The sequence below is a fragment of the Phyllobates terribilis genome, unplaced genomic scaffold (genome assembly GCF_046119375.1).
Source record: "Phyllobates terribilis strain yellow unplaced genomic scaffold, ASM4611937v1 Scaffold_5__5_contigs__length_657084704, whole genome shotgun sequence".
Taxonomy (NCBI): Eukaryota; Metazoa; Chordata; class Amphibia; order Anura; family Dendrobatidae; genus Phyllobates; species Phyllobates terribilis.
Genome location: NW_027362765.1, coordinates 621,256,579 through 621,500,371, shown reverse-complemented (window position 1 = coordinate 621,500,371; position 243,793 = coordinate 621,256,579). Strand labels below are relative to the sequence as shown.

Sequence of the window (243,793 nt, the reverse complement as noted above, 5' to 3'; positions counted from 1 at the left end):
TTTTTTTACAAAGGCCTTGCCATTTTCTTCTTTAATTAGAGATCTCAACCCTGAAGAAAAACTGGGAGATTATTCCGCCAGTGTCTGTCCAATACAATTGTGGCAGAGTCTCTTCACATAGGTATCAGGCAAAGGGATATTACATATAGCACATTCCTTGTGCTTAGACTTGGACATTCATTTCTTGCTCTGAAAAACATTAGCAAGACGGAGGAAACCATTACCAAGTGAACATTCACAAAGATCCACTTACCCCTGCCAAATACACAGTACCGGAATTGCAGGAGAATCTCCCGCTGATGGTGGGTCCCCCCTCTGGACTGCAGGATTTTTCTTACTGGCTGAGCCTTTTTGGCTGGTTCTTGAGGATGCATGCTTGTCCGTGGAACGGCTCCCACTTAAACGTGAGCGATGCTCCACAGGCTCTTGGTGCTCCCCAGGTAGCAAAAGATCTTCATGTTGCTGTTGCTCAGGATCTGCCATCTCACCTGGATGGACTGGGAAGCACCTGATAGTGATGCCTGTTATAATTTATACCGGCCTCCATCCCCGGCCCCTGGTCAATTGACCTCTCGCGTGGCCTAGGAAAACGCCCCCCTCCCGTCAGGAACATCCCCCCCCTACCTTCCGTCGCATGTCTCAGATGTGTCTCTGGCCGTGACCATCATCCCGGAAGCATCGTTGAAGAGGGACGCCCACCGGCTTCCTAGCCATGCCTCCGATGATGTCACCAGCCATGCCTGCGTGGCCCGAGCTTCCTGCACACATGGGGGAATCAGCCTCCAGACATGCCGAAGCACCCGCAGTCTGGGCCACATGCGAACTGGCGACCCCAGCAAGGAGACGCCACTGCTACCCAGGGCAGACAGAGCAGCCCCCCTCAAGCTCTACCGTGGCGCCGCCAGGGAGTCCAGACCTGATGAGGCAGAGAACATATCCCCGCCTGGATCGGCCAGCCTGGCCTGGGACAGGAAGCTTTTCTTTCTTCAGGTAAAACCTGCAGGAGTTCCCACCAAGGACAGGAAACCAAACTGAGGCGAGAGAGAGGTGCCGCCCTGTTAACCTGTAGGTTTCCTGTCCTTGGTGGGCGGATCCTCCTCTCGTGGTGCTGTCATGGGTGATTGAATAAAAATGGGCTGCATGGTCGAGTCGCCAGAAGAAAGCCATTACTGCGCAAATGCCACAAAGTATCTAGCCTACAATACGCCAAACAGCACAGACAAGCCTCAAAACTTCTGGAACAAGGTAATTTGGAGTTATGAGACCAAAATTGAAATTTTTGTCCACAACCATTAACGTTACATTTGGAGAGAGGTTAACGAGGCCCAAGATGAAAGGAACACCATTCCTACAGTAAAGCACGGAGGTGTGAGCTACAAAGGCACAAGAAACTTCGTAAAAGCTGAAGCAAAGATGAATGCAGCACGTTATCAGCAAATACTAGAGGCAAATCTGCACTCATCAGCCCGGAAGCTGCGCATGGGACGTACCTGGACGTTCCAACATGACAAGGATCCAAAACAAGGCCAAGTCAACCTGTCATAGGCTACAGCAGAACAAAGTGAAGGTTCTAGAGTGGCCATCTCAGTCTCTTGATCTCAATATCATTGAGTCACTCTGGGGAGAAATCAAGCGCGCAGTTCATGCTAGACCACCCAGAAATTTACAGGAATTGGAGGCTTTTAGCCAGGAAGAATGGGCAGCTTTACCATCTGAGAAAATAAAGAACCTCATTCACAACTACCACAAAAGACTTCAAGCTGTCATTGATGTTTAGAGGGGGCAATACACGGTATTAAGAACTGGGGTATGTGAAACTTTTGATCAAGGTCAAAACATAGTAGTTTAACAATAAATGGCTTCACCCAACCAATAACCATGAGAGGAGAAAAAGTTTTTTGTTATGATTCATATTCTCTGAAACAAGGCCAAGAAAGGAAAAATTCTGCCGGGGTATGTAAAATTTTGAGCACAACTGTACCTGCCAGACAGAAGCCAACAGAACACAATTTTCCTCTTCATCTGGTGAATGGTGGCCTAGGGAGATGTTACAGTAATCATATATTGCAACTATAGTGGATTTAAAACTTAACTTTTACTATCAAGAATAAAAGATTTGGCAATCCTCAATACAAAATTAACAATACACATCAAATATGTTAAAAACTAGAAAATATGCCCATGTCCCTGTATAGGATCATACTCTGACAAGTCAAAAAAGTGGCAAAAGGCATCAGTGAATACCTATATAAATATATAACATGTTACAACAAAACCAGACAATAAAGTCCAGAAACAATTGTATATAGTAGGGCCAATGGATACAAGGAAAGATCTCACCAAATTCGCTGGTCTCCAAATTCCTCCAACTGGTCCTCATCCATAAAGGCCCAAATCATAGAGTCCAAGGGGTTGATTATCCCCGTCAGTCCCTATAATCTTGACCGACCCTCAAACCCCAAGACTCCCGCGCCCTTACAAGGGCAGTCCACAGCCGATCCTGAAAAGCTGGACAGCCCTGAACTGACCCTATGCGCCTCCCGACACGTTTCTTCAAAAATCTTGAGTCATCAGGGGCACAAAAAAAACCTGTAGAATATAGGGCTGGGAACCCTCTATCTAGGTTGTAATTTTAGGCAATGGCCAATGTTACAGTAAACATCAGGAAAACTTACTTAAAGCGCACCTGTCAGCAGGATTGTGCTCCGTAAACTACATACACTGTCAGATGGGGGACATTACACTGATTAAAATGATACCTTGGTTGATGAAATTCATCCTGTGGTTCTTGTGTAATCTTTACTTCAGTTTGGAGATAATGATATGCTCGTCCTCCGGGGGAGGGGGGGGGGCGCTTTATCTGGTGCTCTGCATGCTCTTATAACAGCTCACTGTGCCTTCACTGATTTTCTCCTATTTTACCAAGCCCCCGCACTACTAGAAGGCCGGTCAGTGAAGGCAGTGAGCTGTCATAAGAGCATAAAGATGAATATGTAAGCAGAGCACCAGATACAGCGCCCCCCACAGGCCGCCCTGAAGCATGAGCATATCATTATTTCCAAACTGAAAGTAAAGAATTACACAAAAACAGAACGGATTTCATCGACCAAGGTATCATTAATTAGTGTAATGTCACTCATCTGCCAGTGTATGTAGTTTACTGAGCACAATCCTGCTAACAGGTTCGCTTTAATAGTTTAATAGTCTGATACGCTTATAAAAATGAGCAAGCATGAAAATTATAGAAATCTGATTACATACTAAAGAATCTCCATCCATTGGATATGCACATCTTAAATATTAGCAGGCAATGAATGCAACAACAGATCTGCAAATAAAACAGCGGACAATGTATTTAATAAGATTGTCTTAAAAATTTTTATTTATTAAAAAACATAATCCTTGGCATCAGATTGTTATGAAATGGAAAGGAAGCAAGATGGGTTGGGGTCGGGGGTTGTCCATTATTCAGCCTATGCCTACATTCCCCACTGAAAGGCCACTGGTGATTCCAAGAGGAGGACAAAAAAAGTGTCATAAGGAAAATTAATTGCAGCAAAGATGTAACCAGATCACCCAGAAAAATATAAACAAAATACAAACCAAAATTATATAGTGCTAGAACAATTGCACCACAATGATCTGTCCTGAAAGATTGTTAGTGTTACAGGGTCAGTTTTATGTGTTAGTATATCTGTATTTACAGCCTGTTAATATTGCGATATTCCAGTGTTATCGCGTCTCCTGTGCTTCTTGTCCTAGTAACCATAAAAGTCCACAAATTATCTTCAGAACGCAGCAGAGAGACTAGGAAAGAAGATTTAAAAATAATGAAGACAGGCAGTGAAGGACAATCGATGAAGCATTCTTGGTCCAGTTGCTCCACAAAGATCCCCTAACCATGAGTGCCACCCTGCAAACAAACAAACAAACAAAAAAAAAAAAGATGTTAGACAAATATCATTAAAGGCAGGCTTTTAAAATTTAAAGGGATTGTCCGCTACTTGGACAATTCCTTTAAAAACGGCACCAGGTCTGCCAACATTCTCGTGACATTATTATGCCATGTGAGCTGAGCTGCCAATCAGCGGCAGCTAATGGACGGGACAGCTCACGCTTCCCTAGGACAATACTTGGACACCCGGGGATATTGCTAGCAATGCAGCCCATTAGCAGAAACTGACTGGTTGCAGTTCTTATGTGGCATAACTGTCACAAGAACTTTGAGGAGAATATCTATTTTCTCCCTAGTTTTTAAGAGGGTTAAAAGCATTTAAAACACTAAAGAGGCAAAAAAATAACCTTTTTCTCATATTCCATGGAAGGGAAAACATGCCATTTGACCATGTGCACCCAAGAGAGACTATTACTGCACTACTGTGCTTTCGGGAAAAGTCCTGGTCACATGAAATTCTTGGAAGGCGTTTTAGTGCAGATACCACCTTTTACATAGAAACAGGAAAATTCACTATATATCTAGACATAAACCATATGTATCATAAATGTGAAAATATGCTCGTAAACTTAGATTTTTCTACTTTGAATTGTGAATATACTAATTTTCCACTTTTCTCGCATGCATTGACTCTCCTTAGCCGCCCGAGACATGGAGGGGAACCAATGGTAGTCGGGGCCAACTGAATTGATTGCTCAGTACTCCTGTGATTCTCAGCTATAGGAAGAGCTTTATAACACACAGCTTTTCATGATATAATGCAATACAGTGTTTTGATTGCAGGTTCAAGTACCATAATGGGACTAATTAATATACAGATTATAAAAAAAAAAATAATTGTGTCTCCATTTTTTGAGCCATGACTAATTTTTCTGCGTACATAGTTGTGTTGGGCTTGTGATTTGTGTGACAAGTTGATTGGTATAATTTTGGATCACCTTTGATTCCATTCTGAAAGAAATGGTAAAATGTTGCCATTGTGTATTTGTTTCATAGTATTGTATAACCTAATAATATTAAATCGAAAGACTAGCTTATAGCTCAGATCATTACAGACACTGTATTACCAATTATTTGACCGTTTACGTAACAAAAATGTTTACCGTATTTTTTGGACTACAAAATGCAGCGGACCATAAGAATCACCTAGATTTTAACCACTTCGCGCCAGAGCCTGTTTTTGCCTTCGTGACCGGGCCAATTTTTTCAATTCTGACCACTGCCAGTTTATGAAGTAATTACCCTGGAACGCTTCAATGTATTCCCCTGATTCTGAGATTGTTTTTTTGTGACATATTGTACTTCATGATTGTGGTAAAATTTCTTCGATATAACTTGCGTTTATTTGTGAAAAAATCGGAAATTTGGCGAAAATTTTGAAAATTTTGCAATTTTCAAACTTTGAATTTTCATGCCCTTAAATCAGAGAGATATGTCACACAAAATAGTTAATAAATAACATTTCCCACATGTCTACTTTACATCAGCACAATTTTGGAACCCAAATTTTTTTTTGTTAGGGAGCTATAAGGGTTAAAAGTTGACCAGCGATTTCTCATTTTTCCAACAAAATTTACAAAACCATTTTTTTAGGGACCACATCACATTTGAAGTCACTTTGAGGGGTCTTTATGACAGAAAATACCCAAAAGTGACACCATTCTAAAAACTGCACCCCTCAAGGTGCTCAAAACCACATTCAAGAACTTTATTAACCCTTCAGGTGATTCACAGGAATTTTTGGAATGTGGAAGAAAAAAATTAACATTTAACTTTTTTCACAAAAATGTTACTTTAGACCCAATTTTTTTATTTTCACAGGGGTAACATGAAAAAATGGACCCCAAATTTTTTTGTGCAATTTCTCTTGAGCGTGCTGATACCCCATATGTGGAGGCAAATTACTGTTTGGGCACATGGCAGGGTTTGAAAGGGAAGGAGCGCCATTTGACTTTTTGAATGTAAAATTTGTTTGAATAATTAGCGGACGCCATGTCACATTTGGGGAGCCCCTAATGTGCCTAAACAGTGGAAACCCCCCACAAGTGCCACCATTTTGGAAACTAGACCCCTTAGGGAACTTATCTAGATGTGTGGTGAGCACCTTGCACCCCCAGCTGCTTCACAGAAGTTTATAATATTGAGCCGTAAAAATAAAATTTTCACATTTTTCCCTCAAAAAATGTTTTTCATTCCCTAATTTTGTATTATCATAAGGGTAACAGGATAAATTGCACCATGAAATTTGTTGTACAATTTCTCCTGAGTACGCCGATACCCCATATGTGGGGGAAAACCACTGCTTTGGTGTACGGCAGGGTTCGGAAGAGAAAGAAGCGCTATGTTGGCTGGGATAGGTAGCAGACACCATGTCACATTTGAAGAGTCGCTGACATGCCAAAACAGCAGAAACCCCCACAAGTGACCCCATTTTGTAAACTACACCTCTCAAGGAATTCATCTAGGGAAGTAGTGAGCATTTTTTAATTTTTAAATTTATACCATTGGGCAGTGAAAAAAGCATAATTATATTTTTACCACAAAAAAATGTTTTACCCTCAGATTTTACATTTTCACACAGGGCAATGGGTAAAAATGGTGCCGAAATGTGTCACACAATTTCTTCTAAAAGTGTCAATACCCCATATGTGGCTGTATCGTACCACTTAGCCATACGGTGAGATTTGAGGGGGAAGGAGCGCTATTTGACAATTGGAGAACAAATTATTGTAGAATAGGCATTTGCATTTGGGAGCACAAAATTTTCTGAATTTCTTTTGGGGGGCAAGGACCATTTTGCTTTTCCAGAGCCTTTCTGCTACCAGTAACTTGGAAGTCCCTTATATTTTTAACAGATGATGGACCTGAGTGGGGACTAGCTTTTTTTGAGGACTGAGTTGAAGCTTTTATTGGGAACATTTTACGTAACATTTATCCGGCGCTCTAGGCTGAGCACTTACATCGGGGTTTCCATCTAATTTTCCAAGTGATGTAATTCAGATGAAACCCCTGCAGGATCCATTCACTGTAATGAGGCAGCAGAGTTACTCTGGACTCCGTCTGGCCTCTGTTTAGTGGTGTCCTTTTTTTCAGAAGTGCACAAAACTGTGGCCAACCGCACTTTTATGCACGCCTAAAACAAATGACACCGTGGGATCCCAGGCTAGACGGCATCCACAGTGGCCTATATCTGCCTCATTACAGGGAATCTTCCATCATGGGTTCTGGCTGAATCACGTATTTCAGAGATTTACACGGAAACTCTGGTGTAAGTGCTCAGCGCAGAGCACAGGATAAATGTGAGCAGAGCCTTACTGGGATCTTTGGGAGACATAATAAACAAATCAGTAGCAGGTGAATAATATTTGTTTTATTTATTTTTTACGCCGTTCCTAGTGTGATATAACTGATTAGATTACTTTATTCTTCGGGTCGGTGCGATTACAGAGATACCAGATTTATATCGGGTTTTTATGACTGACAGCTGTCACACACTAAAATACGCTTTTTTTTGCAAAATCTAGTTTTTGCATCACCATATTTTGAGAGCTATAATTTTTCCATATTTCGGCCGACAGTCATGTGACGGCTTGTTTTTTGCGGGACGAGTTGAAATTTTTATTGGAACCATTTTTGGGCACGTGACATTTTTTGATCGCTTTCTATTCCGTTTTTTGGGAGGTAAAGTTAACAAAAACAAACACTTCAGGAATTGTTTTTTGAGTTTTTTTTAATGCCGTTCTGCGTGTGGTAAAAGTGATCAGGCAGCGTTATTCTTCGGGTCAGTACGTTTACAGCGATACTACACTTACTGTATTTTTTTCATGTTTTGGCGCTTTTACACAATAAAACAATTTTATAGAAAAAAAAATATTTTTTTTGCATTGCTTTATTCTGAGCGCTATAACTTTTTTATTTTTTGGCTGATGGAGCTGTATGGCGGCTTTTTTTTGCGGAACAAGATGACGTTTTCAGTGGTACCATTTTTATTTCTATTCTGCTTTTTGATCGCATTTTTTTCCACTTTTTGTTTGGCGATATGATCAAAAAGCATATTTTTTTGCTTCGTTTTTTATTTATTTTTATTACGGTGTGCACAGAAGGAGTTAATTAGTGTGACAGTTTTATAGCTCGGGTTGTTTCGTACGCGGCGATACCAAATATGTGTACTTTTTTTGGTTTTGTAATAATTTACGGATTTATTGGTTTAATATTTTATTTATTTATTTTTATTTATTTTGTGATTTTTTTTTTTAATAGTTTAAAAACTTTTTTTTTACATTTTTACTTAGACCCTGTATGGGACATTAATTTTTATTTTTCTGATCACTGATCTCATGTAATGTAATACACATATATTACATTATATGAGATCTTCACTGACTGTTTCAGTCAGAGTCTCCTGTCTGACTTCAGCTACATACAGGCTGAAGTCAGACAGGAAGGACACCATATATGGCAGAGCTGGAGGCGGTCATGTGACCTCCAGCTGCCATAGCAACCCCAGGTCCTCAAACGAAACGCAGGTCTTCGGAGGTAAGTAAGACGACCCCCTCTCTTCCTGCTGTCTCCTATATGCCGTGATCACTATAGATCACAGCATATAGAAGACAGCAAAGGGTTAACATCACTGGGACCTGATCTAATCAGGTCCCGATGATGTACCCTGTCAGAGCTAACGCTCTGCACCGGAATCGCAGTGCTTGCAGGACCCTGGGGGTCCTGAGCACTGCGAGACCACCCACCGTTTTTAAACGTCGGCACTGCACAGAGCCCGGCAAGCGCCGACGTTTATCTACAGTGGGCGGTCGGGAACCGGTTAAAGGAGGAAAATAGAAAAAAAAATTGAAGCAAAAAAAGAGGTCATGATACTGTTATGGGGGAGGAGGTCTGCTACTCACACAGTTATAGGGGTTATGTCCCCCAATTCTGTACTAATATCCCCCATCTTGTTATACAGTGGGTATGGAAAGTATTCAGACCCCTTTAACTTTTACACTCTGTTTCATTGCAGCCATTTGGTAAATTCTAAAAAGTTCATTTTTTTTCTCATTAAAGTACACTCTGCACCCCATCTTGACTGAAAAAAAACAAATGTAGAAATTTTTGCAAATTTATTAAAAAAGAAAAACTGAAATATCACATGGTCATAAGGATCTGCAAGGAAGAATGGCAGAGGATCCCCAAATCCAGGTGTGAAGAACTTGTTGCATAATTCCCAAGACGACTCATGGCTGTACTAGCTCAAAAGGGTGCTTCTACTCAATACTGAGCAAAGGGTCTGAATACTTATGACCATATTTCAGTTTTTCTTTTTTAATAAATTTGCAAAAATTTCTACATTTCTGTTTTTTTCAGTCAAGATGGGGTGCACAGTGTACTTTAATGAGAAAAAAAAAATTAACTTTTTAGAATGTACTGCAATGACACAAAGTGAAAAATTTAAAAGGGGTCTGAATACTTTCCGTACCCACTGTATATGGGCCCCCCCCCCCCCCTTCCTGTTATATGTGGCCCTATCCCCACCCTGGTATGCATGGCACCCTCCATCTCCATCACTCTGCACACAAAAGAAAAAAAAAGGGATTCTACTTAGCTCCCCCCTCTGCTCCAGCGCTGTTCTTCTGCCAGCAGCTGATCTCACTGTGTGAGCGGAGCATGACGTGACTGCCATGCGCCATCACACGCTGAGATGAGCTGCTGGAATAATCACTGCTCTCCAAGTCTGTGCTATTGGCGAATAATCGCTCCCCTTAATAGCGCGCATAGTATCAGCCGGCTTCCTCCAGCGGCTGGGCGATCACGTGTGCATGCTATTAAAGAGCATGAATATTCACTACTCCTCATGCCCATAGGAGTGGGGAGTAGTGAATATGCATGCTCTGTAATAGCGGGCGCACATGATAGCTGCAGCTGGTAGCTCCCTGCACATTAACCCTCGAAATGCTGCGATTTAAGTCGATCGCAGCATTCCGGAGGTAAGCGCCAGTACTAACCTCTTCCCCGGCGTCCTGCGCTGTCTGAGGCTGGGTCCCATGGTTATCATGGTGACCCGGATGTCGTCATGACAACACCCGGGTCACCAGACAGCAGGAAGATAGTATCACGATCAAAGTATCTTCTGCTTGCAGCGATGACAGGCTGCATATAGCATATGGATGCTGCTGCATTCCTATGCTATACAGCTGATCAGACTGTAAAAAGTGAAAGTCCCATAGTTGGACAAAGTGTAAAAGTAGGAAAACTGTCAAAAAGGAAAAAAAAAAAAAATTGTGAAAATATCTAAAAAAAAAAAAAAAAAAATCCCCAAAAAATAAAAATATAATGTATCCATCAATAAATATTATGAAAAAAAAAAAAAAAAAAAAAAGTACACGTCTGGAACGACCTGACCTATAAAAGTATCCCACTAGTTAACCCCTTTAGCAAACAGTGTATAAAAAAAAAAAAAAAAAAAAAAATAATTGATGCTTTATCATAATGCCAAACAAAAATGAAATAAAACGCGATCAAAAAGACTAATGTAAATAAAAATGGTACCACTTAAAATGTCATCTTGTCCCGCAAAAAAGCCACCATACAGCTCTATCAGTCGAAAAATAAAAAAAAAAGTTATAGCTCTCAGAATAAAGTGATGCAAAAAAAAAATATTTTTTCTATAAAATTGTTTTATTGTGTAAAAGCGCCAAAACATAAAAAAAACACGATATAAATGCGGTACCGCTGTAAACGTACTGACCTGAAGAATAAAGCTACCTCATCAATTTTACCACACACGGAATGGCATAAAAAAACAAACAAAAACAATTCCTGAATTGTTGGTTTTTGTTTATTCTGCCTCCCAAAAATCGGAATAGAAAGCGATAGAAAATGTCACGTGCCTGAATATGCTACCAATAAAAACGTCAACTCATCCCGCAAAAAACGAGCCGTCACATGACTGTCGGCCAAAACCTGGAAAAATTATAGCTCTCAAAATATGGCGATGCAAAAACTAGTCTTTTTAAAAAAAAAAGCGTCTTAGTGTGTGACAGCTGTCAATCATAAAAACCTGATATGAATCTGGTATCTCTGTAATCGCACCGACCCGAAGAAGTCAGTCTAAAGTCATCTAATCACTTATACAGCACGAGGAAAGGCGTAAAAAATGCCTGTGCTAGGTTTGAAGCTGTGCTACGGTTGTGATTTTTTCAAAAGTAAAGAAAAAAAAATGACGACGATATGGGGACTAGTGTTGAGCGCAAGTGCTCACTACTTGAGTTTGCATTGGGTGCACAGGTATGCACCGAGTATCGTGGGTGCTGCAGTGACATGTTCGAGTCTCCACCCCATATGCTTCGCGGCCAAAGAAACCTTGCGGGGATTGCCTGCCATGCACGAGTAATCCCCGCATGTTTTGTTTTGGGCGTCTAACAACCGCGAAACATGCGGGCGGGGACTCGAGCATGTCACTTGAGCACCCGCGATACATGGTGAATACCTGGAGTACCCGGTGCAAACTCAAGTAGTGAGCACTTGCGCTCAAGACTAATGACAACTTATTCAATATGATGACCTAATGTTATCAAATTCTGTGTCGTACCTCTGGGTTCAAAATGTTCACTATACTCCTTGATAAAATCCTTGAAGGGTCTAGTTTCCAAAATGGGGTCACTTGTGGGGGTTTCCACTATTTAGGCACATCAGGGGCTCTCCAAACGTGACATGACGTCCGCAATCAATTCCAGGAAATATTGCGTTCAAAAAGTCACAGTGGGCTCCTTCCCTTCTGAACCCTGCCGTGCACCCAAACAGTGTGTTTCCCTACATATGGGTTATTGGCGTAATCAGAAGAAATTGCACAACAGTTTTTGGGGTCCATTTTCTCATCTTACCGTTGTGAAAATAAAAAATTTGGGGCTAAAAAATCATTTTTATTGAAAAAGTTTGTTTTTTTTATTTTCACAGCTCCATGTTATAAACTTCTGTGAAGCACCTGGGGGTTGAAGGTGCTCACCACACATCTAGATAAGTTCCCTGAGGGGTCTAGTTTCCAAAATGGTGTCACTTGTAGGGAGTTTCCACTGTTTAGGCACATCAGGGGCTCTCCAAATGCAACATGGCGTCCACTAATTATTCAAACAAATTTTACAAAAAGTCAAATGGCGCTCCTTCCCTTCCGAACCCTGCTGCGCGCCCAAACAGTGGTTTTCCCCCACATATGGGGCATCTGTGTGCTCAGGAGGAATTGCACAACACATTTTGGGGTCCATTTTTTCCTGATACCCTTGTGAAAATAAAAAATTGTGGTCTAAAGTAAAATTTTTGTGAAAAAATTTAAATGTTCATTTTTTCCTTCCCCATTCCAAAAATTCCTGGGAAGCACGTGAAGGGTTAATAAACTTCTTGAATGTGGTTTTGAGCACCTTGAGGGGGGCAGTTTTTAGAATGTTGTCACTTTTGGGTATTTTCTGTCATAAATGCTCCTCAAAGTCGATGTGGTCCCTAAAAAAAAATGGTTTTGTAAATTTTGTTGGAAAAATGAGAAATCGCTGGTCAACTTTTAACCCTTATAACTTCCTAAGAAAAAAAAAATTTGGTTCCAAAATTGTGCTGATGTAAAGTAGACATGTGGGAAATGTTGACTATTTTGTGACATATCTCTCTGATTTAAGAGCATGGAAATTCAAAGTTTGAAAAAGGAAAAATTTTCACGAAATTTTTCGTTTTTTTTTACAAATAAACAAAGTGATATTAAATAAATTTTACTACCATCATGAAGTATAATATGTCACGAAAAAACAATCTCAGAATCAGGGGGATCCGTTGAAGCGTTCCAGAGTAATTACCTCATAAAGGGACAGTGGTCAGAATTGACCTGGTCATTAACGTGCAAACCACCCTCGGGGATAAAGGGGTTAAAAAGCCCACATTGGCTAATAATAATCATTTAGAAGGTCCAAGTAAGGACCTATAATCCTCCAATATGTCACGCTCTAATATTCCAGGAAAGTGAATTGAGCATACAGCTCCAAATATATAGTATAGAAACCCCCTATCACTCTGCATGCGAGTCTTTCACTAACAGCGGGGTAAAGAAACCCCTATAGTGGACCTATTTGTGCTTACAGATTTAAACAAGCAGTAATAGGTCAGACTGAAACCATGAAAATACACAGACCCAAAGCATGTAGTATGAGTGGTATATGATCAGCTGTCCTATCTGGATTGATATCCAGATGAAAGCATGGTGTTGAGTACTCATCTTTTCCCCTGAGGAAGCCACACGACAATAGGGTCCTCCCCTCTAACACCATGCTATGGACAGGTTTAATTTGATAGATCTCTCCATTTACAAGGAATCGCTCTGTTATTTTTACTTTCATGTGGGGGCAGCTCTTCTGAATTTTACATCGAAGAACTGATTGTGTCACTCACAACTGCACCCAGTGATATACCGTTGGAATCAAGGTCTCTTTTCCTACATTATGCTGCTAGTTGACAGAGTAAAAACCTAGTGACAGATTCCCTTTAATTTAGTTCCCTTCAGGGACTTGAACCTTCAGTCAGTCCAGTGCTTTTGCCGTATTACTACAATAGCACAATATTGCAGTATTTAGAGAAATCATGGTTTTCTGATGGCAATCAGCCTCCAGTTGAGCTTCACTGGGAGGACCCAGATAGCCCTCCCCCCAGCTGCCATGGTAACTCATCGGTTTACACATAACAAATTACGCTGTCCGCGATTAAGGGCAGCATTTAAGTGTTTATAGTAATCAGAGTATTCTCCGACCGCTGTAGTTTACAAGTGGATGCCTGCTATTTAACATATGCAGCATGTTCCTTTGCATCAAGCAGTTTCAGCCACTCTTTATCGACCTATCACCAAATTGGTTTATGCATAAGCCTTCAGTTGAAGACCTGTGTCCATCTAAATAGGTCACCTTCGTGTTGGCATAAGTACACGTTTATCTTAAAGTGTGTGAGCAAAGAACTGGGTTTCTGTTTTTTTGGAGGGGAGTGAGGAGTGTTTACTAGAATGAATAAAAACAGCAACTTGGTCATGGTTTTGTTTTGCCGTTTACCATTTTGGATAATAACCGTATTCGTTGTATATCTATGCCCAAATAAGCTTAGATTTTTTAAAATTTATTCTCTAACAAAGTATGTTTTGATATAAAAATAAAGTGAATCTTGGGTTTTTGTATTATACTTTTTTTTAAATCTCTGAACCTCTGAATGCAATATAGTGATAAACATGCAGATGAAATACCAGACAAATGGAAAACAAAACGTGCGTTACATACACATGCAACAGATGTGGAATTAGACTGGTCGGTCTTCAACATCCCCAAGATCCAATGAACCCCCAGCACTGAGAGACCTTTCCTGTGACAGAGACCATTAAGCAATGAGATGACAAAGCCAAGTGGTAAAGCATTATGAAATGCAATATGCCTACCAAGAAGCATGCTTTATACAGACGAGGAATTTTTAGAATTTCACCTAAATTTATAATAACAAAATCATGAAACTGGTAAAGGAAATCACTTTTCAACATCAACACAATAAAACAATCTTACTTTGTCATTAAAATCAAAACTGACATCTCGTCAAATTTATTGGGGGACACAAGATGATGGGTAAAGGCTGCTGCCTTTGGGAAATTACAACATTCAGGACTGTCTAACCTCATCATTTAAGAATGTATACAGTGAAATTGGCTATTTTACTACTGCTAGTTACCTAGTAATCTGAATTATCAATTAAGAATAACACAATATTAATATACGATTAATAACGGCTTAATTTTAATAGCCCGTCAGTTAAAGTCAGTTTTGCTAGTGGGGCGTATGCCCCTTTTAGTTATTATTTTCATAAAATTAAAGTATTCATCTTGAAATACATTTATCAATCCAAAAGATATCACATACATGGGATAACCATAAAATGATAAAGGGAAAGCCATGCAAACTAGCCATGTCGGCAATCGTGGTCCTGGGGCTCCCGTGCGGATGTTGTGGCACGAGAGCCAGGCGCCCAATCAGCGCTGGAATCTCTATCCCCGCCTTCTGTCAAATTGAACATGAAGAGAAAGTCAGGGCTACAGCTAATCTGACTTCATTTCAGGTTCAATCTGTCCGAAAGTGGAGACCGTGGCGCCAGTGCCGATTGGGCGCCTGGCTCACGCATCACAAAAACTGCAAGGGGGCCGTGGGTCCTTGAGTCCGACATTGCTGGAACGACATCGGCATGGGAGGAGAGTAGCATGGGAGGAGAGTATAAGCTTTTAAATTTTATCGGGCCCAGGTGTGAGGTATGAAAGAGTTGTCCTAGTAGTGGACAACTCCTTTAAGCAGAGAACAAAAAAAATAAAAAATGCCAAGAATATTGCTATGCTTTGCAATCGACGCATGATGCAAAACTTACTTTGAGAGGTTCCAGTTCTGAGAGATCCCCTGAACGGTTTAGGTGGCGACTGCCATGTTCCCCATTGTGTGAATATATGTCTGAAAGATTTAACGGGTAGGAGAAAGCAAAATGTACTACTATATTTTGAGTATTATGCACACGATGTAAAAATATAACAGAAAACAGATTTACTAATTAAAGAGAAACTGTCACAGGTTTTGCTATGTAATCTGAGAGCAGCATAATGTAAGAAAAGAGACCCCGATTCCAGCAATGTATCACTTACTTTACTGGGAGCAGAATTGTGATACAATCGAAGTGTTTAGAAGTAGCTAAACTCAGAAAGCTGTGCCCACCTACACCACTGATTGGCAGCTTTCCGTGTACATTGTATATTGACAGTAAGCTATTAATCACTACTGGGCGCGGGGTTGGTCTAGCAGGTACAAGAGACTTTCCAGTGACAATCTCCTGCTGATAAAAACTCATTATATTGAAATAACAGCACACAGCCTAATAAGTGACATCTCTGAATTCAGTGTCTCAGCTGCTACCTCTTGCCGCCCACCCACTGGTTACATAGAAAAACCTGCTGACTGATTCTCTTTACTCAGATGTGCACTGGATCTGGACTTCATAAACGAGAAAAACCTAGACCGAAAACAAAAAAAGAAGTGTTCCAATTGTTATGCTATTTCTGAACCCGTGTCTTCAAGTAACCTTCAATTTACTTAGATTTCCTTATTCGACTATATTATCATTGTCAGGCATTTGAGTGATATTGTCAGAACATTGAATATATTCAAAGCCAGAGTTCCCCTCAACATCTAAATAACAAAATTCGTTATTGAAATGTCATAACACTGAGCCAGAGAGAAACGTGAATATCAGGATATTGCTGAAGATCTGGCAGATCAACTTTTTTCTTTATGCAGAGTAAATAATAAGAAGTCTGGATCTGAGCATTGGACTCACGTCAGGGCCATGTTTTCCAGACAGATACAATTCCCATTGGTGGAACCCACATCTATTGTGCATTTAAGGCATATTCACGAGATCTGCCATAAATGAATGAGATGGGAATAACCCCTTTAATAAGCAAAATATATATTACAATAATACCTGGTCTGATGTCATTCATAGGAATGTTAACATTCTCAGTCTTCTTATCTACAAAAAAAAAAAAGTCTACATTTAAGGAAAACTGACAAATGACCATCAGGCAATAAAATGTAAAATATATAGTAATTAGAGGAGGAAAAGCAATATGAAAACTGCAGTACAAGACAGAAAAAAAAAAAGAATATAGCTAAAATGCAATAGCTTTAATAACTGTTCATGTTCAAGAAAAAGATTTGCAGGGTATGACCAAAATGGCGAGTGTCACATTGTCAAGCTGCAACTAGTCCTGTATACCAGGTATATAGGTTGTTGTGGGCAATGTATAAAATGGGGGTTCAAAGAGGATAATAGATGACCACATTGTAGTGAAGGAGGATTGCTTATTGTAATACCTCATTGTAAATACTTCAAAATAATTAAGGTATTCCATGAAAAATAAAAGTTTTTAAGTGTATACTTATTGAATCACCCCAAGTGCATTGCAGTAATTAACACCTTCTCTATAATTTTTTTTAGAGGGGAGTATTTGGGTAAGAAGGGTGGAAGTGTGGGGGGGGGCTATATGTGACAATATAGCCATTAGGTGGGGTACCCCCTTGTACACATTTATCAACATCCCCCCATATATTATGCCCATCTTATGTAAAGGGAGACTCTGTTCACAGTCTTCCAGAAGTCTGATATTCTCTTACAAAGACCATCAGTAACTACTGCAATCCCTAGTATCACTGCCGAGTCAAGGTATCAGTCAAGATTCACAGTTCATAATATTTTCAGATTCTGAAATACTGAATAATATTAATATTGAATTTAGCTGCAAGCATGTAACAACCGAATCAGACAAAATAATTCCTCCCCTAACTCTTACTCTGGTGCTCACTTGGTGAATAATAAAGTGCAGTGTAGATATTCATACACCATTACTCATCACTCCTACATGTTGCACGTTTCCCTGCGGTTCATCGGGGAGAATATTAGTTCTGAAAGAGACCAGCAGCTTGTCTCACTGCATCTTATGGGGCAATTGCCCAGACAGATTTACGCTTCTGGTCTGGGAGAGGACAACTGGTCTCTGAAAAAGAGATCTGGCATCTCCAAAGATCACATGCGTCAGAGTAAGCAAATAAACGTGAAGTAAGCCCTCTTGGGCCAAAAGGTAGCTATCCAAATAATTCTGGCCATTCAATCCCTCACTTTTCTCAACTTTTTTGATAGAAGAAAAAAAGAGGGGGAACACATAATTCGGAGTGATTCCAATTGTGGCAGAAAGTATCCATCCCTCATGGATGATCCTGAGGGATGAAAGAGAAAAAAAAGACGAAAACACAGCCTTTCACAGCCTCTGCATTGCGTCCAATGCCGAACAGGTTCTCGATCTGCCGTAGAGGGCAACTGAGTTTTTGAATATTTTCTGATTTAGAGACCACTCAGGAATTCACTGATTGAGGACCTTCAAAACTCCAATATAAAGTCCACTATTACAAACATTTACTGACTTGTTTTATAGGTTAAAGGTTTGGCGTCCGTGCGGCTGAACGTGGCTAGCAATAATGCAAGGAATAAACTCCCATGCTTGCAGTCATTGTAAAAGCATAGCATGACACACACTAAGAGTGATAAATAAGATTAACCTCCTGATGTGCCCATACAAATGCCAGGTGAAACGCGCCCTCCGAGGTAGACACTAGAGGACAGTGGTGTGAATAAAAACAAGTTAATACTTCACACCTCTGTCAGCTGCTGAACAATGACTAAGGATAGTGAGCCTGTAACTATAAAGGACACCATCTGTGTTGAGGCAGTTTAAAGCCCCCGTCTCACATAGCGAGATCGCTGCTGTGTCACGGTTTTTTGGTCGTTGCCCTCCCGCTGGTCAGCACACATCGCTGTGTGTGACCAGCTGGAGCAGCGATCAGGCTGGAGGGAGGTTACCGCTCACTTTAGCAGGCTCGTAACCATGATAAACAACGGGTTACTAGGGGCACGTGTGCCCCTAGTAACCCGATGTTTACCATGGTTACCAGCCTGCTCCTGCTTCAGCAGGCTGGTAACTCGGAGCAGGACATCGTGGAAAGATTCTTTCCACGATGTCGCTGCTCCCCTGATCGTTGGTGAGCCTGCCTGTTTGACAGCTCACCAGCGACCACATAGCGACGCAGCAACGATCCGTGACCGGTCGTATCGTTGTCGGGATCGTTGCAGCATCGCTTAGTGTGACGGGGCCTTAACTCCAGTGTGCATTTATTGGTCTGGACAAAGAGTGCAGACTGTGCAGAGAACAGCATTATGTGAATGGAGCAGCTGAGAGAAGAGGCTGTAGAGGGCACAGTGTGAATAAGTAGCACTGTGCACATAATATAGAGTATACTGCAGCCAAACCTATCTATATAATCAACTGGGTAGTGTGGTGATCTATAGGAATATTAGGCTAGTAAAGGCTGAGTGCAATAAATAATAGCCTTACCCAGTTAGTGTAAAGGCAGCAATCTCAAAAAAGATATATTTGCTTGCAGCTGTACAATCAGATGAGAATGCTAACCTATATTATATTTAGTATTGTGGTCTGACAGGTGTTGTGACCTGATAAAGACTGGTTATGAGTACGGTGGATTTCTAGGTTTTTTTTAAAAAAAGGAAATCAAATAAAGTTTATATTTTGATAAAGTAAGTCCACCTCTGTCAGTAAATTTTTATAGAGAACACTCACCCTTGACCAATTTCTGGACACTTAGATGACTTGCAGACAATGTACAGGCAGATTTTCTACCTCTTCTGCTGTACTCCGGTGGACAAAGAGAAGCTACTTATCTGTACTTCAGGGGAGACCAGATTCCTTCAGGATGAATGTAGTAGTTGCTCCTCTGCCATACGTCCTACATTCACAGCTAGGCCATGTCACTTGTGTGTGTTTTTAATTGTAGATTATAAAAAGGTGTTTGGTTTTTCTGAGAGACACTTGCTCTATAGTCAGAGCAGGATGTATTCAACTGAAACAGATGGTAGTCAATTGACTGAAATGTCAGATTTTTACAGTCTGACAAGTAATGGCAAACGGCCCCAACCCAATAAATAAGAGGACAAGTCGAGCCTAATCCGTGCAGAAAGTGCTGTGCTACTTTACCTAGGTGTTCAGCAGTACAATATAGCTGGCATTACCCACAATCTGATGTGTCGATATAGAGAGGAAATCTGATCAATGAGCTACGAAGACCAGGAAAGATCAACTTACTGTGACTGCTCTAATATGTAAAATGCAAAAAAAAAAATAATCTTAAGTATGGAATCCTTTTAATCTCACAAATAAAATCCTTTTAATATTATATATATATATATATATATATATATATATATATATATATATATATATATATATATATATATATATATATATATATATATATATATATATATATATAAATTACACTTTATTTGTAACTGCATTTACATTTCTGGATAACATGTCTTGAGCCTTACCGTTCCTCTGGCTTCTCTCAATGAGCGGGAGCGTGCTATCATCAAATCCTGGAGCTCGCTTTGGACCACCAACAGACACCTAATAAAAGGAAGGTAGCAATGGATTTGGGCACAACACAACTCAGCAATTCAAAATGAAAAAACAGCAGGGCATTTTGCAGTTGTAAATGTTTCTATTTAAAAGGTGCAACATGTCCTAAAAATGGTGTTCCTTAATGTTACCGGGGCCTCCTTGCTTTCTCTTCTGGCAGGGGCTGCAGTGACCATTGCAGACTGCCAACAATCAGAAGCAGGAGCAAGGAGACCAAGAAAGGACCCAGGTAACCCTACAGAAGGATGGCCGTGCATGAAGAGAGTATAAAGGTTATGGGCTGCTTGCTGTCCTGCCCCGAGTACCACTGTAATGTACAATTCTTCTGCTATACTGTAGCCCATCATTAGATGTACACAGTATTCCTCTGACACAGAAAAGGGACGATAACAGAGATGCCAATCTAGAGTTTGTTTTATGGAGCAATTACATCCATAGATTAATTGACAAACAAGTGCTCCACTGGTATAAGCATGCTGAAAAATAGTTAGGCTTATGTGCACACAGTATTTGATTGCAGAAATTTTTTCTACATTTCAGCATCTCTTGGCAGGAAAATGCAGCCTCAAAAACGAACAGGACTGACATGCTGCAGATTATTTTCTGCACCAAATCTGCAAGTCAAAAATACTCAACATGTGCATTACATGTCAGGTTACTCATTCACTTTGCTGGCATCAGGTTGTCACAAATCCGTGCAGAAGAAACGCGACAAAAACGCATGCACCAAATATGCAACGTGTGCACACAGCCTTAGTCTTGTGATTTGTTCATGACAGCAGTCTGGCAGTATATCACCCCATGTACACAGGGAATTTACAGCATCATGTTATTGGGCAGCATGGTGACAGAGCGTTTGAGTGACCATTCTGTTCTCATCCCTGTTGATAAGCTTGTGTAGACCAGCTGGTAAACAAGAGAACAATTTGTGTATAGTCAATCTATGCTCGATGGTGTGATAATAAAAAGTAAAAATAACAAATATGCCAATTTCACAGTCTTAACACATTGACATGACATATTTCCGTCATATGTCACTTAGGGCAATTATACTTTTTCTCTGATTGTCCCACATCTGCTTTAGGCTTACAAATACTGATGTAATATATTGACCAAATACTGAAGGTGTGAACATGGCTTAACTGCCACAACCAGAGCTTTCTCCAATTACTGCAGTTTATCTGTCTAAATGTCATTTAAATGCTGTTGTCAGAGGCTATCGCAGGAAGCTGATGGATTGCAATGACAGGTGGCGTCCTGCTGAAGCCCACATGACTGCCATCTTAGTCCTTCTGTTAAAAAGGTTGTCCACTTTTTGGGACAATTTTTGTTTTATCTTATGCATGCAATTGGTGCAAAAAAAAAATAAAATCACTTTTGTAGTTTGGTTTCATTACAAATTTGGCACGTGCCACTGTGTACGGCTGGATGGCTGGTTGAGATAACGGAGTTGAGCACATGATCTTTATTTTACCAGATGTGTTAGGGACATAATTTTGTTGCACTTACCTTTATATACAGTGGGTGAAATAAGTATTTAACACGTTAAAAATTTTCGAAGTAAATATATTTCTAAAGGTGCTGCTGACATGAAATACTTATCAGATGTCAGTAATAACCCATCAAATCCACACAGCACACAGACAAAGCAATCAAACCATAGACGTCCTTATATTAAGTTGTGTGTAATAATGAGAAATAACACCGGGAAAAAGTATTGAACACACTTACTAAAATTCAATACTTTGTACAAAAGCCTTTGTTGGTGTGGACAGCTTCAAACGCCTCCTGTATGGAGAAACTAGTCGCATGCATTGCTCAGATATGATTTTGGCCAATTCTTCCACACAAACAAACAAATTAAATCCTGCGGGCTTCTTCTATGAACTGAACTTTATTTCCTTTCATAAATTTTCTATTGGGTTCAGGTCAATTGATTGGCTGGGCCATTCTAGCAGCTTTATTGTCATTCTCTGAAACCGATTGAGAGTTCCATTGTCTTTGTGATCATGGCCTTGCTGATATGTCCACCCTTTTTTCATCCTTCTCATCCTGTTAGATTACAGTTTTTTTTTTATTAATTGTCCATTTATCCTTCCTTCAATGACGTTTTCTAGTGCCAAACGCTGAAAAACAGCCCCACACCATAATATTCCCACCTCCAAACTTCACTGTTGGTATGGTGTTTTTGGGGTGAGAGGACGTGCCTTTTGGCTTCCAAACATGGTTTATAATATGGCATCCAAAGAGTTCAATTTTGGCATCTGACAAGACTATATTCTTCCAGTATTTCACAGGCTTGTCTAAATGTTGTTGAGCAGACTTTAAACATGCTTGAATATGCTTTTTGTTCAGCAATGAAGTATTGCGTGGTGAACGTGCATACAGGCCATGGAGGTTGAGTGCATTACTTATTGTTTTTCTTTGAAACAATTAGACCTGGAATCAGTAGGTACTTCTGTAGCTCTCCACAGGTGGTCCTTAGCTCTTGGACAACTCTTCTGAGAATTCTTTTTAACTCAGTCTGATATCTTGCGGGGAGCACCTGGTCATGGAAGATGTGTGTTGAAATGATGTTCTTTCTACTTTTGGATTATGGTCCCAACAGTGCTCACTGGAACTTTCAACTAGTTTAGAAATTTTTCTGTAACCAATGTCATTGTCATTAGTATGTTTTGCAATAAGGCTGCAAAGGTATTGAGGCAGCTTACTGGTTTTACCCATCATGATATGCTTCTTGTGTGGCACCTTGGTAATAAGACACCTTTATATACGCCATCAGTTGAACCAGCTGACATTCCCTAAGTGGGTTGATAGATTTTAGCTGGTGTCATGACTTTCCATGGCTTTTTGCACACCTCTCCATGTGTGCAATACCTTTTTCCTGTATCATTTCTCATTATTACATTTATGAACACCTATAGTTTGATTTCTTTGCCTGTGTGGATTCGAGGGTTGTTACTGACGACTGGTGAGAATTTCATGTCAATAGCACCTTTAGAAATATATTTACTTAGAAAATTGGTGACGTATTCTATACTTATTTCACCCGCTGTATTTATGACAGGTTCTCCTCCTGCTCTGGTTAGCGCATCTTTCCACACCGACTGCACAGCTCTCCAGTCTATACCAATGGCAGAACATATAACCAGACCTGTACATCAGTCTTGTCCAATAGAAAACAAGTTTTCCCATGAGGTTTTCAATTGGACAAGACTGATTGACTGGTCTGGACACATGCCCCTCCACCAGCACTTATTATATGGACTGGACAGCTGAGCAGTCTGTGAGGAGAGCTGCAAAATCAGCAGGAGGAGAACTTGTCATACCAGTATAATAGTAAGTGCCACAAAATCATGTCAACAACACATGTTAGAATAATGTGGTATTTCATTACATACTGCAAAACGGTTATTGCAGCATATCGTATACGTGTTCTGAAGACTGCAGGTTCAAGTTAACTATGGGGACTAAAAATTAAACAATTTTTTTCATAAAATTTGAATCACCTTTATTTCTCCCTTCAAAAAAAAAAAAGGAAAAAAAACAAACGTAAAATATTTGCTATTGCCATGTTTGAAAAAGCCTGACCTAGCAAAATACAAAAGGTATTGAAACCATAGATTTTTTTTTTTTTTTTTACTGTTGGTCCCCTTAGGGCTGTCTAACCTCCAGCTCATGGGGAGTTTGTGCTCCGAGATGTCACGTACTCTGACCCCCAGCTCTAGCTGGTGCTCTGCTTACATACTCATCGGTATGCTATTATGACAGCTCACTGATCGTTCACTAACCTGCCTTCTAATTTACCAAGCCCCGCACTGCTAGATGCATTATATAAAATAGGAGGCAGGTCAGTGAAGGCAGTGTGAGCTGTCATAATAGCATACAGATGAATATGTAAGCAGAGCATCGGATAGAGCGCCCCCCACAGGCCGCCCCAAAGCACGAGCATATCATTATCTCCAAACTGAAAGTAAAGATTACACAAGAACCACAGCACAGATTTCATCAACCAAGGTATCATATTAATCAGTGTAATGTCGCTCACCTGCCAGTGTATATAGATTACTGAGCACAATCCTGCTGACAGGTGCGCTTTAAAGTTGCTAATTTTGTACAGCCTGCGAATTACTGTAGAATAACCAAATGGCCCATGGCAGAAAAAAGGTTCCCTACCCCTGACTTAGGGAATTTGAATCTGCAATAATCATTATATGAAAACACCAGTTTTGCAGTATATGGGAAAAAAATGACAGTCTCTCATGAATGCCAGTCAAAGGCTTGACTTCGTAGGAATATAGAAACTGAAAAAAGCTCTGTGTGGCACTTCTAAAACAAGAAATAGGTATGAACTGGTGCTTACTAGGCGCAGCTACCTCCATATACAACTAAAACAAAGCAGCACACCGTAACGCTAAGTATGCGAACATGAAATATATGAAATTTGGATAGCATTACTGCTGTAGAAAACAGAAATGAGAAATCTTAGCGCATAAATTAGCCAACTCATGTGTACCTGGTAGCCACGATATGGAGTTTCTCAAAATACCAGGATCCTACCAATGTGAATACCTCTCTAAGTGACTATGTCTGCTTGTGTGTGGGATAATAAGATTCTGCTGCAATTAAAGCTGCCTGTGGCATAGAAGCGGATTGCTGAGACAAAGCTTATACATAGAAACAGAAAAAACTGTTGGTGTAAACAGGTGTTTTTATGTTCACAGGCAGTTTTAATTGGAGCAGGATCTTATTATCCCACACACAAGCAGACAGTCTCTTAGAGAGGAGTTCACATTGATAGGGTCCTGGTATTTTGAGAAACGCCTTACACATGATATGGCCAATTTACGCACTAAGATTTCTCTTTTATTTCTATTTTCTACAGCAGTAATGCTAATGAAATTTCATATATTTCATGTTGGCATACTTAGCGTTACAGTGTGCCGCTTTGTTATTCGTAGGAATATAGTCATGGCAGGCACATGTGTTTAATCCCATGGACACCCCATGACTGTTTGAAACAGACTGCCTACGACACCCCTCCCCCCAGGGTCACAGATTGACAGTGGGATGTAGACAGTTGACAGCAGCAGGTCAGCTTCAATTTCTGCTGTTGGAGGCAGATGATGGCTGAATAACACCGCTATAATCTGCTGGCAATAGTGGAGTCTCCGCTTCTGAGCCTACTTCAAAGACAGTGGATCGATATAGGAACCCATAATGGAGAGACAGATGTCAAGAGGGGGATAAAGGAACATGTTCTGAGGGGGATAAAAAAAACAGACCCACAGCCATAGTGCTAATCTGCTGGTTTTCACGGCAGGTTCACTTTATGAAATAGTACGTGTGTCACAGTGAACAATATCAGGTTGGCCTTCTAATGATGCTAAATAATGCTCCAGTGATCAAATAACGTCATTTTTTTCCCCATGCGTTAAATATCACATTCGATTTGCACACATGTGGAACGGCACTAACCTGCAGATCAGCAATACGGCTACAGGTAAATACAGCTCTTTGCTTTTTTCTTAATGACCGGTTTCCTTTAAAGTAAAGTAAATAGCCAAGTTGTACTGTTCATCATTACCTGAAAATCACTCTTCTTCCACCCTTCCTTTTCTAGAGGCCTCCGGAGCTCCTTAAACCCCCAAACAGTCTGGAGGCAGAGACCAGCAGCACGAATCTCTCGTTCAGAGTGTCCACTGCAAACAGTTCAAAGGTCAAAGTTAGAGGCGTGTTGTCAGAATCTAAAATTATCCCCTATAAATAGGAACAGGGTCCTGAATTAATGGTCTATGGGATAGCCAGAAATAGCAGACAGCAGTAATAGGCTTTCTATGGCAGTTCCATGGGAAATTAATTTTCAGTTTAGTAAAGGTTTGGTTATAGAAAAGCTAAAACTATTATGGTCACATTTTTTTTTCAGTCTGCAGTGAAAAAGCAACATGATTTTCTTTGCAAAATTGGCTATAAAATGTAGTTTAGTACCCTGCAACAAGGAGAAATAAAAAAGCAACTCGGGATTCTGAAATGTGGACCAGATAGGCCAAGGAGGAAATGAAAAGAAATCCATGTATCTGCCCATAGAGGAGCAGAGCCAGTAAGGGCACAGAGATAGAGAAGTCTGAAGAACCGTGAATCTAGATGGTATGGAAAACCTTGTCTGGATTGGGTGAAGGAACCCAGAGTGGAATGGCTAAGAGATATAGGTTAATTTAAGGGGGAGACAGATGAACAGACCATTAGAAAAAACAATCCACATGGTAGGGAGAAAACCAGGGTAAAGCCGCATATCTGGTAACAGTTGAGGAATTAAAAGGGGTGCCCCATCTCCTTTAGTAGAATATCAAGATTCCCAAGCCTCCTGGCTTCCTGCTGTCTGGAGGAGGTGGGGTGGAGGTTAGTATGCTAATGTTTGGCAGTTCAGACCAATGTCATTGCTGTACCACTAGCCCAAAATCTGCTCTCTCCAATGCTACAAGCAGACGCTGGTTGGGGCAGGGGCATTTAAGCTCGCTGGAATGGACACTTCCACTCCACAAATACAGTAGCCCCAAACCATAGGAGACTGGTGACTGACTGCTTCTCCTATACTGGGTTCTGCAGCAGTGAATTATGCACGCCGTTTCATTGCAGCTCATTGTGTGCTAACCTACAATTCCACCATCACTGCTACTTGCAGCGGTGACAGAAAGTACAGGCACTAGAGCAGTGGCGATGAGAACGTTTCAGCAGCCTGGTATTGTACTACTAATGCAAGCCTACTAACCTGTTCTCACCACTGGAAGAAGTTACAGGTGCTTCTCACAAAATTAGAATATCCTCAAAAATGTAATTTATTTCAGTTCAATACAAAAAGTGAAAGTCATTATATAGAGTCATTACAAACAGAGTGATCTATTTCAAGTGTTTATTTCTGTTAGGCTGAGTTCACACGATGCGTTTTTCATGCGTTTCCGCGGCGTTTTTGCAGTTGCGGAAACGCATGAAAAACGCATGGTAGAAGGGCAGCAATGTTCCCCAATGGAAATCCGCATGTGCTGTGCCCATGATGCGGATTTTTCCGCAGCGTAAACGCTGCGGTCAAAAATCCGCAGCATGTCAATTAATTTTGCGGAAACGCTGCTCTTTTGCCGCCATTGACTTGCATTAGACCGCATGGAATCCGCATCACTGTATATGTTGATGCGCTTTTCATGCGGTCTAATGTGCGGATGGTACCCGGGTGTGGATGAGAGGACTCTCATCCAGACCCAGGTACCATTAAAAAAAAAAGAATAAAATAAAAAATACATATATTCTCACCTTCTGACGGCCCGCGCTGCGTCCTGCCGGCTTCCCGGGCACTTCGCGGTTGAATGAAGAAGGACCTTCGCTGACGTCAGAGTCATGTGACGGGTCACGTGACGCTGACGTCGGAAGGTCCTACAGTCTTCACTGCCGGCAGCCGGGACCGATGAAGCAGGACACCGGGGGCCATCAGAGGGTAAAGTATAGATTTATTTTTTATTTTTTGACATTCACACACTATATAAATCCATGCCGGTTGCATGGATTTATATAGTGTGAAGTTGACAAGCACTTTCCAAGTGATGCTAAAATCGCTTGGGAAGCGCTTGTCAACCCGCATGCGGAAATGAAAGTGAAGACCGCTTCATTTCCGCATGTCCCTGGCAGGAAACCGCATGTACAATCCGCATGCGTTTTTTCCTGCCAGAGAGATGCAGAAACGCTCAGGAAAAAATCCTGAGCATTTCTGCATCGTGTGCACATACCCTTAATGTTGATTATTATGGCTTATACCAATGAAAACACAAAAGTCATTATCTCAGTAAATTAGAATACTTTATAACAACAACTTGAAAAATGTTTTTAAAATCAGAAATGTTGGCCTACTGAAATGTATGTTCAGTAAATGCTCTCAATACTTGGTCGGGATCCTTTTGCATCAATTACTGCATCAATGCGGCAATGTGGCATGGAGGCGATCAGCCTGTGGCACCGCTGAGGTGTTATGGAAGCCCAGGTTGCTTTGATAGCAGCCTTCAGCTCGTCTGCATTGTTGGGTCTGGGGTCTCATCTTCCTCTTGACAATACCCCATAGATTCTCTGTAGGGTTAAGGTCAGGCGAGTTTGCTGGCCAATCAAGCACAGTGATACTGTCGCTTATAAACCAGGTATTGGTACTTTTGGCAGTGTGGACAGGTGCCAAGTCCTGCTGGAGAATAAAATTTCCATCTCCAAAAAGCTTGTAGGCAGAGGGAAGCATGAAGTGCTCTAAAATGTCCTGGTAGACGGCTGCACTGACTTTAGTCTTGATAAAACACAGTGGACCTAGACCAGCAGATGTCATGGCTCCCCAAACCATCACTGATTGTGGAAACTTCACACTAGACAGCTTGGATTGTGGCCTCTCCACTCTTCCTCCAGAATCTGGGACCTTGATTTCTAAAAGAAATGCAAAATTTACTTTCATCTCAAAACAACACCTTGGACCACTGAGCAACAGTCTAGGTATTTTTCTCCTTGCCCAGGTAAGACGCTTCTGGCGTTGTCTATTGGTCATGAGTGGCTTGACACAAGGAATGCGACACTTGTAGCCCACGTCTTGGATACATCTGTGTGTGGTGGCTCTTGAAGCAATGACTCCAGCAGCAGTCCACTCCTGCTTCCCAAAATTTTTGAATGGCCTGTTCTTAATCTTTTCAAGGCTGTGGTTATCTCGGTTGCTTGTGCACCTTTTTCTACCACACTTTTTCCACCACTCAACTTTCCATTGATATGCTTGGATACAGCACTCTGAACAGCCAGCTTCTTTAGCAGTGACCTTTTGTGGCTTACCCTCCTTGTGGAGTGTGTCAATGACTGCCTTCTGGACATCGGTCAAGTCAGCAGTCTTCCCCATGATTTTTCTACTGAAACAGACTAAGGGGTCTTTTTAAACATGTAGGAAGCCTTTGCAGGTGTTGTTAATTATTCTAATTTACTGAGATAATGATTTTTATGTTTTCATTGGTTGTAATCCATCTTCTTCAACATTAACAGAAATAAACACTAGAAATAGATGATTCTGTTTGTAATGACTCTATATAATATAGGAGTTTCACTTTTTGTATTGAAGAACTGGAGTAAAATTTTTGAGGACATTCTAATTTTGTGAGAAGCACTTGTAACTCTGCAGCTCTGTTCTGAGCGGTGGCCGCATGGCTGTGGCCGCTTCCAGCTCTGAGAACAGGTCAGTAGCCGGACATTAAGGGTATGTGCAGACGGTTGGTATTGGCAGCGCTTTGAATGCAGTATACTCTATGCTGCGTCCAAAGTGCTGCACGCAGGTGAAGCCGCATGTGTTCATTTAACATATGCAGATTCACCGCATCCTATACATTGCACTGACAGAATTTCTCTCCGCAAGACAAATTGACATGCGGTGGTCTGTAAAGGCGCGCCGCATGTCAGTCTCCACGGGTGAGCCGCAGGAGCACACAGACACAGTGGGCATGGGATTTCTTGAAATCCCATCCACTATGCTGTAAAATCTGGCCGCTGCGGATTGCACGCAGCACAAGTGCGCTGCGTCCAATCCGCAGCGAACACTGACAGTGTGCATACACCCTAATAGTACAATGTTATGCTTCCTGACGTGTTCTTACCGCCAGTGTGTAGAGCTCAATAGGGTTATCACACTACCGTGTTCTGCTAGGTCAGTGTAAAGCTTTAGGTGTCCATGATGCCAAGACATCTAAATGAGGCTTTATTGCTGCCAAGCGCATCAGAAGAGATGACTTATTCGATGGTTACAGAGCCCTGCACATTTAACTTCAATGTGCAGAGCACAATAACCAGTGAAAGTCATGTGATCTGATGCGCTTTGTAGACGCAGCTGTAAAGCCTCATTCAAGACATTCATGTATCTAATCCTACTGAAAAAGCCTTAAGCCCCCGTCTCACATAGCGAGATCGCTAGCGAGATCGCTGCTGTGTCACGGTTTTGGTGACGCAACAGCGACCTCACCAGCGATGTCGCTATGTGTGACACTTTGCAGCGATCAGGCCCCTGCTGTGAGGTCGCTGATCACTGCAAAGTGTCCTGGACCATTTTTTGGTGGTTGCCCTCCCGCTGGTCAGCACACATTGCTGTGTGTGACCAGCGATCAGGCTGGTAACCATGGTAAACAGCGGGTTACTAGGGGCGCACGCGCACTTAGTAACCCGCTGTTTACCATGGTTACGAGTCTGCTAAAGTGAGCGGTAACCTCCCGCTCACTGTAGCAGAGTGGTAACCATGATAAACAACGGGTTACTAGGTGCGCGTGTGCCCCTAGTAACCCGATGTTTACCATGGTTACAAGCCTGCTCCTGCTTCAGCAGGCTGGCAACCAGGAGCAGGACATCGTGGAAAGATTCTTTCCACGATGTCGCTGCTCCCCTGATCGTTGGTGAGCCTGCCTGTTTGACAGCTCACCAGCGACCACATAGCGACGCAGCAACGATCCCTGACAGGTAGTATCGTTGTCGGGATCGTTGCAGCGTCGCTAAGTGTGACGGGGCCTTTAAAGCTGAGGTCCACTCATTGTTCACAGCACCACAGCGTGATGACACTAATGAAATATTAACACTGTGGCAGAGATCTGACCTATCCTGTGGCTGGGTGATCGGGGTTGTCCAGTAAAAATAAGTTCAGAATTGACTTAACATTTAGAGTGGTAGTAGGGGCTGCTATGTCGTCTGCATTACAGTTGTGGCCAAACGTTTTGAGACTGACACAAATTTTGGTTCTCACAGTTTGCTGCTTCAGTGTTTATAGATCTTTTAGATGTTTCTATGGTTACTGAAGTACAATTATCAGCATTTCTTAAGTTTTTATACTTTTGCCAAACATCAAGTTGATGTGAAGACTTCTTTAATGCTGACCCTCATTTTTCAAGAAATCTGCACTCCAATATGGTGTCCCTTCCGTTCTTAGCTTTAGGCCAGGACCCCACTATCAGTATTTGGTCAGTATTTTTTCTCAGGAGTGGGAGCCAAAACCAGGAGTGGGTGATAAATGCAGAATTGGTGACTTGTTTCTATTATACCTTTTCTCTGATTGTTCCTCACCTGGTTTTGGCTCCCACTCCTGAGAAAAAATACTGACCGAATACTGACCAGATACTGATAGTGGGGCCGTGGCCTAAGGGTAAATCCTGACTGAGGACAACCCATTTTTGCCTAATCAGTGCTTGGGAGTCCAAGCTCCACTTACTATTTGAGGATTGATCACAGGTGCTCAATGGGATTGAGATGTGGGAGCTTCCTGGCCATGAACCCAAAATGTCAGTGTTTTGTTTAAACAGTCTGAAGGGGGCTTCATCAGACAAAATAGCTTTACCCCAGTCCTCTGCAGTCCAATCCTTGCACTTCCTGTAAAAGGTATTTTTTTTTCTGATTAAGCCCCCTTTAGACTGATTGGGACATCTGGAAGAATGACTGTCTGGAGAAGAAAAAATGGGCGCTACCATATACCTTGTGTCATACCAACAGTAAAGAATCCTGAAACCATTCATGTGTGGGCACTTTTCATCCGAGGGGGGGGCTCACTCACTATTCTGCCTAACATTGCCATGAACACAGAATTGCATCTAAACATTGTCCAAGAGCAACGTCTCCAAACCATCCAACAGCAATTCAGTGATGATCAATGCTTTTTCCAGCATAGCACCATGTCACAAAGCAAAAAGTGATAACCAAGAGGGTCGCTGAACAAAAACATTGACATTTTGAATCCATGGACAGAACACTCACCTGATCTAAAACCAGTTGAGTAGTTGTATTCAATCCTCAAAAAAGCAGGTGGATAAACAAGAACACAGAAATTGTGATAAACTCAAAGCACTGGCTAGATTTAGACAAGAATGGGTTGTCATCGGTCAGGATTTGGCCCAGAAGCTGCTATCGAGCTGCCTGGGCAGGGGCAGAAGTCTTGTAAAATAAGGGACAACACTGGAAATATTGAGTCTTTACATAAACTTGATGCATCAAGAAAAGTATAAAAATAAACATCTGACTAAAAAATCCAACACTGAATCAGTAAACTTTGTTCACCAAAATTTGTGTCAGCCTCAAAACTTTTGCCCACTGCAGTCTTGCAGTCAGATATTTTTCTCTTCACATGTCGATTATGGTATCTAAACATCCTCGTTCAGCAGCTTTGTGACCTTAGCTTGGTGTACAAAATGATGAAATGTTGGATCCATGGCCCAACTGCAAAACCATTAGAAGCATAAAAAGGATTACGTGCGCTACCAAACTGAAATCTATCGAACAACCAGTTGTAGTTTTGACTTGACGCCATTCATTTAATCATATAATGAACTGAAAAGTGCTAAAAAAAAGTTCTATGTGGGAGACAAATAGTGAAAAAAATCCTTAGAATTACGCCACTACTTTTTAGGTATTGTTTTCATGTAGTTTGGAAAAAAATATGGCAATATAATCCTTTAGGTCAGTAGTATTACAGAGACCAAAACGTATTCTTTGTTTTAGTGGTTTATGAAGCTCTCTGTGGGCATGCTGAGTTTCCACTCTCAATGGCGCAAACTGTCTCTTCAGAGACTTTACTGTTGGTATGACACTCTTCTAGTGCCACCAACAGGAAGTAGCAATCACAAAAGTCAATAGTGACCCTTTAACGAGCCTTATCACATGACTTGGGATATAAGCCAGAACCATGCTTAAAGGGAACCTGTCACGTCCTAGCTACTATGCACACTGCCCCCATAGCGTTGTTAGCGATGCAAAGTTTATAAAATGTTATAAAATCATTATACTACCACAGATTTTCAGACCCGCAGCATGTCAATTTCTCTTGTGGGTCCGCCAGTGGACTTTCCACATAGATTAACATCTATGAGGAAAGTCCGCATGTTAAAAAAATAAAATAAAAAAAAAAAATAGTGTCGCTCATTTGCATAAAATGAGGGCGGAAGCTGCACAGCTGCTGTGCTATTATTTCTGGCCATTAAAGGACTTGAATTCTTCATTTTTCACCAATTTTCTTATCTGGGTCTATATGCAAAACTTTGCCTCACTCTGTTCCTCTCCCTCCCTTTCAATAGGAAGCTGCAACCTAGTAAAGCGAGCCAACCATCCTTGTCTTGAGCAAGGTGTGAACGAAGAGGAAAAAAAAAAAAGTGACTAGCGAAGAAATGAGCATATTTCTCTGATAAGATATTACAAAGTCTTAATATTTGCTTGGACTGCTGATTTATGCGAATGCAATGTTTCTTGAAACAGTAATTTGTTTTTTTTTAGCTGCCACATTTTAAGCCTCATATTTGTTTGTAACATTTTTAACATTACACTGTACTTAATTCTTTACAATCAGTTGAACTGGAGTGATTCCAAATTTGTTTTTATGCATGAATGTATTGAATTTTTTTTTTGCAAAATAAGTAAAAGGCGAAAAATCAGCAATTCTGGCATATTTTTATTCCTTTAACAGGGAGTTCACGGTTTGGAAGATATAACGTGTGATTTTTTAAGAAAATGTCTTTATTTTTCATACTTCTGCAATATTTATTAGTCCAGCAAGGCGACTTTAATCACTTACATAATACACTGCGCTACCAACGTAGTCTATTAGGTCTGCCTTGTCAGTATTCTATTGAGTAACAGCATATTGGGCAACATCACAGGCCATGGCAATCTGTCACCACACCTTGATCAGATGTGCTAAAAAGATTATAGGATAGTGACACTGCAGCTATATAATGCAGGACAGAATGGGGTTAAGCTGGGAGAACATGATACATTTTGGAGCAGAGAATTACACATATCTACTACTTCGAATGTAGGATTCCTTATATCTATACTAAGGAAATGTAGACACCAGGACTCGAGATAATAATGCTACTATGCACTCACCCTCCCTTATTAATAAGCACAAGTCTCTCAATTCCTTGGCTCTCTCGCAGTTTCTTAGCAGCTTCTAGGTTATTGGTGATAACTTCTTGAATAGTGCCCAGTATTGCCACAGTTGTATCATCTGCAACCGCAGGAGACTGAGGACTGGGTAGACGAGCCACCAGGCTACTTAAGGCGTGTTTACCTGTATGCAACAGCAGAGGAGAAGAGAACCAAAAAAAGTGAAACAAAAAATACATTTCACATTAACTTCCAAACCACCTTTGCATTCTGATGCATCCTAAATATCTGGTATGCATCACATCCTAAAGTCCCACGGCCTCACCTATTAGCTCTCTGTTCCGGCTGTCTCCACAAAGGTTGCGTAGTGCTCCACAAATGGCACGTACAACACGCTCACTCTCATGGGTCAAATGATCAGCAAGTGACGACAGACCTTTCTCCTGACGGACAGCAGCACGAATAGAGCGGCCATACTGTGAAAGCGCACACCACAAAACATCAAATGTAGTGCAAGCACAATGACAGTGCATAACAAAAGCCATACAAAGAATGCACCAGTACAAGAACAATATAAAAGGTTGTCTCTTGAAGAAAAACAGTACTATACAAGATAGTTAGTGTATGAAATTAGGTTATACGCAAGTCACATTTTTTTCAGGCAAATATCTACTATGGATATTTTACAGAAATAGGTTTCTCAAGTCCTCAAATAACCCAAAAGGGTCATGCATTTGGGATTCCTTTAGTACTTTACAAGTAATATAAATTGTCAGTGCATTTGGAATTGCTACATGAATTCTTGAAATTCCCTTAACTCATGGCATCTTGGCGATACTCAAGGACTAGAGCTAAGAAACAAAAGTATAGACAAAAAACCTTTGCAACAATTAAATGATGCATTTAGTTTGAAGTGGTTTTACAGTTTAAAAGGAAAGCCATCAGATACATACTGATTGAGCTACGGACAGCATTACTACAGCTGTGTATGCTTCACTCTGAAAGATTTCAGAGAGATTTTCAGAGAAAACATACTTTGAAACCTGTTCTGGAGTTAGACGTCTCAGGATACTAGTCCTAGTTCGGTCCTTGACTGACCCACACATCCCCATCCTTTTGACAGGTCTCTCGCTGGTTTATATAAATAGAGACCTGTCAGTTAACTGGAGTGGGGAAGGGAGACCCACCAGGGGCCAGTCTCAGACTAGCCCGCCAAGATTCATAGTCCCTGACTGGCTTTTCAAAGCAGGTTTACTCTGAAACACCACAACTGCAAGTCATGGTTCCAGCAGTATGGCCATGCAATCAGTTTGGCTGCCATACCATGGCTGCAATCATGGTTTTGGCAGCACGCATCTGTTAATCTGTGCTGATATAGAAGCAGTGAAGGCAGCAGTGCATGTAAAACACAAAGACATCACATCCAGCCTCTATTTCTGGGAGAGTCCCACAGGAGACAAATTTGAAACTTGGACCAGGCTACAAACTGTCAGTTTGTAACTTGAATGAAGTAATTGAGAAAGTTAGTTCTCACTAGTGTTGAGCGAGTATGTTCTGTTAACCCTTTGTCCGAGTATTTACAGCTGCTCGGTGATCAGGTTAAATCGCTCCCGTGTGCATGATTTGCAACTGTTTGACAGCTTTATTACATGTGAGGAATGTCTATTTCTTACACAATCCTCACATGTAATAAAGCTGTCAAACAGTTGCAAATCATGCACACGGGAGCGATTCAACCATATCACCGAGCAGCTGTAAATACTCGCTCAACCCTAGTGGTTACTTTTAGTTAATAAAAAAATACAACATATATAAAAAAACAAAAACAAAACATTCTACATCAAAAGTTGTCCACAGTTTTATTATCCACGCTGCTTTTTAAGAAAGACTGAGTATATTAATCAGTTCAAGATTAGGTCATTTACCCTAGTTACTAACTAGGCACATTTTCAGTTTTTTGGTTATTTTCTTTTAAACATGCAGTTTAAAAAGCCATGGTTTCTAGTTTGGATTTTCAAGCAATCTTTGCATTTTTTTTTTGTGATACATGGGGATTTATTTTTAGGTTAGCACGTGACCCCCCACTGATGTCACGTCAAGTGAGGAGTGACTCAGCGCTGGGGTCCCCGCGGTGGACGCTGGGTTTTGGGCGGGGTTACCCCACTACGTCACACCCTGCACTTACCGCGCGCTTTCCAAATGAACAGTGAGAGGGACAGCACACGGTGGATGCTGGGTATGACGCGCAGGGTGACCCCGCCCACAACCCAGCATCCACCGTGAAATGCAGAAAAGAGACCCCCGGCTGCATTCGGAACCATGACGTGACATCAGCGGATGTCAGAGCCGGCTGAAGCCGGGGGTCACATGATGACATTGGGCTATTTTCAAAAGCAGTGGACAACCTCTAACATATTAGCAATAAATAGTATGTTTCACGTGATCTCAAAAACCTTACGCGATACAGAAATTCAGATTTTACCTATGAAATTGGGACCGTGAATTCTATATAGAACACCCAAATGAATTCAAGAGACAAAAAAAACCTTGTTATTATAATCAGTGGAGAAATAAGGGTGTTTTTCACATTTTTTTTACCACCACATAAGACCATTAAAATACTTTTAATTTTTTTTTTCCCCATTCTGTAAAAAATATTTGTATATATTTATGTAATAAATATCATGCTCATTTTATAGTTTGGGTCATTAAGAATTCTCACTTTTATGGCGTTAACTGGGAGAGTTAAGTGAAGAGATAGTTTTAAAGTGTGGGTAGGTCGTAAAAAGTTGTGGCGATACTAAATGTGTATTTTTTTTCTAATTCTAATGATCTTAAAAAAAATAAATAAATAACTTTTTTCTTTAATTTATATCTCCAACTTTTTTTTTTTTTTTTTCTTTTTACACTTTGCTGGCGAGATACAGTCTTACACAGGTACAGGACAAAATCCCCCCCCATCATCTTCCCTTTGTCCCTGCTGCCTGTCAGCTCTCTCACAGCCCTCCTCCTCTCCTGTCTCACACTGGCTGAAGGCAGGAGGAGGGTGTAGGCATGGTCATAGGCTGTATCTCCGTTACAGAGATTTCCAGCTTCAAAATGAGATCAGAAATCCTGCTGTAGGCCCAAGATATCCCAGGAAAGGGCTTGCTCACACGAGCGATGATGCTCTCTTCCAAGAGAATCAGATCGATGACATTTAAGTGCAGTCCAATGTTTTACAAGCACCAATAGACTTGAACGAGTACGCGTGATTTAATCTGCGGAGCCACTTGCATCATGCTGCGATTTTTTTCACAAACTGATTCAGTCTGTAGAAGAAAAAAAAAGGTATACTATGGAGCAGTGCAGATCTCCAATAGTCTGAGTGCTATCAGATAAAACATTGGATAGCTCTCGTCCGAGCTATACTTTCGTAGGAGCTCTTAATCAGAGTTGGGAGTGATCTTGGCATGAGCTTGCAGCTCTCAATTTAACCAGTGACCTCTCAGGCCCCGACCTGAACTTTATTGCAAAGTTTTGTTCAAGTACCAGACCTTAAACCAGAACCCAATTGAAAACAATGGAGACCCGAACTTTTGAGTTGGAAAATTGTCTCTCATAGGTCCTTGGTGCGGTGTTGCCACTCTGCAAGGGTGTACGAGATACATCCTTGGGAGAGAAAGCATAAAGGTTTTGAATTTGGCAAAAAATTTTCTGTAAGTTATGTTTTTCAAAGCAGCAATCGGCAGTTTACTTCGCAGGTAAAGGTCAACGAACAATAGGCAAAACGGGGAAAAACCATGCATGTGCACAGATTAGCAATGGACACTCACAATCCAACATCCAGCACACAGGTTTTGAATGGCACCGGCTGCTGCTTCCAAGACTGCAGGTGTCCGAGACAACTTCACAAGAGAAACGTAGAGACGCACAATCTCAGGCTGGAAGAGGAGTTCATAACCTGTGAGAAAAATGAAAGCATGAGTAATGACTCTGGGCAGAGGTGAACCACACAGTAACATTAGCACACTTCCTGGCTATACATTAATGTCTCAACCTAAAATTGCCTTAGCTATTTAACTGCCTCACCATTGCTCTGTTCTTTGAGTGATAAAGGGTTTAACCCCTTCCTGACACGAGAAGCAGCTCGAGTATGGGCAATACCATGGGGCTGATGTGTGTGGGTGTGGTGGGGTGGTTCACAGGGGACTAAAAAAAAATATATATAGAAATGAAAGACGTAATTACCAGTAATGAGATTTCTCAGAGGCCATGACAGCACCATGGAGAGAGGGGATCCGCCCTTCAAGGACAGGAAACCTACAGATAAAAAGGGCAGTACCTCTCTCCCGCAGTTGTTTACAGAACACAAGAGGACCTCCAGGTTATTAATACAACATCATTTTAATGCTTATCAGGAACACTGTGTCTACGCATAAATAACAAAATAAGTGTGCACACCCACGCGTGAAGGGAGGGAATATACCGGTGCCGTCATGGGCTCTGAGAAATCCCGTTAATGGTAAGTAACTACTTCTTTCTCCTTCCCCCATGACAGCACCACAGAGAGAATTGCAGAGGAATATATCATTAGGGAGGGACCACCGTTTCCAGAACCTTTCTCCCAAACGTAAGGTCTGAAGAAGAGGCTAAGTCCAGCCTATAGTGTTTGAAGAAGGTAGAGGGGGATGACCATGTTGCAGCTCCACATATCTGTACTATTGAGACGCCAGGCTTTTTCCGCCCAGGAGGTTGCCACTGCTGTTGAGTGAGCTTTTAATCTCTCCGGAGCGACTTCCCCACTTGAATATACAAGAGAGATGGCGTCTCTTATCCACCTCGCCAACGTGCCTTTGGAAGCTTTTAGTCCCTTTCTAGGTCCCTGGAGGCACACAAAGAGCCCTATCCTTCCCACATAATGGCAGATAGGTACTTGATTAAACATCTCCTGACATCTGGCATACGTAGATCTTTCCCCCGTTTTTGGGATTGGGGCAAAAGGAAATTAGGGTGACCTCCTGAGATCTGTGGAATAGTGATGCTACTTTTGGTAAGTAGGCAGAGTCAAGTTTAAGGATGACTATCCTCCAAGATCTGTGTAAAGGGGGCCCTGCAGACAAGGCCTGGATGTCGCCGACCCTGCGCGCTGATGTGAGTGCTACCAAAAGTGATGTCTTGAGGGATAGAACTTTTAGAGATGCATCGCCTAAGGGTTCGAAAGGAGGTTTAGTTAATGCCGTAAGAACTAAGTTTAAATCACAAGGAGGAGAGCTTTTGCTAGGGATGGGCCTAGATCTAGCCAATGCTTTGATGAATCTAGTTATCCACCGATTCCCAGCCAAGTCACAATTGTATAGTGCCCCTAAATGCTGCGACTTGGACCTTCAGGGTGCTTGTAGCTAGACCCTGCTCCAACCTCCTCTGCAGGAATTCTAGTATGGCTGTTAATGGAACCCCATCCTCTACCATGGACCCAGAAGAGGAAAGGAACCTTTTCCAAGTTTTCCCATACAGTCTGGTGGTGACGGGTTTCCTACTTTGTAGCAATGTGGAGATTAAATTCAGGGAAAACTATCCCTCAGAAGAGCCCTCTCAAATTCCAGGCAGTCATGTGGCCCCTGGGAAAGAAGGTCTGGAATTTCCGGGAGTACTCAGGGGTCGGAGATGGACATCACCCTCAGCCAAGAAAACCACGTCCTCTTTGGCCAAAAGAGGGCAATTAGGATTACTGTTGCCCCGTCCTCCAGGATCTTTCTCAGAACTGCCGGACTCCAAGCAATTGCAGGAAAAGAATAGACTAGGGTGTGATTCCATAGGATCATGAAGGCATCTAGTGCTACAGGGTTCTCTTTGGGATCTATTGAGCAGAATGTGTCTACTTTTCGGTTTTGATTGTTGGCAAACAGATCCATGGTAGGAGATGCCCACATTTCTGCAATCTGCTTGAAAATGATCAGGAAGTTTGCTCTGTGATTTTTGGTCCCTTTTATGTGTAGTGCTGTTAGAGACCCCAAATTGTTCTCGGCTATCAGGAGAATGAGGTCTATCACCTCCATTAAAGGATGGGACCGGGTTCTCCCTTGGTGGTTCAAATATGCAACTACCACTTGTTGTCCGAGAATACTCTTACGTGATGACTCTGAAGCATGTCTAAGAATTCTGTAAGGGCAATATTCACCGCTAGCAATGCCTTCATATTTGAGGATACCGACCTTAGGTCCTCTGTCCAGATCCCTTGCGCTATTTTCCCAGGCTGGGAGAAAAAGGGACGACCTTCGCCCCCAGCTGGGAAAAACCCTCATTGGGAAGGCTTTCTGTTATCGTTTGCGGGCCCGCTGAAAATAAACACTTGTTTTTTTATCTCGTCTTCCAACTTATCGTGATCTCTAGTATGAAAGGAGGTAGTGGGAAGGACAAGGAAACACTTCCTGTTATCACCTGCTTTGTCCAGGATCTCATCTAGCGTTGAGCCGAATAAGAATTCGCCCTCACAGGGGATGGAACATATCTCCAGACAAAATCTAGGCTCCCCTGGATTTAAAGCAGAGAGCTCGCCAAGCTGCGTTAGAAAAGACTGCCGATCTGGCAGCCAACCTGAGTTGGCAGATGCATCAACCAAAAAGGCAGCAGCCATTTTCATTAAAGGAATGGTATCCAATATTTTTTCTCTGGATATTTTCTCTTTAAGCTGAATTTCCTTCTGGTCTAGCCAAACCATTCATGACCTAGGGGTAATGTAGCCGCTACCGCAGGTTTTAGCCCCCCTCGAGGGGTTTCCAGGATCCTTTCAAGAAAGTGTCAGCCTTCTTCTCCATGGGGTACTTTAACACCCCCATGTCCTCAAATTGGAGAGAAACTTTCTTGGAAGCTTTGGCTATGGCCATGTCTACTTTTTGGTGCTTTCTCCCAAAAGGAACATACCGGGTCATCGAAGGGATATTTTCTCTTTGGATACAGTAGGCCCTTCCCTTCCGGTCTTTTCCATTCCCTCTTAATCAGGGCTTGGATTTTTTCGTTAAGAGGGAATGACCTCCGTTTTTTTTTGTACCAGTCCGCCAAACATTATGTCCTGAACGGATCTTTTTGGACGAGGGCCTATCAGTCCCATAGTGGACCTAACTGTCTTAATGAAGCCGTTTCTTCCAATGGAAAACAGCTTCTTCCACCTTTATCCCTGGATGCTGATTGATGGATGATGCCGATTGATGGATGATCCTGAATCCCCCCCTCCTTTGGACTACTAGACCCGGATTCAGGGGATTTTTTTTTCTGGCCTTTTTCAGTTTTCCCTCTCTACCCTCTACCCTGTTTTTCTTATGGACCTAAGCTCTGATGCAAGCTTGTTTGCTCTATGCAAGAGCTGCAGAGCCTTTTTTCCCCATGTAGTGGGAAGCTCTTCCGTGCAAAGTGCACAGGTCCTATGCTTGGTCTTGGCACGCTTTTCTTCCCCTGCATGAGATTAGAAAAAAAAAAGGGGGGGACCCCAATTACAAAGTAAACTTTCACGGCGATCGCTTACCAATCTGACGGAAAAAGGGGTACCGGGTTAGAAGGAGGAACCATGTCCGTAGATAGATTTCCTCTGGAGGTTGATGCCACGCTGGAATCCCTGCTGCGCTGGGAAGACTTGGCAGAACGTCCACTTCCGCGGCTACAACGGCTGTGATGATGGGAATGGTTCACCTGCTGCTGCTGCTCCAGATGTGGCTGCTGTGGTGTCTGTGCTACCCAATGCTCCTGGTCGCTCATTGCTGCAGGGGGCCACCCGAGCGCTGATTGACGCACTCTCCGCGTTTTTGGTGCTTCTTTAAATCACTAGCGCCCCCTCCCCTTTTCTTCCTCCTTGTGTGAAGGAGTGCAGGAGCCCACGACGCATGCGCCGCAACATGTCATTGGTGATGTGGTGTACATCATCAGGCCGCACCCGGCGCATCCCTGCGCCTGAGCAGTGGAATCATAGGACAGCGGTGTGTCGGCAGCATGAGAGAGCGGTGGCTCACCGAGACACCACCGCGCCAGCTAACGCAGGGACCCCTGCTGCTGGTATGGCTCCTTGGTGCTGCTGCACCTCCCCGCTCACCCTAAGGGCACACTGACCCCAGCGGTGGCGCTTCAGGGCACCGCAACAGCCGAGGCAGGGAACCCCCGCTGCCTGAATCAGACTGACCGGGCTAGGATCTTGACGTATCCTCTTGCGAACTTCTTTATTCAGGTACGCTTCTTTTCTTCAGGAACTGTAAACTCCCCGTCAAGGGCAGGAAACAAACTGAAGCAGGAGAGAGGTACCGCACTTTTTATCTGTATGTTTTTTGTCCTTGAAGGGCGGATCCCCTCTCTCTGTGGTGCGGTCAAGGGGGAAGGAGAAAAATTCTAATCATTCCCATCCCAAAAACATTTGATGATGTCCGTAATGGTTTCAAAATATAAAGTTATTTATCCTGTTCAGTGAATACTGCCAGAATTGACATTTTTTCAGTCACTTAGCTTTCCCAAAAACACGATTTAATATACAAAAGTAATTAATGTATTGCATGTACCCCAAAGTGATACAAATAGGGCAGAATGAATTCATTGTCTGGCCCCCTAGGAATTGTTGGGAGTAAATACAATATATAAAAATTAGTGTGACTTACCCATGTCTGTATTATAAGAATAAAGCAGAGGCCAGATGTGAGATGCTTGTGGATTTCTACCTTTGCAAAATAAGCAGAGGATTTGAAGAGCCCTGGCCCACCACTGCCCAAGAAACATCTGACATTTTGTGCGAATATTAAGACTGATTAAGAAATGCTATGTCAGTCTTTGTTATACTGTTTAGTTGTAAAAACCCAGGCTCACAAGTACATACACGAGTGTAGACTACCTAATTGTGTTGTTTTTTGTTGTCACAGATTGCATTTTGCCTGGAAGAATAGTGCTGCATGCAACACTAGTTTTTGATTTAAATAGTCACTGCAGTGAAACCCATCCTTTACCTTCATGGTGCAACAGATCAGACACAGCACAACAACATGAGGTACCTGTGCAAAATAATGGGCCAAGTCTCCCAGACATATGGCCTACAGGTACGTCATTGAGGAAAGAGACCAAAGAGACTAGGCACCCACACCCCAGCTGAAACCAACGCACTAATAACTGGGATAAGTCACCAATAACGTTTGGGCTTTATTTTCATTCCAGAACTTTTTTTTTCCGCAGTCTATTTTCTTAACTTAGCCCAAGCTCCGTGAGTGCACCCTATGACTGCTGATTGGCATCTGTGCTCAATTACATTTTTGAAGCAGGATTTTTTTAAACACATCTCTTGGCACTTTACCTGCGTTTGCTGTGCTCTGATCAGTATTAAGTGGAGCAAAAAATGCAGACTGGGAGAGAGCTGCCAAGGAGATGATTACTCGAGGAGAGTATAGTACTTTACTGCGCAACGCGTTTCAGAGCCGATCAAGCTCCTTCATCAGGTATATAGTTAGCAGGATATTGCTTACCTTTATAAAGGCCATTGCTAGCGTAGTAAATTAATTGTACAAAATTATAAATAAATATTAGATAAAAAATACAACATCAAAATACAGCGTCGCCATACCCTTTGTTTGAAGTGATATACAAGTAATCCAGGATAATACATATTCCATATTAAAAGGATGAAAAATTTGACATTTGTTCTCTATTGGGAATTTTAGCCTAGGCTTGCCATTGGAAGGAGTCCTATTAACCCTTCTTTAGTTCGCGTTTTCAATGAATTCATTGAAGCCATCAGGAAGAGTAGATATGAATATGTATTTTTAAACTAAGTCTCTGGTAGCGGTTAGGGATATCACCTGGTATCTGATCTATTGTTCATTTTAAACTACTCGGATCCTTCTGATGTTCCATTAGATAGCGTCTCGATAAATTATGGTTGGTGACCCTATTACGGATGTTATATTCATGTTTGTTCATCCTGTTGTGAACTGATTGAATAGTTCTTCCCAAATATTGAAGATTACAGTTACGTTGTAATACATAGATTACATAACTGGAATTACAGTTCAAAAATTGATTTACATATAAAATATCATCAGTAATCAGAGATCCAAACTCCCTACACCCCTGCGTCATCATATCACAACAAAAGGATTAGGTACTGCCACAGCACTAAGATCCCACAGATGAAATGAACAATGGTGATCTAACAGGCATTATATTGGACAATTTAATCGTTGTAGGTGAAATGTCTTAAGAATAACATTTAGACAAATGTAGGAAAGGTTTAGGGAGCATTATCGCTCAATTCACACAGGTTCAGGAAACACTAAACTTATTAAACATTCAAGAAGCTCATGGTGGAGACCCACAACACAACTCGTCCAGAAGCACAAGGACCTTTAGGTTTTAATGACAAAAATTATCTTGAAGTATTTCTATAATGAATTGATTGTGGATTCATGCGCTCATCATTGTTCCCAATATTTTTATAACTTTATGTCTAGTTAATGGCTAAATGGTTGGAGTCAAATTTAGAAAAAGTCATTGCCAAATATGCTTAAATAGCAGGACAATAATGCAAATACATATCGAGGCCTGCAGAAGTACCAGAAGGTGTGAAATGGCCATTGCCTAAACATGTGTTGTTGATATTCCCTGTTCAGATTACCCTGTTTTATAAGGACTTGAATGAAGAAGAATGTTATTGCATTTGGTGAGTGCGGGAGAAACCTTCTCAATAATCAACCAACCATCCCAAAGGATGTACTCTAGTTGAGAAGGCATATGCCTTCCTTGCCTCTGATCCATTTAGTGAGGAAGAGGATGCCACATTCCTCGATTTTCCTCTTCCTTATGTGAGAATGACCCCTCACAGAAACTTGAAGACTGTAGATGAGGCAACGCCAACTGTCAAGGATGCCATACACAGACTAATGTCGGCTGAGCACACAAATCGATGAGTTCGAAAGACTGATGGTGGAGAGAGAGATGTCGATTTTGGACTGCTGATTGAATTGTTTTCAGTGTCAGTTGGTGGCTTTCTCCTAGAAAACACATGAGAGCGCAGCTGAACAAGTGCTCATGTGTGATATACAGTTGGCAGAGATGGCTGTGAGCCAAACGATCGGCAGAAGTCATTTAACTTATTGTATAGCCAACCTTAGTGATCCCCAGTAGAGCTCACCTCCTGAAGATTAGGAGTCTCATATTACAGATTTTATGGCCTAATCAGGAATTCAACGTGAAGTAGACCATTTCCGGGAGGCCTACACTTTTCAGACTTTTTGTCTGAGGATTTCATAAACTGTATGGTTGCCCAGACTAATTTATATGCCCAACACTGCACTTCATCATTTCCCAAATAAACACCATAGATGCAATAGAAACAATGAAGTTTAGCGGACTTGTGCTTCAAATAGGGTTTTGTGAAGAAGCCAGAATTCCACAATAATGGAGTGTGGATTTTATATAAATATTCTAGTCTTTTGTATGGCTATGACCCGACACATTTTGAAGCCATTCTAACATTTTTTAAAATACGTCCACCCCAAGATAACCCCAACTTTGACCGCTCATTCAAAATTAGGCCGTTAAGTAATCACTTCAGGAACATCTGCTTATAAAAGTCCCTAATCCATTTCAAGGGGAGACTTAAATTCTGACAATATCCGTCAGACAACCAAGAGGACCCAGAATAGAATCAAAATGTATAAACGGTGAAAGAGTATTTCCAGGTACACCCACAGATTTTGGGTTTACGAGGGACACACTGAACTCTGGAAATGCCCCCTGTCCTGGAGTGACTCAAATTTGTGTGGAAATTGGTGCACACACTCCTGGGTCAGGGTTACTACGTGGATAACTTTTACACCTGTATCCCACTCTTAGGACATGGTAACACATTCAGTATTTGGTGAGTTTTTTTACCTCAGTATTTGTAAGCCAAAACCGGGAGTGGGAGAAAAAATGCTGACGTGAAGCATGTGTTTAAATGATACTTTTCCTCTCATTGTCCCACTCCCAATTTTGACTTACAAATGCTATTGTAAAATACTGAACGTGTGAACGTGGTCTTTAAAGTCCCCCTCTGGCAGACATACCAAAGCATGTTGTGCTCTTCACAAATTTCGTTGCTTAGTTACTGACCTCCGTAGGTCACTAATTGGGCAACTGTTCAAAAAAGGCGAGAGCGAGGTCCAATGGACTGACAACATTTTGGTGGTCAACTATAAGGACATAAAGATGTGATCCTGTGAAATTACATGTGGTGCCCAATCAGAGCTGGCGTCACTGTCCCCGCCCCTGTCAAAATGAATATGAAGTCCGGGATCAGCTGCAGCCCTGGCTCCCGCTTTATGTTCGATTTGCCCGAAGGCAGGGCCAGCGACGCCAGCGCTGACTTGGTGCCGGGCATCACCTGGCATTCCATCGCATCACAGCCCAGGGGCCGCAAGTGTCGACACCACTGGAACAGAGCAGGCATGGGAGGGGAGTATAGTTTTTATTTTCTCGAGGCCGAACATTTAGTTCAAGAAGTTGCAATACTAAGACAGGTTATCAACCCTGGGGTTATTCAGTTTGGAAAAATGAAGGCTTAGGGGGCGATCTTATTACAATGTACAAACAAACGTGGGGACAGTACAGAAATCTTTCTAATGAGATTTTTACAACTAAACCTGTAACTAAAAGAAAGGTTTATAGATGCAGACACTTGCCTGTAAGAGCAGTGATAGAGTACAGAACGCTCTGCCACATGATGTTGTAATGGGAGATGCCCTGAAAAAAAACTTTGTGGTCTGGATGCATTTCTTTAAAAATAAAATATTGCAGGTTATTAGTACTACACTTTAGAGATGGGACGGGAGGTGTGGTCCAGGGGAAGTTAGCCATTTCAAACATCCATGAGCCTCGCAACATAATCGCAGGGAACCGATGGTTGCCATGGCAGATTGATTTTTACTATATACTGCAATACTATGGTATAGAACAGAAGTGATCAGAAGATAAACTACCCAAGACGATCTCATTGGAAAAAATTACCACTGTCCATGTTGATTCACATTGCTTTAAGACCGGGATGCACAACTCCAGTCCTCAAGGTCCACCAACATGTCATGTTTTCAGGATTTGCTTAGCATTGCACAAGGTGTTGGAACCACCACCTGTGCAATGCTAAGGAAATCCTGAAAACATTGTTGGTAGCCCATGAGGACTTGAGTTGTGCACCCCTGCTCTAAGAGGAAATTGCTCCTGTTGATTTTGTACACTTCAAAATATCTCCTTGGAATCCAATCCGGTGATTTAAAGATATTTGATGGCCTGTTTAGAGAAATGACCTGGAGAGGCAGGTAGCAGACACTTAAAATGTATCCATTTCTGGTGGCTTTTCTTTCACTCCTGTTTGGCATAGAATTATTTCTCTTAAATTAATATTAATAGATCCATCTGTTTGGGAAAGGAAGTGACTGTTTCAGCTGGGACAGATACTTGGTGAAGGGGCAGCGCTTGGGTTTAAATGCATTACAGTGTAAGTATAATTTGAATAACAAAGACTATTTTCAAACTGCGCTGGCCTTTAAACAGAGAATTCAGTATACCCTGTTATCCAAGACGTCCCTTTACTAACAGAAAATTATCAGTGTTCTTTTTTTTTTATCTAAGGGTCTTTTTATGAAATTGTTTAAATCTCTTGAAGAATAAGCTGAACAGCATTCCTTTTAATTTATTTTCTAATTGGGCCACTGAGGTTGGCCCTTTCGGAAACTTAAGTGGAAAGGCCATTTAAAAAAAAAAAAAATAATAATAATAATCTCATTTAATGCTACTCATAGAATTTCTTAAATTGACACTCTCCAATAGATTGTATTTTAGTAACTGGAAATCAAATTCCATCCAAATAAGTTCAAATTGTTTGAAATGTGATCATAATGGAGCTGATTATTTGCATTTATTCTGGGGCTGTAAGGAAATTACACTATTTTGGTCACAAGGTGTCTAAGATTATTCTACATGGATCTTCCTTTTAATTATATTACTTGCATATTAGGAGATACTTCTAGGCTGTCTAAAGACATGTATTAGATTGGATGTGTCAACGTTATTATTTTACTTTAGGAAATGTATTTTATGCCTCTGTATTAGTAATAGTATTAGAAGCCATCAGATCTTACTTGAGAAGTTGGTATATCTGAAAATCTAGGATAGAACTATAAATACAAATCTAGGATCAATCATTTTAAGAATGTATGGGAGCTGAAGACCTCATAATGGAAAATCTGTGATTTGGAATATTTTTTTCTCTTCCAGTAAAGGAATTGAGTGTTTGGGCTGTTTATTCTACATGTATTGTGTTTTTGTACAATTAGGCCAACGTCACACCAACGTATGGTATCCGACGTGACAGCATTGGATGCAATATACTAACAACCCTCGGCTCCTGCTCTGCTGCGAGTGGGAGCAGAGTGTCCTACTACTGTGCTGCGATCCTCTAGCATGAGAGAATCGCAGCACAGCTGCGGAGGAGACGGAGGAAGTAATTTCTTCATCTCCTTCGTGGCCTGACTCGCCGTATATTGGAATGCAATGGGATGACATCCGAGTGCAGTCCGATGTTTCACTCGCACCCATAGACTTGTATGGGTGCGAGTGAATCAAGTCTCGCTGCAAATCGAAGCATACTGCAATTGTTCTCTCATGCCAAATCTGCATGAGAAAATAAATCGCTGATCTGAGCGGTCCCATAGAATAACACTGGGCCGAGTGCTATGCGATGTTTTGTGGCATAGCACCCGGCCGTGTTATACGGTAGTGTGACCCTGCCCTTAATGTACTAGTGATCCGAATATGGGAAAAAAAATAAAATAAAAAATTAATCATATATTAAATATATATATATATATATTAAATATATATATATATATATATATATATATATATATATATATATATATATATATATATATATATATATATATATATATATACACACACACATACACTTATTTCTCACTGCAAAATGCAAATAAATTTATACAATGTGATTTTCTTGATTGTTTTGGATATTCTCTCTCTCAATGTTAAAATTAACCTACTCTTAAAATTATAGAGACTGTTCATGTTTTTGTCAGTGGCCAAACTTACAAAAACAGCAAGGGATCAAATACTTATTTCCTTCACTGTATGATCCCACCCCCATAATATTAATTTATTATTATTATTAATAATAAAAAGTGCTTGTTGCCATGATCTGAACCTTGTTATATTTCAAGATTGGTATTGTTGCAATTGTACGGATCTGGAGAATTGAACTGCCAGATCATTTCTACCACACAATGAACATTGTAAAAACAAGACCCATAAAAAAAACAATTCTGCAATTGTTTTATGTGCAGTTTCACTAATTCATACTTCCCTCCCACATCCACTCCCTTCCCCCTTCCGTTTTAAAGTTCGCTGAATGGTAAAATTAATTGTCTTATTTAAAACTGCAATGTGTTCTACAAAGAAAAAAGAAAAGTCCTCATAGCTAGGTGGACGGAAAAATAAAATAAGTTATGTCTCTTTGAAGAAAGGGTGGAAACAGCGAAAGCACAAAAGCAAAAAAAAAAAAAATATATATAGTTTGGTCAGGAAAGGGTTAACGCAGCTCACCTACTGCTGGTGTTGTTCTCTTTGGAAACTCCACTGTGTCTGCTTGATCTTCAGGAGTCTTCTTGACTGATAAGAAAACACAGGAAATAATATATTCATTATGTAATGCAAGTTTTAGATAGCAGGTCCTAAAATTTCACCATTTCTTCAGATCCCCATTTATAGGTGGAGGTTTTCTCACAAAATTAGAATATCAAAAAGTTAATTTATTTCAGTTCTTTAATACAAAAAGTGAAAGTCATTATATAGAGTCATTACAAACAGAGTGATCTATTTCAAGTGTTTATTTCTGTTAATGTTGATGATTATGGCTTACAGCCAATGAAAAACAAAAGTCATTATCTCAGTAAATTAGAATAATTAACAAAAAACACCTGCAAAGGCTTCCTAAGCATTTAAAAAGGTCCATTAGTCTGTTTCAGTAGGCTTCACAATCATGGGGAAGACAGCTGGCTTGACAGATGTCCAGAAGGCAGTCATTGACACACTCCACAAGGAGAGTAAGCTACAAAAGGTCATTGCTAAAGAAGCTGGCTCTTCACGGAGTGCTGTAGCCAAGCATATTAATGGAAAGTTGAGTGGAAGGAAAAAAAAGTGTGGTAGAAAAAGGTGCCCAAGCAACCGGGATAACCGCAGCCTTGAAAGGATTGCTAAGAAAAGGCCATTCAAAAATTTGTGGGAGATTCACAAGGAGTGGACTGCTGCTGGAGTCATTGCTTCAAGAGCCACCACACACAGACGTATCCAGGACATGGGCAACAAGTGTCACATTCCTTGTGTCAAGCCACTCATGACCAATAGACAACGCCAGAAGAGTCTTACCTGGGCCAAGGAGAAAAAGACCTGGACTGTTGCTCAGTGGTCCAAGGTGTTTTCAGATTAAAGTAAATTTTGCCTTTTATTTGGAAATCAAGATCCCAGAGTCTGGAGGAAGAGTGGAGAGGCCACAATCCAAGCTGCTGGAGGTCTAGTGTGAGGTTTCCACAATCAGTGATGGTTTGGGGAGCCATGTCATCTGCTGGTGTAGGTCCACTGTGTTTTATCAAGACCAAAGTCAGCGCAGCCGTCTACCAGGACATTGTAGAGCACTTCATGCTTCCCTCTGCCGATAAGCTTTTGGAGATGGAAATGTCATTCTCCAGCAGGACTTGGTACCTGTCCACACCTCCAGAAGTACCAATACCTGGTTTAAAAGCCATAGTATCACTGTGCTTGATTGGCCAGCAAACTCGCCCGACCTTAACCCCATAGAGAATCTATGGGGTACTGTCAAGAGGAAGATGAGAGACACCAGACCCAACAATGCAGACGAGCTGAAGGCTGCTATCAAAGCAGCTTCCATAACACCTCAGCATGCCACAGGGTGATCGCCTCCATGCCACGCCGCAATGATGTAGTAATTGATGCAAAAGGAGCCCGACCAAGTATCGAGGGCATTTACTGAACATACTTTTCAATAGGCCAACATTTCGGATTTAAAAAAAAAAATTTCAAGCTGTTATAAAGTATTCTAATTTACTGAGATAATGACTTTGTGTTTTCATTGGCTGTAAGCCATAATCATCAACATTAACAGAAATAAACACTTGAAATAGATCACTCTGTTTGTAATGACTCTATATAATAGATCACTCTGTCTGTAATGACTCTATATAATAGATCCCTCTGTCTGTAATGACTCTATATAATAGATCACTGTGTGTAATGACTCTATATAATAGATCCCTGTGTGTAATGACTATATAATAGATCCCTCTGTGTGTAATGACTCTATATAATAGATCCCTCTGTGTGTAATGACTCTATATAATAGATCCCTCTGTGTGTAATGACTCTATATAATAGATCACTCTGTCTGTAATGACTCTATATAATATAGGAGTTTCACTTTTTGTATTGAAGAACTGAAATAAATTAACTTTTTGATGATATTCCAATTTAGTGAGAAGCACCAGTATGTTAATCTCCCTAATGAAATAACATTCTGTGTTTGGGGTGTAGTTGGGGTAGATGTCTACTGATAAATAGTAATTATACTATTTTTTTTTCTTTATCAATCAACAGTACAAATTATGATACTCTTATTAAGGAAAAACACCTAACCGTCACTTTTTGACTCCTAAATTGATCATTTACTTTGGAAAAACTTCCAAATTCAGTCTCCAAATATGTTTTGATTGAGGGAACAAATTATTTCTGGTGTTATAAAAGCATAGAGAGGGGTGTGGGGCAACTGGAGGGAAACAAAATGTAGAAATGCACAAGGTGAAACTAGAAGAGCTGATAGTGCAGGGCTAAAAGGAGCTTCACAGGAGGACCAAGAGGACAGGCACGGTAATCCACCGGCTCTACGAGATTGCACAGGTGGGCCAATGGGTGACAGTGTGCGAGAGCTCCAGCAATTGCTCCATTTAAATACTTGTGTCAGTGATTAACAGCTGTGTCTAAATAGTAAAAGCAGCAATCAGAGCTGACTCCGGCCGCTGCTGTTACACGCAGATACAAGTTATATAAAAGTCGGCATCTGCTACCTATGAAGCGGGCTCAGCTTTTGAGTCCATTGCTTCATATACATCACAGCAACCGACGCCAAAATTATATGTCATAAATGGTTAAGGGTTCAGGTGAAAGTCAGGAAATACAAAGAAAATATATGTACAATCTTAATGTTAGATAGAATTAGTGTTCTCCATATGTCATTACAGATACAAATTCTAGCTTTAGTCCAGTTGGTAAAACCAGAAAGCAACAACAAATATGCAGGGTCTAACAGCAGGAATTAGCAGATGAGTCAAAGAATTCAGTGGGGTGTTGGGGGGTAGAGAAGGCATATTAGGGCTACTTATGTTTTTTCATAAGGGAAGGCTGGAAAGGGATAATGCAAGAAGTGACATCAGAAGGATTAGTGCCTCCTAGGCTGTGCCTTCTTTGTAAGGAGCAGATAAATATTTAGGAAATACAAGGCTCGCATTAACATGTGTCAAGAGCATTGTGGGTTCTTTGTTAATGAAAAATGATGACTTGTGCTATCGCTTGTCTTTTCTCCTGTAATGCTTTTCATTTTCAAATCCGATTTTTAGATTTAAACTTTTTTCTTTTTCTACTTTCCCTCTAAAAAGGAACAAAATGTACACAGATCAGTGAGGAAACGGGACAGTGGGGTGTCAGTTAAAGCAGTATACTCTTATTTTTTGAAGACACCTTCACTCCTGGGCTACTTTTCGTTTTTGTGCTTTGTTTATTTTTCTCCTCTTTTCACAACAGCTATAACTTTTTTTTATTTTTCTGCTAACATAGCAATACAGGGGTTGGCTTTTTGTGGAATGAGTTTCAGTTTTGAATAACACCATTCATTTAACCATAAAAAATGTTTTCCCCATTTTCTAGTACATTATAAGTGTAATTAAATTGTGAGAAAAAATGGTGGTTCCACCATTATTTTTACAGTGGTCTTTGTGCTGTAAAAATCACCAGGGAACAAGAATCTGTCAGAACTATTATGGCAATACCAAACTTGTAAAAAAAAAATAAAAAAGTCATTCAAGTGGTTGAAAATGTTTGGAATTTTGTATAAAAAAAAAGAAAAAAAAGCTGGTGCTAATATTTAAGACTCGTAACTTATTTTCCTCTTGATGGAGCTGTGTGGCAGCTTATATTATGTGCGGCAAGCAGATGTTTTTATGGATACTTTGCCGCAGTTTTTTTGAGGAGCTGTGGCAACAAAAAAAACACCACAATTTTGGCATTTTTATTTTTTTATTCATACTAAAAACATTTACAGATGGGGGTGATTAATTTTTATACTTTCATTGATTGGACTTGACAATACAAAAAAAATATATTTTTTTAATAGCGAAAAGAGGGATTCACTCAAATTATTATTATTATTATTTTTTTTAAATGTATTAATTTACTTTTGAGTCCCCTTACAGGGACTTTTATTGCAATATTTAGAACAAATGATCGCAGGTTCAAGAGTATTTCAGTATATAGACAAAATTACTTTCTCCTATGAAACCAGGTCACAGAAGGCCAAAGATGGAAGCCATGCGGGCCTCTCGCAGCTCCCGCCTCGTTATAACATCACATTGGCCCCCTATGATCGTGTCACAGGGGGGAGGGGGAACAATGGGAAGTGGTGCTAATTGTTTAAATGCTGCTGTTTGTGATTGACAGAAGCATTTTTTTATGGTTAGACAGCAGCGATCAGAGTGCCGTTCGCTGCTGTAGGTATGGAGAGGGCTCAGCTTCTTAGTCTGCTCCATACACAGGCAAGTACTATTAAGTCGCATGGCAGTAAAGGAATTAAACTCTTTTTGACCAGACAACTTTTTTCTATGCTTCTTTGTTTTTGTTTTTTTTTTTACACCTTTTTCTAAGAGCCATACTTTTTTTGTGATAACTTTTATTTTAGCGGCACCAATTTTCGCTTTGAATGACACCATTTCAAATTTACTTTAAATAAATAAAACTAAATATATAAAATATAATATGCGGATTACAAATGTAAACAATTGTACGGCTTTTAAAAAAAATATAAAACTTTGTAAATGAAAAATAAAAAATGGTTAGTATCACATTTTATTGAGACACCCAATTCTCCATTGATTGAGCCGTATGAAGACTTGCTTTTGTTTTGTGAGGCAAGCTGTAATTTTTAGTGGTAACATTTCTGAGTACATACGAATGATAGCTGTATGGTTGTTTTGGGGGGAGGCGAATACCTAAAAAACATTAATGCTGGCATTTTGATTATTCTTCACAACACCTACTGTATGGGCAAATAATTTCATAGTTTGAAAGATTGATCTTTTAAAGTGGTTGTCTGGTACGTTAATACTGATTGAGAAAACGTTAGAATAGAACATTATTAGATTGGTGGGGGTGCGACACCTAGGACCTCTGCTGATCAACTGCTCCTGGTGTTGGCAGTGGCTGGATGTGATCATTTGCCGAGCTGAACTCCGTCAGATTTGCAGTACCCTGCTACCTTCAGCCACTATGCAGCTGACAGCCATGCAGTACTGCTCCACAACAAAGCACATTAAAATGCCACGGGCACTGGGATCAGTGGTGGATTCATGTTCTCTTATGAAGCCCAGCCACAGTAACAAGACAGCAATGAAGGGGTCCTTTAATAGGCCCTCAGCTGTAATGGTAACCCATTCCATTGGCACTATGACTGCTATAGTAAAAACAATACACAGCTGCAAACCTCTGTGCAGGATTGAATCATTCAGATACCAGTGCCAGAGATTGACAATCTCGAACAGTAGCTTTTAAGTGGTAAACAGCAGCGATCAGAGGTAGCTCACTGCTCTTAGCTGCAGGTAGGTGACAACTGTATGACACCTAATTATGTGTGAAATCAGAATGCAATTATTACCTTTACCGCGACGTACACCAAAGCAACTAGGATTCTGTGGTTCAGTGTTCACAGTCTGAGGGTTTTCTTGATACTTATCAGCCTGTGGTATCTCACGATGGATGTGATAAGAAAGATTCCTAAGGAGGCACACAACATTCTCCACAAGCTAGAGAAGCAAATAAAAAAATTAAGAAAATAAAAATAAACAGCACAATAAATAATAAAATGGGACAAAACAATTGAAGAACAGAAGTTGTTCAACGACAATCGGTATGGCATAAATGCCTGAGAAAACATCCAGTAATGGCCATTTACAACGGCTCTGCTCACTCCACACTTATCGAAAACCCAAGAACAATGAAGGACCAAATGTTAGCACCTCTCAGACTTGGCCCATGGACGTACTACAAATGAACAACACAGACAACTTCCAATTAACTGTCTCACATTTAAGACAGCTTCTTAACCTAAATTTTCAGAAAGCTATAAACTACTACTGCTGTGACAATGGTTTGCCAACTGTCAACTTGCTTTTTCCTCTGTTTCCCTGATTAAGACCAGTAATGCAACAGGTAAGTTTACAGGTATGTGAAATCAATGAATACCTTGCTGTCAGCTTGCCCATGGCCAACCTCTGAACGCAATATGTGGACAACAGAGTCCACAAGCCCCTCACACTCCCTCATTTTCCTGCGTGCTTCAGAGCGCTCAGAAGAGATATTCCTGAGGGGGGAAAATGTCATTTGTTTATACAATGCAAGACAAATTTTTTGACAAATTACACACTTTTTTTTTTTTTTTTTTACCAGTTAATGACTAGGCCGTTTCCCCCCATTCATGACACATTTTCAGGTTTTAATGTGCATGCGCTTTTAACTGCTATAAAAAAAAACAAAAAAAAAACACCTTGTTTGGATATTAAAATTTTTGTTTCTTTTTTTCCCCACGATACACGAGGTTAAATTTTTGAAGTCATTTTTATATTCTTTTTTGTTGTTGCAGATATCAGCGGAAAGTATAAAACAAAATGAGGGTCTATATTTCATTTTTTCTAATGACCTCAAAAACAATTTTATTGGGAATCTGTCAGAAGATATTTGCTTCCTCACCTGAGAGCAGCCTGATGTAGGTAAAGAGACCCTGAATCCAACGATGTATCACTAAGATTACTGGGTGCAGCAGTTGTGACAGAGTCCCTTGACAGTTAGCTGCATATCACAAGAGGAGGCAGAGTCAGACTAGCAGGCCTGTGCACATTAGACCAGGGAATGATAAACTCCTAGTGATAAAACCTTCAGTTTAAGTATTCAAAAGCACACATCCTAATAAATGACATTGTTGAATTCAGTGTTGAGCCTCATGGGGTTCTCAGATTGCAGAGCAAAAAACAGCTGACAGATTACCTTTAAAATGTGTTCCCCTTTCCCAGCATTATTTTTTAGATAGCGATTTACCTTTTTTTTTTTTTTTTTTTTTTTTTTTTTTTTACACATTTGATTTATTTTAATTTTTTTTTATATATATTTTACTTATTTTTCATGTATTTTAAACCCTGTGCCATCCACCCATAAGATGTTACAAGACCCTTGGTACTGCAGCTTTCCTCACAGACAGAAGAGCACTTCTGTCCATACAATGGCTGCTGATGGAAGACCAAGTGACCAGATTTGACAATCAATCTCCTCCGACAGGAAAAAACCCTCTTGGAGGCTCCCCAACCACTGCAGTCCTACCCAAGTTCCCCCTCCTATGCCCCCAATGCTCCTTACAAATTCCACATCAGCCATTATTGGTCCTGCGTTGCCATACCACTAATAAGCTTTTAGGGTGGCTCAAGAGCACCACCTTCAGAGTTTTCACCTTTCCATCCAATGGAGTCATGGTGTCTCAGGCCATCTATCCTACCACGGATGGTGTGCCTTAGGTTAGGTAACTTGAAGGGGGTGTTTGGTCTTAAGCTACACTTTATGTGACTGCACACTACACACTGAGGATCCTTTAATGCTTCAACGCAACTACACGAATTAATATTTAGAAAAAGTCCATTGCCAGAGAACATCACCAAAGAAAAAAAACTGGAATAATTACCGCAAACATCCTGTTGTATTAACCAATGCGGGCTCCCACTCAATGTGTCGAGACTTCCCCTCTTCAACATTCACTTCACCATCCCTGTGCCAACCAGAATAAGGAACGAGGATTTCCTGAGTCAGAGTGTAAAGGGCTTGATCAACAAGCTCCATCTTTATTGAGTCCAAGGAGGATAAATTCCAGAGAGTACCTAATTAATAAAAACCATAAAAAGTCAGCAATCTTCATCAAAAATGGAGACTCTGTTAATAGTGAATTTAGGTTGATTTTTTTTTTTTTTTTTTTTTAATAAATGAAAAGTGGGAAAACAAACCTGAAATATGACAAATATAGACAAAATTAAGCAATTCTCAAACTTTGAATGTTTATACCCTTAAACTAGATAGTCAGCCCACACAAAATAGTAATGAAACAGTTACCATATGTTCTACTCTAATGTCAGCATCATTAAAGTCTTATTTTGTTAGGATATTAGAAAGGTTAAAGTTTAGCAGCAGTGTTATTTTTTTCAAGGAAATGTATCTTTGCTTTTTCTTTTACAGCCCCATTTAGTTTTCAAGAAACGTTGAGAGACCAATAGGAGAAAATGGAACAATTTATTAAGCAATTTCTTCAGAAAGGGGTTATACCCTGTCAGGGATTCCACACGATCCAGATTACTCACAGAGACCACCCACTGTGATCAACCAAGCGAACAGCGCTCTGCTGCCCCCTATCGTTCGGACAATTGCACGATTGGCCGACGATCAACCGAAGGGACCACAGACTGTTCGCACTTATTAGTTATTGGAAAGATAACAATGGAGTGCATGGCATACACACCTCCTTCCAACACATGTAATATATGTATACACCCTCGTACGATAACTGCTAGCTTTAAGCTAATCAAAGAAAGATTATTTGCTGCCATCACCAATCAGTTTTAAATACAGGCCTGAGTGGACACCTTATAGGTAGCGTGTGGCTTTGGGGGAGGAAGGATTACAGAGCAAAAGAAACAGAACTATTAAATTTTATATTTAATCCAAAGAAAGGCAGTGTTTATGAAAAAAATATACAAAAGATTTTACAAACGGGGACAAAACAATACAGTATATACAGTTACACAAAATAAAAGGGATTAACAGAAGAGTCGATGCAGTTTAGCTGAAGGGGAGCACTGCAATGGACAGTTTATGGAACGTGACCCCTGCTTACACAAATATGTATCTCCTTGTCATGAGTATAGATCAATATTCGGCTTGATCTTTTATGCCAAAGGGGGGCCCTGCCCACACACTCCCCTGTGGTGACCTCACGTGGGCAGGTCTCCGCCCTTCATGATTTTATTAAATCTCTAATTTTGGTGATATCTCCTCGCTCGATAATCGCAGAAGTTAGCAAGTGATGCCATATGAGAGACCAAACATGAGATGACTGCTGTCCGTTACGTTTGCCCTCTTGCGTTACAGCTCACCGGTAGGCTCACAGATACGGAAAAATATGCGTACTATTCCATTGTTAGCCCCACCGCTGAAAATGTGTGTCCCATCACAATCGGAATTCTAGAACTTCCGATATTCCACATTTCATTTTGGTGCCTAAGCATCCGCCTAATGAGCAGCTGGGAATGTCTTGGCTACTGTAAGGAGTGAGATAGATAGTAAAACATCTCGTTAAGGGTTCAAAGGCTCTCTCAAGTGGCATACTCGTTACCACTTAATCAAATACACAACTCCTTCAGTCTCCGACCCTTATGTTCAATGGTGTCTATTCACAGGTCTCCTTTAGCAGGAGCTCCATTTCATATGGTAATTAGCCTGGATAATTGAGTTTGTCACTTCTTGTGTGCACTGTGCATAGAAGCAGCTTTTTTATATTGCTAGCTCTTCTCCTTTGCAAATAGTATAGGGGAGGGGGGGGGGGAAGAGGGGTTTGGAGGGAGAGAGATTTTTAATATTTTCTATGACATACCCTATATGTTTGGGCACGTTGCAGGACTTTCAGGAGAAAGCGCTATGTGACTTTTTGAGCACATATTTGTCTGGAATAGATTGAGGATACGAGGCTGCTTGGCTGCTTAAGTGCCTGAGGTGACAAAATACTACCCCACCACCACAACAATTGACCATCCTTTTGGAAACTAAACCCATCGATTAATTCATCTACGGGTGTAATGACTGACTATTTTGACCCCAAAAGGTGTTTTCCACAAATAAGCACAAATTGGTGTTTTAAAGGGAAAATTACTAATCTGCCAGCTTAGTGCCCAATAAATTGTAGTGCTCAACTTGGTGTTTCATGAGAATCGCACCCTGTGAATTGTTAACTAGGTTCTCCTTGCTACAGTGATATCAAAAGTGGATGGTAAATGTGGTTTAGGCACACTGTGTGATTCAGCAGGTAGTGGGTCACTTGTATTTGGGAGCGCAGATTTCCCTGGATTTTATTTGAGGGGGTGGGTGTGGTAGTGGTGTCATTTTGCCAGAGCCTTTGGACTATCAGTTATGTGGAAATGCCCTATTTATCAGACGTTAGTGTGGGTTTATTATTTGCTGGATGAGTTGAAGCTTTTAAAGGATAGCATTTTGAGGTATATAATATTTTTTTCATTAAGGCTGGTTACTAGTAGTGTTGAGCGAGTATGTTCTATTAACCCTTTCGCCGAGTACGCTCGGGCCGAGCACACAGAGTATTTACAGCTGCTCGGTGATATGCTTGAATCGCTCCCATGTGCATGATTTGCGACTGTTTGACAGTTTTATTACATGGGAGGAATGTCCATTTCTTACCCATTCCTCACATGTAATAAAGCTGCCAAACAGTTGCAAATCATGCACACGGGAGCGATTCAAACATAACACCGAACAGCTGTAAATACTCGGAGCTCGGCCCGAGCATACTCTGAACAGAACATACTCGCTCAACCCTAGTTACTACTAGAACAATTTTTTTTTTGTGTGGGTTATTTAAGGCCTCATCAATATCTGGTCGGTGGCACTGTGACACCCCCAACGATCAGCAGTTCTCAGCGCCAGCCGGAGGTTCGCAGATGCTGCGTGAACACATTAGCTCTGTCAAAATTATAGTGGCTACGGCCGGGTACTGCAGATCTGCCCACTCAGGCATGGCCAAAATAGAAATTAAGAAGCTAGAAGCAGCCTAAAAAAACCCCAAAATATAAGAAACTGAGAAAGAGACCAGAGTCCAAAGTAACGTCATCTGTTTCATTATAGTGAATGTTTTTGTCGGGGGATCGTCTAAATCACGATTTTTGGGGGATGACCCAAGTGAACAGAATAAGGTGAACTTAAAATGATATTTTAATTTTTTATTCCACCTCTCAAAAGTCAATACAAGAATTAACTATAAACTTTTTAAATTTTTGGTTAACAGATATATAAGGGCTTTTTTTTTTTTTTAACATACCGTTCACCGTGTGGTAAAAGCTCTTTGATCTTTAGGTCTTTACAATTAATGATATCAGACTACAGTTTTTTTTTTATTTTTATTTTTTTTATATGATTTGCTACTTTTGCGCACTAAAACTATATTTTATTTTTGCATCACATTCTGAGAGCTGTCATGTTTTCATTATTTTTTCTGCTAACAGCCGAATGTGGGCTTGTTTTCTGCAGAATCTTTTGACGTTTTCAGATATAGCATTTTTCTTTTAATACACGACTTTTTGATGGCTTTATATTTTTACAATGTCAGTATACTAAAAAAAGAAAAGCTACATTTTTGGCATGTTTATTTAGGTTTCTTATGGTACAGGATAAATAATGTGAGATCGCCACATCCTGATTGACAAACTATACCAATTATTACTACTAGTTTTTTTTTTTAGCAATTTTACTTCGTCCAAACCAGGGGACTTGAATTATTGCAGTGCATGGGATCAGTCATCAAGATTAAAACTATTTCTGAACTGCAGTGCTTGAGACCTATTCGATTCACACACACACACACAGGGTCTGCCATAAGCAGGGTCTAACGCAAAGAGGTGGCAGTCCATGTGGGGAGAGGGTCAGAGCTGACAGCACTGTGAGGAGATCTGGAAATGTTTGAAAGGCCATGGAACCACTATCAGTATTCGGACGCACTATCAGTATTTTTTCTCAGGAGTGGGAGCCAAAACCAGGAGTGGGTGATAAATGCAGAATTGGTGACTTGTTTCTATTATACCTTTTCTCTGATTGAGCCAAAACTAGGTGAAGAACACTCAGCTCTGCTGTATCTCTACACAGGAGCTGCAGAGATCAGTGAGGAGGGCGTGTTCTCTCCCCTACATGGTGCTGCCTGCATATGATTGGTCAACCTCATGCAGGTGAAAAATGTACACACACTCCGGACGCAAATCTCTGGTAACACCCAGATGGCTTATAACAAATGATCACTTAAAGTTTACGACCCAACGTCTCTACAACACAGAGGAGAAATTAAAAAAATAAAAAACTACACTTCACTCAACTTTGCAGCCAGTATTCCACGATGTGGCCAGTTTTACATGCAAAAACTGATGATATGTCCTCTTTAAAGGGAATGTATTTTGCTCTTTGATCATCAAACACACTGGTCACCAACTGTCAGAACTTTTATTTTTTTATCCACCAACAGTTGATTAGTGCCCCATTCAGGTTTTATCCATTTTTCATAGAGTGAAAACAACGTCTTCGGTTTCTCTTCCATGTCGAATATATATTTATATGCTATAATAGCAGAGTCGGTTTGGCAAAACGGATGAAACTGAACATGCTTCAAGTGTTACGGATTAAAACACATTGATCAGTTTTAACCCCTTAATGACTGCAAACAGGCCTTTTTAAAATCAGTTATTACTGTGCCGTATTCCTCAGCGCAATAAATAAAGCAATTGAATAGCATTCCACCAACAGGTGAAAATCCAGGTGTCAACTGTATAGTACAGCTGACACTGTGCTGCATAGGTCATGATCGGTTTTTGCACAGATTGGAATCATTTAACCCTTAGATGCTGCTAAATTGTGACAGTTGCATCTAGATGGTTAAAGGGAGAGGGCTCCCACTTTAAGCCCATCACAACTCTGCAATCATGGTCCCGATCCTTGCCTAAGGCTAGGCCCTGCAGACTGTCAGTGTGAAACTGAGCTCTCAACCACTGCAGTACAGAAATATTCCAGTGCATGAAATTATCAAAATTAAAACTATTTAAGTCCCATAGTGGGGGCAAGTAAAATTGTAAAACTAAATAAAAAATGTCAATAATAGATGTAGTTTCTAGGCACAAACTAAAACGGGAAAAAATTATTTATCCTGCTCGAACACTGTTGCCATAGAAAATTTAAGACCCCCCCCTCCCAAATCCAAAGCCAAGACATTCCCAGCAGCAAATGCCAGGTTTGTCGGCACCGACACAAAATATGGAATATCGAGAGTTCTATACTTCCGATAATAATGGGACATGTATTTTTAGCGGCAGGGTCAGCTAAGGAACAATATGCATAATTTTCCGTAGCTGTACGCCCCTCCGGTGAGCAGTAATGCAAAAGTACAAAATAACAGACTGCAGCTATGCCATGTGTGGTCTCTAAAGAAATGTAAATTCATAATGGAAAATATGGTGTCACTTTCGGCGTTCTGCGATCAACCGGTTATAAGTTATCACAGAAGTTAAGAGATTTTAATAAAAATATAAAGGCTGGAGCCCAGCTCACGTGATGTCATCACAGGGGGTGTGTGGGCAGGTCTCCCCCATCGGCATAAAAGATCCAGCCGAAGATGGGTCAGTACTCATTGCAGGGAGGTATACATTCCATAAGCAAGGGGTCTCGTTTGATAATGGTCAAATTTGAGCACCTCCCCTTCAGCTATGCTGAATCGTCTCTGCGGTCTTTATAGTAAGTCTTCTATTAATCCTTTTTACTTTGTGCAACTGCACATGTATTGTTTTGTCTCCTTTTGTAAAACCTTTTGTATATTTTTCAAACACACTGCCTCCCTTCTGGACTAAAAAATGTAACAATCCTGCTTCTTTTGTTCTTTAATTGTTCCTCCTCCGAAGCCATATACGCTAGCAGAAAGCAGGCGTCCGATCAGGTCTGTATAATATTTGAAATCTGGTCGGGGGTGGCAACGAATAATTGTAATTGGGCTATTGTGAAGCTGGCAGTGACCATACTGGGGCGTATACACATATTCCATGCATTGGAATCCGGAGGTCTGCAGACCATACGCTTTCTGCTCGCTTGCCGATAGCTACGTAGTGAGAAATCGGGGTCGTGTCCGCGTGAATCTCTGACAATCCTGACAGAGTGACAGCAGCGGTGGGATATTGTGTGATTTCCCCTGTGTCGATCCTGACAACGGTAAAAATAAAAAATATTTTTTTTCACTTTATCATAGACACGCACAAAAAAAAAAAAAAGTAAATCAAAGTCGTATGTTGAAAAACAAAAAAACAACAACACTTAAGCATTGAAAATGTCAACTAGTGTCCCAAAAAATAAGCCCTTCCATGGCTTTCAGGTGAAAAGTAGAGTTACAGCTCTCAGAATAAGGCAATGCAAAATATAAATTATATTTTGCAAAATATTGATTTTAGTATATAAAAGTGGCAAAGTAGAATAAAAAACCCTACATAAATCTAATAATCTGTTATCGTACGGACCCAAAATACAAATATCACTTAGTTGTTTTTTTTAAAATTTACTTTTTTTCCCATCAGTTTTACTGCTCAGTGAATGGTATATAAAAATAAAAAACATTTGTTCAGGGTCTGAAAAATCTGAATAAAAAGTAATCAATAGATGTTATGTACCCCAAGATGGGGAACTAAAAAAACATCAGTTTGCAAAAAAAACAAGCCCTTTTACATGAATTTCTAATGAAAAATGAAGAAAACAATTTTTTAAATTCTGTATCCCAAAAATCAGAGAAGACTCTGTTCACATTTAGGCAAGTGCTCAGCATAGAGAACACGATAAAATCGGAAATAAGCCCGAAAAAAACGATTAACAAAAATGTTTATATATCCCAAAATGATAACAATAAAATTCAACTCATCCTGCGAAAAGAAATTCTATACTTTGGTCCATTATCTGTCAAAAGAAAAATAGGGGGGTTTCCACATCACAGGTAACTAAAGGCTCTGGAGAAGCGACATGGTTCAAATGAAATCAAGGAAACCTGTGCTTCAAAAACCACATTGCTCAATCCCTTTTGAGCCCACAGTGTGCCTAAAGTGTAGCTCGCTTGTACGGCAATGGTGTAGCGGAAAGGACCCAATTAATATAGGAGGCACGTATCTCCAGAAGCACAAGCTGTGCATAATGTACTTGGGTGCTAAGCTGCCATATTTGCAATTTTCCAGAATAAAGGCACAGAGTGCATGTTGGAGAGTGAAACCTACTGTTAGCAAAATAATCAGTGCAGATGTGTAATTTCCAAAAACAGTTCACTTTTGTTTGGCTAAGTGAGAGCTGCACGTGCACAGCCATCCTCATGTCATGCTCCATTCATAGCATTTGTCTCAATAGAGGTGATGCAGGCCAAGGAGCCTGGTTCTAAAAATGTGTGGGGTCCCAGAGAAGGGACTCATTTATTACACTTCTCTCTAAGAAGGGAACAAGTGTTTAATGATTCGGTTATTATTATTTCATTATCATAATTCCTAAAATATTAAAAAGTAAAAAAAAAAAAAAAAAAAACAGAATCCATTAGTCAACTCACCAGTGACGCACTCGGCCAACTCTCTTCCTTCTCGCCCCTCTCCCCTCCTGCGTAATAGTCTTGCTAGGGCTGGCACTCCATCACAGTTTTTCACTGCCATTTTGTTCTCCTTTGCAGGACCATAAGAAAGATTTTTGAGTGCACCACAGGCAGCAAGTCTTACAGGAGCCCGTGGATCTTCCAAGAGACTTATAAGTGGTGGAATTCCTCGTAAACGGCATACCTGGGGAGAAAATAAGTAGTAGATATTTAACCTTTTAGTGACAGAGCCAATATTCACCTTCCTGACCAGGCCAAATTTTAGAAATCTGAGCAGTGTCCCTTTATGTGGTAGTAACTCTGGAATGCTTCTATATATCCCAGTGATTCTGAAAATGTTCTTTCCAGGGCTGTGGAGTTGGAGTCTGTCCATTTTGGTGGAGTTGGTATAAAATGGACCGATTCCTAAAATATATAATAAATTGGGTACAGTAGTACAATGCAGGATGTGCTGTAAATGTTTTCATAAGAATTTGGGAAAGTTATGAAATGTCCTATAAATGTCTTTTCTATTCCTGATCTAAGGATCTGGGCTTTTAGTTGAGATGAATCTGTGCTGCACTTTATGTACACGCTCAGTAGTGAGGCCGTGCTGTGGAGTCAGGGAAATCGAGGAGTCAGAATTGGCTTACAGACTCCACAGCCCTGTTTTTTTTGTTATATATTGTACTTCATGATTGTTGTAAAAAAAATTTCAATATGACTTTCGTTAATTTGTGAAAGTAACGCAAATTTGTCGAAAACATTGAATAAAATAGCAATTTTCAATCCCTATATCCTTAAACCAGTTTGTCATGCTGTACAAAATAATTAATGAATGAAATTTCCCATATGTCTACTTTACATCTGCATCATTTTTCAAACATTTTCAATTTTGTTAAGATGTTAGACTGGTTTAAAAGTTTAGCAGCAATTTCCATTTTTTAACAAATACATAAAATTTGATTCTTTAGGGACCTATTCAGATTTCAATGGATATTGAGGGGCCTATATGTTGGAAACTCTCCAACAGTGATTCCATTTTTCACCCCTCAAATACTTTAAAACTGATGTAAGTATTTTTTCTTAACCTTTGTGGTGCTTCAGAGATTAATGAAAAAAAAAAAAATTTACATTTTACCGCTAAAATGTTGCTTTAGCCCCAACTTTTTCACTTTTGTAAGAGCTAACATCAAAAAGTGGACCCTACAGTTTGCTAGCCACTTTCTTAAGCTCAGAGATATCCCACATGTAGTCAAAAAGTTTTACTTTGACAAGCGGCAACGCTCAGAACGGAAGGAGCAACATGTGAATTTGAGCATAAATTTGGCGGGCACCATGTGGCATTTGCAGGTCCCCTAAGGTGCCTAAACCGCAGAAACCCCCCACAAGTGACCCCACAGTGAGCATTTTGAACAGTCAATTACTGCACAGAATTTCATAACATTAGCTCATCATATTCAATATATCTTAACTTTTGAAAAAAAGCTGACCCCGAGCCCTACCTCCACCCCATGGGCAAAGAATAAAATAAAAATTATGAAATTAAAAAATACAACAAAAAAAACACACTTAATCTGACTAGGGGGATGGCACAAGTGCTGTCCTGCTTATTAATTATTGTGCTTTTGATCACTGTGATGGGGTTTATCACAGTGATCAAATGTCAGCAACCAATGGGAAAAATTCTAGCGGTTTCCTGGTGCAGAAAGGCAGATCTTGGTAGGTGCACAGCGCATGCGCAAGCCATTTTGCTTCATAAGGAGGAGGGTGGCTGTGGGAATGGAGTCACAGATACTGTGGGGGGCTCTGGGACAGTTTCTCTCTCCTCTGACAGGTTAGTGGAGAAAGAAATGATTTTTATACCGACTCTCACTATTTCATACATGATCGGGTGTCGGGAAAATCGGCCCCGATTGTGTTTCTTCCGAGTCTCAGCTACCCACTGAGACGCCAGATATATTTTTGGACCCCGAGGGAGGGACTATTAACCTTATTCCCGATCGCTGTTTTAAAACCTCAATGAGAGAATAAGGCCCACAGCAGCCACATGTGTTATGCGTATCGGCGGTCGTTAAGGGGTTAACATGCTTATAGATTTCTTTTTAGTTAGAACATGGTAAAAATCGACCTTTTAATGACATGCAAGAATCAAAACCAAATCTTGGTCATTATAATTTCCCATAGTAGTAAAAACTGTATTAACCACTTCGCGCCAGAGCCTGTTTTTGCCTTCGTGACCGGGCCAATTTTTTCAATTCTGACCACTGCCAGTTTATGAAGTAATTACTCTGGAACGCTTCAATGGATTCCCCTGATTCTGAGATTGTTTTTTCGTGACATATTGTACTTCATGATAGTGGTAAAATTTCTTCGATATCACTTGCGTTTGTGAAAAAATCGGAAATTTGGCGAAAATTTTGAAAATTTAGTAATTTTCAAACTTTGAATTTTCATGCCCCTAAATCAGAGAGATATGTCACACAAAATAGTTAATAAATAACATTTCCCACATGTCTACTTTACATCAGCACAATTTTGGAACCAAATTTTTTTTTTGTTAGGGAGCTATAAGGGTTAAAAGTTGACCAGCGATTTCTCATTTTTCCAACAAAATTTACAAAAACATTTTTTTAGGGACCACATCATATTTGAAGTCACTTTAAGGGGTCTTTATGACAGAAAATACCCAAAAGTGACACCATTCTAAAAACTGCACCCCTCAAGGTGCTCAAAACCACATTCAAGAAGTTTATTAACCCTTCAGGTGCTTCACAGGAATTTTTGGAATGTGGAAGAAAAAAATTAACATTTAACTTTTTTCACAAAAATGTTACTTTAGACCCAATTTTTTTTATTTTCACAGGGGTAACATGAAAAAATGGACCCCAAATTTTTTTGTGCAATTTCTCTTGAGCGTGCTGATACCCCATATGTGAGGGAAAACCACTGTTTGGGCGCACGGCAGGGTTCGGAAGGGAAGGAGCGCCATTAGACTTTTTGAATGTAAAATTTGTCTGAATAATTAGCAGACGCTATGTTGCGTTTGGAGAGCTCCTGATGTGCCTAAACAGTGGAAACCCCCCACAAGTGACACCATTTTGGAAACTAGACCCCTTAGGGAACTTATCTAGATGTGTGGTGAGCACCTTGAACCCCAAGGTGCTTCACAGAAGCTTATAATATTGAGCTGTAAAAATAAAATTTTCACATTTTTCCCACAAAACCGTTTTTCATCCCTTAATTTTGCATTATCATAAGGGTAATAGGATAAATTGCACCATGAAATTTGTTATGCAATTTCTCCTGAACACGCTGATACCCCATATGTGGAGGCAAATTACTGTTTGGGCACATGGCAGGGTTTGAAAGGGAAGGAGCGCCATTTGACTTTTTGAATGTAAAATTAGTTTGAATAATTAGCGGACGCCATGTCACATTTGGGGAGCCCCTAATGTGCCTAAACAGTGGTAACCCCCCACAAGTGCCACCATTTTGGAAACTATACCCCTTAGGGAACTTATCTAGATGTGTGGTGAGCACCTTGCACCCCCAGCTGCTTCACAGAAGTTTATAATATTGAGCCGTAAAAATAAAATGTTCACATTTTTCCCATAAAAAATGTTTTTCATCCCTAATTTTGCATTATCATAAGGGTAACAGGATAAATTGCACCATAAAATTTGTTGTACAATTTCTCCTGAGTACGCCGATACCCCATATGTGGGGGAAAACCACTGCTTTGGTGTACGGCAGGGTTCGGAAGGGAAAGGAGCGCTATGTTGGCTGGGATAGGTAGCAGACACCATGTCACATTTGAAGAGTCGCTGACATGCCAAAACAGCAGAAACCCTCACAACTGACCCCATTTTGTAAACTACACCTCTCAAGGAATTCATCTAGGGAAGTAGTGAGTATTTTTTAATTTTTAAATTTATACCATTGGGCAGTGAAAAAAGCATAATTATATTTTTACCACAAAAAAATGTTTTACCCTCAGATTTTACATTTTCACACAGGGCAATGGGTAAAAATGGTGCCGAAATGTGTCACACAATTTCTTCTAAAAGTGTCAATACCCCATATGTGGCTGTATCGTACCGCTTAGCCATACGGTGAGATTTGAGGGGGAAGGAGTGCTATTTGACAATTGGAGAACAAATTATTGTAGAATAGGCATTTGGATTTGGAACCACAAAATTTTCTGAATTTCTTTTGGGGGGCAAGGACCATTTTGCTTTTCCAGAGCCTTTCTGCTACCAGTAACTTGGAAGTCCATTATATTTTTAATAGATGACGGACCTGAGTGGGGACTAGCTTTTTTTGAGGACTGAGTTGAAGCTTTTATTGGGAACATTTTACGTAACATTTATCCGGCGCTCTAGGCTGAGCACTTACATCGGGGATTCCATCTAATTTTCCAAGTGATGTAATTCAGATGAAACCCCTGCAGGATCCATTCACTGTAATGAGGCAGCAGAGTTACTCTGGACTCCGTCTGGCCTCTGTTTAGTGGTGTCCTTTTTTTCAGAAGTGCACAAAACTGTGGCCAACCGCACTTTTATGCACGCCTAAAACAAATGACACCGTGGGATCCCAGGCTAGACGGCGTCCACAGTGGCCTATATCTGCCTCATTACAGGGAATCTTCCATCATGGGTTCTGGCTGAATCACGTATTTCAGAGATTTACACGGAAACTCTGGTGTAAGTGCTCAGCGCAGAGCACAGGATAAATGTGAGCAGAGCCTTACTGGGATCTTTGGGAGACATAATAAACAAATCAGTAGCAGGTGAATAATATTTGTTTTATTTATTTTTTATGCCGTTCCTAGTGTGATATAACTGATTAGATTACTTTATTCTTCGGGTCGGTGCGATTACAGAGATACCAGATTTATATCGGGTTTTTATGACTGACAGCTGTCACACACTAAAAGACGCTTTTTTTTGCAAAATCTAGTTTTTGCATCACCATATTTTGAGAGCTATAATTTTTCCATATTTCGGCCGATAGAGTCATGTGACGGCTTGTTTTTTGCGGGACGAGTTGACATTTTTATTGGAACCATTTTTTGGGTACGTGACATTTTTTGATCGCTTTCTATTCCGTTTTTTGGGAGGTAAAGTTAAAAACAAACACTTCAGGAATTGTTTTTTGAGTTTTTTTTTATGCCGTTCTGCGTGTGGTAAAAGTGATCAGGCAGCGTTATTCTTCGGGTCAGTACGTTTACAGCGATACTACACTTATTGTATTTTTTTTATGTTTTGGCGCTTTTACACAATAAAACAATTTTATAGAAAAAAAAATATTTTTTTTGCATTGCTTTATTCTGAGCGCTATAACTTTTTTATTTTTCGGCTGATGGAGCTGTATGGCGGCTTTTTTTTGCGGAACAAGATGACATTTTCAGTGGTACCATTTTTATTTCTATTCTGCTTTTTGATCGCATTTTTTTCCACTTTTTGTTTGGCGATATGATGAAAAAGCATATTTTTTTGCTCCGTTTTTTATTTATTTTTATTACGGTGTGCACAGAAGGAGTTAATTAGTGTGACAGTTTTATAGCTCGGGTTGTTTCGGACGCGGTGATACCAAATATGTGTACTTTTTTTGGTTTTGTAATAATATACGGATTTATTGGTTTAATATTTTTATTTATTTTGTGATTTTTTTTTTTTTTAATAGTTTAAAAACTTTTTTTTTACATTTTTACTTAGTCCCTGTATGGGACATTAATTTTTATTTTTCTGATCACTGATCTCATGTAATGTAATAGACATATATTACATTACATGAGATCTTCACTGACTGTTTCAGTCAGTCTCCTGTCTGGCATCAGCTACATACAGGCTGAAGCCAGACAGGAAGGACACCATATATGGCAGAGCTGGAGGCGGTCATGTGACCTCCAGCTGCCATAGCAACCCCAGGTCCTCAAACGAAACGGAGGTCTTCGGAGGTAAGTAAGACGACCCCCTCTCTTCCTGCTGTCTCCTATATGCCGCGATCACTATAGATCGCAGCATATAGAAGACAGCAAAGGGTTAACATCACTGGGACCTGATCTAATCAGGTCCCGATGATGTACCCTGTCAGAGCTAACGCTCTGCACCGGAATCGCAGTGCTTGCAGGACCCTGGGGGTCCTGAGCACTTAGAGACCACCCACCGTTTTTAAACGTCGGCGCTGCACAGAGCCCAGGCAGCGCGGACGTTTATCTACAGTGGGCGGTCGGGAACCGGTTAAAAGGGAATCTGTCAGCAATATCAACTTCTCACCCCTCAAAAGAACACATTTATGGGCACGCAGAGGGTTCTAAGCAACAAAAATTAACCTTTTACGTAATCTGTTACTGTATTCCTGCGAAATCAGAGTTTGGTTCATGAGGTCGTAATTTGCCGGTCCTCTTTAGGCCACGTTCACACGTTCAATATTTTGTCATTATTTTACATCAGTATTTTTAAGCCAAAATCAGGAGTGAGTGAAAAAATGCAGAAGTGATTACGTGTTTCTTTTAAACTTTTCCTCCGACTGTTTCACTCCTGATTTTGACTCTCAAATACTAATGAAAAATACTGACCAAATACTGAACGAGTGCACGTGGCCTCAGGCTGATAGTTCTCTCTCTGGGTGATGTCACACCGTGAACCATCAAGCTGTCTCCTGTCTCCTCCATATATCTCTGACCTAGTCTCCCGTTACATACCCGAACGCAACCTCCGATCCTCACAAGATCTCCTCCTCTACTCCCCTCTTATCTCCTCCTCCCACAACCGTATACAAGATTTCTCCCGTGCTTCCCCCCTACTCTGGAACTCTCTACCCCAACATATCAGACTCTCGTCGACCGTGGAAACCTTCAAAAGGAGCCTGAAGACCCACCTCTTCCGACAAGCCTACAACCTGCAGTAACCACCGCTCCACCATACCGCTGCACGACCAGCTCTACCCTCACCTACTGTATACTCACCCATCCCTTGTAGATTGTGAGCCCTCGCGGGCAGGGTCCTCGCTCCACCATACTGCTGCACGATCAGCTCTACCCTCACCTACTGTATCCTCACCCATCCCTTGTAGATTGTGAGCCCTTGCGGGCAGGGTCCTCGCTCCACCATACTGCTGCACGATCAGCTCTACCCTCACCTACTGTATCCTCACCCATCCCTTGTAGATTGTGAGCCCTTGCGGGCAGGGTCCTCGCTCCACCATACTGCTGCACGATCAGCTCTACCCTCACCTACTGTATCCTCACCCATCCCTTGTAGATTGTGAGCCCTCGAGGGCAGGGTCCTCGCTCCTCCTGTACCAGTCGCTGTCACATTGTGTTCAAGATTATTGCAATTGTTTTTGCTATGTATACCCCTTCTTCACATGTAAAGAACCATGTAATAAATGGCGCTATAATAATAATCAAGCTAAAGAGGCTGGTGATAGGCGAGGAAAAAACACTCAGGAGACAGACTCTGGAAATGCTCCGTCACACCCATGGCCATGTGCATATGAATTAAAACACTGATTTTTCTGAAATGCTGCAACTGATAGAAGATATTAATGGAGTGCATGGATGTACAAAGACCTGCATGTCAGCACAATGACCATTCCAACTAAGTAAATGTGCATTGACATGGCTAAACAGTTTAGTAAATCATTCTATCTACTTCTTACCTGACAGCCCTGGCTGTAGAGGAGATAGAAAAGTGGTGATAGGTTAGTGCATCTTCCCACCTACATTTTTCCTGTTAAGCCATGTGAAGAGGGCACCGAGTGCCTGTATTTGATTTGAACACTCATTTTGATTTCACAAACGCCTTTTTATCTTAATTTTCTTGGAAATAATCACAAGCAACACTGAAAAAAGCATGTTGTTCGCTGATCACATCTTTCATGTGAGCCTAAAAATAATTTTTGGCCCATGTTGGGATGCGGATGCTGACAGCGAGCAAAATCGTATGTAGACTGAACAATCATATAAACAAGCGTTTGCCCTCACGCAGCTAGCACTGCCCTTATAAAAAGGCTTTAAAACTGGCGCCCATCAACTTGCTAAACTGCAGTTTGGTATTAAAGCAGTGACAGCGCTTGCACTGTGGAAGTAGGCAAATCCTGCCAACCATTTGAGACACATTTTATTCGATTTTATATCCCCACAAGGTATGGTTTTAGAATCTATATATGGGCATGTAGTTTTTGTGTAGAGCAAAAATTTATGAAAAGTAAAAGCTGTCCTTAGACTCTTGGCAGTAAGTCGTAGAAGATTATGTACAAACCTCTTTCTTGACTTCTTCATTACGATACGACAAGTGTTGTAAGTATGCAGCTGCGTTTAGTCTCACAGCATCAAGAGTGTAACTCAGCATGGCTAGAACCTCAGGAAGTTCTGGTTGTCTCCAAGGGCCACTTGGGGCAAGTGTCAAAGGTGCAGGTCCAAGGCTGGAAAGACTCCCAGACTGAGGCAGAGATGATCCATAATGATCAGACAATGGATCCTCATAACTCCTTCACAAAAAAAAAAAAACAGTAAAAAAGGTCAACACACTGACACTTAAAAGCACTATTTCACTTAATACTCCAGCATAAGCGGTTACAGCCTCAACTAGCTGCAGTGTAAAACTGAAATTTAAGAAACACGTGAAGATGGCAAAAGCTACTTCATTCAGACGACTAGGAATCTACATTTTAAAGGGGTTGTCCACTACTTGGACAGCCCATTTTTCAATTAAGTAGTCCCCCTTATAAATAAAAACAATAGCGCACCAGAGCTGGGGTCTTCCGAGGCTCACATGACATCGTTACACCACATGAACCCTGCAGCCAATCAGTGACTGCTGATTGTTATACTACATGAGCTATGTAGCCAATGTTAGGCTAGGCCACTCATCGCTGAACAGTGAGCATTTTTATTTTACAAGGGGAACTACTTTGTTTAAAAAAGTAGTGGGTAGTGGACAATCCCTTGAATGAAGTGAGAAAAATGAGCTACTAACAAACCTCCTTGGTTGTGTCTTATTTCCCAAAAGAACAAAAGATCATACAAAAATCAACATGTCTAATCCTTCTGACACCCCCCCCCACCATCAAAAAGTTAAAGGGGTAGTCCAGTACTATTGATAACTGGCCAATGTATTATTATGTTTTAAAGATATTTCTTTGTAAATATCTTACTTTGCAGTTACTGCCTGTGAGCGGCGCTATCACTGGCCGTACACAGGCATCACGTAACCCGCCGCTGATGGGTTACGTGATGGTCCAGTGAGGCGTGACACGGTCCCCGCAGTGGATGCTGGGATGTGGGCGGGGTTACCCCCCGCATCACACCCAGCATCCACAGCGCGCTTTCCCAATGAATGGGGAGAGGGAGAGCACGCAGTGGATGCTGGGTGTGATGCGAGGGGTAACCCCGCCCACAACCCATCACTCATTGAGACAGTAATTTACCATACCAAAGTGAATGATGATAAAGAGCAAATCTGAAAGGAAGGTATAAAACCAAAAAGATTCATGAAAAATTCTACAAAACAGTATTTAACTCACCTTAGACGCCTACGTTGATCTCCTCCATTGGCAGCCCTTCTACCAGCTGTTGAATAGTCTGGTCCATCTACATAACCACCAAGACTTCTACGATCCTCTTCAAGTCCATATGCATCTTCAGAGCCATACCTGGCAGTCAGCAAATCAGATTGACTACCTCCAAAGCCAGCCCCCCTGACTTGAGGTTGAGCCCCATAACCAGGACCCCTATAAGGTTCCACAGTGCGGTAGCGATTATTAGGTCTAGACAAACTGCTATAACCAGGATGCTGAGGAGGTGGAATCATTTGCACCTGATCTGCTCCAGGTCCACGGAAATGATAATTACGGGGCACGGTAGTGTAGGCTCCACTGCCACCTACAACATCACGATAGGGGCGATCTAAAGTTTGAGAATATCCAACAGGAAGTTTTACCTTAAAAGGGGGAAAAAAAAAAGTTTTATGCAGGAAAAAAAATTAACACATCTGTAAAAACATTAAAATAGTTTTTTTTAAAGACAGAAATCAGAGTAGTGTCCAATGTGATAACATTTTCCACATTACTAGCAAGCATTAATCAGGGCACAAGAATCTTCTCTAACCATTTCACCTGACCGAAGGATATATTTAACAATACTGTTGTTGAGGGGATTGGTATGAAAGAAAACATGTTAGGTAAAGCAATGTTTACACTCAATTTTAAGACGTTTTACTTGTTCTAAATCAGCTGTGGTCCATGGACAATGTGCACCATTTTGCTTAACACATGTCCCTCTACACCCCTAGAGAGCCTATCCTGAACAAAAATTCATCAGTACCTTACAGGTAATAATTGGCAGTCTTAACTTTCCCAGGATCAACACAAAAACTGAGGTCTTGTGATTAGATTTTATTCAGGGAGAGAGGGGTATATAACGTGATAAGTTTTGATTCTGAGAATAGAGTTTTAAAGGGGAGGTCTGAAGGTCAAAGAAATTTTAATCTAAAATTCCTATCTATTTAGTGCCGTGATCTAAACTAACTTAATATGCTTGAATTAAAAATTCTCTACTGTTCTTTACCTACACTAACTGCTATTATATTCTTTTTCCCTACCTCTTGATGACGTTTTGTTTGGGAATCCCAGGGCATCAAGGGATACTCAAACAAAGTCAATCGCTGGTGGGACGGCTTGTATACTTTTTCTGATCAAAAATAGTTCACCAAGTACCCTATATTTATTATGCAACTTTGCTTTACATTTATATATAATGATGGTAGGGTATGAGATGTATTTTTTGTCTTTTGTAGGTTTTGCTTCTTTTTGCTAGTGTGAACATGCTCCTATTTCTTGCATGTCTACCATCTTAGACCTCAGTTCACATTGCTTGGTTTAAAGTCAATCGGTAGGTAGAGGCTGCAGTCACGGTCACAGTCTCTACCCCCTCCCTGAAACAAAGAAATCAGTGATGCTCGTTTCAGGGACTAGCCCATAGTCTCTGCGTGCTGTCATTGTGCAATGTGTGTTGCCGGCTCATATCAGCTGTGACGAGCCATCAAAACAGAGGAAAGGGCACTGCCGGAGCGCGGTGTCAGAAAACCTGCAGTCCAGAGACAAGCGCCGCCCTCGCAAGTAACATCACTTTCAGGGGCGACGTTGATCTCTGCATGCCGCTGGGTATTCTGACACCACTCTCTCCTCTGTGTTGTTGGCTCATCACTACTGATCTGAGCCAGCAACACAGATAGTTTTGTGACGATGCACATCGCATATTAACAGCACAGAGGGACTAGCCCAGTCCCTGAAACAAGAGTCACTGATGAGGCTTCTTTTCAAGTAGGGGGCAGAGTCTGACCTCAGGCTTTCCTCAGATGACGCTTTGAGTATCCCAGCAAGCACTGGGTTTCTCAAACAAAGCTTAATCACACAGGAAGTAGGGGAAAAAGAATACACTAGCAGTTAGTGTAGCTAGGGAATAGTAGGGAATTTTTAATTCAAGTATATTAGAAAATATTTTACATTACTAAACACAGATTTAGATTAAGACATTTTTGACCTTCGGACCACCCCTTTAACACCTTAAAAACCAGGCGGCATTTTGATTTTGCGCTTTCACTTAGTCTACCTTTTCTTCAAAGAGCTATAACTTCATTTTTCTCTTGATTCTCTTTTACAGGAAGATGTCGTTTTGAATGACTCAATTTTATCATATAATGTGCTGAAAAATGGGGAAAAAAAATCCCCTCCCAAAAAAAATGTAAAAAAAAAATAATAAAAAATGCAATTTAAAAATGCAGGATCTCTTAAATATTTTTAATTGCATTTTGGGGAGTAATCATGGCAAAAAAAAATATTCTGGAGCTCAGATTTTTTTTTTTTCTCCATTCCAACATTTACTATATAGGATAAGTATTTTTATATTTCATTAGTTCATGGCAATGCCATTTTCATTTAGATCAAAAGGGGTGATTTATAACTTTATATTTTTTTTTACCAAGCCATTTAAGTGTATTGTTAGATTAATGGTCTCCTATGACATCGAGCCACAGGTTGGGCTTCATAAATTTCTCATAGCAGGCATGGAGGTTTTCAAAAAGCTCCCCCTCCCCACTGTCATGGCAATTGATAGGCAAGGCATGGGTGGCCGTCAGAAGTATGGCCGTTATGTTTGAGCCGCTGTCACAGCTGACAGCACCATTTAAAGGGTTAAACTGATATGACCAAGTATAGCTACAAACAACATCAGGTACTGTTGAGCTGGCACCCAGGCTGCATGGCGATGGGGGAAGCATAAAGTGGCTGACAGTAATCTTGAAATTTTACACTTACTGGGATATCAGTGTGACGTGGATCTTCAGACATACTGTAGGACATGTAGGAGGGCTCATCATCCAATACATAATTTTCATCAGCAGGAAGACCATGGCCCTCCATCCTGACTGGCGAGTACACAAAAGGTGAATGTTCCTATAGTAGGGGCATGTAAACAGTTTTACACAACAACTAGTTATGCAAACTTTTATTGTGATATGCAGCTTGCTCAGTGGGTCCACCTCACCTGTGTGGAGTTTATAGCTGGATAGATCTTCCTCTGACCCTCCGTGGAATGAATGACTTGCCCGTTCTGCAGGAGAGAAGTTTTAGTTGCAAGAGTTAAAACACATTAAAAAGCATGTACTTTACCTATAAAATAAAAAAAAGGCTGCATCTTCAACTAATTTGTCTTTAATAGCAGCACAGCACTGTAGCAAAAATAGTGAATAAAGTACAGAGTTGTGTGCTTTGTATATTCCGGCTTCACTTGCTGTGCCATTTCTGAGTAGTCTCCTCTCTGATATGGTTCCCCCTAATGCAGACAACTACATGATGCCTAAGGCTTTGCAGAGAGGACGGCGTCTCATCACATTGCTCTCGCTCCCATGTAGTCGGCCAGTAACAGGAGAGGACTGCTGCCCCCAGAAGAATACAGCAGAATCTTAGCCATCTCTAGGTGGTGCAGCTTCAGGAAGTCACGCCTCTTCTCTTTCTGATCATTTTGTCTGTCAGCTCCTACAAGAATGGAACTGCACAGAAATGTGGGCAAACCATGTCTAACCAATCTAATAATTAGCAAATCAATATTTATGTCCGTTTCTGGAAGTTTGTATTTGGTTTAAAAGGGAGACAGTTTGCCCCGAAAACGCAAATTAAACTAATTAAAAACATTTAGATGGGGGACTTAACCCCTAAAAATAAATCAATATATATCTTATTGCTGTAATTCCTTTTAAACCACTTTCTATACTATAATGCAAATGAAGGGGCTTCGGTGCACCCTTGGCATGATCAAGAGCTTGGTTCACCTTTACGCCCCCTCAATTTGCATACTGAGCAGTTCCTCTGATTCTGACAGCGCATTATCCCCAACTGTGGCGCTGCACATGCACACTGACTATGAAGGAGTCAGTGGTGAGCACACAGCATGGGAGAAGGTCCCCCTTTTCATCATTGCATCACCCCAAAATGTAGCGAGTGGCTTAAGAGAGGAGGAGATGATCAATTACAGGCTCCTCCTGTCTTCATTGCATCACAGAATAGACCAATATCACCGCTAACATTGACCTATTCTGTGATGCACTCAAGACAGAACGAGCAAGTGGCCGATCCTCTCTGAAGCTCCTCACGACATTTCTGGGGATGTGAGGGGCAATATCTAACATGAGGCAATGATGAAAAGGGGGCCCTGCCCACATACTGACTCCTTCATAGTCAGCGTGCACGCAGTGCAGAGGTTAGGGTTTAGGCGAGATCAGAATCAGGGGCACTGACAGGTGTAAATGTGCCCAATGCTCTTAGCCACACCAAGGGTGCACCAAAATACATATAGAATACAAGTTTTATAAGTAATTAGAGCAATTAAATATATTACATGAATTTTTTTTATATGGCCCCAACCTCCTATGTAACCGCTTAATTAGTTTAATTTTCATTTGATGGGTGACATTCCTTTTAAATATATCCTGTAATGTATATTTTCCAATTTACTAGACGTCATAACTAACATTTAATCATTAGATCTATGAATAATAAGTTCCGTAATTGGATGTGTTAAATAAAATGTTCTTGTGCTGAGATAATTTTATAAATGTACCCCTGCTGTGTACTGTGTAATGGCTGTGTCTCACCGTGCAGGAACATGGTCTGATCATACCACATCTCCTGGACCCTGGAGGAAGCAAAAGAGTATACAGACATTACAGCAGGTGATCACAGCTGATGCAAGGTAAAATAGGTCCCTGCCTGTTTTACCTCACAGAAAGAATCAGCTGTGATCCCCTGCTATAATGTCTGTATATTCTCTTGATTCCTCCAGGGTCCAGGAGATGAAATGACCCCCCAGCCATTACACAGTACACAGTGGGGGCACATTTAGAAGATTATCTCAGCAGGGAGTTTTTTTTTTTTTTTTTAAACATCCAACTGTGGAACGTATTCCAAGATTTTTTGATTAAAATGAAAGAGGTTGTCCACTACAATAAATAAAGCCCATCGATTTAAACAGTGGAAAGTAGTATTTTTGTTAATACCTCTTGCTGCCATTCTTGCCTGTGAGCGGCGCCATCCCTGAACGTTCACTAAGAACTGCGTGACGCTGGCTGCAGCTTGCTGACATCCGCTGATGTCAAGTACTGGAGCCTCAGAGGCGTGACCCACTGGCACGCAACCCCCTGATTGACTGGGCTGTGGGCAGGGTTTCACTACACGTCACAGCCCAGAATCCAGCGCAAGGGGCAGCGGTTTGTTTTTATTTCCAATTGTATGTTTTTCAGGTTTCCATTTGTGGACTATGTCCAATTCGGTCGACTATGGCAGACCTACATGGGAACTGTTTTTTTTTAATAAATTGGTGAACAAGGGACAGTGTGGGATTGTTTATTTCAATAAAGTATTTGCACGTGTGCTTTTCTTTTTCTTACTGAGCTAGTAATGGGGATGTCTGATAAGACTCCTCTCCATTACTAGCAGCAGGGCTTAATGTCCACTGTGGTTTTGGACGATAGACAGCTGTCATCAACACCAAGCCCCATTACCCCGATTGCCAATGCTACAGGGCAATCGGGAAGAGCGAAGGCAAAGCACTAGAGTTGGCGCATCCAACGTGAGGTGCCACTTCTGGGGCGGCTGCAAGATGGTATTTTTAGGCTGGGAAGGGCCCAATAACCATGGACCTTCTCAGCCTGATCTCAGCTCGCACCGGTTTGCTTTTCCATTGTCGTTTACCTAAAATGAGGGTCCCCCAGATCATTTCCTTCATTTAAATCCTAAAAAATCTGTCCAAGAAGCTCCACAGGGTGCAATTTTATTATATGTGGGTTGTGCAATAATAGATCTGTCTATCATCTATCTCTATAGCAATCACTGCTGTCTAAAAACACCAGCGAAAACACAATAAATAAGCAGCAAATCCGCAATCAGTTTTATACCTGCGACATTTAGCGTTTTTTTAATGACTTCATTGAAGTTAATAGGTGAAAAAATGCAGCGAAAACGCTGAAAGAATTGACATGCTGCAGATTTGAATATGCACCAAATCTGTAAGTCACAAATAAGAAATGGTGCATGACACTTCAGGGGTCTCATTCACTGTGGGCATCAGGTTGCAGCAAAAATGCAACGTGTGCACACAGCCCTGTGGTATTTCCTCAGTACTTTTACCTCATAAGGTCTGCAAATGCTTTCTGGTAACAAAAACATGGCAGTCATTTTTGAATATTTTCACAGACCCATGGTAATGAAATCCAGTAAAACCCCCGCCTGGTTAAAATGAATATTATTCATTATAAATAAAATTCATTATATCTCTTCTCTTGAGAGGTGCAGTTTTCAAAATAAGTTCACTTCTGGGGGCAGGGTTCCTTTATACCAATACCTCAGGGGCAGCGCAAATGTTAAAATAATCCAGCAAAATTTGCTCTCTAAAAGCCAAATGTTGCTGTTATAAAGATATATAAAATATACAGTACAGACCAAAAGTTTGGACACACCTTCTCATTTAAAGATTTTTCTGTATTTTCATGACTATGAAAATTGTACATTCACACTGAAGGCATCAAAACTATGAATTAACACATGTGGAATTATATACTTAACAAAAAAGTGTGAAACAACTGAAAATATGTCTTATATTCTAGGTTCTTCAAAGTAGCCACCTTTTGCTTTGATGACTGCTTTGCAGACTCTTGGCATTCTCTTGATGAGCTTCAAGAGGTAGTCACCGGAAATGGTTTTCACTTCACAGGTGTGCCCTGTCAGGTTTAATAAGTGGGATTTCTTGCCTTATAAATGGGGTTGGGATCATCAGTTGTGTTGTGCAGAAGTCAGTTGGATACACAGCTGATAGTCCTACTGAATAGACTGTTAGAATTTGTATTATGGCAAGAAAAAAGCAGCTAAGTAAAGAAAAACAAGTGGCCATCATTACTTTAAGAAATGAAGGTCAGTCAGTGCGAAAAATTGGGAAAACTTTGAAAGTGCAGTTGCAAAAACCATCAAGCGCTACAAAGAAACTGGCTCACATGAGGACTGCCCCAGGAAAGGAAGACCAAGAGTCACCTCTGCTTCTGAGGATAAGTTTATCAGAGTCACCAGCCTCAGAAAAAGCAGGTTAACAGCAGCTCAGATTAGAGACCAGGTCAATGCCACACAGAGTTCTAGCAGCAGACACATCTCTACAACAACTGTTAAGAGGAGACTTTGTGCAGCAGGCCTTCATGGTGAAATAGCTGCTAGGAAACCACTGCTAAGGACAGGCAACAAGCAGAAGAGACTTGTTTGGGCTAAAGAACACAAGGAATGGACATTAGACCAGTGGAAATCTGTGCTTTGGTCTGAGGAGTCCAAATTTGAGATGTTTGGTTCCAACCACCGTGTCTTTGTGCGACGCAGAAAAGGTGAATGGATGGACTCTACATGCCTGGTTCCCACCGTGAAGCATGGAGGAGGAGGTGTGATGGTGTGGGGGTGCTTTGCTGGTGACACTGTTGGGGATTTATTCAAAATTGAAGGCATACTGAACCAGCATGGCTACCACAGCATCTTGCAGCGGCATGCTATTCCATCCGGTTTACGTTTAGTTGGACCATCATTTATTTTTCAACAGGACAATGACCCCAAACACACCTACAGGCTGTGTAAGGGCTATTTGACCAAGAAGGAGAGTGATGGGGTGCTACACCAGATGACCTGGCCTCCACAGTCACCAGACCTGAACCCAATCGAGATGGTTTGGGGTGAGCTGGACCGCAGAGTGAAGGCAAAAGGGCCAACAAGTGCTAAGCATCTCTGGGCACTCCTTCAAGATTGTTGGAAGACCATTTCCGGTGACTACCTCTTGAAGCTCATCAAGAGAATGCCAAGAGTGTGCAAAGCAGTCAAAGCAAAAGGTGGCTACTTTGAAGAACCTAGAATATAAGACATATTTTCAGTTGTTTCACACTTTTTTGTTAAGTATATAATTCCACATGTGTTAATTCATAGTTTTGATGCCTTCAGTGTGAATGTACAATTTTCATAGTCATGAAAATACAGAAAAATCTTTAAATGAGAAGGTGTGTCCAAACTTCTGGTCTGTACTGTACATTGGTATGTATGGACTCTGCACGTTTTAAACTTATTTTTAGGAGGTGATATGCATCTAATTTTCTGTTTGGGTTAAACCTTAGGCCATAAACATACATTTTTATGTATTTTGTATAAAAAAAAAAAAATTCACTTGAAATAGCATGAAGGCACCTGTTTGTATACAGTGCTAAAGTGCAGAGTCACATTTTGACAATGTGCTAGATGTCTACTTTCAGGAAATATAAAGGAATGGATTTTTAATATAAACTTGTTATTTTGTAATTAAAACTTTATTTGTAAACTTCTAAAGTGTAAAAATTGTCCTGGCTTCAAGAGATGCAAAGTGTTGAAAAATCCCTTGTAGTGAAACTGCTAAGAAAGCCAGAAACGCTGCAGTCAAACATACATGGTTGAAATCATACACGCTCCCAGTAAATCGGGCAGCATGTATCCATTGACAGGTTCCCTTTAAACGGGTTTTCTGGTTTCAACGTAAAATGGCCTACAGGCTAAATCTGTTTTAACTTCCTACTTGCTCTAACGAGGACCGATTATGTAACTTGAATATGAGTGTTTTTCTCCATGGATTAAGATGTTAGAACAGCACCAGCATCTACTTATGTGGTATATTGTTAAACCAAAATAAGCACTTCTCCACTGAAGCCTCTGTGGTGCGATGCTCTGCAGCTCCTCACTACTCTTTATATACAGTGCTGCACAGGAACGGCATATCTACAGCCCTTATGAAATGTGTGCTTGAATTACTTACCATACAATGAACAGATTAGTGTAATGTAATTAAACGAAACATAATAAAATAATCACGCCAGACGTGCTGATATCAGAAGATTACCTGCTGGCGACGGGTGAGGGTGCCATTTGAAAGCGGGGTAGTAGCCTCCTGAGGGGTCACCCACACCCGGTCCAGCTGTGCCGTGACGTGTCTCCTTTCTTCTTCCAAGGCACGAGACAAGAGCTCAAACTGTGCCTCCTGCGCTCTCACTGAGGCCAAGATGCTGGCCGGGCTCTCGGACTCGGGCTCATCCATAAAGATTACAATGAAACCCTAAACTAAAGAGGGGAACACATAGAAACAGAAAGTGGGATTGAGGGTGAAGGAGAGAGAAGAGACACCAAATTAAAAACCAGCAAGAGACAGACCCACAAACCAAAAGAAAATTCCACTCCTGGCTGCTTGTGTTCATAGGTAAAAGAAGATTCTACATGAAAGAATCTGCCATCAGGTTTACTTTGCTCCATCTGAGAACAGCATAAAGTACGTGAAGAAATCCAGATTCTAAACACTGGGTCGCATACGGAGCTTCTTTATTTTTCACCGCTGCAGCTCTGCTAGTCCTTTCAAGGATGGATTCTGCTGTGCAGTTTAATGACTTGTGGTTATGCCTGTCCCCCACCAATGGTTGGAAGCTTCCTGCCTATGCACAGTCCACACAAAGCCATCAATAAATGGTATGTTGGCAGGGTAAGACTAGGTCATCACAGAGGACCGGTACAGCCACAAAAGTGTTTTATCAAAAGTACAGTAAGAAGCCCAGTAAGTGACATGCCCTTCGATAAAGGCCTCTGTTCACGTTTTGCGCTGTCCTTGGATTGGGAACCTGGTGACAGATTCCCTTAAAATGGTTTGCAAAGATAATCAACATTTAAAAGACTTTATTTTATACAGATTGAGCTACAAGAAGTTTTCCTTCTCCAGTCACATGCAAATTCTGCCAATTCCCAGAGAGCAATTAGTTTAAAATTAGCAATTACATCCATGTCAGTGAAGATCGATTTCAAGAGAAACCTGCAGAAATGAAGAAATTGAACTACGTTTCTACAAATTTATTGTATTATATTTTTAAAAATTAAAAATGATTCCTTAAGGAGGACTTGTTCCCTCTCAACATGGAAAATAAAATGTACTAAACCTAATAATTTTAGAGCATTTAACAACTCTGTTCTGTTCTATTACTGACAATTGGACATTCTAGTGCCATCAGTGTCCCAGAGGGCATCCGTCACATAAATTTACAGGTTTAAAGTCTCATCCAACAAATAGAACATGTATCCATTAGTCCAGTGGTCCCCAACCTTTTTTGCACCAGGGACCGGCTTGAAGCAAGATCATTTTTCCATGGCCCAGCAAGGAGGGGGTGGGGTGGGCGGGGCTTTGGTCATATGGGGGCGGTGTAATGGAGGGATTTGGAGTTTAGTGCATACTTATATAGTGTAGACCAGGTCCCCGCCAGGAGCTATGCCAGGAGCCCCACATAATGTGCTGTGCCAGGAGCCGCATCACTGAGGCCCCATCACGCCCTGCAGCAGGACAGGGCAGCTGTCCTGACAGCTGCTGTTCAGCTGCATTTACTTCATCCCAGGGGCGGACACAGACTGTAGTGGGCCCCTGTGCAAGAAATTTTTGGGGGCCCCCCCCGCCCTTCATAAGGCAACAAAGTTATGTAAACATAACCCCCCCATGTGCATCTCTCACCCCCCCATGTGCAGCTCACCCCCGTGCATCTCTCATCCACCCCCCGTGCATCTCTCATCCACCCCCCGTGCATCTCTCATCCACCCCCCGTGCATCTCTCATCCACCCCCCGTGCATCTCTCATCCACCCCCCGTGCATCTCTCATCTCTCCCCTTCCCCCATGTGCATCTCTCATCTCTCCCCTCCCTCCCATGTGCATCTCTCATCTCTCCCCCCCATGTGGATCTCTCATCTCTCCCCTCCCCCATGTGCATCTCTCATCTCTCCCCTCCCCCCCATGTGGATCTCTCATCTCTCCCCTCCCCCATGTGCATCTCTCCCCTCCCCCCCATGTGGATCTCTCATCTCTCCCCTCCCCCATGTGCATCTCTCCCCTCCCCCCCATGTGCATCTCTCATCTCTCCCCTCCCCCCCATGTGCATCTCTCATCTCTCCCCTCCCCCCATGTGCATCTCCCATTCCCCCCACTCCTAGTTAATTGTATTTAAAAAAAAAAATAAAACTTGTTATACTTACCCCCATGCGATCCCTGCAGAATCCTGGCGCTCGTCCAAATCGCTGACACCAGGTTCTCCTGACTTCCGGCCATGTGACGGCGCCGTCACATGACCGGAAGTCAGGGGAATCATGAAGGTGCTGCCGCAGCAGCGCAGCGCTAAGATGTCCCGGACCCGGCGCTTAGCATGCTGGAGTCAGGGCAGTCATGCCCTGATGGCGGCCCTGCTGGAGGCTGGAGGGGCCCCCTCTCCCCGCGGACCGGCTGAAACACCCCAACGGCCCGGTCCTGGTCCGCGGACCGGCGGTTGGGGACCTGATTAGTCTATGGGGCTGTTCTTCACATGTCCAGGTTTTTATGAAACTAGAAAACATTTTATTTAAAGCATGCACGATCATGCTGCCAGTGCAAGTCAATGGGTCTGTTAAAATAAATGCAAAAATAATGAGACCACACTGGTGTCATCCATGTACTGCCTATCTGCACATTTTTTACACTAAGTTTTTGTGGTGTACTTGACACATCTGTTACTTCTTTAAAAGGCATTTAAACCGACAGTGTTTACATATAATACAATGGGAAAAACATGTCAAATAAGTGACAAATACACTTGTGCACATATCCCTTTAGTATTTTACTACTGCCCTTTCTGCTGTGCTTATTCTTTATAACAAAAAAATTTAAAAAAAATGAAAAGGTGAAAAGCGGATTCGTTTTTTCAACAACATTGCAGTCTATGGAAGACGGATTGCCATATACACTGCTCAAAAAAATAAAGGGAACACTTAACAGAATATAATTCCAAGTAAATCAAACTTCTGTGAAATCAAACTGTCCACTTAGAAAGTAACACTGATTGACAATCAATTTCACATGCTGTTGTGCAAATGGAATAGACAATAGATGAAAATTATTGGCAATTATCAAGACACACTCAATAAAGGAGTGGTTCTGCAGGTGGGGACCACAGACCACATCTCAGTACCAATGCTTTCTGGCTGATGTTTTGGTCACTTTTGAATGTTGGTTGGGCTTTCACACTCATTGTAGCATGAGACGGACTCTACAACACACAGAAGTTGCTCAGGAAGTGCAGCTCATCCAGGATGGCACATCAATGCGAGCTGTGGCAAGAAGGTTTGCTGTGTCTGTCAGCGTAGTGTCCAGAGGCTGGAGGCGCTACCAGGAGACAGGCCAGTACACCAGGAGACGTGGAGGGGGCCGTAGGAGGGCAACAACCCAGCAGCAGGACCGCTACCTCCGCCTTTGTGCAAGGAGGAACAGGAGGAGCACTGCCAGAGCCCTGCAAAATGACCTCCAGCAGGCCACAAATGTGTCTGCACAAACGGTCAGAAACCAACTCCATGAGGGTGGTATGAGGGCCCGACGTCCACAGATGGGGGTTGTGCTCACTGCCCAACACTGTGCAGGACGCTTTGCATTTGCCACAGAACACCAGGATTGGCAAAGTCGCCACTGGCGCCCTGTGCTCTTCACAGATGAAAGCAGGTTCACACTGAGCACATGTGACAGACGTGACAGAGTCTGGAGACGCCGTGGAGAGCGATCTGCTGCCTGCAACATCCTTTAGCATGACCGGTTTGGCAGTGGGCCAGTAATGGTGTGGAGTGGCATTTCTTTGGAGGGCTGTACAACCCTCCATGTGCTTGCCAGAGGTAGCCTGACTGCCATTAGGTACTGAGATGAGATCCTCAGACCCCTTGTGAGACCATATGCTGGTGCGGTTGGCCCTGGGTTCCTTCTAATGCAGGATAATGCCAGACCTCATGTGGCTGGAGTGTGTCAGCAGTTCCTGCAAGATGAAGGCATTGAAGCTATGGACTGGCCTGCCCCCTAGACATGAATCCGATTGAGCACATGTGGGACATCATGTCTCGCTCCATCCACCATCCTTGCATCACAGACTGTCCAGGAGTTGGCGGATGCTTCTGTCCAGGTCTGGGAGGAGATCCCACAGAAACCATCCGCAACCTCATCAGGAGCATGCCCAGGCGTTGTAGGGAGGTCATACAGGCACATGGAGGCCACACACAATACTGAGCCTCATTTTGACTTGTTTTAAGGACATTACATCAAAGTTGGATCAGCCTGTAGTGTGTTTTTCCATTTTACTTTTGGGGGTGACTCCAAATCCAGGCCTCCATTGGTTAATAAATGTGATTTCCATTGATTTTTGTGTGATTTTGTTGTCAGCACATTCAACTTTGTACAGAACAAAGTATTCAATGAGAATATTTCATTCATTCAGATCTAGGATGTGTTATTTGAGTGTTCCCTTTATTTTTTTGAGCAGTGTATATGCATTGCCTAAGATACATAAAAGATCTCGAGAATCCCCCTGGACAATCCATTGTGTCGGGCGGGGGTAGAGGGCGCGCTGGTCTTTGTTTAACAAAACAACCATTTTTTAGACCTGGTCTTACGTTAGGTTGCTACAGGTGCCCATTCTTTTATTAAAGATAAGGGTGATTTTTTAGAATAAAAAAGCAAAGATATTGAGGTTACAGAATCTACTATGCTAGCATCGTCTGATGTGGTGTCACTCTATACTTCTATTGAACATGAGAAGGACATTCATCCTGTGGCCGATGCGCTATAGAGCTCGGACATGGACCCAGAGTGTGCACAGCTTGTCTTGGCGCTGCTGGAGTTCATCCTCAGGAGGAATTATTGCCTCTTTGGTGATGATTTCTTCTTGCAGAGCCGTGGCACAGCCATAGGTTACAATGGGGCGCCCACTTATGCAAACATCTACATTGCGGTGTTTGAAGACAAGTATGTGTACAAATCCATCCTCTGGCGACATGTCAGAGTCTGGTGGCGTTATATTGAGGACATCTTTTTGATATGGGAAGGTAATACTATTGAACTCTTATCTTTTCAAGATGAGTTAAATCATGTCTTCCCGGAATTGCAATTTACGTTGACCCATTCCTCATCTCAGATACAGTTTCTCGATACCTTGGTATACAAGGAAAATGGTAGCATAAGGACTGATCTTTTTGTGAAAAGCACAGATAGGAACTTACTGTATTTTAATAGTAACCACCCTAGAAAGTAGGTGAGTTCTTTATCATGGAGTCAGTTAATCAGGGTAAGACGTGTGGTCTCTTGGGAGGAACGAGTGGATACAAGACTAGAGGAGATGTGTAAAAAATTTACGTCAAAGGGTTACCCTGTTAGGGAAATTTCTGCATATAAAGATAAGGCTTTGGGTCTAAGGATACGTTAACACACGTGTTTTTCTGATGCAAATCTACTGCTACCTTTTCTCTGGCAGGAAAACAGCTGCGTAAAAACACACATTTGCAGCGTATTTGTTGCGTTTTTTGCAAGTGCTTTTTCTGCTGCAGAAACGCTGAAAGAAGTAACACGCTCTATTTTCCAAATACGTAAGCAAGGCAGAAAATACCCAGCAAACAAAAAGCAACATGTGTGAATAGAGAATTCTGGTTTCTCATAGACTTTGCTGGTACTGCTAGATGCAGCTGAAAATTTGCAGAAAAATCTGCTGCGAAATACGCAGCAAAACAACGTGTGAGAACATAGCTCAAGACGTGATCAGATGTTGAGTAGAACTGACAATGGACAGAATAAAAAGAATTCCGTTTGTGTTAACCTTTTGTCCGGCTAGTGGAGAGGCGTCTAGGATTTTAAATAGACATTGGGCATTGCTACAGAGGGGGCTCTCATCAATGCCAGACCTTGTATCCCGACCACTCCTATCTTACAGGGGTAGGGGGGGAGAAGAGTCCGAATTTGAAGGATCGGTTGGCAAGATCTGATTTTGGATCGTCTAAAACATCTGGACAGATGACACCGAGTACTCCAAGGATGGGGAATTTCCCATGCCTTGGATGTGCTTTTTGTGTCAATTTGATACTTTCTTTCATCCGTAAACTGGATAAAAACACACTGAAGGAGAGGTTCACATGCACATCCAGTTTTGTGGTCTACGTGATTGTTTGTCCGTGTGGATTAGTTTATATGGGTGAAACCATCAGGGCCCGTATCAGCCAACACAAGAGAACGATCCGTATTGGACTCATTGGTTTGCCTATTCCAAGACATTTGAGTTGGGTTTAGAGTGATTGATAATTGTCCCGATATAGAGAAGAGGTGGGGTTAAGCAGAGGATGTTAGAAAGGGAATTATGGTGGATATTTGAGTTCGGCACTTTACAGCCTAAGGGACTCAATATAGAATATAATTCACACAATAGTCAGCCTTAGTCACACATCCTCCGTCCTGATAAAAACCAATAAAGTAACTTTTTTCATTTTTTAAAAAGTATATGTGATACTTATCTTTGGTGGATGATATGACCTGGTTATAATGTTGAAAAATGTGAACATGACAGTGAACAATGGGATGGACCTTTTGGACATAATGGCATGGTGGTGACCCCTTGATGTTGCTGAAAGATTAGACTATGTCCATTTTAGTCATTGATAGAGATTATACATCTATCTATATCACACACTGTTATGGTGTGTTGCCCATGCCCTTGTTTTTCCATTGTATGTCCTTCTCTTTTGTTTACTGTTCCCCCTGTTTTGTTTTTGTTATGGGGTGAGTAGAACATTAGATTGGTTGAGACACGTGGATGAGTGCAATTTTTATCCTACACCTGCTTGTAGCCTCTAAGGTACCTATTATGGGGTCATATGACTTCATAGTTAGTGACATTGATGCACCCTTGTGATCTCCCCTATGTCCATTGATAGCTTAGATTGATTTGAAGGATGGGGGCGGTTGCCTGGCTACAGGCACAGCTTATCTGCTCGTCGCCGCTCTTGAGATACATTAGTGATTGTGACAGGGATGTCATGTGACCTCCGCTCGATTTGTGAAGCGTTGGTGAGGCAGTGGTGGGAGCCTGGCAACAGGCGCCACCCATCCGCTCACCTCGGTGTCCTGGTTGCGCTGGTGGTTGTCATGTGGGTGTCTTGTGACTTTCCACGTGGTCTCTGACACGGCGGTTGAGTGGCATCTGTTGCCTGGATGCGTGTATCGCGTGACTTACTTCCCACTTCCAGGTCCCTCAAGATGAGACACACCAGACCCAACAATGTAGACGAGCTGAAGGCTGCTATCAAAGCAACCTGGACTTCCATAACACCTCAGCAGTGCCACAGGCTGATCGCCTCCATGCCACATTGATGCAAGAGGAGCCCCGACCAAGTATTGAGTGCATTTACTGAACATACATTTCAGTAGGACAACATTTTTCAAGCTGTTGTTCTAAAGTATTCTTTTTTACTGAGATAATGACTTTTGTGTTTTCATTGGCTGAAATCCATAATCAACATTAACAGAAATAAACACTTGAAATAGATCACTGTTTGTAATGTCTATATAATAAAGGAGCTTCACTTTTTGAATTGAAAATCTGAAATAAAATATTATATTTTATTTTAATTTAATTTTGTGCAAAGCACCTGTATTTGATGGCAGAAAAAAGACAAGAATTTGATTCAATACCCTGGATTGGATGCTGTTCCTTTGCTTCTTTATTGCCTGCACCTGTATAGCTGGACACAGTGGGGGCAGAATACTACTCTTATTGTCCCCTGCTGGCACTGATTGCACCGCAAGCAGGGGACAATGATGAGGGCAGCATTCAGCACCCAGCGCTTGGGAACAGCACTAGCTATACAGCTAATGATTCCAAGGCAATAATGATGTGGCCCACGGTTGCCACACGCATCATACACACGGACATCTCCGGTACTGGTTTTTCCAGTACCGTAAAAACGCAGACGTGAGAAAGAGGCCTTAATCTGTATTAGGCTACACGATCTGCTACTTCCCAGCCTGCCCATCACCCTATATGTCTGCTCCATCATAAGCTGCTCCTACTTTCACAATTTTCTCTCTGCTGGCTCCCATCACCTCTGTATTATAGCACTGCTCTTATACCCAGGTATGGTAGTACTATTGCACATCACCTGTCCAATCAGCACTGTCTCAGTTGATTTATTCCAGCAGTTTGGATTCAATATGGTGGCGCAGTGACTCAATGACGAAGTGAGCGGTTGTCCCGCCTCTTTGCGCAATCAGATTGAATCTGCTGCCTTGTTAGCACGCAAGAATCCTCATTGGTGATCTCTTAGCCCCTGGAAGAAGCGATCAGCGAAACGGAATACTTTGGGTGTGGGGAAGACACAGCTGTCTCCAGCGTCCCAGGAATCCATTACACTTGCAGGTATTCTATGCTTTCCCTCTTCAGTGTTACCCTGATGTTACTGTGCAGGCAAAAAACCCTGGAGCGGTCATATGCCGCAACAGATCATTTGTTTTGTAGTGTTTCGAAGTGCCTGACTGCATGATTTTGCATAAAAGCTCTTTATTGAGCTTGTAAGTACTGCTTTAAGGAGATCTGGGATCGCTTAAGTGAAGTGTTTACAAGCTAGACAGCGGAAGTCAGCCTCCTAGACAACAAGCAATATACAAAAGTGTTAAAGGAGTGGTCCAGGTATTGCACAAAAGTCTACAGTCACTTTAAGTCAGTGTTCCCCAACTCCACCCCTCAAGGCTCATTAACAAGCCATGTTTTCAGGATTTCCATAGTATTGCCCAGGTGAGAAGTCCATCACCTGCATAGGCAATAATACCACCACCTGTGTAATAGTAAGGAAATCCTGAAAACGTGACCTGTTGGTGGGCCTTGAGGACTGGAGTTGGGGCAACACTGCTCTAAGTGACTACAGACTTGTGAAGCCTCACATCGCATGCACTGCATGCTGTCAGGAGTCGAGACAGGGCGATGTGCATAACTCCATCCAAATTCTGGCTCGACTACCACAGCCTCATTCAATACAAATGAAATGAGCTAGGTCGCCCAGTCTAGTCAGAATGTCGCCATTTTAAAATCTCACGTACAGCTTCACATTTGAATAAACAGTATGTTGAAAGTGTCTATCCAACAACACATTTATGATGAGAATATCACTTGAAGGCCTAATTAGGCTTGGATCTCAAGGAGTTAATATATTAGTGTAGTTAAATCTGCTATACTGTTTATTGGCAGTTGTTATGGGCAATTTATTTTCTCATGTAATCTTTTCCTTAAAGGGAACCTGTCAGCTGCTACATGTTGACCAAACCGTGGGCAACATGCATCAGCCACTGGCTGTCAGATCACAGCCATGCCTTTTGGTCTCTGAAACGCTATGGCGTTTAATAGAAAAAAAACAAACACTTAAATAGCCGCCGGGGACTAAGCCGCACGAGTCATTAGTTGTACAGGCGGGTCCTAGCGGCTTCTCCTCACCTGCTGACATGGCTGCAGTGCATGTTTAACCAGAGGCTTGTCAATCGGTGTCAGCAGCCAAGGAGAAGCTGCTGGGACCCACCTGTATGACTAGTCACCCGTGCGCCTCGGTCCCCGGCGGCTACTAAAAGTATGTTATTCTCTGAAACACCGTAGCATTTCAGAGACCAACCTACCTGGCTGTGATCTGACAGCCAGTGCCTTATGCATGCTGCCCACGGATTGGGCATAAATCTGTTCTGTCTCCGATGTCACTCAAAGGAAGAGACTGGTATCTAATCCCAGTGCATGATACACTCTGCATATATAATCCCAGCACGTGATACACGCTAGGATTGGATACACCAAGTAAATTGCACATTACTCTACAGCTCCCACAGAAGTACATGTAGCAGTGTGTCATATTATAGCACTGCTCCCATAAAAGTGTATGGAGCAGTGTCACACATTACACTACTACTCTCAGAAATGGATGGAGTAAGGCCACACATATCCAATCCCATCCTGTGTGATACACTCCGCTGAGCCCTGCATCTAACCCAGAGCGTGATACACTCCACGTATCTAACCCCACCATATGATAAAGTGAGCTGCACCAACTGACAGAATCTGCACTGCCAGCGGTCCTCGGTGACACTTTACACATCTCAGCCTCACTTTACAATCACCATCAAAATGGCCCCACACTGTGATCCTAAACTGAAACCTCCATTATCCTTTCGCAAACACCTAGAAGGTGGAGGGGAGGCGCGACCTCACTCACGCAAGAAAACACCGCCCAATTTTACTGTAGTCGTAATGCGAGCCAGCAGAACATTAGTTTTTTATGGAAAAAAAAAAAACTGCTGCCACCAAGGGTTTAAAATGTAAAAGTGTCAAAACTTATTTTTCATATGTTAGGCCATTAAAAAAAAAAAAAAAAAAGGAAAAAAGGAAAAACATTAATACTTTATTTTTTAAATTTTTTTTGATGGCACATTCCTTTTAACCCCTTCACGATCTTGGACGTATAGGTACATCCAAGGTAGTGTCCCTGCACAGCATTGGAGCTTGCATCTTTCCCCGCACATGACAGCTGATTTGATAAGCTGCTAAACAGTGAAATGCCGCTGTCACTTACAGCAGTATTTAACACGTGCCGGCCAAAAGCGCATCAAAGGCCCGCCCATCGGCGCCAAGTCACGTGATCGCAGGCCGCTGATGGGTCGTCATGACAGCCGGGGGTCTGCAGAAAGCCCCAGTACTTGTCAGTGTGAATCTCTTATGAACATCACGGCAACATTGCCTCTTATTGCAATCAAAACATCGTCTCTACCCCAAAATGGTGTCAATAAAAAAATAAATAAATAAAAGTCAGCTCACATTGCAAAAATATAAGCCCTTACCCAGCCCCGGATCCTGAAAAATAGAAAATCTATGGATCTCGGGGGGGAAAAAAAAAAAAAAAAAAATTCTTACTTTAGCTCTATCAGGTGCTCTGCTTACATATTCATCCGTATGCTCTTATGACAGCTCACTGTGCCTTCACTGACCTGCCTCCTAAAAGCATACAGATGAATATGTAAGCATAGCACCAGATAGAGTGCCCCCAACAGGCCGCCCTGGAGCACAACCATCTCTATCTCCAAACTGAAAGTAAAGATTAAATCCATCCTGTGGTTCTTATGTAATCAATCAAGGTATAATTTTAATCAGTGTAACGGCACCCACCTGACAGTGTATGTGGTTTACTGAGCACAATCCTGCTGACAGGTGAGCTTTAAATTTAAAAAAACAAAACAAAAGAAACTATTCATGTTTGATATCTGCGTACTCATACTGACCTGGGTAATCATATTGCCAGGTCAGTTTTAGCACTTAGTGAACATGGAAATCTAATAAAAAAAAATAAATTGTGGAATTACACTTTTTTTGCAATTTCACTGCACCTGGAATTTTTTCCCACTTTTCCAGTACACTATATGGTAAAATTGATGGTGTCATCAAAAAAGTACAACTGTTACGCAAAAAACAAACCCTCACACGGCCATATTGAGGGGAAAAAAAAATATATAAAAAGTTATGGCTCTGGGAAGAATGGGAGGAAAACATGAAAAGCGCAAAAATGGAAAATTGCAATGTGGTGAAGGTGTTAAAGTAGCAGACAAAAACCCATATCTTCAGCACCATTAAGGGCATGTGCCCAAAACGAGTACCAGCCTGCGGCCCAGACATTGCGGAATAGCCGGCGGAGAATTCCGCTCATAATGCAAATGAACAGCGCCATTTTTTTTCCCATCTGCGGACCTGCAAATCCATGCTGTGGATCTGAAAGATGCACCACGTCAGTTTCCGCAGGTGCACGGAGACGCATAGTGGACATGGGATTTCTAGAAATCCCACCCACTATACTGTAACTTCGGAACGCTGTGGGTTTGACGCTGCATAACTCACAGCGTCAGACCCGCAGAGGCTCTGGATCGTGTGCACATACCATAATGGTTTTAATTTTAAAAGCATCACGATGCAACATTTTTCCCCTCACCTAAAACTTAACTGCAAATATTATATATCACAAACATTGGAGACAGGGTGATTTTATCAAACATATGTCAAGAAAAGAAAGCGAGTGGATTTTTAAATTAAACACCTTGAGACCATGGGGTCTTAACAGCGAAATTGAGCTATTTGCTTTCAACGACTGATAGTTACCATGACAACGCCACCAACAGCGGACCGTTGCCATGACGTCATTATAGACAGGTATATAAAGGACTCCACCTACTGGGCCAGACTATCCCTGATGAAGACAGCCGTCAGCTGTCGAAACGCGTTGGAATTGACTGACCCAGCAGAGAAGGCGCCCACAGGCATCCGTCCTCAATACAAGCTGCACACCACGTGTCAGCTCGTCTCTCTGCCTCTCGCGCGCTTCCAATAGAACGCGCCCCCTCACCTTCTCCGCACCTCCTCTCCTGCTCCACTTACCCGGAAGCCCGCGAGTAGCGGCGGTCACCGGCCGGGACCCCGCTCTCGCCCCGGGCCCCACAACTCCTTGACATCTCCGCAGGACTACGGACCGTAAGTACTCTGGGCCACGGCCCCCACCGCTTATGACACACGCCACCACAAGGACCAAAACCACACATACTCACCTCTTTATTACCGAGAGGATTCCAGGAACGCGGCCTGCCTGACTCCACACGAGTAGGGACCGTGCCTGAAAACCGGACTCCACAACCATAGACCTTGCCCGGATATCTACTACACAGCCTGCCACCAAAGCCTTCCACCTACTTGAATATACTTATCCAGACCAGGCCTCCTGCCACATTTGCAGCCGGTCCCCTGCTGCACCTCAGCGTCCAGGGACAAGACCCACTGCTACTTAGCCAGTAAATTACTCAGCCAGAGCCTCCTGCTGCACCTACCACTAGGCTGAACCCTCTTGCAGAACCTCCTGAACACCTTCCCTTGATTTAGGCCTTCAGCCACAGATAAAGAAGGTGACTGACCATTTCACACCTGGACCCTAAACAAGGTAATCAACCGGGCTTACATATATTGTGGCTTATTGTTTGTATACCTCAGCTCCTAACTCTCCCTCCCCATCTATATACAGGACATCAATTATCCTTGAGTGCCACAACGCCCCCTATCACCCGGCAACCAGTAGCCTCCTACTACATCTCTGCTCAGAGACAGATACAATCCAGAGCCTCCTGTTGCACCCCTGGATTACTGATAATCACGCACAGGTAAACATCTAGGTTTACCACACTGTGGACTATTCCTGTATTCCTCAGTTCCTAACCCTTCCTCCATATCTATATACAGGACATTGAGTATCCTCAAGCGTTACTACGCCTACTGGCAATCAAAAAGCCCCCCTGTCACATCTCTGCAACAAAGTGAGATACAATCCAGAGCCTCCTGCTGCACCCCCCACTGAGGGAGTGCTAACAAGCAATCTCCAAAAGCAGAACAGCTCCTCCGTGGGTAAGTCGCTAACCCCACTATCTACCTACCCAGAGCTAACAGCACTAACCCCATATCATTAAATCTCCAGGAGCATAACAAAGCGTTCAGGACCACGCCCCACTCTAAGAATCCTGACGGACCACAGCCCTAGTGCACACCTGCACTTTACCCACTCTGATACCTGGTGAGTAACAGATCCACAGCCAGCTAAGCATATTCATTACTAGAGAACAATAGCCCTAACCAAACTCCTCTTCTTTCCAGGTACCAAGCCACCACAGGCATTTTACCACACCAGATTAACCGCTGGATTTTACTATTTATTACACCTTGTATACCATTAGTTCTTTTACCCCAATCGAAATATTGTTGTCTACACTCGTCTTTTAAATCCTGTATTAAATCCTGTATTTTATTAAGTTTTTATTGCTAGCATCCAAACAAATAAATCTTATTTTTATAAAATAATAGTACTCTTCTCCTGATCTCTTTTTCACTACCGATAGCGCGATTTTTACTATAGAACAGTTATTTTATTGTAGTGTATCTACTACGGACATTAGTGGTTCCCTGTCCACAATTATCGCTGCCATTGGTAGTAGTTAGCCTGATAAGCACCTTTTACACATATAATACCATATATATATATATATATATATATATATATATATATATATATATATATATATATATATATATATATATATATATATATATATATATATACACACACACATACAGTACAGACCAAAAGTTTGGACACACCTTCTCATTTAAAGATTTTTCTGTATTTTCATGACTATGAAAATTGTACATTCACACTGAAGGCATCAAAACTATGAATTAACACATGTGGAATTATATACTTAACAAAAAAGTGTGAAACAACTGAAAATATGTCTTATATTCTAGGTTCTTCAAAGTAGCCACCTTTTGCTTTGATGACTGCTTTGCACACTCTTGGCATTCTCTTGAATTATTATTTATATTATACACATATACACACACACACATATACACACACACACACACACACACACACACACACACACACACACACACTGCTCAAAATAAGAAAAGGAACACTCAAATAACACATCCTAGATCTGAATGAATGAATATTCTCATTGTACAGAACAAAGTATTCAAAGTTGAATGCGCTGACAACAAAATCACACAAAAATCATCAATGGAAATCACATTTATTAACCAATGGAGGCCTGGATTTGGAGTCACCCCCAAAATTAAAATGGAAAAACACACTACAGGCTGATCCAACTTTGATGTAATGTCCTTAAAACAAGTGAAAATGAGGCTCAGTATTGTGTGTGGCCTCCACGTGCCTGTATGACCTCCCTACAAAGCCTGGGCATGCTCCTGATGAGGTTGCGGATGGTCTCCTGTGGGATCTCCTCCCAGACCTGGACTAAAGCATCCGCCAACTCCTGGACAGTCTGTGGTGCAAGACATGATGTCCCAGATGTGCTCAATCGGATTCAGGTCTGGGGAACGGGCGGGCCAGTCCATAGCTTCAATGCCTTCATCTTGCAGGAACAGCTGACACACTCCAGCCACATGAGGTCTGGCATTGTCCTGCATTAGGAGGAACCCGGGGCCAACCGCACAAGCATAAAGTCCCACAAGGGGTCTGAGGATCTCATCTCGGTACCTAATGGCAGTCAGGCTACCTCTGGCGAGCACACGGAGGGCTGTGCGGCCCTCCAAAGAAAAGCCACCCCACACCATTACTGACTCACTGCCAAACCGGTCATGCTGAAGGATGTTGCAGGCAGCAGATCGCTCTCCACGGCGTCTCCAGACTGTCACATGTGCTCAGTGTGAACCTGCTTTCATCTGTGAAGAGCACAGGGTGCCAATGGCGACTTTGCTAATCATGTTGTTCTGTGGCAAATGCAAAGCATCCTGCATAGTGTTGGGCTATGAGCACAACCCCCATCTGTGGACATTGGGCCCTCATACCACCCTCATAGAATCTGTTTCTAACCGTTTGTGCAGACACATGCACATTTCTGGCTTGCTGGAGGTTATTTTGCAGAGCTCTGGCAGTGTTCCTCCTTGCACAAAGGCAGAGGTAGCGGTCCTGCTGCTGGTTTGTTGCCCTCCTACGGCCCCCTCCACGTCTCCTGGTGTACTGGCCTGCCTCCTGGTAGCGCCTCCAGCCTCTGGACACTACGCTGACAGACACAGCAAACCTTCTTGCCACAGCTCGCATTGATGTGCCATCCTGGATGAGCTGCACTACCTGAGCAACTTCTGTGTGTTGTAGAGTCAGTCTCATGCTACCACGAGTGTGAAAGCACAACCAACATTCAAAAGTGACCAAAACATCAGCCAGAAAGCATTGGTACTGAGATGTGGTCTGTGGTCCCCACCTGCAGAACCACTCCTTTATTGTGTCTTAATAATTGGCAATAATTTCCATCTATTGTCTATTCCATTTGCACAACAGCATGTGAAATTGATTGTCAATCAGTGTTACTTTCTAAGTGGACAGTTTGATTTCACAGAAGTTTGATTTACTTGGAGCTATATTCTGTTTAACTGTTCCCTTTATTTTTTTGAGCAGTGTATATATATATATATATACACACACACACACACACACACACACATACACACATACACACACATACACACACACACTTTACATACACACACTTTACATCAACTACACTTTAAGTATGTTAAATATAAATGCATGCTCAAGCATGACTGGGAAATGTCAGGAATGTAGGCCATGTTTGGACAGTCTACATCATTTCTGTTCTTTACGAAACCTTAGATAAGTTATAGTTAATTATGAGAAAAAAGGGATATTAAGTGATATGTGAAGAGAAAACGTCTCCAGTGATGTCAGCAAGACTACAGTCGTGGCCAAAAGTTTTAAGACTGGCCCAAGTTTTGGTTTTCACAAAGTTACTGCAGTCTTCAGTGTTTTTGGATCTTTTAGTCAGATGTTTCTATGGCAACTGAAGTACAATTATCAGCTTTTCATTTTACATGTTCAGTTTTTACACTTATTGAGAAATACATTGAGTTCATATAAAGACTTAATATCTACGGTGTTATCCCTCATCAAAACTTCTATAAAGTCTGGATATCAGCTTTTGGAACCAGATCCTGACTGGTAACAACTAGTGATGAGCGAACGCTCGCCCGAGCATCACTGTACTCGACGAGCATTTCCGGGTTGCTCGGGCGATAACTTGGGTCCCCTCCCTGCATGTTTTGCGCTCTTTACAGAGCCAATGAACATGCAGGGATTGCTTGCCACGCATTGTAATGCCGTAGCCATGTTGGTTGTGGGCATTTCAGTGATTGGCTGGCCACACAGCATCATCAGGTGTATATAAGACCGGGGCGCTGCCATGCTCGTTACAGTCTACGCCAGAGTCAAGCAGAGTAGGGAGAGCTGCTGCTGCGTCAGGGAGCGATTTGCTTCTTCATAGTTAGTTCAGATGGATAGATGAGATAGATATATCCATCTCATCCACTAATATCTCATATATATATTAGTGGAATACCTATACTAAGTCTTTCTGAGGACTAATCCAGCTGCATATATTCAGTGGTGATAGCAGGAATTAGGCAGGCAGGCAGTGTATGTGGCAGACTGCAGTGCATATAGTGTAAGAGGGTCCCATAGAACGTTGCTGCTGCTGTAATAATTAGGCTATGTACCCACGAAGCAGAAATGCTCCGGATTTTTTCCTGAGCGTTTCTGCATCTCCCTGGCAGAAAAACGCATGCGGATTCTTCATGCATTTTTCCAGCCAGGGACAAGCGGATGTGAAGGGTTCTTCACATGCATTTCTGCATGCGGGTTGTCAAGCGATTTTAGCATCACTTGGAAAGTGCTTGACAACTTGGTCACACTATATAAATCCATGCAACCGGCATGGATTTATATAGTGTGACCGAAAGAATGGTAAAAAATAAATATATACTTACCTTCTGATGGCGCCCGGTGTCTATCCGATGCGTCCCGGCTTGCCGGCAGCATGCGGTAGACTAAAGGATCTGCCGACATCAGCGGTTGCGTGACCCGTCACATGACTAAATGACGTCATGGCAGGTCCTTTTCAGACCATCGAGAGCTGCCGGCAAGCCGAGACGCATCACTAAGGACACCGGGGGCCATCAGAAGGTAAGTATAATGTATATATATTTTTTTATTTATTTATTTATTTTTTTTTTTACAGGTACTATGGTCTGGTACTCCTTTTCCCCAAACCCAGAATTGCCGCTGCGGAAACGCTTATAAGACGCTTAGTGGGAACATAGCCCTAGATATCCGGGGCTAGTGACTTTTTTTTTTTTTTTTTTATCTGCATCCTGGTTATTTGCTTAAAAAGCAATCCAGAGTACAACATTTTTCTGCTCCATTTGCTTGTTCTAACTGCAGAATACAGCCAGATCTGTTCCATATTTCAGCGATAAAAATCCAGAAATTTAAACTGAACGTGGAAAATCTTGGCCTCGTTTACCATTCTGTTGCAGTGTGTCGGTCAAGCTATTCACACTAGGCGTCTCTGAAGGATAGTATTAGCAAATTACAGGCCTGCCATTTAAAACCGTGGTTCTCTGTCAGATGTATCACATATAACTGCGTTACAAAATCAGCCATTTCTCGTGAACGTGGAGAATATTGTCCTCCATTAAAAATGAGCAAGGTGCGTAGCAAGGAATGGGGAAGTGGACGTGATGGTGACAGTGCATGCAGAGGCTGAGGGCAACCTGAAAGTGTGCCACAACAAACACCAATATATCTTGTCACTCGACCTTCCTGTCCCAATTAATAGGGGACTGCAGAACACCACTATTTAACACAGAGCAGTGTGAAAAGGTTATTGGTTGGATAGCAGATAATGGTCACGTGACCATCAGCTGACTAAATGACGTCACCGCAGATCCTACCAGTACATATCGGGACGCCGAAGAGAGAGGACGCAGCCGGTAGGAGACCGGAGAGGCGAGTATACAGGTTTTTTTTTTTTTTTTTTTTTTTTTAACTATAGATGCAGCATTTAAATCATCCAAGTTGGTCACACAATATAAATCCATGACTGTTGCATGGATTTATATTGTGTGACCAACTTTTCAAGCACTTTTCCACGTTAAGCTCAAAATCGCTTGGAAAAGTGCTTGTAAAAACGCTTCTCCCTGGCAGAAAAAAAACACATGTAAATCTGCATACTTTTTTTCCTGCCAGAGAGAGGCAAAAACGCTCTGCATCAAATCTGCACCGTGCGCACTAACCCAAATAACGTTAGCATTTTTTGCAGGAGGCCCTCTGACCCTCTACGTCTCTTGCAATGGGCATTGGAGTTCCTCCAAATTTTTGGCGGCCGTTTCAGTCACTGCATACGCAAGAAAAATATGGGAGACACTCGTTAATAATGAGAACAACCAAGCATAGCTGACTGTTGGCCCTTTAAGAATAGTAAGGGTGTAAAAATAGTGTTTGTGACTTTCACAATCCCTCCTTCATAAATGAAACAGGATGTGTCTGATGATGTGTCACACACCACATGGCCATATAAGGTTGTAAAATGTTAAAATAACATCTCCCAGTGAATGCACTTGTCTTGGTTGAAAGCAATGCAAAAACACATCAAACACGCTACGTGTGAAAATAGCCCAAGGCGTGGAGGAGAATTTTTGTTTTTGGTTATTTATTTTGCCTTATATACAAGTCATTACCATGGAAAGGATGTTCCTTAACATATTTCCCAGGAAAATCAGCCAGGAAAACCATGTCCTCTTCGGCCAGAAGGGGGCTATCAAAATTACTTTTGCCCTGTCTTCCCTGATTTTCCTCAGAACTGCTGGAATTAGGGCAATCAGAGGGAAAGCATAGGTTAGAGGATGGTTCCATGGAATCATGAAAGCGTCTAGTGTTTCTGGGTTCCCTTTGGGGGTCTATCGAGCAGAAAGCATCTACCTTCCTGTTCTGACTGTTGGCGAATAAGTCTATGGAAGGATGTCCCCACATTTCTGTGATCTGATTGAACACTGATTCAGCTCCCACTGGCCCTGCCTCAATTGGGTCCGACTTAAGAGGCACAGAAAATCTCAGAGCAGACTTCCTATGTGGAGTGCAGATAGAGACCCCAGACTGCTCTTGGCTACCAGGAAGATAGACTTTGTTATTTGTATTAGAGAAAGGGACCGGGTTCCCCCCTGGTGTTTCAGGTATGCCACTACTGTCCGATTACACTCTTACGTGGTGGCCGTGTAGAGTGTTTAAGAATTCTGAAAGGGCGAACTTCACCGCTAGAAGCCCCTTCATGTTTGAGGATGCAGATCTTACGTTCACTGTCCAGACCCCCTGAGCTAGTTGGTCGTTCAAGTGATCCCCCAACCTCTTAGGTTCTGACCATAGACGCAAGCCCAAGAGACAGATTACCCACGAAAACACCCTGGGTTAGATTGTCTAGTGTCATCCACCATTCTATGGAAAGCGTGGTTTTTGGCGACAAGGTTAGCGGACCTTCTAAGTGACCTTTTAGAGATTTTTCGGCTTCCAAGATTTCCCACTGCAAGTCCTTGGTATGCATCTGAGTCCATTGGATGGCCAGAATACAGGCAGTCAAGGAACCTAGGAGGGACATTGCTTTCCGCAGAGTCATAGAGGGGTGGTCCCTTACCCAAGATATCAGGTACGATTTTCTGAATTTTCTCTGCCGGAAGGAGACACTACTGATTCCTTGAATCTATCATAATGCCCAGATATTCCTGCACCTGATTTGGCTCGGTTTTGGACTTCTTTAGGTTCAAAAGCCAGCCTAAGTTTGTGAAGGAATCCATGACCTTTGCAAGTCGATTCTTGCAGTGATGGAAAGAACCGCCTATTATCAAAAAATCGTCCAGATACGGGATAATCAGGATGTCTTGTTCCCTTAAATGTGCCATTGCCTCTGCCACTATTTTGGTGAATACTAATGTGGCTATGGCTAGACCGAATGGGAGAGCCGTATACTGAAAATGCTTGACTACCTCCCCCAAATCGGTATCACTACCCTTAGGAATTTCTATTAATTCTTGGGGATGGGGACGTGATAATAAGCATCCTTTAGATCCAGAACAGTCATGAAACAGTGTGGAAACAACATTTTTACTGAGATCTCTATTGCTTCCATTTTGAAGGTTTGAACCTTCAGAGACTTGTTCAGTTTCTTCAGGTTTATTATTGTCCTGAAAGTCCCATCCAGTTTTTTTCTCAGGAACAGAGGGGATCAGAATCCTTCACCTTTTTCCTGGGCAGGAACCTCTTGCAGGACTGCTTACCCTATCAGGCCCAGAACTTCTTGCTCTAACACTAGCTGTTCTACATTTGAGGATCTATTGGGTGTTATTATAAAATTTGGTTGGGTAATCGAGTGAAACTGATATCTTAGACCTGATTTTATTAGGCCTAATATCCAAGAACTGTTGGATATTCTTTCCCAGGTCGGGAGAAAACGTAATAACCTTCCCTCCCACCTGGGGAAAACCTTCATTGGAAGGGTTTTCTACTGTCACTGGGGGGTGTGTTGAACATAAACCCTTAGTCTTCCTCTTCCAATACTCCCACTTATCCTGGTCTCTAGGGGGTTACCTGCGGATACATTTCTTACTCCGAGAGGACTTTCTGTAAGATGTATTGGAGAGGACAGGGAAGTTTTTTTTTTTTTTTTTTTTTATTATCCCCTGCTTTGTCGAGAATATCATTGAGCATGGGCCCAAATAGGAATTCGCCCTCACAGGGAATGGAGCAGTTTTGATTTTGTTTGGAGGTACCCTGGCCAGCATTTAAGCCAGAGAGCCCACCAGGCTGCGTTAGAGAAGCCCGCTGCCCTGGCCGCTAGCCTGAGTCGGCCGAAGCATCAGCCAAGAAAGCTGCTGCCACTTTCATTACTGGGATAGAGCCTAATATGGTGTCCCTGGACGTTTTCTCTTTTAGCTGGTTCTCCAATTGGTCTAGCCAAACAGTCAGTGATCTGGCCGTACATGTGGCTGCTACCGCGGGTTACAACCCTCCCCCAGCGGCCTCCCAGGAACGCTTTTGGAAGCTATCCGCTTTCTTATCCATTGGATCGTTCAGAATTCCCATATCCTCAAACAGGAGGGAAAATTTTGTAAAAGCTTTGGCAACCATCACGTCTAGTTTTGGCGCCTTTTCCCAAAATGAATATACCGGGTCATCAAAAGGGTATTTCCTCTTTGGGGATAAGAGGCCCTTCCTTTCGGGTTTCTTCCACTCTCTCTTAATCAAGGAGTGGACTCTCATTAAGAGGGAAAGATCTTCTCTTTTTTTGTTCCAGTCCGCTAAACATCATGCCCTGAACATATTTTTTTAGGACAGGGATCAAATAACCCCATAGTGGACCTGATTGCTTTAATTAAACTATTGGTTCCCTCTATGGGTAAACAGCTGCGCCCGCCTCTATCCACAGAAGAAGATGAGGATGTGGAGAGAGACAATGTTTATCGTATGGGTCTACACAGAATGTGTGTACACTGTGTCTATATTCTGTATGTGTGTATTGTATGTGCATACTGACTGTGTGTTGTGCCTATATACACAGCATGTGTGAATTGTAAGTGTACAGTGTGTATATTATGTATGTGTATATACACTGTATAAACGACATATACAATGTTTGTATCTGTGTTTCAGAATGTTTGGTTCATGATCTTTGGATATAAAAATATATAAACATTTATTGTACATGGGATGTAAAGTGTGAGATTTGTATACGTGTTTCGGTCATTTCTGTAAATATTTATTTCAAAGGATATATTAGTGCTACTATGCCAGCTTTGTGACATACTTTCCTTATATATATGGAAATTGGCTATGAAAGGGGTGGTCCACTTTCCTTTCATGCAGGCAAGCCAGGAGCAATTACAGTCACGGCTCAGAGCACAGAGCGGTGGCTAAGCACACCCCAGCATTGACCGACAGCTGGCTCTACCTACAAGTTTCTATTACAAATTAGGGTTATTGCAAGTTACATAATCCTCCCTGGCCAAAGACACGACTGAAAAATACCAGGATCATTTTTTTACCCTTCTGTACAAAATGTAGCGTGACCTCTGGACTGCTAGCTCCCATACAGGGATACACAACCCTCATCAATATACAGTCACCTATATCACTGTGTCACAACGGCATATAATGGGAACGGAGTGCTCTAGGTATCCATACACCATAGCACTTTATTAGTCTCTTGCAGACATACTTGTATGCCGATATATACTTTTGTGTGGCCTAACACTGTCTTCTATCATATCATTGTACTTGCCCTAATATATTCCATAACATCAGTACTACAGAAACATGCTTTATAACCCATTAGCATGTTTTTGATATCTAGAAGTAATAATCTGTTTTTAACTGTTTTATACCGTCCGGAATTCTGATTTTATGGAATTTTCTTCTTCACCAAGATTACCGCCTGCTTTTTTCTGGTTCTCTTCACCAAAATTCTTAAAGGGGTATTCCCATCTCCAAGATCCTATCCCAATATGTAGTAAGTGTATTAATAATAATCTTAACAAATATCTTCAATTAGAAATGTAGGATATTTTTTCTCATTGGCTATGTCCATTTCCTCATGCGCAGGACCTTAGGTATCCATGGTTACGACCACTAGCAACTAGCTAACTGTCACTATATCAGTGGACGTAACCATGGATACCTAAGGTCCTGCAATGCCTCACATGAGGTAAGCGACATAGTGAATTAGAAAAACTATACTACATTTCTAATTGGAGGTGTTTGCTAATATTATTATTATACCTACTACACATTGGGATAAGATCTTGGAGATGGGAATACCCCTTTAAATCAATAAAGATTGATTTTTTTCACCATTACCATTGACCTTTGTCGGTTTTCTCCTTGTTTTGTTTTTCATGCATTTTCCAGATGGGTCACTATTAGTGTTGAGCGAGTATGTTCTATTAACCCTTTCGCCGAGTATGCTCGGGCCGAGCTCCGAGTATTTACAGCTGCTCGGTGATATGGTTGAATTTCTCCCGTGTGCATGATTTGCAACTGTTTGGCAGTTTTATTACATGGGAGGAATGTCTATTTCTTACACATTCCTCACATGTAATAAAGCTGCCAAACAGTTGCAAATCATGCACACGGGAGAAATTCAACCATATCACCGAGCAGCTATAAATACTCGAAACTCGGCCCGAGCATACTCGGACAGAACATACTCGCTCAACACTAGTCACTATATAGTCCAGCATACACATGCATTATATTGGGAGACTTCTCACACATGGTTTGATATTAGTCACCATATAACTATAATTTTGTTATTTTCATGCTTATCATTGCTTACTTTCAGTTTGTCTTCGTTTCACCTGTTTTCAGCCCGGCTCTGGCACACGGTTGCTATGTGAAACGCAGCTCAATTTTTTATAATCTTCTCAATGTACGTCTATAGGAATTCAAAACGAGGCTCTGTAGTATACTTGTATTGTGAAAAGTGACTTCCGGTACATAGTGATCTGGAATGGTAGAAAAGCCTTTACATTATGATGGAGCGGGGCTGAAACAGATGACTATATCGACTAGTGATGAGCCAATGCAGTGTATAGCAGGCAATCAGCGCATGTTTATCGAGTGTAAAACAGCATGTCTCTTTCCTCATGTGCAGGCATTGCAGGACCTTTGGTATCCATGGTTACAATTGACAAAGTGAGTTAGCTAGTGGTCATAACCATGGATACCTAAGGTCCTGCAATGCCAGCACATGAAGAAAGTGACATAGCAAATCAGAAAAACTATACTACATTTCTAATTGGAGAATAATAATAATAAATAATAATAATAATAATATTATTACTACTACTACACCTACTGCATATTGGGATAGGATCTTGGACATGGGATTACCACTTTAAGTGTTTGGTCAGTCATTGCAACTTAAAGCTGGTTTCACAAGTCAGTATATTTCAGGTACAGGAAAAAACATCCATGTACCGTGTGTGTCACACATGTGGCAACTGTGTGCTGCATCAGGATCACACGGACCAGAGCAGGGAATCAGCGGTGCAGTTAGCGCTGTTTCCAAGCGCCAATGCTGAACATTGCCCTCATCATGGTTCCCTGCTGGCGCTGCGCCCCTCCTGTGTAAAAATAAGAATAAAATACATATACTCACCTGTCCTGAGATGTCCCCTGTGAACCGCTAATGTGGAGGAGAAGGGACAATCAACCGCTGCATTGAGCGGCTCCGGAGCTGCGCTCACTGAGTGACAGGACACCACTCCTGACCTCAGCACAGCTCCGGCGCCTGCTCGTTGGAGCGGCCAGAGGATTACAGAGGAGGACACTTAGGATAAGGGAGTATAAGGATTTTATTATTTTATGCTTATTTCTACACAGGGACACTGCAGGAGCAGACACTACTACCCTCATCATTGTCCCTGCTGGAGCTGATCGCAGCACCGGCAGGGAACCATGAGGAGGGCAGTGTCTAGCACAGGCACTTGGGTACCGCGCTAACTGTAGCGCTGATTCCTAGGCGCTGGTACGTGTCACATGTCATCCGTTTGGGACGTTTTGCAGACACATGGTCCGTAGAAACACACTGACATGTGTGCAGACCCATAGATTTGAATGGGTTTGAGTGTGTCAGTGTCTCCAGTATGTGTGGAAACTCATCACACGAACTGGAAACACGCACGTGTGAAAAAGCCCTTAGGCTGAGTTCACATGAACGTATGCAAAATCATCTGTTTTATATCCAGAAAAACAAATTTTTTTCTTCCGTATTGGCATACAAATAACATCACGTAATCTGTACGTCCACTTTGTAAATCTCTATGGCATCAGTTTTCATTGATACAAGAGGTATAATTTTACTCAGCTTCCCATGACCTGCATGCCCACAGAGACCGCTTAGGAGGATTGACCCTACACTGTGGTACCTACTTCCTAAGATACACAAGTCTGCAACTGTGCCCCCAGCCCTTTGTACATTCCCTGGACTCGTACGTGAAAGTTCCGTAAATGCACTAAACTGCATTGTTTAGTGCATTTTTCCTTTATAGCTTTTTATTGGCCTTTACGCTCTTTTCATCAAAATGGTGTCAAGTAAGTATCTTATGTTTTTTTTACATATATTACTATTTAAAGCAGGGAATCCATTTTATTGATTATATACTAAGTCTTTAAAGGGAGCCTGAAAAACACAAATTATACACACACACTGCCTTGAAACAGTATTCATGCCCAGTGAGATTTTCAACATTTTTTTACGATACACCCACAAACAAATGTATTTTATTGGGATTTTATGTGATATACCAACACAAAGCAGCAAGGGTTTGTTAAGTGTAAGAGGAAATGATACATGGTTTTCTAATTTTAAAAATATAAATCTGAGTATTGTGACGTGCACTTGTATTCAGCCCCCTGTAGTCCGATACCCCTAAATAAAATCCTAAGTGACCAATTGCCTTCAGAAATCACATTAGTAAACTGAGTCCACCTGTGCGTCATTTATTCTCAGTATAACTACAGCTGTTCTGTGGAGGCATCAGAGGTTTGTTTGAGAACATTAAGAATCAAACAGCATCATGAAGACAACACCAGAACACACCAAACAGATAAGGGATAAAGTTGAGAAGAGTAAAGCAGGGTTAAGCTGTAAAAAATTGCCCAAACGCTGAACATCATACAAAGCAAGTTCAATCCATCATCCAAAAATGGAAGAAGTATGGCACAACTGCAAACCTACCATGACGACATGGCTTTCCACCTAAACAGACATCTCAAGTAAGAAGAGCACTAGTTAGAGAAGCCACAGAGATCGATAGCTCAGGTGGGAGAATATGTCCACAGGACAACTGTTAGGGAGCAGTCAGACGGCCATGTAACACGGACGATTAGCCCATTGCAATGCTCAGAGTGGCCGGCGGCTCTTTTGACACGAGCATGAAAGCCTGTATTTCTATGCAGCTGTCACACTCTGATCAGGAAACCTGCTGGCCAGCCCTAGCATTGCGATGCGATTGTCTTCCATGTTATAAGGCCATCTGACGGCACCCTTAGTTGTATACGCCAATCTGGCTTTTATGGAAGAGTGGCATGAAAGAAGAAATTTTCAAAAGCAAGCCATAAGCAGTACTGTTAGCAAAAAGCCATGTAGGGTACACAGCGAGAACGTAGAAGAAGGTGCTCTGGTTCGATGAAACCAAAGTAGAACCTTTTGGGATAAATGCAAAGCAATATGTGCACATCACCCTGAAAACACCATCCCCACCATCAGACATGATGGTGGCAGCATCATGCTCTGGGAATGCTTTTCTTCAGCAGTGACCGGGAAGCTGGTTTGAGTTGAACGGAAAGATGGAGGAAACTAAATACAGGGCGATCCTGGGGGAAAACTTGTTAAAGGCTGCAAAAGACTTGCAACTGGGGCTCCTTCCAGCAGGACAACCACCCTAAACATACTGTCAGAGCTACAGTGAAACAGTTTAGATAAAAGTACCGTATATTAATGTGTTTGAATGGCCCAAAGTCCAGACCTAAGACCATTGAGAATATATAGCAAAACAAAACAAAACAAAAAAAAAAAAAAAAAAAAAAGAGCTGTTCACAGACGCTCTCCATCCAATCTCAATGAGCTACAGCTAGTTTGCAAAGAAGAATGGGCAAAAAGATCAGCCTCTAGATGTGCAAATCAGGTAGAGACATACCCCAAGAGACTTGCAGTGAAAGGTTGTCCTACAAAATATTGACTCAGGGGGGGCTGAATACAAATGCACATCACAATTCTCAGATATGTATTTTTTAAAATAAGAAAGCCATGCATCATTTCCCTTACATTTCATAAATACTTGCTACTTTGTGTTGGCATATTACAATAAAATACAAGTTTGTAGGTGTAACATGAAAATTTTTTTGGAAAAGTTAATCAAATAATATGAATACTTTTTCATGGCAATGTATATGCAATTGTTCACTGTGGAATCCACGGTCTGTATGCAACAAGCTTTCTTTCCTGCACAATTACTTTCTGACCAACTCTCTCAATCTGCTGACCCACACTGAAACCTGGATCCACCCACAATGCTCTCCACAGCGCGGCACCCCCCTACATCTCTTCCCTCATTTCTGTTTATCGGCCTACCTGTTCTCTACGCTCTGCAAGGGACTTTAGATTAACATCTGCACTAATCCGTACCTCCCACTCCCGGCTTCAAGACTTCACCCGAGCTGCACCTATTCTTTGGAATGCTCTACCTCAAGAAATTAGGACGAACCACAACTTAGTTTTAGGCGCTCCCTAAAAACACCTGTTTAGGGCGGACTATCACGTTCCCTAATCAAAGTCCTTTTACATTCTTATAGCCCATCCCTTATTTCTCCAAACATAAGTCTCCACAGAACCCTAAAGCACTACAGATACTGGCTGTTGATGAGCTCATGCAGACTTTATCTATCCATCATCCCCTCAAGATGGCTGGACCATCATTGTAAATAAGCCACTGTACTTTGGGACAACCCAACCTCATTGTAGATTGTAAGCTCTTACGAGCAGGGTTGTCACTATATTTGCTTTAAATTATTGTATTATCTTTAGCTATGTTACTTATGACTTTTCAATTTGAACCTCTGAATTGTAAAGCGCTGCGGAATATGTTGGCGCTATATAAATAAAGATGATTATTATTATTATATGTCATGTTTATGGGGTCTGTTAAAATGCAGTTAAACAAAAAGCATATGTACAATGAATGTGTGAGTATAGTCACATTCTAGTTGTTTTTCAGGCTGTGTGCCCACTATGCGCTTTTCAAGCGTTTTTGCTGTGGAATTTCCGCTGCGAAAACGCTTAAAAAAACGCTTGGTAATAAGAGCCCCATGGTCCCCAATGATAATCCGTATGTGCTGTGAACATGCTGCGTAAATTTCCGCTGCGGATTATCATTGCGGAAAAATACACAGCATGTCCATTAATTTTACGGACACGCAGCGTAATTGCCGCCATTGACTTGCATTGAAACGCTTAACATAGGCATGACTACATGTGCCCATCCGGATATCATGCGATTCAATGTGCGGATGGTACCCGGGTCTGGAGAAGAGGAGACTCTCATCCACACCCAGGTACCATATTACCTGTAAAAAAAAAAAAAGAATTTAAAATAAACATATAAAATAAAAATAAAGATTATACTTCCCTTCCGATGGCCCCCGGTGTTTTCTCCGCTACATCAGGTCTGTTGTACGTCTCTCTCGCGATGGTCTAAAAGGACCTGCGGTGACGTCATTTAGTCATGTGACTGGTCACGCGACAGCTGACGTCGGCGGTGGCTTGACCTGTCACATGACTAAATGAAGTCATGGCAGGTCCTTTTAGACCATTGCGAGAGAGATGTACAACAGACGTGATGTAGCGGAGAAAACACCGGGGGCCATCGGAAGGCAAGTATAATCTTTAAAAAAAAAAAGAAGTGAAAAATAAACTATTATTACTTGGTCACACTATACAAATCCATGCCAGTTGCATGGATTTATATAGTGTGACCAAGTTGTTAAGTACTTTTCCAAGTGATGCTAAAATCGCTTGGAAAAGCGCTTGATAATCCGCATGCAAAAACGCTTGACAAACGCTTCTACCTGGCAGGAAAACCGCATGGAAAATCCGCATGCGTTTTTCCTGCCAGGGAGAAGCGGAAAAAATATGCAGCATTTCTGCATCGTGGGCACTTAGTCTTATACATGCTCTTGGTCTGTACATGGAAAATAAATCTTAACATACATACCTTCTTGGATCCATACACACATTCGTTATAAAAGCCCAATACGTCAGACAAACCATGTGGCATTCTCATCCGTTTTGCTGATGGCAGATTTGGCCATTCAAGTATATGGCGAGTAGTGATGAGCGAGGACTAAAATTCTCGGGTGCAGCAAATCGTAATACTTGGGTGCTCGACCCGAGTAAACGAGCCCAATGCGAGTCAATGGGAAACTCGAGCATTTTTCCGGCAGCCCCCCCCCCCCCCGAAAGTCTGAAGGGGGCCTGAAAATTGCCCAAATCGATGGGAACAGTGCTGAAAGACATGGGAACAGCAACGGGAAGACCCATGAAAGCATCTCTGATTCCCAGGTCACTGCTGTCAACAATGTTGTCCGAGTATTACGACACTTTTATGGGCTCACAATAAAACATAGAAAAACGAAACCAAGATGGGATTTTCCTGGGAAAAAAAATGTTTAGGAACATCTTTTCCAGGGTAATGACTTGTATATAAGGGAAGAAGAGAAAAAAAATGCTCCTCCACGCCTTGGGCTATGTTCAAACATAGCATTTTTGCGCTGCTCTCAAAAGTTAAAAATACATTCACAAGTAAATGTCATTTTAACATTTTACTACCTGATCTGGCCATGTGGTGTGAGAGACATGAGCAAACACATCCTGTTTCATTTATGAAGGAGGGACTCAAAGTCACAAAGCCTATTTTTATAGGGCCAGCAATCGGCCCTCACTATTGTTAACGGGCCATCAGCTGGCTATGCTTTGTTGTTCCCATTATTAAACAGTGGGTCTCCTATACAGTTATTGCGTATGCAGTAACTGCCAGGGCAGCCAAAAATTTGGAAGCACCCCAATACCCTTTTGAAGAGACAGAGGAGGGTCTCCTATACTGGCAATGCCCATGCACTAAGCGCATGGGCTGAAAACATTCACCCCTAGAGGTATACATGAACATAGTGTATAACATACAGATAGTTATAGAGGTAGGCCTCAAAAAAAAAAAAAAACCTCCAAGGCATAGAGAGCCAGCTCATGCCACATGTCCAGCTTGAATACCCTATAAATTACAAGGCACAGAGGAATCACGGAGGGCGCTGGGATGTTCGGCAAGGTACTCCTTCTGAATCTTCCAAAATTTTTCCCTCCTTGTTAGAGTACCCCGTGCATCAGGGCCTGGGCGCTGGGCGGGTCTAAGAAAACTTCCACACATTCGACAGTGTTCCCCTGCCTCTGCTGCATCGTATTTGAGTCTCCCTCGCCTGTACTCCTTTGGTTGTCCAAGAAATTGTGCCTTCTGCCACCAGCGTTTTCAGATGGGATTTTTTTTTTTAATAAGTCCTCAACAAGGGCCTTCTGGTACTGCCAGGGCTATGGAGTCTGTGTCCGTTTTGGTGGAGTCGTTATAAAATGGACCGACTCCTAAAATATATAATAAATTGGGTACAGTAGTTCAATACAGTTTGTGGGGAATATTTTTTCATAAGAATTTGGGAAAGTTATGAAATGTCCTGTAAATGTCTGTCCTATTCCTGATCTAAGGGGCTAGACTTTTAGCTGAGATGAATCTGTGCTACAGTAAATGTATCACTTACACATGAGCGAGGTAGTCTGTGTCATGGAAATTGAGGAGTCGGAGGTTTGGCTTTCCGACTCCACAGCCCTGGTGGCGAGAAAGCTCGCTCATCCCTAATGGTGACCCATCAAACACGGATCTAATATTGAAGACATACTTTTCACTTTATAGCGCCATCTGTGTTTCATCAGTTTTTACCTGGTCATTGTTAAGAATGAATAGCTAGGAGTTCACAGTCTATGTTTTACAGTTTTAAAAAAGTTGAGAGAAAAAAAAGAAGGATGCAACAGGAATAAGTAAGAGGCAAAATATATTATAATATATATATATATATATATATATATATATATATATATATATATATATATATATATATATATATATATATATATATATATATATATATTGCACAGACAAAAAAAGTGAGTTTCTCATGTATGGAAGCATTCATACATGTGTAGCCTTGTGCCTACATTTTTTAGGATCACCATAGTGCTCCATAGACATTGAGCCATATAATACATGCAGAGAAAAATATGCTCTTTAGTCTGTGGGTCACAGGCTGAAACTCCATGGAAAATTAGTTCTGATGAGTAACTTTGGAAAAAGATTGCGTACAAGTTACTCACTGGAGGAATTCTAGATGACAAAGTCGTTCTGCACCTGCCTGCGCACTGTGAATGTTCATCATATATGGTAATGTCAATTTAAGAACACACCCTGACCTTAGTACTGCAATGCGTATCACAAAACACCCACACTCTGCAACCCTTGCACTGAGGGAAATACGCCCTTTTTATGCAAAAAGCAGTGAGAGAACAATTGCACGAATCATACAACTGAACACCATAGAACATTGACTGCTTAACAGGGAGGGACTGGGGAAAGAGCAGACATACATTTTCTTTCCAGTTGGCCCATGACTTCCATCTGTCATACGGGGGCCACAATATGCTCATCTGAGACAGGCCTAAAAGCTCATTAAGGCATCAGCGATTCTTGTAAATCGGTTTAAGTGTCAGTGTTTCTTACCAACATTTCCTAATTTTTCTCAAATGTAGGGCACTGATGGAGGCATCTCAACATTCTTCTGTCAAACAGTCATGGCATCCAAGTGCTGTCTGATTTTTCATTGTCCCACAGACTTGCATTAGCAAGTTTGACCCAACACAAGGAGATCTGACAAGTCACCGTGCTTTTGTGCAGACCACTCAGTCCAAGGGAGGGGCAAAAAGAAAAAAAAAAAAAAAAGTAAAATCGGACTACCTCACACACAAAAAAAAAAGGGAACTACCCCATAAACGATCATAGGTATGAGAGCCATCTGTAAAAAACACAGAACGTATATGAGTAAAAGTGGCATGTGAATGTGCCCTTAAGCGGCTGTGTAGCACAACAGTAAGGCACACATAGGCAGTGAGGGAGGGACAGGTGGAGGCATCATGCACAAGTTTAGTTTCATTTAATAGGACAAGTGCATGGCTGCTGTACCATACTCCGCATCAGGTGTTGAAGGACACAAAACATGAGAGGTGCAGTACAACCCCATTAGTTTTTCAAAGAATAAAGAATGGTGCACACTCCAGTAGCAGCAAAGTGACTGACACCTGATCTGCAGCATATCTGTGCAGAGCGAACTGTCAAGGCGCTGGCTCCTGCTTACAGCAGTCGCTCACAATATAGTGAATATTGACTGTAGTCACTCAGTGCACTCTGCTATGACTGAAAGCTAGTGGCTCCTGGGAGAAAAAAAAAATTGATCTCTCTCTCCTGTTAGGCCACGGCTCCACTATCAGTATTCGGTCAGTATTTTTTCTCAGGAGTGGGAGACCAAACCAGGAGTGGGTGATAAATGCAGAATTGGTGACTTGTTTCTATTATACCTTTTCTCTGATTGTTCCTCACCTGGTTTTGGCTCCCACTCCTGAGAAAAAAATACTGACCGAATACTGATAGTGGGGCCATGGCCTTAGACGTATTCTCATTCTCAGGAAGGTGGCCAGGCAGCATTGTAATGTTATTCACCTGCAGAACATTACATCCAAGGTGACAAGTTCTCTTTAAAGGGTTATTCTCATGGTGAATCTTTATACCGTATTTTTTGGACTTTAAGAAGCACTTCTTTCCTCCAAAATTTTGGAGGAAAGCGGAGGGTGCGTCTTCTAGTTCGAATGTATACTCGTTGCTGTGGATGGTGGGGGGAAGCGGCAGCGGCGATGGAGCGAGGCACAGGAGACGGCGGCTGCACTGCTCCCCACGCCCATGGGTGTGGAGAGCAATGAATATTCATTCTCAAATAGCGGGAGCACAGTGTCATCTCAGCCGGCATCCTGCAGCGGCTCGGTGATCACGTGTGCACGCTATTAAAGCACATAAATATTCTCTACTCCCCATTCCCATGGGCGTTGGGAGTAGTGAATATTCATGTTCTTTAATAGCGGGCACACGTGATAGCCGAGCTATCTATTATGGAGAGTGAATAGTCACTACTCCCCACGCCCATAGTCCCGGCTTGGGGAGCAGTTTTTATTCTGGTAGCTGATCTCAGCGTCTGAGGGTGCATGGCAGTGACGTCATGCACGGCTCACACGCTAAGATCAGCTGCTGGCAGAAGAACAGTACGCAGCGCTGGAACAGAGGAGAGGCGAGTAGAATCCTTTTTTTTTGTGTGCACGGTGATGGGGGATGAGGGGTGCCATGCATACCAGGATGAGGGACAATGTATACCAAAATGGGAATGGGGGCCAAGTTTAACAGGAAGGGGGGGCCATTTATATCAGGATGGGGGCATGCATATACCAGGATGGGGGGTATAGATACAGAATAGGGGGACATTTCCCCTATAATATTGTCAATAGCAGACCCCCTCCTCCATAACAGTGCATCATGACCACATTTTTTGCTTTATTTATTATTTTACCATTTATTTATTTTTTACCATCTTTATTTTTAACTAACTTGGTCACACTATATAAAATCCATGCCGGTTGCATGGATTTATATACTGTGACCAAGTTGTCAAGCACTTTCCAAGTGAAGCTAAAATCGCTTTGAAAGCGCTTGACAACCCGCATGCAAAATAGCATGATCAAAACGCTTCACTTCCGCTTGTCCCTGGCAGGAAAAACGCATGTACAATCCGCATGTACAATCCGCATGCGTTTTTTTCTGCCAGGGAGATGCAGAAACACTCAGGAAAAATCCGGAGCATTTCTGCATCGTGGGCACTTAGCCTTACGGTTCTAGGAAGAGAAAAATAAAAACTGAAATTGGTCCCGTCGTGAAGTGGTTAGTGTCGTCAAACTACAAATCCATTAAGAATAATAATTTTGAAGAGGAAAAATAAAATAATGTGGCTGCATAAGTATCCTCTTATAATTAGGGATGTGGTTTTGTTCAGAATTAGTCACATTTCAACTCATGTTAAAGGGAAAACAAACACTACTAACCTGCAGAAATGGGGTTAATCTGCATGTGAATAGTATTCTAAAGCTTCCCGGCTTGCAGGAGAAAATTAGTTTTGTTCCTCCAGGCAGCCTCCGAATGTAAGCAGCTGCTCACTATATACTGAGCGGTGACTGAATCTGTGCCAACACACCTCTATGACTGAATGGCAGAGGGCTAGGTGATAACTTGCCAATTGGTGGATGCCCCACTGCCGCAAACTGCACTTATTGGCAGAAAGCGAGACTTTACCCCTTTTCTAAGTGGTGCGGCAGGTCTGATATCCGACCGCTGTTCCAATCATTCTCTATAGGGCTGCCAGAAAAAGAAGAGCACAGCACTTGACAGCCCCATAAGAAATGAACGGAGCAGCGGTCAGGCATGCATACTGCAGCTCCATTTGGATAAAGGTTCACTGTAAAGCATATCAGCACAGGTCCCAGCAGTAAGACCCCTACTTCCTACCAATCACAGTGCTGAGGAGTGATTACAGCACTCACTTTAACCCCTTAACCCCTTGGGTTTTTTTGTTTTTTGCGTTTTCATTTTTTGCTTCCCTAGTTCCCAGAGCTTTTTTATTTTTTGGTCAATATGGCCGTGTGAGAGCTTATTTTTTGCAGGACGAGTTGTACTTTTGAATGACATCACTGGTTTTACCATATCGTGTGCTGGAAAACGGGAAAAAAATTCCAAGTGCGGTGAAATTGCAAAAAAAAAAATAAAATCCAATTCCACAGTTGTTTTTTTTTTTTTTTTACCACGTTCACTAAATGCTAAAGCTGACCTGCAATTATTATTCTCCAAGGTCATTATGAGTTCGTAGACACCAAACATGTAAAGGTTATTTTTTTATTTAAGTGGTGAAAAAAATCCAAAGTTTTCTATAAAAAACAAAAATAGCGCCATTCTCCGAGACCCGTAGCGTCTCCATTTTTCGTGATCTGGGGCGGGTGAGGGCTTATTTTTTGTGCGTCGAGCTGACGTTTTTTATTGATTCCATTTTGGGGTAGATCCTATGCTTTGATTGCCCATTATTGCATTTTATTGCAATGTTGCGGCGACCAAAAAAACATAATTTTGGAGTTTAGAATTTTTTTCTCGTTACGCCGTTTACCGATCGGATTAATTCTTTTTTTATATTGATAAAATCAGGCGATTCTGAAAGCGGCGATACCAACTAGGTGTATGTGTTTTTTTTTTTTATTTTGAATGGAGCGAAAGGGGGGCGATTTAAACAAAAAAAATAAACATTTTTCTCCATAGGAATCTAGAAGCAGCAGTTGTCCGATTGCTTCGACAGTATACAGGAGACGAGCAGATCGCCTGTATGCAGTAGAAATGCTCACTTGCTATGAGCGCCGACCACTAGGTGGCGCTCATAGCAATTGAGACATGACAACCACATGGGTCTGCTGCGGGTTGTCATGCCCACCCATTGGTGACCCGCGATCATGTGACGGGGTCACCAATGGGCGGAGCCAATGCCACACTTTGACAGTGGCATTTAACTTGTTAACAGACGCGGGTGGATCGCGATTCCACCCGCGGCTGTTGCGGGCACATGTTAGCTGTATAAATCAGCTGACATGTGCCCGGTTCAGTGCAGGCTCACCGCTGGACTGGCCTTTCCGACCTGGTGCGTACTATTACTGCCAGGTTGGAAAGGGGTTAAAGGGAATCACTCACCCCCTGACACTTATCTGACCTCTAATATGGGCATACAGGTGATAGAAATGTAAATCTATACCTAACTGTATGCCTCATATTAGAGGTCTTGTTGCTGTGAAATGTCTTTATTCCTACGAGTTTCTGAGGTGTTCCTGTCCCGGGGCCCGTAAGAAATCTCCGCCTGTGTTAATTATAATGTTTCCCCCCTCCCCTGTACGTCACAGTGCCCTGTGACGTGCAGCTGCTGCGGCCAAATCCCACGCACTTCACCTTTTACGCAAGGTGCACTCCTTCCTGCGATCTATGTTCATTGTACTGCAGGGATCTTGTGCGCAGACAATTCAATATGACTTTCCAGCGCCTGCGCACAAGTTCCCTGGTCTACAATGAACAGACGGCAGGAAGACGTGCGCCTTGCGTAAAAGGTGAATTGCGCAGGCACGGGTTTTGGCTCCAGTGACAGATTCCCTTTCACAGCTCCCTGCACTGCCCCAATGACTGAGGGGAGAAGAGTACTTCAAGGCCCAGACAAATGGCCCTGTCCAACCTGCAGAATGTCCATGATAAACAGAGAAATAACTCCATTTGTACAACAGGATCATGGATTCATCAAGGAACAGTGGGACAAATCATAGGGATAACTAGTGCAATGCTTCTCAAATGGTGCAGCAGGCCTTAGCAGTGAGGCTCTGGCTTTAGTGGTTGGCATGGAGCAGATGAGGAGGCAGTTTTCACAGAAGTAATAAAATAACTAGAAATTACAGCCATCATGGAATAGACTGAATAAAAGGGTTGTCTGGGACCAACAGATTGATGACCTATCCATGGGTTAGGTCATTAATATCAGACCAGTGAGGTCCAACCGCACGCCCACTGATAAGTTGTTATCTGTTCCAGCGGCAGCCAGATGTCAACAATGTACAGAGCCGGAATACCTTATCGCCCATTCTACTGAACAGTCCCTCTCACATTCATTATCGCCAATACAGAACAGATAATAGCTGATCAGTGGGAGTGACAGGTGTCAGACCAACACAAATCTGAGATTGATATCCTACAGATAAATCAGAAGTATAGGTTTATATCTATGCATCCCATCTGCACCCCGTGATCATGTTGTGAGGGATGTGACACCACGATGCCACAACGTAAATGCATCAGTCAGTCGTCTAAAGGGAATCTGTCTGTAGGTTCAACTCTCCTAAGCTGTTTATATGGGCATGCAAGTAATAAGAAGCTCAATAATATCTGCAACCCAATGTCTTATTCCAGAGAAATCCAAGTTTTTTTCATGTGTAAATTCTGCTGCCAGGTAGTCAAGGATATTCATGAGGTCTGTAAAACCCCAACACCGCTGGGATGAGCGCCAGTGAGGAACGTTATCTGCTTTAGGTGTAAGGAACTGATATTTACTGTGACTCTCCAGGCTGTTTCCCCCTTTGCCCATTAGGACTATTCCTGCTTATGCACTTTATTGGGTCCATCATCTTACATGCTTGGCTGTACTGACTACTGTTTATATATTGATTTAGTATAATGACTGGAACTCTGAACACAGATACCTTATAGTCTTTATGTGTTTTCCAAGCATTTGCAATTTATGTATCATCTTTGGATCAATTCCAGATTGACTGGCAGCCTGGTTGATATTATCCAATGTGGATTTTGCACTGATATGTTCCTTGCTCGTGCCCGTTTGTTCTTTTGTTTTTTTATTCTCCATTTGTTCCCTGCAACTGTGAATTTCCCCCTTTTTATCAATATTATGTAATTTTGTGGATCTTGATTTGAAGCTTTGTCTCTCTGGTTTTTCTGTATAACCCCAACACCAGTTGCAAGCTTTCTGCCTATGCACAGTGTACACAGAAAGCCATCAATCAGTGATGTGGGTGGAGTTATAGAGCTCTGCATTTCAGAGAACTTGTAGATCTGCAGCAGATAAAACCGTGATTTATCAAAATGACAGCAAACAGCCCAGTAAGTGATATATAGCTGGAAACAGAGTCTCCTCCCCTACATGCTGCTCTCAGATGGAGTAGCAAAAACCTGCTGACCGATTACATTTTAAGGGGGTTTTCCCACGAATAAAGTACATTTTAATTAATATATCATGGAATAATAAGTTTTACAATTTGATGTGTTAAAAAAAATGTTCCTGTGCTGAGATAATCTTATAAATGCTCCCCTGCTGTGTACTGTGTAATGGCTGTGTCTGACCGTACAGGAACATGGTCTGATCATACCACAGCTCCTGGGCAGGGGAGGAAGCAAAAGAGGATACAGATATAGCAAGGGGTCGCAAATTATTCTGTTATGTAAAGCATTTCCTGCCTGTATTTAAGCAATGTTTTACCTCAGAAAGAATCATTTGTGATCCCAAGCTGATCAGTCTTTTTTCCCTTCGTCCCCTGCCCAGGAGCTGTGGTATGATCAGATCATGTTCCTGATGGTGAGACACAACCATTACACAATACACAGCAGGGGCACATTTATAAGATTATCTCAGCACAAGGACATTTTTTTTTTTTTTTAATCACAGCCAATTGTGGAAGTTATTATTCATTAGATCTATTGATTAAAATGTTGATTAAAAGGGTTTTCCCACGAGCAAAGTTAAGAAGTGAAACAGCATCAATCAGAACTAGTTCAGATTGCTGCTTTTAAAGGTATATGACTACTATATACCTCATTAAGCACCTGTCCCACATTTTTTTAGCGGCTGCAGCCAGGTACTTCAGATCCTTTCGTATTCAGCTCAGCAAAAGATTACATCTGACTGAAACCGAGAACAGCGCAGCAGTAGGGGCGCCAGGTGTTGGGACCCCCAATGATCTGGTATTGATTACCTATCCTTAAGATAGAGATGTAGAGAATCTCCGAAACAAGCAATATTTTAAAAGGAGCTTTAAAAGTCTGTAGTTAGTATATGGGACTGCAGGCTTGTGAATCCTGACATCGCACGCACTGTGCGTTGTGAGGATTCTCTGGTGCCGGGAGACGATTTGCACATTTCCGCACCACATTCCGCTTCGCCAGTATTCACTTGTATGGAGTGAGGCTGTGCCCATCCAGTCGGCACATGATCGCAGGTATACAAATCACATACTGGCAGTCACACCCTTCGCTCCTGGCTGGTGCACTCAGTGACAAGCTGGAGAAGTGATGCACACTGCTGACAAGTTGTCACTGCTGCAGCCAAAACACAGACCTGAGCAGCAGACACAGCATAACTGAGACCAGCATAGGGAGAAGCTGTTGTGTGTGATTTTACACAGTTTGGATCCCACTTTCCTAAGTGGACAACCCCTTTGGGTTAGAAGATCTAGTTAATGATCTAATGTAAACATCTAGCAGTCAGTGAATGGCACCCTAAAACGATCAGTTATTTGTTGGAAGTGTAATATGAAATTTGTGCAGTGTTTTTTTTTCTCCTGAAAACGTAGAAATTTCTTTTTGAAAATTAGGTCTATTCTCCAGCCAAGTTATACATGCTGCAACCATGTGTTACATGTTCCTCCATATTACCTATATAAATTGTATTACAAGGGTTGTCCAGACTTATTATACTGATAATTTATCCTTAGAATAGATCAATATTTCAGTGGGGGTCCAACACCTATCACAGGAACATAATAGCTCTGTTCACTCATTCACTTCAATAGGACAGCAGTTCCTAACACCTATTATACAGTGAACAGAGCTGTGCTATTCTGGGCAGCTCTGTTCACATCCAGCCATCGAGGAAACGTTAAATAAATAAATAAAAAATAGCTGATAGGTGGGTGCACATTTAGTCAGACTCCAGTCAGACACTGATGACTTAATTTTAAGCGCAACCCCTTTAAATCTCTGTTCTTTTCAAAAGGGAACAGGACATCAGATTCATGGTGCCCAAACCACAGCTACAGTTTCAGTCAAGTATGGTTTACACAGCGGCATTTCAGAGGAAATATACATCTCAAAGTACCAGTACGCATATCTAGAATTAATTCTTTCCTAATAGAAACATCTACAGTGGGTACGGAAAGTATTCAGACCCCTTTACATTTTTCTCTCTTTGTTTCATTGCAGCCATTTGGTAAATTGTAAAAAGTTCATTTTTTTTTTCTCATTAAAGTACACTCTGCACCCCATCTTGACTGAAAAAAACAGAAAAGTAGAAATTTTTGCAAATTTATTAAAAAAGAAAAAACTGAAATATCACATAGTCATAAGTATTCAGACCCTTTGCTCAGTATTGAGTAGAAGCACCCTTTTGAGCTAGTACAGCCATGAGTCTTCTTAGGAATGATGCAACAAGTTTTTCACACCTGGATTTGGGGATCCTCTGCCATTCTTCCTTGCAGAGCCTCTCCAGTTCTGTCAGGTTGGATGGTGAACGTTGGTGGACAGCCATTTTCAGGTCTCTCCAGAGATGCTCAATTGGGTTTTTAAAGGGGTCTGAATACTTTCCGTACCCACTGTACTTATATTAAACCTAATCTATTTTATCTAGGGGTGTTTTTACCTTGCGGTACCTACCCTCCTAAGACACACCAAGTTCAACAAGGGGCAAGCCCCATCTCCCTCACGATTCGACCCCCTGTGGACTATCATCCTTACTCCTAATCAGTATACAACACCGACTGTATACTATTTTTTTTTCTCACTGTCCTCATTTAATTTCCTTAGGCCTATATCCAGTGCAAGTTTTTAAATATTTTACCTTGACAATTTGTGGTCAATGTCCTACTTGCTGCAGGACCTCATAGGCCTACCTACCACTTACATATATTTTTAAGAAATATACATCTCAGCTGACTAATCAGAGGCTGGTCACTGGCCAGCTTCTCCTTTAGCCTGACAAGTCTCTCCACACATACAAACATTGGGACAGACTCGTGAGTTAAAGAAGCACTCCAGCCAAAAATTATACCAACATGTTTATGATGTATTGAAGTTGTGGTAAAATACTTATAGATCAACATCTTCCCCAATTTCCAACACCGATGGGGTCCACTTGTGAGTAGAGCAAGTTCGGGCTCACACAGGGACTGTGGGGCGGTGCTAGTTGCGCCAAGGTAAGCCGATAGAGCCTCAGAACAAGGCTACTTACACTGGGAAAGCGACCTGTGTGATACGGCTAGTCTTATTTGAAGTCACGTGACCCAGAAGGGGACGGGAGCAATGCTGGAAACCAGGGAAGACAGCCACCAGTAAGTATTTCCACACAAAACGACTACACCACATTTAGAAAGATTTAGGAGATAGAATTATTGGTAGGAGAGCTTAATAAAAGGGGTTGTTTACTACTTGGACAACCCTTAATTAAAAGGGTGGTCTGAAGCTTACTGATTATAATCCTAAATGTCTGTTAAAAGTAATAATCGAATCCACCTTAATTAATACTAAGCTCCATCCACTCGTTGTACCCGGCGCTGGCACAGAGCGGTCATTGACTGCTGCTTCCGGTGGTTCAGCTGCTCGCTGTAAACAGAGCAAGTCTTCCTCTTCCGGACTTCTGTTGATGGGGCGTGATTGCCAACTTCATGCTGATCGACAGCCGGCTCCCCATTGCCAAACTGTGGGAGCTGGCTTAAAAAAAGCAAGGCGTCGGCAGTCCTGCCCTATCAACAGAGCAGAGAAGCCGCCTCTCTGTTGACGTGATGTCAGCAGAAGCAGCCGAGTTGCCAGCAGGAGCGTTTTGAGAAGGCGAAAAAGGCACCGGGCACAATAGGCACTTTTTTTTTTTTTTTTACAAAGTCCTGTGTATCCCCCTGCACAATATTCCTTATTGCAGTGACAATGTGCTCCTTTGCCAGCGCTAAGAATTCACTTCTTATTATAGCCATCAAGAGCGTACACTGTCGGCGTGCATTGAAAATTAGGGAACGTGGCGAGCAAGAAGAGCAGAGAACAGCCCCAGCCCTGAAACAGACATCACGTGCGGCACTGTTCTCATGTGAGCGCAGCAACCAATCAGCAGCTGTTAATTGTCTCTGGTCATCGAACATCAATTTTATCAGAAGGAAATGTCCCATCAGATGCTGCTATCACACGAGCGAGCGCCTGGGGACCCAGCACCAACACTGCAGGAACTGCACCAGTGCAAGGAGTTACCCAATTGGTGGACAACACATTTCACTAGAGCGGGGCAGGAAGAAACCAGCCCGGGACCAGACCTGAGTACTTAGCCTAGATTTATTATCCCAGGCTGGCTGTTTACAAATTGATTCAGAGTAAAACAAACAAGGGAGTAATCTGACACTGACTACATGATTCATGTGGCACAGAATTAGGGCATCATGAACCTGATGGCAGGTTCTCTTTAAATTAAGGAGTCCAGAGGGCAGTCCTACTTCGAGATCTTAAAGGGAACACTGTAATTTACTAGCTAGGACTCCTAAGCTTAAAAAGTGCAGTCTCTTCCATAGAATCAGCTCAGCTCCCTAGGATGCTGCCGGCAGGACACCACGAGAAATATAGCAGCTACCACTTATACATACAATGAGCTCAGTGGTGGGCCAGAGGAGACAGCACAAGCCGCTGAGCTCACTTATTGGCTGCAGCACTGTTGATGTGATGTCGGCAGATAATAGGAAGATCGGTGCAGTCTCATCGCTGGACCTGGTGAGTTGGAGTAAAGAACTGATATTTATTTCACCAAAGCCGATGGACAAAGGTTTTCTAGAAGCAGAACTCTCCTGGAAGTCCGGTCACGTTATGAATCCAGCACACCTGGACACATTCAGTCTGACAATCAGAACTACACAAGAGTGTACACGATGGCACGGCAGTACTGGGACCAGGCCATCGACTACAGGTGCACAAGCAGCAGGCCGCCAGACCTCCACCAGCCAGGGACCAGGCCACCGACTACAGGCCCACAAGCAGCAGGGCGCCAGACTGCGGACCTCCACCAGCCAGGGACCAAGCCACCGACTACAGGCCCACAAGCAGCAGGGCGCCAGACTGCGGACCTCCACCAGCCAGGGACCAAGCCAACGACTACAGGCCCACAAGCAGCAGAGCGCCAGACTGCGGACCTCCACCTGCCAGGGACCAGGCCATCGACTACAGGTGCACAAACAGCAGGCCGCCAGACCTCCACCAGCCAGGGACCAGGCCGCCGACTACAGGCCCACAAGCAGCAGGGCGCCAGACTGCGGACCTCCACCAGCCAGGGACCAAGCCAACGACTACAGGCCCACAAGCAGCAGAGCGCCAGACTGCGGACCTCCACCTGCCAGGGACCAGGCCACCGACTACAGGTGCACAAGCAGCAGGGCGCCAGACCTCCACCAGCCAGGGACCAGGCCACCGACTACAGGCCCACAAGCAGCAGGGCGCCAGACTGCGGACCTCCACCAGCCAGGGACCAAGCCAACGACTACAGGCCCACAAGCAGCAGAGCGCCAGACTGCGGACCTCCACCTGCCAGGGACCAGGCCACCGACTACAGGCGCGCAAGCAGCCAGACTGCGGACCTCCGCCAGCCAGGAACCAGGCTGCGGACCCCCACCTGCCAGGGACCAGGCCACCAACTACAAGCGCACAAGCAGCAGGGAGCCAGACTGCAGACCTCCGCCAGCCAGGGACCAGGCCACCGCCTACAGGGGCACAAGCAGCAGGGAGCCAGACTGCAGACCTCCGCCAGCCAGGGACCAAGCCACCAGACTGCGGACCTCCACCTGCCAGGGACCAGGCCACCAGACTGCGGACCTCCACCTGCCAGGGACCAGGCCACCAGACTGCGGACCTCCACCTGCCAGGGACCAGGCCACCAGACTGCGGACCTCCACCAGACTGCGGACCAGGCCACCGACTACAGGCGCACAAGCAGCAGGGCGCCAGACTGCAGACCTCCACCTGCCAGGGACCAGGCTACCAGACTGCGGACCTCCACCTGCCAGGGACCAGGCCACCAGACTGCGGACCTCCACCTGCCAGGGACCAGGCTACCAGACTGCAGACCTCCACCTGCCAGGGACCAGGCTACCAGACTGCGGACCTCCACCTGCCAGGGACCAGGCTACCAGACTGCGGACCTCCACCTGCCAGGGACCAGGCTACCAGACTGCGGACCTCCACCTGCCAGGGACCAGGCTACCAGACTGCGGACCTCCACCTGCCAGGGACCAGGCCACGGACTACAGGCGCACAAACAGCAGGGCGCCAGATTGAGAACCTCCACCGGCCATGGAGGACACTGCAGGACCCGAAAGCTGTGAGCGCGTCACACAGTCAGCTGTCCCGCCGGCAGTACAGCTGCGACCCTTCCGCATACGGGCAGAAGAGCGGACACAGACCGGCAAGGGAAGACACCATTGCCAGGCCTCGGTAACGTCCACACTCCTGTGTGTGGAGCGCAAGATCCCGTCACATCCATAACAAACACTTGCACCTCCGCCAAATGCACAAAAACAAAGACACTTACGCGGCTGAAGTGTGGAGAAGCGACCCACAGCACGCACAGTCCACTCAGGAACCCTCCGTGTACGCAACCGACGTCAAGGCGGAGCGTGACGTCACTCCCAGCAAATACCACAAGGCGAATTCTAGAGAAGAACCGAACCCGCCCTACCAGGCCCAGCCAAGACGTCACCACCTGTCCTCACGGCTACCAATCATCATTCCCAGACGCCATGAGTGACTCCAGACACCAATGAGAAAGAGCGTTATTCAGTTTGCGGAAGATGGGGTGGAGATTATAAGGGAGGGGATACTAAATGGTAGATGCTAAAACACTCTGGACGAAACCACCTCTGATGATGTCATGACCATGTGACCAGACCATTGTGTGGGAGGAATAATTCTGAACTTGAGCCTAGCGAATGGGCTCCTGGCAGGTCCTCCCCACAGCCCGTACACATTACTCAGTAGAGTACGCTGACATATACCACTGACACCTCATATCAGCCACAGTTAACACATATACCACTGACACCTCATATCAGCCACAGGTAACACATATACCACTGACACCTCATATCAGCCACAGGTAACACATATACCACCGACACCACATATCAGCCACAGGTAATACATATACCACTGACACCTCATATCAGCCACAGGTAACACATATACCACTGACACACCTCACATATCAGCCACAGGTAACACATGTACCACTGACACCTCATATCAGCCACAGGTAACACATATACCACTGACACCTCACATATCAGCCACAGGTAACACATATACCACTGACACACCTCACATATCAGCCACAGGTAACACATATACCACTGACACCTCACATATCAGCCACAGGTAACACATATACCACTGACACCTCACATCAGTGACAGGTAACACATATACCACTGACACCTCATATCAGCCACAGGTAATACATATACCACTGACACCTCATATCAGCCACAGGTAACACATATACCACTGACACCTCACATATCAGCCACATGTAACGCATATACCACTGACACACCTCATATCAGCCACAGGTAACACATATACCACCGACACCTCATATCACCCACAGGTAACACATATACCACCGACACCTCATATCAGCCACAGGTAACACATATACCACTGACACACCATATCAGCCACAGGTAACACATATACCACCGACACCTCATATCACCCACAGGTAACACATATACCACTGACACCTCATATCAGCCACAGGTAATACATATACCACTGACACCTCATATCAGCCACAGGTAACACATAAACCACTGACATCTCATATCAGCCACAGGTAACACATATACCACCGACACCTCATATCACCCACAGGTAACACATATACCACCGACACCTCATATCAGCCACAGGTAACACATATACCACCGACACCTCATATCAGCCACAGGTAATACATATACCACTGACACACCTCATATCAGACACAGGTAACACATATACCACTGACACCTCATATCAGCCACAGGTAACACATATACCACTGACACACCTCATATCAGCCACAGGTAACACATATACCACTGACGCCTCACATATCAGCCACAGGTAACACATATACCACTGACACCTCATATCAGCCACAGGTAACACATATACCACTGACACCTCATATCAGCCACAGGTAACACATATACCACTGACACCTCATATCAGCCACAGGTAACACATATACCACCGACACCTCATATCACCCACAGGTAACACATATACCACCGACACCTCATATCAGCCACAGGTAACACATATACCACCGACACCTCATATCAGCCACAGGTAATACATGTACCACTGACACACCTCATATCAGCCACAGGTAACACATATACCACCGACACCTCACATATCAGCCACAGGTAACACATATACCACTGACACATCTCACATATCAGCCACAGGTAACACATATACCACTGACACCTCACATATCAGCCACAGGCAACACATATACCTCTGACACCTCACATATCAGCCACAGGTAACACATATACCACTGACACATCTCACATATCAGCCACAGGTAACACATATACCACTGACACCTCACATATCAGCCACAGGTAACACATATACCACTGACACCTCACATATCAGCCACAGGTAACACATATACCACTGACACCTCACATATCAGCCACAGGTAAATCATATACCACTGACACCTCACATATCAGCCACAGGTAACACATATACCACCGACACCTCATATCAGCCACAGGTAATACATATACCACTGACACACCTCATATCAGCCACAGGTAACACATGTACCACTGACACCACATATCAGCCACAGGTAACACATATACCACTGATACACCTCCTATCAGCCACAGGTAATACATATACCACTGACACCTCACATATCAGCCACAGGTAACACATATACCACCGACACCTCATATCAGCCACAGGTAATACATATACCACTGACACACCTCACATATCAGCCACAGGTAACACATATTCCACTGATACACCTCCTATCAGCCACAGGTAATACATACACCACTGACACACCTCACATATCAGCCACAGGTAACACATATACCACTGACACATTTCACATATCAGCCACAGGTAACACATATACCACTGACACCTCACATATCAGCCACAGGTAACACATATACCACTGGCACACCTCATATCAGCCACAGGTAACACATATACCACTGACACCTCACATATCAGCCACAGGTAACACATATACCACTGACACATCTCACATATCAGCCACAGGTAACACATGTACCACTGACACCTCACATATCAGCCACAGGTAACACATATACCACTGACACCTCACATATCAGCCACAGGTAACACATATACCACTGACACCTCACATATCAGCCACAGGTAACAAATATACCACTGACACCTCACATATCAGCCACAGGTAACTCATATACCACTGACACCTCACATATCAGCCACAGGTAACACATATACCACCGACACCTCATATCAGCCACAGGTAGTACATATACCACTGACACACCTCATATCAGCCACAGGTAACACATGTACCACTGACACCTCACATATCAGCCACAGGTAACACATATACCACTGACACCTCACATATCAGCCACAGGTAACAAATATACCACTGACACCTCACATATCAGCCACAGGTAACTCATATACCACTGACACCTCACATATCAGCCACAGGTAACACATATACCACCGACACCTCATATCAGCCACAGGTAGTACATATACCACTGACACACCTCATATCAGCCACAGGTAACACATGTACCACTGACACCTCACATATCAGCCACAGGTAACACATATACCACTGATACACCTCCTATCAGCCACAGGTAACACATATACCACCGACACCTCATATCAGCCACAGGTAATACATATACCACTGACACACCTCACATATCAGCCACAGGTAACACATATTCCACTGATACACCTCCTATCAGCCACAGGTAATACATATACCACTGACACACCTCACATATAAGCCACAGGTAACACATATACCACTGACACATCTCACATATCAGCCACAGGTAACACATATACCACTGACACCTCACATATCAGCCACAGGTAACACATATACCACTGACACACCTCATATCAGCCACAGGTAACACATATACCACTGACACCTCACATATCAGCCACAGGTAACACATATACCACTGACACATCTCGCATATCAGCCACAGGTAACACATGTACCACTGACACCTCACATATCAGCCACAGGTAACACATATACCACTGACACCTCACATATCAGCCACAGGTAACACATATACCACTGACACATCTCACATATCAGCCACAGGTAACACATGTACCACTGACACCTCACATATCAGCCACAGGTAACACATATACCTCTGACACCTCACATATCAGCCACAGGTAACACATATACCACTGACACCTCACATATCAGCCGCAGGTAACACATATACCACTGACACCTCACATATCAGCCGCAGGTAACACATATACCACTGACACCTCATATCAGCCACAGGTAACACATATACCACAGACACCTCATATCAGCCACAGGTAACACATATACCACCGACACCTCATATCACCCACAGGTAACACATATACCACCGACACCTCATATCAGCCACAGGTAACACATATACCACCGACACCTCATATCAGCCACAGATAATACATATACCACTGACACACCTCATATCCGCCACAGGTAACACATATACCACTGACACCTCATATCAGCCACCGGTAACACATATACCACTGACACACCTCATATCAGCCACAGGTAACACATATACCACTGACGCCTCACATATCAGCCACAGGTAACACATATACCACTGACACCTCATATCAGCCACAGGTAATACATATACCACTGACACACCTCATATCAGCCACAGGTAACACATATACCACCGACACCTCACATATCAGCCACAGGTAACACATATACCACTGACACATCTCACATATCAGCCACAGGTAACACATATACCACTGACACCTCACATATCAGCCACAGGTAACACATATACCTCTGACACCTCACATATCAGCCACAGGTAACACATATACCACTGACACATCTCACATATCAGCCACAGGTAACACATATACCACTGACACCTCACATATCAGCCACAGGTAACACATATACCACTGACACCTCACATATCAGCCACAGGTAACACATATACCACTGACACCTCACATATCAGCCACAGGTAACTCATATACCACTGACACCTCACATATCAGCCACAGGTAACACATATACCACCGACACCTCATATCAGCCACAGGTAATACATATACCACTGACACACCTCATATCAGCCACAGGTAACACATGTACCACTGACACCTCACATATCAGCCACAGGTAACACATATACCACTGATACACCTCCTATCAGCCACAGGTAATACATATACCACTGACACCTCACATATAAGCCACAGGTAACACATATACCACTGACACCTCATATCAGCCACAGGTAATACATATACCACTGACACACCTCACATATCAGCCACAGGTAACACATATTCCACTTTTACACCTCCTATCAGCCACAGGTAATACATATGCCACTGACACACCTCACATATCAGCCACAGGTAACACATATACCACTGACACATCTCACATATCAGCCACAGGTAACACATATACCACTGACACCTCACATATCAGCCACAGGTAACACATATACCACTGACACCTCATATCAGCCACAGGTAACACATATACCACAGACACCTTATATCAGCCACAGGTAACACATATACCACCGACACCTCATATCACCCACAGGTAACACATATACCACCGACACCTCATATCAGCCACAGGTAACACATATACCACCGACACCTCATATCAGCCACAGATAATACATATACCACTGACACACCTCATATCCGCCACAGGTAACACATATACCACTGACACCTCATATCAGCCACAGGTAACACATATACTACTGACACACCTCATATCAGCCACAGGTAACACATATACCACTGAGACCTCACATATCAGCCACAGGTAACACATATACCACTGACACATCTCACATATCAGCCACAGGTAACACATGTACCACTGACACCTCACATATCAGCCACAGGTAACACATATACCACTGACACCTCACATATCAGCCACAGGTAACACATATACCACTGACACATCTCACATATCAGCCACAGGTAACACATGTACCACTGACACCTCACATATCAGCCACAGGTAACACATATACCTCTGACACCTCATATATCAGCCACAGGTAACACATATACCACTGACACCTCACATATCAGCCGCAGGTAACACATATACCACTGACACCTCACATATCAGCCGCAGGTAACACATATACCACTGACACCTCACATATCAGCCACAGGTAACACATGTACCACTGACACCTCACATATCAGCCACAGGTAACTCATATACCACTGACACATCTCACATATCAGCCACAGGTAACACATATACCACTGACACATCTCACATATCAGCCACAGGTAACACATATACCACTGACACACCTCACATATCAGCCACAGGTAACACATATACCACTGACACCTCACATATCAGCCACAGGTAACACATATACCACTGACACCTCACATATCAGCCACAGGTAACACATATACCACTGACACACCTCATATCAGCCACAGGTAACACATGTACCACTGACACACCTCATATCAGCCACAGGTAACACATGTACCACTGACACCTCACATATCAGCCACAGGTAACACATATACCACTGATACACCTCCTATCAGCCACAGGTAATACATATACCACCGACACCTCATATCAGCCACAGGTAATACATATACCACTGACACACCTCACATATCAGCCACAGGTAACACATATTCCACTGATACACCTCCTATCAGCCACAGGTAATACATACACCACTGACACACCTCACATATCAGCCACAGGTAACACATATACCACTGACACATTTCACATATCAGCCACAGGTAACACATATACCACTGACACCTCACATATCAGCCACAGGTAACACATATACCACTGGCACACCTCATATCAGCCACAGGTAACACATATACCACTGACACCTCACATATCAGCCACAGGTAACACATATACCACTGACACATCTCACATATCAGCCACAGGTAACACATGTACCACTGACACCTCACATATCAGCCACAGGTAACACATATACCACTGACACCTCACATATCAGCCACAGGTAACACATATACCACTGACACCTCACATATCAGCCACAGGTAACAAATATACCACTGACACCTCACATATCAGCCACAGGTAACTCATATACCACTGACACCTCACATATCAGCCACAGGTAACACATATACCACCGACACCTCATATCAGCCACAGGTAGTACATATACCACTGACACACCTCATATCAGCCACAGGTAACACATGTACCACTGACACCTCACATATCAGCCACAGGTAACACATATACCACTGACACCTCACATATCAGCCACAGGTAACAAATATACCACTGACACCTCACATATCAGCCACAGGTAACTCATATACCACTGACACCTCACATATCAGCCACAGGTAACACATATACCACCGACACCTCATATCAGCCACAGGTAGTACATATACCACTGACACACCTCATATCAGCCACAGGTAACACATGTACCACTGACACCTCACATATCAGCCACAGGTAACACATATACCACTGATACACCTCCTATCAGCCACAGGTAACACATATACCACCGACACCTCATATCAGCCACAGGTAATACATATACCACTGACACACCTCACATATCAGCCACAGGTAACACATATTCCACTGATACACCTCCTATCAGCCACAGGTAATACATATACCACTGACACACCTCACATATAAGCCACAGGTAACACATATACCACTGACACATCTCACATATCAGCCACAGGTAACACATATACCACTGACACCTCACATATCAGCCACAGGTAACACATATACCACTGACACACCTCATATCAGCCACAGGTAACACATATACCACTGACACCTCACATATCAGCCACAGGTAACACATATACCACTGACACATCTCACATATCAGCCACAGGTAACACATGTACCACTGACACCTCACATATCAGCCACAGGTAACACATATACCACTGACACCTCACATATCAGCCACAGGTAACACATATACCACTGACACATCTCACATATCAGCCACAGGTAACACATGTACCACTGACACCTCACATATCAGCCACAGGTAACACATATACCTCTGACACCTCACATATCAGCCACAGGTAACACATATACCACTGACACCTCACATATCAGCCGCAGGTAACACATATACCACTGACACCTCACATATCAGCCACAGGTAACACATATACCACTGACACCTCATATCAGCCACAGGTAACACATATACCACAGACACCTCATATCAGCCACAGGTAACACATATACCACCGACACCTCATATCACCCACAGGTAACACATATACCACCGACACCTCATATCAGCCACAGGTAACACATATACCACCGACACCTCATATCAGCCACAGATAATACATATACCACTGACACACCTCATATCCGCCACAGGTAACACATATACCACTGACACCTCATATCAGCCACCGGTAACACATATACCACTGACACACCTCATATCAGCCACAGGTAACACATATACCACTGATGCCTCACATATCAGCCACAGGTAACACATATACCACTGACACCTCATATCAGCCACAGGTAATACATATACCACTGACACACCTCATATCAGCCACAGGTAACACATATACCACCGACACCTCACATATCAGCCACAGGTAACACATATACCACTGACACATCTCACATATCAGCCACAGGTAACACATATACCACTGACACCTCACATATCAGCCACAGGTAACACATATACCTCTGACACCTCACATATCAGCCACAGGTAACACATATACCACTGACACATCTCACATATCAGCCACAGGTAACACATATACCACTGACACCTCACATATCAGCCACAGGTAACACATATACCACTGACACCTCACATATCAGCCACAGGTAACACATATACCACTGACACCTCACATATCAGCCACAGGTAACTCATATACCACTGACACCTCACATATCAGCCACAGGTAACACATATACCACCGACACCTCATATCAGCCACAGGTAATACATATACCACTGACACACCTCATATCAGCCACAGGTAACACATGTACCACTGACACCTCACATATCAGCCACAGGTAACACATATACCACTGATACACCTCCTATCAGCCACAGGTAATACATATACCACTGACACCTCACATATAAGCCACAGGTAACACATATACCACTGACACCTCATATCAGCCACAGGTAATATATATACCACTGACACACCTCACATATCAGCCACAGGTAACACATATTCCACTTTTACACCTCCTATCAGCCACAGGTAATACATATGCCACTGACACACCTCACATATCAGCCACAGGTAACACATATACCACTGACACATCTCACATATCAGCCACAGGTAACACATATACCACTGACACCTCACATATCAGCCACAGGTAACACATATACCACTGACACCTCATATCAGCCACAGGTAACACATATACCACAGACACCTTATATCAGCCACAGGTAACACATATACCACCGACACCTCATATCACCCACAGGTAACACATATACCACCGACACCTCATATCAGCCACAGGTAACACATATACCACCGACACCTCATATCAGCCACAGATAATACATATACCACTGACACACCTCATATCCGCCACAGGTAACACATATACCACTGACACCTCATATCAGCCACAGGTAACACATATACCACTGACACACCTCATATCAGCCACAGGTAACACATATACCACTGAGACCTCACATATCAGCCACAGGTAACACATATACCACTGACACATCTCACATATCAGCCACAGGTAACACATGTACCACTGACACCTCACATATCAGCCACAGGTAACACATATACCACTGACACCTCACATATCAGCCACAGGTAACACATATACCACTGACACATCTCACATATCAGCCACAGGTAACACATGTACCACTGACACCTCACATATCAGCCACAGGTAACACATATACCTCTGACACCTCACATATCAGCCACAGGTAACACATATACCACTGACACCTCACATATCAGCCGCAGGTAACACATATACCACTGACACCTCACATATCAGCCGCAGGTAACACATATACCACTGACACCTCACATATCAGCCACAGGTAACACATGTACCACTGACACCTCACATATCAGCCACAGGTAACTCATATACCACTGACACATCTCACATATCAGCCACAGGTAACACATATACCACTGACACATCTCACATATCAGCCACAGGTAACACATATACCTCTGACACACCTCACATATCAGCCACAGGTAACACATATACCACTGACACACCTCACATATCAGCCACAGGTAACACATATACCACTGACACCTCACATATCAGCCACAGGTAACACATATACCACTGACACCTCACATATCAGCCACAGGTAACACATATACCACTGACACACCTCATATCAGCCACAGGTAACACATGTACCACTGACACACCTCATATCAGCCACAGGTAACACATGTACCACTGACACTTCTGATATCAGCCACAGGTAACACATATACCACTGACACATCTCACATTTCAGCCACAGGTAACACATATACCACTGACACCTCTCATATCAGCCACAGGTAACACATATACCACTGACACACCTCACATTTCAGCCACAGGTAACATATACCACTGACACCTCTCATATCAGCCACAGGTAACACATATACCACTGACACACCTCATATCAGCCACAGGTAACAAATATACCACTGACACACCACATATCAGCCACAGGTAACACATATACCACTGACACACCACATATCAGTCACAGGTAACACATATACCACTGACATCTCACATATCAGCCACAGGTAACACATATATCACTGACACCTCACATATCAGCCACAGGTAACACATATACCACTGACACACCACATATCAGCCACAGGTAACACATATACCACTGACACACCACATATCAGCCACAGGTAACACATATACCACTGACACACCTCATATCAGCCACAGGTAACACATATACCACTGACACACCACATATCAGCCACAGGTCACACATATACCACTGACACACCACATATTAGCCACAGGTAATACATATACCACTGACACACCACATATCAGCCACAGGTCACACATATACCACAGACACCTCACATATTAGCCACAGGTAACACATATACCACTGTCACCTCACATATCAGCCACAGGTAACACATATACCACTGACACCTCACATATCAGCCACAGGTAACACATATACCACTGACACATCTCACATATCAGCCACAGGTAACACATATACCACTGACACACCACATATCAGCCACAGGTAACACATGTACCACTGACGCCTCACATATCAGCCACAGGTAACACATATACCACAGACACACCTCATATCAGCCACAGGTAACACATATACCCCTGACACACCTCATATCAGTGACAGGTAACACATATACCACTGACACCTCACATATCAGCCACAGGTAACACATATACCACTGACACCTCATATCAGCCACAGGTAACACATATACCACTCACACCTCACATATCAGCCACAGGTAACACATATACCACTGACACACCTCATATCAGTGACAGGTGACACATATACCACTGACACCTCACATATCAGCCACAGGTAACACATATACCATTGACACACCTCATATCAGCCACAGGTAACACATATACCACTCACACCTCACACATCAGCCACAGGAAACACATATACCTCTGACACACCACATATCAGCCACAGGTAACACATATACCACTGACACACCTCACATATCAGCCACAGGTAACACATATACCACTGACACACCACATATCAGCCACAGGTAACACATATACCACTAACACACCTCATATCAGTGACAGGTAACACATATACCACTGACACCTCATATCAGTGACAGGTAACACATATACCACTAACACACCTCATATCAGTGACAGGTAACACATATACCACTGACACCTCATATCAGCCACAGGTAACACATATACCACTGACACCTCACATATCAGCCACAGGTAACACATGTACCACTGACGCCTCACATATCAGCCACAGGTAACATATATACCACTGACACACCTCATATCAGCCACAGGTAACACATATACCACTGACACACCACATATCAGCCACAGGTAACACATATACCACTGACACACCTCATATCAGTGACAGGTAACACATATACCATTGACACACCTCATATCAGTGACAGGTAACACATATACCACTGACACCTCACATATCAGCCACAGGTAACACACATACCACTGACACACCTCATATCAGTGACAGGTAACACATATTGCACTCACACACCTCATATCAGTGACAGGTAACACATATACCACTGACACACCTCATATCAGTGACAGGTAACACATATACCACTGACACACCTCATATCAGTGACAGGTAACACATATACCACTGACACACCTCACATATCAACCACAGGTAACACACATACCACTGACACACCTCATATCAGTGACAGGTAACACATATACCACTGACACCTCACATATCAGCCACAGGTAACACATATACCACTGACACACCTCACATATCAGCCACAGGTAACACATATACCACTGACACACCTCACATTTCAGCCACAGGTAACATATACCACTGACACCTCTCATATCAGCCACAGGTAACACATATACCACTGACACACCTCATATCAGCCACAGGTAACAAATATACCACTGACACACCACATATCAGCCACAGGTAACACATATACCACTGACACACCACATATCAGTCACAGGTAACACATATACCACTGACATCTCACATATCAGCCACAGGTAACACATATATCACTGACACCTCACATATCAGCCACAGGTAACACATATACCACTGACACACCACATATCAGCCACAGGTAACACATATACCACTGACACACCACATATCAGCCACAGGTAACACATATACCACTGACACACCTCATATCAGCCACAGGTAACACATATACCACTGACACACCACATATCAGCCACAGGTCACACATATACCACTGACACACCACATATTAGCCACAGGTAATACATATACCACTGACACACCACATATCAGCCACAGGTCACACATATACCACAGACACCTCACATATTAGCCACAGGTAACACATATACCACTGTCACCTCACATATCAGCCACAGGTAACACATATACCACTGACACCTCACATATCAGCCACAGGTAACACATATACCACTGACACATCTCACATATCAGCCACAGGTAACACATATACCACTGACACACCACATATCAGCCACAGGTAACACATGTACCACTGACGCCTCACATATCAGCCACAGGTAACACATATACCACAGACACACCTCATATCAGCCACAGGTAACACATATACCCCTGACACACCTCATATCAGTGACAGGTAACACATATACCACTGACACCTCACATATCAGGCACAGGTAACACATATACCACTGACACCTCATATCAGCCACAGGTAACACATATACCACTCACACCTCACATATCAGCCACAGGTAACACATATACCACTGACACACCTCATATCAGTGACAGGTGACACATATACCACTGACACCTCACATATCAGCCACAGGTAACACATATACCATTGACACACCTCATATCAGCCACAGGTAACACATATACCACTCACACCTCACACATCAGCCACAGGAAACACATATACCTCTGACACACCACATATCAGCCACAGGTAACACATATACCACTGACACACCTCACATATCAGCCACAGGTAACACATATACCACTGACACACCACATATCAGCCACAGGTAACACATATACCACTAACACACCTCATATCAGTGACAGGTAACACATATACCACTGACACCTCATATCAGTGACAGGTAACACATATACCACTAACACACCTCATATCAGTGACAGGTAACACATATACCACTGACACCTCATATCAGCCACAGGTAACACATATACCACTGACACCTCACATATCAGCCACAGGTAACACATGTACCACTGACGCCTCACATATCAGCCACAGGTAACATATATACCACTGACACACCTCATATCAGCCACAGGTAACACATATACCACTGACACACCACATATCAGCCACAGGTAACACATATACCACTGACACACCTCATATCAGTGACAGGTAACACATATACCATTGACACACCTCATATCAGTGACAGGTAACACATATACCACTGACACCTCACATATCAGCCACAGGTAACACACATACCACTGACACACCTCATATCAGTGACAGGTAACACATATTGCACTCACACACCTCATATCAGTGACAGGTAACACATATACCACTGACACACCTCATATCAGTGACAGGTAACACATATACCACTGACACACCTCATATCAGTGACAGGTAACACATATACCACTGACACACCTCACATATCAACCACAGGTAACACACATACCACTGACACACCTCATATCAGTGACAGGTAACACATATACCACTGACACCTCACATATCAGCCACAGGTAACACATATACCACTGACACCTCATATCAGCCACAGGTAACACATATACCACTCACACCTCACATATCAGCCACAGGTAACACATATACCACTGACACACCTCATATCAGTGACAGGTGACACATATACCACTGACACCTCACATATCAGCCACAGGTAACACATATACCACTGACACACCTCATATCAGCCACAGGTAACACATATACCACTCACACCTCACACATCAGCCACAGGAAACACATATACCTCTGACACACCACATATCAGCCACAGGTAACACATATACCACTGACACACCTCACATATCAGCCACAGGTAACACATATACCACTGACACACCACATATCAGCCACAGGTAACACATATACCACTAACACACCTCATATCAGTGACAGGTAACACATATACCACTGACACCTCATATCAGCCACAGGTAACACATATACCACTAACACACCTCATATCAGTGACAGGTAACACATATACCATTGACACCTCATATCAGCCACAGGTAACACATATACCACTGACACCTCACATATCAGCCACAGGTAACACATGTACCACTGACGCCTCACATATCAGCCACAGGTAACATATATACCACTGACACACCTCATATCAGCCACAGGTAACACATATACCACTGACACACCACATATCAGCCACAGGTAACACATATACCACTGACACACCTCATATCAGTGACAGGTAACACATATACCATTGACACACCTCATATCAGTGACAGGTAACACATATACCACTGACACCTCACATATCAGCCACAGGTAACACACATACCACTGACACACCTCATATCAGTGACAGGTAACACATATTGCACTCACACACCTCATATCAGTGACAGGTAACACATATACCACTGACACACCTCATATCAGTGACAGGTAACACATATACCACTGACACACCTCATATCAGTGACAGGTAACACATATACCACTGACACACCTCACATATCAACCACAGGTAACACACATACCACTGACACACCTCATATCAGTGACAGGTAACACATATACCACTGACACACCTCACATATCAGCCACAGGTAACACATATACCACTGACACACCACATATCAGCCACAGGTAACACATATACCACTGACACACCTCATATCAGTGACAGGTAACTCATATACCACTGACACACCTCATATCAGTGACAGGTAACACATATACCACTGACACCTCACATATCAGCCACAGGTAACACACTTACCACTGACACACCTCATATCAGTGACAGGTAACACATATTCCACTCACACACCTCATATCAGTGACAGGTAACACATATACCACTGACACACCTCATATCAGTGACAGGTAACACATATACCACTGAAACAACTCATATCAGCCACAGCTAACACATATACCCCTGACACACCACATATCAGCCACAGGTAACACATATACCACTGACACATCTCACATATCAGCCACAGGTAACACATGTACCACTGACACCTCACATATCAGCCACAGGTAACACATATACCTCTGACACCTCACATATCAGCCGCAGGTAACACATATACCACTGACACCTCACATATCAGCCGCAGGTAACACATATACCACTGACACCTCACATATCAGCCACAGGTAACACATGTACCACTGACGCCTCACATATCAGCCACAGGTAACATATATACCACTGACACACCTCATATCAGCCACAGGTAACACATATACCACTGACACACCACATATCAGCCACAGGTAACACATATACCACTGACGCCTCACATATCAGCCACAGGTAACACATATACCACTGACACCTCATATCAGCCACAGGTAATACATATACCACTGACACACCTCATATCAGCCACAGGTAACACATATACCACCGACACCTCACATATCAGCCACAGGTAACACATATACCACTGACACATCTCACATATCAGCCACAGGTAACACATATACCACTGACACCTCACATATCAGCCACAGGTAACACATATACCTCTGACACCTCACATATCAGCCACAGGTAACACATATACCACTGACACATCTCACATATCAGCCACAGGTAACACATATACCACTGACACCTCACATATCAGCCACAGGTAACACATATACCACTGACACCTCACATATCAGCCACAGGTAACACATATACCACTGACACCTCACATATCAGCCACAGGTAACTCATATACCACTGACACCTCACATATCAGCCACAGGTAACACATATACCACCGACACCTCATATCAGCCACAGGTAATACATATACCACTGACACACCTCATATCAGCCACAGGTAACACATGTACCACTGACACCTCACATATCAGCCACAGGTAACACATATACCACTGATACACCTCCTATCAGCCACAGGTAATACATATACCACTGACACCTCACATATAAGCCACAGGTAACACATATACCACTGACACCTCATATCAGCCACAGGTAATACATATACCACTGACACACCTCACATATCAGCCACAGGTAACACATATTCCACTTTTACACCTCCTATCAGCCACAGGTAATACATATGCCACTGACACACCTCACATATCAGCCACAGGTAACACATATACCACTGACACATCTCACATATCAGCCACAGGTAACACATATACCACTGACACCTCACATATCAGCCACAGGTAACACATATACCACTGACACCTCATATCAGCCACAGGTAACACATATACCACAGACACCTTATATCAGCCACAGGTAACACATATACCACCGACACCTCATATCACCCACAGGTAACACATATACCACCGACACCTCATATCAGCCACAGGTAACACATATACCACCGACACCTCATATCAGCCACAGATAATACATATACCACTGACACACCTCATATCCGCCACAGGTAACACATATACCACTGACACCTCATATCAGCCACAGGTAACACATATACTACTGACACACCTCATATCAGCCACAGGTAACACATATACCACTGAGACCTCACATATCAGCCACAGGTAACACATATACCACTGACACATCTCACATATCAGCCACAGGTAACACATGTACCACTGACACCTCACATATCAGCCACAGGTAACACATATACCACTGACACCTCACATATCAGCCACAGGTAACACATATACCACTGACACATCTCACATATCAGCCACAGGTAACACATGTACCACTGACACCTCACATATCAGCCACAGGTAACACATATACCTCTGACACCTCATATATCAGCCACAGGTAACACATATACCACTGACACCTCACATATCAGCCGCAGGTAACACATATACCACTGACACCTCACATATCAGCCGCAGGTAACACATATACCACTGACACCTCACATATCAGCCACAGGTAACACATGTACCACTGACACCTCACATATCAGCCACAGGTAACTCATATACCACTGACACATCTCACATATCAGCCACAGGTAACACATATACCACTGACACATCTCACATATCAGCCACAGGTAACACATATACCACTGACACACCTCACATATCAGCCACAGGTAACACATATACCACTGACACCTCACATATCAGCCACAGGTAACACATATACCACTGACACCTCACATATCAGCCACAGGTAACACATATACCACTGACACACCTCATATCAGCCACAGGTAACACATGTACCACTGACACACCTCATATCAGCCACAGGTAACACATGTACCACTGACACCTCACATATCAGCCACAGGTAACACATATACCACTGATACACCTCCTATCAGCCACAGGTAATACATATACCACTGACACCTCACATATCAGCCACAGGTAACACATATACCACCGACACCTCATATCAGCCACAGGTAATACATATACCACTGACACACCTCACATATCAGCCACAGGTAACACATATTCCACTGATACACCTCCTATCAGCCACAGGTAATACATACACCACTGACACACCTCACATATCAGCCACAGGTAACACATATACCACTGACACATTTCACATATCAGCCACAGGTAACACATATACCACTGACACCTCACATATCAGCCACAGGTAACACATATACCACTGGCACACCTCATATCAGCCACAGGTAACACATATACCACTGACACCTCACATATCAGCCACAGGTAACACATATACCACTGACACATCTCACATATCAGCCACAGGTAACACATGTACCACTGACACCTCACATATCAGCCACAGGTAACACATATACCACTGACACCTCACATATCAGCCACAGGTAACACATATACCACTGACACCTCACATATCAGCCACAGGTAACAAATATACCACTGACACCTCACATATCAGCCACAGGTAACTCATATACCACTGACACCTCACATATCAGCCACAGGTAACACATATACCACCGACACCTCATATCAGCCACAGGTAGTACATATACCACTGACACACCTCATATCAGCCACAGGTAACACATGTACCACTGACACCTCACATATCAGCCACAGGTAACACATATACCACTGACACCTCACATATCAGCCACAGGTAACAAATATACCACTGACACCTCACATATCAGCCACAGGTAACTCATATACCACTGACACCTCACATATCAGCCACAGGTAACACATATACCACCGACACCTCATATCAGCCACAGGTAGTACATATACCACTGACACACCTCATATCAGCCACAGGTAACACATGTACCACTGACACCTCACATATCAGCCACAGGTAACACATATACCACTGATACACCTCCTATCAGCCACAGGTAACACATATACCACCGACACCTCATATCAGCCACAGGTAATACATATACCACTGACACACCTCACATATCAGCCACAGGTAACACATATTCCACTGATACACCTCCTATCAGCCACAGGTAATACATATACCACTGACACACCTCACATATAAGCCACAGGTAACACATATACCACTGACACATCTCACATATCAGCCACAGGTAACACATATACCACTGACACCTCACATATCAGCCACAGGTAACACATATACCACTGACACACCTCATATCAGCCACAGGTAACACATATACCACTGACACCTCACATATCAGCCACAGGTAACACATATACCACTGACACATCTCACATATCAGCCACAGGTAACACATGTACCACTGACACCTCACATATCAGCCACAGGTAACACATATACCACTGACACCTCACATATCAGCCACAGGTAACACATATACCACTGACACATCTCACATATCAGCCACAGGTAACACATGTACCACTGACACCTCACATATCAGCCACAGGTAACACATATACCTCTGACACCTCACATATCAGCCACAGGTAACACATATACCACTGACACCTCACATATCAGCCGCAGGTAACACATATACCACTGACACCTCACATATCAGCCACAGGTAACACATATACCACTGACACCTCATATCAGCCACAGGTAACACATATACCACAGACACCTCATATCAGCCACAGGTAACACATATACCACCGACACCTCATATCACCCACAGGTAACACATATACCACCGACACCTCATATCAGCCACAGGTAACACATATACCACCGACACCTCATATCAGCCACAGATAATACATATACCACTGACACACCTCATATCCGCCACAGGTAACACATATACCACTGACACCTCATATCAGCCACCGGTAACACATATACCACTGACACACCTCATATCAGCCACAGGTAACACATATACCACTGATGCCTCACATATCAGCCACAGGTAACACATATACCACTGACACCTCATATCAGCCACAGGTAATACATATACCACTGACACACCTCATATCAGCCACAGGTAACACATATACCACCGACACCTCACATATCAGCCACAGGTAACACATATACCACTGACACATCTCACATATCAGCCACAGGTAACACATATACCACTGACACCTCACATATCAGCCACAGGTAACACATATACCTCTGACACCTCACATATCAGCCACAGGTAACACATATACCACTGACACATCTCACATATCAGCCACAGGTAACACATATACCACTGACACCTCACATATCAGCCACAGGTAACACATATACCACTGACACCTCACATATCAGCCACAGGTAACACATATACCACTGACACCTCACATATCAGCCACAGGTAACTCATATACCACTGACACCTCACATATCAGCCACAGGTAACACATATACCACCGACACCTCATATCAGCCACAGGTAATACATATACCACTGACACACCTCATATCAGCCACAGGTAACACATGTACCACTGACACCTCACATATCAGCCACAGGTAACACATATACCACTGATACACCTCCTATCAGCCACAGGTAATACATATACCACTGACACCTCACATATAAGCCACAGGTAACACATATACCACTGACACCTCATATCAGCCACAGGTAATATATATACCACTGACACACCTCACATATCAGCCACAGGTAACACATATTCCACTTTTACACCTCCTATCAGCCACAGGTAATACATATGCCACTGACACACCTCACATATCAGCCACAGGTAACACATATACCACTGACACATCTCACATATCAGCCACAGGTAACACATATACCACTGACACCTCACATATCAGCCACAGGTAACACATATACCACTGACACCTCATATCAGCCACAGGTAACACATATACCACAGACACCTTATATCAGCCACAGGTAACACATATACCACCGACACCTCATATCACCCACAGGTAACACATATACCACCGACACCTCATATCAGCCACAGGTAACACATATACCACCGACACCTCATATCAGCCACAGATAATACATATACCACTGACACACCTCATATCCGCCACAGGTAACACATATACCACTGACACCTCATATCAGCCACAGGTAACACATATACCACTGACACACCTCATATCAGCCACAGGTAACACATATACCACTGAGACCTCACATATCAGCCACAGGTAACACATATACCACTGACACATCTCACATATCAGCCACAGGTAACACATGTACCACTGACACCTCACATATCAGCCACAGGTAACACATATACCACTGACACCTCACATATCAGCCACAGGTAACACATATACCACTGACACATCTCACATATCAGCCACAGGTAACACATGTACCACTGACACCTCACATATCAGCCACAGGTAACACATATACCTCTGACACCTCACATATCAGCCACAGGTAACACATATACCACTGACACCTCACATATCAGCCGCAGGTAACACATATACCACTGACACCTCACATATCAGCCGCAGGTAACACATATACCACTGACACCTCACATATCAGCCACAGGTAACACATGTACCACTGACACCTCACATATCAGCCACAGGTAACTCATATACCACTGACACATCTCACATATCAGCCACAGGTAACACATATACCACTGACACATCTCACATATCAGCCACAGGTAACACATATACCACTGACACACCTCACATATCAGCCACAGGTAACACATATACCACTGACACACCTCACATATCAGCCACAGGTAACACATATACCACTGACACCTCACATATCAGCCACAGGTAACACATATACCACTGACACCTCACATTTCAGCCACAGGTAACACATATACCACTGACACACCTCATATCAGCCACAGGTAACACATGTACCACTGACACACCTCATATCAGCCACAGGTAACACATGTACCACTGACACTTCTGATATCAGCCACAGGTAACACATATACCACTGACACATCTCACATTTCAGCCACAGGTAACACATATACCACTGACACCTCTCATATCAGCCACAGGTAACACATATACCACTGACACACCTCACATTTCAGCCACAGGTAACATATACCACTGACACCTCTCATATCAGCCACAGGTAACACATATACCACTGACACACCTCATATCAGCCACAGGTAACAAATATACCACTGACACACCACATATCAGCCACAGGTAACACATATACCACTGACACACCACATATCAGTCACAGGTAACACATATACCACTGACATCTCACATATCAGCCACAGGTAACACATATATCACTGACACCTCACATATCAGCCACAGGTAACACATATACCACTGACACACCACATATCAGCCACAGGTAACACATATACCACTGACACACCACATATCAGCCACAGGTAACACATATACCACTGACACACCTCATATCAGCCACAGGTAACACATATACCACTGACACACCACATATCAGCCACAGGTCACACATATACCACTGACACACCACATATTAGCCACAGGTAATACATATACCACTGACACACCACATATCAGCCACAGGTCACACATATACCACAGACACCTCACATATTAGCCACAGGTAACACATATACCACTGTCACCTCACATATCAGCCACAGGTAACACATATACCACTGACACCTCACATATCAGCCACAGGTAACACATATACCACTGACACATCTCACATATCAGCCACAGGTAACACATATACCACTGACACACCACATATCAGCCACAGGTAACACATGTACCACTGACGCCTCACATATCAGCCACAGGTAACACATATACCACAGACACACCTCATATCAGCCACAGGTAACACATATACCCCTGACACACCTCATATCAGTGACAGGTAACACATATACCACTGACACCTCACATATCAGCCACAGGTAACACATATACCACTGACACCTCATATCAGCCACAGGTAACACATATACCACTCACACCTCACATATCAGCCACAGGTAACACATATACCACTGACACACCTCATATCAGTGACAGGTGACACATATACCACTGACACCTCACATATCAGCCACAGGTAACACATATACCATTGACACACCTCATATCAGCCACAGGTAACACATATACCACTCACACCTCACACATCAGCCACAGGAAACACATATACCTCTGACACACCACATATCAGCCACAGGTAACACATATACCACTGACACACCTCACATATCAGCCACAGGTAACACATATACCACTGACACACCACATATCAGCCACAGGTAACACATATACCACTAACACACCTCATATCAGTGACAGGTAACACATATACCACTGACACCTCATATCAGTGACAGGTAACACATATACCACTAACACACCTCATATCAGTGACAGGTAACACATATACCACTGACACCTCATATCAGCCACAGGTAACACATATACCACTGACACCTCACATATCAGCCACAGGTAACACATGTACCACTGACGCCTCACATATCAGCCACAGGTAACATATATACCACTGACACACCTCATATCAGCCACAGGTAACACATATACCACTGACACACCACATATCAGCCACAGGTAACACATATACCACTGACACACCTCATATCAGTGACAGGTAACACATATACCATTGACACACCTCATATCAGTGACAGGTAACACATATACCACTGACACCTCACATATCAGCCACAGGTAACACACATACCACTGACACACCTCATATCAGTGACAGGTAACACATATTGCACTCACACACCTCATATCAGTGACAGGTAACACATATACCACTGACACACCTCATATCAGTGACAGGTAACACATATACCACTGACACACCTCATATCAGTGACAGGTAACACATATACCACTGACACACCTCACATATCAACCACAGGTAACACACATACCACTGACACACCTCATATCAGTGACAGGTAACACATATACCACTGACACCTCACATATCAGCCACAGGTAACACATATACCACTGACACACCTCACATATCAGCCACAGGTAACACATATACCACTGACACACCTCACATTTCAGCCACAGGTAACATATACCACTGACACCTCTCATATCAGCCACAGGTAACACATATACCACTGACACACCTCATATCAGCCACAGGTAACAAATATACCACTGACACACCACATATCAGCCACAGGTAACACATATACCACTGACACACCACATATCAGTCACAGGTAACACATATACCACTGACATCTCACATATCAGCCACAGGTAACACATATATCACTGACACCTCACATATCAGCCACAGGTAACACATATACCACTGACACACCACATATCAGCCACAGGTAACACATATACCACTGACACACCACATATCAGCCACAGGTAACACATATACCACTGACACACCTCATATCAGCCACAGGTAACACATATACCACTGACACACCACATATCAGCCACAGGTCACACATATACCACTGACACACCACATATTAGCCACAGGTAATACATATACCACTGACACACCACATATCAGCCACAGGTCACACATATACCACAGACACCTCACATATTAGCCACAGGTAACACATATACCACTGTCACCTCACATATCAGCCACAGGTAACACATATACCACTGACACCTCACATATCAGCCACAGGTAACACATATACCACTGACACATCTCACATATCAGCCACAGGTAACACATATACCACTGACACACCACATATCAGCCACAGGTAACACATGTACCACTGACGCCTCACATATCAGCCACAGGTAACACATATACCACAGACACACCTCATATCAGCCACAGGTAACACATATACCCCTGACACACCTCATATCAGTGACAGGTAACACATATACCACTGACACCTCACATATCAGCCACAGGTAACACATATACCACTGACACCTCATATCAGCCACAGGTAACACATATACCACTCACACCTCACATATCAGCCACAGGTAACACATATACCACTGACACACCTCATATCAGTGACAGGTGACACATATACCACTGACACCTCACATATCAGCCACAGGTAACACATATACCATTGACACACCTCATATCAGCCACAGGTAACACATATACCACTCACACCTCACACATCAGCCACAGGAAACACATATACCTCTGACACACCACATATCAGCCACAGGTAACACATATACCACTGACACACCTCACATATCAGCCACAGGTAACACATATACCACTGACACACCACATATCAGCCACAGGTAACACATATACCACTAACACACCTCATATCAGTGACAGGTAACACATATACCACTGACACCTCATATCAGTGACAGGTAACACATATACCACTAACACACCTCATATCAGTGACAGGTAACACATATACCACTGACACCTCATATCAGCCACAGGTAACACATATACCACTGACACCTCACATATCAGCCACAGGTAACACATGTACCACTGACGCCTCACATATCAGCCACAGGTAACATATATACCACTGACACACCTCATATCAGCCACAGGTAACACATATACCACTGACACACCACATATCAGCCACAGGTAACACATATACCACTGACACACCTCATATCAGTGACAGGTAACACATATACCATTGACACACCTCATATCAGTGACAGGTAACACATATACCACTGACACCTCACATATCAGCCACAGGTAACACACATACCACTGACACACCTCATATCAGTGACAGGTAACACATATTGCACTCACACACCTCATATCAGTGACAGGTAACACATATACCACTGACACACCTCATATCAGTGACAGGTAACACATATACCACTGACACACCTCATATCAGTGACAGGTAACACATATACCACTGACACACCTCACATATCAACCACAGGTAACACACATACCACTGACACACCTCATATCAGTGACAGGTAACACATATACCACTGACACCTCACATATCAGCCACAGGTAACACATATACCACTGACACCTCATATCAGCCACAGGTAACACATATACCACTCACACCTCACATATCAGCCACAGGTAACACATATACCACTGACACACCTCATATCAGTGACAGGTGACACATATACCACTGACACCTCACATATCAGCCACAGGTAACACATATACCACTGACACACCTCATATCAGCCACAGGTAACACATATACCACTCACACCTCACACATCAGCCACAGGAAACACATATACCTCTGACACACCACATATCAGCCACAGGTAACACATATACCACTGACACACCTCACATATCAGCCACAGGTAACACATATACCACTGACACACCACATATCAGCCACAGGTAACACATATACCACTAACACACCTCATATCAGTGACAGGTAACACATATACCACTGACACCTCATATCAGCCACAGGTAACACATATACCACTAACACACCTCATATCAGTGACAGGTAACACATATACCATTGACACCTCATATCAGCCACAGGTAACACATATACCACTGACACCTCACATATCAGCCACAGGTAACACATGTACCACTGACGCCTCACATATCAGCCACAGGTAACATATATACCACTGACACACCTCATATCAGCCACAGGTAACACATATACCACTGACACACCACATATCAGCCACAGGTAACACATATACCACTGACACACCTCATATCAGTGACAGGTAACACATATACCATTGACACACCTCATATCAGTGACAGGTAACACATATACCACTGACACCTCACATATCAGCCACAGGTAACACACATACCACTGACACACCTCATATCAGTGACAGGTAACACATATTGCACTCACACACCTCATATCAGTGACAGGTAACACATATACCACTGACACACCTCATATCAGTGACAGGTAACACATATACCACTGACACACCTCATATCAGTGACAGGTAACACATATACCACTGACACACCTCACATATCAACCACAGGTAACACACATACCACTGACACACCTCATATCAGTGACAGGTAACACATATACCACTGACACACCTCACATATCAGCCACAGGTAACACATATACCACTGACACACCACATATCAGCCACAGGTAACACATATACCACTGACACACCTCATATCAGTGACAGGTAACTCATATACCACTGACACACCTCATATCAGTGACAGGTAACACATATACCACTGACACCTCACATATCAGCCACAGGTAACACACTTACCACTGACACACCTCATATCAGTGACAGGTAACACATATTCCACTCACACACCTCATATCAGTGACAGGTAACACATATACCACTGACACACCTCATATCAGTGACAGGTAACACATATACCACTGAAACAACTCATATCAGCCACAGCTAACACATATACCCCTGACACACCACATATCAGCCACAGGTAACACATATACCACTGACACATCTCACATATCAGCCACAGGTAACACATGTACCACTGACACCTCACATATCAGCCACAGGTAACACATATACCTCTGACACCTCACATATCAGCCGCAGGTAACACATATACCACTGACACCTCACATATCAGCCGCAGGTAACACATATACCACTGACACCTCACATATCAGCCACAGGTAACACATGTACCACTGACGCCTCACATATCAGCCACAGGTAACATATATACCACTGACACACCTCATATCAGCCACAGGTAACACATATACCACTGACACACCACATATCAGCCACAGGTAACACATATACCACTGACACACCTCATATCAGTGACAGGTAACACATATACCATTGACACACCTCATATCAGTGACAGGTAACACATATACCACTGACACCTCACATATCAGCCACAGGTAACACACATACCACTGACACACCTCATATCAGTGACAGGTAACACATATTCCATTCACACACCTCATATCAGTGACAGGTAACACATATACCACTGACACACCTCATATCAGTGACAGGTAACACATATACCACTGACACACCTCACATCAGTGACAGGTAACACATATACCACTGACACACCTCACATATCAACCACAGGTAACACACATACCACTGACACACCTCATCTCAGTGACAGGTAACACATATACCACTGACACACCTCACATATCAGCCACAGGTAACACATATACCACTGACACACCACATATCAGCCACAGGTAACACATACCACTGACACACCTCATATCAGTGACAGGTAACTCATATACCACTGACACACCTCATATCAGTGACAGGTAACACATATACCACTGACACCTCACATATCAGCCACAGGTAACACACATACCACTGACACACCTCATATCAGTGACAGGTAAGACATATTCCACTCACACACCTCATATCAGTGACAGGTAACACATATACCACTGACACACCTCATATCAGTGACAGGTAACACATATACCACTGACACACCTCATATCAGCCACAGCTAACACATATACCCCTGACACACCAAATATCAGCCACAGGTAACACATATACCAGTGACACACCTCATATCAGTGACAGGTAACACATATACCACTGACACCTCACATATCAGCTACAGGTAACACATATACCACTGACACATCTCACATATCAGCCACAGGTAACACATGTACCACTGACACCTCACATATCAGCCACAGGTAACACATATACCTCTGACACCTCACATATCAGCCACAGGTAACACATATACCACTGACACCTCACATATCAGCCGCAGGTAACACATATACCACTGACACCTCACATATCAGCCGCAGGTAACACATATACCACTGACACCTCACATATCAGCCACAGGTAACACATGTACCACTGACGCCTCACATATCAGCCACAGGTAACATATATACCACTGACACACCTCATATCAGCCACAGGTAACACATATACCACTGACACACCACATATCAGCCACAGGTAACACATATACCACTGACACACCTCATATCAGTGACAGGTAACACATATACCATTGACACACCTCATATCAGTGACAGGTAACACATATACCACTGACACCTCACATATCAGCCACAGGTAACACACATACCACTGACACACCTCATATCAGTGACAGGTAACACATATTCCACTCACACACCTCATATCAGTGACAGGTAACACATATACCACTGACACACCTCATATCAGTGACAATTAACACATATACCACTGACACACCTCACATCAGTGACAGGTAACACATATACCACTGACACACCTCACATATCAACCTCAGGTAACACACATACCACTGACACACCTCATATCAGTGACAGGTAACACATATACCACTGACACATCTCACATATCAGCCACAGGTAACACATATACCACTGACACACCACATATCAGCCACAGGTAACACATACCACTGACACCTCATATCAGTGACAGGTAACTCATATACCACTGACACACCTCATATCAGTGACAGGTAACACATATACCACTGACACCTCACATATCAGCCACAGGTAACACACATACCACTTACACACCTCATATCAGTGACAGGTAACACATATTCCACTCACACACCTCATATCAGTGACAGGTAACACATATACCACTGACACACCTCATATCAGTGACAGGTAACACATATACCACTGACACACCTCATATCAGCCACAGCTAACACATATACCCCTGACACACCACATATCAGCCACAGGTAACACATATACCACTGACACACCTCATATCAGTGACAGGTAACATATATACCACTGACACCTCACATATCAGCCACAGGTAACACATATACCACTGACACATCTCACATATCAGCCACAGCTAACACATGTACCACTGACACCTCACATATCAGCCACAGGTAACACATATACCTCTGACACCTCACATATCAGCCACAGGTAACACATATACCACTGACACCTCAAATATCAGCCGCAGGTAACACATATACCACTGACACCTCACATATCAGCCGCAGGTAACACATGTACCACTGACACCTCACATATCAGCCACAGGTAACTCATATACCACTGACACATCTCACATATCAGCCACAGGTAACACATATACCACTGACACATCTCACATATCAGCCACAGGTAACACATATACCACTGACACACCTCACATATCAGCCACAGGTAACTCATATACCACTGACACCTCACATATCAGCCAAAGGTAACACATATACCACCGACACCTCATATCAGCCACAGGTAATACATATACCACTGACACACCTCACATATCAGCCACAGGTAACACATATACCACTGATACACCTCCTATCAGCCACAGGTAATACATATACCACTGACACCTCACATATCAGCCACAGGTAACACATATACCACCGACACCTCATATCAGCCACAGGTAATACATATACCACTGACACACCTCACATATCAGCCACAGGTAACACTTATACCACTGATACACCTCCTATCAGCCACAGGTAATACATATACCACTGACACACCTCACATATCAGCCACAGGTAACACATATACCATTGACACATCTCACATATCAGCCACAGGTAACACATATACCACTGACACCTCACATATCAGCCACAGGTAACACATATACCACTGACACACCTCATATCAGCCACAGGTAACACATATACCACTGACACCTCACATATCAGCCACAGGTAACACATATACCACTGACACACCTCATATCACCACAGGTAATACATATACCACTGACACACCTCACATATCAGCCACAGGTAACACATGTACCACTGACACACCTCATATCAGCCACAGGTAACACATGTACCACTGACACCTCTGATATCAGCCACAGGTAACACATATACCACTGACACATCTCACATTTCAGCCACAAGTAACACATATACCACTGACACCTCTCATATCAGCCACAGGTAACACATATACCACTGACACACCTCACATTTCAGCCACAGGTAACATATACCACTGACACCTCTCATATCAGCCACAGGTAACACATATACCACTGACACACCTCATATCAGCCACAGGTAACAAATATACCACTGACACACCACATATCAGCCACAGGTAACACATATACCACTGACACACCACATATCAGCCACAGGTAACACATATACCACTGACATCTCACATATCAGCCACGTGTAACACATATATCACTGACACCTCACATATCAGCCACAGGTAACAGATATACCACTGACACACCACATATCAGCCACAGGTAACACATATACCACTGACACACCACATATCAGCCACAGGTAACACATATACCACTAACACACCTCATATCAGCCACAGGTAACACATATACCACTGACACACCACATATCAGCCACAGGTCACACATATACCACTGAAACACCACATATCAGCCACAGGTAATACATATACCACTGACACACCACATATCAGCCACAGGTCACACATATACCACAGACACCTCACATATCAGCCACAGGTAACACATATACCACTGACACCTCACTTATCAGCCACAGGTAACACATATACAACTGACACCTCACATATCAGCCACAGGTAACACATGTACCACTGACACACCTCACATTTCAGCCACAGGTAAAATATACCACTGACACCTCTCATATCAGCCACAGGTAACACATATACCACTGACACACCTCATATCAGCCACAGGTAACAAATATACCACTGACACACCACATATCAGCCACAGGTAACACATATACCACTGACACACCACATATCAGCCACAAGTAAAACATATACCACTGACACACCTCACATATCAGCCACAGGTAACACATATACCACTGACACCTCACATATCAGCCACAGGTAACACATGTACCACTGACACCTCACATATCAGCCACAGGTAACACATATACCACTGACACACCACATATCAGCCACAGGTAACACATATACCACTAACACACCTCATATCAGTGACAGGTAACAAATATACCACTGACACACCACATATCAGCCACAGGTAACACATATACCACTGACACACCACATATCAGCCACAGGTAACACATGTACCACTGACGCCTCACATATCAGCCACAGGTAACACATATACCACAGACACACCTCATATCAGCCACAGGTAACACATATACCCCTGACACACCACATATCAGCCACAGGTAACACATATACCACTGACACACCTCATATCAGTGACAGGTAACACATATACCACTGACACCTCACATATCAGCCACAGGTAACACATATACCACTGACACCTCATATCAGCCACAGGTAACACATATACCACTCACACCTCACATATCAGCCACATGTAACACATATACCACTGACACACCTCATATCAGTGACAGGTAACACATATACCACTGACACCTCACATATCAGCCACAGGTAACACATATACCACTGACACACCTCATATCAGCCACAGGTAACACATATACCACTCACACCTCACACATCAGCCACAGGAAACACATATACCACTGACACACCACATATCAGCCACAGGAAACACATATACCACTGACACACCTCACATATCAGCCACAGGTAACACATATACCACTGACACACCACATATCAGCCACAGGTAACACATATACCACTAACACACCTCATATCAGTGACAGGTAACACATATACCACTGACACCTCATATCAGCCACAGGTAACACATATACCACTAACACACCTCATATCAGTGACAGGTAACACATATACCACTGACACCTCATATCAGTGACAGGTAACACATATACCACTTACACCTCATATCAGCCACAGGTAACACATATACCACTGACACCTCACATATCAGCCACAGGTAACACATGTACCACTGACCCCTCACATATCAGCCACAGGTAACATATATACCACTGACACACCTCATATCAGCCACAGGTAACACATATACCACTGACACACCACATATCAGCCACAGGTAACACATATACCACTGACACACCTCATATCAGTGACAGGTAACACATATACCATTGACACACCTCATATCAGTGACATGTAACACATATACCACTGACACCTCACATATCAGCCACAGGTAACACACATACCACTGACACACCTCATATCAGTGACAGGTAACACATATTCCACTCACACACCTCATATCAGTGACAGGTAACACATATACCACTGACACACCTCATATCAGTGACAGGTAACACATATACCACTGACACACCTCATATCAGTGACAGGTAACACATATACCACTGACACACCCCACATATCAACCACAGGTAACACACATACGACTGACACACCTCATATCAGTGACAGGTAACACATATACCACTGACACACCTCATATCAGTGACAGGTAACACATATACCACTGACACACCTCACATATCAGCCACAGGTAACACATATACCACTGACACACCACATATCCGCCACAGGTAACACATATACCACTGACACACCTCATATCAGTGACATGTAACTCATATACCACTGACACACCTCATATTAGCCACAGGTAACAAATATACCACTGACACACCACATATCAGCCACAGGTAACACATATACCACTGACACACCACATATCAGCCACAAGTAAAACATATACCACTGACACACCTCACATATCAGCCACAGGTAACACATATACCACTGACACCTCAGATATCAGCCACAGGTAACACATATACCACTGACACCTCACATATCAGCCACAGGTAACACACATACCAATGATACACCTCATATCAGTGACAGGTAACACATATACCACTGACACACCTCACATATCAGCCACAGGTAACACATATACCATTGACACACCACATATCAGCCACAGGTAACACATATACCACTGACACACCTCATATCAGTGACAGGTAACTCATATACCACTGACACACCTCATATCAGTGACAGGTAACACATATACCACTGACACCTCACATATCAGCCACAGGTAACACACATACCACTGACACACCTCATATCAGTGACAGGTAACACATATTCCACTCACACACCTCATATCAGTGACAGGTAACACATATACCACTGACACACCTCATATCAGCCACAGGTAACAAATATACCACTGACACACCACATATCAGCCACAGGTAACACATATACCACTGACACACCACATATCAGCCACAAGTAAAACATATACCACTGACACACCTCACATATCAGCCACAGGTAACACATATTCCACTCACACACCTCATATCAGTGACAGGTAACACATATACCACTGACACACCTCACATATCAGCCACATGTAACACATATACCACTGACACACCACATATCAGCCACAGGTAACACATATACCACTGACACACCTCATATCAGTGACAGGTAACTCATATACCACTGACACACCTCATATCAGTGACAGGTAACACATATACCACTGACACCTCACATATCAGCCACAGGTAACACACATACCACTGACACACCTCATATCAGTGACAGGTAACACATATTCCACTCACACACCTCATATCAGTGACAGGTAACACATATACCACTGACACACCTCATATCAGTGACAGGTAACACATATACCACTGACACACCTCATATCAGTGACAGGTAACACATATACCAATGACACACCTCATATCAGTGACAGGTAACACATACCACTGAAACACCTCATTTCAGTGACAGGGAACACATATACCACTGACACACCTCATATCAGTGACAGGTAACACATACCACTGAAACACCTCATATCAGTGACAGGTAACACATATACCACTGACACACCTCATATCAGTGACAGGTAACACATATACCACTCACACACCTCATTTCAGTGACAGGTAACACATATACCACTGACACCTCACATATCAGCCACAGGTAACACATATACCACTGACACCTCACATATCAGCCACAGGTAACACATATACCACTGACACCTCACATATCAGCCACAGGTAACACATATACCACTGACACACCTCACATATCAGCCACAGGTAACACATGTAACACTGACGCCTCACATATCAGCCACAGGTAACACATATACCACTGACACACCACATATCAGCCACAGGTAACACATATACCACTGACACACCACATATCAGCCACAGGTAACACATATACCACTGACACACCTGAGATCAGTGACAGGTAACACATATACCACTGACACACCTCATATCAGTGACAGGTAACACATATACCAATGACACACCTCATATCAGTGACAGGTAACACATATACCACTGACACACCTCACATATCAGCCACAGGTAACACATATACCACTGACACACCACATATCAGCCACAGGTAACACATATACCACTGACACACCTCACATCAGTGACAGGTAACACATATACCACTGACACACCTCATATCAGTGACAGGTAACACATATACCACTGACACCTCACATATCAGCCACAGGTAACACACATACCACTGACACCTCACATATCAGCCACAGGTAACACATATACCTTTGACACACCTCGTATCAGCCACAGGTAACACATATACCACTGACACATCTCACATATCAGCCTCAGGTAAAACATGTACCACTGACACCTCACATATCAGCCACAGGTAACACATATACCACTGACACACCTCACATATCAGCCACAGGTAACACATATACCACTGACACCTCACATATCAGCCACAGGTAACACACATACCACTGACACACCTCATATCAGTGACAGGTAACAAATATTCCACTCACACACCTCATATCAGTGACAGGTAACACATATACCACTGACACACCTCATATCAGTGACAGGTAACACATATACCACAGACACACCTCATATCAGTGACAGGTAACACATATACCACTGACACACCTCATATCAGTGACAGGTAACACATACCACTGAAACACCTCATTTCAGTGACAGGTAACACATATACCACTGACACACCTCATATCAGTGACAGGTAACACATACCACTGAAACACCTCATATCAGTGACAGGTAATACATATACCACTGACACACCTCATATCAGTGACAGGTAACACATATACCACTCACACACCTCATTTCAGTGACAGGTAACACATATACCACTGACACATCGCATATCAGCCACAGGTAACACATATACCACTGACACCTCACATATCAGCCACAGGTAACACATATACCACTGACACCTCACATATCAGCCACAGGTAACACATATACCACTGACACACCTCACATATCAGCCACAGGTAACACATGTAACACTGACCCCTCACATATCAGCCACAGGTAACACATATACCACTGACACACCACATATCAGCCACAGGTAACACATATACCACTGACACACAACATATCAGCCACAGGTAACACATATACCACTGACACACCTCTTATCAGTGACAGGTAACACATATACCACTGACACACCTCATATCAGCCAAAGGTAACACATATACCACTGACACACCTCACATTTCAGCCACAGGTAACATATACCACTGACACCTCTCATATCAGCCACAGGTAACAAATATACCACTGACACACCACATATCAGCCACAGGTAACACATATACCACTGACACACCACATATCAGCCACAGGTAACACATATACCACTGACATCTCACATATCAGCCACAGGTAACACATATATCACTTACACCTCACATATCAGCCACAGGTAACACATATACCACTGACACACCACATATCAGCCACAGGTAACACATATACCACTGACACACCACATATCAGCCACAGGTAACACATATACCACTGACACACCTCATATCAGCCACAGGTAACACATATACCACTGACACACCACATATCAGCCACAGGTCACACATATACCACTGATACACCACATATCAGCCACAGGTAATACATATACCACTGACACACCACATATCAGCCACAGGTCACACATATACCACAGACACCTCACATATCAGCCACAGGTAACACATATACCACTGACACCTCACATATCAGCCACAGGTAACACATATACCACTGACACCTCACATATCAGCCACAGGTAACACATATACCTTTCACACCTCACATATCAGCCACAGGTAAAACATGTACCACTGACACACCTCACATATCAGCCACAGGTAACACATATACCAATGACACCTCACATATCAGCCACAGGTAACACTTATACCACTGACACCTCACATATCAGCCACAGGTAACACATATACCACTGATACACCACATATCAGCCACAGGTAACACAGGTACCACTGACGCCTCACATATCAGCCACAGGTAACACATATACCACAGACACACCTCATATCAGCCACAAGTAACACATATACCCCTGACACACCACATATCAGCCACAGGTAACACATATACCACTGACACACCTCATATCAGTGACAGGTAACACATATACCACTGACACCTCACATATCAGCCACAGGTAACACATATACCACTGACACCTCATATCAGCCACAGGTAACACATATACCACTCACACCTCACATATCAGCCACAGGTAACACATATACCACTGACACACCTCATATCAGTGACAGGTAACACATATACCACTGACACCTCACATATCAGCCACAGGTAACACATATACCACTGACACACCTCATATCAGCCACAGGTAACACATATACCATTCACACCTCACACATCAGCCACAGGAAACACATATACCACTGACACACCACATATCAGCCACAGGTAACACATATACCACTGACACACCTCACATATCAGCCACAGGTAACACATATACCACTGACACACCACATATCAGCCACAGGTAACACATATACCACTAACACACCTCATATCAGTGACAGGTAACACATATACCACTGACACCTCATATCAGCCACAGGTAACACATATACCACTAACACACCTCATATCAGTGACAGGTAACACATATACCACTGACACCTCATATCAGCCACAGGTAACACATATACCACTGACACCTCACATATCAGCCACAGGTAACACATGTACCACTGATGCCTCACATATCAGCCACAGGTAACATATATACCACTGACACACCTCATATCAGCCACAGGTAACACATATACCACTGACACACCACATATAAGCCGCAGGTAACACATATACCACTGACACACCTCATATCAGTGACAGGTAACACATATACCATTGACACACCTCATATCAGTGACAGGTAACACATATACCACTGACACCTCACATATCAGCCACAGGTAACACACATACTACTGACACACCTCATATCAGTGACAAGTAACACATATTCCACTCACACACCTCATATCAGTGACAGGTAACACATATACCACTGACACACCTCATATCAGTGACAGGTAACACATATACCACTGACACACCTCATATCAGTGACAGGTAACACATATACCACTGACACACCTCACATATCAACCACAGGTAACACACATACCACTGACACACCTCATATCAGTGACAGGTAACACAAATACCACTGACACACCTCACATATCAGCCACAGGTAACACATATACCACTGACACACCACATATCAGCCACAGGTAACACATATACCACTGACACACCTCATATCAGTGACAGGTAACTCATATACCACTGACACACCTCATATCAGTGACAGGTAACACATATACCACTGACACCTCACATATCAGCCACAGGTAACACACATACCACTGACACACCTCATATCAGTGACAGGTAACACATATTCCACTCACACACCTCATATCAGTGACAGGTAACACATATACCACTCACACACCTTATATCAGTAACAGGTAACACATATACCACTGACACACCTCATATCAGCCACAGCTAACACATATACCCCTGACACACCACATATCAGCCATAGGTAACACATATACCACTGACTCACCTCATATCAGTGACAGGTAACACAAATACCACTGACACCTCACATATCAGCCACAGGTAACACATATACCCCTGACACACCTCATATCAGCCACAGGTAACACATATACCACTGACACACCTCATATCAGCCACAGGTAACACATATACCACTCACACCTCACACATCAGCCACAGGAAACACATATACCACTGACACACCACATATCAGCCACAGGTAACACATATACCACTGACACACCTCACATATCAGCCACAGGTAACACATATACCACTGACACACCACATATCAGCCACAGGTAACACATATACCACTAACACACCTCATATCAGTGACAGGTAAGACATATACCACTGACACCTCATATCAGCCACAGGTAACACATATACCACTGACACCTCACATATCAGCCACAGGTAACACATGTACCACTGACGCCTCACATATCAGCCACAGGTAACATATATACCACTGACACACCTCATATCAGCCACAGGTAACACATATACCACTGACACACCACATATCAGCCACAGGTAACACATATACCACTGCCACACCTCATATCAGTGACAGGTAACACATATACCATTGACACACCTCATATCAGTGACAGTTAACACATATACCACTGACACCTCACATATCAGCCACAGGTAACACACATACCACTGACACACCTCATATCAGTGACAGGTAACACATATTCCACTCACACATCTCATATCAGTGACAGGTAACACATATACCACTGACACACCTCATATCAGTGACAGGTAACACATATACCACTGACACACCTCATATCAGTGACAGGTAACACATATACCACTGACACACCTCACATATCAACCACAGGTAACACACATACCACTGACACACCTCATATCAGTGACAAGTAACACATATACCACTGACACACCTCACATATCAGCCACAGGTAACACATATACCACTGACACACCACATATCAGCCACAGGTAACACATATACCACTGACACACCTCATATCAGTGACAGGTAACTCATATACCACTGACACACTCATATCAGTGACAGGTAACACATATACCACTGACACCTCACATATCAGCCACAGGTAACACACATACCACTGACACACCTCATATCAGTGACAGGTAACACATATTCCACTCACACACCTCATATCAGTGACAGGTAACACATATACCACTGACACACCTCATATCAGTGACAGGTAACACATATACCACTGACACACCTCATATCAGTGACAGGTAACACATACCACTGAAACACCTCATATCAGTGACAGGTAACACATATACCACTCAAACACCTCATTTCAGTGACAGGTAACACATATACCACTGAAACCTCACATATCAGCCACAGGTAACACATATACCACTGACACCTCACATATCAGCCACAGGTAACACATATACCACTGACACCTCACATATCAGCCACAGGTAACACATATACCACTGACACACCTCACATATCAGCCACAGGTAACACATGTAACACTGACGCCTCACATATCAGCCACGGGTAACACATATACCACTGACACACCACATATCAGCCACAGGTAACACATATACCACTGACACACCACATATCAGCCACAGGTAACACATATACCACTGACACACCTCATATCAGTGACAGGTAACACATATACCACTGACACACCTCATATCAGTGACAGGTAACACATATACCACTGACACCTCACATATCAGCCACAGGTAACACACATACCAATGACACACCTCATATCAGTGACAGGTAACACATATACCACTGACTCACCTCACATATCAGCCACAGGTAACACATATACCACTGACACACCACATATCAGCCACAGGTAACACATATACCACTGACACCTCACATATCAGCCACAGGTAACACATATACCACTGACACCTCATATCAGCCACAGGTAATACATATACCACTGACACACCTCATATCAGTGACATGTAACACATATACCACTGACACACCTCACATATCAGCCACAGGTAACACATATACCACTGACACACCTCATATCAGTGACAGATAACACATATACCACTGACACACCTCATATCAGTGACAGGTAACACATATACCACTGACACCTCACATATCAGCCACAGGTAACACACATACCACTGACACACCTCTTATCAGTGACTGGTAACACATATTCCACTCAAACACCTCATATCTGTGACAGGTAACACATATACCACTGACACACCTCAGATCAGTGACAGGTAACACATATACCACTGACACACCTCATATCAGTGACAGGTAACACATATACCACTGACACACCTCATATCAGTGACAGTTAACACATATACCACTGACACACCTCATATCAGCCACAGGTAACACATATACCACTGACACACCTCATATCAGCCACAGGTAACACATATAACTTTGACACACCTCATATCAGCCACAGGTAACACATATACCACTGACACATCTCACATATCAGCCTCAGGTAACACATGTACCACTGACACCTCACATATCAGCCACAGGTAACACATATACCACTGACACACCTAACATATCAGCCACAGGTAACACATATACCACTGACACCTCACATATCAGCCACAGGTAACACATATACCACTGACACCTCACATATCAGCCACAGGTAACACATGTACCACTGACGCCTCACATATCAGCCACAGGTAACACATATACCACTGACACATCTCACATATCAGCCTCAGGTAACACATGTACCACTGACACCTCACATATCAGCCACAGGTAACACATATACCACTGAAACACCTCACATATCAGCCTCGGGGAACACATGTACCACTGACACCTCACATATCAGCCACAGGTAGCACATATACCACTGACACACCTCACTTATCAGCCACAGGTAACACATGTACCACTGACACCTCACATATCAGCCACAGGTAACACATATACCACTCACACCTCACATATCAGCAACAGGTAACACATATACCACTCACACCTCACATATCAGCCACAGGTAACACATATACCTTTCACACCTCACATATCAGCCACAGGTAAAACATGTACCACTGACACACCTCACATATCAGCCACAGGTAACACATATACCAATGACACCTCACATATCAGCCACAGGTAACACTTATACCACTGACACCTCACATATCAGCCACAGGTAACACATATACCACTGATACACCACATATCAGCCACAGGTAACACAGGTACCACTGACGCCTCACATATCAGCCACAGGTAACACATATACCACAGACACACCTCATATCAGCCACAAGTAACACATATACCCCTGACACACCACATATCAGCCACAGGTAACACATATACCACTGACACACCTCATATCAGTGACAGGTAACACATATACCACTGACACCTCACATATCAGCCACAGGTAACACATATACCACTGACACCTCATATCAGCCACAGGTAACACATATACCACTCACACCTCACATATCAGCCACAGGTAACACATATACCACTGACACACCTCATATCAGTGACAGGTAACACATATACCACTGACACCTCACATATCAGCCACAGGTAACACATATACCACTGACACACCTCATATCAGCCACAGGTAACACATATACCATTCACACCTCACACATCAGCCACAGGAAACACATATACCACTGACACACCACATATCAGCCACAGGTAACACATATACCACTGACACACCTCACATATCAGCCACAGGTAACACATATACCACTGACACACCACATATCAGCCACAGGTAACACATATACCACTAACACACCTCATATCAGTGACAGGTAACACATATACCACTGACACCTCATATCAGCCACAGGTAACACATATACCACTAACACACCTCATATCAGTGACAGGTAACACATATACCACTGACACCTCATATCAGCCACAGGTAACACATATACCACTGACACCTCACATATCAGCCACAGGTAACACATGTACCACTGATGCCTCACATATCAGCCACAGGTAACATATATACCACTGACACACCTCATATCAGCCACAGGTAACACATATACCACTGACACACCACATATAAGCCGCAGGTAACACATATACCACTGACACACCTCATATCAGTGACAGGTAACACATATACCATTGACACACCTCATATCAGTGACAGGTAACACATATACCACTGACACCTCACATATCAGCCACAGGTAACACACATACTACTGACACACCTCATATCAGTGACAAGTAACACATATTCCACTCACACACCTCATATCAGTGACAGGTAACACATATACCACTGACACACCTCATATCAGTGACAGGTAACACATATACCACTGACACACCTCATATCAGTGACAGGTAACACATATACCACTGACACACCTCACATATCAACCACAGGTAACACACATACCACTGACACACCTCATATCAGTGACAGGTAACACAAATACCACTGACACACCTCACATATCAGCCACAGGTAACACATATACCACTGACACACCACATATCAGCCACAGGTAACACATATACCACTGACACACCTCATATCAGTGACAGGTAACTCATATACCACTGACACACCTCATATCAGTGACAGGTAACACATATACCACTGACACCTCACATATCAGCCACAGGTAACACACATACCACTGACACACCTCATATCAGTGACAGGTAACACATATTCCACTCACACACCTCATATCAGTGACAGGTAACACATATACCACTCACACACCTTATATCAGTAACAGGTAACACATATACCACTGACACACCTCATATCAGCCACAGCTAACACATATACCCCTGACACACCACATATCAGCCATAGGTAACACATATACCACTGACTCACCTCATATCAGTGACAGGTAACACAAATACCACTGACACCTCACATATCAGCCACAGGTAACACATATACCCCTGACACACCTCATATCAGCCACAGGTAACACATATACCACTGACACACCTCATATCAGCCACAGGTAACACATATACCACTCACACCTCACACATCAGCCACAGGAAACACATATACCACTGACACACCACATATCAGCCACAGGTAACACATATACCACTGACACACCTCACATATCAGCCACAGGTAACACATATACCACTGACACACCACATATCAGCCACAGGTAACACATATACCACTAACACACCTCATATCAGTGACAGGTAAGACATATACCACTGACACCTCATATCAGCCACAGGTAACACATATACCACTGACACCTCACATATCAGCCACAGGTAACACATGTACCACTGACGCCTCACATATCAGCCACAGGTAACATATATACCACTGACACACCTCATATCAGCCACAGGTAACACATATACCACTGACACACCACATATCAGCCACAGGTAACACATATACCACTGCCACACCTCATATCAGTGACAGGTAACACATATACCATTGACACACCTCATATCAGTGACAGTTAACACATATACCACTGACACCTCACATATCAGCCACAGGTAACACACATACCACTGACACACCTCATATCAGTGACAGGTAACACATATTCCACTCACACATCTCATATCAGTGACAGGTAACACATATACCACTGACACACCTCATATCAGTGACAGGTAACACATATACCACTGACACACCTCATATCAGTGACAGGTAACACATATACCACTGACACACCTCACATATCAACCACAGGTAACACACATACCACTGACACACCTCATATCAGTGACAAGTAACACATATACCACTGACACACCTCACATATCAGCCACAGGTAACACATATACCACTGACACACCACATATCAGCCACAGGTAACACATATACCACTGACACACCTCATATCAGTGACAGGTAACTCATATACCACTGACACACTCATATCAGTGACAGGTAACACATATACCACTGACACCTCACATATCAGCCACAGGTAACACACATACCACTGACACACCTCATATCAGTGACAGGTAACACATATTCCACTCACACACCTCATATCAGTGACAGGTAACACATATACCACTGACACACCTCATATCAGTGACAGGTAACACATATACCACTGACACACCTCATATCAGTGACAGGTAACACATACCACTGAAACACCTCATATCAGTGACAGGTAACACATATACCACTCAAACACCTCATTTCAGTGACAGGTAACACATATACCACTGAAACCTCACATATCAGCCACAGGTAACACATATACCACTGACACCTCACATATCAGCCACAGGTAACACATATACCACTGACACCTCACATATCAGCCACAGGTAACACATATACCACTGACACACCTCACATATCAGCCACAGGTAACACATGTAACACTGACGCCTCACATATCAGCCACGGGTAACACATATACCACTGACACACCACATATCAGCCACAGGTAACACATATACCACTGACACACCACATATCAGCCACAGGTAACACATATACCACTGACACACCTCATATCAGTGACAGGTAACACATATACCACTGACACACCTCATATCAGTGACAGGTAACACATATACCACTGACACCTCACATATCAGCCACAGGTAACACACATACCAATGACACACCTCATATCAGTGACAGGTAACACATATACCACTGACTCACCTCACATATCAGCCACAGGTAACACATATACCACTGACACACCACATATCAGCCACAGGTAACACATATACCACTGACACCTCACATATCAGCCACAGGTAACACATATACCACTGACACCTCATATCAGCCACAGGTAATACATATACCACTGACACACCTCATATCAGTGACATGTAACACATATACCACTGACACACCTCACATATCAGCCACAGGTAACACATATACCACTGACACACCTCATATCAGTGACAGATAACACATATACCACTGACACACCTCATATCAGTGACAGGTAACACATATACCACTGACACCTCACATATCAGCCACAGGTAACACACATACCACTGACACACCTCTTATCAGTGACTGGTAACACATATTCCACTCAAACACCTCATATCTGTGACAGGTAACACATATACCACTGACACACCTCAGATCAGTGACAGGTAACACATATACCACTGACACACCTCATATCAGTGACAGGTAACACATATACCACTGACACACCTCATATCAGTGACAGTTAACACATATACCACTGACACACCTCATATCAGCCACAGGTAACACATATACCACTGACACACCTCATATCAGCCACAGGTAACACATATAACTTTGACACACCTCATATCAGCCACAGGTAACACATATACCACTGACACATCTCACATATCAGCCTCAGGTAACACATGTACCACTGACACCTCACATATCAGCCACAGGTAACACATATACCACTGACACACCTAACATATCAGCCACAGGTAACACATATACCACTGACACCTCACATATCAGCCACAGGTAACACATATACCACTGACACCTCACATATCAGCCACAGGTAACACATGTACCACTGACGCCTCACATATCAGCCACAGGTAACACATATACCACTGACACATCTCACATATCAGCCTCAGGTAACACATGTACCACTGACACCTCACATATCAGCCACAGGTAACACATATACCACTGAAACACCTCACATATCAGCCTCGGGGAACACATGTACCACTGACACCTCACATATCAGCCACAGGTAGCACATATACCACTGACACACCTCACTTATCAGCCACAGGTAACACATGTACCACTGACACCTCACATATCAGCCACAGGTAACACATATACCACTCACACCTCACATATCAGCAACAGGTAACACATATACCACTGACACACCTCACATATCAGCCACAGGTAACACATGTACCACTGACACCTCACATATCAGCCACAGGTAACACATATACCACTGACACATCTCACATATCAGCCTAAGGTAACACATGTTCCACTGACACCTCACATATCCGCCACAGGTAACACATATACCACTGACACACCTCACATATCAGCCACAGGTAGCACATATACCACTGACACCTCACATATCAGCCACAGGTAACACATATACCCCTGACACACCTCACATCAGCCACAGGTAACACATGTACCACTGACACACCTCATATCAGCCACAGTTAACACATATACCACTCACACCTCACACATCAGCCACAGGTAACACATATACCACTGACACATCACATATCAGCCACAGGTAACACATATACCACTGACACACCTCACATATCAGCCACAGGTAACACATATACCACTGACACACGACATATCAGCCACAGGTAACACATATACCACTGACACACCTCATATCAGCCACAGGTAACACATATACCACTGACACACCACATATCAGCCACAGGTAACACATATACCACTAACACACCTCATATCAGTGACATGTAACACATATACCACTGACACCTCATATCAGCCACAGGTAACACATATACCACTGACACATCTCACATATCAGCCTAAGGTAACACATGTACCACTGACACCTCACATATCTGCCACAGGTAACACATATACCACTGACACACCTCACATATCAGCCACAGGTAACACATATACCACTGACACACCTCATATCAGTGACAGGTAACACATACCACTGAAACACCTCATATCAGTGACAGGTAACACATATACCACTCAAACACCTCATTTCAGTGACAGGTAACACATATACCACTGACACCTCACATATCAGCCACAGGTAACACATATACCACTGACACCTCACATATCAGCCACAGGTAACACATATACCACTGACACCTCACATATCAGCCACAGGTAACACATATACCACTGACACACCTCACATATCAGCCACAGGTAACACATGTAACACTGACGCCTCACATATCAGCCACGGGTAACACATATACCACTGACACACCACATATCAGCCACAGGTAACACATATACCACTGACACACCACATATCAGCCACAGGTAACACATATACCACTGACACACCTCATATCAGTGACAGGTAACACATATACCACTGACACACCTCATATCAGTGACAGGTAACACATATACCACTGACACCTCACATATCAGCCACAGGTAACACACATACCAATGACACACCTCATATCAGTGACAGGTAACACATATACCACTGACTCACCTCACATATCAGCCACAGGTAACACATATACCACTGACACACCACATATCAGCCACAGGTAACACATATACCACTGACACCTCACATATCAGCCACAGGTAACACATATACCACTGACACCTCATATCAGCCACAGGTAATACATATACCACTGACACACCTCATATCAGTGACATGTAACACATATACCACTGACACACCTCACATATCAGCCACAGGTAACACATATACCACTGACACACCTCATATCAGTGACAGATAACACATATACCACTGACACACCTCATATCAGTGACAGGTAACACATATACCACTGACACCTCACATATCAGCCACAGGTAACACACATACCACTGACACACCTCTTATCAGTGACTGGTAACACATATTCCACTCAAACACCTCATATCAGTGACAGGTAACACATATACCACTGACACACCTCAGATCAGTGACAGGTAACACATATACCACTGACACACCTCATATCAGTGACAGGTAACACATATACCACTGACACACCTCATATCAGTGACAGGTAACACATATACCACTGACACACCTCATATCAGCCACAGGTAACACATATACCACTGACACACCTCATATCAGCCACAGGTAACACATATAACTTTGACACACCTCATATCAGCCACAGGTAACACATATACCACTGACACATCTCACATATCAGCCTCAGGTAACACATGTACCACTGACACCTCACATATCAGCCACAGGTAACACATATACCACTGACACACCTAACATATCAGCCACAGGTAACACATATACCACTGACACCTCACATATCAGCCACAGGTAACACATATACCACTGACACCTCACATATCAGCCACAGGTAACACATGTACCACTGACGCCTCACATATCAGCCACAGGTAACACATATACCACTGACACATCTCACATATCAGCCTCAGGTAACACATGTACCACTGACACCTCACATATCAGCCACAGGTAACACATATACCACTGAAACACCTCACATATCAGCCTCGGGGAACACATGTACCACTGACACCTCACATATCAGCCACAGGTAGCACATATACCACTGACACACCTCACTTATCAGCCACAGGTAACACATGTACCACTGACACCTCACATATCAGCCACAGGTAACACATATACCACTCACACCTCACATATCAGCAACAGGTAACACATATACCACTGACACACCTCACATATCAGCCACAGGTAACACATGTACCACTGACACCTCACATATCAGCCACAGGTAACACATATACCACTGACACATCTCACATATCAGCCTAAGGTAACACATGTACCACTGACACCTCACATATCCGCCACAGGTAACACATATACCACTGACACACCTCACATATCAGCCACAGGTAGCACATATACCACTGACACCTCACATATCAGCCACAGGTAACACATATACCCCTGACACACCTCACATCCGCCACAGGTAACACATGTACCACTGACACACCTCATATCAGCCACAGTTAACACATATACCACTCACACCTCACACATCAGCCACAGGTAACACATATACCACTGACACATCACATATCAGCCACAGGTAACACATATACCACTGACACACCTCACATATCAGCCACAGGTAACACATATACCACTGACACACGACATATCAGCCACAGGTAACACATATACCACTGACACACCTCATATCAGCCACAGGTAACACATATACCACTGACACACCACATATCAGCCACAGGTAACACATATACCACTAACACACCTCATATCAGTGACATGTAACACATATACCACTGACACCTCATATCAGCCACAGGTAACACATATACCACTGACACATCTCACATATCAGCCTAAGGTAACACATGTACCACTGACACCTCACATATCCGCCACAGGTAACACACATACCAATAACACACCTCATATCAGTGACAGGTAACACATATACCACTGACTCACCTCACATATCAGCCACAGGTAACACATATACCACTGACACACCACATATCAGCCACAGGTAACACATATACCACTGACACCTCACATATCAGCCACAGGTAACACATATACCACTGACACCTCATATCAGCCACAGGTAATACATATACCACTGACACACCTCATATCAGTGACATGTAACACATATACCACTGACACACCTCACATATCAGCCACAGGTAACACATATACCACTGACACACCTCATATCAGTGACAGATAACACATATACCACTGACACACCTCATATCAGTGACAGGTAACACATATACCACTGACACCTCACATATCAGCCACAGGTAACACACATACCACTGACACACCTCTTATCAGTGACTGGTAACACATATTCCACTCAAACACCTCATATCAGTGACAGGTAACACATATACCACTGACACACCTCAGATCAGTGACAGGTAACACATATACCACTGACACACCTCATATCAGTGACAGGTAACACATATACCACTGACACACCTCATATCAGTGACAGGTAACACATATACCACTGACACACCTCATATCAGCCACAGGTAACACATATACCACTGACACACCTCATATCAGCCACAGGTAACACATATAACTTTGACACACCTCATATCAGCCACAGGTAACACATATACCACTGACACATCTCACATATCAGCCTCAGGTAACACATGTACCACTGACACCTCACATATCAGCCACAGGTAACACATATACCACTGACACACCTAACATATCAGCCACAGGTAACACATATACCACTGACACCTCACATATCAGCCACAGGTAACACATATACCACTGACACCTCACATATCAGCCACAGGTAACACATGTACCACTGACGCCTCACATATCAGCCACAGGTAACACATATACCACTGACACATCTCACATATCAGCCTCAGGTAACACATGTACCACTGACACCTCACATATCAGCCACAGGTAACACATATACCACTGAAACACCTCACATATCAGCCTCGGGGAACACATGTACCACTGACACCTCACATATCAGCCACAGGTAGCACATATACCACTGACACACCTCACTTATCAGCCACAGGTAACACATGTACCACTGACACCTCACATATCAGCCACAGGTAACACATATACCACTCACACCTCACATATCAGCAACAGGTAACACATATACCACTGACACACCTCACATATCAGCCACAGGTAACACATGTACCACTGACACCTCACATATCAGCCACAGGTAACACATATACCACTGACACATCTCACATATCAGCCTAAGGTAACACATGTACCACTGACACCTCACATATCCGCCACAGGTAACACATATACCACTGACACACCTCACATATCAGCCACAGGTAGCACATATACCACTGACACCTCACATATCAGCCACAGGTAACACATATACCCCTGACACACCTCACATCAGCCACAGGTAACACATGTACCACTGACACACCTCATATCAGCCACAGTTAACACATATACCACTCACACCTCACACATCAGCCACAGGTAACACATATACCACTGACACATCACATATCAGCCACAGGTAACACATATACCACTGACACACCTCACATATCAGCCACAGGTAACACATATACCACTGACACACGACATATCAGCCACAGGTAACACATATACCACTGACACACCTCATATCAGCCACAGGTAACACATATACCACTGACACACCACATATCAGCCACAGGTAACACATATACCACTAACACACCTCATATCAGTGACATGTAACACATATACCACTGACACCTCATATCAGCCACAGGTAAGACATATACCACTGACACATCTCACATATCAGCCTAAGGTAACACATGTACCACTGACACCTCACATATCCGCCACAGGTAACACATATACCACTGACACACCTCACATATCAGCCACAGGTAACACATATACCACTGACACCTCACATATCAGCCACAGGTAACACATATACCCCTGACACACCTCATATCAGCCACAGGTAACACATGTACCACTGACACACCTCATATCAGCCACAGGTAACACATATACCACTCACACCTCACATATCAGCCACAGGTAACACATATACCACTGACACACCACATATCAGCCACAGGTAACACATATACCACTGACACACCTCACATATCAGCCACAGGTAACACATATACCACTGACACACCACATATCAGCCACAGGTAACACATATACCACTGACACACCTCATATCAGCCACTGGTAACACATATACCACTGAAACACCACATATCAGCCACAGGTAACACATATACCACTAACACACCTCATATCAGTGACAGGTAACACATATACCACTGACACCTCATATCAGCCACAGGTAACACATATACCACTGACAACTCACATATCAGCCACAGGTAACACATGTACCACTGACACACCTCATATCAGCCACAGGTAACACATATACCACTGACACACCACATATCAGCCACAGGTAACACATACAGTACAGACCAAAGTTTGGACACACCTTCTCATTTAAAGATTTTTCTGTATTTTCATGACTATGAAAATTGTACATTCACACTGAAGGCATCAAAACTATGAACTAACATATGTGGAATTATATACTTAACAAAAAAGTGTGAAACAACTGAAAATATGTCTTATATTCTAGGTTCTTCAAAGTAGCCACCTTTTGCTTTGATGACTGCTTTGCACACTCTTGGCATTCTCTTGATGAGCTTCAAGAGGTAGTCATCGGAAATGGTTTTCACTTCACAGGTGTGCCCTGTCAGGTTTAATAAGTGGGCTTTCTTGCCTTATAAATGGGGTTGGGACCATCAGTTGTGTTGTGCAGAAGTCTGGTGGATACACAGCTGATAGTCCTACTGAATAGACTGTTAGAATTTGTATTATGGCAAGAAAAAAGCAGCTAAGTAAAGAAAAACGAGTGGCCATAATTATTTTAAGAAATGAAGGTCAGTCAGTCCTAAAAATTGGGAAAACTTTGAAAGTGTCCCCAAATGCAGTTGCAAAAACCATCAAGCGCTACAAAGAAACTGGCTCACATGAGGACCACCCCAGGAAAGGAAGACCAAGAGTCACCTCTGCTTCTGAGGATAAATTTATCCAAGTCACCAGCCTCAGAAATCGCAGGTTAACAGCATCTCAGATTAGAGACCAGGTCAATGCCACACAGAGTTCTAACAGCAGACACATCTCTACAACAATTGTTAAGAGGAGACTTTGTGCAGCAGGCCTTCATGGTAAAATAGCTGCTAGGAAACCACTGCTAAGGACAGGCAACAAGCAGAAGAGACTTGTTTGGGCTAAAGAACACAAGGAATGGACATTAGACCAGTGGAAATCTGTGCTTTGGTCTGATGAGTCCAAATTTGAGATCTTTGGTTCCAACCACCGTGTCTTTGTGGGATGCAGAAAAGGTGAACGGATGGACTCTACATGCCTGGTTCCCACCGTGAAGCATGGAGGAGGAGGTGTGATGGTGTGGGGGTGCTTTGCTGGTGACACTGTTGGGGATTTATTCAAAATTGAAGGCATACTGAACCAGCATAGCTACCACAGCATCTTGCAGCGACATGCTATTCCATCCGGTTAGCATTTAGTTGGACCATCATTTATTTTTCAACACGACATTGACACACCTCCAGGCTGTGTAAGGGCTATTTGACCAAGAAGGAGAGTGATGGGGTGCTACGCCAGATGACCTGGCCTCCACAGTCACCAGACCTGAACCCAACCGAGATGGTTTAGGGTGAGCTGGACCGCAGAGTGAAGGCAAAAGGGCCACCAAGAGAATGCCAAGAGTGTGCAAAGCAGTCATCAAAGCAAAAGGTGGCTACTTTGAAGAACCTAGAATATAAGACATATTTTCAGTTGTTTCACACTTTTTTGTTAAGTATATAATTCCACATGTGTTAATTCATAGTTTTGATGCCTTCAGTGTGAATGTACAATTTTCAAAGTCATGAAAATACAGAAAAATCTTTAAATGAGAAGGTGTGTCCAAACTTTTGGTCTGTAGTGTATACCACTGACACACCTCATATCAGTGACAGGTAACACATATACCACTGACACACCTCATATCAGTGACAGATAACACATATACCACTGACACACCTCACATATCAGCCACAGGTAACACATATACCACTGACACCTCTCATATCAGCCACAGGTAACACACATACCACTGACACACCTCATATCAGTGACAGGTAACACATATACCACTGACACACCTCACATATCAGCCACAGGTAACACATATACCACTGACACACCTCATATCAGTGACAGATAACACATATACCACTGACACACCTCATATCAGTGACAGGTAACACATATACCACTGACACCTCACATATCATCCACAGGTAACACACATACCACTGACACACCTCATATCAGTGACAGGTAACACATATTCCACTCACACACCTCATATCAGTGACATCTAACACATATACCACTGACACACCTCAGATCAGTGACAGGTAACACATATACCACTGACACACCTCATATCAGTGACAGGTAACACATATACCACTGACACACCTCATATCAGTGACAGGTAACACATATACCACTGATACACCTCATATCAGCCACAGGTAACACATATACCACTGACACACCTCATATCAGCCACAGGTAACACATATACCTTTGACACACCATATATCAGCCACAGGTAACACATATACCACTGACACATCTCACATATCAGCCTCAGGTAACACATGTACCACTGACACCTCACATATCAGCCACAGGTAACACATATACCACTGACACACCTAACATATCAGCCACAGGTAACACATATACCACTGACACCTCACATATCAGCCACAGGTATCACATATACCACTGACACCTCACATATCAGCCACAGGTAACACATGTACCACTGACGCCTCACATATCAGCCACAGGTAACACATATACCACTGACACATCTCACATATCAGCCTCAGGTAACACATGTACCACTGACACCTCACATATCAGCCACAGGTAACACATATACCACTGACACACCTCACATATCAGCCTCGGGGAACACATGTACCACTGACACCTCACATATCAGCCACAGGTAGCACATATACCACTGACACACCTCACTTATCAGCCACAGGTAACACATGTACCACTGACACCTCACATATCAGCCACAGGTAACACATATACCACTCACACCTCACATATCAGCAACAGGTAACACATATACCACTGACACACCTCACATATCAGCCACAGGTAACACATGTACCACTGACACCTCACATATCAGCCACAGGTAACACATATACCACTGACACATCTCACATATCAGCCTAAGGTAACACATGTACCACTGACACCTCACATATCCGCCACAGGTAACACATATACCACTGACACACCTCACATATCAGCCACAGGTAACACATATACCACTGACACCTCACATATCAGCCACAGGTAACACATATACCCCTGACACACCTCACATCAGTGACAGGTAACACATATACCACTGAGACACCTCATATAAGTGACAGGTAACACATATTCCACTCACACACCTCATATCAGTGACAGGTAACACATATACCACTGACACACCTCATATCAGTGACAGGTAACACATATACCACTGACACACCTCATATCAGTGACAGGTAACACATATACCACTGACACACCTCACATATCAACCACAGGCAACACACATACCACTGACACACCTCATATCAGTGACAGGTAACACATATACCACTGACACACCTCACATATCAGCCACAGGTAACACATATACCACTGACACACCACATATCAGCCACAGGTAACACATATACCACTGACACACCTCACATCAGTGACAGGTAGCACATATACCACTGACACACCTCATATCAGTGACAGGTAACACATATTCCACTGACACCTCACATATCAGCCACAGGTAACACACATACCACTGACACACCTCATATCAGTGACAGGTAACACATATTCCGCTCATACACCTCATATAATTGACAGGTAACACATATACCACTGACACAGGTCATATCAGTGACAGGTAACACATATACCACTGACACACCTCATATCAGTGACAGATAACACATATACCACTGACACACCTCACATATCAGCCACAGGTAACACATATACCACTGACACCTCTCATATCAGCCACAGGTAACACACATACCACTGACACACCTCATATCAGTGACAGGTAACACATATACCACTGACACACCTCACATATCAGCCACAGGTAACACATATACCACTGACACACCTCATATCAGTGACAGATAACACATATACCACTGACACACCTCATAACAGTGACAGGTAACACATATACCACTGACACCTCACATATCAGCCACAGGTAACACACATACCACTGACACACCTGATATCAGTGACAGGTAACACATATTCCACTCACACACCTCATATCAGTGACAGGTAACACATATACCACTGACACACCTCAGATCAGTGACAGGTAACACATATACCACTGACACACCTCATATCAGCCACAGGTAACACATATACCACTGACACACCTCATATCAGTGACAGGTAACACATATACCACTGACACACCTCACATATCAACCACAGGTAACACACATACCACTGACACACCTCATATCAGTGACAGGTAACACATATACCACTGACACACCTCACATATCAGCCACAGGTAACACATATACCACTGACACCTCACATATCAGCCACAGGTAACACACATACCACTGACACACCTCATATCAGTAACAGGTAACACATATTCCGCTCACACACCTCATATAATTGACAGGTAACACATATACCACTGACATACCTCATATCAGTGACAGGTAACACATATACCACTGACACACCTCATATCAGTGACAGATAACACATATACCACTGACACACCTCACATATCAGCCACAGGTAACACATATACCACTGACACCTCTCATATCAGCCACAGGTAACACACATACCACTGACACACCTCATAGCAGTGACAGGTAACACATATACCACTGACACACCTCACATATCAGTCACAGGTAACACATGTACCACTGACACCTCACATATCAGCCACAGGTAACACATATACCACTGACACATCTCACATATCAGCCTAAGGTAACACATGTACCACTGACACCTCACATATCCGCCACAGGTAACACATATACCACTGACACACCTCACATATCATCCACAGGTAACACATATACCACTGACACCTCACATATCATCCACAGGTAACACATATACCCCTGACACACCTCACATCAGTGACAGGTAACACATATACCACTGACACACCTCATATCAGTGACAGGTAACACATATTCCACTCACACACCTCATATCAGTGACAGGTAACACATATACCACTGACACACCTCATATCAGTGACAGGTAACACATATACCACTGACAAACCTCATATCAGTGACAGGTAACACATATACCACTGACACACCTCACATATCAACCACAGGTAACACACATACCACTGACACACCTCATAGCAGTGACAGGTAACACATATACCACTGACACACCTCACATATCAGCCACAGGTAACACATACACCACTGACACACCACATATCAGCCACAGGTAACACATATACCACTGACACACCTCAAATCAGCCACAGGTAACACATATACCACTGACACACCACATATCAGCCACAGGTAACACATATACCACTGACACACCTCATATCAGTGACAGGTAACACATATACCATTGACACACCTCATATCAGTGACAGGTAACACATATACCACTGACACCTCACATATCAGCCACAGGTAACACACATACTACTGACACACCTCATATCAGTGACAGGTAACACATATTCCACTCACACACCTCATATCAGTGACAGGTAACACATATACCACTGACACACCTCATATCAGTGACAGGTAACACATATACCACTGACACACATCATATCAGTGACAGGTAACACATATACCACTGACACACCTCACATATCAACCACAGGTAACACACATACCACTGACACACCTCATATCAGTGACAGGTAACACAAATACCACTGACACACCTCACATATCAGCCACAGGTAACACATATACCACTGACACACCACATATCAGCCACAGGTAACACATATACCACTGACACACCTCATATCAGTGACAGGTAACTCATATACCACTGACACACCTCATATCAGTGACAGGTAACACATATACCACTGACACCTCACATATCAGCCACAGGTAACACACATACCACTGACACACCTCATATCAGTGACAGGTAACACATATTCCACTCACACACCTCATATCAGTGACAGGTAACACATATACCACTGACACACCTCATATCAGTGACAGGTAACACATATACCACTGACACACCTCATATCAGCCACAGCTAACACATATACCCCTGATACACCACATATCAGCCACAGGTAACACATATACCACTGACACACCTCATATCAGTGACAGGTAACACATATACCACTGACACCTCACATATCAGCCACAGGTAACACATGTACCACTGACGCCTCACATATCAGCCACAGGTAACACATATACCACTGACACATCTCACATATCAGCCTCAGGTAACACATGTACCACTGACACCTCACATATCAGCCACAGGTAACACATATACCACTGACACACCTCACATATCAGCCTCGGGGAACACATGTACCACTGACATCTCACATATCAGCCACAGGTAGCACATATACCACTGACACACCTCACTTATCAGCCACAGGTAACACATGTACCACTGACACCTCACATATCAGCCACAGGTAACACATATACCACTCACACCTCACATATCAGCAACAGTTAACACATATACCACTGACACACCTCACATATCAGCCACAGGTCACACATGTACCACTGACACCTCACATATCAGCCACAGGTAACACATATACCACTGACACATCTCACATATCAGCCTAAGGTAACACATGTACCACTGACACCTCACATATCCGCCACAGGTAACACATATACCACTGACACACCTCATATCAGTGACAGATAACACATATACCACTGACACACCTCATATCAGTGACAGGTAACACATATTCCACTCACACACCTCATATCAGTGACAGGTAACACATATACCACTGACACACCTCATATCAGTGACAGGTAACACATATACCACTGACACACCTCATATCAGTGACAGGTAACACATATACCACTGACACACCTCACATATCAACCACAGGTAACACACATACCACTGACACACCTCATATCAGTGACAGGTAACACATATACCACTGACACACCTCACATATCAGCCACAGGTAACACATATACCACTGACACACCACATATCAGCCACAGGTAACACATATACCACTGACACACCTCATATCAGCCACAGGTAACACATATACCACTGACACACCACATATCAGCCACAGGTAACACATATACCACTGACACACCTCATATCAGTGACAGGTAACACATATACCATTGACACACCTCATATCAGTGACAGGTAACACATATACCACTGACACCTCACATATCAGCCACAGGTAACACACATACTACTGACACACCTCATATCAGTGACAGGTAACACATATTCCACTCACACACCTCATATCAGTGACAGGTAACACATATACCACTGACACACCTCATATCAGTGACAGGTAACACATATACCACTGACACACCTCATATCAGTGACAGGTTACACATATACCACTGACACACCTCACATATCAACCACAGGTAACACATACCACTGACACACCTCATATCAGTGACAGGTAACACAAATACCACTGACACACCTCACATATCAGCCACAGGTAACACATATACCACTGACACACCTCACATATCAGCCACAGGTAACACATATACCACTGACACACCTCATATCAGTGACAGATAACACATATACCACTGACACACCTCATAACAGTGACAGGTAACACATATACCACTGACACCTCACATATCAGCCACAGGTAACACACATACCACTGACACACCTGATATCAGTGACAGGTAACACATATTCCACTCACACACCTCATATCAGTGACAGGTAACACATATACCACTGACACACCTCAGATCAGTGACAGGTAACACATATACCACTGACACACCTCATGTCAGCCACAGGTAACACATATACCACTGACACACCTCATATCAGTGACAGGTAACACATATACCACTGACACACCTCACATATCAACCACAGGTAACACACATACCACTGACACACCTCATATCAGTGACAGGTAACACATATACCACTGACACACCTCACATATCAGCCACAGGTAACACATATACCACTGACACCTCACATATCAGCCACAGGTAACACACATACCACTGACACACCTCATATCAGTAACAGGTAACACATATTCCGCTCACACACCTCATATAATTGACAGGTAACACATATACCACTGACATACCTCATATCAGTGACAGGTAACACATATACCACTGACACACCTCATATCAGTGACAGATAACACATATACCACTGACACACCTCACATATCAGCCACAGGTAACACATATACCACTGACACCTCTCATATCAGCCACAGGTAACACACATACCACTGACACACCTCATAGCAGTGACAGGTAACACATATACCACTGACACACCTCACATATCAGCCACAGGTAACACATGTACCACTGACACCTCACATATCAGCCACAGGTAACACATATACCACTGACACACCGCATATCAGCCACAGGTAACACACATACCACTGACACACCTCATATCAGTAACAGGTAACACATATTCCGCTCACACACCTCATATAATTGACAGGTAACACATATACCACTGACATACCTCATATCAGTGACAGGTAACACATATACCACTGACACACCTCATATCAGTGACAGATAACACATATACCACTGACACACCTCACATATCAGCCACAGGTAACACATATACCACTGACACCTCTCATATCAGCCACAGGTAACACACATACCACTGACACACCTCATAGCAGTGACAGGTAACACATATACCACTGACACACCTCACATATCAGCCACAGGTAACACATGTACCACTGACACCTCACATATCAGCCACAGGTAACACATATACCACTGACACCTCACATATCAGCCACAGGTAACACACATACCACTGACACACCTCATATCAGTAACAGGTAACACATATACCACTGACACACCTCACATATCAGCCACAGGTAACACATATACCACTGACACCTCACATATCAGCCACAGGTAACACACATACCACTGACACACCTCATATCAGTAACAGGTAACACATATTCCGCTCACACACCTCATATAATTGACAGGTAACACATATACCACTGACATACCTCATATCAGTGACAGGTAACACATATACCACTGACACACCTCACATATCAGCCACAGGTAACACATGTACCACTGACACCTCACATATCAGCCACAGGTAACACATATACCACTGACACCTCACATATCAACCACAGGTAACACACATACCACTGACACACCTCATATCAGTGACAGGTAACACATATACCACTGACACACCTCACATATCAGCCACAGGTAACACATATACCACTGACACCTCACATATCAGCCACAGGTAACACACATACCACTGACACACCTCATATCAGTAACAGGTAACACATATTCCGCTCACACACCTCATATAATTGACAGGTAACACATATACCACTGACATACCTCATATCAGTGACAGGTAACACATATACCACTGACACACCTCATATCAGTGACAGATAACACATATACCACTGACACACCTCACATATCAGCCACAGGTAACACATATACCACTGACACCTCTCATATCAGCCACAGGTAACACACATACCACTGACACACCTCATAGCAGTGACAGGTAACACATATACCACTGACACACCTCACATATCAGCCACAGGTAACACATGTACCACTGACACCTCACATATCAGCCACAGGTAACACATATACCACTGACACCTCACATATCAGCCACAGGTAACACACATACCACTGACACACCTCATATCAGTAACAGGTAACACATATTCCGCTCACACACCTCATATAATTGACAGGTAACACATATACCACTGACATACCTCATATCAGTGACAGGTAACACATATACCACTGACACACCTCATATCAGTGACAGATAACACATATACCACTGACACACCTCACATATCAGCCACAGGTAACACATATACCACTGACACCTCTCATATCAGCCACAGGTAACACACATACCACTGACACACCTCATAGCAGTGACAGGTAACACATATACCACTGACACACCTCACATATCAGCCACAGGTAACACATATACCACTGACACACCACATATCAGCCACAGGTAACACATATACCACTGACACACCGCATATCAGCCACAGGTAACACATATACCACTGACACACCTCATATCAGTGACAGGTAACACATATACCACTGACACACCTCATATCAGTGACAGGTAACACATATACCACTGACACCTCACATATCAGCCACAGGTAACACACATACCAATGACACACCTCATATCAGTGACAGGTAACACATATACCACTGACACACCTCACATATCAGCCACAGGTAACACATATACCACTGACACACCTCACATCAGTGACAGGTAACACACATACCACTGACACACCTCATATCAGTGACAGGTAATGCATATACCACTGACACCTCACATATCAGCCACAGGTAACACACATACCACTGACACACCTCATATCAGTGACAGGTAACACATATTCCGCTCACACATCTCATATAATTGACAGGTAACACATATACCACTGACACACCTCATATCAGTGACAGGTAACACATATGCCACTGACACACCTCATATCAGTGACAGATAACACATATACCACTGACACACCTCACATATCAGCCACAGGTAACACATATACCACTGACACCTCTCATATCAGCCACAGGTAACACACATACCACTGACACACCTCATATCAGTGACAGGTAACACATATACCACTGACACACCTCACATATCAGCCACAGGTAACACATATACCACTGACACACCTCATATCAGTGACAGATAACACATATACCACTGACACACCTCATATCAGTGACAGGTAACACATATACCACTGACACCTCACATATCAGCCACAGGTAACACACATACCACTGACACACCTCTTATCAGTGACTGGTAACACATATTCCACTCACACACCTCATATCAGTGACAGGTAACACATATACCACTGACACACCTCAGATCAGTGACAGGTAACACATATACCACTGACACACCTCATATCAGTGACAGGTAACACATATACCACTGACACACCTCATATCAGTGACAGGTAACACATATACCACTGACACACCTCATATCAGCCACAGGTAACACATATACCACTGACACACCTCATATCAGCCACAGGTAACACATATACCTTTGACACACCTCATATCAGCCACAGGTAACACATATACCACTGACACATCTCACATATCAGCCTCAGGTAACACATGTACCACTGACACCTCACATATCAGCCACAGGTAACACATATACCACTGACACACCTAACATATCAGCCAGAGGTAACACATATACCACTGACACCTCACATATCAGCCACAGGTAACACATATACCACTGACACCTCACATATCAGCCACAGGTAACACATGTACCACTGACGCCTCACATATCAGCCACAGGTAACACATATACCACTGACACATCTCACATATCAGCCTCAGGTAACACATGTACCACTGACACCTCACATATCAGCCACAGGTAACACATATACCACTGACACACCTCACTTATCAGCCACAGGTAACACATGTACCACTGACACCTCACATATCAGCCACAGGTAACACATATACCACTCACACCTCACATATCAGCAACAGGTAACACATATACCACTGACACACCTCACATATCAGCCACAGGTAACACATGTACCACTGACACCTCACATATGAGCCACAGGTAACACATATACCACTGACACATCTCACATATCAGCCTAAGGTAACACATGTACCACTGACACCTCACATATCCGCCACAGGTAACACATATACCACTGACACACCTCACATATCAGCCACAGGTAACACATATACCACTGACACCTCACATATCAGCCACAGGTAACACATATACCCCTGACACACCTCATATCAGCCACAGGTAACACATGTACCACTGACACACCTCATATCAGCCACAGGTAACACATATACCACTCACACCTCACATATCAGCCACAGGTAACACATATACCACTGACACACCACATATCAGCCACAGGTAACACATATACCACTGACACACCTCACATATCAGCCACAGGTAACACATATACCACTGACACACCACATATCAGCCACAGGTAACACGTATACCACTGACACACCTCATATCAGCCACAGGTAACACATATACCACTGAAACACCACATATCAGCCACAGGTAACACATTTACCACTAACACACCTCATATCAGTGACAGTTAACACATATACCACTGACACCTCATATCAGTCACAGGTAACACATATACCACTGACAACTCACATATCAGCCACAGGTAACACATGTACCACTGACGCCTCACATATCAGCCACAGGTAACACATATACCACTGACACACCTCATATCAGCCACAGGTAACACATATACCACTGACACACCACATATCAGCCACAGGTAACACATACAGTACAGACCAAAAGTTTGGACACACCTTCTCATTTAAAGATTTTTCTGTATTTTCATGACTATGAAAATTGTACATTCACACTGAAGGCATCAAAACTATGAACTAACATATGTGGAATTATATACTTAACAAAAAAGTGTGAAACAACTGAAAATATGTCTTATATTCTAGGTTCTTCAAAGTAGCCACCTTTTGCTTTGATGACTGCTTTGCACACTCTTGGCATTCTCTTGATGAGCTTCAAGAGGTAGTCACTGGAAATGGTTTTCACTTCACAGGTGTGCCCTGTCAGGTTTAATAAGTGGGCTTTCTTGCCTTATAAATGGGGTTGGGACCATCAGTTGTGTTGTGCAGAAGTCTGGTGGATACACAGCTGATAGTCCTACTGAATAGACTGTTAGAATTTGTATTATGGCAAGAAAAAAGCAGCTAAGTAAAGAAAAACGAGTGGCCATAATTATTTTAAGAAATGAAGGTCAGTCAGTCCTAAAAATTGGGAAAACTTTGAAAGTGTCCCCAAATGCAGTTGCAAAAACCATCAAGCGCTACAAAGAAACTGGCTCACATGAGGACCACCCCAGGAAAGGAAGACCAAGAGTCACCTCTGCTTCTGAGGATAAATTTATCCGAGTCACCAGCCTCAGAAATCGCAGGTTAACAGCATCTCAGATTAGAGACCAGGTCAATGCCACACAGAGTTCTAGCAGCAGACACATCTCTACAACAACTGTTAAGAGGAGACTTTGTGCAGCAGGCCTTCAAGGTAAAATCGCTGCTAGGAAACCACTGCTAAGGACAGGCAACAAGCAGAAGAGACTTGTTTGGGCTAAAGAACACAAGGAATGGACATTAGACCAGTGGAAATCTGTGCTTTGGTCTGATGAGTCCAAATTTGAGATCTTTGGTTCCAACCACCGTGTCTTTGTGGGACGCAGAAAAGGTGAACGGATGGACTCTACATGCCTGGTTCCCACCGTGAAGCATGGAGGAGGAGGTGTGATGGTGTGGGGGTGCTTTGCTGGTGACACTGTTGGGGATTTATTCAAAATTGAAGGCATACTGAACCAGCATAGCTACCATAGCATCTTGCAGCGACATGCTATTCCATCCGGTTAGCATTTAGTTGGACCATCATTTATTTTTCAACACGACATTGACACACCTCCAGGCTGTGTAAGGGCTATTTGACCAAGAAGGAGAGTGATGGGGTGCTACGCCAGATGACCTGGCCTCCAAAGTCACCAGACCTGAACCCAACCGAGATGGTTTAGGGTGAGCTGGACCGCAGAGTGAAGGCAAAAGGGCCACCAAGTGCTAAGCATCTCTGGGAACTCCTTCAAGATTGTTGGAAGACCATTTCTGGTGACTACCTCTTGAAGCTCATCAAGAGAATGCCAAGAGTGTGCAAAGCAGTCATCAAAGCAAAAGGTGGCTACTTTGAAGAACCTAGAATATAAGACATATTTTCAGTTGTTTCACACTTTTTTGTTAAGTATATAATTCCACATGTGTTAATTCATAGTTTTGATGCCTTCAGTGTGAATGTACAATTTTCAAAGTCATGAAAATACAGAAAAATCTTTAAATGAGAAGGTGTGTCCAAACTTTTGGTCTGTAGTGTATACCACTGACACACCTCATATCAGTGACAGGTAACACACATACCACTGACACACCTCATATCAGTGACAGGTAACACATATTCCACTCACACACCTCATATCAGTGACAGGTAACACATATACCACTGACACACCTCATATCAGTGACAGGTAACACATATACCACTGACACACCTCATATCAGTGACAGGTAACACATATACCACTGACACACCTCACATATCAGCCACAGGTAACACACATACCACTGACACACCTTATATCAGTGACAGGTAACACATATACCACTGACACACCTCACATATCAGCCACAGGTAACACATATACCACTGACACACCACATTTCAGCCACAGGTAACACATATACCACTGACACACCTCATATCAGTGACAGGTAACACATGTACCACTGACACCTCACATATCAGCCACAGGTAACACATATACCACTCACACCTCACATATCAGCAACAGGTAACACATATACCACTGACACACCTCACATATCAGCCACAGGTAACACATGTACCACTGACACCTCACATATCAGCCACAGGTAACACATATACCACTGACACATCTCACATATCAGCCTAAGGTAACACATGTACCACTGACACACCACACATATCAGCCACAGGTAACACATATACCACTGACACCTCACATATCAGCCACAGGTAACACATATACCCCTGACACACCTCATATCAGCCACAGGTAACACATGTACCACTGACACACCTCATATCAGCCACAGGTAACACATATACCACTCACACCTCACACATCAGCCACAGATAACACATATACCACTGACACACCACATATCAGCCACAGGTAACACATATACCACTGACACACCTCACATATCAGCCACAGGTAACACATATACCACTGACACACCACATATCAGCCACAGATAACACATATACCACTGACACACCTCATATCAGCCACAGGTAACACATATACCACTGACACACCACATATCAGCCACAGGTAACACATATACCACTAACACACCTCATATCAGTGACAGGTAACACATATACCACTGACACCTCATATCAGCCAGAGGTAACACATATACCACTGACACCTCACATATCAGCCACAGGTAACACATGTACCACTTACGCCTCACATATCAGCCACAGGTAACACATATACCACTGACACACCTCATATCAGCCACAGGTAACACATATACCACTGACACACCTCATATTAGTGACAGGTAACACATATACCACTGACACCTCACATATCAGCCACAGGTAACACATATACCACTGACACACCTCACATATCAGCCACAGGTAACACATATACCACTGACACCTCACATATCAGCCACAGGTAACACATATACCACTGACACCTCATATCAGCCACAGGCAACACATGTTCCACTGACACACCTCATATCAGCCACAGTTAACACATGTACCACTGACACACCTCATATCAGCCACAGGTAACACATATACCACTGACACCTCACATATCAGCCACAGGTAACACATATACCACTGACACACCTCATATCAACCACAGGTAACACATATACCACTGACACACCTCATATCAGCCACAGGTAACACATATACCACTGACACCTCACATATCAGCCACAGGTAACACATGTACCACTGACTCCTCACATATCAGCCACGGGTAACACCTATACCACTGACACCTCACATATCAGCCACAGGTAACACATGTACCACTGACACCTCACATATCAGCCACAGGTAACACATATACCACTGACACCTCACATATCAGCCACAGGTAACACATGTACCACTGACACACTTCATATCAGCCACAGCTAACACATATACCACTGACACACCTGATATCAGCCACAGGTAACACATATACCACTGACACCTCATATCAGCCACAGGTAACACATATACCACTGACACACCTCATATCAGCCACAGGTAACACATATACCACTGACACACCTCATATCAGCCACAGGTAACACATATACAACTGACACCTCACATATCAGCCACAGGTAACACATATACCACAGACACCTCACATATCAGCCACAGGTAACACATATACCACTGACACCTCATATCAGCCACAGGTAACACATATAACACTGACACACCTCATATCAGCCACAGGTAACACATATAACACTGACACTCCACATATCAGCCACAGGGAACACATATACCACTGACACACCTCACATATCAGCCACAGGTAACACATATACCACTGACACCTCACATATCAGCCACAGGTCACACATATACCACTGACACCTCACATATCAGCCACAGGTAACACATATACCACTCACACCTCACATATCAGCCACAGGTAACACATATACCACTGACACACCTCACATATCAGCCACATGTAACACATATACCACTGACACCTCATATATCAGCCACAGGTAACACATATACCACTGACACACCTCACATCAGCCACAGGTAACACATGTACCACTGACACACCTCATATCAGCAACAGCTAACACATATACCACTGACACCTCACATATCAGCCACAGGTAACACATATACCACTGACACACCTAACATATCAGCCACAGGTAATACATGTACCACTGACACCTCACATATCAGCCACAGGTAACACATATACCACTGACACATCTCACATATCAGCCTCAGGTAACTCCTGTACCACTGACACCTCACATATCAGCCACAGGTAACACATATACCACTGACACACCTCACATATCAGCCACAGGTAACACATATACCACTGACACCTCACATATCAGCCACAGGTAACACATGTCTTGTTGAAACACCCATTTCAAGGCCATATCCTCTTCAGCGTTAGGCAACCTGACCTCTTCAAGTATTTTAATATATGCAACTGGTCCATGACTCCTGGCATGCGGTAAATAGGTCTGGCACCATAGTAAGAGAAATATTCTATTAAAACAGTTCCTGGAATACGCATATACTATATGTCTACACAGAAATTTCCCATATAATTTAATCACGAGATAAAATATATGACATACATGTGCCTATAGGATTTTTATAGGACTATTCGGAAAATAAACATAAACCCAAGAAGAAGAAACCGAACAGTGTCTAGTAGACACTGAACGCATACCACGATCTCCAGCACCATACTTACCTGACCGGGAGGAGCGTTGCCGCGGCACCTCTCTTCGCTGGAGACTGGGGCAGGAGTGAGGCGTTAGATCGGCGCATGCGCATAGCGCTGTCCGGCGCCATTTTACTGAAGACACATTTGGAGTGTGTCTTCAGCAAAATCGCGCCGGACAGCGCGGTTCTCTGGCGCCGCACTCCTCTCCCGGCCTCTGGCAGAACATGACGCAGCAGCGCTGGAGCACAGAGAAGAAAGGTGAGTATAACTGTTTATTTTTTTGTATATGTGTACAGCGTGAAAGGGATGAGGGGGCCACACATACCAAGATTGGGGGGATGAGGGGTACCACACATACCAGGATTGGGGGATGAGGGGGCTACACATACCAGGATGAGGGGTACCACACATACCAGGATTGGAGAGTGAGGGGACCTTGCATAATAGGATTGGGGGGTGAGGGGATCATGCATACCAGGATGAGGGGTACCACACATACCAGGATTGGGGAGTGAGGGGACCATGCCATGCATACCAGGATTGGGGGTGAGGGGACCATGCATACCAGGATTGCGGATGAGGGAGCCATGCATACCAGGATTGGGGATGAGGGAGCCATGCATACCAGGATTGGGGATGAGGGAGCCATGCATACCAGGATTGGGGATGAGGGAGTCATTTATACCAGGATTGGAGATGAGGGGTGCCATGCATGTCAGGATTGGGGATGAGGGGTGCCCTGCATACCGGGATTGGGGATGAGGGGTTCCATACATACTGGGATTGGGGATGAGGGGTGCCATGCATACCGGGATTGGGGATGAGGGGTGCCATGCATACCGGGATCGGGGATGAGGGGTGCCATGCATACCGGGATTTAGATGAGGGGCCATGCATACCAGGATAGGGATGAGGAGTACCATGCATACAAGGATGGGGGTGAGGGGTGCCATGCATACCAGGATGTGGGTGAGGGGCCCATTCATACCAGGATGAGGGATACCATACATACCAGGATAGGGATGAGGGATGGGCTACCATGCATACCAGGATAGGGATGAGGGGTGCCACACATTCCAAGATTGGGGATGAGGGGTGCCATGCATACTAGGATTAGGGATGAGGGGTGCCATGCCTTCCAGGATTAGTGTTGAGGGGTGCCATGCATACCAGGATTGGGGGTGAGGGGTGCCATGCATACCAGGATTGGGGGTGAGGGGTGCCATGCATACCAGGATTGGGGGTGAGGGGTACCATGCATATGAGGATTGGGAATGAGGGGTGCCGTGCATACCAGGATTGGGGATGAGGGGTGCCATGCATACCAGGATTGGGGATGAGAGATGCCATGCATACCAGGATTGGGGATAAGGGATGCCATACATACCGGGATTGGGGATGAGGGATGCCATGCATACCAGGATTGGGGATGAGGGAGCCATGCATACCAGGATTGGGGATGAGGGAGTCATTTATACCAGGATTGGGGATGAGGAGTGCCATGCATACCAGGATTGGGGATGAGAGGTGCCCTGCATACCGGGATTGGGGATGAGGGGTGCCATACATACCGGGATTGGGGATGAGGGGTGTCATGCATACTGGGATTGGGGATAAGGGGTGCCATGCATACCGGGATCGGGGATGAGGGGTGCCATGCATACCAGGATTTGGATGAGGGGCCATGCATACCAGGATAGGGATGAGGAGTACCATGCATACCAGGATGGGGGTGAGGGGTACCATGCATACCAGGATGTGGGTGAGGGGCCCATTCATACCAGGATGAGGGATACCATACATACCAGGATAGGGATGAGGGATGGGCTACCATGCATACCAGGATAGGGATGAGGGGTGCCACACATACCAAGATTGGGGATGAGGGGTGCCATGCATACTAGGATTAGGGATGAGGGGTGCCATGCCTTCCAGGATTGGGGTTGAGGGGTGCCATGCATACCAAGATTGGGGGTGAGGGGTGCCATGCATACCAGGATTGGGGGTGAGGGGTGCCATGCATACCAGGATTGGGGGTGAGGGGTGCCATGCATATGAGGATTGGGAATGAGGGGTGTCATGCATACCAGGATTGGGGATGAGGGGTGCCATGCATACCAGGATTGGGGATGAGAGATGCCATGTATACCAGGATTGGGGATAAGGGATGCCATACATACCGGGATTGGGGATGAGGGATGCCATGCATACCAGGATTGGGGATGAGGGGTGCCATGAATACCGGGATTGGGATGAGGGGCCATGCATACTAGGAGAGGGATGAGGAGTGCCATGCATGCTAGGATGGGGAGGGGGCCACACATTCCAGGATTGGGGGGATGAGGGGTACCACACATACCACGATTGGAGGGTGAGGGGGCTACATATACCAGGATGAGGGGTACCACACACACCAGGATTGGAGAGTGAGGGGACCATTCATATCAGGATTGGGGGGTGAGGGGACCATGCATACCAGGATGAGGGGTACCACACATACCAGGATTGGGGGGTGAGGGGACCATGCATACCAGGATTGGGGGGTGAGGGTATCATGCATACCAGGATGAGGAGTACCACACATACCAGGATTGGGGGATGAGGGGACCATGCATACAGGATTTTGGGGGTGAGGGGACCATGCATACCAGGATTGGGGGTGAGGGGACCATGCATACCAGGATTGGGGGGTGAGGGGACCATACATACCAGGATTGGGGATGAGGTAGCCATGCATACCAAGATTGGGGATGAGGGAGCCATGCATACCAGGATTGGGGATGAGGGGTGCCATGCATACTGGGATTGGGGATGAGCAGTGCCATACATACTGGGATTGGGGATGAGGGGTGCCATGCATACCGGGATCGGGGATGAGGGGGGCCATGCATACCAGGATTTGGATGAGGGGTCATGCATACCAGGATAGGGATGAGGAGTACCATGCATACCAGGATGGGGGGTGAGGGGTGCCATGTATACCAGAATGTGGGTGAGGGGCCCATTCATACCAGGATGAGGGATGTCATACATACCAGGATAGGGATGAGGGATGGGGTACCATGCATACCAGGATAGGGATGGGGAGTAACACACATACAAGGATTGGGGATGAGGGGTGCCATGCGTACCAGGATTGGGGGTGATGGGTGCCATGCATACCAGAATTGGGGATGAGGGGTACCATGCATACCAGGATTGGGGGTGAGGGGTGCCATGCATACCAGGATTGGGGGTGAGGGGTGCCATGCATACCAGGATTGGGGGTGAGGGGTGCCATGCATGCCAGGATGGGGATGAGGGGTGCCATGCATACCAGGATAAGATGGTGGGGACAGGATAGGGGCAACACAAATACCAGGAGGGGAGCAGCACATACCAGCATGGGAGACCGTATACCAATAAAAATTTTCGCCACCCGGCCGTAGAATGGGTTCAATAGCTAGTGTATATATACAAGAGATAGCGGGTACACAGTTTTATGAATGTTTCCTTTACAACTGGAAGCATTTTGCATACACAGATTCATTTTTCTTTGCTCTGACGTCCTCTATCTTTACTTTTTCTCTTTACTTTCGCTACTTTTCCTCTGTCTCCACTGTTTCTCACCACTTCACCACAACCTAGCTCGACTTTACAGTCCTGCTTGAGTCCTTTACTTGTCCCACAGTTCCACGTCTTTGTTCCCCTTAGGGTGTCAGTATGGCCTGACTTAGGTTCAAGCTCTCTGATGCTCTGAAACTCCTGCCCGGGACTTTCTGCTTGTCTCACATACTCAGTCCTTTCTAAGCCTGTTACCTTTAACAGTTATAAACTCTGCACCTTTCTGCTAGGCATCCTCTCCCAGGACCCGTCTCCAATCAATCAATCTGTCTATCGGTCACTTTTGCTCCGGACCTCGCTATCTCTTCTTTTCGCTCTCCTCTCACTTAGGGACACCCCAGAATGCAGCCCTACTCACTTTGGACCTAAGTTCCTTTCACTATCCACTCCAGGCCCTATCTGACTTCCTAAATTGTCACTTTCCCCTCAACTCATCCCCTCCCACTCTGGGCTAGTCCCAAACATTAACTCTCACTATCCCTGCTGTCAAATACATACATTACCAATATTACTAATGACTTTAACACACATCACATTTCACATTATACATGTCATATTACACAACATAACATTAAACGTGTTTCTTCAAGAGGTAAACGTGGGCAGTATGTCCATCTCCTTAAACCTGCAAAATGTAACACAGATAAATCTGGGGCTTAATGATTTTCAGCCCACTCCTCACATTGTACCACCTCTACACAAACCATATAGCACTATAACCATTGCCCTGGGCAGTAATGATGCCCCCTCTGTAATAGTTCCATTCTTTTGTGCCCCACACAATAACATTACCCCCTCTGTGCCCCTACACAGTAATAATGTTCCCACTGTACTTCCTCTTAGTAATAATGTTCCCCTGTGTCTCCTTACAGTTATACACCATCCTATAGAAATAATGTCCCCCGGTGCCTCCTTATAATAATAATAATCCCCCTTAACCCCTTATAATAATGTCCACGGACTTCGGTGTAATAATAAAAACTCCACGATGCGTTATAATATTAATCATAATGCCTCCTGTGTTCTGATAATGATTCCTCATTGTGCCTCCTTGTAAACACCCCCCCCCCACTGTGCCTCCTTATAATAATGCAATAAACAGCAAAAAAGTATCTTAACAAAGAATACTGAATATCCCAATGAAATTAGATAAGAAATGCCAGCAAGAATGTGACCTAAAACTTAACCTTTAATATATAACAACTAAAATTGTCTCACAGACCAACATCAAGAAGATACATATAGACGCTTTAAAAACAGAATCAGTAGTATGTAAGAAAGTGTTTAATGAGAGATGGAAGAGCCAAGAAGACACTGTAGACAAATCTTTGAAGCAGAGAGTGAAGTTTAGGCCACAGCCCCACTATCACTATTTGGTCAGTATTCAGTCAGTATTCAGTCAGTATTTTTTCTCAAGAGTGTGAGCCAAAACCAGTTGTGGAACAATCAGAGAAAAGGTGTAATAGAAACAAGTGCACCAATTCTCCTGCTTTTGGCTCCATGGCCTCATTCAGAGATACGCGACAGAACAGTTCAGAATGCAGGCAGGCAAAGTACACTGACGTGCAGGTGTCTAGATAAGCAAAACAACGCTGGGATACCTGGCAGTGGTTTGGCCATGGTGTGGCGATGTTGTGGCGATGGACTTGACCCAAACAACAGTACCAGGGTTTTTTTTATATATATACAGTGGGGAAAAACGTATTTACTCAGTCACCAATTGTGCAAGTTCTCCCATTTAAAAAGATGAGAGAGGCCTGTAATTGACATCATAGGTAGACCTCAACTACGAGAGACAAAATGAGAAAACAAATCCTGAAAATCACATTGTCTGATTTGGAAAGAAATTTTTTTCAAATTTTGGTGGAAAATAAGTATTTGGTCAATTACAAATAGGCAATATTTCTGGCTCTCACAGACCTGTAACAACTTCTTTAAGAGGCTCCTCTGTGATCCACTCATTACCTGTAGTACTGGCACCTGTTTGAACTTGTTATCAGTATAAAAGACACCTGTGCCCAACCTCAAACAGTCACACTCCAAACTCCACTATGGTGAAGACCAAAGAGGACACCAGAAACAAAATTGCAGCCCTGCACTAGGCTGGGAAGACTGAATCTGCAATTGGCAAGCAGCTTGGTGTGAAGAAATCAACTATGGGATCAATAATTAGAAAATGAAAGACATACAAGACCACTGATAATCTCCCTCGATCTGGGGCTCCACACAAGACCTCACCCCGTGGGGTCAAAATCATCTCAAGAACGGTGAGCAAAAATCCCAGAACCACACGGGGGAACCTAGTGAATGACCTGCAGATAGCTGGGACCAACTTTACACAGCCTACCTTCAGTAACACACTACGCCGCCAGAGACTCATATCCTGCAGTGCCAGACGTGTCCCCCTGCTTAAGCCATTACATGTCTGGGCCCGTCTGAAGTTTGCTAGAGAGCATTTGGATGACCCAGAAGAATATTGGGAGAATGTCAATAGTCAGATGAAACCAAAGTACAACTGTTTGGTAGAAACACAACTCATCGTGTTTGGAAGAGAAAGAATGCTGAGTTGCATCCAAAGAACACCATACCTACTGTGAAGCATGGGAGTGGCAACATCATGCTTTGGGGCTGTTTCTCTGCCAAGGGACCAGGACGACTGATCCGTGTACATGAAAGAATGAATGGGGCCATGTATCGTGAGTTTTTGAGTGCAAACCTCCTTCCATCAGCAAGAGCATTGAAGATAAAACGTGGCTAGGTCTTTCAGCATGACAATGATCCCAAGCCCACCGCCAGGGCAACGAAGGAGTGACTTCGTAAGAAGGATTTCAAGGTCCTGGAGTGGCCTTGCCAGTCTCCAGATCTAAACCCTATAGAAAACTATAGAGTTGAAAGTCCGTGTTGCCCAGCGACAACCCCAAAACATCACTGCTCTAGAGGAGATCTGCATGGAGGAATGGGCCAACATACCAGCAACATTGTGTGCCAGCCTTGTGAAGACTTACAGAAAATGTTTGACCTCTGTCATTGCCAGCAAAGGATATATAACACAGTATTGAGATGAACTTTTGTAATTGACCAAATACTTCTTTTCCACCAAAATTTGAAATAAAATTCTTTACAAATCAGACAATGTGATTTTCAGGATTTGTTTTCTCATTTTGTCTGTCATAGTTGAGGTCTACCTATGATGTCAATTACAGGCCTCTCTCATCTTTTTAAGTGGGAGAACTTGCACAACTGGTGGCTGACTTAATACTTTTTTTCCCCACTGTAGTTAGAAAAAGGAACTACATATTGTGGCAAAGAGTGTATGCATGATAACTAGTGATGAGCGAGCACTAAAATGTACTCGTTGTTCAGGTCGAGCAAATTGGAATGCTCGAGTGCTCGGACCGAGTAACGAGCCCAATGTAAGCCTATGGGAAACTCGAGCATTTTTCCGGCTGCTCCCCCCAGCGATCTGCAGAGGGCCTAAAAATTGGCCAAATCGATGGGAACAAATCGAATCAAATGACATGGGATCAGCATGGGGAAGACCCCTGGAAGTATTTCGGATGCCCATGTCACTGCTGTCAACAATGTTGTCAGAGGTATTGCGCCACTTTTACGGACTCACAATAAAACATGCAAAAACTAAACCAATATGGATTTTTTTCTGGGAAAAATGTTAAGGAACATCTTTTCCAGGGTAATGACTTGTATATAAGTCAAAATAAATAAACAAAAACAAAAATGCTCCTCCACACCTTGGGCTATGTTCACACGTTGCGTTTTTGATGCGTTTTTGCACTTTTGCATTGCTTTCAAACAAGACAAATACATTCACTGGGAAATGTCATTTTAACATTTTACAACCTTATCTGGCCATGTGGTGTGTGACACATCATCAGACACATGCATACAGTGCTGAAAAGACATGGGAACAGCATGGGGAAGACCCCTGGAAGCATCTCTGACTCCCAGAACACTGCCTAAAAGTGTGCCCATCACAAGTGATCCTTGGCGCATGCGAAGATGCCTCTGTCGATGCAGACTTGCAACAATCTCCGTCCACGTCCTTGTCCCAGCGCAGCGTTCAGTTGACCCTACCCCATTCTTTGGGATGCAAGCGCAAGTATGCAGCCAGCCACCCACACACAGGCCGCAATAGTAAACTGCCAGATTTCTGGACAGCTGCTTGCACTTGAAATGTGGCCTTTTAGGCTCTTGGAGGCAGAAGCTTTTCAAAACCTCATGGCGACGTCGGCGGGTGTCCATACACGGTCCCCAGCCGCCACTATTTCTCCCAGTATCTTCCACAAGCACGGGTCCCATAACATTACATGTGCCCTCCCTAGGGCACTTACTGGGATGGACCGTCTAACCACAAACACGTGGACAAGTGAATTTGGACAGGTGAATTTGGACAGGCACGGTACGGAGTGTTACGGGTCTGGGTGGTGGAACCTCTGTGCTGTGGTGCAAGGAGGGAACCAGAGGGGCGTGACTAAGTATCAACCCGGACCGACCCTGGTCGTACGGTGGCTAACGCCTCCGTGACCAGAGAGGGACCGAGCAGAGGGACCAGGTGCTACTCTGGGGACGACCTTGTAAGAGAGCAGGTGACTCCCACGGGTCAGACTGGGACTGACCGGTATAGCAGATGACACAGCAGGCAGGCTGACGAGTGGTCCTGGAGGATGAACTGGTAGCCACGGCAGGTGATAGGCAGGAGCCTCTGGGTAGGCTGTCAGGTGGTAACGGCAAGTGACAGGCAGAAGTCTCTAGATGGACGATCTGGTAACAGGCAGGTAACAGGTGAGCGCTCCCAGGTGAGCGGGCTGACAAACACGGCAGGTAACTAGCAGGTAACAGGCGAGCACTCCCAGGTGAGCGGGCTGACAGGCACGGAAGGTAACAGGCAGGTAACAGGCGAGCGCTCCCAGGTGAGCGGGCTGACAGGCACGGAAGGTAACCGTCAGGTAACAGGTGAGCGCTCCCAGGTGAGCGGACTGACAGGCACGGCAGGTATCAGGCTAGCAGCGGAACCTGAGGGCTGAAGCAGAGATAAGTAACACTGTGCAACAACTTTGCTCGGGCACCTCCATTTTGGAGGAGGTGCCCTATATATGGGAGGACCCTCGGCTATTGGCCGGGGACTCCTTAGGACGGCGCGCACGGCCCCTTTAAGAGAGGCTGAAGAACAGTGCCCGGGGAACTGCGCGCGCCGACAGCAGGAAGAGAAGGAGAGCGGGGAGCGCGGGGAGAGAGGAGGTGAGAGGGACGGTGTCTCTGCCTGGCCAGAGGCAGAGATGCCGATGATTTTTTGCCTTCCTCTGGATCAACAAGTTAGGCTATGGGTTGAACTAGATGGACTTAGTCTTTCTTCAACCTTAAAAACTATGTTACTATGTTACTATGTTACACGGAGCCAGTCCACAGCTTGTCGGTGAGAGTTGTATTTCATCACTGCCATATTTTTTAGCTCGGTGAAAGGACTCGGGAAACCATATCTACTCCAGCTGTCATTTTTCCCAGGATGTCCTCTAATGCAGCTTGTCGCATAAGCAATGGTAGCCCGTCCAACATCAGCTCGCACTTCTCAGTGGTGCTTCGACACACAAACATCTTTCTTTGCCCTTTAATTTCATGACTACAGAGTTGGGCAATGGGCTGATCTGCAATGCAGTTTGAGAAATAACATGCAATTAAGCACGTACAATCCACATTAAAAAAAAGCAGCCACAGAGTGTCCAGGAACCTTCCCACACACATTTCTTAGGCAGAACTGCTTCTCGGCAGGGTTGGATGGACCCTCCAGAGAACTGGAGACTTCTCCCGTGGACCCTGGCTTCTCCATCGGGAGAGTTTATAGTGCCAAGGTGAGGCCATGATGATGATAGAGGCCACCATCTGCTTAGTTTTCTGTTACTTGGAATGCAAGCGCAAGTATGCCGCCAGCCACCCACCCACAGGCTGCAATACTATACTGCTAAATTTTTGACAGCTGCTTGCACTTGAAATGTGGCCTTTTAGGATCGTGAAGGCGGAAGCTGTCCACAACCTTATGGTGGGGGCCGGGTGTCCATAGTCGGTCCCCAGCAGCTACTATTTATCCCGGTGTCGTCTCCGTCTTCCACAAGCACGGGTCCTACAACATTACCCGTGCCCTCCCCAGGGCACTTACTAGGAAGGACCGCCTAACCACAAACACGTGGACAGGTGAATGTGGCCAGGGACGGTACAGAGCCAGTCCACAGCTTGTCGGTGAGAGTTGTATTTCACCACAGTCATATTCTTTAGCTTGGTGAAAGGGCTTGGGAAACCGTATCTACTCCAGCTGTCATTTCTCCTAGGAAGTCCTCAAATGCAGCTTGTCGCATAAGCAATGGCAGCCCGTCCAACATCAGCTCGCACTTGTCGGTGGTACTTCGACACACAAATATCTTTCTTTGCACCTTTAATTTCATGACTACAGAGTTGGGCAATGGCCTGATCTGCAATGCGGTTTGAGAAATAACATGCATAAGCACGTCCAATCCACATTAAAAAAGCATTAATAGAGTGTCCGGGAACCTTCCCACACCCACACACTTTTCTTAGCCAGGGCTGCTTCTCGGCAGGGTTGGACGGGCCCACCAGAGAACCGGAGACTCCCTCCAGTGGGCCCTGGCTTCTCCTTCAGGAGAGTTCATAGTGCCGAGGTAAGGCCATGATGATGATAGAGGCCACCATCTGCTTAGTTTTCTGTTACTTGGAATGCAAGCACAAGTATGCAGCCAGCCACCCACCCACCCACAGGCCACAATAGTAAACTGTCAGATTTCTGGGCAGCTGCTTGCACTTGAAATGTGCTATTTTAGACTCGTGGAGGCAGAAGCTTTTCACAACCTCATGGCGGCGGCCGGGTGTCCATACTTGGTCTCCAACCACCACCACTTCTCCCAGTATTGTCTTCGCCTTCCACAAGCAAGAGTCCCTGAACATTACTGCTGGTACTTTTTTCATGGGAATCTGCTTGCCTCCTAACAGCCTGTAATATTTCCAGTGAACTATGGTATGACGCCATGGTATTAGCACTGCCCCCAGTACCAGGAGCAAAGCCATCCCCAATTTCCTTCTCAGGAATTTTATTTGGTAGACTGAGTGGCTGCCCAAATACATTAGTTTCTCACAAAGGAGCTGAAGATAGAGTGGCAGTAGATGCAAGTTTCTCCAGCCTGTTAGATATCAGAGGGTTAGTGGCTGGGTTCAAATCCCAGCAAGGACAACATCTGCAAGGATTTTGTATGTTCTCCCCGTGTTTGCGTGGGTTTCCACCCCAGTAAAAAAAGGAGCCATAGAGTGTCCGGGAATCTTCCCACACACTTTTCTTAGCCAGGACTGCTTCTTGGCAGGGTTGGACTGTCCCACCAGAGAATCCTCGGGTGGGCCCTGGCTTCTCCATCAGGAGAGTTCATGATAGCGCAAACTTTGCAGCAGCTATGGGACTCTTGAGTGGGGGAGAAAGGTGAGCCCACAGAATCAAATCCTCTGGTGGGCCCAATGTTTTTCAGTTTGAAACTGCTTCTCAGTGGGAGTTGTATTTCACCACAGACATATTCTTTAGCTCGGTGAAAGGACTGGCATAGAGGGAAACCGTATCTACTCCTGCAGTCATTTCTCTGTCGCCAGGTTCTGCCCATTGTCACACACGACCATGCCTGGCTGTATGTTCAGCGGTGAGAGACGCAGATCAGGCTGCTGTCTTACAGCTTCCAACAACTCTTCAGCGGTGGACGGTTTGTCATCTAAGCATTAAGCATGTTATCTTCAGCACAGCCTGTTGCCGCTTGGCCAAGGCAGTGCTGCAGTGCTTTCAGCTTGTGACTGATGTGGTCATTTCGGAGATGGAGGCCGAACTGGACGAGCAGGTGCAGGAGCTGAACAATGTGATTAGATTGAGGTTACATTGGCGACTCTGGTTTTTATACTAAACAAATATCCTACTGTGTTTTTTTTTATTTATTTATTTATTTTACGTTGTTTTTTAAGACAAATGCATTCACCGGGAAATGTAATTTTAACATTTTACAACCTTATCTGGCCATGTGGTGTGTGACACATCATTAGACACATCCTGTTTCATTTATGATGGAGGGACTCTGAAAGTCACAAAGCCTATTTTTATAGGGTCATCATGCGGCCCTACTATTCTTAACCCCTTTAAAGCCCAAGACGTACTAATACGTATCTGCGCCCTGGGCTTTAAGAGCCTGATACGTATTAGTACGTCTTTGCGATCGCGCCCGCACACAGGCTGTGGGGGCACGATCGCCGCCGGGTGTCAGCTGATTGTCACAGCAGACACCCGGTGCTATGTGCTGGGAGTGATCCCGCACTGCTCCCGGCACATTAACCCCTGCAATGCTGCGATCAAAGTCGATCATAGCATTGCGGGGGCGAGGGGAGGTGATCGGGATACTCATCTCTCCTGCCGGCGTCCAGCGATGTCTGCCGCGGCTTCTCGGATGTTGCCATGACGACCCGATGTCATCATGACAACATCCGGGTCACCAGACAGCAGGAAGATATTTTGGTCTTCTGCATCTGCAGTATTCTGCATCTGCAGCGCTGACAGCATGTATAGCACAGGGATGCTATACAGGCAATCAGAATAAAAAAAGTGAAAGTCCCATAGTGGGAGAAAGAATAAAAGTAAAAAAAGTGTCAGAAAGTGAAAAAAAAAAAGAATTGTAAAAATATAAATAAATATATATCAAAAAAATCCACCAAAACTAAAATTATAATGTACCCATCAATAAATATTATTATGAAAAAAAAAGGAAAAAAACAATAAAAGTACACATATTTGGTATCACCGCATCCGGAACGACCTGACCTATAAAACTGTCCCACTAGTTAACCCCTTCAGTGAACACGGTAAAAACAAAAACAAAAAAAAAAAAAACAAGCAAAGAACAATGCTTTATCATTATACCTCCAAACAAAAAATGGAATAACACGCGATCAAAAAGACGAATATAAATAAAAATGGTACCGCTGAAAATGTCATCTTGTCCCTCAAAAAACAAGCTGCCATACAGCTCCATCAGCCGAAAAATAAAAAAGTTATACCTTTCAGAATAAAGCGATGCAAAAAAAATAATTTTTTCTATAAAATAGCTTTTATTGTGTAAAAGCACCAAAACATAGAAAAACAATATAAATGTGGTACCGCTGTAAACGTACTGACCCGAAGAATAAAGCTACCTTATCAATTTTACCACACGCGGAACAGCATAAAAAATGAAAAAATTAAACGATTCCTGAATTGTTGTTTTTTGTTTATTCTGACTCCCAAAAATCGGAATAGAGAGCGATCAAAAAATGTCACGTGCCTGAAAATGGAAACGATAAAAACGTCAACTCATTCTGCAAAAATCAATCTGTCACATGACTCTGTCGGCCAAAATATGGAAAATTTATAGCTCTCAAAATATGGCGATGCAAAAACTAGATTTTACAAAAAAATGTGTCTTTTAGTGTGTGACAGCTGTCAATCATAAAAACCCGATATGATTCTGGCATCACTGTAATCGCACCGATCCGAAGAATAAAGTTGTCTAATCACTTATACCGCAAGAGGAACGGCGTAAAAAATAAACTCTCGGGTTAGGGTTGTGCTAGGGTTAGGGTTGGGGTTAGGGTTGGGGTTAGGGTTAGGGATGGGCTAGGGTTAGGGTTAGGGTTGAGCTAGGGTTGTGCTAGGGTTAGGGTTGGGCTAAGGTTGTGCTACGGTTAGGGCTAGGGTTGGGGTTAGGGTTGGGGTTAGGGTTGGGCTAGGGTTAGGTTTGGGCTAGGGTTGGGCTAGGGTTAGGGTTAGGGTTGGGTTTAGGGTTAGGGTTGGGGTTAGGGTTGGGCTAGGTTTGGGGCTGGGGGTTAGGGTTGGGCTTGTGTTAGGGTTGGGCTAGGGTTGGGGTTAGGGTTGGGCTAGGGTTAGGGTTGGGCTAGGGTTAGGGTTGGGATTTTTTTCAAAAGTAAAAGAAAAAAAGATGACGATATGGCGACTAGTGTTGAGCATAAGTGCTCGCTACTTGAGTTTGCATCGGGTGCTCGGGTATGCGCTGAGTATCGCGGGTGCTCGAGTGACATGCTTGAGTCTCCGACCTATATGCATCGCGGCCAAAAAAAACTCGCAAGGATTGACTGCCATGCATGAGCGATCCCCGCATGTTTATACCCTTTGATAAAATCCTTGAGGGGTGTAGTTTCCAAAATGGGGTCACTTGTGGGGGGTTTCCACTATTTAGGCACATCAGGGGCTCTCCAAATGTGACATGGCGTCCGCTCTCGATTCCAGACAATTTTGCGTTCAAAAAGTCATACAATGCTCCTTCCATTCTGAACTCTGCCATGCGCCCAAACACTGTATTTTCCCACATATGGGGTATTGGCGTACTCAGGAGAAATTGCACAAAACTTTTTGGGGTCCATTTTCTCCTCTTACCCTTGTGAAAATAAAATTTTTGGGCTAAAATATCATTTTTGTGAAAAAAGTTTGATTTTTTTCATTTTCACGGCTCCATGTTATAAACTTCTGTAAAGCACTTTGGGGTTCAGGGTGCTCACCACACATTTAGATAAGTTCCCAGAGGGGTCTAGTTTCCAAAATGGTGTCACTTGTGGGGGGTTTCCACTGTTTAGGCACATCAGGGGCTCCCCAAACGCAACATGGCGTCCGCTAATTATTCAAGCAAATTTTACATTCAAAAAGTCAAATGGCGCTCCTTCCCTTCCGAACCCTGCCGTGCTCCCAAACAGTGGGTTCTTCCCACATATGGGGTATCTGCGTGCTCAGGGGAAATTGCACAACAAATTTTGGGGACCATTTTTTCCTGTTACCCCTTCAAAAATTAAAAAAATTGGGTTAAAAGTAACATTTTTGTGAAAAAAGTTAAATGTTAATTTTTTTCTTCCACATTCCAAAACTTCCTGTGAAGCACCTGAAGGGTTAATAAAGTTCTTTAATGTGGTTTTGAGCACCTTGAGGGGTGCAGTTTTTAGAATGGTGTCACTTTGGGGTATTTTCTGTCATAAAGACCCCTCAAAGTGACTTCAAATGTGATGTGGTCCCTAAAAAAATGGTTATGTAAATTTTGTTGGAAAAATGAGAAATTGCTGGTCAACATTTAACTCCTATAACTCTCTAATAAAAAAAATGTTGGTTCCAAACTTGTGCTGATGTAAAGTAGACATGTGGGAAATGTTATTTATTAACTATTTTGTGTGTCATATCTCTCTGATTTAAGGGCATAAAAATTCAAATTTTGAAAATTGTAAAATTTTCGCCAAATTTCTGTTTTTTTCACAAATAAACACAAGTGATATCGAAGAAATTTTACCATAATCATGAATTACAATATGTAATGAAAAAACAATCTCAGAATCAGGGCGATCCGTTGAAGCGTTCCAGAGTAATTACCTCATAAAGTGACAGGGGTCAGAATTGTAAAAATTGGCCTGGTCATTAACATGCAAACCAGCTTGGGTTGTAAAGGGGTTAAAGGGACAGCAGTCGACCATCGCTATTGTTAGAGAGCCATCAGCCGGCTATGCTTTGTTGTTCTCTTTATTAACGAGTGGGTCTCCTACACTGTTATTGCGTATGCAGTGACTGCACGGCCTGCCAAAAATTTGGATGCATCCCAATATCCATGAAGAGGAGGGTCTCAGTAAAAAAATGTACCCATTATAAAGGAACGGGTCTCCTATAGTGGTAATGCCCATGCTGTGACTGCAAGGGCTGCCAAAATTTGGAAAAAAAAACACTAACAATTTAAAGATACATAGAGCTGGGCCACAGTAACGACTTGTTCCCATTAGAAAGGAGCGGGTCTGATATACAGTTATAGGGTATGAAGTGAGTCCAACGGTTGCCTAAATTTAGGAAAAACCCCACTAACAATTTAAAGACACATAGAGCTGGGCCACAGTAACGACATGTTCCCATTAGAAAGGAGAGGGTCTGCTATACAGTTATAGGGTATGAAGTGAGTCCAACAGCTGCCAAAATTTAGGAAAAACCCCAATAACAATTTAAAGACACAGAGGTGGGTGTTCTGATCTGCAACAGGAACTAAGGAAAGAAAGGGGAAAGCCGTCCCTACAGTAAGACTAAGCTGAATCCCTACGATGTAGCGGGCTGCCTGTTCCTAGCGAACAGACCCGCCTTAGTCCTCGGCTTGTCTGAACAAAGACCTATAGCATAAAGGGAGGAGTCCCTAAAATAACTAAGGACTGGGACAAAAAATGGGACACCTCCTAAACAGAGAAGTTGTTGCAGAACACAAAAAGACAAACTGACAAAAAGGTACTAGAGGTCCCAGAAGGACCAAGCGAACTGACAGAGAAAGGCACAGAAGCACCTGGCTAGAGAAACAGTCAAACACTGAAGTCCAGCACAACCAAAAGCTGGAATATAAAGGCAGATGGTCACGTGACCTCAAAACACAAGATGGAAAAAACAAACAGGAGGGTTCTAACAGTGGGCCTCAGTAATGACATATTACCATTAGAAAGGAGCGGGTCTCCCATACTGTTTGCCTATCCACTGACTGCAATGGCTGTCAAAAATTTGAAGGCACTCCAATGCCCCTTGCAAGAGACTTAGAGGTCGAAGGGCCTCCTGAAAAAAATACTCCCATTATTAGGAAGTGGGTCTCCCACACTGTTTGCCTATGCAGTGAATGCAACGGCTGCCAAAAATTTGGAGGAATTCCAATGCCCCTTTGCAAGAGACGTAGAGGTTGGAGGGCCTCCTGAAAAGAATGTTCCCATTATTAGGAAGTGTGTCTCCCATACTGTTTGCCTATGCAGTGAAGAAACAGCTGCCAAAAATTTGGAAGAACTCCAATGCCCCTTGCAAGAGACGTAGATATGTTGATATAATACATATGGTGGTGATATGGTGGTGGAGGATAAGGATGCGGAGAAGGAGGAGGACAAAAGTAAATAGACAAAATCAGGAAGCGTATACCCGTGTCTGGATGTGAAGACATAGGTGCATGGGACCAGAGTTAGACCTCAGCAAAAAAAGACACTTTATTTGAGTTTATGTTACACTTTTATCATTCGGTGGTGTTGAGAAGTCTGGCCCAATCCAGCCCTTGTTCATTTTTAAAAGAGTCAGCCTGCCAGCATTTTCAGTTGACAGGCGGATGCGCCTGTTGGTTATAATTCCACCGGCAACACTAAAAACCCACTCTGACAAAATGCTAGAGGCAGGGCAGGCAAGGACCTCCAAGGAGTAGAGAGCCAGTTCATGACATGTGTCCAGCTTGGATACCCAATAATTATAAGGCACAGAGGAATCACGGAGGACATTGGTATGGTCGGCAAGGTACTCCCTTACCATCTTCCGAAACTTTGCACTCCTCGTGAGAGTACCCCGCGCCTCAGGGCCTGTGTGATGGGAGGGTCTGAGAAAACTGTCCCAGAACTTTGACAGTGTTCCCCTGCCTCTGCTGGATTGAATTTGTGTCTCTCTCGCTTGTACTCCTTGGTTGTCCAACGAACTGTGATCACTGCCGCCAGCATTTTCAGATGTGAATTTTTTAATAATTACACAGCAAGAGCCTTCTCGTACTGCACCATTTTATTAGGCCTGTCCTGCAAGGGAATAAGAGACATAAAGTTCTCCCTGTAGTGTGGGTCTAGAAGCGTCATCAACCAGAAATGACTGTCACCCAAAATTTGGACAACGCGAGGGTTACTGGAAATGCAGAGTAACATAAACTCAGCCATGTGTGCCAGACTGCAAAGAGGCAAGACTTCCATGTCCTCACCATGAGGACGACTGACTATTCTCTTCTCCTCATCCTCCTCCTCTTCCTCCTCCTCCCTGTCCTCAGGCCATCCACGCTGAACAGACGGTATGACAGTTGTGCAGGTAGTACCGTCTATAGCGCAGGAAACTAGCTCCTGTTCTTCCTCCTCTTCCTCATTGTCACCCATTCCACGTTTGGGATGAGATGAGGCTGGGCAGTGTGTAATCACCCTGTAAGGTTCCTTGCTCCATCTCACTGTGCTCCGCCTGCAATGCATTTTCTTTAATTGAGAGCAGAGAGCATTTCAGAAGATAGACAATCATCGCCGCTCACCATCTTGGTGGAGTCCTCAAAGTTATGGAGGATGGTACAGATGGTACATCCATGTCCACTCCTGAGGTTTTATGTGTGGAGTCTGACCTGAATACCGATGGCCTTGTTGATGCTGGTAGTCAACAACTGCCCTCTTCTGCTCACAAATCCTTCCCAACATCTGCAATGTAGAGTTCCAACGTGTGGGGACATCGCAGATCAGTCGGTGAGCTTGAAGCTGCAAACGCTGCTGAAGCAAGGCAAGGGCGGCGGAAGCTGTAGCTGACTTTCTAAAATGGGCACACAGGTGGCGTACTTTGACAAGCAGATCCAGCAGATCCAGGTAGCTTTTGAGAAACCAGTGAACCACGAGGTTAAGCACATGGGCCAGGCATGGTACGTGTGTGAGCTCGCCTCAGAGCCACCACCAGATTCCGGCCATTGTCACACACTGCCATGCCTGGCTGTAGGGTCAGCGGTGTCAGTCACAGATCTGCCTGCTATTTCAGAGCTGTCCACAACTCTTCAGTGTTGTGTCGTTTGTCACCTAAGCATATTACCTTCTGCACAGCCTGTTGCCGCTTAGCCGAGGCAGTGCTGCAGTGCTTCCAGCTTGTGACTGATGTGGTCATTTCAGAGATGGAGGCTGAAGAGGAGGAGGAGAACGAGGTGCTGGAACTGTAGAATGTGGAGGCAACCCTGATTGACCCAGGGCCCGCAATCCTCGGCGTTGGGAGTACGTGTTCCATCCCAAGGTCCGACTAGGTCCTAGCAAAGCAGAACAGACAGTGTTGTCACCCGCAGACAATGTTGCTGGACCCTGGGGTTTGGCCCATTTAGTCGGGTGCTTTGCTGCCATGTGCCTGATCATGCTGGTGGTGGTCAGGCTGGTAGTTTTGTTACCCCTGCTGATGCTGGCCTGGCAGGTGGTGCAAATGGCCTTTTTGGGGTTATCTGCAGCAGAGTCTTTAAAAAATACCCAGGCTCGGGAAGACCTAACAGTTGTACTGGCAACTTCCATTGTGTTGGCGTTACGAGGAACGCTTTCCCGCCTTTCTTCCTACCTGTTGTGGGGCTACGCCTCCCTCCTCCTGTGTGCTGATGTCCTCGCTCTGTGTGTGCCCCTGCCAGGTTGGATCAGTTATTTTATCATCCACCACCTTGTCTTCCACTTCCGCACCCTGGTCCTCATCCTGACTTTCTGGCAATTGTGTCTCATCATCATCATTCACCTCTTACGACAGTAATTGCACTTTATCACCATCGTCTTTGTGGACCGTGGCTGCTCCAATATTTCGGCATCGCTACACGCATTCTCCTCTTGACTCACTTGAAGCTGGCTGGGCGGGAGGCCCGAATCTACAAATAGAAAAGTGAACAGCTCTTCTGAGTGTCCAAGTGTAGGATCAGTCGTCTCTGGGCTCTCGGCATGGTGGTAGGAAGGATGATCAGGGTGAGGAATATGTGGTCCAGACTCACGGCTACTGAGACTTGACGGTGTGGAAGACAGGGTGGAGATGGTGGTGGCCAAGTGACTGGAAGCATTATCTGCTATCCAACCATTAACCTTTTCACACTGCTCTGTGTTCAATAGTGGTGCTCTGCGGTCCCCTAGTAATTGGGACAGGAAGGTCGAGTGAGAAGATCTTCGTGTTTGTTGTGGCACAATTTCATTTTGCCCACGGCCACGTCCTCGGCATCTGCATGCACTCTCACCATCACGTCCACTTCCCCGTCCCTTGCCATGCACCTTGCCCATTTTAAATGAGGGACAATATTTTCCACGTTCATGAGAAATGGCTGATTTTGGAGCGCAGCTATATGTGATATGTCTGACAGAGAACCACGGCTTTAAATTGTAGGCCTGTAATTTACTAATATTATTCTACACAGAGACCTAGCGTGAGTAGCTTCACCGACACACTGCAGAGGAATGAAAATGGAAGAAATGTATGATTTTAGAAGTCTTTTCGGTGATATGTCTGATAGAGAACCACGGCTTTAAATTGTAGGCCTGTAATTTACTAATATTATTCTACACGGAGACCTAGTGTGAATAGCTTCACCGACACACTGCAAAGGAATGAAAATGGAAGAAATGTATGATTTTAGAAGTCTTTTCAGTGATATGTCTGACAGAGAATCACGGCTTTAAATTGTAGGCTTGTAATTTACTAATATTATTCTACACTGAGACCTAGTGTGAATAGCGTCACCAACACACTGCAGCAGAATGAAAATGCAAGAAATGTATGATTTTTTAAGTCTTTTCGGTGATATGGCTGACAGAGAACCATGGCTTTAAATTGTAGGCCTGTAATTTACTAATATTATTCTACACGGAGACCGAGTGTGAATAGCTTCACCGACATACTGCAACAGAATGAAAATGGAAGAAATGTATGATTTTAGAAGTCTTTTCGCTGATATGTCTGATAGAGAACCACGGCTTTAAATTGTAGGCCTGTAATTTACTAATATTATTCTACACTGAGACTTAGTGTGAATAGCTTCACCAACACACTGCAATGGAATGAAAATGGAAGAAATGTATGATTGTAGAAGTCTTTTCAGTGATATGTCTGACAAAGAACAATGGCTTTAAATTGTAAGCCTGTAATTTACTAATATTATTCTACATGGAGACCTAGTGTGAATAGCTGCACAGACACACTGCAACAGAATTGAAATGGAAGAAATGTATGATTTTTAAGCTGCTGCTTCAAATCGAAACTAAATGGATCATTCGCCTGAATGCTAATGGTCCATTGGGCTTAAATGATCGTCTGGATTTTTCTATGTTTTTATGATTCTGTTCTGATTTGTGTTTTTTTAGTTTTCTGATCATGTGTTCTTGATTAATTTGCATATAAAGGATGTGATGTCATGTTTTGTGTGTAACACAGACCTGTAGAAGCGTCTTCACGCGAAACAACTGTTGTCTGCTTTTTTCTTCCTCACTCTCCCTGCTTGCCGGACTTTTTATCCTCATGGAATAAAGATACTGCTTTTAAGGACTGGTGAGTGCAGCTCATTTTTCTTTCTTAAGGTTATTTTAGACTGTTTAAACTTTTTTATGAGCTTTTGCACCTGAAATGTTACCAAGTCCTATTTAGGTGTCTGCATTGTACATATTCAGCTTTGCTTTGACTATTGCAGTTGCTTGCAGGTGCTGCAGGTTTTTCACTTTCCTTGCTGTAAGACACAAAAGAACATTACAATACATCACTAGTATTTTGTTGCACCATCTTTATAAATCTCATTGGAACGGCACCAAACAAAAGTTTCAGCATCATCACCTTGCCCAATGCAGATTCGCAATTCATCACTGAATATGAATTTCATCCAGTCATCCACAGTCCACGATTGCTTTTCCTTAGCCCATTGTAACTTTATTTTTTTCTGTTTAGGTGCTAATGATGGCTTATGTTCAGCTTTTCTGCATGTAAATCCCATTTCCTTTATGCGGTTTCTTACAGTTCGGTCACAGACATTGACTCCAGTTTCCTCCCATTCATTCCTCATTTGTTTTGTTGTGCATTTCCTGTTTTGGAGACATATTGTTTTAAGTTTCTGGTCTTGACGCTTTGATGTCTTCCTTGGTCTACCAGTATGTTTGCCTTTAACAACCTTCCCTTGTTTTTGTATTTGGTCTAGATTTTAGACACAGCTGACTGTGAACAACCAACATCTTTTGCAACATTGCGTGATGATTTACCTTCTTTTAAGAGTTTGATAATCCTCTCCTTTGTTTCAATTGACATCTCTCGTGTTGGAGCCATGATTCATGTCAGTCCCCTTGGTGCAACAGCTCTCCAAGGTGTGATCACTCCTTTTTAGATGCAGACTAACGAGTAGATCTAATTTGATGCAGGTGTTAGTTTTGGAAATGAAAATTTAACTGGTGATTCCATAATTTTTTCCTCAGAATTGAGTGATTCCATAATTCTTTCCCTCTGCTTGGTCTGAAAAAACTTACCCTTATTGAGTACCATATTTTTATCTTGATTTCTTTTACTGTTTCTTAAAACCCTAAAGTTGCCATTTGAAATGACTTTAGCTTTGTGCCATGTCTGTGATCTGCTTTTTTTCAACAACATTAAACAACTGAATGAACATCCTCCGAGCCCGGTGATTCCATAATTTTTGCCAGGGGTTGTAGAACAACAAAAAAAGTGGTCATACAACATGTCAATATTTATGAGTATTTTCACCAAACTCCATTAGAATCCATAAATCCCCATGTCCCTTTTAACTAATGTCATTATCCCCATAATTCTCTACATATTGACAACTGTATTGTAGTGATGAGCGAGCGTGCTCGCTACTGCGCGGTGCTCGCTCGAGAATCTCACTTTTCGAGATGCTTGGCGAGTACTCCCAGAATGCTCGGGTGGGAGCTCGAGTCCCCCGCCTCGCATGTTTGGCGCTGTTTAGACAGTGAATAAACATGTGGGGATTACCTGCCACTCAATGCAATGCCTCAGCCATGTTGGTTCTGGCATTACAGTGATTGGTTGGCCGCATAGCATCATCGGGTCTATATCAGACCCGGTGACCCTATGCTCGTCACAGTCTACCCTTCAGACAAGCAGAATAGGGGGAGGTGCTGTTGCGCTAGGGAGAGAATTGTCGGTTTATTGGTGAGGTATTAGGTATTCCACCACAGCAATATATACAAATCTGAACCAACAGTTCTTCTAAGGTTTAATCCAGCTGCATATATTATTCCTGGTGATAACAGGAGTTAGGCAGGCAGAGTTTGTGGAGAGTGTATAGAGCAGAATATGGTCAATTGCACGTTCTGTCTGCTGCTGTTACAGATATCCATATTCCTAGATGTCAGGGTTAATTTTTTTTGCTCTTAATCCTGATTATTTGTTTAAAAAGCAATATAGTACACCGTTTTACTGCTCCATTTGCTTGTTAACAGAATACAGCCAGATTTGTTTGATTTTATTCGCATTGCTGTATTTTGGAAGCAGAGAAACTTGTCCATCATCAGACGTGATCCGATATTACTGCTGTAATAATCGTAACATTTTTGGGAGCGTGCCAAATATTAAACTCTAAGTTAAAGTCTGCCAATTGTGTGTTGTTCAACCTATTCACAGTTAGTCGCTGACAAATACCATATCTATAACACCACTGCCCAAAACCATGATCATCAGGCGTGATCCGATAATACTGCCGTAATAATCGTGACATTATTTTGAGCGTGCGAAATATTACACTCCAATTTAAGTCTGCCAGTTGTGTGTTGTTCAACCTATTCACTCTTCGTCGCTGACCAATACCATATCTCTAATGCCACTGCCTAAAATCGTGGTCATCAGACATGATCCGATATTACTGCGGTAATAATCGTGACATTTTTTGGAGCGTGCCAAATATTATACTCCAGTTAAAGTCTGCCAGTTGTGTGCTGTTCAACCTATTCACATTTGGTCACTGACCAATACCATATCTGTAAGGCCACTGCCTAAAACCGTGGTCATCAGACGTAATCCCATATTAGTGCAGTAATAATCGTCACATTTTTTGTAGCGTGACAAATATTACACTCCAGTTAAAGTCTGCCAGTTGTGTGTTGTTCAACCTTTTCTACACTTGGTCGCTGACCAATACCATATCTATAAGGCCACTGCCTAAAACTGTGGTCATCAGACGTGATCCGATATTACTGCGGTAATAATCGTTACATTTTTTGTAGGGTGCCAAATATTACACTCCAGTTAAAATGGGCAAGGCGCATAGCAAGGGATGGGGAAGTGGACGTGATGCTGATGGTGCACGCAGGGGCTGAGGCCATGGGCAAGATGAAACTGTGCCTGCTGAGGGAGCACAACAAACACCCACATCATGTCGAACTAATTTCCTGTCCCAAATTGTAGGGGGCCGCAGAACACCACTCTTGAAGCCAGAGCAGTGTGAAAAGGTTGTTGGTTGGATAGCAGATAAGGCTTCCAGTCAGTTTGCCACCACCACCACCCTGTCTTCCACATGGTCCAGTCTCAGTACCCGTGAGTCTGGACCACATATTCCTCACCCTGATCCTCCTTCCTCCCACCATGCCGAATGCCCTGAGACAAGTGATCCCACACTTGGACACTCCGAAGAGCTGTTCACTTTCCGACATATAGATTCGGGTCTCTCGCCCGGCCTTCAAGCAGAGTAAGGAGAGATCACATGTAGCGATGCCCAAATATTTGAGCAGCCACGGTCACACGAAGATGACAGTGTGAAAGTGCAAGAGATGGATGATGATGATGATGAGACACAATTGGCAGCAAGTCAGGAGGAGGCCCAGGGTGCGTACGTGGAAGATGAGGTGGTGGACGATGAAGTCACTGACCCAACCTGGCAAAGTGACAAGCATAGCGAGGACAGCAGCACCAAGGGCAAGGGATGCATAGCACCACAACAGGCAGGAACAAGCAGTGAGGTGGCCAGACACAAGGCGGGCAACTGTTCCCTGGAACACCAACATGAGGGAAGTTGCCAGTTCAACTGTTAGGTCTTCCAGAGTCTGGCTCTTTTTTAAAGACTGTCCAGATAACTCAAAAAGGCCATTTGCAACATCTGCCATACCAGCATCAGCAGGGGCAGCAAAACTACCAGCCTGACCACCACCAGCATGCTCAGGCACATGACAGCAAAGCACCCGACTAGTTGGGCCGAAGGCCAGGGACCAGAAACAGTGTCTGTGGGTGACACCACTGCCTATTCTGTTGTTGTGCGTGCACGTCAATCCCCTGTCCATGGTGCAGGCAAAGATGCCTCCCGCCCTGCACCTGTCATTGCACACTTGCAACCACCACCATCAGCAACCACGTCCATGTCCTTGTCCCAGCGCAGGGTGAAGTTGTCCCCCGTCCTTTGAACGCAAGTGCAAATACGCAGCCAATGCCCCACAGTCCACAGTGCTAAACTGCCACATTTCTCGACTGCTTGCACTTCAAATGTTGCCTTTTAGGCTCATGGAGATGGAATCTTTCCGCAACTTCATGGTGGCTGCAATTCCTCGGTACTCGGTCCCCAGCCGCCACTATTTCTCCTAGTGAGCCGTCCCCGCCTTAAACAAGCAAGTGTCCCAGAACATTACCTGTGCACTCAACAAAGCAGTTACTGGGAAGGTCCACCTAACTACGGACACATGGACTGGTGCTTGTGGACAGGGATGGTACATCTCGCTGATGGCACACTGGGTTAATATAGTGGACCCTGGGACGGAACACATCCTCCTGGCACTGGGTTAATATAGTGGACCCTGGGACGGAACACATCCTCCTGGCGCCGAGGATTGCAGACCCTGGGTCAATCATGGTTGCCCCTGCATTCTACAGCTCCTGCACCTCCTTCTCTTCAGCCTCCATCTCCGAAATGACCACATCAGTCTGAAGCTGGAAGCACTGCAGCACTGCCTCAGCCAATTGGCTACAGGCTATGCTGAAGCTAATATGCTTAGGAGACAAACCGCACACCGCTGACAGATGTAACAGAGCAGGCAGATTTGTGGCTGTCACTGCTGAACCTACAGCCAGGCATTGTCATGTGTGACAATAGCCGGAACTTTGTGGTGGCTTTGAAGCTAGGCAAGCTCGCACACGTACCATGCCTGGCCCATGTGCTCAACCTAGTGGTTCAGCTGTTTCTCAAAACCTACCCGGTTCTGCCTGATCTGCTTGTGAAAGTACGCCACGTGTGTGTCCATTTCCGAATGTCACCTACAGCTTCCGCCGCACTCTCCATGCATCAGCAACGTTTGTTCCAGTTCACCGACTGGTGTGCGATGTCACCACGCATTGGAACTTATCGTTGCATATGTTAGGAAGGATTTGTGAGCAGCAGAAGGCAATTGTTGAGTACCAGCTTCAACATGCCCATTGGTATTCAGGTCAGCCTCCGCACATAAGAGCTGATGAGTGGGCATGGATGTCTGACACCTGTGCCACCCTCCAAAACTTTGAGGACTCCATCAAGACGGTGAGCAGCGACGACGCCATAATTAACGTCACCATCCCGCTTCTCTGTCTACTGAAACGCTTGCTGCTCACAATTAAAGAGGAGGCATTGCAGGCGGAGCACGATGAGATGGAACAAGGAACCACATAGGGTGATGCCACACAGCCCAGCCTCATCTCATCTCAACGCATATTTGGTGATAATGAGAAGGAGGATTAACAGGAGCTGTTTCCTGCGCTACAGACGGTACTACCCACACAACAGTCATACCGTCTGTTCAGCATAGATGGCTTGAGGAGAGGGAGAACGTGGAGGTGGGCCAGGAGGAGTATGAGGAGGAGGAGAGCATGGACAGTTGTCCCCTTGGTCAGGACAGGGAAGTCTTGGCTGTTGAAAAAAGAGGAGAGTAGATTCAGCTCACCTGATTGCTGTAGGCTTTGGAAGGAAGCACAGGTACGTGTGGCCTCACGTGTTTGCATGAAAAAAAGTTGAAGAAACCAGCTTCCAAAAGTGCAAATATTTATTGAAGCAAATCCACGCAGTTTAAAAATTTCCAAATTACATCGGGGAATCTCACATGGAAAAAACACAACGCGTTTCGAACACCGAGCTGTGTTCTTTGTCAAAGCTGACATGCATATGACACACTATAGTATTATATCCAATAACAACCAATCAGATCGATATACTTGGTCACATGAGAGTGACACAGCTCTGTTTTTTCCATGTGAGATTCCCCGATGTAATTTGGAAATTTTTAAACTGCGTGGATTTGCTTCCATGAATATTTGCACTTTTGGAAGCTGGTTTCTTCAACTTTTTTTCAAGTCTTGGCTGTTGGCAGTCTGGCACACATGGCTGACTTTATGCTCCGCTGCCTTTCCCGTGACCCTCGCATTGTACACATTTTGGGCGACAGTAATTTCTATCTCTCCTTCCCATGGTGGAGAGAGCTAATAAAATGTTGCAGTACTAGAAGGTCCTTGTTGAGGAATTATTAAAAAAATTCCCATTTGAAAACGCTGGTGGTAGAGGTCACAGTTCGTTGGACAACTAAGGAAAACACGTGAGGGAGACACAAACACGATGCAGTAGAGGAAGGGGAACACTGTCAAAGGTGTGGGACTGTTTTCTCAAACCCTCCCAGCGCCCAGGCCCTGATGCGCAGGGTACTCTGACAAGGAGGAAAATGTTTTGGAGGATGCTGAAAGAGTACCTTGCTGACCGTACCAATGCCCTCCGTAATTCCTCTGTGCCTTATAACTATTGGGTATCCAAGTTGGACATGTAACACAGGTGCCGAAATGCAACGCACAGAGAGACAAGGCAGGAACAGTCAGGGGTCAATATAACCACTTTATATGTATAACAACTATTATGCAAGGGGGTTAGTAACAAGGGTAATAAACAGCAACTTGGAATAATAATAAATATCCTTCAGTGAATAACAGTAACGTTCTTTGCAAAAATGTGAGTCACCACATGAGTCCTCTTTATACACCGCATGCAGAATTATTAGGCAAATGCGTATTTTGATCACTTTGATACTTTTTATACATATTGTCCTACTCCAAGCTGCATAGGCTTGAGAGCCAACTACCAATTAAGTAAATCTGGTGATGTGCATCTCTGTAATGAGGAGGGATGTTGACTAATGACCCTATATAAGGTGTGCTTAATTATTAGGCAACTTCCTTTCCTTTGGCAAAATGGGTCAGAAGAGAGATTTGACGGGCTCTGAAAAGTCCAAAATTGTGAGATGTCTTGCAGAGGGATGCAGCAGTCTTCAAATTTCCAAACTTTTGAAGCGTGATCACCGAACAATCAAGCGTTTCATGGCAAATAGCCAACAGGGTCGCAAGAAGCGTGTTGGCCAAAAAAGGCGCAGAATAACTGCCCATGAATTGAGGAAAATCAAGCATGAAGCTGCCAAGATGCCATTCGCCACCAGTTTTGCCATATTTCAGAGCTGCAACGTTACTGGAGTATCAAAAAGCACAAGGTGTGCGATATTCAGTGACATGTCCAAGGTAAGGATGGCTGAAAAACTACCATCTTTGAACAAGAAACATAAGATCAAACGTCAAGAATGGGACAAGAAATATCTTAAGACTGATTTTTCAAAGGTTTTATGGACTGATGAAATGAGAGTGACTCTTGATGGGCCAGATGGATGGGCCAGAGGCTGGATCTGTAAAGGGCAGAGAGCTCCACTTCGACTCAGACGCCAGCAAGGTGGAGGTGGGGCAATGTTTTGGGCTCGTATCATCAAAGATGAACTTGTGGGACCTTTTCGGGTTGAGGATGGAGTGAAGCTCAACTCCCAGATCTACTGCCAGTTTCTGGAAGACAACTTCTTCAAGCAGTGGTACAGGAAGAAGTCGGTATCGTTCAAGAAAAACATGATTTTCATGCAGGATGTAACATACCTGGCGGCGTCCTTGCATAGTGGTCCATCTCCCACTGTGCAAGAGCGCGCACTTGATCTCCAATCCAGAATGTCTCTCTGGCTTCCCTACATGCTGTCTATTTGATTCTGTTTCTGCTGCTTAAGGGAGGCGCCCGATCACTTCCTGCTTTTTATACCTGCTGCAGGCACACCCCTTGTGCGTCCTCAGCCTATTGCTGTCTGTCACCTGGTATTTAAACCAGCTGCTCCAATTAACCCATGCCTGAGCATTGTGTTTCATTCAGTGTGCTCTCTCACTCTGAATGTGCCAGGTCCCTTTCTGTGTTTGCTTGCTTGCCTTTCTTGTAGGCTGTATTTCCAGTCCTGTCTAAACACGCTCCTTGCCTGTTCGTTCCACCTTCTAGGGGCCGCATACCTAGACCCGCTCCTGTATCTTGTCTGTCCTGTCTGAACACGCTCCTAGCCTGTTCCTCCCGCCTTCTAGGGGCTGCATACCTAGACCCGCTCCTGTATCTTGCTACTGTGTCTGTTCTTGTCTGTATACTCTTCTAGCCTGTTTTCTGTGTTTCTCTATGTCCGTACCTTTCCTTTTTCTGCAGAGTCTGAACTTGTACCTAACTCCTGCTCGCTGTCACTGTACTTCCGTTTGTGAGTTTGTGGTCCACTCGCTACTTCACTGCAAGTACCCTGTGGGTATCTGGTTCTGCCTTTCCCTTCCTGCCTGTTCCGTGTGTACAGAGCCCTGTCCCCCCTGTTCTGCCTTGCTCGCCGCTCCGGCGGTTCTAGCCTGCTCTGCCTTGCTCACCGCTCCGGCGGTTCTAGCCTGCTCTGCCTTGCTCACCGCTCCAGCGGTTCTAGCCTGCTCTGCCTTGCTCACCGCTCCGGCGGTTCTAGCCTGCTCTGCCTTGCTCACCGCTCCGGAGGTTCTAGCCTGCTCTGCCTTTGCTCACCGCTCCGGCGGTTCTAGCCTGCTCTGCCTTTGCTCACCGCTTCGGTGGTTCTGGCCTGCTCTGACCCTTTGCTCACTGCTCCGGCAGTCTCGCTCCGCTCTGACCGTTTGCTCACTGCTCCGGCAGTCTCGCTCCGCTCTGACCCTTTGCTCACTGCTCCGGCAGTCTCGCTCCGCTCTGACCCTTTGCTCACTGCTCCGACAGTCTCGCTCCGCTCTGACCCTTTGCTCACTGCTCCGGCAGTCTCACTCCGCTCTGACCCTTTGCTCACTGCTCCGGCAGTCTCGCTCCAATCTGACCATTTGCTCACTGCTCCGGCAGTCTCGCTCCGCTCTGACCCTTTGCTCACTGCTCCGGCAGTCTCGCTCCGCTCTGACCCTTTGCTCACTGCTCCGGCAGTCTCGCTCCGCTCTGACCCTTTGCTCACTGCTCCGGCAGTCTCGCTCCGCTCTGACCCTTTGCTCACTGCTCCAGGCGGCCTTGTCCTGCTCTACTCTTGCTCACCGCTCCAGGCGGCCTTGTCATGCTCTTCTCTTGCTCACCGCTCCAGGAGGCCTTGTCCTGCTCTTCTCTTGCTCACCGCTCCAGACGGCCTTGTCCTGCTCTACTCTTGCTCACCGCTCCAGGCGGCCTTGTCCTGCTCTACTCTTGCTCACCGCTCCAGGCGGCCTTGTCCTGCTCTACTCTTGCTCACCGCTCCAGGCGGCCTTGTCCTGCTCTTCTCTTGCTCACCGCTCCAGGCGGCCTCGTCCTGCTCTGCTCTTGCTCACCGCTCCAGGCGGCCTCGTCCTGCTCTACTCTTGCTCACCGCTCCAGGTGGCCTCGTCCTGCTCTACTCTTGCTCTCCGCTCCAGGCGGCCTCGTCCTGCTCTACTCTTGACTCACCGCTCCAGACGGCCTCGTCCTGCTCTACTCTTGCTCACCGCTCCAGGCGGCCTCGTCCTGCTCTACTCTCGCTCACCGCTCTAGGCGGTCTCACTCCGCTGTGTTTGTCCACCACATCTGTGGTTCTGTTCCTGAGTCCTAGTGTGTACTGGGTCCTATCCCGCCTGTGTTCCAACCTGCTAGTGCCTCCCTGTCTGCACTCTAGCCATGCTTGCCTGTACCCCCCTGCCTGCATACCCGCCTGCCTACATACCAGTCGTGCCTGCCTATACCCACCAGTCTGTGTGCCAGCCTAACCTGTCTGTTCCTGTATTCCCCTGTGTGGGTCAACAGCCGTGTCCGGGGTCTGTCCTGGAGTAGCTCCTGGTCCCTCTGCTCGGTTCCTCCTTGGTGCACTGGCGTCGTATGCCGTCGTGCGACCCTGGTCGGATCGGGTGAATACCTAGTTACGCCCCTCCAGGCATTCACTCTCCGGCACGGTCCAGTGGAATCACACGCACACGCCGCTCAGCCCGGGCGTGTGCATTACACAGGACAATGCTCCATCACATGCATACAACTACTCCACAGCGTGGCTGGCCAGTAAAGGTCTAAAAGAAGAAAAAATAATGACATGGCCCCCTTGTTCACCTGATTTGAACCAAATAGAGAACCTGTGGTCTATCATAAAATGTGAGATCTACAGGGAGGTAAAACAGTACACCTCTCGGAACAGTGTCTGGGAGGCTGTGGTGGCTGCTGCACGCAATGTTGATCGAAAACAGATCAAGCAACTGACAGAATCTATGGATGGAAGGCTGTTGAGTGTCATCATAAAGATAGGTGGCTTTATTGATCACTAATTTTTTTTGTCTTTTTTTGCATGTCAGAAATGTTTATTTCTAAATTTTCTACACTGATATTGGTTTACCTGGTGAAAATAAACAAGTGAGATGGGATTATATTTGGTTTTTATTAAGTTGCCTAATAATTCTGCACAGTAATAGTTACCTGCACAAACAGATATCCTCCTAAGATAGCCAAATCGAAAAAAAGCCCACTCCAACTTCCAAAAATATTAAGCTTGGATATTTATGAGTCTTTTGGGTTGATTGAGAACATAGTTGTTGATCAATAATAAAAATAATCCTCTAAAATACAACTTGCCTAATAATTCCGCACACAGTGTATGGCCCTAGCGGGGGTCACTGGTTATTCCCAGTAGGCCTCAAGTCTCTTCTGGATAAAGTTTAACAAATCCTGTTTAGCCTCCCACGCACCAACCGGCCCCCTCCCAACCTGAAATCCTAATCCCCACTGTCCACGATACCGTAGGTGAGAGTTGGAAGTGAAGGCCCTGTTCACTTGCCTGATTCCTCCGCGGTTGCTGGCGTGTCTCTCCTGTCAGACTTCTTTCTCAGCTCTTCTCGGCTTGACCGTCGACTGTAGTCTCTCACGCTTGGGGTCCAGACCTCGGCTCTTGACAGGCGGCGTTGGGTCCCGGGATCTTGCGCAGTGTGGGGTGCAGGTCCTGACTCTGACGAACATGCGCAGGGCTCAAGGCGCCTCTGTAAGGGGTCCGGAGCCTCTCAGGCGGTGTCCAGCTCTGGTGCGACGCAGGCCTGCGGCTGAGGCCTGTCACACTGGGCTCTGCAGCCCCACGTTAGCTAACATTGGTCACATTTCCTGCAAACTCCTTCAACTTCCTGATGCAGTTGGAGCCAATACACCAGCCGTTGTAACAACTGGAAGGTCTTCTCCACACCAAATTGAGCACCCCTCTCATGAGCTTCCTTGGCCAACTGTACCACTGGTGCTTCTGGAACCAATACTTGCCAGGTAATGTCGAACTCCCGAGGTAATTGGATTCTTCGGCATAGCAAACCATCTTTCAGAAAGAGCCTATCCCACTGGCCCAAGATTTGCAGAGTTGTTGGGAGCGAAGCAGCCCTTGCCTCCTGGTCGGGTTTTTCCCCCAGGGCGACCCATTCTCTGAAGTCGTTCAAATCGGCGGAGGTGAGCTTCAAATGTAGCAGATTAGATAATTATATCATCTAAGTATATCAAAGTAGCTTCAAAGTTAAGATCCCCCAAGCATCTTTCCATCAGCCTTTGGAAGGTCCCTGTCGTATTTGTTAGCCCAAATGGCATTCAGTTGAACTCGAACAAGCCCATCGGGAGAACAAAATCTATCTTCGGACGGGCCTTCTCAGCTACCGGGACTTGCCAATAGCCACTAGCTAGGTCGAGGGAAGAGAAGAATTTGGCATTTCCCAATGCTGATAGAGATTCTCCGAGTGATGGGAGTCCCGCACAGTGCATGCATTGAGCTTCTGGTAGTGTACACAAAACCTTAAAGTATCGTCCTTCTTCCGGACCAACATGATAGGGCTGCCCAGGGGCTCTGACTTTCGTGTATCACGCCATTCTGCAACATGTGAGCCAACAGTTCTTTCACTTCCTGATACATCTGAGGTGGAATCTGCCGATACCTCTCTCGAATGGGAGCGATATTCCTTATAGGTATTTCCTACTGAATGTCCTGGGTGCACCCAAAGTCGTCTTCATGCTGGGCAAACACCCCCTGGTATCGCTGTAGTAACAGTTCAACCTGTCTGACTTGGCTTGCGGAAAACTCAGTAAGGTTAGCCTCAATTTGCTCTAAGAGATGGCATCCAGCCAGTGGTTCTCTTCCATTCTCTTGACTGTTGAGTGACACCTCTAGGGTCCATGGTTCTCGTTTCATGGGTGTCAGTCCTATAGTGTCAGCTTTGGGGAGGTCCCCTGGCATTATATAAACTCAAGCCACCTGTTGTTGGGGTAATAACTGCAAACTTGCCCCGCTTAGACTGATGCAACATATGGGCAACCGCCCCTGTCAGACCATGGCTAGAGTGCGAGCAATCAAGAGTCCGGAGGGTGCCTCCTCTCCCTCCATTGGCTCAATCTGGACATCTACACCCTCTAAAGATACATGTGCATGTACAGGTATAGTGAGTACAGTCTGTCCCACTGACAGTGTCACCGTGGCTTCGGACGGTATCGATAATTTACCGAGATACTGGGAGGCAGCAGGTAGCTTCTGAATTTGGTTGACTCGCACGAGATGCTGGAATACTCTCTTGCTGACCGGATCACAAGTGGCGCGGGTCCAATTATTTTTGTTGGATCCCTCGGCTAAGAACTGCCCGACCTCTTTCAGCATGTTCATGCCCAAGGTTACAATGGGTCCTTCGCCTCCAGACCCCGTGGTCAACACTATCCCTTTTCGACCAAGATCCTTTCCGCACGCCCAAACAGTCATCCATACTACTCCTGCTACTGGAATAGGTAGTTAATTAGATGCCACCAGCCGGACAGTGGGTTCTTTCCTGGAGCGAGAAACTTCGGAAATGCCTCAGGCATAGTAGTCACCTGAGACCCTGTGTCCATTAAACAACGAATGCGTCACCCATTAAACTCAGCCCAGATGATGGGCCTCCACAGGTCCAACACTCTGCCCCTCACTCCTCTGATGGGCTGGGTATACGACGTGGTGGAGTACGGTAGGAGTGCTTCTCTCGCTCTGACCACCGTCCACATGGGGCTGTGCGGCCCACCAGGGAGAGGGCAGTGGCGGTTCCTTTAATATTGCACAGCTCACCTCATATATCCTGAATCTCTTTCCGTATCTCCCACACCCAGTCGGGTTCTTTGTGGATGAATTTAGGAATAATCACTTCATATCTCTGGACTGCGGCTTTGAGAACAGGAACCTCTTTCTCCAGGACTCTAGCTCGGCACCAACATCCAGGAAGCCCAGATCAGGACTCATGTACAATCGCTCCTTTAGAATCTGTTTCAGAGAGGGATCCTTCAAGCCAGCAATCAGTTGGTCGCGCAACACTTCATCTAATGGTCCTAGTGCCTGGTTCTCATCTCGAACCTTCTTTACAATATGGGCCGACACTTTGAGCAATGCATTAACATATTGGTTTATGGTCTCATTTTTCCCTTGGACCGGCTGAAATAACCGCAGACGTAAGTGCCGCAGATCCGTGGTATCACCGTGTGTGTCCTCCAAGATTTTTATCACTTTGTCCATGGTATCATGGTTCCCAGGCAGGCGGTACATCACGGTCTGCCGGGCCTCCCCACAAGGGTTAGGAGGGCCAAATCAGCCTGGGCGAGAGGGATCAGGGGATACATGCGAAGCATACTTCTCATTCTTTCTACCCAGTCCCACAGTAACACGCTGCTCCCTGTAAACTTAGGAAGATTGCTGAGCATAGCCCCCAAGGGTATATGCCTCCTGCCGAACTCGGCAGAGGACTGGGCCACCATCTCTGTGTCTGAATGTTGCATCCAGCCGACTACGCCAAATGTAACACAAGTGCCAGAACGCAATGCACAGAGACACAAGGCGGGAAGAGTCAGGGGTTGATATAACCACTTTATATGTATAACAACTATTAATGCAGGGGGTTAGTATCAAGGGTAATAAACAGCAACTTGGAATAACAATAATCAATATCTTTTAGTAAATAACAGTAAAGTTCTTTGCAAAAGTGTGATGCACCCAGTCGTGGGAGTCACCACGTGAGTCCTCTTTATATGGCCCTAGCGGGGGTCACCAATTATTCCCGCTAGGCCGCAAGCCTCTTCTGGATTAAGTTTATCAAATCCTGTTTAGCCTCCCCGTACCACCCGGCCCCCTTCCCACCTGAAATCCTAATCCCAACTGTCCATGATACCGTAGGTGAGAGTTGGATGTGACGGCCCTGTTTACTTGCACGATTCCGGTTGCTGGCGTGTCTCTCCTGTCAGACTTCTCATTCAGCTCTTCTCGGCTTGACCGTCGACGGTAGTCTCTCACACTTGGGGTAAGGGGATCCAGACCTCGGCTTTTGAAAGGTGGCGTCGGGTCCCGGGAACTTACTCAGTGTGGGGCGCAGGTCCCGACTCTGGCCAACATGTGCATGGCTCAGGGCACCTTTGTAAGGGGTCCGGAGCCTTTCAAGCGGTGCCAAGCTTTGTCGTGCTGGGTTCTGTGGTCCCTCTGGAGCACATCTGCTCCACTATGCAGCCTGGCACCAAATCTCCCTGTGTCTTGGCGCACTGGACTCTTATATCCAGGAAATCCCTCCTGGAGGTAACCTGATTAGGTCCGGCATCTGAATTTGTTCCCTCTTCAACTCTTCTAGCGTAACTTGGTTCCACTTTATTTCGCCTGTCTAGCAGATGGCAATCTTTCCTCATCACTGGCACATCCTGAAAGAATCCGCCTGATGGTTTGTTGCTCTCTACTACACACACGTGGCATGAACTGTCACTCTACACCTTGGTGGTCCTGAAAGAACAAAATCCCAGAACAACACTATGCATCATAAATGAAGGCGACTCAGAATACATATTAGAAACAACCTGAAAAAAGGAGTCGTTGTCACTTCCAAAGTTGGATCAAAAACATCACAAATTTTATTAATTTATACCATATACAAAACATGATTAAAAAATGTTGAGCACGCTGAATAGCCATGTTCAGACAGGGAAATTTCCCAATCGTATACAATGAGGTTTAGAAATAAATAGCTCAAAGCTAAATCAGAACCAATGCTATCACTGTGAGAGGGTGGACTATAATAAAAGAAGTGGAACACGATGATCTGTATCCCCAGTGTTGCACACAGCCTCACCTATGTGAAAAAATTATATGAATGCAGATACAGTGATCTATATCCTTTGATGGGGCTGTAGTCTCCAGTGGGGATAAAAAGGCTATATCAGATCATCTCCCAGCTAGCATATAAGTAATGGTGTCTCAGTTGATACTATAATAGTTTAAAAATGACACTCACCCAAAGCCCAGAGCGCCTCACTCTAATGTCCCTAAGCAGGTTTCGGTTTTTTTCCTTCTTCCAGGGGTGGAGCTGAAAATGCTGACAGGCTGACTCTTATCAAAATGAACAAGGGCTGGATTGGGCCAGACTTCTCGACACCACCGGATAATAGCAGCGGAACATAAAGTCAAATCCAGTGGTTTTTTGGCGGGGGTCTATTTCCAATCACCTCTTCACACCCAGATATGGGTATACTCTTCCTGATTTTGTATATTTTCTGTTGTCCTCCTCCTTCTCCTCATCCTCCATCACCATATCACCAGGGTGACTGATGCAAGGGTGTTTATGATGCCCACAGGAATATTTTTTAGAGGCCTACCTCTAACATTCTGTATGTTATACAGTATGTTAATGTATATCCCCCATGGGTAAATGTTTTTCAGCCCATGCACTTAGCACTTACCAGTATAGGAGACCCACTCCTTAACAATGGTAACAATTTTTTTAACGAGGACCTCCTCTATGTCTCTTCAAAGGGATATTGTACTGCATCCTAACTTTTAGGAGCCCTTGCAGTCACTGCATACGCAATAACAGTATAGGAATCCCACTCCTTTATAATGGAAACATTTTTTTAATGAGGCCCTCCTCTACATCTCTTCAAAGGGTTTTTTAAGAAAGGAAAAGACATGAGTTGTACAGCATAAAGAACATAGTTTTATTAAATACAATATACACACAAGTGCATACAAAGTCATTTCATACAAATTACAATACAGGGAAGTAAAGTGCATAGTGCCAGGAGTCAGGGGATCTCACGGGGGATGCACCAGCCGGGCTGAATATACATGAGTTATTATGTAAACAGGTTCGGGGTGGGTGAATGGACATACAACCGAAGTGCTAGACTGCTAATGCACTTAGTACCAGATTGCAATAAAAAATGCAAGCAGTCTCATGCGTTGCCCAGCCCATCCCACATAAATCAGTGCAACCTCATGTATAAAACTCACCTAGGTTCAGTGCCTGCACAGTCAGCACATCAATGAGACCCCCACACTGCTGGTATAGATGAGAGTAGGGCGCCCCGACGTGAGGCGCGTATACTGGAGCACCTGCAGGACCTTCTATAAATACGCCCACAACCCCTCATGTGATCATGAGGGGCGGGGACGCCCATTGGAGTGCATCGGCACGTGCGCCCTGAGTCCCGCCCCCCCCCCCACTCGCGCCTAAGCCGTCATGCCCAAGGGGACGCGTCCAGGGGCGTGCTAGTGAGCACGCCCCCGGTGGAGAGCCGCGGACATTGAGACAGCCAGGCGCGGGCACGGGAGAGCAGGAGACCATTGTGCAAGCGCACAGCTCCCAGGCAAACATACGGGAGAGTAATCATCTCTTGGAGGTATGTTAGATAGGGGGGAGAGGCAATCAAACAGAGTATGCAGAAAACTATGCAATAAAGAAAGAGGGGGAAACAAGACTCAAACACCACATCTCATTATATTGACATTGTTCCTAGGGTGCACACTGTCCATATACCATACATCTATGAAGTCAGCATCATAAAGGGGCACAATTGTTGCATTCCAATACTCAATATAGAACAGAGAAAACAAAGACAATGAGCACTCATCAAACACACAGGGTCTTCAAAAATGCCACCCCAAGAAAAAGGAGGGACATACGGGAGTATCCCTGTGAGATAGGCCAATCCAATACAGGTAATAAGAGATGTGTGAAGATTTCACATAAATGTCAACTTAGTCCCGATACGGAATTGCGCTTCTCCTGGTGCTCCTTAAAATGAGATATAGCATATTCCAAGGTCTGAAGGTGGGCCAGAGTAAGGTACTCAGAAGTTTGTTAGTGTGAGGGCACTACACAGTATAACGGAAAAAGTGAAGGGGAATAAAGAAGAGAAAATTAAAAATCATAAAACAACAGAACAACAAACTAAAACAACATCATAACCAGGTAAAAGAACCTATCCGGACGACGGGGGAGCGGGAGAGCATCACAGGTCCAATCGTTTTAGGAACGATGAAAATCCCAGATTCTCATTTAGGCCACGTGGAGCCAAAGTATCCAAGGCAGCAATCCATCGGGCCTCCTTTTGTGTCAGACACTGTTTAGCGTTGCCCCCACGGGAGCCTAAGTGCACCACGTCTATACCACATACACGAAGGGTGCATGGATCGCAGTTGTGAACTGCTGTGAAGTGATGTGGTAACGTTTTGAGCTCCCGTGTGTCCATCACTGATTTGGCCGCGCCAATATCACGTACATGCTCCTGCACTCTAATTCTCATTTCTCTAGTTGTTAATCCTACATATATCTTATTACAGCCACATGTGGCATAGTACCCCACATGGGTTGTACTGCATGAGTTAAATTTCAAGATTTTAAAAGTGCGGGAGCCGTCAGATGAAGTAAAAGACGTACAGCGAGAGACATTGGCGCAGGCCACACAGTGACCACAAGGAAAAGATCCACCCATGGGTCCACGTGTCCCAAAAGGGTTCGATGGAGGAGGGACGTAGTGACTGGAGACTAGGAGGTCCCTAAGATTACTGGCTCACCTGGCCGTCATCAATGGGTATTCCCCCACCTGATCCCTTAGGGAGGGCTCCGTGTTAAGAATATGTCGGGAGAGGATCCGCCTCATGATTGAATGTGGAGATGAAGCGGGTCCTCTCAGGGATCTGAGGCCGGGCCCGTCGAGCGGGGTGTAAAAGGTGATTGCGGGGTGTCCTGCGCGCTCTACCATAGCCACGGCCGATGGATCGATTACTGTATCCTCTCTGTCTGAATCGGTCAGTCAGATCTGCGGCCTGTTTCTCAAAATTAGAGTCAGTTGAGCATATCCGTCTCGCCCTTAGGAACTGTCCGATCGGAACGGCCCTAATCGTCGTTGAATTATGAGCAGAGGCAGCGTGTACCAACGAATTGACCGCAGTGGGTTTTCTGTATACGTCAGTCTGGATGGAGGCGTGTGAGTCCACCTCCAGAGTGACTTCCAGAAAATCCATACGTTGGTGATGACAGGAATATGTGAGTTTGATGCCCCACGTATTCGTGTTAAGCTGTCGCATGAACTCATCGAGCTCCTCCACCGTCCCCCGCCAAAAAAAACAGTACATCATCAATGTATCTGAGCCATGTCACGACCTGAGCTGCTCCCCGCGCACCCTTGTCGCCAAAAATCTCCCTCTCCCAGGCGCCCAGGAAGAGGTTGGCGTACGAAGACGCACAGGCCGCCCCCATGGCCGTGCCACATCGCTGCAGATACACCGTGTCTTTGAAAAGGAAATAGTTATGATAGAGGACGAAGTGGAGGAGCTCAAGGAGAAACTCGCGTGAAGGGCTGTCCAGGTCGGAGGTCCCCAGGAAGAGGCGGACTGCTGCAAGGACCACATCATGACTGATACAAGTGTACAGATTTACCACATCGGCCATGACCATAAGTGTCCCAGGTTCCAGCATGACACCGTCAACCCTGGTTAGGACGTCCATCATGTCTTTAATATATGATGGGAGAATCTCTACTAGTGGTCTCAGATGGCTATCAATATATTCACAGATAGGACCACAGAGACCTCTCAAGCCAGACACGATTGGAGTCCAGGTGGGTTGACGGTGTCTTTATGGATTTTAGGAAGTAAATAAAAAGTAGCTGTTTTGGGAAAGCGCACAGTTAAAGCCTCCACAGTCCTCTTATTTATAATACCCCACTCGCAGGCACAGGCCAAGATACCCTGGAGGGCGGCGGAGAAGGAACCCGTAGGGTTATGAGACAGCCTAGAGTATGTGTCTCTATCTGTCAGCTGTCGTAAGGCCTCCCTCTCATATTTCAGATACGGCCACAAAACGATATTTCCTCTCTTGTCGGCCGGTTTAATGACAGTGTCATTAAGTGATTGAAGTTGATATAATAATGGTGCGCTGCGCGAAGGTCAGATTATCAAACTTCCTTCCCGTAGGGAGTTGTTTGAAATCTGCCGCGACAAGCTGCACGAAAATTTCCACCGCCGGACTTATAGACAAGGGAGGGAATCTCGTCGATTTCGGAGTCCTTGTTTGGAGCGACCCACCTGTATGGGAAATAGTCTGCTCCTGAAGGAGATCCTCCAGATCCCGTAGGGCCTCCCTCTCCGTCGCCGTCATGAGTCCAGGGTCACCACCCGACCTGGAATGAAGTTTTTTAAGTATTAATTTTCGAGCAAACAGATGGAGGTCCTTAAGGGCCGTGAAGTAATCAAATCCATTGGTAGGTGCGAACGACAGGCCCCTACTTAGGACCTCCATCTGAGTCTCGGTAAGACTATGTGTCGTTAAATTAATAACACGGAGCCCCCCCCCGGGAATCACACACCTGAAATGGGGTAGTAAGTTTTCTCCTACCATTCGGTCTGGTTTGAGTTTGCATGGGTGGTTGTTTAGATGGTCCCGCGTGGAGCTCCGAGCCATTAATTATTCCAGAATCCTCATTAGAGGTGCCTGAGGCAATAGATGTGGATCTGGAGCGTGAGTGTGAGTTGTTTCTGGATCTTTGCCCCACTCTTTCCATAGGAGATCTCCATCTATATATTTTCTGGGCCTGTTTATCCTGAACATCACGCTGGAAATTTTTGCCCTTGGTCATTTGTATCTCTTTTACCCATTTCTGGCATTCAGAATCAATTTCCTTGTTCAATTTTTTAATCGCATCGTTGGTCAAATCTTTCTTGATCTGGCCCTGAAGTAAATCAATTTCCGCTTCCATTTCACAAAGGGATTTCTCATTGTGTTCTTTGAGGAGATTTAAGAATCCCAGGGAGCAGGTATTAACCAATGCCTCCCATCTATCCTTAAAGGAATCATCATCCATATTAAAGGAAGGGAAAATTTGTATCCGCAGGCCCCTGGGGATCAATGCCTTCTCAATATATTTATTTAGGAAAGCATGATTCCACCAGATACGGGTCCTGCATTTAAGTAAAGTCTTGAACCTTGTAATGCTCTCAAGCACCTCCCGATCCAAATCCGGCACCGCCGCTTCCTCATCATTAGATAATTCATTCAATTGTGCGAGCCAAGTAGTGTCTCGCGCACGAAGTCCATATTAGGCCAAAGACTGTGGAAAGACAGAAGAACATAAATGAATAAACAGTGGCCCACCTTATGAAGCTGACCGGTCCATGGTGTCTGGTCATGAGTAACAGACCCTTGGCCGGTTATTGCCTACTCATATAACAAATGTTTTTTTAAGAAAGGAGAAGACATGAGTTGTACAGCATAAAGAACATAGTTTTATTAAATACAACATACACACAAGTGCATACAAAGTCATTTCATACAAATTACAATACAGGGGAAGTAAAGTGCATAGTGCCAGGAGTCAGGGGATCTCACGGGGGATGCACCAGCCGGGCTGAATGTACATGAGTTATTATGTAAACAGGTTCGGGGTGGGTGAATGGACATACAACCGAAGTGCTAGACTGATAATGCACATAGTAACAGATTGCAATAAAAAATGCAAGCAGTCTCATGCATTGCCCAGCCCATCCCACATAAATCAGTGCAACCTCATGTATAAAACTCACCCAGATTCAGTGCCCGCACAGTCAGCACATCAATGAGACCCCCACACTGCTGGTATAGATGAGAGTAGCGCGCCCCGACGTGCATTTCACAAAGCTCTTTCTCAAGAGGCGCGTATACTGGAGCACCTGCAGGACCTTCTATAAATACGCCCACAACCCCTCATGTGATCATGAGGGGCGGGGACTCCCATTGGAGCGCATCGGCGCGTGCGCCCGGAGTCCCATCCCCCTGCCGCTCGCGCCTAAGCAGTCATGCCCAAGGGGACGCGTCCAGTGGCGTGCTAGTGAGCACGCCCCCGGAGGCGAGCCGTGGACATTGAGACAGCCAGGCGCGGGCATGGGAGAGCAGGAGACCATTGCGCAAGCGCACAGCTCCCAGGCAAACATACGGGAGAGTAATCATCTCTTGGAGGTATGTTAGATAGGGGGAGAGGCAATCAAACAGAGTATGCAGAAAACTATGCAATAAAGAAAGAGGGGGAAACAAGACTCAAGCACCACATCTCATTATATTGACATTGTTCCTTGGGTGCACACTGTCCATATACCATACATCTATGAAGTCAGCATCATAAAGGGGCACAATTGTCGCATCCCAATACTCAATATAGAACAGAGAAAACAAAGACAATGAGCACTCATCAAACACACAGGGTCTTCAAAAATGCCACCCCAAGAAAAAGGGGGGACATATGGGAGTATCCCTGTGAGATAGGCCAATCCAATACAGGTAATAAGAGATGTGTGAAGATTTCACATAAATGTCAACTTAGTCTCGATACGGAATTGCGCTTCTCCTGGTGCTCCTTAAAATGAGATGTAGCATATTCCAAGGTCTGAAGGTGGGCCAGAGTAAGGTGCTCAGAAGTTTGTTAGTGTGAAGGCACTATATAACGGAAAAAATGAAGGGGAATAAAGAAGAGAAAATTAAAAATCATAAAACAACAGAACAACAAACTAAAACAACATCATAACCAGGTTATCCGGACGAGGGGGGAGCAGGAGAGCATCACAGGTCCAATCGTTATAGGAACGATGAAAATCCCAGATTCTCATTTAGGCCACGTGGAGCCAAAGTATCCAAGACAGCAATCCATCGGGCCTCCTTATGCTCTCCCGTGCCTGCGCCTGGCTGTCTCAATGTCCACGGCTCGTCTCCGGGGGCATGCTCACTAGCACGCCCCTGGACGCGTCCCCTTAGGCATGATGGCTTAGGCGCGAGCGGCGGGGGGATGGGACTCAGGGCACACGTGCCGACGTCCCCGCCCCTCATGATCACATAAGGGGTTGTGGGCGTATTTATAGAAGGTCCTGCAGGTGCTCTAGTATACGCGCCTCTTGAGAAAGAGCTTTGCGAAACGCGTGTCGAGGCGTGCTACTCTCATCTATACCACCGGTGTGGGGGTCTCATTGATGTGCTGACTGTGCGGGCACTGAACCTAGGTGAGTTTTATACATGAGGTTGCACTGATTTATGTGGGATGGGCTGGGCAACGCATGAGACTGCTTGCATTTTTTATTGCAATCTGGTACTATGTGCATTAGCAGTCTAGCACTTCGGTTGTATGTCCATACACCCACCCCAAACCTGTTTACATAATAACTCATGTATATTCAGCCCGGCTGGTGCATCCCCCGTGAGATCCCCTGACTCCTGGCACTATGCACTTTACTTCCCCTGTATTGTAATTTGTATGAAATGACTTTGTATGCACTTGTGTGTATATTGTATTTAATAAAACTATGTTCTTTATGCTGTACAATTCATGTCTTCTCCTTTCTTAAAAAACATTTGTTATATGAGTAGGCAATAACCGGCCAAGGGTCTGGTACTCATGACCAGACACCATGGAGCGGTCAGCTTCATAAGGTGGGCCACCATTTATTCATCTCTTCAAAGCGCTATTAGAGTGCGACCTAATTTTTGCCAGCCCTTGTAGTCACTGCATACACAATAACAGTATAGGAGACCCACTCCTTAATAATGGGAACTACAAAAGCATAGCCGGCTGATGGCCCTTTAACAATAGTGAGGGACGACTGCTGGCCCTCTACTAATAGTAATATTTACTTTCACAATGCCCTGCAGCTGCTCCAATTAACCTTTGTTTATGCCAACTAATTTCTACTAATGGATCTGATATGATTTTATGGCTTCATTGTGGCTAGAGCACCCAGAACTGCATCTAATTAGCTGCAAAGGTTAGTTAGTGAAAGTTTTTCCAAGATGGCTGCTAGGTTTAACATGGCTGTTCAGAATATTAGGACTTCTCATTCTCTTACAAGTCCCCCTCTTGTACTCTGTCCAAAGTACAACATTACATTTATGTAATATGCGAAGGTGAACTGTTATAGACAGGATTATTGAGGTAATTCATCAATTAATAAACCTGTGTCTGGAGGCGCAAAAATCCATAAAAAGAAGCAAAAAAGCATATTAAAAAATCATTAAAGTATTAGTCCCAAAATAATAAGTCCCATACTAGTTAAGTCTTTTGATCCCTGTCTTCACTGCTTCTTCTCATTCTTTGGTTTCTGGATTTTCTGGGTCTTCTCCCTCTGCACACTATCAGAGTCCCTCTGTATAGTGTGAAACACAATCCCTAGATCATCGGAAGGATCATGGTCATGGGAGTCGAATATGAAAATCTTCGTATCAATCCTTATTAGAAATCTCAGTAACATAATTAAAAAGTCTACACTGATCAGTATGAACAATTTTAACACCTTTGTCCCTTGGTTTGTTAACACAGCGCACTCCTAAACCTGTGAGGAGTTATTTGACTAACAACAAAGGAACCTTGCCAATTAGCTTCCCAAGGTCCCGTCTTTCTGAAATTTTTAATCATAACCTGAGCTCCTTTAATAAATTAAGACTCATTGTATTTTTCAGTGGGGTCTGTAAAATTAAGGGATCCAGTCCGACTATATGTTTTGTTTGATTCATAGTCTAGTGCACACCCAGTAAGTGCTTCATGTACGGAGTAAAACCTTTCTCCAAAGGGGTAAGCAACCTGGAGTAGTAACCCAGGGCATACAATTGACTGGACACTTCAGGACAATCTTTGGGCAATTTTTGTAAACGCACTGAGGAAATAGATATATCACCGGTGTCGGATTGGATGTAAAAGGGCTGGGGAGGGTCAGGATTAATCAATGCAGTGGCAGGCAAAGGTATGCTTCAATCCTTCAAGAGCCTCCAAGGCTTCTACCTCTATTATCACAGAGGCGTAATCATTATCAACTTCTTTTAACAAATCATAGAGTGGTATAACCAGATGAGCAAAGTCTTCATTAATTCTCTGTAAAAATTAACAAGACCCAAAAATTTTCTAAGGTCAATAATATTAGCTAATATGGAAACAGCTTGAATAGCATTAACCCTGTCATGCATTGTTTTTTTCCTTCTGCTGAAATTGACACACCCAAAAATGTAATCTTTGACTTGATCAATAGTACTTTATCTAGGCTCATTTTGAGTCCTGCTTCATGCAGGGCTTGACACACAGTTTCAAGGGTTTCTTTGTGTTCATATTCATCAACAGTTATGTTAGGGCACACTCAATAGGTGTTTGAAGCTCTTAATTGTCTTCTGCCAAATAAGGTATAAGTTTTACACAGGCCGGAAATCAAGACAAATGACTACCAGATGGAGTCATAAGTAGTGTTGAGCCACCCCCGTAGTGTTCGAGTTCGGTTCGGTTCGTCGAACACCCGTGTGTTCGCCGAACTGTTCGTCGAACTGTTCGTCGAACACCGTTAAAACCAATGGCAGGCAAACAAAAACACATAGAAACACATAGAAAACACCTTCAAAGGTGTCCAAAAGCTGACAAACTGCTCAGAAGACACAACTAACACATGGAAAAGTGACAAGTACATATAGTCATGCGAAAAGAAAAGAGGTGGAGGAGTAATAGGAGGGGGAGACACAGATATAGGCATGTCATGCCCTTCTAAAATCCAAAAAGTGAGACGCCGACACGTTCAGTCCGCTCCTGCCCGTGTCACCGGGTTTGTGCCAGAGCCGCGGTGAACCCTGACGGCCAGCCCCCCTCTCCCAATACTGGTGCCTGTCCGCTGGTGGGTCGAGCGAGCCCCCCTGTGGTGGAGGCAGCTCTAAGCTTTTTAATTTAAATTGTCTCTCTAATTTGAATGAATACACTTTAAATCCATTTACAAGGATCTATTGGAGGGCAAGTCTCATGCCAGCAGCCGCGTAATTCCAGCTCCAGTAGCGTCCACTAAAGCTGCTGCAGTTAAAAAGCTTTTATAAGGATCGAGCTCGGCTGTCCACCGCAAGCCATCCTACTGCCAGTCCCAGCCCCTATGCCTTTGGGTGCCTCCTGATGCTCTTCACTGAGTATCCCGTGGTCCTGAAGCATTTCCTTTGAAAAAATTAAGTGTCCAAACTACAGGTGGTGTAGCTTGCTTAACAGCCGGGATAATCCGCTGACTAGCAGACACTGCTACTAGGCACAAAGTATTTCCTGGGCTAGATGCAGTTAAAAATTTGTAATTAGATACTCTCGTTGGATGCTGAGAAAGCATTCCATAGAGTCTCCTGGCACGCCATATATGATTCTCTTAAAAAGCTTGGGGTAGGGGTCTAGGGGACCCTTTTATAGCCAAAATCACGGCCCTGTATCACAATACGTCACCTAGGCTGAAGATAAATGGAACTGTAGCACCCTGAGGGCTCGGTTGCTACAGAGGTATTGCACCTCACCCAGAGGTGTGATATCTCACTCTCAGGTAAGGATGGAGTGTGGATCAGGACCCGACACCTGCATGCATTACACCACATTGCCGTGGGGCAGGGCGACCAACATGCCTCTGAGATGGGCACGACAGTCCCTGTCCCTGGCTGGAGTGGGGGGAGGGAACACTGAGGAAGGGGAACCCTGTAGTGCAGGAGCAGGGAGGAAGCAGTTCCTGGGTGCATTGAGAAGGGAGTATAAA

General features: G+C 43.8%; 1 protein-coding gene and 1 long non-coding RNA gene across 7 annotated transcripts; one reads left to right on the top strand and one right to left on the bottom strand.

Annotated features, from left to right (window-relative positions):
• Positions 1–3,354: 3,354 nt before the first annotated feature.
• LOC141273772 (catenin delta-1-like) lies at positions 3,355–127,617 on the bottom strand. 5 transcript variants are annotated; one of them, XM_073686110.1, is made up of 21 exons: positions 127,443–127,600; positions 106,906–107,074; positions 83,147–83,364; positions 77,252–77,317; positions 77,023–77,160; positions 74,233–74,648; positions 72,969–73,197; positions 64,681–64,903; positions 56,989–57,181; positions 55,506–55,623; positions 54,919–55,066; positions 49,533–49,598; positions 37,751–37,878; positions 34,261–34,411; positions 33,936–34,119; positions 25,621–25,735; positions 19,943–20,021; positions 16,469–16,516; positions 15,365–15,444; positions 14,242–14,323; positions 3,355–3,913 (listed from the first exon to the last, which is right to left on the bottom strand). In XM_073686110.1, the coding sequence occupies exons 3-20, from the start codon at positions 83,339–83,341 to the stop codon at positions 14,261–14,263; spliced, it is 2,640 nt and encodes an 879-aa protein (XP_073542211.1). In that variant the 5' UTR covers positions 83,342–83,364; positions 106,906–107,074; positions 127,443–127,600; the 3' UTR covers positions 3,355–3,913; positions 14,242–14,260. The 5 variants fall into 5 exon arrangements, with proteins under 5 accessions (XP_073542211.1, XP_073542212.1, XP_073542213.1 ...); XM_073686111.1 differs by lacking the exon at positions 106,906–107,074 and having other exon boundaries at positions 127,443–127,601; XM_073686112.1 differs by lacking the exon at positions 14,242–14,323.
• LOC141271368 (uncharacterized) lies at positions 95,525–97,009 on the top strand. 2 transcript variants are annotated; one of them, XR_012321919.1, is made up of 6 exons: positions 95,525–95,641; positions 95,733–96,101; positions 96,183–96,318; positions 96,398–96,559; positions 96,630–96,725; positions 96,806–97,009. It is a non-coding gene; the product is annotated as an uncharacterized lncRNA (long non-coding RNA). The 2 variants fall into 2 exon arrangements; XR_012321918.1 differs by having other exon boundaries at positions 96,630–97,009.
• Positions 127,618–243,793: the final 116,176 nt, after the last annotated feature.

Coding starts and splice junctions, on each gene's coding strand:
- LOC141273772 (XM_073686111.1), bottom strand. CDS start 83,341: ATGGATGAGCCCGAGTCCGAGAGCCCGGCCAGCATCTTGGCCTCAGTG. Junction 77,161..77,251: donor CAGCTATAAACTCCACACAG/GTGAGGTGGACC, acceptor CCCCTACTATAG/GAACATTCACCTTTTGTGTA. Junction 74,649..77,022: donor CACGTCACACTGATATCCCA/GTAAGTGTAAAA, acceptor CCCCCTTTTAAG/GTAAAACTTCCTGTTGGATA.